Source organism: Ptychodera flava, chromosome 14 (genome assembly GCF_041260155.1).
Source record: "Ptychodera flava strain L36383 chromosome 14, AS_Pfla_20210202, whole genome shotgun sequence".
Classification (NCBI taxonomy): domain Eukaryota; kingdom Metazoa; phylum Hemichordata; class Enteropneusta; family Ptychoderidae; genus Ptychodera; species Ptychodera flava.
Window position 1 is genome coordinate 27,448,574 of NC_091941.1, and position 221,713 is coordinate 27,670,286.

The 221,713-nt window shown below is 36.7% G+C and overlaps 9 protein-coding genes across 12 annotated transcripts; 3 read left to right on the top strand and 6 right to left on the bottom strand.

Moving 5' to 3' along the window:
* Nucleotides 1-11,471: 11,471 nt before the first annotated feature.
* LOC139149985 (D-glutamate cyclase, mitochondrial-like) lies at nt 11,472-24,582 on the bottom strand. 4 transcript variants are annotated; one of them, XM_070722117.1, is made up of 11 exons: nt 24,427-24,582; nt 22,018-22,168; nt 21,484-21,640; nt 18,575-18,758; nt 18,181-18,331; nt 17,668-17,790; nt 15,617-15,814; nt 14,927-15,187; nt 14,479-14,736; nt 13,648-13,916; nt 11,472-12,872 (listed from the first exon to the last, which is right to left on the bottom strand). In XM_070722117.1, the coding sequence occupies exons 2-11, from the start codon at nt 22,145-22,147 to the stop codon at nt 12,732-12,734; spliced, it is 1,872 nt and encodes a 623-aa protein (XP_070578218.1). In that variant the 5' UTR covers nt 22,148-22,168; nt 24,427-24,582; the 3' UTR covers nt 11,472-12,731. The 4 variants fall into 4 exon arrangements, with proteins under 4 accessions (XP_070578218.1, XP_070578217.1, XP_070578219.1 ...); XM_070722116.1 differs by lacking the exon at nt 18,575-18,758 and adding an exon at nt 18,819-19,017; XM_070722118.1 differs by lacking the exons at nt 14,927-15,187; nt 18,575-18,758 and adding an exon at nt 18,819-19,017.
* A 19-nt stretch (nt 24,583-24,601) lies between these two features.
* LOC139149980 (ribosomal protein S6 kinase alpha-5-like) lies at nt 24,602-121,186 on the top strand. Its single transcript, XM_070722097.1, has 15 exons — nt 24,602-25,022; nt 33,140-33,214; nt 52,379-52,597; nt 67,117-67,232; nt 81,352-81,465; nt 93,763-93,950; nt 96,632-96,782; nt 101,838-102,002; nt 103,097-103,222; nt 104,529-104,605; nt 105,021-105,165; nt 105,589-105,759; nt 106,447-106,659; nt 109,895-110,051; nt 112,924-121,186. Exons 1-15 carry the CDS (start codon nt 24,953-24,955, stop codon nt 114,576-114,578), a joined length of 3,642 nt encoding a protein of 1,213 aa, XP_070578198.1. The 5' UTR covers nt 24,602-24,952; the 3' UTR covers nt 114,579-121,186.
* Nucleotides 121,187-127,781: 6,595 nt separating this feature from the next.
* On the bottom strand, nt 127,782-129,410 carry LOC139149987 (prolyl-tRNA synthetase associated domain-containing protein 1-like). The gene is made up of 2 exons (XM_070722123.1): nt 129,173-129,410; nt 127,782-128,396 (listed from the first exon to the last, which is right to left on the bottom strand). The coding sequence occupies exons 1-2, from the start codon at nt 129,392-129,394 to the stop codon at nt 127,965-127,967; spliced, it is 654 nt and encodes a 217-aa protein (XP_070578224.1). The 5' UTR covers nt 129,395-129,410; the 3' UTR covers nt 127,782-127,964.
* A 24-nt stretch (nt 129,411-129,434) lies between these two features.
* LOC139149986 (BRO1 domain-containing protein BROX-like) lies at nt 129,435-137,277 on the top strand. The gene is made up of 10 exons (XM_070722122.1): nt 129,435-129,594; nt 130,405-130,608; nt 131,375-131,473; nt 132,068-132,140; nt 132,595-132,700; nt 133,041-133,216; nt 133,819-133,900; nt 134,307-134,457; nt 136,010-136,172; nt 137,003-137,277. The coding sequence occupies exons 1-10, from the start codon at nt 129,494-129,496 to the stop codon at nt 137,099-137,101; spliced, it is 1,254 nt and encodes a 417-aa protein (XP_070578223.1). The 5' UTR covers nt 129,435-129,493; the 3' UTR covers nt 137,102-137,277.
* A 3,963-nt stretch (nt 137,278-141,240) lies between these two features.
* LOC139149988 (protein dpy-30 homolog) lies at nt 141,241-145,643 on the bottom strand. The gene is made up of 4 exons (XM_070722124.1): nt 145,530-145,643; nt 143,840-143,904; nt 142,468-142,661; nt 141,241-141,781 (listed from the first exon to the last, which is right to left on the bottom strand). Exons 1-4 carry the CDS (start codon nt 145,603-145,605, stop codon nt 141,709-141,711), a joined length of 408 nt encoding a protein of 135 aa, XP_070578225.1. The 5' UTR covers nt 145,606-145,643; the 3' UTR covers nt 141,241-141,708.
* A 4,710-nt stretch (nt 145,644-150,353) lies between these two features.
* LOC139149989 (symplekin-like) lies at nt 150,354-165,449 on the bottom strand. The gene is given in 28 exon segments (XM_070722125.1): nt 150,354-151,241; nt 151,670-151,798; nt 152,254-152,489; nt 152,833-153,025; nt 153,464-153,481; nt 153,484-153,566; nt 153,837-153,945; nt 154,115-154,184; nt 154,684-154,862; nt 155,470-155,652; nt 156,216-156,297; nt 156,748-156,931; nt 157,233-157,319; nt 157,687-157,878; nt 158,251-158,320; nt 158,752-158,898; nt 159,387-159,530; nt 159,807-159,896; nt 160,513-160,608; nt 161,063-161,121; nt 161,458-161,555; nt 162,242-162,345; nt 162,883-162,994; nt 163,173-163,279; nt 163,687-163,819; nt 164,057-164,130; nt 164,331-164,453; nt 165,239-165,449. Coding segments are annotated over 28 exon segments (3,615 nt in total). The 5' UTR covers nt 165,341-165,449; the 3' UTR covers nt 150,354-150,830.
* A 3,818-nt stretch (nt 165,450-169,267) lies between these two features.
* On the bottom strand, nt 169,268-182,281 carry LOC139149991 (thymus-specific serine protease-like). The gene is made up of 10 exons (XM_070722127.1): nt 182,044-182,281; nt 174,666-174,953; nt 174,038-174,167; nt 173,451-173,574; nt 172,844-172,969; nt 171,859-172,122; nt 171,164-171,302; nt 170,735-170,917; nt 170,007-170,152; nt 169,268-169,788 (listed from the first exon to the last, which is right to left on the bottom strand). The coding sequence occupies exons 1-10, from the start codon at nt 182,108-182,110 to the stop codon at nt 169,738-169,740; spliced, it is 1,518 nt and encodes a 505-aa protein (XP_070578228.1). The 5' UTR covers nt 182,111-182,281; the 3' UTR covers nt 169,268-169,737.
* A 36-nt stretch (nt 182,282-182,317) lies between these two features.
* On the top strand, nt 182,318-191,523 carry LOC139149992 (E2F-associated phosphoprotein-like). Its single transcript, XM_070722128.1, has 4 exons — nt 182,318-182,473; nt 184,977-185,164; nt 189,676-189,861; nt 190,180-191,523. Exons 1-4 carry the CDS (start codon nt 182,409-182,411, stop codon nt 190,710-190,712), a joined length of 972 nt encoding a protein of 323 aa, XP_070578229.1. The 5' UTR covers nt 182,318-182,408; the 3' UTR covers nt 190,713-191,523.
* A 219-nt stretch (nt 191,524-191,742) lies between these two features.
* On the bottom strand, nt 191,743-218,391 carry LOC139149990 (uncharacterized). Its single transcript, XM_070722126.1, has 7 exons — nt 217,993-218,391; nt 210,666-210,761; nt 209,937-210,167; nt 206,731-206,911; nt 204,280-205,272; nt 203,115-203,251; nt 191,743-197,659 (listed from the first exon to the last, which is right to left on the bottom strand). Exons 1-7 carry the CDS (start codon nt 218,281-218,283, stop codon nt 196,499-196,501), a joined length of 3,090 nt encoding a protein of 1,029 aa, XP_070578227.1. The 5' UTR covers nt 218,284-218,391; the 3' UTR covers nt 191,743-196,498.
* Between the last annotated feature and the right edge of the window lie 3,322 nt (nt 218,392-221,713).

Genomic DNA, 221,713 nt, shown 5'->3' on the forward strand with positions numbered 1-221,713 from the left:
GACAACAACCATCAGCTATATGGACATTCATGTAAGATATTGAAATAAATGTGGAGGATAGCTGCAGTACAGTACAGTAGCTCGAGGCTTTGCCTGGTGTTGTGGGTCGAGCGGCAAAACTTCCAGCTATATTCCAGCAGCCTTGAGGATTGAGTTATCTCCGTAACGGTGGAACAAAATATGAAGTATCAGTACCGCCGTAGTCATGCTGTATTGCGCATACCTCCGCACATTTGGGACTAATTCTTGCTAGTGGTCTCATAAAGCCTGTTAACCCTGTTATTTCTTCGTTGACGTCAATCGACGTACTTTTAAAATAGCGAAGGTATACAGAAAGTCGTAATCGGTTAGTTTTTGTTTCAATTTCTTTTATTCAAAGAAAGTGAGCGCATGAGGCAATAGTTTGGGGTGACCCTAAAAAGGACGGGGGAAGGGGAATCATCGATCAGACCCTAAGACCATGGACGTAACTTTCGTCCATGCTAAGACAAAGAGCGAAGAGTAGAGAGGGACCCTAAAGCGAAGGGAGAAGGGGAGGCAAAGGCTTGAAGGGTGGGACCCTAAAACAAAGGGGGGGGGGGAAGGAGAGTACACGTACTCCCAGGTCCAAACATAGACAGTAGAGGTCTTCCCCCTACTGTCTATGGTCCAAATAACTCGTAAGCAGCTGCTAACGAGTTATTTGGTCAGGGCGACAAGCCTTCGCGTTGGATCAGTAAAATTAACGAAGAGGATTCGATAGGGTAATGAACAGATACGGACTATTTTCTTGGAAACACTTTTCAAGATAGCGAGGGTAAAAATAATAGGTACACACACGACACGGGTAAGGCTTGCATAAAAAATTATACATCGCATTATTGATCATAACTCCTAGACGAATATTGCTTGCAATACTTTGTGCCGCAACCGAGGACAGGTCAAAGGTCCTAGACTACCTGTTGATATAGGCCTACATCTTACCTGTAGTGCCCGTGAAGGAGCACACAGGACTTGTCATCCTTTCCGATGCATCCCCGGGGGTGCCACTTCCTTTAATTTCCAGTCGTATACGCGCCTACCTTTGTAGTGGTGGTTTCCAGCAACATGGTCTAAAATGGGGTCTAAATTTCAGTAGAACCAGGGTCTAAAATGAGATACAATTTTAATCAAGCCGAATTGAGAGGAAGTTAAACATGAAACATATATTCTTTTACCAATTTTTTTAGTTTTTTGATAGTTTAACCATGGAGGTACTACCTAGTACCTCCATGGTTTAACATTTACAGCAAATCACAGTGGCATTACAACGGATTTGGAGAAGGCTTTGATCGGTCTTTGTTTACGTCCCCAGGTGAACGTGCGCTTACTTTTTACGCAAAAATGCTTGCAAATTCCAACAATAAGACATTTTCCCGAGATCAAAGTTCACAGGGGTCTAAAATGAGGTCCTAAAATATCTTTTTAAACAAGATCTTCGGGTCCAAAATGTTAACGTTGTATATAGGTGTTTAACTTGTTGCCCACCCCTACCATCTCTATCCCGGGGACGGATCCGATAGTTACTCAAGTGAAACATTGTTAAATATTTGAAGTGTTAGTTGTATTTATAGTCATATCAACAGTGGCCCATTTATATACATTCTTCGATGTGTTCAACTTCCCAAGGATTCCTGAAGTATCTCTTACGCCGCTTTTGCGAAGAAGGCAAGAAGCGCACTGATTTCTCCTTTTCTTTTTTTCCAAAAGGTTTGTAGGACCTACACGTCATTCTCTTTCGATATCTTTGATTGTAGGGTATACCGGTAGGTAAGGGGCTACCCATCTATGGTGCAGTATCACTGCCAGTTCCATTGGTTTGAATGTGAAAATGCAAGGAAGCATCTTAGTAATGATTGCCATTTTGTAGTAAATGCCATTGTTTTTAAACTTTTCACGAAAGACTTGGAATGAGCAGTCATTTTGAAAAATGTATTCAAAACCTGGTGTCACCGTAATATATTTCTAGATATAATGGCAAAGTTATTCATTTCTGTTAAAAGCAGAAACTGCGCAAAATGCTGACTCAGCAAAATTTCTTGGAGCTCTTAATGAATATATCACTGTGTACCTTCATTCCATGGTCAACGACAAACATTTCTTCATACCATCTAAAATTCATTTGTAGAGTACTGTTTCGGAACTGCAGGAAATAGTAATGTTTTGGTATTTGTCAGCTCCCTGCATGTTTGAGGAAGAAATATTTCATAAAGTAGTGTGAACCTCAGGCTGGGAACACTTCTTTTTTCCTCAGCATATTTCTTGTCTACTTACCCACAATATATACAATTATAAAGAAAATGACAATACTTTAACTTTTGTATAGTCAGCCATGGCCATCTTAAGTGTTCTGTCCATATTTGAAGCAATGTCCCTTGTGACAAGATGTTTTATTCATTGTTATCGTTCATCTTTGCATTCATTTTATAGTTTATCTTTGATGTACTGCACCACAATCCGCCTTAGGATGTGTGATGCGACATAGCAGAAAGACATAGAGATGGGAATCTTGCCAACTTGTGTTGTATTAAACCGCACCTTTATTGTACACTATGAAGAAAATGAATATTTGAAACGATGCAACAAGTTGAACACACTGCTTCTCTTAGGTGTAAATTTTGACGTATTCTTAAGAAAAGCATGGTCAAGTGTTGTACTTGTCCAGTCAAAGTACGAGATTTTGGCATCCAACCCACCACAACTTGCAACATAATTTTTTTCTTCAGAATGCATTTTGGAGAGTATGCAGAACAACATATTAAAAGTTTGCGGAATCGGGAAATATGTCCAACTCGCATAAATCAAATATGGCTGCCAGCAGTCCGATAAAATAACATAATTGGCCATATATCACATGTTAAACAAGTTCTTTCAGTGATTTTAAAGTCAAAAACTGCTTATTTGGCACAGGGAATAATTTTAGAGACATTATGTTTTGCATAGGCACATTGGTAATTTGCATAATGCCATCATTCGTACAAAATAACATTTTCGCCTGTAAGTCACATAATAATAAATAAGGTATTTCAATGATTTTAAAGTGAAAGTATATTTCGTCGGCATGGACAAAGGAATTTGAAGGTACAATGTTGTGCATAGGCATTTTGATAATTTACATAAATCTACTATAGAAATGACATTGTTGGTCATATGCCACGTATTAAACAAGCTATTTCAGTGATTTTTAAAGGTTTGATATATTTCTTGGGCATGGAGAAACATTTTTCGAGGTTCAATGTTATACAAAGGCACTTTGATAATTTGTATAAATCCAATATTGCTGCCAAATTAATGGCCCATCGAATATAAATGAGATTCTGGTATATTTTAGCGCTAGGAATCTATCAAAAAGAAACTGTCAAGTCGTTGGACATTTCTTGTTTAAAAATATGGAAAATAGGCTATAAGCTTATTTATAATAACGATCCATTTAAGAATGAAAGTTCATATTATAGGTGTGTGTGTGGAACTGAATGTGTTTAAATAGTCCATAAATATACTATATTTTGTACAGAACGTTAAAGCTGATTTCACAGACGTACATCTTTATATGACTTACAAATGAATTGAAATAAGTATCTGTTGACTATCTGTTACTTTTATTGCAATAAGATGTAAGAAAGTCATGCGATTTTAATCATTTTGGGATTTTTCTTTATCTGACAACTGTTAATGATTGTCAATCGTCTGAATTATATATATTGTCTTTCTGAGTGTAATATTGGATTTATTTGTGTATGGCATTATTTTTAATTTTAATGGGTGTTTAATACTATACAGTGACAAACCATGTCATCTGTTATGTTTACTGTTTAAAAAGATGTGTGATATGTTTAGATTTTAATTAAGACTTAGCCCCCTTATAATGGACGAGCACATCTTTAGTAGGCCCCCTACATGATAGGCAAGAAGTCATCACACATAACAGCAAAAATATAATAAACACAACAAAGCTAATGAAAACACAGAAACAAAAGAATATGACCAAAAATAACAAAATGCCACAATACACACAAATTAAAATTTAGCACTGTTGCAAACAACGTAAGAGTCATAAAAGACCTTATCAACACAAACTCACAAACATTGAAAACTACATGCTTAGCAAAGGCTTGAAATAAATTGAACTACTAATCAGCCAAACAGAATCCAACTCTTACACGGTACAAACAAGAGTATCTAAAAAATGACACTTCGATATATTATGAGACTTACAAGTGTGATAACATTTAGGTCAATTTCATCGTCCTTTCTAAAGTGGTTTTCACAACAATAAAACACCCATTCAAGCTGAAATCAAAATTTAAAATATTAATTCAAATACGACAGACAGCACAAAGTTTAGAAAAAAATATGTGGAAGCTACGTAACTGGCCCTTGTGAACATTCCCCTTTAAAAAGCAGAAAAATCACGTGATGCTTGCAGAACGTAATAGTATTGTAAATGCTATCTAAAAATAAAAAGATAACAATAAAACATTTGGTGAAAATAGGGGAACAGCAGTTCTAGACGCTGATTATAACATAAGAAAATGTTCGCGACAACTGGACGACCAGCGATACTGCACAGATAGCACAGATAGCACGAAGCGAACAATAGAGGAAATACACAATCTCAGAATAGAATGTATGATAAAAACACATCGATTACCACACATACATCTTTGTCCATTAAACAGTAAATACAAACACCACTTTAATACGTCCTGCCAAAAATACACAAAACTCGATCACCAGACACAAAGGTCATACACGTTCGATTAGTGGACGCTCAGGTCCAACTTTTCACATTTAAAAACAAATCCTGGAAAACAACAAACATTAATCGCATACACAACAGAAATACTGAAAAGTGAGACAATCAATTGCTCCAAACAATTCAACATTGGGACGTTGTGTACATGGACACTAATACATCATGCAAGAAAGGAATTGACTCAGTCAAAAGGGCATTAAATTAGGGAAACATTACCAAACGATTATATAACTGAAAAACCACAAACAAAATATATACCAGCCATACTAGAGATAAATTAGAGAAACTACAACTTTGAATTTAACAATGAATTCTGACGAAGAATATTTGGGACGGTGAAGTATGGGATCTCCAACTTCACCGGGAATAGCTGACATTACATTTCACGAGACAGAAATATTAAAAAATAATGATACGGCAAAATGCGAAACAATATGACATTAAACTGGTCCAATAATCGTTTTCATTCAAGGCAATACATTACCAGGTCCATGGGACATTTGTGATTTACAAATTTAAGTAGGACCATCCTGAACTACTGATAGTTAGTGGTGGTACCAGGTGTTCAGAATGGGTAAACGTACCCTGCTAGCATCAGTAGCATGCTACCACCTTTCAGGATTGGTGCCAAAATTGCCTAAATATTGTACGAAAAGATACAGGATATGAATCACTGTAATAAGTCAAAGCCAGGAATGCTGTCGTTAATCATTTGAGTGACCGAGGTGTCATATTTGGCCACAATGTCGTCATATCGACCGTAGAACTTTTTGAAAGTCCTAACGAGTCTTTTTGTTGTGTATCCCTGTCTCACTAATTTTGATGCCAATGAGCTGTGTCTCAGTTGAAAATCAGCGTAGAAATCACAAGCCCTACAATACCTGAGAAGTTGAGACACGTACACACCATAAGCAGGTGCAGACGGAATATTACTTGACAAGTGGGGATAATTTATGATTGCAAAATCGAAATCATCCCTTTTGTCATACAGCTTAGCGTGTAGCCCATTAGTACCCACTTGTAAGAACAGATCAAGATATGAAGCAGAGTTCCTACCTTCTGTTGTTTCTTTGATTTCCAACTCATCAGGGTAAATATGATGTAAGTAATTTGATATGTCTGGATTTGATATGTCTGGATTTGATATGTCTGGATTATTTTAGCTGAGATTCTGAAACGGAGTATTAATTCATTAGAATGCAACACACGCTCAATGAATTCGAATCGAACATCAACAAATACATCAAACTCTAAAATTTTAGTTTGAAACTCTTATCAAGAAATAACATATTCAGGCCTAATTATCTTATAATTAAACAACCGATCATCTCATACAAGAGAATTAGAAACATAGACGACATTCTCAGAAAACACCAGAACTCACAATCCCATCGAATGTCCTAACTTCGAATAACATGTGCAAGCACAATTACTATCAGATCGTTTGTTTTAGTCTTATAATATATCAGAAGTGTAATGTTTCCAGATTTACTTGTATTTACTTGTTTTATCGTATAGCACCTTGATTCTGTCGGGATGATAAGTTTTTGAATTAATTTTAAACTTTTACTTGGCATACAGATTTCAATGTTTGTGAATTTGTGTGTTGATAAGGTTTTATGAATCTTCCATTGTTTGCATAAGTACTAAATTTTAATTTGTGTGTATTTTGTTATTTTGGTCACATAATTTTTTTGTTTCTGTGTTTTGATTAGTTTTGTTATGTTTAGTGTATTTTTGCTGTTATGTGTGGTAACTTTTGCCTATCATCTAGGGGATCTACTAAAGATGCACTTGCCCACAAAAAGGTGTCCAGTCTAAATTACAAACTAAACATTTTGTACAAGGCTTTGTACATGGGCACTTTGTAATTTGCATTAAAGTACCCTTGTACAACATTGTACCTCCAAAATCGTTTGTCCATGCCAAAGAAATACTTTCACTTTAAAATCACTGAGATACCTTGTTTATTATGTGACTTACAGGCGAAAATGTTATTTTGTACGAATGATGGCAGCTATATTGGAATAATACAAATTAGCAAAGCGCCTATGTAATGTATCTCAAGAATATTCCTTGTGTCAAATAAGTATTTTTAGACTTTAAATCACTGAAATAGCTTGTTCATCATGTGATATATGGCCAAGTATTATTTTGTCGGACTACTGACAGCCATATTTTTTATTTATGCAAAGTTAGACACATTTCCCTAAGGGAGGTTCCGTAAACTTTTAATATGTTGTCCTGCGTACCTCTCCAAAATGCATTCTGAAGAAAAACATCTGTTGCAATCTGTTCAGTTTGTTGTGGGTCTAACCCTATTTTCACTGGATTATACCGATTATCATCAGCAGCCTTACGGAGATAGCGAATCGCGTGTTTGACTGGAGGTATCGGCAATATTCTTTCATAACCATAGCAGAGGTTCTCCCATATAAACATGTTTTACAGTTTTGATAGTATAAATTAGACAAATTTGATACACATTTACGAATCAACGAATCAGAACAGCGATTTTGTGTGAGGCGTGTGTAATTGGAGATATTCCCGTATCCAGGTTTCTTTGGATAGATGCAGGTTGCCGGCCCTGGAAGTCACAGAACACTTCAACAGCATTTTAAAGTAGCAAGTACTGATGAGTGATTGTTCACCATGGCGACAATCTGTATTTAAAAGCATATTAGCGGTATTTCTTGTAGCGGTATATATTATAACGGAAGACAGCCATGTGTTGAACGTGATACTGGAGGTGATCTCAGTTTCTGACTTACAGTCAGTCTGACATCGACAAGTCGAAAAGTCAATCGAACATGAGTTTTTTTTAAAGTCAGGAATAAGCCGGTCATGCAGAGGGGCTGTTGTTATAATACTGCAAATGGGCATTGCAACCTCCCTTTTCGTAAAATACACCCATTTTCAGTTTGAAACACTCGAGAAAGAATAATCCGTGAAAAAGTTACAGAGTTTAATTATCATCTATACAAGTATTCAATTATAAGGAAGTCACTAGCTTAATTAAACTAGAAGGATTCTGATGTCCGATACAAAAAATTTGCAAAGAATGCTACTTGACATAAAATTAAATTTTAACTTAGTTATGAGACTAGAAGAGACACCAGGAAGTAATTGACCGGATACTATAAAGGAGAATACAATATTTTTCTTCGGCAAAATTAGCGAAAACAACCTAATCCAAGCTGCCATAACTTTTGTCGTATTTCTGCAACAGTGCATTAATGCATCGTGTGATTTAATCTCTAAGTAATCAACAAGATAATATTATTTATTCCCACCTACAGATTTGACGAGGATGCGATGTACGTGTTGGTACAGATGCACGAGGGAGTTGCCTAGGGAAGGATCACTTAACTTTTGGATGGGCGTTTCGAATGGATCGAAATATACTTATGTGATATCTGCTTGTTAAAAAGAACAAGCTAGAACTACGTACACGACTGCAACATGGAAAGGTGACAATGTTTGGACAAGAAGGATTAGCATTCTTTCTCTATTTTTGTAAATATGTGAAATCTTAGAAGACACTAAGAGAATAATATGTTCGTTTGTAATAGCCACTTTCTTTGAAGATTTACCGTCCATCTCTCATGTCGGTGTGAATTGGGACTGGTAAGTGACCAGGTAGTGCAAGGTTATAATTACCTCCATAAATTAGTAGTGGCTGGTGAAGTCGCCCAAATTGCCAAAGTGAGGCGCCAATCTGGTTGTTATTTATTATGCATTCACCAAACAGAATGGCAATGGGCAAATATAGAGCTCAACTTTGCCGTGATAGGTTGATCACTTTAAAGTTATGACTCAGTGCACATTATTTCTTTGAACCAGAGAGTTCAGAGAGAATTTTAATGTTTTATTTTGGCACAAGGAGAGATATAAAGCTAATATTTCTATATCACTAGATTACAAAGTCTTGCATGTAAAGAATTCTCCAAAATCATTTTGCATTTTATACTCAGACTAGAAAAGGATGTAAAAATATCACACTTTTCCAAGTGATTGTGAAGTATGGTCAATTATGTCAATTAATTGTTAATTTGCATATTACATGAATTTTTATCATTAGTGTGATATGTTTAGAAATGCTGCAGCAAATTTGATGAAACTTGGTACAGATCTTGATCTAACAGTGTTGTAATAGCATGTGCAGTGTCATGTCAATGAACTGCCAATTTGCATATTTAATGAACGTCCGTAATTAGTCTGGTATGTCAAGAAAGACTTCATCAAATTTAATTAAACTTGGTACATATGTTAAGCTCATATTGTTTCAACAGTGTATCAAGACGTTTATCAGTATCATGTTAATTAATATTTAATTTGCAAATTTGATGAACTTTCCTAATTAGTATGATATGTCCCGAAATACTGCATCAAAGTTGATGAAATGTGGTACAGATGCTGATCTTCCAGTAGTGTAAGGGTATGCAAAGACATGTAGCGGTAGCATGTCAGTTAATTGGTGATTTGCATATTTTGTAAACTTCGTATTTAGAGCAATATATCCAGAAATACTGCATCAATTTTGATGAAAATGGTACAGATGTTGACTGTAGAACGTAAATGACATTAAGCTGTATCATTTCAGTTAATTGCTAATTTGCATATTTGATGAATTTTTGTATTTAGGTTAATAATAATAATAATTTTATGAAAATGGTGCAGATGATAATCTCAGTGTTATATTAGGATGAAAAATTGTTTAGCAACATCCTGTCTATTAATTACTGATTGACGTTTTTAATGACCTTCTGTAATTAGGGTGGCAGCCAAGATTGGCTTTATTTTTTGACCACTGTGGTATAGACCAACCCAATTGTTTTCTGTAGTAAAGTTGGGCCTCTAAATAGGGAAATAATGTTTGTAATTAGTAATATATCTCCTGAATGACTGCACTTAATCTGATGACAATTGCTGCAGATGTTGATTATACAAAGATTTAGAGTAACAGTCAAGAAAGGCATTTAGCAGTATCAATAGGTAATTATAGTAAGCTCTTCTGTAATGAGTACGGAGGTATTTTTGGCTCATACCTGATCTCCTGATTTTTTACATCATGTGTCATTACTCAGAAACACCTGGACTAGTTTCTTGGAGATCAGTTGAATTTTGACGTTTCAAGAGTCAGTGAATATGACATACATAATTCTGTCCAACTTGGCAAAAGGACATAACCCTATGCCATTCATACTAATGTATACTTGTCTACAATCCAATCTACTATAGGCATCAGTCACAGACAGGTCTTTGGCACCCTCATTTCTTTTTCATGCACATCATATCAACTTCAATTTAGTTACTTCCACTGACAAATTCCCAATTACAAGCTGGGACTATGTCATTGTCACTGACTTGTTGTTGATGTATTTTCATGATAAATGTAATTTTCATAACTAGTAATTTAAAATAATTAGTGATTGTGCATACAAAAATCTGTGGCTTACATAATTACAAATAGCATAAACTGGAGTAGTTTTTCATTATGGCAATTCAGAGTTAATGTAACTTTGCATTTGGACAGAGAGTTAACAGTGGCATACAATTTACATATCAGTTTGCACCTGTAATTAATGTTTTCAATGAGCTTTTCCATCTCAAGATGTGATTGGTAGAATATTTTGCAGTTTGGCAAAATAAATTTAAGGATGTACGATTGGTAAAATTAAAAGTAATGTCATTTCTCTAAATTGTCGATTTTTGGATTCTCCTTTGTAACTATTATCAAAATGTGTGATAAAATATAGGGGTCACCGCGCTCGTTTTTGAGATACATGACCATGAATTTTGCCATTTAGGAGAAAAAATGCTGAGTCAGCATTTTTTCACCAATGCATTTTCTATGGACGAAATAATTCAATGCTGTTTATCTCAAAAGTTAGCGCGGTGACCATATCATTTTATTTAATCACTATTATTTATTTCTCTAGACTGAGCTTTGTGCAAATTTTTATGAAAATGCCAATAGTAGTAATTGATTTTCCAGCAAATTTCAATGTAATCCTATGGGAAGTGACAAATTCAACGCGCGTGTACCGCTTGTACATCCTTAAGCTGAGCTTAACCAGTGATGTATAACTCTATTATGGTGGGTGATTACACAAATATAGAAATTTATATTTGGCATTTTCTTTACGATCGCATTGTTGTACATTATAGTGAGTAGACAAGAAATATGATGAGGAAATGCATTGTTTTTGTCTTACTTTCCAATTTGTTTGCAATACTTTTGATTTTGTACAATTCATGCTATTTTATAACAAATTGCAGCTCTTCAATATGTAGGGAGCAGATTTAGACTGGAGCATTGTTATTTAATGTGGATTAGTTTTTAACATTCAGAAAATGTTCTTGCTATTTCATCTTGAAGTCACAGTCGGTAATACCACTTTTTGAATATACTTTTAAAAATGACTTCTCATTCCATGTCTTTTGTGAAAGTTTCAAGAAAATGAATTGGAAAACGAACTGGCTGACACTGCACTTTACATGACAATACAAAGCTGGAAGGGGAAGTAGTTCATAAAAAGTAATGCATGCAAATTTTGTTTTCTTCATTTCTGTGCTAACCCCCCAAACTGATATCTTAATTCACACCTATTTTGTTCATCATGTGTGAGGAAAACTGGCCTGGTTTTGGTGGATATAAAGTTGCAATTCTACAAAGAATCATTGATAATCAGTCTTAAAAGATTTCATTATTTTATTCAATTTACTATTTTATTTCAGTAGACACCATGTGTGTTGTACTGTTACAATTAACTTGTATCCTGTTTTATCTCAATGAATAGGTGAGATCTGCCAACTCATCATTGATATGACCATGGGCACTCTGACTTCTGAAAATCTGTACAATAAAATTTGATGTAAAACAACAGAGACTTTGTCCCAACTTGTTGTCTGTTGTCAATTCAAACCATTGTCATGCCATCTAAAGGGATGACAGCTCTATTTATTGATATTTTTGTTCTCCATTTTACATGTTCATGTTATGAATTGTGCAGTAAATGTGCTTTTCAAATCCTGCATGTCAAAACGAGTTACAATTTTCAGTATAAATTTATAAGGAACATCTTTGTGTGACACACGATTGGTAGTCCATTTGATATTTGACATTTTAAAATCATTTAACTGTAAAATGCACATTGTAGATCTGCAGATCAAAGTTTGCTATATCCCACCAATGTGTAAAAATAAAATATTTCCTCCAATATTAATTATCATTAATTTGTAAGTTTCAATGCATTTCTATATTCTTCTTACTAATAGATTTGAATATCTAATGGTATTGCACTATAGTGAATTGACTTTAAATTTTTTGTCACTTGTTATGAGATTGACTTAATTCTAAATTCAGGTAAAGTGTCTTATTTTCCATATAAATGTTACAAATCGTAGATACATCTAACATCATAACTGTAAATCATTCTAAGAAGTACTGTAAAGTGGACATGGTATGCCTGCTTTCATCCCTTACACAAAATTATTGAAACCAGTGATATCAAAATGCAATCACAAAATTCATGTGATTGATCTGAAATTTGATAGAACTGTATGCGTATATTATGAACATAAAGTAAACTAGCAAAATACAAAGTTATATTGATTATCTCATCTGTGTATTTTTTGTATTAAGATATTGTGTAATGTGCCAGATGATGAGCAAATCTATAAGTCGGAGGTTCATTGTGACCACCATATGTTTTGCTGGAACCTCTTAATTTGTCATTCTGATGGTCAAGAGTGTCAGCTAATACCAATTGATGTCTGTGATGAGAGTGTATGTAGGACCACATGGCACGTAGATTGATAATGTTCGAGCAAGACTTTAATTCTTGAGACCCCCACCACCATATACCCAACTGATTTCTGTAATCTCTGAGTAAACCCATTGTGACAGATCAACTGAAGTTCATCATCCACAATATCAATAAAGCTGGTTCATTTACAGGACAAATTTGTTGAGCTGATGAAGTTTCTCTGCATGGACAGGATGAAAGGGAAGTCCATCAACAGACATGCTCAGTTGTTGCAGTATTCCATCATGTATCCCGTGGTCCACAAGTGCAGTCAACATAGCCTCTTGCTATTGTAATAGATTAAAAAAAGAGAGTTAATTTATTTCAGTTTATTCAAAATTTGACTTACAGTGAAAAAATGCATTTTGAAGAGGGTCATTGCAGTCAGTACAACACAAGGATAGGTGTAAGAGCCTTGAGAGTAGCCAGGCTACAGTAACTAGGAAAGACAGCATGGTAAACATGTTCAGATAGAAAATGCCCCCTCCTCAAATAATATTAGTTACTTTATAAAATGCACTTTAGATTGATGACTTTATATACCAAAAGCTATGTGACTTCACTGTAAAAAGGTTTATTCCTGAACAAGTTTATCATATCAGTGATATAGTTTTTAATACCACAAAAAAACACAACATGCATGCAAAAACTTCAGACGTCATATTAAAAGTTTCTGAAAAATACCTCTCTCTTCATGACTCTACTGACTCTACTGTTAATTCCTTTTCCATGATAGGTTTTATGCAAATTTTTAAGCATGGAATACAAATGTTGAAGAATTGAATTAAAAATTGACAGCTAAGTATAAATTTTATGGTTTTAATAACAGCTCTGTTTGTAATCATAGTCAGAATGTACTCTAACTGTACATTTGAGAAATCAAAGTCGAATATTTATTTCTTTATTCCTTACAACAAACACAGATGAGAGTATTCATTTTTCTGTGAAACCAGAAGATGTGATGTTTACATAGACAAATTGTTGAGGAATTTTTGAGTTGGGCTGATGTTTAATATTCTAAGATGTAATATCTAATGCTGTGCATCATATCCCAGTACTTACCCTTTCAACAGTTGGAAATACTTTTTGCAGATCCTCAGCTTTTTGGAGTGGAAAGCCCACATTTCTTCTGAGATACCTATCATGGACTGGACACAGACTGACTGCGTACAGAGCCATGCTAAGAGCAAATCCTCCCCAGTCAGAGACACCAGCTGTGATCAAATAATCAGCAGCAACCTCACAAGCAACTTCAGATCCTTGATTGATATGTTCAACCACTCTGTCTTTAACTTTACCCATACCAAGTTCATTACCACCATCTCCAATGCCTTTGTAAAGGGAAAAAAATTGACTTCTGTCCAAAGAGAGTGACTTATAACATTGAGAAAAGTCTCATTGATGAACTACAAATGACAGAGATACTTGATACAACAGATTGTGACAAACCAAAAATGTGCTTCATGACCCAAATAAACTTTACTTTGTTTTGTAGACAAAATAGAAATGCATTTGGTCCATTTTGATAATTCTTGAACAAAATGAAATTTGTTTGAAGCTTGATGAAAAGTAGAACACATAATAGGTATTTTCTCCATTCTGTACATCTGAATGAACATGTATTTCACATGTGTCTACACTGATCGTAGAAGGTAAAAAAAACCAAAATGAACACTGTAACTTGAGAAGCTTGTTGAAGTCAAACACAAACTTGCTTATTAGCTACACCCTGCATCATAGAATTAGGTCTAAAAGCTAAAATACTTTATGAAAATAAGGATTGTTTACAATTAATGTTCACAAACATTAAGTTGACAATTTTCATGTACAAGTCAATCCATTTTTGAGACTGGCTATCAAACCAATAATTCTTTTATTATTTTTTTAACCTACCTGTTGTGGAAACATACGGCATATCTTTTGCAGCATCAAATAAGAGATCTATCGGACTGACCAAAGATGTCAGATCAACAGCTCTCATAGAGCGCCATGTTTTATCAGAAGCTCTACCAACTCTCTCTATTGCAACCAAGTGTTGGTACTTGGGGTGTAATTCATCTTCACCACTTAGAAACTCCCGTGCTGTCTGTAGATTAGCATCCTGTCCAGAAGGTGGAAATGATGTGACATCTAGTGACTTTGGAATCACTCCTGGAAAAACGAATTGAATAGGAATCTATTGCATTTGAGCAAAGTTAGAGGAAGTAAAATTGAAAGGGTAAATTTTCTGAATGATGGTACTCCAAAGGCTTGTTTTTAGAGCTGCAGTATCTATATATACAGAGCTGCAGTATCCATATATATACGGTTCATATTGGCAAGACAGTACTACATAAATTACCTCTTGACACCAAAGTTTTCACAATATCACAGATCACGGTTGTCATATCAGCATCAACCATAATCGTCACTTGCTTTCCCAGTGCTTGTAGCATGGTTGCTATGGCAATAGCTCCTGATAAGCCATCATTCTCATATGGAGGAGTTTTGTTTACAATGCATGGAAAACCGGTTGTGACAACTACTGAGGATGCATGGGAAAGGCTTAGAGCGGACTTGATCAGTTCATCAGGAATATGCAAGGGAGAAATACCACGGTTTCCTGTGAAGTATATGGCACAATATAAAGAGAGTTTTATAAAATCTGCATTTGCCAATTAGATACATATATGCAAAATTCCAAAATATTGACAACAAGCTAAATGTTCATTTGTTATAAGTTATTTCTTGAATTGGTTGAATGAATAATTAGTAACAAAAACCATATAAAAATGAGCAGTACACAGATAATGAAAGCACAAACACGAAACTGATAAAAACAAGAAAGAAAATTGCTTCTATTGAGCCCACGCAACCAGTTTGCATACAATGGGTAGAGTGCAAAACTCTGTCAAAAATAATGGATTACGCCTGACATCAATTACAATGTACCTTTCTCATGACTTGGGGTGGTCACTCACATCAATGTTTCTCTGTGTTGAGTATAATATCTTTGCATCCAAGATGCACAAGAAATTGTACTAATAATTACCAGGATCATCCTGAATACACTCTTCCAGTGCCTTCACTTTACTGACAACTGACTCTGCTGTGACACTGGCAAAGAATGGCTCCTCTTTGAGGGCAATGACCTTTGGCTTGTCTGGTAAGGATGACAGATCATGTATTTTGACAGGTGTATCAGAAATGTACATGCAGCCAGGGTAGTGAGTAAACGCCAATGGTGAATCTGAAAAAAATTGACATCATTTTATGAAATGATGCTGTGTACAGAAAACCAACCTTCATTAATGTACATGTATGTGAATGAAAGAAATGAGCATACCAATCTACTATCATGACCACTGCTTAATATTTTCATGATTTAAGAAAGATATGTTGGGTTTGATAGAAATTAAATTCACCTCCCTTATCTACAGTACATCTGGATAAAATTACATACCTGCATCTGTTGTTAAAGATATTGATCCATGTTATAGAAACATTTGAAATTCATAGACTATCCCTTTGGCACAAAAAAGATAGCAAAAGTCTTAAAAATCTACAAAATGTAGTAACTTCTGTTTCATGGATTTACAACCTCCAGCAACACACATAGTTTACTGCTGCTGTAAAAACAACAATCCTACAGCTACATTTTCAACCTTTGAATAGTATTGTTTGCTTTTTGATCTACATTGTACCAACATACCAAATACAGGTACATTTGTACAGGTGAAACTCCTGTTATTGTAGCTTTCCTACGCTGTCTCTGGTGGAACTGTGAAATACTGGTAATTACACAATGAAAGAAGGTGACCAAGTCCAACTCAAAGTGCTTATCTCAACCTCATCATCTGATTTCCAATACTTCACCTTCTATCAAAATCTACCTTGTTTAACTTTTTTTGACTGATTATTCACCGAAGCTATCATTCTCAACAACAAAGTAATGATTAAATTTCAGCTCTTTTCTCTCTTTGAACAATGTGAACTGATCCTGGCATTATCAAAGAATGGATACAAGTAAAAGGTTGGGTTTAAAAGCATAAGTCATGTAAATGTAGTAAAGATGTTCACAAATGCATGCTTGTCAATGGCTTTCCTCACTTGCTAGAAAACCACACATCCCTTCTAAATGTATGAATGTCAGAAGCTTAAGCTTGCGCATTTGGCCTCCAAAGGCAGCTGAAAGCAGCTCACTGATACCCATGTGTCACTACAGTACATTCAGAAAATAATATTTGATCACATAGTCACTGACATTGCAATCCCATAATGCTTGTGAGTGCATCATATTATCATCACATGTAAAGGTCCAAGCTTCATATGATCATTGCATATCAAGGTCTAAGCTTCGACAATTTTTACTTCGATCAAAATTAAAATTTACAAAAGTTATAACATTACAAAGATAACTTTAGAATTTGAAAATAAATTCAAAAGCGTCAATTTTGGTATGAATAAACTGTTTGATAGCATCCACTGTGCATGTTAGCAGGTGTCACGACTTGTGTCAAGGGTCACTGCTTTGGCACAAACTACCCTAAGTAGTGGGGCTCATGCACTCAGCGAGCTGCTGGATGTATAGCCAGAGAGGCGGTGAGGCTCTCAACACCCGTGATGAGGAGGAGTCACGGAAAACAACAATCAACCTACTATGAGCAGTGAACTGTCTCTTTATTGAAATACATAGCTGCGCTAGCTTATTGGTTGAGCCATATTGTGATATTATTCCAGAATAATCATTTTGGATCTGAGATTTGCCTCGAGATTTACCACAATAAGTTCTGATGAACATCAGAGCATGGCTACATGTACGCTTAGTGTTGGTATCACAACAGCTTATGTTATTGCCTACAAGATTTTAGCATTTACATAATGCTTTTATGATGCAATGCAGCACTTAACCTATTTATTAAGATTTCTAATGAGATGGGTTTTGAAGGTGTGCTTGAACAATGACAGGCTTAGGTATTGACACAACACTGACAATTTGGTAACCAAATGCCAGATTGAACACTTACTTTTCTGTACTTGCTTTGTAAAGCTGCTATTTGGGCCGGAGGCCTCTAAGAGCAATAAAGATTATTGAACACTTACTGGCTGACTGTAAGGCCATGAGACCTGTTACACCACAGGACCAAAACAATGGTATATCACCTTCCTGGAATTTCACTTGACATCCGTAGTCTGCCTTGTTTATATCAGTAATTCCAATCATGGCTAAAAAACATGCAAAATAATAAAAAATAAACAGAAAAATAAAATATTTTGTCTGCTACATGTATATCAAAGCCAGTATATTCAGGTACCATGTATTCAGATTTTGCACAGAATTGAACCAAATGCCAATAACTGTATAAGGCCTTATTAAACAATAAATGGGATCATGATGATTTTACATACTGTACGTTCTACAACTTATTTGGTGTATCATAGAAACTTTACAGATTTGTGCTTTTGTAACTCTGATTACCGGTGATATAGTGCAGTTGACATTCTCTTGAGTCAGACTTTGGAATATTGTAACACTCTAGATCTGGCCAAGAATGCTACCTCAAGCTATATAAAGATTACCCACACAATGAGCACTGAGACTTCAGTCTCACTCACCAGGATCTCCGATATGAGCTGGAGCACCGTGCACCTCTATCAGCGGATGTGTTACTTGGAAGGCAGTTTCTATTTTGTTTCTGGGAATTGGCCTCATTGAGACAACTTGATAGCAATCAAAAACACCCACTGGATGGCACCGTATATTTGTCTGCATTGGGGAAATGAACACAGGAATTACTTGCCATATCCTTGGAATTGTTTGTCTTTCTCACCGTGAAAAATTGTCTCAATTTTACATTTCTTGAAACAATTATAACTACTTTTGTGCTTTGTTTGGTAGTGAGTCTCACTCAACTAGAAGAAACGTGTATGGGAAAGTATTGGGATCTGTGTCAATTAGTTTGAACAGACAATATAATTATTAGTGAGATTCATATGCATAACTACTTACATGAAATACTGAACATCCCGACAGTACAGTCACTTTATTCTGTTTTAAGGCATTTTCAAATGAATAACTACAACCAAGATAGAAGGACTGCATCTCATTCATCTTGTCACCATAGTCGAGCAGACTGCCAACATTTTTCACACACTTGCCATTTTCAACAACCACATATAGTGAGAGGTCAGTTCTGAGTATAAAAACAATTGACATAAAACTTGAAGGCCTCATGTGACAAGATAATACTCACGTTGTACATACTGACATTTAAATTTTGTTCTACATTGCGCAGGGGCACACGAGCTTTCGCAAGGGCATCTTCAAAGGAGAAACTGCATCCCAAATAAAAAGTGCTCATCTCCTTCATTTCTTGTTCATACTCGAGCAAAGATCCAACAGATCCTGATTTCTTTCCATTCACTAATACATTGTACATGGATACGTCAGATCTACGGGAATATAGAAAACGGAAAAAAAAAACACAATGTTACGGTAACATTGTGTTCAAATTTTTAAAGTCATGGTTTGATGTTCATATTGTTTTGGTTCTTTGACATATCAAAAAAAGCCACTTTTAAAAATGATTCTTGGTTCAAAAGGTTCAAAAGAGATCAGTGTTGGGGAAAGCACACTTTACCTTGAAACCAACAAACAGAATGTATTAAGTGCATCAAAAAGAAGTGATGTTTTATTTAACATTTTGAATGTCCACAATGTACACTGCCTCTAGCAAAAACTTTTTTAATACTATTTTTTATGACCAAATTTAGACATTTTGGTAATTAGCTACTATAGACTATAGTCTATAGAAGCTATTGGGATGGGTATCCGTTCAGCGGCCGTCATCAGTCTGTATGTATGTATGTATGTCTGTTTGTGAGGATGTCCGTCCACTCAAATATCTTGAGAACCGCAGTACTTACAGTTTTGATATTTGTTGTGTAGATGCAAAATATGATTATGAGAAACTATCTTTTTTCATTTTTTGATTGTTGAAAATATGCAAATTAGTGCAAAAAAGGAGTTTTTGGTAAAAAATCTTCTTCTTCATAAGCACTGGTCAGATAGCTTTGATATTTGGCATACAGTTTCCTAGGGATGACCAAACTTAGATTTGTTCAAATTGTGATGAAATATGCAAATCTTTTTTTTAAAGGAATTTTTAGGTCATTTTTGGTCAAAAATTTATTTCATTAAAACTGCCTGTCTGACAGCTTTGATATTTGGTATACAGGTTCATAGGGATGATCAAAATATGACATATTTAAATTATGATGAAATCTATAATTTTGTATTTTTGGGCAATTTTTGCCATTTACAGTCATAAAAATTATTTCTCATAAAGTACTCATCTGATGGCTTTCATATTTTGTATACAGGTTCCTAAAGATGAACTAAATATGATGTATTGAAATTATGATGAAATCTGCAATTTTGTATTTTTTGCGCAAGTTTTGCCGTTTTTGGTCAAAAACTTTGTTTCTCATAAACTACTTGTCTGATACCTTTGATATTTGGTATACAGGATCCTAGGGGTTGTCTTAGTGTGATAGATATTTAAATTTGATGAAATCTTCAATTTTTGAATTTCTGGATCAATTTTTGCAGTTTTTGGTCAAAATCTTTCTTAAATGTTACTCATCTGATAGCTTTGATATTTGATATACAGGTTCCTAGGGTTTATCTTAATGTAATATATTGAAATTATGATGAAATCTTCAATTTTGTATTTTTGCAGCTGTTTTTGCCATTTTTGGTCAGGCCATCCTGAAATGAGCTATCAAAGATATCCACCTTCATCATCAACACATGTGTCACAAAAAGTTATTCTCTACATACACAGTGGAGCTCTGTCGACTGTTAGGTCGCTTGTCTTTTAAAAACCACTGGTCAGACAATTTTAATATTTGGTATACAGATCCCTAGGATGACTTAGTAAGATAATTTCATGCAGTCAGGAAATACTTAATTTTTTATCCATGTCTATAGTAGCTTCAGGGACATTGGCCCTATGTTTTTATTACTGTTAGACGTAATTTACATCAGCTATTGACTGATTTATAATACATGGTGTAATCTGTTTTTACTTGTTTGTTTCTTGTCTTAGTTATATTTTGTTTTCATTGTCCATTATTGTCATGTTAGATTTTCTTGTTTTCTTTGTCATTTTTATCTTTTCTCTTTCCTTTATGAAATGAACCTGTAATTGGGGCAACCTGTTGGTTCATAAATAAGTTAGTAAATAAATAAATAAATAAATAAATAAATAAATAAATAAATAAATAAATAAATAAATAAATGTCAGTGTGACAATATGCAATATTTGATCTTTTCTTATTAGTTGATTCCTTTTGCATCTTTTCATGCACAGACAAAAGGGCTCTATTCTCTGCAACTTATTAACCCTTTGAGCGCCAAAGTCAATTTTTGTCGCCCCTATGAAATATTCTTCAGTGAATTTTTTTCAGATTTTTGCAACAATTTTGATAAAAAATGTATCTGATGAAATGTGATGTCCACTTGGTCCAAAATTATAAAAAAAAATGACAGAAAAATTTAATAAAAATTTGTTAAATGTTGCACTAAAATTTGGAGGGAAAAAATTACAGCACTCAAGGGTTAAGAGTGTCACACAGCCAAAGAATACATGCTATGCCCTTCAGTGGATTACAAACATCCTGGGGTATTACCAAACTTTTCTTACCACCTTACAAGTGTATTACATGTAAAGTTCTCCATAAGTTTTCTCTTTATTTTCCTCATGGTCTTAATGTCTTTCTTTAGTGAAGCTTTTCAACAAAGAAATACTCCATCATATACGAGATGCATAGAAAGTTATAATGTCTCCGAGAATAGAACAAACCCTTGCATCAGACTGAGGGCGCCCTTCTCAAAACATCTAGATTTGAACTCACCGGATATCAGAATCGTGCTGTGATAGGGCAGGAGCGGCATATTCTCCTGGCTTGGACTTGTACAACAGTGGTAATGGACCGCTATTTGCATGACAAAACTTCTCAAAGTCATCAGCCAATGATTTATGTACAATAGAAAGATTGGCTTGTGTGTAGCCTGTAATGTTAAGGAAGATTGCCACATTTTCAGTAACATGAACAAAATGATAGATCTTTCATTTCTTTTGTTTGTTGTACTATTACTTATTTGCATGATCACTACTTTTTGGGTTTTTTCTGCACATAAAGTTAACATCACGTCAATTTTAGAAAATGATACTGCAACTAGTATGTAAGAATCATTGAAACTGGTTCTAGTAAAGTTTTGACATTAAATTAATCATGGTTTTTTTGTACTTTTCTAGGTTTTTTGTGTGTGAAGAAATTGTACACAGTATTACACTTAAAAAAGTGCATGGGGAAAAAATGGATGAGAGAAAGATAGTTTGATTGTTCATGACCTTCTGGTTTCCAATGGGTAGTATGATGTCTTACCTTCACACATTCCAGTGGTGGGCTGACCATCCACCAATTCCTTCTTTCGTATTTTCTGTCTGACATCTTTTGGTAATGCGCCACTAAGTGTCTTCACATCAATAAACTTTGACTTTGTTTCTGATGACATTTTGATTTGCCTGTGCAATTGCTGGAAAAGATAGAGAAGTGTATGAAATTGAGCTTTCTTCTGACAGAGCCTTATTCACAGCTTTGAATTTGTTTGGCAAAATTTCTGTTCACTCAATCTTTAAGCCATTTCTTTCTGAGTTATGCTATGGGTGTAATGAAAGAATCTGATGTGGTGTACTTTGTCAGTAGAAGGCATATGTTTTTGTTTGTTCTTTGCCTTCGAAGTCTGAACATGAACGATAGCACACTCAAAATAGCCTTTAGGATGCGTGAACGCTTAACCTGTTCACCCCCAATTCCCTGTAAACAGGTCCACAATTATCATTGATAACAATGGGTTTGGGCTAAACCATGGTGGTGAAAGGGTTAAATTAAGGCAGAACGTGCCTTGGGGACAGATATTTGGACTCGTAAACTTTTACAATTCTTTTCTGCTATACCACTTGTGGGGGTTCATTTTAAAGCTCTTGGTGTAAGAAAACTTTTCACTTGCTTAGTTCTTCAAAATTCGAAAATTTTATTTTTCTCCATAGATTCAACACAGGGATGGCGGCTACTTTTAATTTTAAACATCAGTAAATCTTGGGTAAGTTGTTCCTCTAGTTAAAAACTTTGCATGGTAACCCCCGATTTTTATTCTTGATTTTGAAAGAGAATGGTTAAAAGATTCATTATGGAAAGTTTGAGCAAAGTTTAAGTCTTTCACTATCGACGCGCATACTACCTTAATGTACAATTATACTTACTTTATTCACTTTTAAGTTTATATTAGTAAATACCTTTTATCCTCATCTGATATGTGACAAATGAATCATCTGAAATAATGCTTAAGTTTTGTAATTTAATGTCTCTGATATGAGATTCTACTAAACCTACTTTGTTAATTTTTGAATACCAAAAAACTACTTGTTCATTTTTTTCCTGTTTCATAACACAACCAGATGAAGTAATATTGAATTTTCCAAGAAAATTTTATATAATCTCAATGGCACTTTTGCATTTCCTCTTCTTTTGATCCCCCAAATCATCATAACCATGCTACTCAATACTATAAATGATAGGAATGTATTTGTGAAATAGACTGTACTGTCCTACCTTTAGAACTGACACCACCCTACTGCTTCTGCTGTAATACCTTTCTTGTACAGAAGTAAAGAATTTAATGAATTAATTTCTCCTTCTTTTGACACTCAGATATCATAAGTAATAAAAAAGGTTGTGGTAACTTTTGATAATAAAAGTTTCATGGCTGTAACTTAGTAGGAATTTTCCAGTTTTGTCCTTGTTACTTTAAAGTATAGTTTCTTATTCTACTCCAAAATTCAAGTCAAAAGCTGAATTTGAATTTAAAATCTGGACTAGAATTCCTTATCCTGTAAATAATGTTGAATGTTTTAATGAACAATATGAAAGTAGATTTTGCCTAAAGTTGTCAATAATTAGCACTTGTCTTTTCCTTGAATAATATCTCTAAAATAAAATGTTGATGTAGATTTTCATACAGAAACCGCTCCTCCCTTTGACTTATGGTATATAATGACATGGTATATGAGAAGCTTTACTAGATGATTATGAGAGAAAGTTGATCAATAGTATTAAAACTTCAATAAACAACATTTGATACCTCATTTGGAAATAATAGTGTGGCATTCCATAACAGAAAAATAACAGGCAGACCTGCATTCAAAATTACTGGAAGGTAATTGTAAAACAGCTGGTTAAAAATCTGTGAAAGTGTCTATTTGCTGTTGCAAAGTGGTTTCCCACTATTAAGGCGTCCATTTTAGCATTGCTTTTTATATAAATGTAAATTAACTCTTTCAGTTTTGATAAATGCATGCTGGCGGTGTGAACTACAACCATGCACCACTAATACGTCATGGGTTTGATAAGAATCTGACATCTTTTACCAATATGGAGAAATCTATGCAAGATTGCCGAGAAGGATACCCAGTCATTTAATATTTATAGATGCACAGTGTGACTCATCTTTCTGGGGTAAAGCCTGAAATCCTATGGAGATTGGGAACTGCACTCTGGGTTCGCTTTCTAGGTAACTTATTCTCTTCAGCTGTGTGATTGGGCATATAACAGCTCCTCTACGGAGCGATTGTGGGTATATATTCGGCCAGAGTATCCCTCCTGAACAGTAATGTTGCCGCATAAATCAAATAATTTGGCAAGTAACACTTTCTTAACAAGTTCAAGTTGCGCACAAAGCAAGAATACGTAGTTAAACTAGGGCTGCACTAATCACATGTGAAATGTATGGCTTACCGTAATGGAAACCCCAAACTCATGCGGGAAAACTTAAGTGAAGTCAAGCTAAGGCAGAGCATGGACGTACTACAGAGCAGGGCGACAATTTATCATGCTTGTCAAGGTTGTTGACATTGCAATCAGCTGATTGCAAATAACGGAAGTAGAGAGAATTGTGGTCAGAATGAGAACCAATCAAAACAGACGAAACTGAGAAGTGCGACGGACCACCTCAGTCGTTCGAAAAATATTACCAAACGTTACAATTGTCGTTTTGCATCCGAAGATTTAGCTGCAGACATTCCCGATTTAACAGAGGGGTGAAATCAATCTTGGACGGTAGCTAGGAACACCAGATTTAGGGTAAAAGATGCCAAAACCTTTCTACATGGCTCGTTGAAAATGACAAGCATTCCCCAAAAGTAAGCTAAGGAGTCTTGTTACTGGTACACCGATCGAGATCTTGGACCTCAATTTTCCGGACGCTGGGTCTGCGTTCTGCAGTCCACAGGAGGGGTGGAAAAATACCCCGTGATTAACACAGATGTTTTCTGCAAACATGGACCTGTATAATGCAGACAAACAGACAACTATTACGCATGAACTTAAGGACGGTAAGCCAGTTATTTACTCTTTTACAACGTCTGTTCGCAAAGTTCGTCACGATGAGTACATCAACAAGCGACGAACAATTTTTTTTCGTGTCGGTTGTAGTACGATGTGTAACCTATTTGACGATGTCAGACTTTCGTCAAAATGTCGTCTGACCGCCAATGAAAGGTCTAGATTTTGTCAAAATTAGTTATTTTTAAAGCCAAATACGTTGACTTAAAAATATTGGAGGTTCCCTGTAGTTTCATTTGGAAAACTTTGACGTACGCTGTAGTTTATAGACACTTGTTTTTGCGCAAGATTGCTCATGTGGGAAAACCCATTTGTACACTAACGGGGTTATTCACAAGGTTAGCTGTTACGCATGTTGATTAAAAAGTCGGTGTCCATCAGTTTTCCCGTGCATTTTCTCTTATTTAGAACTTGTGTTATGCGAATCTGTTCGTCATTGCACTTCATTCTCAAAATACTGCGGTGCTGAACAAATGTGAACTTCTGATATCATTTATGAGTAACTTGAATGTACGGTATTACAAAATCGAAAGATTAAATTATTTCTGACAGACCATGACATATAAATCGCGCATTTAATTAGGTAGGTGGCAGCAGAATAATATGTATGGAACATAGTTAACTCGTTACACTGTGTCTTTTTGTCCCCATGGTTTCATTTATAACTTTTTTAGGCATCATGTGTGGCATTCAAAAGCCTCTAATTTATCTACCTATGGTATACATTCATATTTATATATTGATGTGTTCACACACACACACACACACACACACACACACACACACACATATATATATATATATATATATATATATATATTTTATATAAAATGATGATAAAATATGTACACATCTATACACATACATATATACATACTACCAGTACACACAATCTATCCCTCACACAGACATACATACACACATTGATTGTGAAGGGCAGTATCGTAGTAAATTTCACTGGGATTACCAGTGGTATATATCAAAGCAATTATATTAGAGACAACCAAAACAGCATATGGTTTTCCTACCATTTATAAATTTATGTGCCAAAACCCAGGCAAAAGTGCTGAGATATATTGGAAAGCTTGTTTTGTTTTCAACTTACAGTAGTGGTAAAATTTCTGCGTATGATACAAATGAATAATCAAATATCAGATATGTAACGGGGAAAGTACCTCTGATATCACAAACTAATAATGTAACAGTATGGTTTGGTGATACCAGTCTGTGTACTTATTCACAGATATTGTCTCATCTATATATTCTGTGGTGGCATATTCGACCAGTAAATCAATTTATGTATTGATTTACAGACGTAGAAATGTAAAAAACATTTGTATCAGTGAACAGACATGTGTAAAGCCCCATTCTAGTGCAGAAGCTAGCTGAATGTGTAAAAGTAGGAATAAGTAGAAAGGTTATAGTGTTCAAAGTATTTTTACAGTAACCTGAGGTGTCACATAATAATAAAATATGGTGTTCCTTCATTCTAAAGTTTTCAACATGACTTAACTAAATTTTCCGGGTGCAAATAATTCAATATCAAATGCTTTAATTGCCTTTTGCAAGATCACTAGTTTTATCATCGTAGACAGAGAAGTTTTTGTACTATGAAAATGTCATTCATGTGATGATCTGAAACATGGAGAGGAAAGTCATAAATGCTACTTTATCTGTATATGATGAATGATTTTAACATCATCTTTGGAGGTTAATCAAACTTGAATGTTTGAAATTTTAGCTGCGTTGGTACACTTGTGCATTATCCCTTGAACACCACAAGCTGTATATTTTCTACATTGTATCAAATGTAGAATATTGTTGGCTGTTTACCTTGTGTTCAGCAGCGTTCGCCTTGCAGACAGTAGGAAAGCTGCTTCCAAGATGTTATAAAGTTCAGAAGACATTTTCTGGAAAAGATCCAAGAAATTCATCGAAAATAACAACCAGATATCTTGGCAGGTTGCTTTGAAAAATTGCCAGCTTGAGCAAAATAACACCTGTTGTAACCGTAATGTCTCAGTACAACTCTGATCTGAGCAAACAAAAAATCAGAAATCACTTCCACTTTTTGTCAGGCAGGAAACTGTAAGATGTAATTTTTCCAACCAAAAATATACTTGTCTTGAGCAGGTAGGCCGACTGATATTCATTTAGCCAGTATAACACATTTTAAAGTTGAGATGATTTCAGACATCAATTGAAGCTATTTGCATTTGACACTAGAATGTGTGAAACATTGTGAATCGATATGGTAACTGGATTTTGAAGAGGAAGACTGCTGATCTGAAAACACTAGAAATGATATCTTGGATATCATTTGTACTGTCTTGATATTTGCACTCCTTTCAGCTTTAGAAGTGGTCAAGATTGTCAGGTACTTGAGATGGCATCTGTCTGTCACTGATGTTTCAATGAGATGCTGTATTTTGTCACCTTCAATCAGTCAACCTGGCAGTTGCCCCTGTGACATGAATGCTGGCTCCTGAATAGAGTCTATCAAGCTTGAAACAATGGTTGCATATTGCTGAATATCACATGTATTATCTGATCCAAATATACCTCAGTATAAACAAAATTCCAAAGAATGTTCGACATCACCTCATATCTGATAGATGCAAGAAATTACCAATATTGCTATAAATTGTTTGGTTACTAGTGGCTGACAAAGGGGTACAAATCTGCTGGGTATCATGCAATAAAGTTGGTCATTTGTGGAGATTGAACGGTATCTGGTAACATGTCTGGTAGTCTGGTTGTCAGAAATGGTGTCTCCTGAAAAATGTACACGTATGAATTATTATACTGTTGGCAGGAAATTGCATTGAATAACTAAGGACTGTAAATGATTATATGTAAATAGTGTGTGTAATTAATGCAATAAGCCTGATTTTATTCTGCTGATATGTTAAATTGAACAGATATATATTTAGGCTGTCATCTTTATTTGATAAAAGGTAATCTTATAAATTAATTAATAATTAGATATGTAATTTAATCATTTCCTGAATTTCATTTATGAAATTAAGATGTTTAAAACAATAGTTGGCAAGCTGATCAGTATAGCAGTATGAATTGGAGGTCTGTTGGCCATGTTTATCAGGGTAGTGTCATGTAGGTTCTATAACCCTGCCAATGGCCTTGGAATTAGCTATCTGTTGTTGGTAAAGCAGCTCCTTTAACTTTTTGATCTCAAGAACATTTCGTTTTTTGTGAAACAGATTTCACTGACAGTTGTCTTACATTTTTCTGAAATTGTTTTAGCTCACATTGTGATATTTTGTAAAACGAACAGCAGTATTGCGTGTATAGAATTGACTGTAAACGAAATATCATTACATTGTTCTGCACTTTCAGTTCAGGTCAAAGGTCATTGATAGTAATTCCTCCACCAGAATTTCAATATCCCTTGTCAAACATATCTATTGTGTCAGTATGTATAAACCATAGCTTTCAAAATGCACATAAATCTTGCCTCTTTATTCTTGATGCACAGAAATGTTTTAGATGTGATATACAGGATATTTGTGTCTCATGGATGTGTGCTGTAGATAACAACAGAAGCATTATAATGACATAACAATGTGCATAGAAAATTTCCCACAGCAGCTTAGCTGAATTGATAGTTTTTCAGCACATATGTGTACAAGGACCTTAGTCAGGATTTGCACATATGTAGATCTATTGTAAAAAGTGATTGTTCTAGAATTATTCTCTCACATTGTGCCACTATGTGGCAAAAAATGACACGGGTTACAGGTTTTGGAAACTGGCTGTGCGTTATGTTCTCAATTATGTTCTCGTTTAATGATACCATTATGATACTTGCTATCTCCTGCAGCAGATGACCTTCCTTACCAAGTGACGCCCCTTCTCTCCCAATGTTGAACGTGTCTCTAACAATTCTGCATATTTCATTTCTGTGTTCCTGGCGTAAAAAGACAAAGACTTGTATCATTTGATTTTCATTTGTCACAATATCTACAGAGAGTGCATTCATCAGAAGAGTTAGGATCTGTAGTGGATATGTATTGATCAGTAGTAACTTATGGAGTCATTAGGGTTATTACATGTAAAGATCAGGAAAAGGGGAAGTGGCCAGAGACCCTCTGGAAAACCGAAGTAGCTCTGATTTATCCTCACGTTTTCCCAGTCACCTGACTGTACTTGTTTCTTACTTTATGCATGTGTGTTCAAGGGCTGCAGTAGATGGGGTGCATGTGTGTGGATATCAGGTATGCAGCGAAAGTCAAATTTCCATGTATTTGTCAAACGAAATGCTGAAGTTATGATTATTATTTTGTAGGTTTCAGGTGTAAAAGAAGTATTCATTAGAAAACTTTGACAGCAGACATAGTGTATCAAAATACTACTAACACTTCAATATTATTAAATATTTGGTGTAAAAAATTAAAACTTAATCCTGTCATGTAAAATCCCATTTCATTGAATCAGGATTTTTTCCCAGTGTTGCCCTTTCATGTATAGAATCTGAAACTAAATGGATTGGATGTTATAGTTGGAGGGGTCTAGGGCTGATACAAAATCAAAGTCTGCCCAGATTTCCATGTTTGGATGCGTACTGCTGGCCCTGGTCCCAGATGATCGCCAAGTTTGATCATCAAGTTTAAATTCACTGAAAGTTTTCAATGCTGTCCTTATCATCCCATGAAGTCAGAATGACATTTTTTCACTTTCACTCTGCAAATGAGACCATGTCACCTAATTCACAGTGCTCGTACAACTGAGAGTGGCACAATGTCATTAAAAATGCCATGTACTGATTATTTCTCCGCTGCGGACATATCCAATTCCAGCGCATATGCTTAGTAAAGATATGCTGAAGTTGTCTCCGAGTCTGACGGTTTCCAGTGGCGGTCATATTAGCCCTTCCCCTGCGTAAAACCTGTACGAAAAGCACGAATCGTACAAACATCATGAAGTTCACCCAGCCTGCCATTTTGAACTTAGAAAGGTCAGAGGTCATATAGAACTGATGTATATTGGCAGATTTTTTGTTGTGATGATGTCTTAACAAAATCTAAATTTAATCCTTGGTTCGGTGCTTCATTGGACCCATTTGGCCATGGCCAAATTTGCCAGTATGAGCCTGGTTAATATCTGTGAATTTTGAACCGGGACAAGATGTATTGAGAAGCATCTTGTTTTGATGGGAAAAAAGTAATCTTCAGAGACTGTCATGTTGCAAGGTTATTTCACAAATAGTAACAGATTATGTGACAGACTTATTGCAAGTCTAAAAATAAATAATTATTTGTAAAGTGAGAAGTACAGTGCAGTGCAGCAATGGATTGTGTCGTAAAAGTGTGTGTGTGTTCTTCAGATAATATGTGGTACTCAATTCTCAACAATCAATAGGTTAAATGGCAAACTCTATCCTATTTCATTGAATTTATATCTCGGTGGACTATACATAATACTAGAAGTTGTTTTCATATCGGTCACTAGGATAGCTAAGGGAAGGCTTACCCTGACATTTTATGCTAACACCTGTGTAAAATTTGCATCTCATCAATTCAATGACAAATATGTATATTTGGAGTTGTAGCAGTTTGATTATTGCCTTGGAAATGGATACCATTCAATTTGAATTTCTTTAAAATTGATAGATACATATATAACTACATGTAACCGTGTTTTCATATACTGCACAATTTGTCAGCTTACCCTTCACTTAATTACAGAAGAACATTGTTGACTCATTTGTGATGGTAAATAAATGTAAAAGCATACATTTCCCCAAAACAAAAACAAAAACGTATGTGTAGTATTCTCTTTTTCTACTCCGGCTTCTGCATCATTCCTTATTGATATAGGCAAGGTATGTTTTTAAGGTGTAAGCATTTTGGAAAAGAAGAGCAAATTTTACTCGCAATTTGATTTGAATGAAGGTCACGTTGAATGGACATGTCTTTGGTCAACGTTTCCCGAAAAGAGTGTTTTAACGTTTAAGTGTGTTAGTGATTGATTTTGTGTTTTCTGTGGAGACCAAACTTGAATTGATTGCTAGATCAATCTGCATCCGACTGCTTTAGAGTGTGTCGAGGGATGAAGGGTGTTCCATGTCTTACGTGCTCAGATGACATTCATATTTCGATCTATTGTTATGATTTAGTCTGTTCAATACTTTACTAATACTGTTGTACAAATTCACTGCACTGGTGTAAGTACTGGTGTTAAGTATCAGCATTGAAAACAAAGAAGCCCCGTGATCTCACCTTGAAGATGGGTTTATTGGCACATTTAGTGGAATAACAAAGTTGTTGAATACTGCCAAGCATAAAATATGTAAAAAACAAAAAAAAACCCAAAAAACAGAAATTGTTGGTATTGTCTGGCTTTCTGAATACACTTTAACCAGTAGCAGAGTGAACAGCCCCAGTGAAGGTTGAAATTTACTGTTTTCCTAAAGCTAACACGGGTTGTGAATGATGCTTTTAAAACAAAACTATGTACTTCAAAGCTCAGCATGACGTTAACAGAATTTTTTTCTGAATTTTACCTGTTGATGGTGAGAGCAGGGGAGGATTTGTGAGTTCACACAGGGTTTATTCCCTTTTATGGATCAGACAATTCTAGACTGAACCAGGGCTTTTACAAAACTTGTGAATAGTTGGTCAATATGTCTGGTGTCTTGCTAAAAATGAATGTACTGTAAACAAGCAAATAAGTCACCACATAGCTTTACTAACAAGGAAAGGAATTCACAGGTTATGAATATGAAAAACAGGCTGTTCATTTAACCCATTCAGATAAATCATTATGTAAATGTAAGTAATTATGCAGTATTTTCACCGCATTAAAAAGCTACAGAGCAACTCCCCTCTGTTATAGTTCGTCCACAAAGATTTGAGGCATTGATGGTATAACTGATGTAACAGTTTATAACTGAAGGCTGTAACATCTTCACTCAGAGTGAAAAATCTGAGTGGAAATGAGGTGGTATTGTATTGACACGTGCTGTATCTGTAATGATGGTGTATAAATGATAATAATTCCTATGAAAACTGAAGGTTTCAGGCATGGAAATGTTTGATTAGTTACTTGAATAAAGAATACCGGTACTAAAATGCCAACAGCTCCGGATGCTTGGTTTTTGTTTGTCCTGCTATTGCGGTGAATTTGGCACTTCAGGCAAGACGCAGTCACTTCACAGGAATAGTACATGGGTTGACAGTTCAGTGTAATGTCATGACCTTTGACATCTCTCAATGCAGCCATTCTCTTTTTGGTTTCCGAGACCACTTCAGAGGTTTGGTTGTTGAGTTTTATTGGGCAAACCACAAATACCAATGTATTTTTGACGGTGGTTTAAAACTTATTTATATAATTTGTGGAACATTCAATAAATATGTATTTGTTTTCATTATTAAAGCAGCCATGATCCTTGTTTAATACCACGCGTAGTTATAATCTGAGTTAGCAAGTGTAAAACTGTGGTTTTAATGCATATTGTGAGTGTGTTACAGGTGACGTGCTCAAAATTTCACTTGTGACACATTGTTTTATGGCAAAACTTCTGCAAACGTCTACAGTTTGTAGAGGACATACTGTGAACACTGAAAACGGATTTGTAAAGGCAGATGAATAGGCAGCTTTAGGATTTCTGGTTTTGGGAATCTCTTTAATAAAGTGTAAATTGAATAACTTAGAAACTGAATGAATATCTGTATGTGCTTTTACCTGTGTGGTATCAATAATGTCTTTAATTTGCTGTTGTTTAAAATTGAAATTCCAAATTCTAAACAAGCCATAACCTTTGCAGTTGAGGGTTGAGTCTGATTCCTGTAATGGTGTTACACACCAACAGTTCTTCAATAAATCATATGCAAATGTGATGATTGATGTAAAAAAAAACATGAATCGTATCATGAATCGTATTGTGTGTATTTCCTCAGTTTTATCATATAGAAAGAAACAGCTGTCCGAACACTTTCATATCTGTTGTAATTTTTTGTAAAACTGCTTTGCCCTCAATGCATTATCATCCATAGAGGATGTCCAACTGGAATGCATCATCAAGTTGTTAGATGTATGGCAAAATATGATTGTTAAATATATGTCTTTTCATTGTCTTTCTTCACAGCAAACTTGACCGGCCACCCACATGAAAAAGTTGGGAGGGAAAACTTTGAATTGTTGAAAGTGCTTGGTACAGGAGGTAAGTAATTACTGTTTACTATTTGTCAAATATAGGCTTTTACCAACAAAATAAACATAGAGTATATAAATACAAACGTCTTCAATAATAATAATCTCATCTTTACAACAACATGTACTCCTAAGAAATATTAAAAGACAAAGGTTTTTAAGTCATTGTATCAGTGTTTTGTAATGACATTTAAAAAGGGTACATATATTTACATTTCCATATTGTGAGCAATGATACAGGACAATTAAAGTCTGACACGTTGTCGACATGCAATTGTAAGCAGAACAGTTGACTGCAGGCTTTCCAGCCTTAATAATGGATTCAAATTCCACAATCAAAGTAAACTTACTGAGAATTTTCCTTGCACTGAATTGTAATGCATTTGACGCTCTGTGGACACAATAACTCTCAGATTGACTGTTGTCTTACATAATACATTATTCTTTTCTAATAAATGCATTTGATTGTACAGAGAAGTTAGGCTGTGATTGTTATTACATCAAACTGAAACCCAATCATCACTTACAAAGGTGTCAAAGATTTTTGATTCATCAAACATGAAAAAAGGAAGGGAGAGGTCATGTTTTCACCACATCAAAAATTATTGTATATTCACCGTTAGGATGCTACTTGCATCCAGCCGTTTAAAAGGGCATGTCCATAATAGCTTTTTCAGTCTCATGTGGCACCAAAGCAGTGTCATTATAGCTGCAGTATGTTCAAGGTACCTAGTGCCAGCTTTGTGTTGTCCTTGCCAGTGTTTTCTCCAGGGCGCGCGAACGCGCGAATCGCGCATTTTCAAAGAGCAGTCACCCCAAAAAATTATCTGGACGCGCGACCTGGCGCGCGTCTGTGGCCCCTGCCATACCAGACAGCTAGTTGGCCTTTTGATTTTGCAATACGTCACTGACTCGTCACGCCAATGCGTCTGTAATGCGTCTGCTGGTGCCTAATATCGCTACATCGTCCCTGTGGGAAAAAAAATAATCGCTCAGCTCTGGTATCTGCTTGCCGCGCCTGTGTCAAAAATTAACAACTGCCACATCTGTTGTAGCGTATCACAGTCCGTCATTTCCCTTGTGTGTTGGTCTTGGCCGCCTGTCAGAAAAAAAAAAACTTTGTTTATTGTTCAATGACATCCGCCTGAAATATAAGTGTTACTATGTTTCAAAATTATAATTAGCATCGGCCTGGGACGAATCACTTTGATGCTGAACTTTCATTCGAATTCCCCTACCAGCCACCGCCACGTGCATTTGACGATCGAGATACAAGTCATGAAACGAAATCGCCTTATTACTGCCTTTTACAAACCCAAGTCTGATGACAAAACGTCTGAAAATTGTGAAGCGGAAGAAAACAAAAAAACTGATAGTGACGAGACGAAGTCTAAAGATGTGCAGAGAGACGTTGAAGAAACAGCTGAGACGGCCGGAGAGACGGGTGCTGAAATTGGAAAGCAAGGAAGAGAAAATCCTGGTGAAGTTACATCGGATTCAGACTGACGATACTGAACGACTTCCTTCTAAAAAAAGAAAAGGGAATCTTTTTGGCAAGACTCCTGGCTGAAAGGTTATCCCTGGCTAGAGAAACCTGAAGATGGGTGTGGAATGCGGTGTAAGGTATGCCGTGAAGCCGGAAAAGATAATTCGTTCACTACGGAGAAGGGTTGCAGTAACTACCGAACATCAACTTTAAAACGCCATGTCAATAACGGTAAACACAAAGATGCAATGAGAGAAATATCTTTGCGGTCAAATCTAAAGGTTGCCGTCTCAAATGCAGTTACTCAAAAAGAGGATGCAATTCTGGTCGCTATGAAGGCTGTATATTGGCTGGCAAAGGAAGCAGTCGCAACCGATAAATACGCGTCGCTTTTGGAACTGTTGAAAGCTGCGCGATGCGAACCCGTGAACAATCTGGAGGTAGGCAAAAACGCTACCTATCGATCGCATACGACGGCAGCAGAATTACAGCAAGCCATCGCTGATACGATCAAAGCCGATGTTGTCGATAGAATAAAGACTGTGACTTTTATAGTATTTTGTGTGATGAAAGCACGGATATTTCGACATCGGGCCGTCTAGTCGTTTACGTGAGAAGTGTGACCGGAAGTTTCGATGTTGAGTCGCACTTCCTGGGAAATTTGTATATCATCGAAAAAGACGCAGCATCTTTGACGGAAAAACTTATCAGTATCGTGAATGAAAACCAGTTAGAAAGGTCGAAAATGGTTGGTTTCGGAAGTGACGGGGCCTCTGTCATGACCGGTGTGAAGAATGGCGTAAGCGCAAAATTGAGAGATATCAACCCGTTCCTCATTAATATTCATTGCGTCGCACATCGTCTCACGTTGTGTACGAGCCAAGCTGCCGCGAGTGTCGAGTACTTGAAGGAATACAAGACTATTTTGACAAGTTTATTCTACTATTTCAAGCAGTCGTCGCTGCGATCTTCACACCTGAAAGAAGTTGAAGACATGCTTGAAAGTCCGCGTCTCAAGATGAAGGAAATCCATGACGTCAGGTGGTTTGCGTTCTACGATGCGTTACAAACCGTATACAGGTCATGGAACGCATTGGTGACCTACTTTGACGGGCAGCGTTCATCGAAAGACCCAAAGGCGGCAGGCTTACACGGCAAGTTGACGCAGTATAATTCGTGGCGGTGATGTATTTCCTCATGGATGTGATCCCCATCGTGACGCGACTCAACCTTATTTTTCAGAAGGACGACATAGATATTGCAGCGATCAAGCCGACGGTCAGCGTTGTCCTCGATCAACTGACACAGATCAAGGACGGCGCAGTATCGGGTTTCTACACAGACAAACTTTCGGAGATAGACAGTGACAATGGGACGTTGATGGGACACAGAATTATGAATAAATCGAAACAGAAAATGCTTGTTGATGATGTGAAAAGGGCATTTCTAAGTAATTTGATCGATAATATCCAAACCCGTTTCCTGCTGATGGTACGGGGGTAATATCTGCATTTGATATTCTTGGTATGAGAGATTTGTCATTTGTTGCTAGCGATCAGTTACCGCATTACGGCAATGATAAATTAGAGATTTTAATCTCACACTATGGCTTTGAGAAAATGAACAAAGAAGGTCAAATTTGTGCGCCTGTCATCAACCCAGATAACACACGGCATGAATGGTCTGTTATAAAGCCAGTAGTCTTACAGCAGGCCTATCCCAGAGATAATTTTACCACTTTGTGGAAATTTATCAATTCAAATCACAAAGATACAGTGCCAAATTGATAGCACTAGCAAAGATTTCTGTTGTTTTGCCAGTAACCACTGCAATCTGTGAAAGGGGCTTTTCAGCCCAAAATAAAATCAAGACATCATTGAGAAACAGGCTAGAAGAAAGTTCCATTAACAGACTAATGACAATTCTCATTGAGGGCCCAGCACTACCTGACTTTGTTGGTGAGAAAGCCCTGAAGCTGTGGAAAAGTACAAAGGCCAGGAGAATTTTCTCAGCATCAGGCAGCAACACAAAATGACCTTGCACTTAATGTACAAACACTGTATTCATAAGGTGAACTGTGGACTGTTTAAAGCTTGCTGAAATTGTAGTTAATGTAAAATTATTGTAATTAATATTGCATTAAACTGCAAAGTCAATAAACTCCAGTATTCAAATAAATAACTTTATTGAAATTTGAAAGATGAAAGCTGTGTAGATTGGTCTGCAACAGTGTGAAGAGCTTAGTGATTACAGCAAAACCTACAGTAGAGATGAAAAAAATATTAATAAACACTTACACTATGAATGCATACATATATTTAAATTACTGAATTAATTTGCATAATTTATGCGCCCCCCTATTCTCAATCAAATCCCCCCTATTTTTTTATGTTATGGGTGACATTCCCCCCTTTTTTCAAAATCCTGGAGAAAACACTGCCTTGCCAGAGGAAGTCCAGTACTTGGACTGAGAGATTTGATCACGGCCACAAGTTTGTCTTTCCCTGGCTTTTTCTTCTCCTCTTTTTATTCAAATGTGAAAACATATAAAGCACCATATGAAAATAGCTCTACCAATTTGTTATGCAATATGATCCAATAAGGCTGCCAGACCATCAGTCAGTTTTACCCTTGAAGGTGTTGAGTCATAATAGATAGATAAAGTCAAAATTACCCAAATCAGCTTTAATGCATCAGTTTGTCCCATTAAATAGTGGCATTTCAGAAGATGTTATTGTAGTGAACTACAGTGTCAACTCATGTTAAAGAGGCAGTCTTCAATCTCAGGTTCTAGGATTAGTGGTTATTGACATTGACTGTTTATGTGATGTTAGTCCTTTGTTGTCCTTTGAAAGTTGTGCACAGTTAGTCAATTTACTCTGAGATAAAGCCGATAAAAACACTGCCTCTTTAACAGTTGCAAATCTTGTTTACATCCGACTAGAACCCTCATAGATTCTGTATGTGGCCATTGTCAATCTTTAAAATCTTTAATTAGCTAACGACTTGATTTTCAAATTAGTGCTCTAACACAGTTGGTATTACACATGTGTCAGTAATGTTGTGTTACTAGTAGTTCAGTCATGTAATACAAAACTGAAGACAAAGTGATAAACTTCTGAATATTACAGAAGAGATTCTTATTTGCATATGATACATGTATGAACAATTTCCAGTGTGAAAATAGATTGTTAAGAAAGAAGTTTGTTTCACATTGTTTCACATACCCATTGATAAATCATGAAACTGAGAATACATTCATTTCTGGTGACATAGGATGGCAGGGCAGTGCTGTGAGAACTGACTTGATAACAAATCATCTATACTGGGCAACATCACTCATAATAAATTTACCACAAGCTTGAAAATTATAACCAATACTCGTTATTTCAATTTTGCTTTCCATTTTAACTTGCCATGTTAATAAAAGAAAAGGTACAACCATGATGATTAACTGCTAATTAGAAGGCAGGGGGCTGACATTCATATCAGGCACAGCACTGAAACCTGCAGAGAAGGTTGACATTGTACTCAAACCATATATAGTTCCTTTGAAGTGTAATTTCCCAAATGGTGTCTGTAAAAATAGGGACTCATTTTCGAAGGACCTTGTACACTTTTCTCCATGGGGCAACATAATTTGGTTAGTTTGTACTTTCGTTTCATGTACTGAGTTAATGATAACAATACGCTAGTTCTGTAAGAAATGTTTACTGTGTGTCAACACTTGTCTCGCTTTTTCTGTTGGTACACGATATTTTACCACCCTTTCCCCTTTCAATCACCCTTGACAAGAACATAGTAATATGAGCCTTTACAATAATTCCTTTATTATCTTTTTGCAAATGGAGAAGTTGCACTTGTAGAGGAATCATTTTACCCTCGGTAGAGATTTCTGTATTTCAGTGTGAATTTCATATATGTCACACAAAACTTAGGCTAAGTAAAGGCAAACAGTACATCATGGCGGCTAGGTATTCTCTTTATGAAATCTATCCGTAGAACTTTAAGTGTCCATTGAATGGGTCAAGTATCTCTCACCTGTTTGAAAAGAAATGCATCTCATGCTGTCTTTGTGGATAGCGCAGATACTTCTGTAACCATGAAAGAACCAAAAATGTACAGCTTTAAACAACTGATCCACATCTGCTAGTTCATGAAAGATTAAATGAAACATTGGTGAAAATTTTATTCTTGATTTGATGTGTTTTGATTATTATTAAAGTAAATGCAAAATAGTGTCATACCATTATGTATAAAATTTCATTTCAGTTTCTGAATTGGACTATGTTCTTCAGGGATGGTGGTGTACCTTTGAAATGACTCAAATGACTCTGCAGTTATTTTGCAGTTGACCGAATTTTTTTAAATCTGATGTCTCAGTGAGTTAGCCTGATGGATTGTCAGATTTTGCTGTGTGTTTGGATAGCACTCATGAGAAACTCTCAAATAAAATAGTTTCTAAAATTGTACATTTGATAAGTAGATTAAGCATAATGGATGGAGAAGATTTCCCAGTTTAATAGTGGCATGCACATAGTTAAATTTTAATACTGAAAACAGTATTTTCTGTACCCATCAAGAATGTCTGCAAAAATAAAATCTGAATGGTTACATGTAGATGCATTTTATTACTTATCCTATTTTTGCTGAATTGAATCTTGGTGAAAACCATTGTGTGCCAAAGATTCTCTATAAACATCACAAAATTGAGGTCAAGACAGTCGAGGGTTGGAAAGTTTAGTTGTGATGTTTCAAATTCAACCACCATATTTAGACTGTTGAGGGTTTCGGCTATTTGATAGAGGATTCACCAAATGCATACTGTGGAGTTAAAACAGTAACTTAATTGACAATTTCGCTATACTTTCAACGAAATGTAACCTGTTAGCCTTGTGGTAAAACTTTTGGAGAAAAATGATGAAATGGATGGGCAGTTTGAAAAGATATGTAATCATACATGTATATATATGAAGGCTAGTCTGTTATAAATCTACAGCCTGGTGCCATTTTTGCATGAAATCACCACAGCTTCTATTCTGAAAACTAATTTGTCAGCAGTTTTTGTCTCTCTTGTAACAGTCCCTGGCACAAGTGCATTGATGTATGTGGTAGAGTTGAAAGGTCACTGCCCTCTCTATGGTGTGTGGTTTCCCTCAAACGTTTTTGTCTTACATGTGTACAGTGTAGTATCCAGGCGCTGAACTTCCAACCGTGTCTCCCAAGAGAGAGAATGTTGTTGTATTTGACCTTTTGGACAAGAAGCCGACAGCAGTGGTTATCATGTAGCTCTACCAGCTCAACATATTACTAGCTGTTTGTTTATATTTGTCCAACAAATAATTGTATAGAAAAGCAAAAATGATTGCAGAAAATAACTACATGGCATTCTCTTTTCATTGTTCTCATCGATTTTCACAAATGGTTTCATGAGCAATTTATATAAAAATCATTATTAATTAATCAATGTCATAGCCATCCATGTCTGGACTAGCATGTTTACAAAGTGTTCTCATTGTCTGTCTTCCTGAAAAACAAAATGACCGTGCCAACAGAATTATCGTACTTTTATTCTGTGCGTCAGCAGTTAATGACTGTAACAGGCTCTATGGTCCATAGTGGTACTGAGGGATATAAATAGGTCCTTTTTTAATGATCTGTTTGAGGCTGAAGATGGACTCATCAAATTTATTTACCATATTTTTGGTGATTATGAAAGACCAGGCGTGTAAATTATTCATTTCTCCATAATGAAGTGTTCAATTACAGCCAAAGATGTTTTCAAGGTCACATACTAAGTAGAAGGCTTATCATAAAGTAAAAAAAAATAAAATGCACAGTTTGCTCAGTAATATAATATTGTGTTGGTTTTGAGCATTGCCTTGACTGAAAATTTGACCTTTTATGTCAAACTACCATTATGTCCTTGCACACACATCTTATTCCTTGCTGTACTAATGTACATATGTCCAAATTTGTATGTCAATCCACATCAAAACTTCTAAACTGCAGCACCTACCCTCTTACTATTTTGTCTACAGGTGCGCCAAGGGTTGGAGATGTGAATTTATTCAAATGAACATGATAGTGTCAAAAATATGCAAATGAGATGAAAAAAAAAGGCAAAATCCGACAAATTGCTGAGTTCTGTAACCACAGGCCAGATTTGATTGAAACTTGGTATGCAGCTTCCATAAGGTTGCTTTAGTTGAATTTGTTCAAATTGTTGTGAAATTTTAATATTAGTATTTTTTGCAGTTTTTACCAGTTTTTGTCAACAAAAAAATATTTACAGACATATGTATGCAAGAATGATTGTTACTGTCAGTACTACTCAATCAAATCAACATGCAATTTTCATGTATGGATGTATGATTTGCATGTACTTGATGTTGAAACAAGAAACCAGAATTTATCAAACATTAATGTGAAATGAGTTGTAAGGATATATTACATCACTTGTCGTGTAAGTTTACAGACTGTAAACAAGAACCTGCAGCAAACACCCCTTATCCCGTCAGTACAGACCTGAAAATTGCACCATTATAGGGAGATGCTTTCTTGCACATGTTTCTCCCTCACTATTGCTGGTGGATAGTAATTTTTAAAATGATTAAAAGAGTAATAAATCTGTAGACATACAGCAAATAAATCTATCTTTGAATATGTAGGAACATTTTCATTTGTGTGCTTTTGATGTTCTGGTGGAATAATGAGATAGGGTTTTGATAATTTGCAAGAACAGCAGGATTACTTGATATGATCATTTGCATATCACCTACAGCAAAAACTGCAAAATGTATTTAATATTTATACATGTTCACCAACCAGTTGCATTCATAGGGTTTACCAGTTTGTACATTGACTTGAGTTATACATGCGTGTTTGCCTCAGTACATGCTGCATTACAGGTGTTGTGTGTTTTTGGTACATTAGAATTTTTGTTTTCCAGTAGACAGACTGATTTATTAACAACATGGGCCAGGAGTTCAGTTGTGCCTGGTTGTCTAGACATGTTGTCAGAAAGATGAAGTACCATCAGTCTAATTTCAAAACCAGTATGGGATGCCTTCAGGCATAATATGTATGCATGTATTTAATCTATTTCTGATGAAGGTAGATTCCAATTTACGACACTGTACAATGTTTTGTATAAATCACTTTGCCTTTGTTGCTGTGTCAAAAACTAACCCGCGGCAGTCAAGGCATAATTTAAGCATGCTAAAATAGAATCACAACAAGGAAAAGGAAATGTATAGAAGTTTTTTTATGGCACATTAGCCATTGACTGGTTGATTCAGCCTGAGCTCGAGCTACATTGGTGAATTATGGGTATAAAATATTTACCTTGTTCGCATAGACAACGTTACATTGCAGGTACATTCACGTAATTTTTATGAACGCTCAGCAGACCAATCCCCATCGGGAGGGGTGTCTATGACAACACAAAATCTGAGTGACCCAGATTTCCTTACAAGTGTAGACTTATAATGTTGGCCCTGGTCTCAGATGATTTCCAAGTTTGATTTTCAAGTTTTACATTAAATTACTTAATGTTTTCAGTCCAGTCCTTATCATCCGATGTAGCCAGAACAACATTTTCCCACCAAGTTTCAGTTTCAAAGTTTCAAACTATGTCATATCGCCCCATTCACAGTGCTAGTACAACTAAAAGACACACATGTTAACAACATCATTACAAATTAACTAATTATTTTTCCACCACCGACCTATCCAACCCCAACCTGTACGCTCAGTAAAGATATGCTGAAGTTGTCTCTGATGATTAAAATAGTCAGTGGCGGTCATATTTGCCTTTCTTGTGTGGAAAAAGTGTTTGAAAAGCATGAACAGAAGACACATTGCAGGGCTCGAAATTAGCGGTAGTCCCGCGTCCATAGACTACCAACTTTTCTCTGGGGCTACCAAAGTCCATTAAATGGTAGTCCACACGGACTACCAAAACCTGGGACATGAAATACGTGGCGTGCGATGTCCGTCACTTTGGGACGAGCTAAATGCAGTAACATGGCGTTTCATTTGTTTGAAGCAATTATCCTTTCATCTGTGAAGAGTTTTTTCTGGTGACTATTACAAGTTTTACTGCTATGTTGTTGTTTTCACAAGATACAGAGCATTTGATACTAAAATGTTGAGTTGCTTTTCCGTGTGCAGTCTTTGCATGCCAGCATACAAGCCGTACTTGTGTCAAGTTTTAGGGTTTTAGTGCTGGAATTTCACAAAGCTGTCACTTCTATATCAAGAGATTTTGCAATCAGTTTGATTTGAAATAGTAATATAAAACACTGTATCAGTTAAGCTTGGCTGAGTTTCGCTGTCTTTTATCTATGGTTGTTGATCAGTATCAATGTATTACGTTCTGTATAGAGAGACTTGGGTGTAGCAAGGTATGCCAGTTCATAAAGATCATGAGAATATTTAGGGGCCCAAGCCTACCGGCTGGGCCCCTATTGGTTTATAGGAGTTCAATATTCTTCTTCTTTTCGTTCTTCCGCTCTTTTTTTGGCGACCTAGAACTCAAACACCGCTTACCGCAAACTTCTGAAACTTGCAGGGCTAATAGGTACCTATAAGATCTCGTGCACCTGGGTATACAAATTTCGATTGGTCACGTGACCTGGCGGCCATATTGGATTTTCCAAAAACCTAAAAATGGCTTCTCCAGAAGACCCAGGGGTCTAGTCGATTTGAATTTTTTTGTATAGCAAGCATGGCCTAAGGTCTTCAGAATTTGCCAATAAAATCGCATGCGGTCACGTGACCTTGGCCGCCATATTGGATTTTTGAAAAATACCCATTTAATCTTTAAAAATCTTCTTCTCCAGAACCAAAACACCGATTCGACTGAAATTTCACATGTAACATCTTAAGTGTTATCTCTTTCAAGTTTGCGAAAGGCGTTTTGATCGGTCACGTGGTTTGGCCGCCATATTGGATTTTGAGAAAATCGTGATTTATCTTCAAAAATCTTCTTCTCCAGAACCAACACACTGATTCGACTGAAATTTGACATGTAACATCTTAAGTGTGATCTCTTTCAAGTTTGCGAAAGGCGTATTTATCGGTCACGTGGTCTGGCCGCCATATTGGATTTTTGCGAAAATCGTTATTTAATCTTTAAAAATCTTCTTCTCCAGAACCAACACACCGATACGACTGAAATTTCACATGTTACATCTTAAGTGTGATCTCTTTCAAGTTTGCGAAAGGCGTTTTGATCGGTCACGTGGTCTGGCCGCCATATTGGATTTTTGCGAAAATCGTCATATAATCTTTAAAAATCTTCTTCTCCGGAACCAACACACCGATTCGACTGAAATTTGACATGTAACATCTTAAGTGTGATCTCTTTCAAGTTTGCGAAAGGCGTTTTGATCGGTCATGTGGTCTGGCCGCCATATTGGATTTTTGCGAAAATCGTGATTTAATCTTTAAAAATCTTCTTCTCCAGAACCAACACACCGATTAAACTGAAATTTGACATGTAACATCTTAAGTGTGATCGCTTTCAAATTTGCAAAAGGCGTTTTGATCAGTCATGTGGTTGGCCGCCATATTGGATTTTAGGAAAATCATGAATTAATATTTAAAAATTTTCTTCTCCACAACCAACACACCGATTGAGCTGAAATTTTCTGTGTAACATCTTAAGTGTGATCTCTTTCAAGTTTGCAAAAGGCGTTTGGATCGGTCACGTGGTTTGGCTGCCATATTGGATTTTTCGAAAATCGTGATTTAATCTTTAAAATCTTCTCTCCCAAACAAACACTGATTTGACAGAAATTTTCATATACCATCTTAAGTGTGATGTGATTTTAAGTTTGCGAAATGCGTTTTGATCGGTCACGTGGTTTGGCCGCCATATTGGATTTTCCGTAAAAATTAAATTTCAAGTGAAACGTAAAGTAACTATTAGATGATGTTCAAAATCCTACTATTTGAAGCTCAAATGTTGCATATAATATCATTAGTGCAGGATATTTCAACCATGTTAACCGCTTGGGCCCCGCCAACGCTGCTTGCAGCTTTAATCTTCTTCTTCTTCTTTTCGTTCTTCCGCTCCTTTTTTGGTGACCTAGAACTCAAACACCGCTCACCGCAGACTTCTAAAACTTGCAGGGCTAATAGGTACCTATAAGATCTCGTGCACCTGGGTATGCAAATTTCGATTGGTCACGTGACCTGGCGGCCATATTGGATTTTTCAAAAACCTAAAAACGGCTTTTCCTGATGATCTAGGGGTCTGGTAAATTTGAATTTTTTTCTATAGGAAGCATGACCTAAGGTCTTTAGATTTTGTAAATAAAATCGCGTGCGGTCACGTGACTTTGGCCGCCATATTGGATTTTTGAAAAATAGCCATTTAATCTTTAAAAATCTTCTTCTCAAGAACCAAAACACTGTTTGAGCTGAAATTTTACTCTTGTCATCCTTAGAGTGATCTCTTTCAAGTTTGCGAATAACATTTCGATCGGTCACGTGATTTGGCCGCCATCTTGGATTTTGCGAAAATCGCAATTTAATCTTCATAAATCTTCTACTCAAGAACCAAAACACCGTTTGAAATGAAATTTTACTCATGTCATCCTTAGAGTGATCTCTTTCATGTTTGCAAATATCATTTCGATCGATCACGTGATTTGGCCGCCATATTGGATTTTGCGAAAATCGCAATTTAATCTTAAAAAATCTTCTACTCAAGAACCAAAACACTGTTTGAGCTGAAATTTTACTCATGTCATCCTTAGAATTATCTCTTTCAAGTTTGCGAAAAAGATTTCGATCGGTCATGTGATTTGGCCGCCATATTGGATTTTTTTAAAATACCCATTTAATCATTAAAAATCTTCTTCTCAAGAACCAAAACACCGTTTTAGCTGAAATTTTACTCATTGTCATCCTTAGAGTGATCTCTTTCAAGTTTGCGAATAACATTTCGATCGGTCACGTGATTTGGCCGCCATATTGGATTTTGCGAAAATCGCAATTTAATCTTCAAAAATCTTCTTCTCATGAATCAAAACACCATTTGAACTGAAATTTTACTCATGTCATCCTTAGAGTGATCTCTTTGAAGTTTGCGAAAAACATTTGAATCGGTCACGTGATTTGACCGCCATATTGGATTATGCGAAAATCGCAATTTAATCATTAAAAATCTTCTTCTCAAGAACCAAATACCGTTTGAGCTGAAATTTTACTCATGTCATCCTTAGAGTGATCTCTTTCAAGTTTGTGAAAAAGATTTTCGATCGGTCGCGTGATTTGGCCGCCATATTGCATTTTGCTAAAATCGTGATTTAATCTCTAAGAATCTTCTCCTCCAGAACCAACACACCGATTTGACTGAAATTTGACATGTAACATCTTAAGTGTGATCTCTTTCAAGTTTGCGAAAGGCGTTTTGATCGGTCACGTGGTTTGGCCGCCATATTGGATTTTCCGTAAAATATAAAATTCCAAGTGAAACGTACAGTAACCACTAGATGATGTTCAAAATCCTACTTTTTCAAGCTCGAATTTTGCACATAATATCATTAGTGCAAGATTTTTCAACCATGTTAACCGCTTGGGCCCCGCCAACGCTGCTTGCAGCTTTAATTTTTTCTGTTTTTATTTACTCAAGTTACAATTTCTGTGGATGTATAAGCTGATTTTGAAAGTGATAGAAAGTGTTAAAAATGTACATAAATTAGCATAAATTAAGCGTTCTTGACACATAACATGGGGTTTCTTGAGTTGAAGCCCCTGGTTTTACTGCTATTTTGTGTTGCTGAACCAGGGCTTATACTTGGACGAGTACAGTATCCCAAAACTAAAATATTCATGGACTACCAGACACTGTCACTGGGCTACCAACTTCAGAAAATGGTAGCCCAAGTGGACTACCAGGATAAAAAGTTAATTTCGAGCCCTGCATTGTGATGTTAATATCCAAGCCCGCCTATGTGAACTTTGAAAGGTCAGAGGTCACATAGAGCTAAGTTACGTCAGTGTATTTTTTCGTTGTGATCATGTCTGAATGGATATTAAATTTGATCCTTGATCAGGTCCTGGCCAAATTAGCCTGTATGAACAAAGTTATTATGAGCAAAAGTGATACTCCGTACGTTGTGTGTGTGACTATTTGCAGATTCCTCAAGAGAGCGAGATTCAAGTCATGTTTCAACGATAGTGAGACCCTTGATTGCTGTTTTAACCGGTAACCCACATTAACTAAGGAGTTATCTTTTTACAGTTTAATATTTCAAAAAGGGAAAGTCTCCGCTATAAATGAAGCAACATAGTAAAAGTGAAAATATCTCTGTGTTTGTGTTGAGAGCAAGTAGAAATCATAGTCTATGAACAACAAAGGTCAGCAGCATTTTGCCACAACAATAACATGATGTGATTTCTGTAGCTCTCATAATTGTACACCACGTACACTGTACTCTATAGAACACATTTATCTACCATCCAGATATAATATCCAATTGAGCCCACACATTGAAAATGATTTAGCGTTTAAATATGGTAAGTATACCGGTATACCGACTCTTTAACATCAATGATATTGTGAATAAAATCCTGTTGTCCTTTATTGCCAAGTCTATGATGTACCTGCATGGGTGTATTGCTCTCAACAAATTGTATGAATATTTTGCAGTTCAATACCTGCAGCTTTTCATAACTAATGATAATGTGCGTGTGGGAGGTGAAGCTACATGTACATGTAGGTTACTAGGGTATCACTTTTGTTCGAATTTACCTTCTGTCTCATGATTTTTCCTGTCTTTCTCATGCAGTTCTGAAGTTTAGATACCGGTAATACTAATATGGCTTTCCAATTTACCCTTTCTAGGGCATCTTTTTTCCAATATCAAAAGTAACTTTGTAGACGTACAGCTGGATGCACATAATGAAACAAACTTGACAACATCATACAGCATTGTACAAGGCATGAACTTGTGAACTTTGCACTGCAAGAACTGTATGAATAGTACAGAGGGGGGTGTCTGTCCTATTGATTCTGAAAATTTACCTCCAGGCACCCCCATGCAGACTTCTGTTTTCCAATCATTCCACTGATATGTGCACTTAAAATGTGACTGACAAAGTGTATATTTCTATAATCGTGAAGACCTTGATTGTATTTTTTCTGTCTTGTTTTGTGGTGAAGCTACATAGTGGAAAAGGCAGTCTACATTTCATAGAGCTGGTATTGATTTACTGTAATTTCAGTCTCAACTTTCTGGCTGAACAGTGCCCTTAAAGGATTATGGCAATGAACTAGCCATTGTTTTGTCGGCAAGATTGCTTAACAAACTTAACAAAAACTGACCCTGCTTGTCAACTTATTCAATCATTAACTCTTGCTATAATTGGCATTGACACGTGAACAAATCATATTTTTATTGCTGGTTTGTTTCTATCTGCAAAGATTAATATTCCAATCTCTGTAATACTCCATTTAACATTAGAAAGCATATGTAAATTATTTCCATCTGTACAAGATTCTGCACAGTGTTTACAGAGAGAAAAATCTGTTGTTTTATCAAATTGGTTTATGCTCACTATATTAAATAGTGAAGTAAGGGATCTATGGAAAGATACATGTACCAAGGGAGACCCAGTAGTATTGATATACACTTTGCCACCTGTCGTGTGTGTATCGCATGCAGCGTATTTATTGATGGAAAGCTAGTCATGCACTGGTGTGGTTTTATTCCTAGCCAGCTGAGCTGTTGGCAATCAGCTTGCATAGGATCCTGCTGATGGCATAGGCCCTTTATACATGCTGGTTTAGGCTCTTCAATTCTACCTTTTTAGCCTTGTCAAAGCAGTGAGTGATGAAGTAGAAAGTTAGCATAAGGACGACTTATACAATTCACTTTGTCAAAGACACATACATATTCCTGTGGACTTGAATTTGCATTTACATTTTTCACGGCAATCATCTGCGCAAACATATTTCCAACAGCATCTCATTATAATTATTAATTTCCAGTCTAATAAATGGTCTGTTGAACAAGGACTTTTTAAAAAATGAAATATGAATTACATTTCTCAAGAGAATATGAGGTTTTCTTATGCTAAGACAACTTTGAAAAAAATTCTATTGAGAAAAATGTAAGGGAAAGCAAGCTTTCAAATATTCCATCACTACTAAAGCCTTGTTTGAGTACAGACAGAACAATGAACGTAGAGGTTGGTTTCTGGCCTACATGTATGTAGAGGTCATTTTCATATTATATTTTGATTAGATGTGAAAATTGAAAGAATTGTGTGTTGATGAATGAGGTCATTTACATATTATATTTTGATTAATTGTGAAAATTGAAAGAATAGTGTGTTAATGAATGAGGCCATTCACATAATATTTTGATAAGTTGCAAAAATTGAAAGAATAGTGTGTTGATGAATGAGGTCATTTACATATTATATTTTGATTAGATGTGAATATTGAAAGAATAATGTGTTGATGAATGAGGTCATTTACATATTATATTTTGATAAGTTGTGAATATTGAAATAATAGTGTGTTGATGAATGAGGTCATTTACATATTATATTTTGATTAATTGTGAAAATTGAAAGAATAGTGTGTTAATGAATGAGGTCATTTACATATTATATTTTGATTAGTTGTGCATATTGAAAGAATAGTGTGTTGATGAATTAGGTCATTTACATATTATATTTTGATTAGTTGTGAATATTCAAGGAATAGTGTGTTGGTGAATGAGGTAATTTACATATTATATTTTGATAAGTTGCGAAAATTGAAAGAATAGTGTGTTGATGAATGAGGTCATTTACATATTATATTTTGATAAGTTGCAAAAATTGAAAGAATAGTGTGTTGATGAATGAGGTCATTTACATATTATATTTTCATTATCTGTGAAAATTGAAAGAATAGTGTGTTGATGAATGAGGTCACTTACATATTATATTTTGATAAGTTGTGAAAATTGAAAGAATAGTGTGTTGATGAATGAGGTCATTTACATATTATATTTTGATTAGTTGTGAAAATTGAAAGAATAGTGTGTTGATGAATTAGGTCATTTACATATTATATTTTGATAAGTTGCAAAAATTGAAAGAATAGTGTGTTGATGAATGAGGTCATTTACATATAATATTTCGATTATTTGTGAAAATTGAAAGAATAGTGTGTTGATGAATGAGGTCACTTACATATTATATTTTGATAAGTTGCAAAAATTGAAAGAATAGTGTATTGATGAATTAGGTCATTTACATATTATATTTTGATTAGTTGTGAAAATTGAAAGAATAGTGTGTTGATGAATTAGGTCATTTACATATTATATTTTGATAAGTTGTGAAAATTGAAAGAATAGTGTGTTGATGAATGAGGTCACTTACATATTATATTTTGATAAGTTGCAAAAATTGAAAGAATAGTGTGTTGATGAATGAGGTCATTTACATATAATATTTTGATTATTTGTGAAAATTGAAAGAATAGTGTGTTGATGAATGAGGTCACTTACATATTATATTTTGATAAGTTGCAAAAATTGAAAGAATAGTGTGTTGATGAATTAGGTCATTTACATATTATATTTTGATTAGTTGTGAAAATTGAAAGAATAGTGTGTTGATGAATTAGGTCATTTACATATTATATTTTGATTAGTTGTGAAAATTGAAAGAATAGTGTGTTGATGAATGAGGTCATTTACATATTATATTTTGATAAGTTGCAAAAATTGAAAGAATAGTGTGTTGATGAATGAGGTCATTTACATATTATATTTTGATTAGTTGTGAAAATTGAAAGAATAGTGTGTTGATGAATGAGGTCATTTACATATTATATTTTGATTAGTTGCGAAAATTGAAAGAATAGTGTGTTGATGAATGATGGTGTGAGAAAACTTATATTTAATATTTCCAGCTTGCTTTATACATATTATGTCTTGAGGGTAAAAAGTGACCTTGAGAAGATTTTCATCTTTTCAACAAAGTAGGAGAAGTGAAATATAGTTGTGAAACCTTTTCCACACTGTGGACCTGTCCCATTATGTGGAATTTTTTTGTTCACCAAAGGATAGATACAGTTCAAATATGTTGCCATTCAATTTGATGTGTACATGTTTTGTTTGTGCAGTAACAGTGGAATATTTAATGAAGCTTTAGAATCTAGCATACCAGACTAGGCTTAGTCATATTTTGCCTTTAGGTTATACACTCTAATTATCATTTTGTTTTGTCAGTTGAAGGTATGACTTAAAATGAAAGAAAAGGTATGAAAAATGTTAAAAAGCGTCACACAACCTGTTAGTATTTAGTAGATGAGAGAAAAAGATTCAAAATTAAAAAGTATTAATCATCTGCTAAATAAACTCACACATGTTACCTGACATTTGTTGCATTTTAACACACAGCCATACATGTATACTGAGATAAAACTCATTCCAAAGCAGACAGGGTATTTGCATCACACAGTTATGTAAGGCATTCTGAAACCCTATAATCAATTGGCAAGTTCCAGTCTTTTTTTCCCCCAAAATAATGTTGGAGCAAACTAATTGCCTTTTTGCGTCATTATCATGATAGCAATAGCCGGCTTCAGTTCCTCAGAACAACCATTGCTGCCATCTTATGATTGCCACCGGTGTGGCACTTTGACCCATTGATTTGTTAACATGGTGACAACTATTGATAATGTAATGAATTCAATGTTCACTGGACTATAATTTATTCAGAAAATGCATGATTTTTCCTACTTATTTCTGGAATGTGTGAGAGAACTAAAGTGATTTTTATTACCTCTACTTTGTCATGGAAATTGTAACTGAACAAAACTTTCAACTCTTCCAAACTCGAATTCCAACATTCATACAATAACTTCTTTCTGTGTCTAAGTTTTGTGCCCAACTGATTTGGAAAAGTATCTTATATAATTTTATCAGGTACTTGTTCAAGGCAGGTACTGAGAGTTGCATTAACAGATCTTCAAAGATCGACCCATGTGTTTTAATGTCAACATCCAATGTGTGTTCATGCATGTGGCTGTGTGCTATCATCAAATTACCGGTATTTTCAGCTCATATAAATGTATTTGTAGACTTTTATAGACTTACTTGGTTTGAAGTTTCTCTTAACTACATGTCCCCTTCAAGACCATTCAAATCCTGTGACATTACCAATAGAATTCATGAATATTTAATACTTGAAGAATTCAGGCGTGAAGTTATCAACGCCAGTGTTAAGATATCAATGCAAGTGTAATTAGGGTGGTTAACTTTGGCCTTAATGTCACACTTTGACAATGAGAGTTGATTGATTCTCAGCTTTAAGAGCGCTGATCAAGTGTATGTGTAAATCGAGGAAACGTACACTTCAAATAGTTCAGGTCACTCAGTTGAAAGTCATGTACCATATTACTTTTACTCTTCTCAGGCACTGCAGTTGTCAGTGCATACAGTGTATATCTATTTGATAAAGTTATACAGTGCCTTATTTTATCAGAAATGATTTATTGACTACAAACAGTGTGTGAAAATTTTCTAGAATGATATGACCTAGTGTCATGATTTACTTGTCAACTCATTGCGCCATGTTTTTGTGATGATCTCATTACTGTTGCCAGTATGTATTACTGTATATCTGATTACTTAATCTTAATTTGTGCATTTATTTCCTTTCCAGCTTATGGCAAAGTATTCCTGGTTCGGAAAGTGGGTGGCCATGACTCCGGCAAGCTGTTTGCCATGAAGGTTCTCAAGAAGGCCAGCATAGTGCAAAAGGCAAAGACAACAGAGCATACGTTAACAGAGAGGCAGGTCTTAGAAGCTGTGCGGCGGTGTCCTTTCCTTGTAACACTGCATTATGCTTTCCAAACAGATGCAAAACTTCATCTGATTTTAGGTGAGGATCTGATCATCATCATGATCATCATCATCATTAGTGATCATGATAATCATTATGATGATCATGGTGATTACACTTGTGATGATGATGATAACGACAATGATGATGATGATGATGATGATGGTGATTATAGTGATGATGATGATGATGATGGATATGGTGGTAGTGACAAGAATGATAATAATAATGATGCCATGATGGAGATGATAATAATTGAAATAGCAATGATAATAATGAGATAATGATTAGGATGAGAAGGATGATCATTGAAAATCATTGAAGTTAGTGTTATTATGTCAAGTACAAGTAAACATATTTGTTTTCAGGGTTTATCACACTGAGTATTTTGTTCTGCTTTGGATTTCAAACATTACAAGCAGTCTAGAAACGTCAATGAGACTTTTATCTAAAATATTACATCTATCATTCCAGTGTCAGTGAGTGTCTCATAATCATTATAATGTTGCAACATCGGCAACTTTCTGCAGTGGTTTCATAATCCACACTGGCTTGCATTTCACGGTCAGCTTTCCTTTGTATTCACTGGAAATTCTCACATTGTTGTCACATGTAACGGCCATCAGTCTGAACTGAGTTTCTTCTGCAGCCATTATTGCTGCATAAGGGGCTCTTTCATCAACGCTTGACTTTAATACTGTATGTCAGATGCACAGCTTTTCACACAATAGCCCATTGACATTGAGATGCATTTGCCAGCTGACTGGTGCCATCTACAAAAGAAAAAAAAAAAAAACGGGTTGTAGGCAGTGTGTTAGTCTTCCATTATATGCACCCTTGCACCCATGCACAAATCATTTCTCTGTGAGCTATGGAGGCTGACAGTGTAAAGAAGAGGTGAAGAGAAAATGGACGGTGATCAAGTATGCCGGAGGATTCAACGTGCATAGAGTTACTAATGCTAGCAGTGTTCTAAACATACCAATTGGCCTTTTAGAATTATTTTCACATTTTACTCTGTACAGGTGTTCTTTTTTGTGTTTTTTTTCAAATTTTTAATAAACCTTAGAACTGTTCACAATTTCATTAGACTTTTGGAAAAAACCATCATGAAAAATCCAATCGGAGTAGAATAGTAGAGATAGGTAAATAGATAAATAGTAGAGAATTTTATATATCTCTCGAGTTTTTCAGATATGGCGAGAGCTATACTTGTATTAAGTGCATTGCTGTTAATTTCCAAGACATGGTTTATCTTTACTGTAATTTGCTGACCAAATCCATCCACCATATCACATAGATGTATCCTTTCTACAGACTGTAACAAATTCATGGCTTCCATGGTAGCGCAGTCTTTTGTAAGTTTTCATACTCATTTGCATTGCTCTATTAACATCACATACTCCGGTAACAGGTAACTAAGCATCTGTTCTACTCTGATGGCATTATTTTGCATAATGCTTCCTAACAAAGTCACAAAAATTCCCTGTATGTTCATTAGATGTGAGAAATTGCCATTAGCAACTGTCACTAAGCAGTGCCGGTTTGAATCCCTAAGTATTGACTGCATGGACAAAGCAGAGTTGAAAGCTTTTCCACAACACTCTGGGAGAAGACAATCGCACTAGAATTTCAGGTTGGCTTCTCTTTGTGTGAAGACTTTTCACAGTCGCAATGTCATCGGAAAGCATCCATTTGTAGTATAAAATCTGCAAACTAAGACATTAACCTTTTACCTGCCAGACAGTATCACTTCCTCGTCTGCCAAGTCAGTAAAATGCGGTATTTAGCCAAAACCATACATATTTTCACCTACTTAGGTTGGTATGATATAGCAGCTTTAGCCTGTAAAAATCATGTTTACAGTATCTCTGTCTTCAGGGACCTTCAAATCTTCAAGTCTTTGTTAAAATGCACCATATGGAACATGTTTTGCTTCACTAGTTTTAACCATGGTCCCTATAACCACAGTCTGTGTTTTTAACCAACTTGACCTAATGGTGAAATATGAACTTGGCAGGAAAAGGGTTAAGGAAGGCACTGCAAATGGAGCTTTTACAATACCTTGATGATATACACTGTATCTGCTTGTTCCAAAATAAGTTTGTGTATCTGTGTGTGCATCTGTTCGATGTTAGCAGTATCACAAATACCATTGCATTTTTATGCTGGTTTCATACGTCAGTTGTTTAGGTTGCAACCCCAATTCTTCATTCCCCACTTCTGCACAATTCAAAGCAGTGTGGCTGAACCATATTATGATGGGTAAAAGTTCTATAACAAAATTTTGAACTGTATGATGGTTGTCATCACAGAAAAGATAATCTACAAAGGTTGTGTAGCGTTCATAGGTTATTCAGCTTTTGAATATTTGCCTGCATATGGTGAGATCAAGCATAGAAGTTCAATAATAAGAAATTCCTACCATTTGTTCTACCATTTGTTCTTCACAACACCTGACTTTTTCCTAAAATTTTAAACGATAGAGAAGAAGCATAATGTGAGTATTTTTGTCACCATCTAATCTCATTCTACTGTCATGAAAGTACCATTTTCTATAATTCTATGACAAAGCCTGAGAGGGAAAAGTGTACAAGCTTTTTTGACTGAGATAAGTCATACAGGCGATTCTCAGTTTATTGAAGAATATCTGGCACTTTTGGCTAACATACAGAGGACAAGTACTGTACCGGTATAGTCTGACATTTGATGGTTCTAGGAATTTCCAGAGAAATCTCCGCAGCATCACTCTTGATGCACACATACATGCTAGTTGTTGCTGATATAGTGACATAATCCATTTCAGTCAGAGTGCTCTTAGATGCTAAAATGGGATAATATCACCAGCTAATACTAATCTGTGTGTATCTGTGTATCTATTGTTACATCCAGGAAGTCTGTTATGGAAATTGAAACCTGTCGTCTGTATGTCAACTATTTTTGGGACTTTGCTATCTTTATCAAAGTTTATGTGATAACTAAAGGTTCTGTATTTTTTTTTCAATAGCAATCTTGTGAAGTTGATCGATATAGAAATAACGGGCGACGCGCTGACCATTAACATTTATTTGTGGGCAAGGGCGAGAGGAAAGCTAAAAATTAACGGGCAAGGCTTGCCAAGCCCATTAATTTGGCTTTCCTCGAGCCCGCGCCCATAAATAAACGTTAATGGTCAGAGCGGAGTCTGTTATTTCCATTATATTATCAGCGAACCCAAGAAAACTGTCAAAATTTCCGAAAATTTCAGGAACAAACGACAACTGGGCCCCAGAAACTGAGCAATACACGACGCACTGTCAGGCGCGCTGTAAAAAATTGGCAAATCCGGAGATGTTTTCAGAAAAAAGTATCTCAACTTGACTTACAAGTGCTCAATTTATTTTGTGATTAATTATGATTTACGTTTGAGCTGTAAAATTACGATACTTTGAGTTGTTAATCTTATTATTCATATTCACGGGCATGTAAACAAACCATTACTGTGTATTTGTGGTCAGTCACATGGTTCAGCTCGACCAATCAAAATGCGACGAGCAGGGCATGGTAATATAATTAGTATTCTTTGTTGATTAAATGAGGATAGTGAGGTTTGACTTCCTTGGAATTTTCTTTTGTTTATAAAAATGATGAAATTTCAGACCTTTCTTCAATCTGTCACAATCTGTCCAGAGAAAAGCAGCTATGTCTACATTGGAGAGGATACTCATGGACAGGACTTGTTAGCTAAGCCTTAAAAGAGACACTGGGATTTGATTATGAAACTGACCTTCTTGAGGTTTGTTTTCAATTGGTAAATAAAAGGGAATGTTGGTTGGACTTCCAAAGACCCCTTCAAAGCCCATCAGCACCTGAATCTGAATGATTGTTTTTAAACAATCAAAATGACATTCACTGTTATTGGTCATTTAAAAGGTGGATTTGTAATGCTTTTGGGAGAGGTGATTGGCAGAAAAAAAAAATTCTGGAAAATTTACCTCAGAAAGAGGGAGAGGTTACCTACCACCTTTGTAATATCAGTGTAGTCACATTATAAGAGGGAATAGCCGCAGAAATGTTATCATAACTGTAGCCCCCAAAGCATGCAACATGTGATTCCCAGCAAGGAAAGAACACTGATATATCAAAGACGGCATTCAGCTTTCACACATCACTTTCAGAAAAAAAGATCATCATTAGGATAAAAGGATTTATTTACAACAGTGATTACTGAAATGCAAACAACGACTTTCTCAAAAACCTTGAGGTGTTAATCCATTAATCTCATTGTTATAAGCACCAATTGTTCACCTATACTGTGTTCACACAGGCACCATTGAAACACTTCTGAAACGTCTTAGGTCAAATACTGGCATAAAAAATTACGTATTGACAGTCCTTAGTGGTCCTAGAACATTTCAGATTTGAGACTGCGTCGCTGACCAGCCCTGAGCAGGTGTACAGATTGACTCCCATCAGCAACACGCTGTCTGAATGGACCACGCCGCTTTAGGAACATTCTAAATGCCCTCATGTGATAGGTTTTTGTAATGTAGAACATTCAACAAGCTTTCTTCGTGGCGGCTGCACAGACAACTGCATTTCAGGCAACAATTGGTCCAATGAAGATGTCAAATTACTTATTTTAGTCTGGTTAGACAAAGGCATTCAACGAATGCTGAACAGAACATGTAGGGACAGCCATGCTTTTAAATAAATTAACTGAAAAGGTCATGCAAAAGGGGCTCATCCAGACAGCCAAGCAGTGCCACCGGAAAATCAAGTTGCTGAAACTTATGTGGAAGTTGTAGACAGCAACACACAAAGTGGTACAGGGAGAATCTTGATGTCTTCTTCGAGGAACTGTCTGAAAATCAAACACAAGTCATAACGATATTGTTCACGCAACCATCTGGCACTGCTATATGCTTGGCCATACTCATATTTGAGCTTAAGAAGATATGGAAATCGATCCCAGGGCCTAGGAGTGGCACATGTAAAACAGTGTGTATCTTTGCGTCAGAGGCGGAATAAATCTATTTATCCAGGAAATCTTAATCCCGACTGCTATGTTTGTACGCACATAGAGCCAGTCGACGTTAGGGAAACAAAAAACAACACGAGGAACAAACAGGCAGTGGTTTTGAACAAAATCAATGTACCCGGTACTTCACCGATGTCTGTAACTCAGTACATGAAAATATTCGTAGCTTGACGTCACTTTGAACATAGCTCGTAACAAGGGACAGTGGAAAAGCCCACAGAACTACGTGTACAACTATAACAGCCACTCATGTAGTTGGCGCTCAGTGAAGATTTTTCCGATCAACAACTTTGACGGATGATGGACTGACCTTTTCTACCGCAATTGTTATCTCCCTCGATTCAGCACAAAATTTTCGCATGGACTGTTAATGCGGTGTTTACAGTTGTTACGTGGTGGTAAATCCTAGTCATATTTACGACTGCTGCGTAAACAGTCACTGAATAAATTTTGCACGCATTTACGAGCACTGGATATTACTACCGTTTTTGATCGAAAACCGTCCGTATACGCGTATGACGGTTGTGACAAAAACAACACAAAGAATCTGGCGTACATTGTTACTGCATTACTTTGACCAAAAAATCACCCAAATGCCGAACGGTGATCATAAAGAACTCTGCTGCAGGTTTCTGGACTAAACGACCCCAAACCGACCGGGTCCCAGTCAACTGTGCCGGGCTCGACGTCTACTCTATCAGCGTCAACTCAAACTTTCACACCAGAAACTTTACCCCACAAACTGGGAATATACTAAATTTACCTTGAAAAAAATTCAAACTGTGTATCGTATTGAAAAAATCTTACCGGGGCCACGGAGCAAATTAAAAACCAACAAACCCCAACAGAAACAGTGGAATGATCATTAGTGTGCAAGGTCGCTGTATTATATGTCAGGGTGAAAAAATCTAGCTTTGAAATTTCTGGACGGTACAAACGGCGGGGCAGAATTAGACAAGATTACGACAATGTGTTACCGCCGATGGTACATAACGTACTGTTGATAGCAGGTAGTTCGGTGTCCAGTGAGAACACAATTCTGAATGTATCACGGCTGTTGATTTGAGCTGCCTCCGATCGAAAATTTTCAACACAAAGACATGATATCAATAATTTTGCGAGATTATAAGTACCCGCTGTCTTCTCGCCAAATAGCTGCGATCAAGATCATTATGATAGAAGCAATTGACCGCCGAACACCTGCTTGCTGTTCTTATACACAACGTGTAAAAACTTATTATTCCTGCTGAGAAATACGACAGCAAATATTGCAATGTGAATTTCTTACTATCTTCCTCGCAATGGTTTTGCATCTGTGTTTATTTTATCACGGTCACTGGACCATTTCTGACGATTTTTACTAACAAAGAATCAGTTCACACTCATCGTGGGAACACATTGCAAAGACGTTCACAAAATTTTCATCACATTCATCCCATTACCGTAATCCCCGTTTCAAAGACGTAGGAAATGTATAATGATTTGTTTATCTTGAAAAATCCCGAACTGAAGCCTCTAAATACAAAATGATTTTTCTTCTGAACAACGTCCCGACAACTTTACAACCACACTCTGGTCATCACATGGCGGTTGTAACCGTACATGTGCTGCTGCCAATGGAGAATCAAAAGACTTCAAATCAACAGTCAAAACGTACGGAAAAAATATCAATATCCAAGCAATGTAAAACAGAGTAATTTTGATAAGGTCAATTTATTGAAAATCATAAAAATCTCCAGACCACTCGGAACAGCGTAAGATGATGATCTCACTCATTCGAATACTACACTCGCACGGTAGGGTAAAAATATGGGAACTAAGATCGTTATATACTGTTTCCGTCAAACGAGTCCGCTTATCTAAAACGGCAAAAATGGTAAAAAAGACGGTAAAATGACCATAATTATTATTGCTTGTCTCTGTAAATTTTGCCGACTATTCGTTAGTAGTTGTCGAATTTCTTGAGTTTGTCCGAAAACTATTTCAGTGAATGACGTAAGTTTCAAGACACCCGAGTGCGAACGCAATATCGATATTGGGATAGCAAAATCAGTCACAGACAACCGAGGAAGAACATAAGAGTCTATTAATCTGCGATTTAATTCATCCTAGGTTATCATGAAAGTAAGGTAATGTTGTGCCCTGGTTGGGAAAGAAAAGTTGATTAAGTTTTCAAAAAAAACGTCAGCTAATACTCGAACAATTTAGTAAAAAACTAGCTCAGAAAAACGTATAGAGAAGAACGACATCACCGATCACGGCGATCTTCAGACCTTTTATCATGTTTCAGTCTGAACGGTCAACATTTGATGCTATAATCTATGTCAAGTGTCTCTTTTTGGTCAAATCCGACAGAGATGAATCAATCACGATTCAGTTTCATCGCCCCGACCCGACAGGAAATAATGAAGCTCATGGGCACCTCATAATCGTGGCATGAACGTATCCAATGCCCGGTGGTGGCAGTCTCTGGATGGGTGGGTACCCACGCTCGTTAGCAGAGTTTGAAATGTACCCCTTTTCCCAGAATTTTTCTCTGAAAAACACCCCCTTTTTTGGGAAAATCTGGGAGAAAATCACTGCGAAAAACACCCCCTTTTTTCCGATATCTGGGAGATTTTACCTAAATGTTTGCCAAGACATTTGAATACCATAATTTACCAATTTCAAAGCAAGTGTGCTGACTTACAATCACCTTCACGATGTGATGTACGGTTCTCCCGGGACGGTTCTGGATCATGGCTTGGGGGGACCGCTGCTGGGTTTTACTCTCTCGAGTGAGAAAGCGTCTTGGGAGAAGAACCAGACCTATTCTCGGAGGGTGATCTGAAAAAGTACCCCTTTTTCTCGATTTCACGGACCTAGATGTCTCCGTGATGTCCGACGAAAATCACCCCCTTTTCCGCGAAATTTCTAACGAGCGTGCGTACCCGGCTGCTCCGAGACTGCCACCACCGGGATCCAATGCCCGTCCACTGCATGAGCCATTGACTGTGCATCGCGAGCAAACAACGGTTTTGGACGTCACGAGAGCATTTTTTTTTGTGGTCTGTGAGCGGTTGAGTGGTTTTGGTAGGCTGCATACATGTAGATCGGAATCGAGTTGATTTCGGCCGAAAACAGTTAGAAAGTATTTTTCGTGCTCCGTCCAAATTGATCCACATGTTGCCGGTGTTGTCCATGGTAATCAGCAGAGCTGTGGTGGGAGGCCGTATAACGCCTGCGCCGGGAATACACGTCATCGTACGCAGGGCTAGGCCACAACATACTTCCAAAAGCGATCCATCGTAAAATATCGTACTGCAGGTCAACACACACATCACCCATTCATAGGCCTACAGGTACACATATCAACGAACAAAAGGGAGAGGCAATCTGCTTGAAACCATGAAGTAGTCCGTTTGTGTCTGAACTCATTCAGGCGCGTGTTCAGTAACCGTTGGTCAAGTTTTTTCGTTCAGTAGTAAGAATCGTTTATTCATTGTTGACATCGTAATCGATCCGATGTACACAAAATGTTTGATCGTTTGCACCTTTGCGCGTCCCCTCGTGAATGGCAGCTGTTTGAATGCTTTCATCTATTGTTTGTTGGACTCTTCGAACACAGCATCGAAGCAGTTTTGGCATAAAAAATCAACTTAAAATGGAAAAAATGAGAGAAATTTCGCTAACAGGGTGATGCCCAAGTATTCACAAAACGTAATATGTTGAAACAGTGCTTTAATTTACACCATGGTTGTTGAAAGATCCAGATTTTCGGGAGCATTCGTTGACGTTGTTACCATGTGCCACTCATGTTGGATTATGAATCCCCAGGGAGATAGGGGGTATTTATAGGCTCCCCCTGCCTTTAAGAAGGTGCATTTAGCCAGCTAAAACACCAAAACAAAGACTTAACTTTGTCTGTGTGGACAAACATGGACTTACTATTAATCGCCTGTGTTTGCAAATCAGAAATGGTGTCTCTAAAACGTTTTACCTAGTGTGAACATGGTAATATATCAGTATTTGAGATTTTCATATGGTTATATAAATCTATATTCAGTTCGTATTGGACCATACCACTCAACTTCTGAGATTAATATGAATGTTTTTATGTACAGAGTAGTATCATAGAGTATTATATTGATGTATTTTGTGTTGATAAGAAGGATTCACAAATAATCTAATATCACACATGGTATGTATCAGTTTAAAGTGTTTCCCTATTCCAAATTTTCAATGTTTCACATGAAAATAGGAACATATCTATTATTCAGGAAGTTTGTGAAATCATCAAAAAGATAATGAGAATAGCATTGTTGGCAAATAACTACTTAGGATGTAGTTGTAATTAGCCCATTTGAGGAAGATTTCATTAATCATATTGAAATTGAATTGTTAGTGATAAAACAAATATTTTTGACAATAAATGTCTGTGCTTACCGTAGATAATCAATTCCAACATGACAGGTTCAGGAGCTGGGCAGAAACTTTTCCAAATATTGTTAGATTTTATCATTTCATCATGTATTGATTTGATTATGGTATTACAGGGATAATGTTGACCTGAATCATGGCATTTGCGGTGGTGAAAAGGGCGAATCTTTCGCTACCTTGGTACATGTACGGTATTACTTGTAGTAATCTGCTTCAACAGCTTTATTAAGGATATGTTATTTGACTTGTACAGATCAATCAATACCAAAATAAGGCTTTTATCATTTTGAGTGAGGCTTCAGTGGCACAGGAACGATGCTGTGACACATTGGAAATGGGTGCTAATGAGTTTTGACAAAAGCAGGGCATTGGTGTGGAAAGAAGAAAGTGTGTCGACCTTTGTGTGGGTGGGAGTTTGATTGCATCTCCACACATCATCTTTAGTGACCCACTTCAAGTGAATTATAAGGTCACAGCAGAGATGGCAAGGTCGTTAAATTGTCATCAGTGTGTGTGTGTGTGGTAATCGTAATCGTGTGAGCAACTCATCATGTGAGCATCAGTTTCCAGTTTTATTTCCAGGATGTAGAGGTGGTATGTAGGTCTTATATGATATTGAACAACTTTAAGTCCTTGCTATTCAAGAATAACAATAGGACAGATCACAAAATCATACTGTGGCTCTCTTCAACTTATTGAACTATTGTTTTCCAATCTGTCAACTATTTCTCTTTGATAATTGAGAGAGGACAAAATTGGTTAGCCGATGATGCTACATGCAGATTTATTCAATTTCAGAAGAACTGAGTTTTTAACCCATACAGCCCTGCCTTAAAGCTTCAGTAATGTACATGTGTAGCACTGTTTCATTAGGGTAAAGGTAAAGAATGATATTGTCCCATATACATCTACATCTGTAGATTTTGCCAAAAAAATGGGAAAAGGGTTTTATAGTTAAGGCAGGTTTTCAGTTTAGACAGGGTCCGGTTTAGACAGGTTTCACTGAACAATGTACATATTAGGTATCAACGGTATTTGTTGTGGTGTTAATGAGAATCTTCAACCAGTAGGCTGTATATACATGTAGATTGTGTGGGCTTCCAAACTGGAGAAGGTTTGTGGGTGATCCGTCAGGATTTGCAACTACCTGTCTAAAAGTCCTCAGAGGAAATGAATCAAAGGAAGTTTGTGTATCTAGATAATCTTAGACTCCTGTCTGTCCCCGTAAAGCCAATTTCATCATCAATTTTGTTTGTCTGACGACTTACTGCAAGATGTATTATATGTACATATTTCAGTATACTTGATCTGTTAAAGGTGTTTGTGTACATATTACCGGTAGTTGCAATAATTTTTCCAAATGTGTTTTTGACTCCACCAACTTGACCACCACAGCAAGAATGGCTCGTTCACTGAAAAATTTCAATTTTCATTGAATTTCTGAAGTGCACATAATCTTTTGGTATCAGTCATGAATGTTAACTCTTTCTTGCATCAGTCCTTTAACAGAGTGCTACTTGGTTAAACAAACATCAGAAAGTTGCATATATGTTCCCGTACAGTGTAGGTTGCAAAAGTGACAGTGTAATACCATCCTGATCTGGCAGAGAATACAAAATTGCTGATTGAGCAGGTAAACTGTCGGTACTTTTCAGCCTTAAAAGAACTTCAGTGAACATTGATTGGCAATAGGTACATAGCTCACTGTTTTAGGTCACAGAGCAAGGAGAACACATCAAGAGCAAGAAAATCTGATATTAAAGCTTCATAAATTGATGCTTTTCCTTTGATTTTTTTTTCTGTTTGCTGAATACCTTTTTTCTAGTACAACTTCCAAAATCGTGTTGAAACACATTACATTTAATTTGTCAATACAGCCTGCATACACACACGTATGTATAATGTTCAATTGGTGTTGTTATCAACTGAATGCTAGATTTGACCAGAATTCATTCGTCAACAATGTCATTACATATTTACATGATACCGGTACAGTGTATTTGCAAGGCTATTGTTTTATCTTTTTATCTACTTAATAGAATAATAAGAAGAGCAGGAAAACATCTCAGAAACAAAAAAATGAAAATACTATCAAAAGTTGCAGCTATTTTGAGGCAAGGAGAGATTCAGTGCACTGCAGATCAGGGCAAACCATAGCAATTTGAATTGATTGATATTGTAGCTGTCTATGGCGGAACTGATAAGCTGAACAGCATAAGGGCTATCCATGATTATTGTAGCTGTCTATGGTCCAGCTGATAAACCGACCAGCATGAGGGCTATCCATGATTATTGTAGCTGTCTATGGGCCAACTGATAAGCCAACCGGCATAAGGGCTATCCATGATTTTTGTAGATTGAGAAGAGCATTGAAAAGTTCAGTATACCTTTTCTGCATACTGCCGAAATTGTTTGCAATAGCGTGCCTTTACATGAAGATGGTGGCTTCACTGAATTTTCAATGTGCAAACACACCTAAGATTACCGGTGGTACTACCGTAGTATCTTTCGCTGGGAGATATCTCGTAAAGCACTTGCTGGAGATGCATTAGATGGTTGGCAATCACTCACTTGTGCCTCTTTTACTGTATCCAACTGTTCAGAAATAATTAACTTGATAAGAAATTTAATTACTGGTACATTATTTATGATTGTGCCAATGAAGCAAACACATTAGACAAGAAAGTGGAGTTTTTATCAAGGGAACAAGCAAGGCTTTAGTAATAGCCACAAGCTTTGACAATGGCCTCTTTGAATTAGCGGGTAATCTCCTCATACAATTTTAAAATCATTCTACCAAGGACAGAATGTGTTGACAAAATTACTGAACCTAAATTTGCTCTGGATATTCATTTCACGCAAATTTTCCAGTCCCCCTGCATGATTTAATCTTTCATTATCAGCAGTAAATCACATTTTGTAGAGGACAACTCGTGTGAAATTACATGAAGGGATATTTTAAACGAAATGCATGCATGCAAAACAACTGATTTTCAAGAGTCTGTAATCATAGACAGTAGGAAAGGGACTTATTTTACTGCCTATGCTGTAATACATGCATGGATTTGCATCACATACTCAAAGAATTATCAGACAAGTCGGTTTCGTAATCCTAACACTACTACTGATGACGACTGTGCACTGGTTGTAAAGATGTGTGGCAGCTTCATACTAACTGTGAGAAATACAGACAAGGCAAAAGAATTTGCAAAATTGGTAAAACGAGAGTGCCATAACCATTCTGTCTCTGATATGGGTTGAATTTCATTATTCTGTGGAGCCGGAGCTTTATTTGCGTGTCATGGTACTATTCAAAATAAAGTAATGCTTCAAGCTGTTGCTGCAAAGAGGCTAGTGGTTTATGATTATGGAATTTCACATGAAAATCTGTCACAATTGCCTGGTAGTTGTGTACAGATAAGCACATGTATCTACAGTAGCTGCCTCAGGCTGTAAAAGCCAATGTGGAGTTCTTTCATGCCTACTCAATGGTAGATGACGGCCACTGCCCTGGTTAGCCCTCTGCCAGTCAGCTTAAAAGGGCTTCTAGGGAAATATACTCTTACCATCACAAAAATTAGATCCACTGTGGATGATGCTAGTAATAATGCCAGTAACATTATTTTCTGTGTGCTTGTCATCCGGTTTTGTAGTGTTATGTAAATACTCTGTGAATTGAATGACATAAGCTTTTTTTTATTGAGGAATAGGATTTTTGCATGAATATACATTTATAATATCAGCAGATATAGGATAAAGCCCGAGTACGAGGGCTCTTCTGGTATATAAAGTCCAACCCAACGATAAAATGTCGAGGCCGTAGGCAGTCGCTTTATTTCGGAAAAGTAGATAATCAACAAAATGGATGAATAAGTATGACAAGTCAATAACAAACATAACTAGGGATTTTGTATAACAACCTGGGCAATATGAAAACTTTGTAAATTCCGTATTCTTATAAAAGGGAAGTGTGTATGCCAGGAATTTTTTGAGTTTGGTTCTCATGTCATTTCCCGGGAATTCCTATTTTATGTCGGTGCAGTCATGGAGAGCAACAGAAATGTTAATCCAGTACTCTTAGTTAAGTTGTTTGTAAAATCATATATTTTGTTGTTATAATATAGAGGCACTCCCACTTGGTAACATTTTTAAAACACATTTTTTTAATGCCAATGGTCAATATTTGACGTGGCGACTGCGCGCGGATCGCGAGATATCGATAAAAAACATGTCCTCAAAAAAGTAAAAGTTTGAATTCCGGTGGCCCACCTAAATTCAGCTTGGCCCACCTAAATTCAGCTTCCGAACATCGAACGTTCGGCAATGGGGCCATTGTCAACTAAGCTATGGAGTACGAGTCTACGCTAACACTGCTGCACGCCACAGTACCACACATGTCGGTGATCAGTCATGTCCCGTGGGGGGAAAGCCGAGTCTTACTGACTCAGAGAAAAAACGGAAAACAAAGTTTGCTGATTCCACCAGAATTCGCATGGGTGACTAGCACAGATACGTGCGGTTGATACATAGCATGGTATTGGTTAAAAATATAATACAACTGAATGAGAATAATGAAAACGACAAAACCAAAGAAGAAGTTTTTAAAAAAAAAAAAACTTACCTGAAGTGAAGGCATAATGCTGTATATAATAAAATCTTCGCAGTGAGAGGTAAATTAATTGCGTCGTTCGAACTTATTGTGGACTCCCTAGAATATCGTCAATCAGCAGAACAACAAACATTCGGGGGATTTCGGGTCATAAGTAGAAACGATCGCAAAACTTCGGGATGTGAAAAATACGCTCGGGAAATGACATGTTTTTTATCGATATCTCGCGATCCGCGCGCTGTCGCCACATCAAATATCGACCGTTGGCATTATAAAAACGTGTTTAAAAAATGTTACCAAGTGGGAGTGCCTCTTTAAGTACGGTACACAATAATTCAAAATCAATTCAAATCCTGTCTAAATGTTTTCACGAACTCAAATTCATGTGATATTACTTGAATGAAATTACCTCATGCCTGTGGGTATGATGTGTTGCTGTTTTGTACAGAGGTAAATGCAGATGCAAAGTGACAACATACTAAAGGAGAGGTGTTCTTATTATCTTTGCAGACTATGTGAGTGGAGGAGAGCTGTTCACACACCTCTATCTGCGAGAGCAATTTACAGAGCCAGCAGTACGCATCTATGTTGGCGAGATAGTGCTGGCATTGGAGCATCTACACAAGGTAAGATAGATTCTTGAGTTGGAGAAGGGCTTTAAAAAGTTCTGTAATGGACTCTTACTGCTTTTAGTGGTCTGACTATTTCTATGCATACCCATGGGTAAAAGAAAATATCTCCCAGTTTCAGGAATCGTTATATGGAAGTGTTCATTGCCAGATTGAATGGAGGTCAAGGTTAACAGTTATAGACAAAGTCTTGCTAGCAGAGTCAAACTCTTAACTATTGAAAATATGACAAAATGTAATAGTGAAATAGGTTTCAGGATTGAAATGTCTAGAAGGAGTGTAAAGATGTAATGAAGAAGGTTATTTTAATGTAATGGTATACATATTTAGCTCTGCTTATCAGATACTAGACTGATTGTCTGCCATCTGTCCATCAACAATTGACTTCTTCAGAGAAACCACTGGTCATACAACTTTGATATTTGGTATACAGTCCAGTAGGAGTGACCTATACCAGATTTATTCAGATTCTGATGATATCAGATATATTGATATTGAATTATTTGGCAATTTTTGCAGTTTTTGGTAAAAAAAACCTCTCCTGAGAATCTGGTTGTCCTGTTGTACAAGGTCATCATAGGGATAATCTAAGCCAGATTTGTTCAAATTATGATGAAATCTGTAATATTGAATTTCAGTGGAATTTTTCCGTTTTTGGTAAGAAATCCCCTAAATGGCTGGTCTTACAGCTTTTAAATTTAGAGTGCAATTTCGCAAGGATGACTCAAGTCTGATTGTTGAAATTGTGACAAAATCTACAATTTTGTATTTTTTTTTGCATTTTTCACCATTTTAGTCAAAGTATCAAATGATGTAAAATAACACAGAAAAATAAAATAATGGTACAAAAGAAATAGTTAGGCATGTCATAGTGGAATTTTCCGTTTTTGGTAAGAAATCCCCTAAATGGTGGTCTAACAGCTTTTAAATTTAGTGTGCAATTTCGCAAGGATGACTCAAATCAGATTGTTGAAATTGTGACAAAATCTACAATTTCGTTATTTTTTTTTGCATTTTTCACCATTTTAGTCAAAGTATCAAATGATGTAATATAACACAGAAAAATAAAATAATGGTACATAAGAAATAGTTAGGCATATCATATATTTTATTTGTACAGCCCACTTTTGGCCAATTTTAATGAGAAATGTGTAATATCACCTGTATTTTCATACTATTTTAATTCACATTCATCACAAACAGTTGCCACGTATTGTATATTAATATCATAGTGAAGCTCTAGAGCTCTCTTGATCGCTAGGTCGCTTATGAAATGATATCGCTATTGTGGTAGTTCAATACTGAACTGAAGGCCTGTACATCAAATAGAAGCTTTTGAGAGCAAATGATATAATTTACTTCTTTAGAGAAAGAATGGTTCAAAGGTGATTGTAGATGTATATACAGAAGACAATGCAGAATATATATGGATGGTTTGAAATAAGGATACTGAAATTAGTGAAAAATACCAATTGAAAATTGTGGATGGTTTTAAATGTCACCTAACTTCATTGTATTCCTTTTCCATGCTAGTGTAAAAGTGTGAGTAGGTACACAAAACACACAATAGCAGATCACCTCAGTCACCTCTGCTCATGTGATTCCTACTGCTGTATAATCATCTCCACCTTTGCAGTTGGAATCAATTTGTAATCTGAAACCAGAAACCACTTTGCCTTTCAATTGGTAACTTTCATGTGAAGCTCCTGTCAAGTGAGATAATAAATGTATGACAATGACATAGTAGACGGTTTGTCAAGCAACAGATTTCAAACATGTTTGTTTTGTGTGTCACTAATAATGTGATAACTGTACTTGTAAAATGACAAAGGATTTGGAAATTGCAAGTGAATAATGCAGCCAAGATCTTGTTACACTGCAAGGGTTGAAACTGTCATGTTCCCTTCATATCTTTGTTTTGATCAGGTTGAATTGAATTACCTGATGAAGTAACATTCATCTTATGTAAATATTTTCATGCTGTCAAAGTACACTACTGTCATCTCTTGGACTCATTCAATCTTTTATACCATAACAGTACATTTATACATTCAGTTGAATGAATTATACATTGAAATTGAAAATCGTGAAAACTTTGCACATATGAGCAGCCTTTGATATTGTGTTTTAAAACTACATTATGATGTTACATGTATGTATCTATTGTCTTCTACCAGACAGATATTTATCTATTTTATGACTCGTTCATAAATCTTCTTTTTCTGAAATCATTGTAATCCAGTTTGCCATGGAAAAGTACTGTTGAAAGCCATTTTTGACATTTTTTCACATTCATAATTAGTGGCCATCTTTGCAGCTTTTCATGATGGTCCAGAGAAAATTCTAATGGTTGTCAATACAGTTGACATAGGAAGCAGAGGTGACTCTTATCAAATATAATATGATCACACAATGGTATAAACCAATGTGGAATTATAGGGCTTGGATTACCAGTGTGTACCATGGTAGTCCAGCATGCAGCAGCTGGTCATTGCTCTCATACATGTGTGATGCTTCTCTTTAAAACGCAGCCTTACTACAACATGAAGGTGTTGCAAATATCAGTTCATCTCAGAGAAACTTTGACCGTTGCCTTCTGAGAGAGTCAGAAAATAGAGAACAGTTAAACAGAGCTCCTGCACATCAGTTGTGTAGCATGATAGTTCAGTTTTGGTCAATGTGCTGACAAGAGAAGCCACTCTACTTGTCTTATACAGGAGCATGAATTGTTATCAATGCTGCAAATAGTGATGTCCACAATCAAGATTTGATTGTAGGACTTTGTCATGTCAACACTCACTGAATGATTGTCAGTTACAGGTTTCCTGGTTGCTATTAAATGTCATTGTAAAATTTTCTGAGAAATGCTTCTATAGAACTATTATGAAAATGAAAAATTGTACCTAAAATGCTGGAAACATCTATCATGAATGTACAAGTATGTACGACATGACTAATGACAAGTATTGTGTATATTATGAGAAGTACAGAATTACAGAAATAATGGTGTTAACACTTAAATTCCAGAGACAGCAGTAACTGTTGTAATTTGTAACAAGTGAGTTTTTAATCATATTTACTGGTATAATAACTGTCGCCGTTTTTAAAGTTAAAGGTCAGCAAAACAGAGAACTTAATTGTTTTCATACAGATGCACCATCAGTTGATTGCCGGTGTAAAGCAAATCGTGTTTAGTGAATAAGTCACGAAGAAATACTTTTTATCTCCTTCCCTATTCGCTTATATGTGATGATATTTCACCACGAATGCAATATGTGCACACAATAGGGAACCAACAGAATATAATGTCTCAGCCTGTGCAGTAACCTGTCATTTCCACTTCAGCCATGTTTCCATGTTGGAAAAAAAGATCCAAGTCATTGTCGTACCACACTTCCCGTTAACATGAATGGGTTGAATCAAACCATAGACAGTAGAGGGGGAAGATTCTACTGTCTATGATCAAACCGGGTGCACACCTTAAATCCTATTGGAGTAACAATGTAGTTTTAGAGTGATATTACTTAAACTTTGATGTGGATTGGAAATCTGGAGGATTAATGTCAGTCATTTTATTTCGGAAAAGTAGATAATCAACAAAAGTGAGATTCACTTATCTTTCAATATTCTGGCAGATCTTAAATCTGGTGGATTAATGGTAACTTTGAGTCTGCCAAGGTTTCTTAAGTATAGTCTCTTGTGAAAATCTCTTAAGAGTTGACACACATGCGCCTCCATTGTGAGAATCAAAACACTGGATATAAATGTTTTAGTTCAAGCATCATGTTATGTATGCATTTACATAAAAGTTATGTAAAGCATGCTACTAACAAGAATCTTTAGAAAATACTTTTGCCAACGTAGACAAAAGACATCAGTAAAAAAGAAATGAGTCAAATGCAATAGTATTTGAATGTTCAACATGCTGCCTAAAACTGGGTCTTTAAAGGCCAGGGCCGGGTATAAATAGCTAGCTGCCCCGTTGGAGTTAGTTCATGCAAAGCGTGGCTTGGGTGGCGTCACGCTCGATCGCTCCGTAAAAACCATGCCAAAATGGTCACAGGCGAAGAAATTTAGGCGTCCATGCACCTATACCTAACTATGAATGTCTAGTGATTGAATGTATCGATAAAATTTTATGATTTGAGCATAAATAAGGCTGATTTTGATCGATGAAGGTATTTCTCTTTGTCTTCAACTAGCGTGGCAAGCGGCCGTAACAAAGGTCTGCAAGCTGTCACTCAAAAAAGGACGCGATACAGTCGTGAAGCGGTAAACGTTTGCGATGTCAACATGTTAGATACGCCACATCATTGTAATTACAGTAGATGGAGCGACCGCAGTGCAGACCCACAAGCACAGGCGCTATGTAGCTTGGGAGTCTGCTAATAGATCGATTTTCGGCTCGATCTATCGATCCCGTAGTCGATATGCCCACGACTGCAACCTAAACACTCATTTAGGTTGCAGTGCAGGCATGTCGACTACGGGATCGATAGACCGAGCCGAAAAGCGATCTATTTAGCAGACTACCCAGCTCGAGCGCCTGTGCCCGCTAGTATGTCACTCAAGCCATAGCGCGTTCTTGCGTAGACGCCGTACCACGACACGCCGCTATTTCCAATCGTTTCTTCCACAGAACTGTCATGTACAGTTCAGATTCAAGTTCTTTTAGATTTTGCTGTCTCACGGTGAAAAGTATTATTATCGTCTTGCCGTATTAAAAGATTTTTGAGGACCTAAACGACATCGTGTGTTGTTCCATTGCCATGGAATCCGATGTCAAGGAAAAGCGGTGACTTTTTTCAAGTTGAATATAATTTCCTTTCTGTTTGTATTAGTCAATTCATCGAAATACTTTTGTTCACAATTGAGTAAACTATAGACAGTGGACTGTCTCGATTCTCCCGTCTATGATTCGATATTCACTGACTCATTCTTTCTCTATTTGTCGATCGATGAAAGTAATTTCATCTTCAATACTCTGTCCTAATATGACAGATGTAATATCCAAACCTATATTGTCATTTATTTTTGACCAACGTACAAAACTTGGTCCGTTCGCCAAAGCACATATCTGACGAGATGTTTTGCGAAACAGTGAAAAATATATTGGATGAACAGCCATACTCTATGATTAGGGGATATTCATGTTGCAGTCTCTCCGAAAAAAAAAACCGGGGATGTTTAGGCGATAACAAAGGCGACGACTCACTATATAGTTGAATAAAAAAAAATTTCGGACATAATATTTTTATCTATTAAAAGCGTACACTTGTCGGTTTGATGTGCGACCGTACGCAGATCGCCCATATTCTCCTAAAACTAGTCAGAACAATTCTGCGACAATGATGGTGTCTCTTCGTGAACGTCCTTGAACCCGTACCCGCGACCATTGTTTTTTTATGTGTTCCGTGGTTGATGATTGGTAGAATTCATGTATCAAAATTTGAAGACACACGTGATTGAATCCTGTGAATGTTAGGCAACTGACGGTGTGTAGGGACGGCAACAGTTCACGGACCATGGGAGTATCAGCAGTACGCAGTACATTGCATGCTTTCTAAGAATGAACAGCGTGTTTCTATAGCTACCATGCGAAATCCGGCTTTGACCAATGTTCCTGTCCTGTCGTAGGATACTAACTTTCGAGCTGCGTAGTTACTGTTGAGGTTCAGATAGCCGAATCTTTCGTGTTCGAAAGGCTTATCGATTTACAGAAAATGCTAAACTTTTGTTATTAGTTTACATGTACATACCCAGCACACGGGGCAAAGCTAAATACTTACCAGGTTGGAAAATTTCTGCGAGTCGCTCTCACCAGCGGTCGCGAGGAAAATATACGTCGATATCATTGATCCGCCATGTTTATTGTTGTTTGTACGTCTAGTTTGAAAGTCATAGACTTTCTCAACGGTGAAATTCATATTGCAATTCAATATTTTACGCACGAAGTCACCTGTGCATTTAAATACGTCCATTTGAGAGCAGAAACGTTTACAGAATTTCGATGGTGATAACTAGCTCCCTGTCGTGACATGTCTCCAGTTCCGAAGTTTATCCGGTAAACTTCGTAAATCGAAATCGACTGAGCGGTGATCGTGAAGTGTTAAATAAATGTCGGCTAAATAAAACATCAAATGGCTAGACTTGGAAGAGAGAGAGAGAGAGAGAGAGAGAGAGAGAGAGAGAGAGAGAGAGAGAGAGAGAGAGGTTTATGCACTCGCGAACTGATCATGGTCTATAGGATGGATGGATGCTGTGTCGGTTTACACATTTGCGCTGCACAGATATCGAAAATGTACAGATACTTTCCCGAAATTTGACTTATTTTATAACAAGATTAGAACAAAACCAAAAGTGTTGAAGATATTCTTCAGATGCTTGAAGTTTGCTAAAGTTATATTATACTCACATAAAATAGTCGCTACAGTCTTCTCTTCAAAGAATTTTTAAGAAATATGTTCTTCAACACCACGTTTCTTATGATCGGTGATGTTACATTTTATTATTTCTGTTAATAATCTTTTATAGATTAATGCACCACGGTGTTAATTTCGGATTAATTCAACGATTTCAAACCGTAATTATTTTTTTAGTGAGAGGGTTTTTAGTATTTCTGTAGACGAAACGATCGGTAATAGCAGAGTATCTTGGCAATGGCACGACGTCTACGCTATCGTTTAGCTGCAGCGATTGTACAGTTGCAGCCCGCGCCCGGGCCCCGTGTAGGCCTAATTCGGAACGTAATAAAGCCGTCAGTTGCAGCGGCGTCGTGCTGTACCTTTGTCATTACTGTTGAAGTACCCCTGTTATTGCTACAAGCATCGCGGGCTGCTTCATGAAATGTTTCTCAGTCTGCTCAGTGTACACTGTACCCCTGTTATTGCTACAAGCATCGCGGGCCGCTTCATGAAATGTTTCTCAGTCAGCTCAGCGTACACTGTACTGGTCTCGCCGTTATATTCAGTTACGTATAATCTGTTGTTTGCAAGTCAACACATTGGCCTGTTTACAACCTCCTGTGCACACTAATGGTGACCGTAATTTACAAAGACATAAACATTCGATCCCGCCCGTGAATGTCAAAGGTGAACGGGATTAACTTGATCCCGGGTATCAAGTCCCTGGCCTTTAAGGGATTAGTTTATGATGTTACCTACTAAATTCTACCTGAAAAACAATGAATTGCTGATTTGCGTGAAGCAGAGATACAAGACCCAGTCTGCTTTCAGTTTGATCATGCAACACATTGTTCAGTGAAGTTGATCAGTTGAAAACTGTCCCTCAGAAGCATCCTTCTTTGACTAACCAGGCTACATGCATTTCTCTGTAAAGGTGTATGAATACAAAAAGGAAGTCCTTCAGTGGAATGTGATAGAACTGTACCATTAGTTATGCACGACTGTATGGCCACTTTTATGATCAGGTGTTATCACGCAACTTTCATCAGAAATGTTCTTTGAGGAACGCGACTGGTGAAGATAATTATTCAGTAAACGTCTACATTTTAACAAATTAAATAAAACATTAATGATACTATGACAACTTACCTTCGTGTTATGAATTTCAAGTGTTCATTAAGAAACTATTCAACCGTTATCTTGTGATGTGCATTGCATCTTTCATGAAAAGCCCATACTATGAAACCAGCTCTGAAAACGATATTGTGGATTTGTAAATGTACATCAGCCATGCTTTATATCCAGATGTGTGTTGGTTTGCCAGTCCTTCTATTAAAGGTAAAAAATACCCCATAGCAACCATGTGACAAAAACTGCATAAAAATTGGAGCAAAACTACATCAGTTATCAACTTTATTGAAAACCTTATATCTGGAAAGATTTCACAGCTGAGCGAGTGGCACAAAGTGTGTAATTTACAATACTCTGTCAAAATTGATCAGGAGACAATCATCAGGCTCAATTATCTTCATGAATGGGTGCTAATGCAACTAATTGCATGATATTTTACATAGAAAAGCTTTTAGATCTTTCAAAAGGCAAACCTCAGAGAATTTCCGCACAGAAGGTAAACGGCAATGGATTTAAAGGCTTGTCTATCCTTCCACCATGCATACTTCAACTGGGGCTTAAGTTATCATCTTGAAAATATAATCTCAGGTTTTATTTATTCAACTTCGGAAGGTATTTATGAAGGTTGGTTTACAGAAGCATGTTAAATCTTATTACATGTCTTTGTACTTACTATATCTGTTAATACAAATATGAATGTGGCTTTCTGAGTATTTGGCATGTTGGGAAATTCAAAGCAGCATGGCCTAATAGCAGCAGCTTGGAATGGGAATTGCGACGGACATGACTGTAGAAGTTAATGAATTTCATATCACATCTGGACTCTGAAAAACATAGCTCGATACTGTTAATATGAATTATTATTGGCACAGTGTCAATACAACTGATATTTCAGTATCAGTTTGAAATCTTTATGTGTCCAGTTCAGTGTACACAGTGGTAGTCCCTTTCATAAAACAGGAATAAAGCTAATGACCTTCATAGAAACTTGTAAATAGCTATGCAACCTTACATTCGTTACGAAAATTTTATTTCAAAATCATAAGAAATCATAATCTTTTGGTAAATGGAAAAACCTTTGTTTTGTAAATTTAAAATATTTGTTATAGAAAACAGAATTTGTGATGGATTTTTTTGTGAAAAGACTTTGTTTGATAAGACATTTGGACCAGAGGTATGTGTTGTCCTGTTGTGCTCTGTCTGCTAACAATTTTGTACAAATTCATGATGTTTGATACTTGGCATTTTCAGGGAAAATCTAGAACTCCTTTTTGGATTGTGGTAGATAAACTTTACTCAATTAATGCTAATTGGTATATATTTCAAAGTCAGAATGTTTCAGTACTTGCTTCCTGTAATGGGTTTCCATGAAGAGAAATACAGACCGTGTAAGGTCATTGTGTTAATGAAAGACATTCGGCAGTTTGCTGTTGATTAATTCAATTGTGGAATATTTAATTAACCTCTGCAAGTAGGCAAAGATATGAGAATTTACCAGGTCAAGTATGATATAATCTGCATCATATTAATGTCCTGCCGAGACATGGTCACCATGTGCATGTAAATGAACCATTTTATGCGTGTGCATCTATACTGAGGGCATTACGTATGAAAGTACTCATTTTGACTTCCTTTCCACAGAATCTTCATGGTGCAGTCACAATTATTTGTGTACGTAATAAAATTTTTCAATTGGTAAATATATATGCAAATAACTTTACCAAATATCATATGGAGCGGCATATATTGTCAAGGACAGACTTACCTGCCAAAGTTTTTTAAAGAATTGCATGTTAATGAGTGATTAATTTGCATATTTACTTAACTTTGTAACTGAACTTGTATCTGTTCGAGTCAAAAAATTATGTTGTCTATATCTATGAAAATACATATTTATATAATACTAGTATGCAAATACTTTAACTCACACACATGGCTGCCTGGTCTCACATTCAGAGTAAAAGCCTTGTGAAGTAATGTGGTAATTTATCGTATACTTTGTACTGAATGTCACAATTTCATATATACCCTCACATAGATTATTGGATTATCTGAAAAAAATCCCATGTGTACAATCTGAAAATCAAAACTAGTTTCATATCAGTGTATGCGTCACTTTAAAAATTCCCATTTTGACTGTTTTCCTGAATTTACTGAAGATCAAAACACAGAAAACAAACTGAATCACTACATGAGCATTTGCTAAATGCCATGACATTTTCAGAAGTCTATAAACTGCTGTAAATACAGTTCACATATGAATCAAGATCAAGGGAAATTATTGAACGTTCTGAATAATGATATAAGTATAGACAGTCCAGTGACTGCCTAAAAAAGGGAAACCATAGCAGTGTATGGTCGTCAGCTTCAAGAACAAAGCCATGACCTAAAACCTTTGTAGAAGCAGCATTTTTCCATTCGGCCTAGAACAACATGCATCTTTCGATTTGTCACATTTCCTCTTTTCTGAAAAAGAGTGCAACTTGTGTGTTTGCCTGTTTTTACTATTGCCAAAAGCTAGTTGTTCTGGTTTTTTTGTGTGCCAATCCCTTGTCTGATATTGCCGGGATAATTACATTTATTATACTATTACGTGGACAGGATTAAGTTTTTGTGTCAAGGTGACCTTCATTGGATGTAAAGAAGTGTAACAAGGCTCAGTAAAGAATCACTCCCTACCTTAACTTGATTATCATGCGCAGCCTACCTTAACTTGATTATAGTGCGCAGCATGGGTGGTTATATTCAGCCTTGAACATTAGGTATTATGCACTAGGGCATAAATTAATGAATGAGATTGTCCTCAAGTCAATCAAAGTGTCATATTGACTCATATTTGAACTTGACTATAGCCTATCAGAGTGGAGGGAGATTTAACAAGTAATGACCTTCACATAAACTAGATGAGTCATTGCAAGTCTGAGATGAAGATTTAGAAAAATAATGAACTGTCTCTTTCATAAAGAAAAACAAAGATCACACAAGGACTGCTGTTTGTCTATTTATTTATTGTGTTTATCAGTAGATTATCTTTCCAAACTGCTGAACACTCAGTAAACAAATTGATCCCACCAGAATGGGCAAGTGATAAAATGTCTGTCAGTAATACAAATGGAACCCTTTGAGCTACTGTACCATGACAGGCGTCTTTAATAGAGTATTTGAATTTTCCTACCCTGTGTGTTATGTTTTGTTAAAATATCAGAGCTAGGACAGAGGTGTAAATTTATGGGCAGTTCATAGAGCAGGATATGGTTGCTGTCTTCTTTGTTGATGAAAGTAGTATTTTATGCTGGGTAAGCCAATTTAAATTTAGAGATATAGAATTTCTGGTACAACCTAAAGTGCAGCCTTTCTTTATATGTGCTATACTTGTTAAATTAATACCTTAATTGGCAATGTTGAAATGAAAAGATGGTATTCTGTGATACTTAATTGACCGGATGGACATTTGGTACCGAAACAATGCAAGTTACCATGGTGAGAAAATAAAAAATTAGGGTATTTATCATAGATGATAATGATTGCATTGAGAAAATCAGATCAGCCTGTCAGAAATAGTATATAATAGGTTACAGTAAATGTGAGGAACCTGTATCATTGCCTGTACATAAGATTTCTTGTGATGAAACATCAGCATTGTAATAAAGATATTTGTAAATGGCTGGCAGAAAATAAAGAACTACTGATAAATATTTACCTATTAAAGGCATGATGTACACAGTAAAATTCTTGGTTATTGTTACTGCATGGTTGACTCATGAATGTACATCTGTCAACTCTTTTGATGACAAATGTATATAGTGTGATAAATTTCTGTGTTAAGCCAGTACATTCACAGGTTACTGATCTGATGATAATTTTTTTATTTTAAAGAAGTGTCCCATGTCTTCAAGTTGAAAAATATTTGAGGCAAATATTTCTTGGTTTATACCATTATGTAAACGGAAGGACATATTCACCCAGTTTGACTTGGACTTGTCCTTCTGTCAAACAGTAAATCAGTTGAAGTGTTTTATGCTTTATACTGTGTAATTGAGGAAATGAATAATCTTAAAACAATCATAACATTGAGAATATGGTATGTTGTACGTTTGTGGTGACATAAATTGTTGATATTGGCCACTGGATCTCTCTTCAAAATATCTATTTGATAACATGCTTTTTGGTCTCCCCATGCACACCGTACCACCACCAGTAGTATGTGGCTTTACAGTGAATAAATTAACCACACATATATTTTAATAAATGCAGTCAGTCCAACCATAATTACATATAAACACATTGACTGATTTCATTACATTTAACGTGTGACTCTAATTGTTCAAAGGTAACATTGCAATAATTTTTTTTTGTTTTTAAGGAGGAAGCTATCGATTAGCACCATAATGAGAGAATTATACTTATTATAAATCATTTCTTAGCCTGAAGTTACTTGTCTTCAAAGCATCCACAGACAAACAATAATTATTTTACTCCAAGTAAAATCAGTTTTAGCCATGATTACAATCTACGGTATATGCTGGTTGTACATATGAGAAGATGATGTTCTGCTATCCGTAAGCAATGGAAGCTTACTAACTTGATACAGTTCACTATTTTTATCATACAGACCTTGGGAATTATATTGCTGTGTAAAATCTATAATGGTTGCACCGATAAATTAACCTCGCCGCATTACTTTGTCCATGACAACCAATAAACTATTTGGCTCCAGGTTACAGATGGTGGCATTCTCATTGCTGAGTATAATTTGATGCCAGCCAAGCGGTTGACCAGCCCTAAAGACTCCAATCAGTCAATAAGTGTTGCTGTATCATTCGTTTTAGAGCCAGATTGTTTCTCAAGTTGTAAATCATAGAACTGTTAGGCAGTCTGGATTTTGAGTTCTTAGATGTCAGTTTTTATGCTATTCAGTGTGCCACTTTTGGAAAAATGCCTCCCAGTTTTTATGATCTTCTTAGATTGCATCCAAAAATAAATAAATAAATAAAATAAAATAAATAAATAAATAAATAAATATGTTCTTTTAACTACTATTAATTTTAGAGATTAAAGAAGAAACATTCTTAGTCGCTGTTTTCAATGTGTGAAAGTACTGATGTTGTTTTAATTGTTTGGTTGAATTATTTGTTACTTTTGTATTCACTGTCCCCACAGTCAGTCATATCAATTTATTTCACAGTACATGTACTTACAGCTGTGAAGTTTCATGTGTTTTTGCATGATTTGTACTGGTTGCAGTGAAGTGGACTTGTAGGATGACAAACATGTGTCTTATTTTGGAGTTGAGGGGTCATAAAATAGATACATAGTCTGGAGACAGTATTTCTGTGGTTGATGTTTCATTAATCTGTTGTGCATTAGTGTTTTTGCAGCATTCTATAAAACCAGATCAGCTTGTGTATTCCACTAGTCGGCTTCTATTTGTGAATTCCCCTCTAGAATCTCTCCTGACTGCCCAGCATTAGCTTGGTTCAGTCTGAGTTCTCTCTTACCCATTAAATCAGCCCTGTTCTGTACATTCTAATGGGGGCCAATCCATTTCAAGCCCTCAACCAACATTACAAAATTACAGATTCTAAGTCATGGATGAATTCCATAACATTGCTGTTATGGAATAGTATACTGTGCTTCTAGTCACGCTATGTGTGTAGGCCTACTCATAAATGGTGTTTCTTGGCTACCACAGAATGTAAAGGAAGCAAGGTATTTTATAGCTGTACAACCTAAACCAAGGTTGTGAATTTACATCATAACATGCGTATTACTATTGTTTTGAAATATCCTAGAACCATGTCCTCAGGATTTGTCTTGTGAAATGACTGGTCAAATCACCAGATGGCAGGAGAGCCAAACAAGAAGCAAAGAATGAAAGATCAAGATACATCAGTCGACTAGATATTGTAAATTGCTTCTTACTTATTGCAAAACAGAAGCTGAAAAATGGGAGGTTATTTATCCAAACAGGCCTTGCAATCATAGATAATCAAGCACTAGACAATGCTAATGATATCACAAGTGGTTTAAGGGTATTCTCAGAGGTGTTCCTTTGTGCAAGGCTCTTTACAAGACCATATGTCATTTCAATTATACAATACACTGACTGTGATTCAGATCCTTGTCATTGAATATGTTATTTTCCTTCAGCTCATCTTCCATAAATCCCATCAGATCACACCAGTATTACCGTCTTCTTCCGGACGTGAAGTACTTCATACTGCTTGATTTTAAGGTTTAAAAATATTCTCCATTGATAATGACTTATTAGAAGTTGATTTGCATATTCAAATAATGCTAATCAATCTGCTTTGCATAAATGAATATATATATTGATGTAAATCTCTCTTCAAAAGGTACTGTTACTTAGATTCAGTAACTTGGGAGAACAAGAAGAATCAGTAATAATGTCAAATGCATTATAATTGCAATTCTTTGTCTCATGTCAGTAATTTTCACCATCAAGCCATCCCGTGGCACAGGTAACCATTCTACTGCATGAGACAGACTTTGCTGTTATTCCAGTTTTTTTTCAGCCATAATGACTTGTGTTGTGTTTTTATCTCCATGACAATTTTCAGTTGGGGATAATATACAGAGATATTAAACTGGAGAACATCCTTCTTGATGAACAAGGACACATAGTGCTGACAGACTTTGGACTTAGCAAAGAATTCCTTCTCAGCAATGACAAGGTAAGCACTTGAGTCAACTCAACCTATCTCCTTGCCGTTACTTCTCCTATCCAAGACTGTTTACTAATAATTCACTTTCTTTCTCCCAGTTCCACTCAGAAATTGTTGTACTCCAACTTTGCTTCCTGTTGCAACTTTCAAGCTTCCATTCCTCACTTCTTGCATCTCTTCAGTCTGTCATTTCTTTCTCCCGTCAATTTTTCTGACACAAGCATATATTCTCACTCCTCCACAGTACCTTCCTAAACATGTAATGTTTCGCAATTAACCCAAGCTCTTTACTCTCATTTGTCTGCCACTCCTCTTTCCTCTATTGACTTGCTGCCATAGCTTTTCCACTTTCATTGTTATTCTGTACCATCCCAGTCTGTCCTTGCTGCCACTTAGCAAGTTCATTGATTTACAAATATGTATATACATGTAAGCACATTTTCAAAGGCCATCATCACTGATATCTCGCCAACTTTTTTTTTCACGCAAACAAAAGGGATAGTGAAAACAGCACTTTTGTAATACATTTAATTGACCTAATTAGTCAACTATGGACAATTTTGAAATTTTCCCGATATCAACAGATTTTACTCACATCTGGGTAGTTAGTTAGTGAGAGATATTGTATTGGTAAAGTTTCCTGAGTGCATCTGCAAATATCAAATTGCATAAGCTTTCAAAATGGTCAAGGGATTGGCCTCCTCCATGGAGAGACAACCTGCTGGCCTGAGATAATCTCATGTCCCAGGGTATTTTTGAAAGCCAAATAAATGTGGTTATCAATTTGATTGCCATTCTTTCTCTGTGCACATCGCAAAGCATCAATCTCTGTTGATATTCTCATTAACCTGCCACATCCCTGATTTCTGGAAGTTAGATAGACCAAGTATTGTGATTTTGTGTGTCTAGCACTGCACATAGCCAGAACATTGTAAATGTAACTGTATTGTGGTGGACAATTTAACAACTAGCCTGACAAACCGGCAAGGTAATTTGGCTGAATGACTTGTAAAACAATAAATAAACTGCTTCACTCATGTTGCTAGTACTTGTCACATGATGTATTTATTCTGTGTACATTGATCATGGATGGGTGGAAGATCTTGTGACCAGTTCACCAATGTTAGCTTTAATTATCCATCATATCAGTTCTTGCCAAACATGAAATAATCTTTGTATACATATGAAATAGTCAATATCAAAGACACAAAGAGAATCGACAGTGGTCTTGTGGTATGGCCAACAGAAGGATAAATCAATGTGACATCAGCTATCTATGACAGTTTTAGAAAGTTTACGTCTGTTAATCTCAAATCGATTTATATGCCTTCAAGGGAATGAAAATGCACCTACATTTATGGTGACGTATTTATCATGAAATGTGCTAGTATAATAGTTTGAAACTAAATAGTTAATCAATTCATTAATCAAATTACTAACTTTAGAATGGTGTATACTAAATGCAAAATGTAGCTTGAAGATCAGTCTGAATATTTCATGATTTTACAAAATGACAAGATGGTTAAATGTGCCTCAGTGGAGACGATGGATTCTCATTTTTAGCTACTATAGACTATAGTCTATAGAAGCTATTGGGATGGGTATCCGTCCGGCGTCCGTCGTCAGTCTGTATGTATGTATGTATGTATGTATGTATGTATGTATGTATGTATGTCCGTTTGTGAGGCGTCCGTCCACTCAAATATCTTGAGAACCACAGTACTTACTGATTTGATATTTGTTGTGTAGATGAAAAATATGATTTTGAGAAACTATTTTTTTTTATTTTTTGATATTGTTGAAAATAGGCAAATTAATGCCAAAAAAGGTGTTTTTGGTAAAAAATCTTCTTCTTCATAACCGCTGGTCAGACAGCTTTGTTATTTGGTATACAGGTCCCTAGGGATAACCCAACTTAGATTTGTTCAAATTGTGATGAAATATGCAAATGTGTATTTTTAAGGAATTTTTTTGTCATTTTTGGTCAAAGTTTGACTTACATTGTATGTAATTCTTGTACTGTATAACCCTATCAATTCACCCAGAAAAAAATAATTAATATGATTTTAAAGAATTGAATTAATTAGGAAATCATCAAAGCCAAAATATTTTAGTGTGGAATTATCAGACAGTTCAACTTTTTTGACAGTTCATAGTGAATTGAGGATTAAAACATGTAAAGGCAACTTTCCTGAATCCCAACTTTGATATATTCTGAACCACCATTTATGTTATCTAAAAGAAATTGCTCATACCGGATTTTTCTGAGAGTACGCCCACTCGAAAAACCGCCCATGGGCGGTTATTTGGGGGGTGGGCCATTATTAAGAATTTTAAATTTCATCTCAACCTTTGTCTACGGCATTTCAACTTGACTCCCCTTGAAAAAAATTACCTACGCAAAGGTCAAAAAGTTTTATATAGCGTACAAAATAAAATAAGTTACACTTCTAAGATAATTACTTCGGCGATATATGTCCGTATCCCCCTATTTATGCTACTAAAATGCAGGTGGAATGATCCAGAAGAACGCAAAGTCAACGTTAGAGTTTGCCACACAATGCCGACAATGATTGACAGATGAAGCAGGAGCCAGGAATTTTCCATTCTGCACGATGGGGATCATGAAATAAATAAAATGACTATCATAAAAAATAACTCTGTTTCATTATTTTTATATTTGATGTACATCATTATTTTTTAGGTTTTTTTCGCTTTGATACAAAAATCTGATGATTTTCTTGGCGTAAATTTGTTGCATTCACAAACGTAACAGTAGTAGTAATCCCTAGTAGAAATGGTATGATCCACAATTGTTTACGATTATTGACCTCTTTGCGTGCAACGAATGTGAAACACTGTATCTATTTTCACAAGTTTGACTACTTTGATTAACTTGTCACACTTACAAACTAGGTTAGCCCTGCGTACGATGCTGTGTGTTCCGCTACAGCTAATAGCCCTGCTCACCACAGCCCTGCAAAGACCCGTACGTAGGGTCGGTGACTTCAAATCCTTTTTTGGACTTGACGTAAAAAGCCAAATTACTGCCGAAATTCAGCGTTCTTGGGCCCAAGTCGTATCCCTGCCTACCTCAGCTACTCGATCGCTTCCAAAAATGCCAGTCTTTTATTCATTTCTCGTAAATAACCGTCGATGTCGGCAACTCTCTCGCTAGCCCTGCGTACGTACGCAGTGTACGCTGTGTGTAATAGGAACGCACACAGGGAATGCACTGCGTACACTGCGTACGTACGCAGGGCTAGCGTAAAACTGTTGGTCGAGGATCCCTGCAGTACGTCACTACAGTGACGTAGGCGGTGACCTCTCAACTTCTGAACACGAACCAAGAGATTACGGCCAGCATCTGCGCGCCACGAATAATCATAGATCCTAGGACTGAACTTTCCCCCACCCCCCAAGTAAAAGTTTGGTTTCAGTTTTGTGAGACTGGGAATGTCCATAAGACGAACGATGGTCATCGATATCACACGAAAAATCTCTGAGTTTGTGTTTAGAAGTTGAGAGGTCACCGCTACGTCACTGTAGTGGCGTACTGCAGGGATCCTCGACCAACAGTTTTACGCTAGCAAAATGGCGGTCTCCGTGTAGTCATGTCGGGCAAACTTAGAAAAAAGGCGATATTTCAGTGAATTTTGAGCGGACTTCTGGTCTGGTTAGTCCCTAATAACCAAGCTGTCGATGAGTGTTGGCAATTTGTAATTTGGATGCAAAATATTTCGAAATATCATCGAGCAAACTTCCGCAAAGGATGGACGCTAGTCTATGGAATATCCCATAGCTGTGGTGGCGGGGTTAAAATCGTAAAAGTCAAAACCAGCCCGTAAAAGGCATGAATCCCGTCTGAAAACACCACAGCTATGGACCCACAGCTAAATGGGACCTTGTGTTGTCACGGTTGTGCGTTGATTATCCATGCGTTATTTTTACCTGACTCGTAATTTATTTTTCCATGTGTGATTTTATTTTCCAAAGAGATGTGTATAATTATTATTGCAATTTGTGTTGATAAACAAATAAAAGAAATCTTGATCGTATCTTGGGTTCAGTTTAGTTTTATGCGTGCGTGAATGAGTGCATGAGTGTCAGTTTATGTTATTGTATGATGCATCAGAAAATTGCAACATTGTGTCCTTTTTGTTGAAGATGGATCTGTTAGAATTTGTAGCGCACAATGACGAAAAAGAAAACAAAACTCGAGAGAAAAAATGAGTGGATGTTTTGCAGCGTTCTACCGACATTATTTTTGGTTTTGTGATCAACAGTGATAAAATAACTCCTTTATTTTTTAGTTAATTGGCGGTAAATTTTTACCGAATTACGGCCCTGGGCCGTTATTTAGCTACAGGTGTGAAGCAGACAATGTAGCCATTTTCTGTTTAACGGCCCTGGGCGTACTCTCAGAAAAATCCAGTAATAGTTTGTCATGATAGGGTGGTCAAATAAATAGAGATAGAGAAAGTTCTAATTTTCATTTATGGTTGACTTGGTAAGGATAAAATAAGATTACTTTTTGAGGAAAAAAATAGAGTGGTCAATTAAGAGAGTGGTCAAAGTGATAGGGTTTTTATGGTAAAGCTGGGCTGTAAGATTCCTCATGTGCTATTTATAGCAATTATGCAATCTGTGTAAACAGTGCAATGAAAGTGTAACATGATTCCTTATAATGCTTTTGATGACCTTGAACTGCTTAAGTTTGAAACATTTGTCTCTTCAGTGTGCTTTCTCTGAGTAGTACAGTCTAAACTTATTCAACAGAACTTACTTACAATGTTAATTTGAAAGTTAAAATAATATGTGCTTGGTTAATAGGATGAAAATACTGATATTACCAAAAGATAACCAGCTCAAGATTCTTTATAACCTGACAGATATGCTGTTTTTTTATGACGTAAATCTTGATTTAAGCAAGTCTTGTTTACTTTGATTAGAATGTAATTAACTCTCGTTTATTTGCTATTATACACTAATATAGTCTGATGAAATATGCAAATCTGTATTTTTACGAATTTTTTTCCATTTTTGGTCAGGCAATCCTGAAATGAGCTATCAAAGATATCCACCTTCTTCATCAATACATGTGTCACAAAAGGTTATTCTCTACATAACACAGCAGAGCTCTGTCAACTGTTGAGTCGCTTGTTTTTTCAAAACCGCTGGTCAGACAGCTTCAATATTTGGTTTAAATGTCCCTAGGATGACCTTAGTGAGATAATTTCATACAGTCAGGAAATACTTAATTTTGTATCCATGTCTATAGTAGCTTCAGGGACTTTGGCCCTATGTTTGCAATCTAGTACAATTATCTTGTTCACATTGGCAACCCAACTGAAACTTGGGCCGACGCAAAATAATTGTCCTTTTGGGATTAAATTTGGTCCGTGTCCACACCTACCGGTACCAGAATTAGGGCCGACGTAACTTTACCTTCCTTTGTGACCTCTGACCTGTCAAAGTTCAAAATGGCGCATTTGAATATGACACGCTGTTTCTACTGTTCATGATTTTCCTGTGTTTTTACGCACAAGAAGGGCAAATATGACTACCACTCACCCTTTTAATCATCGGAGAGATCTTCACTATTTATTGGATGAGCATATGGTATATATAAGACCGTGGTGGAGAAATAACCAGTGCGCGGCATTTTTGACATGCCTCTCTAGTCTATTACGTGCACTGTGGAATCGAATGACATGGTCTCGTTTGCGGAACAAAGGTTGGTGGGAAGTTCTGCGTACATGGGATGATATTAAAATGTAAAGACTGGATTGAAAACTTTCGATAGGTGTAAACTTTAGTTTCAAACGTCGTTTGTTTTGTGCGAATAGGGAGACTAGTTCAACTTCGATCCATGGTGGAGGCCTGGTCAACTGGGACCAGGTCGACGTAACGTGTCCACACTGGCGATTTGCGTCGGACCAAATTTTGCGTCGGCCCTGAGTCGGCCCTGAACCCCCCCTTCTAACCGGGACCAAACTGAGTCGGCCCAGGGCCGACTCAGCGTGTCCACATTGGTTTTTTACGTCGGCCCCGGCCCAGGTCCGGACCTGGGCCGACGCAAAGTCGTCAATCTGAACGTGCATATTGTTATGTCCATTGTACATTGCTATACAGGGTGTTACATCTACAATGTAGCTGTTATTCTAGTGTCTAAATGTAAAAGATTTATAACTTCTACAGTGTAGTTGTTGCCTAGTGTGTAAAACCAATACCCACAGCCCTCTTGCTGGGAAGTCTTTTGTAAATAATAAAGTCCCCTGAAGAGGAGGGAAAAACTGACTAGCTGAGAGATAAACAACACAGCATGTAACATTTACACTACTTGAGATAGATCTGTAACCTGAACTGTAAAGTTAATATAGGTCATGACCTGAGTCAAGTGTTCATGAACAATTAGATTATGTTACTTGGTAAAAAACCAGTGAACTTTTTGCCTAGGGCGTGATCTCTAGTGACAGCAATTGACATTAATATTTAATGCATACCACATTTTCAATGAGCTGGGATACCACAAAATAGACCTTATTTCAGCAAATGTGGCATATATTGTGTCTCTCAGATTCCAACTTATCCATGACATATTTTATTGGATTTTCTACAGGATGTTAATGTGCTACCAAACTCTTTGCTGGAGTGACATACTAGTTGATATAATATGTAGATGTTGAACAAAATTCTTCTTTACAGTCAAACTATTTTAGATGGTTTCAGTTCTTGGTGTTCTATTAAAGTAACTTATAATAATATGTAACTGGGTTTCTGTGTCAGCATTTTTCATTTAAGCGATAGAAAGTAAGGTATCAACAAGTGATGGGATGTTATATCAAGATCTTTTTTCTGTGATTGTCAGTTTAATGCAAGTTGTGTACTCTTCAGCAAAATCAATCATCATGCCATCAAATGGTAGTGTATGAAATGGCAAAGATAATATTGAATTTTATAGAAAGTGGGTCAGTGTAAGTCACCTACTTACCTACATATATTTTATTAATGACTGTTTCATACAAATGGCTTTAATATTCAGAATGAATTTTATAACTCAAAGGATCAAACTTTTTAAAGCATCCAGTTTTTAAAGTGCACAGGATGTAGCACAGGAGAAGCAGGCATCCAGACGTACAGTGTGAGCTGCTTTCCCCCATGCAACCAAACCAGTGAATGACCATGATAATGGAGGTCATGATTTTCCAAAGTGCTTTTCAGACATGTATGATTATTAGTCCCCGCGGACGAAGTCCGGCGGGGACTTATAGATTGGGTCCCGTCTGTGCGTCCGTCCGTCCGTCCGTCCGTCCGTCCGTCCGTCATCAACAGTTTCTCAGACACTGCTGAACCAATTTCGTTCAAACTTGGCACAAAGGCATAGCACTATGACCTACAGATGCACGTCGATTTATTTTGTGATACGATCGAATTTGGCCGCGAGGCGGCCATTTTGTTGCGATTTTTCATGTCTTTGGACCACAACTCAGACATCCTTGAGCAGATTATGTTCAAACTTGGCACAAAGGCATAACACTATGGATGTCAAATAATTTTGCGATATAATCCAATATGGGCGCGAGGCGGCCATTTTGTTGCGATTTTTCGTGTCTTTGGACCATAACTCAGACATCCTTGAACAGATTCTGTTCAAACTTGGCACAAAGGCATAACACTATGGCCTACATGTGCATGTGTCAAATAAGTTTGCGATACGATCCAATATGGCCGCGAGGCGGCCATTTTGTTTGCGATTTTTCGTGTCTTTGAACCATAACTCAAACATCCTCAAACTGATTCTGTTCAAACTTGGCACAAAGGCATAACACTATGGCCTACACATGCATGTCAAATTATATTGCGATACGATCCAATATGGGCGTGAGGTGGCCATTTTGTTGCGATTTTTCATGTCTATGGACCATAACTCAGACATTCTTGAACCAATTCTGTTCAAATTTGGCACAAAAGCAAAATAGTATGCCCTTCATATGAACACCAATTTATTTTGTGAAATGATCCAATATGGCTGACAGGTGGCCATTTTGTTTGCGATTTTTTCATGTCTTTGAACCGTAACTCAAACATCCTTGAACCGATTTTGTTCAAACTTGGCACAAAGGCAAAGCACGTACTATGGCATGCATATGCATGTATCAATTAACCTTGCGATAGGATCCATATGGCTGCAGAACTGCCATTTTGTTGGAATTTTGCATGTCTTTGAAGCATAATTCAAAGGTCATTACACCCATTTTGTCCAAACTTGGCACAAAGATCAAGCACTAAGGCATACATGTCAATTTACTTCGTGACATGTTCCAATATGGCTGCCAGATTGTAAATTTTTTTCCAATATCTCTGCCCGATGGTCATTTTTGGATTTTTTCATGTCTTTGAGGCTTAATCATATGCAAATATTCCTTAACCAATGTTGTTGAGACTTGGTACAAAGATAAAGTACCATGGCATACATATGCATGTCTACTAATTTTGTGCTATGATCCATATGGTCAAGAGACAGCCATTGATTTCAATTTTGGTGTGATTTTTTTATGTCTTTGAAACATAAACATAGGTCACTGTCCCTCGATGGACTGATTTTGTTCAAACGTGATACGAAGATAAAATACTATGGCTGCATTCTTGTGCACATTAAATTGTTTCATTATATGATCCGAAATGGCAGATGGCTGATTACAACAACATACCCAATCCCATAGCATTTCGAAAATTCCACCAAACCATGTGTATAGTATGTGCCGTCATGACACTAGAGGCAGTGAGGGCATCATTATGTGTGATGTAATCAAAAGTTCCTTCAGTGGTCATTACCGGCAGAGATGAGTCATTTATTGAACGTTCCTCAGATTACTTCATTATGCAAGTCACAGGCCTGATGCACCCGTTGCATCATGTCATTCCACAGCGACCTAGACCACAGCTACCTAGACACCAAAGATTATGACAAAATGGACAAGCGGGGACTGTGTCATCAAGGATGACTTGTTTTGAAGAGACACCCACACAGATTTGGAATTAACCCTATACTTGGTGAAATTCCGAAAATTCGGTATCAAATCAAGTGTGGATTACTTTCCAAATCTGTAATCAACCGTACGTTTTGAAAAATTGATCGCCTATATCAAAGGGACCCGATGCATATGCAGGTCTTCAAAGTTGAGTTAACTAGACCCTGAAATGATTTGCAGGGAAATAGGTCTCCTGCTGAGGTTTTTCCCTCCTGGAAAAGCGCAACCGGTATGTTAGTAGCTGCTGAGGGCAAAGTCATATGAGAGAATATCGGCGTTCTGCAATCCTCAATACTCATTGTTTATTCAGTGCTGGGCCAGATGTATAATTGTGTGAAGTGCAGCATACACCGAAGGATAGTTTCTGGGCCATAAGGCAAGAATGCATGGATATTGCCTTAATAGGAAGGGATTTCTCCATGTCTGAATCGAAGGTGTTAACTGTGCTAATGGCATCAGTCACTGTTGAACTGTTGAATATACGCCTGGATTGTATCTATCAGCTGAGTTGGTACAGTCATCAGTGATACCCATAATGGATGGAATCATGGTAGTGTATTGCCATGGCTTGGCTCATTATGAGGATGCTTTCAATGGAGCTTATACTTCGTGTGCTGTTCATGATCGTTTGAAGTTTACTTCAAGTGCTGTGTTTTGATTCACATACCTGCTGCTTTTGAAAGCATGTAATGTTATCAGCTCAGCTGGGTTATAATCTTGATACTTTGACATCAGTGACACAAATGATGTTAAACATGAAGATTACAGAAATAAACAAATTTGAAGGTCCAACATATTTGTTCCTTAGTATTTGACCGGTAATTGCATAATTGAGAGTGAATTTTGAAGTGAAGTGTATTCAAGTGTGGAAGACTGATTTGCATGTCATCCAAGAAATGCCTGTGTCGAAGAGTTATCTACTATACTGTAAAAATAAAAATTATTTCTTTCCCATGTCAAATTCAGAGTTATGTATTGAAAATATCCCAATAGTAACATAGATAGTGTGTCTTATATCCATATTCATATTCTATTAACCCTTCCACCTCATTACAGTGAAGTTGTTCAGAGGTCTATCTTTGTCGCAATCTGTGTTTTGGAATAAGATACATGTAATAGGATATATAGGCAGTCTCTATTGTTTCTACAGATATTGGAATACTCAAAAGAATTCTCCACAAGCATTAGATTATGTGTGACAATAATGGGTTGGAATCAGCAGACCTCTAAATTGAACATGCTGATACTAGGGTACTAGAAACCGACCCCAATAAATTAAACATGCTTATGTATGAGTACTGGGACAGTGGGAGTTGACACTTACAACTTTGAAACTGGCACAGTGCTGTCATATGATCGATGTTGATTATCTCAGGCTAGCTAAACTCTTTGGTTGTGTACAGCATATTGGCACAGGAAAGGCAATACGACTCACAGTGTGTGTCTGTGTCTAACATTTCCGGTGATGGGTTCATTTTCCTGTGACATTACTAATTTGTCACCCTGGTAACAGCTTCTAGAATTTCTGATGTGTGGAGTGGACTCTGCCAGAAGGGAAAATTGGTCCAGGAATATCTTTTTCTTCAGATTTCAGTGGTAATATGAGTAGGTTGAACAGGTGTGTCTGATACAGCTTAGGGTAGAATGCAGCTCAGGGACAGATATTAGGGCTTTCAAATTTGAACAATTCTTTTCTGTTCTACTGCCTGTTAGACCTCGTTTTGAAGCTATTGAAGCAAGTAAAGTCTTCACCTTCGTAGTTTTGCGAAAATCAAAAAATTAATTTTTACCTCCGTGTTAACGCGAGGATTGCAGCTGTTTCAATTTCAAATGTCAGTAAATGTTGATATATAATAAACACAACAACAGATGACATTGAGCAATAACCTCTCAAAACTTTGGTCTTCGTCATATTGTCCATTACATCACTCAGAATGAAACACTACACTGCAAAATATCAATGGTTATCATCATGGAATTCATTGGCAAAACAGCTGACCTAGTCCAAGGATGTTGAGGATTCATTATAAAGATATGTGCAAAAACTGTGTATCACAGGTTGAATGGTGAAAAATTGTTTGAAACTATAGCATGGATGATGATGAAATGGTTAAAGAGCTAGTTGATTTTTTTCATTATGTATCAGCTTGCTTGGTCATCTACTGAGTCAAATGAATGCTTTTGTTAAATATTTTGTTTCCCAGCTTGCTTGATCATCTGCTGAGTCAGTTTAATGCTTTCATCTGTTAATTATTTTGTTTCATAATGTTGTGCAAAACAAGTTGACATCTTGCAAATCATAGCTGAGGACTGGATTGCATATGGTCGACTACATGCAGGCAATCATGTACATGCGGGTGCAAGTGTAGGCATGCACACACATGCAGACGAGTTCCGTGCAGACACATTGTCAGATCGCTGATGAATATGACACACATAGTTTCATTGTTACTCAGCTGCTGCTGCAGTGACCAAGAGATAAATGCATGGGAGATGTTTCAGATTGATTGGCAGGATTTGTGAAAGAAGACACAAGCTGTCACTGTGTCCCTTTCAATGTCTTTTATTTTGCCATTTAGATTGTTCTAATCAATAGACCACTAGTTCCACATTTTGAGTGTCTGCTTTTCTGTGTGAGGTATCATCTTTTCTCCATCAGATTTTGCTGTGATATCCATGAGAGCACATGTGTAGACTGTAATAGTGGTTCTGTAGACTGCCTGAATAGACTTAAGTGTTGAAGCAGTGATTTATAATTTTGTGACATTTATATATTCTGTAATTTTTACCCCAAGAATATAGAACATGGCACTTTAAACATCAAGAAGGAATACCTGTGGCATAGACCACGCCATCCTCTTAGAACTCAGTATTTTAAAGCCATGCTACAAAGTACTAACGCTGTGCCCTGATACTTGTGATTTTTCACTACCTCAAAGTGAAGCCATACATATATCTGATTGACCTTTATTTCCCTTGCAATATTCCCAGAACTCATAGCCTCAGAAGCTTTGCTAAAGATGTGAAAGCAGATTGGCCTTGCCATTATCATTTGCCAAAGTGTAGAAGAAATGAATAAAAAGAATGAACAAGTTAATTTACTCAGTCCTGTTCCCAACAAGATACCTTGATGATCATCATAAATGTACACTTTTCAAATGATTTCGTTTAGAAACTATCAAAGGTACGTCATTGAAATCAGTCTGCATATGCTTATGTCTAGCTACTACTCTTCAATCTAAATGAGGATAACATTTATCTGTAATTACAGGATAACAGAGCTTACTCGTTCTGTGGTACAATAGAGTACATGGCCCCTGAAGTGGTGAGAGGGGGCAGTGCTGGCCATGACAAGGCTGTGGATTGGTGGTCTCTGGGTGTCTTGACCTATGAACTCTTGACTGGGGCATCACCATTTACTGTGGAGGGGGAGAGAAACTCCCAGCCTGAAATATCAAAGTGAGTATGAAGAAAGAGGAAAGAAATGAGAAAGACATGCAGGTATTGAAGTTGATTGATATATAATATGTTTAGAGTTTACTTTGTGACAATTTTCAATTGTCATTAGAATTAAAGGAGAACAGTAATCTTTGCCCACCAAAATTTTAATGCAACATTTTACCAATTTTTGTGAAATTTCTCTGTTATTTTTACTGATAATTTTGGACCAAATGCACCTCGCATGTCATTGACTACAGATATTCATCAAACTTTTGGCAAAATTATGAAAAAAATTGTCTGACTTTGGCACTCAAAGGGTTAAGAGAATGCGAGACAAAATGGTGGTGAAAGGAGTAATTTCCAACACTGTGATAGTCACCTCTCTCCGTTCTACCTCAGACTGAGTAATACCAAAAGCATTGTTACATTATGGTAGCATATCGGAAACATCTGTGCTGAACCACCTGTTGAAAGAACTGTACCATGGATGTTTGTCAACCTTTCAGAAGTAATGATAGTAAATAAATAATGCATTGTAATTGGAGACGTAACACAAACATAACATTCAATATAATAAAGACTGTGTTTTATGAATTGGAAAGTATTGAAAAGCTCTCTGTGACCAGGATTTTACCATACCAACTTACTGCTTGTTGTCAGTTGTGATCATCCTCACCACCATGACGAGTGAGAAGATTTTTCAGTATTGCTTGGAAAAAGTAGTCCAGTGATGGAAAGAATGTAGTCAGTTTGTATGCTGAAAGTGCAAATTTCTACATGCATTTCAATCCAGAGAACACATTTACAGTGGTATTGTGGTTTTGCAATATTTTTTCAACATGTAATCATTAATACCAATGATCAATATTTGTCCTTGCAATCATGCGTGGATCTCACAAAAATTAATGAAAAAGAAATGAGCGTTCTTCACCAAAGTTTGTAATTTAATGGTCTGGTGAATTTTCACACCTGAGGGTTGAATATTCATCTCTGGCACTCTTGCTAACTGAGCTAAAGAGTTCAGATTCATTCAAAAGCTAGGGAGGGTATGGTTTAGTACAGTGTATTGGCGACTTTCTATAAGAGTATCAATTAAAACTATAGAAAGCCTTGGATGTACTCAAAATCATGAAAAGGCAAATTCCAAAGGTGGTGCTCAGAAACCATGCCCATTCCTTGATTTTGCAATTTCCCTTCTTAATTGCTGTAAGGATGGAGTGACAATGTTGTTTTCCGTATTCAAGTTATTGATGACATGGTTATGCTTGCTGCACCCTCACTTATTAAACCAATTTGCTTTCCACTGTATTCCCTCTTTTACCATATATAACGCATTAGGACTAATATACCTGTTTGTTTATAATCAATGTAAACAGAGTTATTGCAGACTGTCATGGCAGATGGGTAATATTTGCTTTTTGCCAGAAATTAGAATGGTAGTTTTCTGCCGGTTGCGCCTTGATGATGTTCAACTATAAAAATATACCATGTTGCTGTGTTCATCCCTTTCAATGAATAACTTTGACATTCTATCAATTATGATAAAAAAGCCAAAGACAATACATTTGGCAAAAACAAACAAAATGAAAAACAAAAAATATATGACCTGTAGTTACCCACAGCCAGTCATCTATTCAATCATAATAAAGATGATCTTTTCTTCATTTCTGTCAGGTGAAAGATTAGCAGATTTCCTTGTGGTTCTTGGAAAATGAACAGTTGTAATGTGCGGAGTATCCGCACGACAAGCAAAATCTTTGAAAAGTGGCCAGTTTGAGTCAACATGATGTATGGCAGTGTGAAACACGTAGCATGTAACACTGATGAAGCTAATGTGGTGTGTTTGTGTACCATGGATAAAAAGTATACCCTACAGCATGTACAGAGAATGGGGTAGAATTTCAGAATCCCCTAACTCACCAGTGTGGTTGGTTGATCAGGCACTGTCAATAAGATCCCAGTGCTAGTTTTCAAGTGACTGCGATATGTCAGTGATATGTCTGTTCTGTGTTTCACGTCAGGAGATGAGAAATCCCCCTCAGGAGGAAAGAGGAAGTGCTAACCAAACACACAAATCAATCTTGTCCATTTTTAGCAACTCAGTCTTACCATGCAAATTGTAAAAAGTGTATTGATAATTTGAAGGTTGCAAGTTGAAAGAAAATGAATTGTAGAAAGTAATTTCGATAAAGCCATACTTCATTTACGTATGTGTATGGCTCAAATGTGCTCATTTCATACTATTGTAAAACTCACAGCATTGTAATACAGTGGTAGTCACTCTCATTACCACCATTAAACATCAGGTGTATCATAATCTGTAAAGTAACTCTCTTTCCACTGCTTGTTCTTATTTGCTTCACAGACGAATTCTGAAGAGCAGTCCGCCAATGCTTGCAATGTTCTCCACGGAAGTCAAGGACTTCATTCAACTCAGTCTTACCATGCAAATTGTAAAAAGCGTATTGATAATTTGAAGGTTGCAAGTTGAAAGAAAATGAATTGTAGAAAGTAATTTCGATAAAGCCATACTTCATTTACGTATGTGTATGGCTCAAATGTGCTCATTTCATACTATTGTAAAACTCACAGCATTGTAATACAGTGGTAGTCACTCTCATTACCACCATTAAACATCAGGTGTATCATAATCTGTAAAGTAACTCTCTTTCCACTGCTTGTTCTTATTTGCTTCACAGACGAATTCTGAAGAGCAGTCCGCCAATGCTTGCAATGTTCTCCACGGAAGTCAAAGACTTCATTCTGAAGCTATTGCAGAAAGATCCCAAGAAAAGATTAGGTTCAGGGCCAAGTGGTGCTGATGAGATCAAAAAACATCCATTCTTCAAGGTAAGTATATTGAAGAAAGCCGCTTCTCAATTTAGTGTACAGATTGAATTTGAGGAGAGGGGGTTCTTTAAGCAAGATTTGTATTCTACAATTACCATCATTATTTCAAAAAATCTTGATTTTTTTAAAAATAGGATGTTAATAGTCATTTATGTATATCAAAAATGTTTCAGTTTCTGAGACGTGTTTGGTTAGATTCAATTTCAGAGTTGCAAAAGTACTCAATAATTTAGGATGTGTTGCTCAACTCTGGTACCAAGTTGTGTATGTACAAGCAAAAAATTGAAGGCACCACTCATATTTAACAGACTTGGGAAGGATGTGTCATCTCTTGTCTTTAATACCAAACTTCTCAATATCCATCCCCAGCTTCCATCGCCCTAGCCAAATTGCCAAAGGAACATCTCCCAAGGTAGCCTCATTTGTGCATCCAAAACTTGAAATTTTAATTGTTAATATCAGGTCAACCTTAAAACTACTAATATTTCGACATATATTGTGTGCCACTTTTCTTCAAGAAACACTTCACAATGGAACTTATTATCTAGTATTCTGATCGTTTGGGTCGCAACTCGCTAAGGCTGTGTGTGTTTTGTTAGAGTTCCTCTGCCTTGTATCAATACAGATTGTCCGTCAGTAACCTGTGAATTATCTTTTCCAGTTTATTTAGCAGACTTTTTGTGGTTTAGTACAGAGTTACATATTTCATTTTCCAGAAGAAAGCATTTCTTTGATACATGTTTTGATTTTGATGAAATATACATGTATATTTATTAGAATATGTATTGTAAGACCTAAAGAAAGAATTCTAATTCTGTTTGAGTGACCAATGACATCAAGCCATAAATACAGTCTAGTCTCTGTACAGTTGCAATGATGCTGTCAAACACTGCATACAGTCAGTTATCACAAATGGATAATAAAACAAGGGATATAATTCAAAATGTCCATGTGTGTGGTACATTCATGTATCAGAGAGTTGGCAGAAATATGATATGAGTGACTAGGTATAGGATAAAGCCTGAGTACGGGGGCTCTTCTGGTATATAAAGTCCAACCCAACGATAAAATGGACATTTTATCGTAGGGTTGGACTTTATATACCAGAAGAGCTCGAGTACGAGGGTTTTATCTGACTTAAAAACTATCGCCCCTAACCAATATAGATATATTTTCGTTTTCAATGTGTTTACGTCAACCGTCCCCTTTGTCAATGTAACATTTTTAGGATATGAATTACAACTTTTATTCGTGAAATAGCCTTCCAATGTAATGGAACATCCTATAAATGCCCTGGGGCACATTAGTTTATGTTTGTACCTCCGCAGATTTTGTGTTGCAGCTGGTTTCCGCTGTGTTACCAAATTTGAATATTAAAACGTACCAGATGTCTACAGAATATGACATGTTCACTTTTGATTGGACAGTACTTTACTACGGCGCTGTCATTCGTTTCTGGAATTTGGTGACCAAGGCTTTACGAGAAAATAAAACACCCTGAATTGAGCACTCTGATTGGTCAATCAACAGTAGATAGTTTTTAATCTATCATATTAATTAGTTTAGAATTACAGAAGGTTTCTGCTATAAAATACCAGTATTATAGAGTAAATAGATATTGTGTATACATACCATGCTTCACGGGATTAGAGTACCAAGATTCTATTAATCCATAGCTCATACTTTTGTGAGATTCTATTAATCCATAGCTCATACTTTTGTGAGCTCCTAGTCTTTCCCCCATCGTCTGTAGTGAAGTATTTTAATATTTCCACTGTTTCACATATTTATTTGCAACCTTTTTTTCAACCTGGACATCTAAATGCCTATACGGTACACCACATACTGATATAAATGCATTCAGAGGGGGATAGACAGATGGATGAAACATAAAATAGCATTATGGAGTATCAATGTAATCATACTTTGTTTGTCGATATAATCTTCAAAATTTTTTGCAATTTTCTTTTCAGTTTAATCGTTGCAGGGCTGTTTGTTCCTCATCCAATTTTCATGTTATCATGGCTGATGTTATACAGCTAGTCGAAAAGATGTGCCCACCAAATTGAATCATTTCCTTTCATGATTAATTATCATAATAAAATTGTATTTGTTTAATTTTCTCTAAATATTAGACAGCCATGAAGAGAATATTAAATCTTTCACTTTCCACTGGTACATTATGAACTAAATGACAAATATTTTCTACAGAGCTTAGCTTGTACTGTAATATTTCAGTACGTAGTAAAATAAACCAAGATCAGCAAATGTAGTTAGTTGAGCTCTGTTGTATCCAACAGAGGGATATGTTGCTGCCAACAGTGATCAAGATCTCCCAGGAGATTGAGTGTTTACTGAGATATTGTATGTACTGGGAAAGAAAACCGTTGGAAGGTAGGATAGAAAATGGGATTAAGTATCCTGAGATGGCACGATTAAAGCTGAGTAACGACAAGGGAGTTGTGATTGTCAAGGCACTACTAGTCACTCAGAAAGGACATTAACTGACAGCCCTGTGTGAGGGTCAAAGGTTATGCCAAATGAAAAACCCTCATTTTTTTTTCATGAATCAAAGTGTCGACGGCTTCAGTTTGCTTTGTTACAAAATCAAGGGCCTCCTAAAAGTTTGTCACCGTCGGAGAATGCTGAGTTGGCCTCGTCAGTGAAACTCTCAAAGTGGCAATAACAATACCAATCAACTGTGATTTAAATATCAACTGTTAGCATTAGAGTGTTGTCTTTGAAAGTACACACTCATAAAAAAAAACTTGCATCTTCAAGTTTGAGTGGGTGATGTTGTTTTTCTTGCCGGTTTAATTAGACAGGCAATACGCAAGGCAGCTATGTAGAGGCCAGCCAATAATGCTGCACCTATAGGGTGAAGTTGAAATGAAAGATGGCTAATTCTCCCAGGACCATGTGTCCCCTATTGACAGTCTGATGAGTTCCATTCACCGGACTGTGTTCCATTAAACGCGTTTACAGGCGGTAACTGTTCATTAGCCGTTTTGTATTACACAGTGTACTGCTTGTCATGGTGCTGTGACACTTCTGAAAATCTATCATGTTCTACTAGGGAGTCAGCCAAGTCAAACCTCTCTCATCATGCAAGCCACTGTTAAAGATACAGACATTCAAAGGCCCTAGAGTAGTGTTTTTCAAAAGGACGTATGACATTTATAGGTTGCATGCCCCCAACCAGCGATACTCGGGTGGCTGACCCTCCTTCAGGGTCATTCTCTACTGTCTTTATGTTTTGCAGCAAAAGAGAAAAATCAACGAATCATGACAGGTCTGTGAAAGGGCTAATGTCTTTTTGATACCTGCAGCTGTGGTTTTTTTCAGTTTACTTTAACAGGATAACTAAAACAGTCATCAGCAATCCCCTGGTAAAGTCAGGTATCCTATATTCCCTAAATGGAAAAGTGTCATATATTGTACACCTAAAGCTATGCATTTTAAGCCATTCGTTTATGATGTAGGATTTTGAATTACGTTCGGAGCAGTAACACTGTTGCAGTATATTTTCTTGCAGCTGAAGAAATAAATTCATAAATTAAGCTGCACATGTTTCAGTAATCCTTCAGTGATTTGGACAACTGCTGCAAAATTTATGGCATCTTTGATTTAATTAACATAGAATTATAAATATTTGATTGAGGCATAGATCTATACACACAAGCTGGCCTGTGAAGTGGTATGGCCCGTGAAAAAGGGTTGTCAGTATCAAATGACCTCAGCTGTACGCTTTTAATGACTGTGGTAATGATCATCAACAGATTATAAAACAACAAATCAGCTTACTAATTCTGCAATGCTGGAAACAAAGGAAGGAACGGAAATTGCTTCAGATGTATTCTCTCATGTACAGATGTTATTTTCTTTATTACCCTTTCTTAGTCGGTCAATCCTCAGATGAGAAAATCAATATGATTACGTGATCACACAGGTTATTGATAGAGCGTCCCAAAAGCTTTCTCTGACCTTGTGTCTGCACTGATCCCAACAGTTTACATGGATGGTTGTGTTTATTCAATTTGTCACCAATGAAATACATTGTCACACTCTAAGTATTGATGGAATCATGGTTATGTGCTACCTTAGCAGCAACTGAAAAGAAAGAATTATCGTGTTATCAAAATGAAATGAAATGCCAAAGATTGTCAGAAATTACATAGAGAATACAAGATGTGTAATGCTGCATATTAACATATACGTATGCATTTATATGTGAATAATTGAAAAACAGAAAATAATAAATATCAACGAAAATAAATTCTGTTTAAGTTCTGCTGGTATCAATTATGATAAGTATTGGAAAGCTGCATTTGAGAGAATGTTACATTCAAAAAGTTATCTAGCACCCAGTCACAGGGCACCTACTCTGCACCGGCATTATTTGACCTTTTCCCTTCTATGTGCCTTTGCCCTTGCAGGCCATTCAGTCTATTGAGTTGAACTGAATGATTTCAATAGGACTGTAATGTGGAAGGGCAAGTCTCTCTGGACTTGACCGTTTCCAGTTCCGGAGACCCCACAGTGCTATTTCAGCCATTTCCATGAAATGCTCATTAAATCAGATTTAAACAATCCGTGCATAGAATTTGTGTGACATAACATGTATTTAAAACTTGGTATGAAATGATTGATAATATCCATCTGACTATCATGGTAATTGAAATTTTAAGCAACAAGGATGCCCTTTTCAATCTATCAATCAATCAATCAAATGGATTTCTATAGTTCCAAACTCCAAAACGCGGTTCTCTCTTCTGGAGAGAACTATTGTGATTTTCTTACAAGGAGGCTCAACAAATAAAAGACAATTACTTTCCAAAGTCCTGTTGAATAAGTAAGTTCCAATGATTAAGAAAGATATGACACCTGCAAGAGCCATGTTTTCTTCAAGTTCTGAAAATATTTCTACAGAAACTGGTAATTGCAATGCAAAAAATGGAAAGCTTTTGGGGGACTTGTTGATGGCTTTCTTTCCAAGGAAGACACCTGTCCTTTGGCGTCCTTATATCTTACCTATTGTCATTTTATACCTCACAGAGTATAGACTGGGATGACCTAGCTGCCAGGAAAGTGCCCCCTCCGTTCAAGCCAAGAATCAATGGAGAGATGGACACAAGTAATTTTGCTGAGGAATTCACTAACATGATACCAGCTGATTCCCCTGCAGCTGTACCCAAAACAGCCGATGGTAGACTGTTTAAGGTATGGCAACAATACCCATGACCACTTGGATACTGAAATCACTATTTCCAAATGATTTTGCACAAATTTAATTTCTATTCTACTTTTAAATTGAAATTAGCCTACTGTTATCATAGTGAATGTTTTACACCTGAATTCAGTGTCTCAAAATTAGCATAACCATTTCACCACCATGGATTTGCCCAAACGTATTGTTATCAATGTTGATTGTTGACCTGTTTGTAGGAAATTTGTAGTGAACAGGTTAACCTTTGACTACTTCAATGCAAGAAGTTTCCGATAGCAGGATGAACCCTGAGTGCCGGAAAATTCCGGTGAGATCCTGTAAGTGTTCACAGTATGTTTGGCACAGCAGTTTTACAGGAGTTAAAGGATTTCTGCCACCTCACTGTATTTACATTGACAAATCATTGAGGGGTCAAACAATTGAAAAAAATATGCATCATAAAGTAGTACCGGTACTTCTTATATTTCATGAGTATTAAAGCAAGCATGCCATAGATGCAATATATTGATATGTGTAAATCTACTGTGACCAGGATACCTTCATGTACTGGGCAATGTCTTGTCTTTGTTTTCTGTCATTGTTATTAAACCTGCTCACGTCACTTCCCTGGAACAGTTGACCACAAGTTTGTCATTTGTTAATGCAATGACTTCATGAAAGCTGCATGATGCAAACTGCACACCAGTGTAAAATGATTCAAATGATTTCAGGACGGTCTGTAAAAGTTCTTTCAAGAAGCTTAATTAAAAATCCGGCAATAGCATGCAACATTGATTTATCAACTATTGTCCAGAGGGTGCATTGCAGAGTGAAGATACTGACGTTTTATTGAACCTGTTTCCAACATCATACTGAATTTAAAGAGCCTGCTGTGAAAAGGTCTTTTAACTACATGTATGGGATGTTGCAATGCTCTATTTGTACGCCCCAACTCAAATCATATTTCAAGACAACTTCTACTGGATGTCGTTTACAGCTGCAATGAATTAGCCAAGATCAAATCTGATATACATTATCCATAGGGAAGAGAGTGTTCCAACATCCTAGGTTATTTGCTAATTCCTGACCTACTTTCCCATTCACACAGGGCTATTCGTATGTAGCGCCATCAATCCTATTTAATGACAATGCAATAACTCGTGATCCTTTGCAACCTGACCAGGATACAGGCAAACCAACAGGCTTCCAGCTATTTAAAATTGCAAAGACTAAGGTACGTTGTAATCAGTCTCTAGTCTCTTTATATTCATGTCTAATGCAGCAGGATGTTGTATTTCTTCTTCCATGGCTGCATGATCATTTTCTAAAAACAGGCTTTTGTCCGGCAGTGCAGTATAGTAAACTTTAATGGAATTTGTAACCATTTGATTTGGATTATCGTTAAGGATTCATTCCAGCACAGTAGCCTATCATCATATAATGACATGAACATTCCACAGAAAGTATGAACTGAGATACATTTGGCAATATTCTACAAAAATATCTAAGTTTTTGCCCTGATGACCCCATTACTGTAAAATCTGGCAATTATTTTGTGTAGTTAAACTGGTTCAGATTACAACTTGGAGGGGAGAACTTAATGGGATTTGTATATCGCAGGGAGTACTTTATCATAGTGTAGTACAGCAGCTCTGAATAAAGGCAGATATATTTATCATTCATTGTATTTAGTGCATCTTGCTTTCAAAAGGCATGTGAAATAAGTTCAGAGTATTCACACCCTCTAACATGCCTATGGTCTTAGTGTCAATATTTCATAAAATGTCAACAGTATTTTGAATGTTGCGTCGTTTATGAATCAACTTTCTCAGAATGATTTATTCGTAAGTAGGTAATTGCTGTTCATTTTAATAATGAATTGCTGTCTATTATGGCAGTCTTTATACCAAAAAAGAAGTAGTTGTCCGTCGTTGTTATTCCAAGGAAATTTTGTCAGGCAAACATGATATTATACGAGGACCATAAAAGGGAGAAAGAGTTGTTTTTAAATTACTTTCTGTATGTGAAGCATTGTAATTTATTGGACACTTGGGGTAGCCAATGTTATCTCATGTTCTATTCAATTTCTTTAGATTGCAAATGACATTTTAATAACAGTTAGGATATCTTTCTTTGGGAGTGTGAGTTTGAGCATTACTAGTAAATCTTATGTTAAATTACATTCAGACATACTGATGTGAGTCTTGCCTACATTGTTTACTCTCATCTGTCCGTCACTGCCTACCATAACAGAATACTTGTATGGCTAGGGGTGGTATCAAGATGGCTTCTCTCATCTCTCTTTTACGGCTTGGCATAACAATATACTTGTGTGGCTACTGATGCTGTCAAGGTGGCTTCTTCATAAAGAGTATTGATCAAAGAATGCTGTTTGTTTATGTTTTGTGATTTTGTCGTAAACTGATTGGTGTAAGTGTCCGCAAAGTTGGTCATGAATTGTGACCAAATTTGTGTGTATCTGAGAAAAAAAAGACACACTGTATCATAAAAATTCTTCTGTTATGTTCTCATTTGTTTAGGATTCCCTTTTTAGCAAACACTATGAACTTGACCTCAGGTCAGAAATGCTCGGAGATGGAAGTTTCTCAATTTGTAGGTAAGGACAGCGGCCAGTTCTGCCAAACTTTATTTTTCTTGCAATATTTTACATTGAACTGTCCAAATTTCTCTTCTCTTTAAAATGCCTGATGTATACAAAGATTTTCAGGTTGTTTTGTTTGAAGATATTACAATTCATACATGGCTAGCAGTCTATTACTCATCTATTTTGCAATGTCCCATACTTTGAAATGTGATTCCCATATGATGACAATTTGATTCCTTATCACCGATCTGTGTTGATTATATGAAACATGTTTTCTGGAATGATGTGGAGAGCAGAGCATGGAACATGTGCAGGCAATGAGTTAGAAAGCATGTAATATTGGAATGTGTGGACTTGTTCAGTGACCATCTGAATCGCAGCATTTCTACGCAATTCACACGAACTGTTCACATGTATGGTGTTGCAGGAGGTGTGTCCACAGGAAAACTGGAAGTGCATATGCTGTGAAGATAGTCAGTCGTAGGATAGACTGCACCAGGGAAATACAGTGTCTTAAACAGTGCCAAGGACATTCAAATATCATATCATTAGCAGACGTATTTCATGACGAAGTAAGTGTGGCTTTTTTCCATTTCATAGTTTCATTTATAGATTGATGTGTCATTTGTATTGAACGTAAAGGAGAACAGAATAAAATCTTGACGATTGTAACATTCTCAAATATTTAAAATTTTTGCAAATTTTGCTCATAATAACAAGATGTTGTGAATTTATTTATATGATAGGAAGTCCATCGGATATGTGTAGAAGTATGTCAAAATACTTTATATGTATTGCAGGCTATTGCAATCACTGGATGATGTAATCTTTCATGGATAAATAAAAAGAATTAATGTAAACTCACACTACTGGTTGTGTTATTCTACTTATGGCTACTGTCTTTTTGTCGTTGGTGCTCTTCCATTACATCCAGCCGTAAATTTACAGCCATTGTTGATGATTGTCATTGTCTCCTTTTGTCTTTTATTCAATAGCTTCATCACTATATAGTATTGGAATTATGCACGGGAGGGGAGTTACTGGACAGACTGAAGAAGAAGAAACATTTTGATGAGATAGAGGCCAGTAGAATCATGAAGAAATTAGTATCAGCAGTCAAGCACATGCATGATAGGGGAGTTGTACATAGAGATTTGAAACCAGAGGTACATGTATGCTTCAGCCATTCTTTTATTCAACTACCATCTGATAGATCAGTGACAGAGTTCTATTCAGGACACTTACATGTATCAAAAACACACATCAGATACACTGATGTTCGTCTTGGTGCGTGTGTACTCTCATTATAAATGTTGACTTTAAAATAGGAGAGTTTAAGAATTTTGTGAGTAAAACTGCCACTGAAAGGAAAAATTTGTGATGTTCTGTGTTTTACTATATGTGCTCAATCAGAACTTCCACAACAGTGATTTCATGTTGGGTATCCTCTCTAGGTAAGTTTGAGTTCCTTTCCAAAGCATGAACAGTACCGGTATACTGGGGACATACTGAAATGCCAACTAAAAGGATGAAATCTGACAATACCTATTTATGTGGGTTTTTTTATTTGATTGGAGATGGTGCATTAGAAACCATTTCAAACTTTCCAGCAGGGGGTTGTGCAAATTTTGCTGTGGTCATGTAGAGACCAACAGGCTGTTTTAATTTACATTCTATCCATTAAACTTTGCAGAATGCAAGACAAAACTAAAAACTAATTGTATATTACTGACAGAGCTGCATAAGTGATCTGATAGAATGTATATTAAGTGCAAAAAAAAGTGATAGGTATGTTTATAATACCCCAATTCCATCTGTGTCATATTCTCTTTGTTTATTCATCTCTCCAATAGAATCTCTTGTTCAAGGACAAGTCAGATGACACAGAACTGAAGATAGTAGACTTTGGTTTTGCAAGGACAAAGCCAGACAACAACCAGCCCTTAACAACGCCATGTTTTACACTACACTATGCAGCACCAGAAGTATTACGACAAACATCTGTGCAACAACACGAATCAGGTTACGATGAAGCATGTGATCTCTGGAGCTTAGGTGTTATTCTTGTAAGTACAAACATCAGTCCAAATTTTCTCTTTTATTTCTTTTTGTTGGGAGTTCAAGACTTTTTTGAGATAGAATTTGGCAGCTATAAGGTGAGAGTATGGAAATTAGCATGTCTGTTTTATTAATATTGTGTCTGAGTTGTCTGTTGGTTTTGTGAATTGAAATTTGAACAGACACACTTGGGACTCAGCATGTAGATTGCTTTGTAAAGATGTAATGCATGCTAAATTAATTTTGGCATGGTATACAAGGAGGAAAAGATTTATGCAAAATTGACTTTCAGTAATTTTCACTGCATCGTGAACGTTTTTTGAATACATCAAAGAATTTAGCTCTGCCCTGCATGGGAGTCGTCGTCACAAATTTTCACTCAGGATTGAATGCATACTGGACTCAAAAACAATTTTTTCATCAAAATGATCATAGCCAGAAGAATTTACAATTCAATATTGCACACAACGACTTTTATCAATTTCATTTTTCACACGCTGCCAAGTGAAAATGTGAGGAGATGATGCAAAACAAAATTTTTTTTTTGCGTAATCTTATGTTTCAATTCAATTTTTTTATGTACATAATGTTAAAATTGAAGTTTTACTGAAAAAGTTAATCAATTTCAGAATATGGGTGAAATAACCATGGGATGTTAAAGTTCAGAATCGCAGCTTACGAAAAGTATGTGGTATGATATGCAGGGGTTTCCTTGTGGCGTCTATGACTAATACGGCTTTGAAAAAACTGGTGTATCTATTATGCAGTGCCACCTTAAGTCATATCATAAGAATTTAAAGGAAATACATGTTTGAAGATAATATATCTGAACTTGATAGAGAAGTCATAAAGTTGCCTTACATTCTAATGTACGGTATGCCTTTGAGGCTGAAGCCGGAGTATTTCTCTGTTTTCTGAAAAAACATACTAAACTCTTTCAAAGCCAGTGTACATTAAATGATGGCCATGAAGGCAAGAGTAAACATCTGTTTGCCTGCAGCACTGCCAGTCATTTCCTAAAATTGGCTTCCCCTGAGGGGAGACTGTTTAGGAAATTAACCATCTTGTGAGTGACTCACAGGCTCAAGGGAAAACTGAGCTTATGCTGTTACGCAAATACTGCCTATTAATATCTGTTCTATAACACACGATCTCATTCATCTCCCGCAATACACTGAGAAATTTCTCTTCTATGTTACTGAGCAACACAGACATTTTGGTTTTTGTTTTGCAGTGATTCAAATGACCATTATATATTTGCAAATCAAAATACGTGGCAGCTTCTTTGCAATTTTAGACAAATGACGGAAAGAAAATGTTCAAAAACCATTCAGGAAAGCTTAAGGGACAACATATTAGAATTCATGCTTTAACACTTTCTCTTTTTTAGCTCCGCTGTCGCGACGCGGAGCTTATCAAATAGGTTGATTTTCCGTCGTCGTCCGTCGTCGTCGTCCGTCGTTGTCCGTCAACAATTGCCTTGTCCTCTGAAACCGCAAGTCGATTGCTTTGAAATTTTATGTGCAGTTCACTTGGGGTGACCTCACTTGAATTTGTTCAAATCGTGGTGAAATTTGTATATTTGTATTTTGGGGCATTTTTTGGTGTTTTTGGTAAAAAAATTTTCTTCTCTGAAACCGCTTGTCTGATTGCCTTGAAATTTGATATGCAGTTTATTTAGAGTGACTCCAGTCAGATTTGTTCAAATCGAGGTGAAATTTGCATATTTGTATTTTTAAGGCAATTTTTGTCATTTTTGGTAAAAAGATCTTTAAAAATCTTCTTCTTCAAAACTACCAGTCAGATAGCTTTGATATTTGGTACATATGTCCCTAGGGATGATCTTTTTCAGATTTGTTCAGATTGTGGAGAAATATGCAAATTTGCATTTTTAAGGCAATTTTTGCCATTTTGGTCAAAAATGTATACCTCAAAAAGTACTGGTCTGATATTTTTGAAATTTGGTATACAAGTTTCTATAGATGCACTTAGTAAAATGTATTGAATTTCTGATGAAATCTGTAATTTTGCATTTTTGGGGCAATTTTTGCCATTTTTGGTCAAAAATGTGTATTTCCAAATTACTCATCTGATAGCTTTGCAATTTGGTATACAGGTTCCTACAGATCACCTTAATAATATTTATTGAAATTATGATGAAATCTGCAATTTTGAATTTTTGGGGCAATTTTTGCCATTTTTGGTCAAAAAATGTGTATTTCCAAAACTACTCATCTGATAGCTTTGAAATTTGGTATACAGGTTTCTCTAGATAAACTAAATGATATTTATTGAAATAATGATGAAATCTTGAATTTTGAATTTTTGGGCAATTTTTTCCATTTTTGGTCAAAAAATGTGTTTCTCAAAAAATACTGGTCTAACAGCTTTGAAATTTGGTATACAGGTTTCTATAGATGAACTAAATTTGATCTTTTGAAATTATGATGAAATCTGCAATTTTTATTTTTGGGGGCAATTGTTGCCATTTTTGGTCAGAAAATTTTGTTCTCAAAAAACTACTCATCAGATAGCTTTGGTTGACATGTTCTTAGGGATGATCCGCTGTGATCTATTCAAAGTATGATGAAATCTTCAATTGTGTATTTTTGCAGCTATTTTTGCCACTTTTTTCTGGCCACTGCATTAAGCTATCAAAGATTTCCACCTCCTTCACCAACATGTGTTAAAAATAGTTATTCTCTATAAAACACAGCGGAGCTATATTGGCCGCTAGGTCGCTTGTTTTTAAAATTCAAATGATCTATTTTTCTCATCAGCAATAGAACTTCATGAGGCCATTTAAAGAAAATTCTTTGTTTGCCGTTGTTAGATTTTTGAAAAACCTACCAGCCAGCCAGGGAAAAAACAAAGACAGACAAAAAACACAAATGCATTGGTTTCCTTTGGAAAAATAATATTTGTATTTGTAATAGTGTTAACATTGTGTTTGTTTTCTTAATTTTCTCTGAAAACCTACCAGCAGGCGGACAGCAAGCAAAGAATTTTATTTGAAGCGCCTTAAATGCATCCCACATTATCAAAATTAACAAATCATAAGACTGTGAGGTTTGTTGCAATTGAAAAAAAACCCCAAACTGATATTGCTTTCAACACCCAATGAATGGAAAACATTTCCATAGATAATGCAATTCATACACTACAACTATGATTAGAATCCATCTAGAGTGTCAGAAAATTGATTTTGCTTTATCGTTTTTCTTTCCTCCTGCAATTCCACAGTATACCATGTTGTCAGGGAATGTACCATTTCTGAAGAGCAGGAGGGGTGCCAACGACAGCGCATCAGACATTATGCAAAGAATCAAAGAAGGAGACTTCACCCTGAAGGGAGAAGGCTGGCACAATGTATCACAACAAGCCAAGAATCTTATTCAAGGTATGGTAGACTTTTCCACCTGACTCCCAAAGGTTGTGGAAGACAGGAATCTTTTCAATGCAAAAAAACTCATGTAGTACAGTACTCTTATATTTTTGACAACCTTCCCATGATTCTTGTCTTTCTTTAACAGAGTTGAGTTTTCATATCTTTGATGGCACTGTATCTGTAGCATCTCTAGTAGGTTGTTGGCTCATTTTAAGAGCATGCACGACCGTCACATGCTAAGTGTTGGGCTGCATGTTGAATTGACTAAGCTAGGATTTATGGGTTCATGGTGTGCATGTAACAGTCAGATAGATTAAAGTTGCCCCACATGCCAGAAAGATAATGACCCATTTAAGTCAGGTGAAAATTTATCACAGAAATGATATTTCACCATGATTTCACTTAAATCCATTTTTCATTCCATGGCCTGCAAGGATTGTCAATACTAATGTAACACGGTAAAGGAAATTGGCACTATTATTGAAAAGAAAAGCCAGATTGCTAGTTTTTAGTCTCCACGGACACCGTCCGGGGGGACTTATAGGTTTGGTCATGTCCGTGCGTGCGTGCGTGCGTGCGTGCGTGCGTGCGTGCGTGCGTGCGTGCGTCCGTTCACGCGGATATCTCAGAGATGCCTGGAGCGATTTCATTCAAACTTGGTACAAGGATTACTTCATATGTCATACAGATGCACGTCGATTTGTTTTGTGGTACGATCCAATATGGCTGCCAGGCGGCCATTTTATTACGATTTTTTCATGTACAGAGCCATAACTCAGGCATGTTTCAACTGATTTTATTCAAAGTTGTGACAAGGACATTGACCTATGTCATAGATATGCATGTCAATTTTTTTTGTGATATGATCCAATATGGCCACCGTGCGGCCATTTTGTTATGATTTTTTCATGTACAGAGCCATAACCCAGGCATATCACAACCGATTTTATTCAACTTTGTACAAGGACATTGACCTATGTCATACATATGCACGTCAATTTGTTTTGTGATACAATCCAATATGGCCGCAAGCGGCCATTTTATTATGATTTTTTCATGTACAGAATCATTACTCAGGCATGTTTCAACAGATTTTATTCAAAGTTGGTACAAGGACATTGACCAATGTCATAGCTATGCACATTGATTTGTTTTGTGATACGATCCAATATGGCCGCTGTGTGGCCATTTTATTACGTTTTTTGATGTCCAGAACCATAACTCAGACATGTATCAAGCGAATTTATTCAAAGTTGGTACAAGGACATTGACCAATGTCATATATATGCACCTTAATTTGTTTTGTGATACAATCCAATATGGCTGCTGTGCGGCCATTTTGTTATGATTTTTTCATGTCCAGAACCATAACTCAGACATGTATCAAGCGAATTTATTCAAAGTTGGTACAAGGACATTGACCATGTCATATATATGCACCTTAATTTGTTTTGTGATACAATCCAATATGGCTGCTGTGCGGCCATTTTGTTATGATTTTTTTCATGTACAAAGCCATAACTCAGGCATATCTCAACCGATTTTAATCCAAGTTGGTACAAGGACATTTACCTTTGTCATACATATGCACATTGATTTGTTTGGGATACGATCCAATATGGCCACCGTGTGGCAATTTTATTACGATTTTTTCATGTCTTGAACTACAACTCAGACATGTATCAAGCGAATTTATTCAAAAGTATTTTTATCACAGACCTAATGAAGAGGACTCTATCCTCTCTGAGGACCTGTAATCAAAGTACCCATTAACAAGTGGGGACTGTGTCATCAACGATGACTTGTTAAGTAGTTGATCAGTACACTGTGTTTTCATTGTCATAGGAAACATTATTTTCTCGTCATGAATTAGAGATGTACGGTACATCAGATATCATGTTTAATTCAAATTTAATTTTTCAATCATTTTCTATCATAACATAGGATTTTTATGTGTGGGCAAATACAATGGTCATGGGAATTTAAATCTGAAAAATTGTTGAGGGGGTTCATATAGCAAACACCTTGATATTTATATAGATTGGGCTGTCTCGCTCATAGCAAGATTTCATTTTACAAGATGTGAAAGGAAATGCTATAGGTTAAGGACACAATGGCAATACAATTTAAACAGACAGGTGTAATAAGACACTATTAAATTATATAAACGCAAAGCATAAAAAAATAAAGCTTTCATCTGTGTCTTTTAGGTACTCCTCTGCCAAGGACTTGTCAATAGAATTGATCACTGTCATTAAATTAGAATCAGTTTAAATTAGAATACAATTGCTCGAGTATCTTCATGATCAGTGCATTGCAGACTGCAAGCAGGTCACTGAAAGCAATGACTGACAAATAAAATCAGTATTACTTCTCATATCAGAAAATGTTGTAAACCTTAGAGGCGATTAACAGCTATGGAGGACAGCAAAGATCAGGCAAAGATGGATATTTCATCATGTCTTCATCAGATTTTAATTGGATTGTAGTTGAATATTACCATGTCTTAACATTTGGTGAAGTTGAAAGACAAGGTTCCTTGTGGTGGCAGATATATTATCTCAAAATGAATATTTCCATGATCATAGATAAAAGTTGTCACATTAACCCTTTGAGTGCTGAAATTTTTCCCTCCAAAATTTACGTGCAACATTTTACAAATTTTTATGAATTTTTCTGCAATTTTTTGATAATTTTAAACCAAATGGACATCAAATTTCAGCGTTACAGTTTTTTATCCAAATTTTGACAAATTTCTGAAAAAAAATTGACTTGGGTATATTGTTGAAAGGCAGCAAAAATTGACTTTGGTACTCAAAGGGTTAGTGTTCAGATCAAATTTATTTCACTCTCAATCGTAACATTCCTGTTTTCCACCCACCAGGTTTGTTGACTGTTGACCCTAGCAAGAGGCTTACAATGAATGAATTGATGAGAAATGAGTGGATACAGGGCCAGAAAGTGTTCAGCTCCACTCCGCTCATGACCCCGGATGTGTTGAGTTCCTCAAGTGCATCCATTCAGACTGCCGTCAAAGTTACGTTGGACGCCTTCCACAAAGCAGCCAGGCAAGGGTTTCACCTGATGGATGTCAGCAATGCTCCGCTGGCCAAACGGAGAAAGATGAAAAAGAACAGTTCTACAGAGCACAGAAGCAGTTCAAATGAGAGTACACACAGCTCACATTCCCACGGAAGCACTACACCAGTTCCTTTCATCAATCCCAATCTCTGTGGAACAAACCAAGTGCCTGCAGGAACCACTGCACCTCAAATGGCAGGGACAGCAACTAGTCTACAGATGGTTTCTCCGCCAATCAGAGAAACCTCTCCGTCATCTCAAACAGTTGTAAATATGCCCATTAGCATTTCTTCCTCAGGAATTCTGGGTAAACGAGGTGCTCCGAGCACCATGCCCCTGACCCTTGTCTCTAATTCAGGAACCCTCTCTAGTACTATGCCTAGCCAGACTGCAAATACCTTGCAAAGTTTAAACGTTATAGGTACCAAGCAGGCAGTAAGTAGTCCGCAGACAGTTCTTAGTAATCAGCATCCCATGGCCAGTAACAAAACAAATAACCCAGGAGTAATCATAACGCCAGTTACAATTGGCAGGATAGGTAGTCAGCCAGCTTCTTTAGCTTCGCCTCCCAGTGGGATAGGTGCTGTCAGTAATACCAACATCATTTCTGCGTGTAAAACCAGCCCACAGATATCACCTATCACTCCGGTTCTACAGTTTGCAAAGCCATCTTTGACGGCCCCTGTGCCCCAGGCGGCACAGAGCAGCAAAGTGCAGGCAACTAGTCCACAAATCCTCTTCACTAATCCGATTAGCAATATGCCCAACACTGTTCAGATTCAGAATCAGCCCGTTGCGATACCAGTGTCTAGCCCAGTGCAAACCACCATTCCTTCCCCACAAGTCAATGTTTCCACACCACAGTTCCTAATCACCCCACCACAGTCTGCCACATCTCTGTCACCTGTCGTCAGTGGCTCTGTGTCACCTCAGATGCTCACTGTTAACAGCAGCACATCGTCTCTGTCTCCTAACGTAGGGCCTTTAATAGCCATACCCATAAACCAGCCAACATCGTCAGTCAACGTGCCTTTACAAACCGTCAAAGTCTCCTCCCCTGTTTATTGTCCTGTCAATCCCGGTCAGAATCAAAACGTTCAGTACATCACTGTGCAGAACTTAAACCCAGGGGTGCAACTGCAACCTGGCACAGCGGGCATCCAGGGGATGGCACTTCAACAGCAGGGCTTGTCTTCTCTCATACAAGCAGTTGCACCAGCCAGTGGTAATCCCAGTGCCCAGATCATAATACCAACAACACAGGCCCAGGTCAGTAACATATCACCGCAGGCAAGTGTGCCTGTCGCCACAAATCTCCAAAACTTCTTACAAAACAGAGTGCCTAACGTACAAGGCGGTGTCAATCTCCCTGTACAACAAATAGTATTGCCCACTTTACAGATGGCGCAATCCGGTAATCAAATAGTTAACAAAAATGTAAATAATGTACACAGGTAAAGACTTTCATTCCTTATTCAGAAGTCAGCTTTCCATATTTTGGGAGCGTTGTGTAAATTAGACTTTTAGCGAGAGTTTTGTCATGAAAATTAAAAAAACTTCTATATCTGTAATTTAAATATGTAAGATGAATTTGATACATGTATGTAATGTAAAGATTGATTTTTTACAAACTCTGTAATTTAAATCGTACAAGTTCCATGCATTGAAGTGCATCAGGCTGTGAGGATATCTAAGCCGTAGGCTGAAAAAAAAGCCGTTGCATTAGATATTACCAATATTGATCTTTTTGTGACAAATTTTACCGAAATATTTCATATACCTAATTTTACTTTGATGTTGGTGGCAATAAAAATCATTCCATTCATGTATAATGAATTAATTAGCACACTGTTAGAATGAAGGCAGTAGAGAGGGGGAAATGAAACTACTTTTTTGGTGAGTAAATAGTAAAACATTGAAAAAAATCATGGATTTAAAATTACTCTTCATAGTGTCACTGCAGTTGATGCAGTTCTTTATAGTACTAGTAAAACACAGGCTCCGCAGAAGTGCAGTGTCTCAAGGTAAGGTTAGTCACCAAATGGACATAAAATACTGCAATACAGCCAGTCCGTGTTAAATCAAATGCTTTGAGCTCCTACAGCGAATTAAAAAGTTCTCACTGTATAAATCTGAAAACTTCTATCATAAAGTTTGCTATTTAAATTTAGTTTCATGCTTTAGGTGTATATGACTTCTCTAGGTTTGCTTTTCTCCCACAATAAATTTAAAATCTAACAAATAAACAAAACTGAGGTGGCATGAATGTCTTCAGATATTAAAATGTATGACAGACAGATGGTGATGGAATAAGGAAGATAAATATTAGAATTAGCATTTTGTATGCTTTCCTTTTTCTTATCCCAAGTTTCATTTTTTATTGTACAGTTGAAATATCTCAGCAGGTGTACATTAAAATTAAGAAGTTGAAAAGAAATTTATTTAATTTAAGTCAAGTCAAGTGATCCACATCAAACATGAATTACTGGCTGTGTATTGGCACACAACCAGTGTTTGCCTCGAAGATTTTCTAAGTTGGATATCAAAGCAGTTCCTCAGTTGATTGGACTAGTCCATAGTGGTCAGGTTGATTTGAAAATTTCTAGATTCTTATGAAAGTAAAGAATAATGTATATGAAAGCTTGCTGACTTAGACTATCTAGCTGTTCTTTGGATGAGTACTGGGATGCGATGTTGTTACAGTCACTTGGCAAGCTTAAGTATGCTTGAACTTGTACCAGTGGTAGTAGTGATAGGCATGGTTGTAAATAGTAGTCATTTTGACTGAAATACACAACTGAAAAACTACAGTATTATTTAAATAGTTTAAACTTGCTGAAAATAGCCCTGACTTTGAAGTGGCTTAATCATGTCCTTGATGAGATTGATGTCATGTTGCAGAATTTTTTTTTATCAGAAACAATGATGCACATTCTAACCCTTACAGATTTTACAGAGTCAGACAATAAATAATTGCACTAGATTTATCAAGTAATGGAGGTAAACCTTCCTGTCTATGCCATCTTTCATTACGTAATGATGTCCTGGTCGAATGATTCTGACAAATCCTATATATTGTGGTGAATTTTACTGGTAGAAGATGCAAGTCAGATGGGTTGATAGAATGCCAACATGTTCAATGAGATGCATATCCATTTCAAAATTAAATTTAAAATGTGGGCTGACTTGGTTTAGCCATGGATTTTGTTGATCAATATCATTTTTTAACTCACTCATCATATTTATTTGGGTTTGACCACAGTTTGGTAGTGACACAGTCACAGACATACTGAAAGCTGTGTCCATAATGCAGATGTTTATTGCTCTGCTGATCATGGGCTTTGATTCTAAATCTTAAGTGTAGAAGTGTTTGCTCTATCAACAGTATAGAAGCCAATCTCTGCCTCTCTCCTGTTCTTTTCAGCAAAATGCTATGGATTCTCTCTCCTGTTCTTTTCAGTAAAGTGCTATGGATTGGATATTTTGACCGGATGTATTTAGCACAAGACTTTTCACAGTTTTAAATTAATTTGCGAAAATGTTGGACAGTTGGATAAATGTTGCTGTAACCAAAAATCTGATATGACGTCACAAAGCCACGGGCCATGATATATTCTGTACCAATCTGATTAACATCATATGTAGAGATGGCAACATTTCCACCTTTACTCGTTCTTTGCTGTTCTCGTTGGCTAATAGTAGTCTCTCTACATTTAACCCAACTCAATATCCTGTTCAAATCTCATGATCATGTTGCTTTGGACAAGATTTGTGTGATTGTGATAATTCAGCAATTACCTTTGGTAATTGTGACATTACATTACCGGGCAGAAGCAAAGCCAGTTTAGTGTAATCTGACTTACTTAATGTTTTTTGACTTTGCCAGACACCTCAAAGTTGAAACTGATAAGTTCGAGCAATTTACTTGCTGTTCTTTCCGGTAGCTTTTGTGTTCTAAAAGTGAAAATGGTGGGAGGGTTAGGGGTGGGTATAAACCTCTTTCTGATTGGTGGGCTGTTCTGCGTGAAAGTTGAACAAGATCTTCTATGCCATTCAGTCAGATGTTGTGAGGCAACTATCAGCTAACAAAAACAGCAAAGAACAGGAAAAGGTGAAAACATTCCCATATCTAAATCTGATTTAAATCAGATTGATTCGGTACACGTTTAACTCTGACAACTTTCCCTCAATGGAGGCCAATGTATATTTCTTGTGCAAGTAGAATGTGATGTCATTTCATTTGCTAAAGGTATACAGTCACCTGTAATCTAAACATGCCCATATATGGTCAAAGGGCCGTTCCTTGGTATTCAAAATGCCCATGTGAGGGCGCTGTTTTTAAAACGGCCACCTGCTTAAAATCTGTGATTGGTTAGATTTTCTCTTTCCATGGTAACTCTGGCAAATTGGAACAGGTGACATTATACCTTTAATAGAAGAGCGAGTGTTTAATAATAAGAGACCTATCCATGAATATGTTCAATAACAAGAGACATGCATGAATGTGCATATATCTAATTGTTTTTAACTTGTATGTTTATCTTCTGATGTATAAAAGAGCTGATAGCAAATCCTGTAAAATTTCAAGTGCACAATTCCAATGTGAAAGAGAAATGCCAATAAAAGCATCAGTATTCTGTCAGCAAGGGGGAAGGCCTTTGATTCATTGACACCTGTGAATGATTTTCTTCCTACCTTCTGTGACACACAATTGACTAGCACATATGCAGTATCAATTCATCTGACTTGCCCTAGAATTGGTTTAAGTCTGTGAAATTGATGGGGTTGAGTGTATGATTCATCAAGGCAAAGTGTGTATTAGCTGGATTACCATGTGTACATAACATAAAGAATACTTTCTTGAAAAAAGGTCTAGTATCCAGATGTATTACCCAATGCATACATACGTCCTACTAACTTTTAGCCCATCTTCCATTTGATGATAAAAATGCGAATGCATGGTCAAGTCTTTTAATAATGTGATGGCTTCTTTGTTTTATCAGGAGAAAGCAGCCTTCCGATTGGAAATTATAGCTATGATTGAATCAGAAGAAACTTGTAAATTAACTGATAGCAGGGTACATTTGCAATTGGTACAGAGTAGGTACATGAAAGAGCATGGCCATATATAGGGATTGATAAATAACAGCCTGTAAGATGTGCTGTGCAGTAGTGCTAGATAATACGTGGATATAGCTATAGTCTGGAATGAGTTAATAAAAATCAATGTCAGTCAAAAGATCATGATGTTATTGGGTTCGTTTTAAGTAAATTATTGGTGATCTTTAATTATGTTGCCATCAAAGTTTTCATTCAAAGCATCACAATGCAATATAAGCCATTTCATCTCATTCTCGATGAATGAATTAACCTTTTTTCAAATATGTCTCCATGTCAAATTTCAAGGTTACTGACAAGAATTAAGTTTATGAGGTTTCAAAACCCATGGCATGTATACTAACAAGATGTCTTGGCTTATGACATTTTCAGGGGAGTTAGATATACATACCATCCTGATAGTTACCTGTATTTTGTTTGGAAAAACTGGATATTTTTGGTGCTTTTTCTGTGTCAGAAATATGTTGAACCAGATAACATGTATTGTTAGTTCAGGATTGACACTGATGGTTCATTGAGTACATTTTGTATTCTTCCACAGAAATATTTTATGATACTTTTTTCCCAGAATTCTTTGTCAATTTGATGCGTGTTTTATTAGAATGGAATGTGATTGAAATGTTTTGTAGGATTTTTGTAAATTTTGGTGAGGAGAGGATGTATTATAATAAATGGTTGAATTTCTCCTTCCCCTTTCCCCATATTCCCAGGTTTTGAGATCAAACTATGATTGTGAAATTATGGACAGTGAACAAAGATCAGCCATTTCACCCCCATCTGGCCATCTCTTTGTATAAAAATTTAACTTACACATGGAAGAAACTGGAATGAAGCAATTTTAGGGATGAGATGGGCATAGGGAAGAATGATACTAGTCTTTCCATGATTGCTTCTGTCATGGAAACATCATGAATTTGAATTCTTAATCATGGGGTCAAGTGAAAGGTTCGCAAACGAAATGTGTAAAATATTGAATTCCGTTTGAAAATTTAAGTCTTGTTTAACACTTGTATTGTAGACTCTTGGTCTACGTATATTTTCATTGTAAACTGCATCCAGAATATGTCTCTAATACTCTAAAATAAGCAGCAATTTTTTGAACTTTGTTGACCCTGTCAGTCTGTGACAGAGTTGAAATACAAAAATAATCTGAATCAACCCTGTCTTTGAATTTCTATTGCTGTTTTTTTTTTAAATGCATGACATATGTGAATGTCACACTATTGGATGAAGGTAACATGTATGAAAAGTTTGTACTTCACAGATTAATCAGAAAAATGTCTTTGAAATGGTGTCAGTGTGATGAATTTGTGTGAATACAGAAATACATCGCAATAAATATTAGAGTAAGGTCTTTGGCCAGCATTCTCCTTTTATTAAAACGTACAGAATGGAAGAGTCATTTTCTCTCTGAAAGAAATTGTGCAAACAGTGTTGGTTGCAACTTTTTTTATTGTGTTACAAATTAAACCAAGCTTCAATTATACATTAATCCACATTACCCTAAATATCATGAATGGTTGAATTAGGCAGAAAATTTGGTATTTCAAGATGCTACATAGCATCAAGCGAGAAATTGTTAATGAAACACAGATTGTATCACGGAAATACTAGAACTTATTAAAAGTTATGTATCAATCATTTCTCTGTGTACAACAAACTCCAGGTATTTTGTAATTCCCTCAGTCTATTTTAATGTGATGCTGGTGTCTGTTTAAACAACATTCTGTTCTTGACATGACATTGCATATATTTTGAGGATGGTAGCCTTTGATACCATTACACAAAGGTGGTAACGGGAATGTAGAAAGTTTGATTGGTTTTGAAAGGAGACCTGAATCAACAAATTTTAAAATGTAAATATTCAGTTGGACTGTTTCCCAATGATTGCTGTTGAAATATCAACACTCTAACAAAAGTACTGGTCATATAACACAACACTATTTTGTCAGACAGCAAAATGTTGTTTCATGTGATATTTCAATACTTGAGTGTCCTTGTTTTCTTTGCCAAACTGTAAAGTCATGTAGAGAAATGCTAAATTATGGCATGTAGTTTTGTGGAGACATTCTGAAACAATCTGATTAAAATCAGATGCAGGAATGGGGATGTATCCACTCTTCACCATCCCTAGCTTGTAGAGAGGCAATCAACAGCTAATAGAAACGGCAAAGAATAGACATCAGGTGGAAATGTTGCATCAAATCATCTGACTTCCATCAGGCGGAAGATCCTTTTCAGGCTGTAGCCCCAGATTGCTCATCAGAAACTTCACCATGTGAGAATTTAAATCATCATGGTCATCATATATGTTAAAGACAATTGACGCATTAAGCAAAGCAAGGACGGCAATAATGTTAATGAAAGTTTCAGAGATGCTGGTAGTTGCTTCTGCGATTATAAAAACTGGTAGTTTCAGAGAAGGATGTATAAATATGTATTTATTGAATCTTTGTTGTCTGTGAGCTCAAATTTCAATTGGATTGGTTAAATTTTACCTAACTGATGCTGTCTCAGCTTGTAAAAAAATTTTTTCGGAATCCACTGACCAGATTCAAACTGTGTAAGTATTGCACTGGCCTTCCTGCCTCTGCTGCCTCCAGTATGTTCTTTTCCACAGAGAAACACAGCAAATACCAGGAATTCAGATGAAAATACATTCAAGTTGGCACTTTTTTGCTTGTAAATAAACCAAATTCCTAGGGAGTATGAAAAATATGTATGGCATGTACCTTTTTTGCTTAATCCAATATGCACAAGAAGTGAGTGTTCAGTAGCTACAAAATATGGTTTAAATTCTGACCCAGCTGGCTGGCTGTATTATGCCCAATACCTGTATCCCTATAGAGACATACACCAAAGTCTGTATTTGTCATAAGGACTGACATGTATGCATTTTTTTTTATTACTTGAAACAGAAATAAAAAAAAACTATGTACAAGGTTAAATGTTAGAGTACTGTTGTAGTGGCTCGGTATGTGAGAGGAGTTAAATATTATCGTAATGCCCTTCAGTGTGTCTGTCTCTTGGCAAGAACCATGTTCCAGATTTTCTTAAAATTTTGTTTGAAATGTTAAAAGTTAATTTATAAAGTTAAGTTAATAATCTTAATTTTGTCAGTGGATAGAATCAATTGGCGGTAGTTATGAATATGTGGAGCTGTTGAGAACATCTGATGTTTCTGTAAATATGTATGTATGTATGTATGTATGTATGTATGTATGTGTGTGTGTTTGTCTGTATGTCCATCCACTGAGATATCTTGAAAATCGATGCAGCTATAACCTTTGAGATTGGTACCAGTGTATCAGCATACATTTTATTTCAGATTGATATACTCAGGTGTTTGTTCTAGCGCTGAAAATAAAGTAGTTTAAAAAATGCCAAAACTGTAAAAATTGTCTCATGGTGAGCACTACACTTGGTCCAACACATGATGCACCAGAAGATCAGATGTGAAGACAGTGTGCGTTCTGATCATACTGCAATAATCTCACTCAAAGTGTTTCACACAAAAAGTATCATATCAGATGCGAAGACAGTGTGCGTTCTGATCATACTGCAATAATCTCACTCAAAGTGTTTCACACAAAAAGTATCATCAGTGTATTATAACTTGCTGAAATGAATTTATTTCGCACAATCATTGACTTGAACCAAGTCTAGGTGAACACAGGATTAATTTGCATGAGTAATGAAATATGAAAAATCTCTAGTCGATTGAAATTACCATAAATTTGCATGAAATTCCTAACTTTGGCGGTTCAGTCTGGCAATGTAGTGGTAACCTGCTAATGGACAAAGTGTAGCAAAAGTTTAAGCTTGTATACATCGGCAAATGTGTGAAAAAAGACCCCCCCCCTCTAAACCAAAGATTTGAGGCTTTGCAAGCTTATATGCTGCTACTCCTGGGTATTATGATTATTCTTCTGCACAGTTACATGTTGGAAACCTTCCGTCAGTTAACTAAATATCAAACAAGGCATGATTTGAAGGGCTGCCAAAAATGTGCGATGGGTCCGGTATATCTCATGAGTATTGTCCGTCAGGAATTCCACCAAAATAGAAAGATATCTGCTAACCAAACTCAAAACTCAAAATAACTTCATAAAGTACATTTCATTTGGTTGTGCAATATGCATGATTGCTTACTTGCATAATATTTCGTTTCAGGACTGATTAAAAACATTGCACATGTGTATAACTGTACACAAACTGTGAAGACAAGAGTTCATTCCTTTCACACCTTGATGACTGGTGATTGTGTAATCATTAAAAATTGTGACATATAGTTGCTATGGCCATAAACGCAATTACACTATTTTACCATGGGGGACACAGGATAGTTTCAACTTCATACAAATTTGTTTCGATATGTTCCATCTTTGTCTGGATATATGTTTATCTAGCCCACCACAAAGAATAGGATTGGACAAAGCTGATGAAAAGTCAGCGCATAAGTCATTTTCATTTTTTATACTACATTAGATATTCTTGAATAAATGTCAGCATTCATTGTTTATTGCATGCCATGGTGTCAGATATAGGAAAGGATTAATTGCTATAGCTTATATGATGTTAAATTCAGTGGCATTGGTCTCCAAACATTTTATTAAATGGAATGGAAAGAGAGATATGAGAGAAACCTCTTGCATCACAAGATGATATGATAGTTAAGCCCATTTATACAACTGTTATAGGGGGCAGTCTAACTGTTATAGAGGGCGGTCTTTAGGCTGATTACTTCATGCATGTAAACAGTTTCTATAGTTCTCAGACCTTGGCCACCTATACTAAAGGATCTATGGTACAGTAATAGTTATCTCTTCTTTGAAAAGGAAAACCTGCTGTGCCACACATTTTAATTTTGCTTCTTTTAGATTGGATAATTGCCTTTGACTAAAAGTCTATCTTCCATTATTTAGCCCTACTACTTTTTTATGATTCTGTGCTATGCTATTTTCTGTTTTTCTGACAGTTGGAACAGGTCAATGCCATTTTGAATGTTAGACTCACTTTTAAGGACGTGGTTAACATATGGAGGTAATCATGGATGGCAGTCTATAGGCATCAATTGCCCTTTAACTTTTTGGTGTTTAGAATTTCTCATATGACCACTGGACCATTTGTTCAATATTTAGTACATATATTGCTGGGAATGCCCCAATAAAGATTTGTTTAAGTTAGTATTAAATATATTCTGTCATCTGCCACACTTGTAAATACATGTACTGAAATCGTTGTGTACAGATTCCTCTTGAGGGTAAAAAACGAAACAAAATGGTTGGCATTACTGATAAACAAGTATTATGATATGTTGGTATTAATGAGTGATGAAATCAACCATGAAATTGTGTTCAACGGAGGAGAATCAGGTAGACTGCCCCAGTAGATATCAAAATCCTCAAGTTAATTTGGCATCTTGCTATTGTAGCTCAACGTTCCACTGATGCAAAACAGGCCAAGAAGATTGAGTTGTTTTACAAATTACGAATTCATCCAAGAAATACTTGACATGGAGCAATACCGACTTTAATGAAGTGGTTTGAGGATCCTCTTCCATTGAACACATTATCAAGCAATTGGCATTGTGTGCATAAATTGAAAATAAATTGACGTAAAATTATGAATATAATATTTTGTCAATACTGACCTTGAGTAAAGGTCAGCCCACCCTTTTGAAACAAGGATGTCTTAAAGTCTGGTGGTGAGACTCTGGCTCAAATCTCCTGATGGAGAGCCTAGAAATACCAGACTTTGCAAAAAATTCATTTCTGTGGGATGTATCTCAGTTTTGGAGATTGTAGAAATAGCTTGTCTCTATGTGTCATGCAACTTCTAAATAAACAGTTAAAATCAAACACCACTAGAAAAAATAGCGTCAATGACACTGTAGCTCCCATCCTGGACTATTTAGTGTTTGTTCTCTGGTCAGATATTTGAACATGTGTGAAAGGGATAAAGTGCATGAAGTGAAAATACTTAAATGTAATGTACTGGAGACAGTGAAATATGTTTAATGTATTTATTCAGAATATAAAATGGAAAAAATACAGAATTAGATATATTGAATACTGTGATACAACCATTAAGTCAAAAAGTCATTTACAATGACATAGTCCCCACCTGTAATAGGAGTATTAGTCTTGATGGGGCAGGAAAATGTGGTCATTAAGAAGTATCACTGGAGTGTATATGTTGAGATCTATGGGCACATAGGTCTATGTCGTTGTTCCCAATTTGAAACACATGAGGCATGTCTAAGTTATGGTTCTAAATCAGGAAAAAAGATCAGACCTCTAGCAGTATTGGCCAGCCAAGAAATACATATGCGCATTATAAATGAGGTACAAGATGTGACATCTTAAGGTCTAATATCCTATCAAAATTGGAGGGTATAGAACTTGTGGTTACTGAGATATGCATATATATGTATAATCAAGGTCAAAGGTCATCGAGGTCACATGACATTTTGAAAAAAAAATTATATTGCTAATTAATCCCTATATGCCAAAAAATCAGATCTATAGCTCTATTCGCTTGCCCAGAATTAGATGTGTACATAATTAATGAGGTAAAGCGTGTGTTGTCATAAGGTCTCCCATCCTACTGAATACAAAGGACATAGCACTTGTGGTTACTTATTTATTGACATTAACATATATTTTAGGTAAAAGGTCATCGAGGTCACATGACATTTGGTCAAACAAATTTCTCTCCTATAGTTATCCCTATATACCAAAATCAGACATCCAGCTCTACTGGCTTGCTCAGAATGAGATATGTGCATAATTAATGAGGTACAGTATGTGGCGTCATAAGGTGTCCCATCATACCATACATGAAGGGTGTAGCACTTGTGGTTACTGAGTTATGGACAAATATGTATATTTGAGGTCAAAGATCACCGAGGTCACGTGACATTTTGTCAAAAAAATTGTATTGCTAAGTTATCCCTATATACCAAAAATCAGACCTCTAGCTCTATTGGCTCGCTCAAAATTAGATATGCACATAATTAATGAGGTACAATATGTGGCGTCATAAGGTGTCCCATCAGGGTGCACCACTTGTGGTTACTGAGTTATGGACAAATATGTATATTTGAGGTCAAAGGTCACCGAGGTCACGTGACATTTTGTCAAAAAAATTGCTAAGTTATCCCTATATACCAAAAATCAGAACTCTAGCTCTATTGGCTCGCTCAAAATTAGATATGCACATAATAAATGTGGTACAATATGTGGCGTCATAAGGTGTTCCATCATACCATACATGAAGGCTGTTGCACTTGTGCTTACTGAGTTATGGACAAATATGTATATTTGAGGTCAAAGGTCCTGGGGTCACGTGACATTTTGTCAAAAAAATTGTATTGCTAAGTTATCCCTATATACCAAAATCAGACCTCTAGCTCTATTGGCTCGCTCAAAATTAGAAATGCACATAATAATGAAGTACAATATGAGGCGTCATAAGGTGTCCCATCATACCATACATGAAGGGTGTAGCACTTGTGGTTACTGAGTTATGGACAAATATGTATATTTGAGATCAAAGGTCACCGAGGTCATGTGACATTTTGTCAAAAAAATTGTATTGCTAAGTTATCCCTATATACCAAAAATCAGATCTCTAGCTCTATTGGCTCACTCAAATTAGATATGCGCATAATAAATGAAGTACAATATGAGGCGTCATAAGGTGTCCCATCATACCATACATGAAGGTGTAGCACTTGTGGTTACTGAGTTATGGACAAATATGTATATTTGAGGTCAAAGGTCACCGAGGTCATGTGACATTTTGTCAAAAAAATTGAATTGCTAAGTTATCCCTATATACCAAAAATCAGACCTCTAGCTCTATTGGCTCGCTCAAAATAGATATGTGCATAATTAATGAGGTACAATATGTGGCGTCATAAGGTGTCCCATCATACCATATATGAAGGTGTACCACTTGTGGTTACTGAGTAATGGACAAATATGTATATTTCAGGTCAAAGGTCACCAAGGTCACGTGACATTTTGTCAAAATATCCGAGATATCTGCATGAACGGATGGACTCACGGATGGATGAACAGACAGACATGACTCAATCTATAAGCCCACTGGACTTCATCCATGGGGACTAAAATTGTGTCACTGCATCCTTTTTGCAATATGAATATGATGAGAAACTAAATTTTTATTTTTTGTGGCCTTATACATGGGAGTCTATGGAGATCTGCCTTATACATGGGAGTCTATGGACGTGTAAACTAAAATATGCAAATTTCACCACGATTTGCCCAAATTTGGGAAAGGTCACTCCTATGCACTTCCATACCAAGTTTCAAATCAATCGGACTTGTGGTTTCAGAGAAGAAGATTTTTTGACAAAAATGAGAGAAATTACAAAAAAATCATGAAAAATAGCAAGTCCAAGATACTGACCCAAGATGTGCACAATCATTTCATGTCAGCCCAAAGTACTTACATGCTAATTTTTCATGTAATCTGCTCAGTGGTTATTGAGTTTTTTCAATTTTGACTGTTTTTACATTTTTTCCCTTAATTTGCATATTTTTGGCAATGACAACTTCATTTGAACAAAATCTCATCTACAGCCCATCATCCATGTACACACCAAATATCAAGATGAAATGTACAGCGGTTTTGGAGTTTTTGATGTTGACGGACAGACACAGACATACAGACATACAGACAAACATACATACAGACATTTCCCTAGCCTATAAGAATAGCTTCCATTGCCATATATACATATGGCTATGGGAGCTAAAAATTGCATCATTCTTTAATAGTATGTACACATTTAGTTGAATCGTATAATACAACTAGAAATACTTTGTTACTATGTTCCACAAACACACAAATGTTTCCCTGTGACACTCTCCTGAAGTTTGATTGTTGAATTAAATATTTTGGTTTTTTCTAACACTAGATTTTGAAAATGTAGTGAACTATAGATGATACATCATCTTGCACATTAACAAATTAAACAAGTGGACAAGTTGTATGGTAAAATAAATCTGATCTTGTTTTATTTGCTGCTGACAAAATCATCCATTGAGAACATGTACTTTGTACATCTCAAAGACGCACTTATTTGTATGTGGATTTGCATTGAACATGTTCACAGGGAGAACCAAATGACATGTCAGACCAACAAGAATCTATACTTATATTTTCACTACACCTATATTGTGGATTATTTTACAGTAAAACATTTTATTGTAATAAAAGAAGTACCATAGTTAAAAGACCTAATTTCTATTTTAAAAAGTAAAACTGTACTTGGGCTGTACCCTGATTGGGTCTTTTGCTCCTCAAATGTTCTATGGCTGCTCTTCAATCCTTTCTTCGAAGGTTGAGAAAATCCATTGGTCCAATAAATGGCATCACCAAATAATTTGCTCAAACCAATGAAATTGACAATATGGTGGTCAAGCAAACAAATTCACATTAATGGACGTGTATGATAAAACTGTTTGAAGGACTACCAAACAACTTTGAAGAACTACAGATGTACCCTGATGCTGGTCCTATGACCACCCAAAAATTAAATGATTTACCCTAACCCTGTGTATGTTGAATTAAACCAGAACTTTCCAACAAGGGTTGAAACTATACAGAGAGACTGAAAGGGTTAAAAGTCAAATGGTTCTCTTCTGTGACCTCAATCTTTGATGACAGACTTTGGCACACAATACAAAATAATCAGAGGTTTTCAAAATTGATTAGAATTGGAGTGTGACCGGTAGACTCCATGAATTTCACAAAATCTTCTGGTTTGATGCCTGTAGATGCAGAATTCACCATTGGGTGAGAGAAGACACGTTCATGCCCACCATGGACAAGGTCACTGTCCAGCAAGAATCGTACATCTTTGTCCTTGTCATTGTACAGTGCAAGAGGGGTGACGCAACCCTGGCCAACACCGATCTTTTCAACCATGATTGATTCATCTGCAAAACGAAAACCACCCGACCCTCCAACTTCTTTAGCAACTTTTGCCAAGTTAACTTCCCTGTCAAAGCGAGTGGTGAGCAGCCATAGTCTCTTCTTCTTTTTGTCTTTAAGGAAGAAGTTCTTGGCTGGAATACCTTTTATGTCTTGAAGGTGAGGCATCATGGTCTCCACTGTAAAAACCTGTTGGTCAGAGCAAATTACATGAACGTATAAGATGACTTTATATTTCATGGTGGCAAGATTGAACCTTTGTCCCTTTGCAATGGGCTTGCCCTTTTGACTGTTGATTGTACCTGTATTAAACACTGAAAACTACATTTAACAAAGGCCTTGCTCAAGAGAAACACCAGCATTGGGAATATCTATGGAGTTTAAAACTTTCATATTTTCAATGTTTGAATTTAGAGTTACAATTTTATACGAAATATTTATATGGGAATACACAAAAATAGCAATTAACAACAACAATACTATGGTATTTCTACTACTACTACAACTACTACTACTAGGTACCACTGCTATCATAACTTTGTTGTACAGCTTCATCGTTGAAGCATCACGGAGGTATAGCCTCCATGGTCAGAGGAATCTTGTAAACGAGTCAATTGAGTAATAGTTTACTATTTTGTATTGTATTTAAATTATTGCAGTCTCACGATAGCACTAAATTTACGTACTTGTAGTGTATGCAATAACGCATCTGTGAAATTAAGGCAAAATCTCTAATTGGGTAAACTTGTAAATAATATATGCCACGCATACTTTCAAGTTTCATTTACAATGGGGTAGTGAATTATTACCTCCCCACATGTACAAGAAGAATTCAAAGTTACTTGTTGGCTGCAATTCCACTCTGCGCCTATGCGGCCGATAGATGTATGTATATACACGTGTTTACACAAGGCGTAGCGCAGAGCGGAATTGCAACCCAACAAGTATAACCGTGGGACACATGCCTCGGGATGTTCCACTGTGCAGATGTCAAAGCCACGACCCTCGAGTTCTGCAAGGATTTCTGCTTTTCCAGCCATTTTCCTGTCTTTTGATGCACCGGGAGCTTCTCCTGCACCATCATTCGCTATCGGAGCCACATTTTGCTCGCCAGCAGACGACATTTTCGAATATTGCCGAATAACTACAGAACGGGAGACACGCAACAAGACGCTTCTTGGGACCATATGACAATACAAACAACATTTGATTTGTAAGGTCATTAAAAGGTCGTCGAGAGAGGGCGGTATCGAAGATGACATCACCGTCACGAAAAACTAAACAAAATGGCGCATTGGTTTCACAGAAACCCTATAAAAGCGACAGCTAGGCAGAATTTCGACCTTGGAGCAGTCGCTTCCACAGGACCTGCCAACAAGATATGTAGGTGAGTGTACCTCGGATCTGAAGTTTGCATGCTATTGTAACCCACTGATTAGATATACGTGCATTCACACACTCGTTTCGAATGCTTGGTGTAGACTCTGTCGTCTACGACTCCTTCCTGATCCCTCCATCCAGCGATTGATGTTATCACGGGTGCTTGAGTCATTGGCTTCGGACATTTCAGCAATGTTATGTACCGTTGTGCCGAGTCTCGGAAGCAGAGAAATTTGGACCTGGCATTCACTGCAAAGGCTTTGCCAATATTGCAGTGTGTATGTTCGAGCGCCTTTACTCCTGGGATGCTATTCTGTACATGTATTCTGTATCAATCATGTGTATGCTACTGTAGTCTGTAGTGTAGTGAGTCTAAAATAGTGGAGGTGTCTATGGATAGGCTGTAGAACCCACTACGTATGTGTATTTCAAATCATAGGCACCATGTAAAAAATGGAACATACCTATTACCCTATCCATTGATTACCAAATATTACTACAAAATTATGGCAAGTCAGAAGGGGGAACTTGAACACTTTGTGAGTTTGTTGGGGGGGGGGGGTATTTGAAAAAATCCGAGAACATTTTTTGGAATCCCTACTCTAGAGTGTTTGTGAATGCAGCCATTAAGAATGAAAGTATTAACATAAACAGTAGAAGCAAGATTATGCAAATGAATACATGCTGTGTACAATATGCAATGTCGGTGTTGTCACATTAATTGAGAATTAAATGGAAATACATCAAAAGTTTGAGCTAATAATTGAGCTTTAAAGTAATCTGTTCTTTCATCATCGTGTCTACTCATGCATTTCAGTGATTTAAGGGAAGCACGTAGCAAGCTGCTGGACATAGTGAGCAACCCTAATATTGCAGTGAGCAGTTTGAAGTCAGCTGTGGAAAACTACTTCTCCCTCCTGCAAGGTTTCCAACAGGCATGTGATGAAAAAGGTGGCGAGAGCAAGCTAAGATACAGTGTGAATTTCAAATGGACAAATTCTCTGAAGGGTTATGAACCAAGGTAAGACCAACTTATACATATATGGAATGCTTAGTGGTAGTAATCTCTCAAGAGGTTTGTCCCACTCATGATACCATTTGCACCTTAACCCATTCTTCTGTCTATGTTTTAAGTTTGTACCATTTACTTAAAGGACCAGTAATGCTAACTTTTGATAATTTTTTTTTACCACTCTAGTTTTTCATGTGAACCATAAATCTTTGTTCTACTTCCCAAAACATGTTGATTAAACAGTGTTCAGCTTTTCAATGCTGTCAATATGTGTGTAAACTGCATTGTTATTGTTGAAAAGTGACTTCTGGTCTGGACCAGAAGTCAAATGTAAACAATAACAATGCATTTTACACAAATAGACGCTAACAAGCTTATTAGTAATAGTGGGTGTTTTAACATTCTTCGGGGAGTAGAATAAGAAGTTGCAATTGACATACAAAATAAAAATAATGAAAAAATCATCAAAAGTTACCATTACTGGCCCTTGGATGTTATGGATGTACCAGCATGTTTGCAACTCGAAGGGTGAAGGGTTCAAACTGCTTAAGAATGTCAGCCTATTGTATCAATAATTTTTCAAGAACTCAAGTCAAGTGTATGAACAGTACATAATTATTTTCTGAAAAATCGCTAATAGTTAGGTAAATGCAGTGCAAAAATATCTGATATTGAATATGACAGTTCGGAATGGTAAATTATGTTTTCTTGATTTTGCAGTGTAAGTGAACCCCTAGAGTAATAATGATAACTCTTCTTTCCTAAATTTTCACAGCGCCCAGCAGGATGTTGTCTTTGAGATGTGCCATATGCTGGTCAACATTGGTCTATGGTATACCAAACATGCAGCCATGTTGGCTGGTTCAAAAGAAGAGTAAGTCTGCATCAACTGATAGGTGACTCTTCAATAGTTAGGGCTGCTTGATATTCTTTCACTATATTAATTATTCTGTGTCGTATGAAATCATACCAATGCTATTCATGTTTTACATTATTATTTTCAAAACTCACCCATATGTGATGATCAGTTTACCATGGATATACCATAGTTCCACCATGAGTATGTTCGAACAACACCTCAGTATACCTCAAAGTACAGATATGTTGATATTGTTAGCGACAAACACTTGACAAGTTCTTGTGTCCTTTATGTGTAGTTTGACTAATGTAATAGTGACAATGACTGGAGGACAACCTTTCTTTCATAATGACAGACTTCTTTTAAAATTTCACACATTGTTTGAATTCTTAAAGAAATTGTGGCTGACAGGTAATTTTTTGAGTATGACAATATCCTGGAATGATGAGTCTTGATTAGATGTAGTGTAGAAATAACAGTTGCATCCTTGAACATCAATATCACAGCCACATCAACTGCTTCATTGTAAAGGATGCAGGAGTATGGTAGGCTAAGATGTCTCACTCTGTGTACTTGGATGATATTCATGTGTCTTTTTCACACTTCCAGGGTGAGCATGGATGAAGCCAAAGAAGTGCATTCATGTTTGAGGACTGCATCTGGCATTTTCACTTTTGTTAAGGTAATACAGGTTGAATATATCATGCTATTTCATGTAATCTTTCCTTCTCAACTTCTAAAACACTTGCACTTAATAATAACTGCACCGTAATTCTATCAAGGAGTGCTTTCCATCACTTATCTCACCCTTGTGTAACTTGGAAGTTTAGAGTAGTAATAATAGCAAGATTTAACTGTTGATGAACTCTTGTACCTATTCCAACCATGTGGTGGCATATGCATGTTTACGAATTGATTTTCAACAGACCAAGGACATTCAGATATTGTAATTTCATAATATTCCAAATGGTAGGACACACCGCAATATTATCTTTCACATCAATATTTTCCACATTAAGTTTTGCACAGATAATAATTTTCATTCACATTGATGAAGTAAAAAATGTCTACAGTGGAGGAATACACAACATTGCATCAAAACAACACTTAACAGGATTGTTTACTTTTATTAACAGGAAAGTTTGGTCGGTAAATTGCTGAATACGCCAGAGAAAGGTGAAGATTTAGACAGTAGGATATTAGTAGCATACATTGAGCAGTGTACTGCAGAAGCCCAAGAAGGTAAGTTCAACCTGAATGATAACTCACAAGCTGCACTAACTTTTCCAAAGACACTGTCCATTTTTTAAATATATATTTATATTAAGTTGGCAGGGATGTAGGGTTGATAATCATTGTCAAAAAATTTCTTGTTAGTGAAATTTCAATGAGTGACAATTTTTGTCTCTCAGTAAGTGATAATATAGCAACAGACTTGTTGGCATATTGGGACAGGGTGCAGTTATTTCAGGTCATTTATTGCACTTAACACTTAAGGTATTGTGTCAAAGATTTAAATTGTGAAAAACACTTTAATCTTGTTAGTTGACATCATAAATATATTATTTACATCAATTTTCAGTCACTGTTGCCAGGGCAGTAGAATTGAAACACAGTTCCAACCTAATATCAGCTCTAGCCTATGAAACAGCCAAGGTTTTCAGAAATGCAGACAGTTCACTTGCACCATTGGAAGTATCACTGGTCGGAAAGTGGAGAAAATATTTACAACTGAAATATTTATTCTACATGGCTTATGTAAGTATTATGTCCAGATTTGTTGAATGGAAAATGGCTGCCCAAATTTGTATCAGAACTCTTCAGATATAATAATGTCAAATTGATTTATATTAGGAACCACTCAAACTTAGGATAATGTACTATCAAATCCCTTTTTGCCCTGGTTTGTTGAAAATCCTGTTTGCACCTATAACAGTTACCAATAATTCACAGAAAGTAATTTGATACTTAAAAAAATAATTATCCATATTCAGGCTGTTTCTGGGCATTGAACAGATGACATATTTGGAAAGATAGTTTGATTTCAAAGTTTGCTGAAAAGATAGGGTATACTTTGAACCTTATTCAGCCAGGTCATTGAGAACTGTAACACCTGTAGAAAGATTTATTGACAACAAACTCAACAGAAAACAAGCCTTGTACATGTAATACTGTTGTATGCTGCTATGATAAACATCAGAGTCTCCATTGTGTTGAAGTTTACACTTTTGTAAACTTTCAATACAAATTTTCCATAATTATGAAATCTTTGGCAGAATTTGATTTTTGAATTGTTTATCCATGTTCTTATATAATGCCTAGACGGCAAAATATTGTACTTGTGTTTCTGTTTCTTTCAGGCACACTGTTTTAATGGAGTAACACTGCTTGAAAAAGAGAAATGTGGAGACTCTATCAAAGCTCTGCAGGAAAGTGAAAAATGTAAGTTTGAAAAATCTACAAATGTGAAGTGTCAGGCCAGTTCATAGCAACTTCAGGAAGCAGTGCTCTCAGAATTTCAGCTGCCCAGACTGACATTTCTTTTTCAAGTTTGCAAATAATGACACATTCCAAAGTGTTCTGTGGTGTGGTGACCTTTAAATGAAAGAGAATCTACGAGAACTGTTCATAGATTAACAGATATGTAACATCTGGTCTCTTTCATTGAAGTAGTCAACAGCAAAAGTTCACAATGTCAGAAATCCTGGTAACAATCCTTCACTTGTGAAATTTGATGGATCGTTTCAAGAATTACCCAGAGTAACTTGCATAGACCAATTTTTAAAATGTTGACAACCATGAGAGACAAAATGCCACAGTTGGTGACAAACTTCTACTTTGAATTCAGTTTATGAAAAAGCCAGTTCCATGTGCAGGGACTATGCGTCAACAAAGGGTCCTGGCTCCACTGCCAAGCCAGCTGAACATCTGTTCTTTAGGAAACTTGGTCCACTTGTGAAGAGGAATTTGGATAAAAGTACTCGAGAAAATGGATTCATGTGAGTTGCTATAAATGTGAGGTCTTGTTAAAGGCCAGGGACTTGATCCCTGGGATCAAGTTTGTTTTAGTCTATAAGAGGATTATAGAGTGTCATTGCCTTTTGTTTTCCATTGAAATTGTAATCTAGTGAGTAGATTTCCCTGCCAGACAATCTGCAGCAGCACAGGTCTTAAAGGAGTAGGTTTTATACCAGCTCTATCTCTGAACATGTTGATTCAACAGACACAATCTTAAAGGAGAACAAATGATAACTTGTAAATAGCCAATTGCAATGTCAACAAGCTCTGATGCCAAGATCAGGGATTAAGGACTGCCCCTTTAAATCATGCAAACCAGTGTAAGTTGTTACAGGTCAACATGTCAGAGTTGGAAAGTTTGCCGACAGTATCTTCTGTTCTGAAAAAGACAGGTATAACTTTCAAGATATTGTAGTAATAAATGTTTAGGTATGCTTCAAATTTTACATGTGTTTGACAGTGCCTAGATATCCTGTTTAGAATCTTACAATCTTGCAATCTTACAATCTTACAATCTTGCATGAAGAGTTTGTGAATCCTAGAAACAGTGGTATGATGAAATCTGTAGTTTTACCGCAACTCATTTTCTTACTCCCCTAAAGTAAACTTTAAAAGTGTCAAACATGTTTGGTGCATTCAATTAACATTCCTAGCCTTCATGTATTCGGCCCAATCACAAAATTGTTTCATTGTTTAAACTGAACAAAATTGTATCAGATAGAAGTGGCAGCATCAGTAGTGTCTAAATGTGTTGGAAAAAGTATTGCCTGATTATTGAATATAAAAAGTAGTGCAAATAGCTGCAGAAGCAGAATACTGGAAATATAGTCAAGAATCCTTCCTGTTTCTTAGAGTATGTTACAATTGTTGACATCCCCCAAAGTTTAATTTATGCAATTCAGTTTTATATTAGGCCAAAAAAAAAAAGAAATGTTTCTGGTCAGGTCTTTCTTTAAAAAATGGTGCGGTGACGCGCATTTTATTTTTTTATTTTTTATTTTTTTTGCCTCAAGGGAGGGAGGAGGGTCAGTTTTATAGTTTTATCAATATAGTCACATATATACTGTTCATGCAGTCACTGATCATTCCCCCCAAAGAATTTTGTCTTTCTCTTCAGCCATTTCGGTTTGGTGTCAGCCACGGCTGCCGGCCACAAACAGAAAAAAAAGGGTGACGCGCTGTTGTTCAAGTGACGCGTGCGCTGACCAGAAACATTTCTTTTTTTTTGCCTTACATCTTGCTAGGTCGTCACTCATTTGTGCAAAACTCCTTCAAGGCAACTTGCTGATAAATGTAAAACATGTCTTTTTAGCTACCATCCTTTTTTAAGAATTTTAGCTGCTAATTTAAACTTTTCCCTATATTGAGAGTGGTTAGGTTGTCTTTTTAGCTAAATTAAAAACCTAATTGTAGTGAAAATCTTAAAACTGCTGAAAAAGCATGCAGCAAATTCAAAGTATTTTACAGTATTTCTTGAGGAGGAAACCATATACGGTACGGAATGTATAATTTTGGCACTCTTATTTTATTTAGCTATTTCCACAAGGTACCAGCGGAAGTACCTGAGTTAGAAGAGAAAGCCATGTATGGTCTTGTCAGCCCAGAAGAATTTCCAACTCCAAGTATCTCATCGTCATGGACGGCAGAAACATACAATGCTTTTGATCTCAGTAGAGCCCCTTCAGAAAAACAAAAGGTGAGATATTTCTCTGCTGTGATTTAATTTCCTGGCCATCATGTATGACCATAAAATTCAAAAATTGACTCCAAATGATTCTAAAGTTGTTCTTGTATTTGTATTTGTTTTTTTATTTGTATTTTAATTGTGGTCATGATGAATAACTTGTTTTGTAGCCCAGGTTTCACCAATAAATGTGCCCTTTGCAATATTAATAGAAGGTTAAGTATTGTGATAATATAATTTACAGATGCAAAATTTTTTATACAACACTGTTTTCCTCGTTTATCAAAAGTAAAACTAGTTGTACAATAATTTTGAAGTTTGAAGTTTTTGGTTGTATGCTTGTCATTTTAGAGATTGTTGCTTTTAAATTCTCTCCTCCAATTAAAGAAAGTGTATTTTCCCTCTCAACACTAGAACAAGATATAGTTGTTGAATTATATGTATGTTTAGGTATTATGTTATATCATAGTGACACTTAATTTCTAGAAATCAAAGTATAATTGTCTTTTGTAGCCAAAACTTAGGCTATAAATGACACTTTCTGTCAGTGACTCCAATATGATTATGAATACAACTACGAAAACAAACTTGAAAACAAACATGTAAATAACTTCAGCATTGTTGACTCCCAAGCAATCCCAAAATGATCCATGACTTCCTAAGCTATCCCAAATGATCAAGACATCTTCTGTAACAGGAAGCCATGATATAATGTTGGAACAATCTGCATCACATTGCACACGTAAAGAAGTTTCACATGAATTATTGCATCCTTTTACAGTTGTTGTGCATGTGTGAGTCAAGTTCAAGGATTTAAACATATTTCATTTTATACCCTGTAGGATAAAAAGAAAGAGGAAGATATCAAACCAATCAAAGAAGCAGACATTGCACAAACTGGTAAAGATCCCAAGAATTCCAGTGGATGTATAGTGTCTTAGTGTAAGAGCTAGTTATCAGAATTTGTATATAGGCTTGTGAAGTATTGAAAATGATTAAAGAATCGTAATTTCTCAGAGATGACCACTTCAAATCTTAATCAGAAATATAAAAGACGATTTCCTTGTGATCATAAGATAGTCAAAGCAGAAATATCTCAGATAAATGTCAAAGTCAAACAGCTTGCATGCAGGAATCAGTAATTTCCTTTTCTCAGAGCTACTGCTTTGTTATAACTTGTGTCTTTTAGAATCAGCCATTCCTGAGTTCATGCTACCAAGCATTGCAAGTAGGAAGGGTAGTACATGCAAATCTCATATACTATAATAACATTGACAGCCAAGGATATAGCTGTAGAGATCATTCCCAGTCCGGGATATTTCAGATTGCTTGCACTATCAAACAATGAGCAGCACATTCTAGATATATTTATATCAGTATGTATTCAGGGTATCTCTTCACAGTTCATGTTTTTTTTTTAAAACCCATATCATGTTGTTAGAGGCAAAGCCAATATTCATAATTTATGTTCAATGGTCAGATGGTAACAGTATTTAATGTTCTAATGTACATAACATACATTTTTCAAAAAGAGATACATCATCTGTGTAATTTTGTGCACTGGAAACCTAACCATGGTTTGCTCAGATTTGTCAGTAAAAAGTAATACATGCACACAAATATTGTAATATCAGTGTACATGATTTTGCCCAATGTATGTTTTGTTCAAATTTTTATCGGGAATATACATTTTACCCAACATATTTCTACTGTGTTGTAAACTTTGTTTTCTTCCCTTACCCATTGTGAATGCCATGTGTGAAGGTCCCTGCCTTTTCATATCTCAAAAGTAGAAACTCGCCATTTTAGGAAATTGGGAAATTAAGAATTATTTACAAAACTTTCATTTAAGAAGCTATTTAGGAAAGGTGCTTCTGACACTAAATTTATAATGTTATTTGAAATTTTAGAGCTGTATTTAGGTCAGTTTAGGATTTTTTATTGACTGCATGTGGTTGTTTCAGTCAGTTCATAGAAGAATCAAAATGATTAGCAGCATTTTGAAAATTGAAATCAACAGATCAGTAGAATTGTATTTTACTGGGCAAACAACATTGTATTTATATTCCTATAATGTAAATGGGGGTAATTTACAGTAACTGTAACTAATATTTTATGATCACAAAATAAAAAAAGAATTGTTTCTTGTTATTGCCTTTTTCCAAAAAATAGGGTAGTAATGCATATTTTTTAACTTTTTTAGTCATGGTTAGTCAATTTACTATCCAAACATTTAGTGAACTGTAAATTTTCATGCGTTGCATTTGAATTCTTGTTATTTGAATACTAGGAGAAGAGATAAATTGTATAAAGCACCCATCTTGTTACCCCTTCGTTTTCTTCATTGTTATCTTTGCTCCACAGTAACAGAATAAACAGGTTGATTTGCAAAAGCGATGTGTGCGCTGACCAGAAACAACTCTTTTTTATTGGCCTAATTGCACACCTGATTTTAATAATCACTTTTAAAAATTACGGCAGAAATGGCAGTCTCCTTTATCATGTCAGTTATGTTGTGTAGAAAAATGTAAAATATGAATCTCACAGTCACGCCAGCTCTCTAAATACTCTAATCTTTGTGCAATTAATGACGGTTCCAAGATGTAGCTGTGAACAAAGTTAACTGAAAACACAAAAGCTGCTTTTTTAATTGTTGGACAGAAAGAGCACCACTCCTTGATTTACAGGTATTAATATTATCAAAGATCTTGGAATTATTTCTTAATACATCTAATTTAATACTAAAAGATACATGATAGATCTATGATTGATCATATTTTACGACATTTATTCTGATATTGTTTATACATTTAATTGTAAAATAGCGTTTCTACAATATATCAGTTTAGCTTATTTTTTTGTCAATTATAAGATGGTATAAGAGTGAGTTTGCAACTATCACTGTTCATCTGTATTCCATTTTTTCAGACAGCCACCAACAGCTGTCATGTTGTCATGAATAAAGTTTAACTTTTGGTGAACAGTCTCTGCAGAGTGGCTGACTCACTATGGTGCATCTTGAACTTCTCTCTGTTGCAATCACTTTTCCACATGTCTAAGAAATGGTCGTGTGATTGAAAATCATTATTGAAAACACAGTCAGATCGATAACTAAAGGAGTATGGGTCTGTCTTTGTAATACAATGATCTGTCAGTTGTTGAGATATGAGTGAGCACACCCTGCTACACATGTGGTGCTGGTGTGATTTTGTGTGTCAGTGCGCATTTGACTTTATAAAGAATTTCAGTATTGGAAAGAGATACAGCTCTTGTTGACTGAAGTCGCATGGAAGGACGACCTTACAGTGAAAAGAGTTTTTGTGCCACATGATTGAGTTGAACACTGATGCTGTCACGGCTGTGAATATTATATGATACAATTCATTCACAATGTAATACCCTGTTCAGTAATAATTGGCACATTTATAGTGACAGCATTTGAAAACTGACATTATTCACCTCCTGAGTTAGAAATCAAAACCTTAAGTTCATTAAAAATTGTATGTCATTGCATATTGATTAAAAATTCTATGTTTGTAAAGTGAATAGTTACATGAAAGAAGATTCTTACAGTTGTGCATTGACTTTTGAGCACATATGGCAGGGACATGCTGTGGAAAATTGTGCAAATTTGAGGCTTTCTCCATTGAGCTTTGCAAGGGGGGTCATGTTGGCATACCAGTAGGGTGTGACAGTCAAATATGAGCCCTTATTGGTGAAATTGCTAATTTCATGACAAAATTTCTATAACGTAAGCTACTGATGATGATAGTCAATGTTTTAAGGAAGTAGAAAGACATTTGGGTGGGCAAATACCTTGTGCTGAAATTCATCAGGAAAAGATACACAAAACGATCCATCAGCAGACCGCAGCATAGTTTAATTTTCATATTTCACTGCTGTTTCCATTAATATTCAATACCACATATTTTATGTAGTTTATTCATGAAATCATCATTTTTACTTCCAGACAGTCTATGGAAATTTAAGACCTGGCTCAATGCAGAATGAAAATAATGGTTCTGTGAGGGTAAACTATAAAAAAATTTCTTGTTCCCATGATGGTATTAATAGAAAGATGAAAATTTTCAAACCTTTTGAAGTACTTTTTTGTTGTTGTTTCTATACCAATTACTGAAAACAGCAGTCCGGGCCAATCGCATTGGCCGGTTGAAGGAAATCCCAATGTTCACATCCCTATGTTGAAGAGGTGCCCACCAGTGCACATAGTGTGAAACTTTTAATGCTATTGTTACCAATGATAGTCCTCACCAGCTCTGGGGCTTCTCACAGTGATCATACAGCCCCAAAAACAGAATTTGCACTCCATACTCTGTACAACATGCATTTTCTACAATGTGTCAGGAAATGTATAACACTTGCCTATCAGCTTGTGTTATATATCCTGAATTGTACGAAAAGCTCATACGGGTATATACCTGCCTGCAGCGGGAACTATTGCTTAAATTAGGTTAGAGCTTACAGGAAAATACCTGCAAATGTAGTAACACGTACTAGTATAGGGAGGTGGTTTCTGTGAGGGGTTCTCGCACTGAAGAAGGGGGTAAACAGAAATGTGCCACTCAAGTGAGTAGTTTTACATCACCAGGCAAGCATTGAAGAGGGTGGCAATTTTCATTTCTGGTTTAGCTGTAGATCATGCGAGGTGTTATTTTCCTTCGTTCACATGCAAGTAACACAGAATACAGCTACTATAGAAACAGTCTTTAAATTCCACAAATTAAGTTCAGAAAAAAGTGCCTTGTCAGCAAAAGCAATGAACACCCCTACCAAAATAATGTTGAATACAGCATCAACATCCTATGGGCGCGCTTGGTCGTTTTCAAATTACACAATTTACATCAAGAAAGGTATTTTTCATAGTGCGGGCATGTACAACAGGAACTCTGAATATGACCAAAAGAAAATTTAGCATTTCCCTAAATATGGTAAAGGTTCTTTGACATTTTGCTGTGAACATGATCAGTCTTAATTGCCAGGTGTCGGCAGGGGACAAGTGGATTACCAGAAGTAGACAGAATACCAGAGGGTTTATAGCAGAGTAATCCACAAAAACAGATTTACAGCATTAGTAATAAAATTTTTATTCTACAAATTAAATCCCTTGGCTACACTAGAAATACATAGTGTTTTGAAGTTTCCCCAAACACATACAGTGATCACTATCTTCAGGTCAGAACACAAAAAAAACGCACATAAACAAAATATATGCAATAACAGTCCAATGACTAGATCTTTGATCACATTCATTGGTCTCTTTGCATTAAGGAAACATTCTACGATGCTGATATGATGTGAAGCTTAATATAAATACATAAAAAGACATTCCTTTCATCTGACGAAATTGAATCTCACAATGATATAGTTATTTAATTGTCTATGTATTCTGAGTGCTTTGGTCAGCTGCTGGCCAGCATGGCGGTCCAACCTAACATTCAGGTATCTGTACCGACAATTTTGAGAAGATAATGAAGGTGAGTGAATCATAGGTGTGTGATGCTCCTTCATAACATTACGTTGATACTCTCTAATTCTTGCCTTCAAACTGGTCTTTGTTTTTCAGAAGATACGCAGCCAAGAATTCAATTGGATTGGGAGGTCTGAAAGAAAAAAACAATGTTTCAAATTGTGATTTCATTTTCAAACATCTGCACTGCTACTGGATAGAAGACAATGTACATGGTAAAAATTGTGAACATGTATGACTATTGTAAATCAGTGCAAGCTATTCTTTGTATTCTGCAGCATGGTACTTCGATAATATGACTATGGCAAACTCGCTGAAAAAGCCATTTTCTCTATTACAAAGAACTGAAACCAAGTATTCACAGAACACATTAAACTGACATCCATAATATCTAATTTATCAGTTATATTTAAAAGGCAGATAGAAAAGAAGTTTTTCACAAACTCTCTGAATGGAGGTCTCGATGCAATTTATGTTGTTGATAGGAGCATGATGGACAAAAAAGTAATGTACAGAAAATCTAAACCTGTCCATAGTATCCGATCTTGGCAGAGGCATGGTAATAACATGTAGGTGACATGAAAACTACGTTGGCAAATTTGTCAGATACCAGAAATGTGTACCGAATTATATAAAACTTCTTACTTCTTGTGTTGTGAAACATTCATCAGAATAGAAATGTTTTACAAGAACAAACTTTCACTTGAAAGGATCCACGTAAATCAACTGTAGAATTTCAATGTCCACTTCAAATCCAGAAATGAAATCATCAATGAAACTCTTACTCATATTGTAGTGAGTCATATGTATGTGCCTTACCTCTCTTTTGCTAATGTTGACATTGCTTGTAATAAAATGGGTACAACCGTTTGGTCTAAATAAGCCCTTGTCGGTAATGACTGAAGATCAACCTTAGGTCTGGCTGTTTTCTCTGCTTCTGTTTTCTCATTTGCTATAATCTTTTGTACATTTTCTGTCAAGCCGTGTTCTGCATGAGGATTTTCTGGTTTTTGCTGTAATCAAAGTCAGAAAAAAATCCTTCAGTTTTTCATAAGTCTGTTTACCTGGTCTCAAATACAGTTGTAGAAAGACAGAATACAAACTTTTTATAGTATGGCAAAATTATTCAGAGTAATTTAATAAGCCCTAAACACATATGACCACTCATTCACACACACAATGCACACATAATTCACTTTTCCTGCTGACTTGAGTCAGTTTTCTGGTGCTTTCCGGATAAGTTTCTTTCAGAAAAATCTGATAAACAACATGTCCTTTTAACTGTGAAAAAATTGCGAAATTTTCTTATTTGGTAGAATGCACTTCGGGAACAGATATATGGACTTTCAAACTTTTAGAATAAGTTTTGGTCTACCACTTGTGGATACTCATTTTGAATAGCATGGAGTAAATAAAGTTCTTTTTGTGAAAATCAAACATTTACTTTTTCCCATAGAGTTACCACAGGGAGGGTGACCATTTTTAGTCAGCAAGTATTCGGTAATTTGTTTATCTAGTGCCAAATTCTGCATGCTGACCCCTGATTTTACCCTTGATTTCGAAAGGGCATGGTTTAAAGCACTGTTTATTTTTAAAGTTTCCAAATGGAAGTTTGAGCAAAGGGTTTAAATGTTTCAAGTTTGAGGCATGTATTGCCCTTATAAACTTGACAGTTTTGACAGTTATGTTAATTGACTGATGATCCATGGATGAAGTTGGAGTGTTAGAAATGTTGGCAGAAATTTCAGCCCTTGAACAACACAAAAAAGTAATCTCTGCATCTATAAACTGCATATTTTTTGTAAACTAACTTACACGGTTCATCAATCTCAATTTCACCATAAAATTTTAACCAGAAAATTTGAGGCAGTGTTAAACATAATGCTTGTTGATGTCATATCATAGTGGTGACATTTGAACCCTTTATCTAAGAATGCTATTCAGTGCATGGCCTTTGCTTTCAAATGTCTTCTTAAATATACATGAGAAATTAGTCACTGCATGAATCATGTATGGACAGTTACGCATGATTGATATTCGTATTTTCATTGCATAAGCTGCCTAACACAATGTCCTTCCACACACATTCCACAAAAAGAAAAGACATTCAAATTATAATATGCCATGCTGGGACGGTGCTATATGGTACACTACATCATAGGGAAATGTTCCTTGGCAGTCTTTACATTACCTCAGTGGGTTCTGGTGGCGCTGATAAATTTGATTCACTTGGTGGAGCAGCTGGTTGTTCTGTAACTGAAATGTACATCAAAATCATCTAAATCAGTGACTCATGAATTGTTTGGGACAATGCAGGTTACCAGAATGTAATTGCCGTCACCTTGTAAAATATTTTAGCCATAATGGTCCCACTTGCAGGCCCATGAATAAATATGACATTTAAAGCTAAATGTGATGGTATTAATTTAAGTTAAATATTAATGATTATAAGGTACTATTCGATATATATGAAGATGATATATTTTGTGAAAATAAAATACTTCCTCAAACATTCCAATTTTCTGGAATTGTTGATTAAAACATTCATACAGATTTATGAATGAAATCATTCAATTTTTCTCTAATTCAGCAATTTAAAATTACAAGGGTTTCAGGCAAAATTGAAAATGTGTCAATGGCCAGTAGAGGTCTTTGTGTAACCAATGCTAGCAAATGAAATCATAAAAAGTTGATGAAAGATAAAAATGGTACTGTGGTCTAACACAAGCTGTTAAAGGATCACCAGTCCTGTCAGGTACAATTTGTCATTTGAGGTGATATGTTTAGCTGGATGATTGCTATTTCACGGACACTATGAGCGATTTAAGATGGAGAAAAGTGCCAGGTTGGAAAAGCTGAGAAAAGTGACCTAACATGACTTGCACATTGAATACAGTAAAAACTCTTCACATAGCTAGGCTTCTACTGAAAATAGAGTGTGGTGATGTGCACATGCATCAATGTTCATAATCATATCAAAATGCTGACTCAGTCAATCATAGAGTCAGGCTGTAGGATCTCAAAAGTTGGAAAGGAAAATTGCAGGATGGTTCGAAAAGGATAAGAAATAATTGCTGACATAGTAATTTTTACAACACCAGAGCCCGAATTATTACGTCTACTGGTGTGACCCTGAAAACAGTGTTGGCGCTATCTAATAGCGGGAATGAATGTTGGCGAATAAAACGTAAAGTCGATGTGAATACACTATAAATCAGAGTGTTACTGTTACCTTCAATACTCGATTGTCAGACTGCTGCAATGTTACGAAGCGATCACAGCGTCTCATAGTATTAAAGTAAGGTTTAGAACAGTTGAAATTATAGCCTTATTTTCAACTTGATATGGATAAAACCATAGATGTAGACTCTTTTTTCACAACCATGATAAAACTAAGTAAGGGAACTTTAAAAATAGTAGTGGCACACAACACACTGCGATCTTACATGTAATTTTGAGCGAACATGGGCAAAAAAAAAACAAAAATGGGTGCGATTTGAGAACACGGTTGATCTAAAACTCTTTAATGGAGAGCTACGAAAACTTGCGTTGGTAGTAAGTACTAGAAAACTTAACACGAAACACTGCTGCAAAGTACCGTGCCATCGCTACATCAACGTACATGTGTAATTGTACACACAAATGAGCTATGTACACTGTACATACACACAACACTGAACTGAGCGGATAGCAATCACGTAGTGTTGTCATTGAACTGTGATGCAGATTTACGATTGCATTATTGACGATATCTAAGATTTTCGAGCACCGATTTGCAGCAACGATGTTTAAAAATAAGAAAAGAAAACCTGTAAAATCGCTCGTACCGATATATTTAATTTTTAGTCATTATGACATGAGTGCATATTTCCGTGTCTTACCTTCCGCCATGTTGTTGTCAACGTAAATCACATGATTAGAAACGGCCAATAGATATACTGCGTCAAGTCTCGTCATTCACGTGATTTACTTTTCGCGGGTACACAAAGGTATTTAGCGCACTCGCGATGAGCCTTCATACTATGCTGTGTTTTACTAGCAGTCATGGAAGAACATATACGTGCACTTACGTAGCAGCTGTAATACATGTAATTGTAGCTAACGGGCCGTGCGCCTCCTTTTTTGTCATGGTGGCTATGTAGAGTCGGTGCTACAGTCAATACGACAGAGGATTAGTACATGTCTTCGACATTATGCTCGGAATACTCTCCCACTCAGGTGTGTTGAGGTTTGAAGACGTACTTACGTAATACCTAGATATCAACAATTTTAGGGGAGAACCATTTGATTCCGGGGGGGGGGTATGCCAGCAATGTTTTCCCACTGTGACAAATATTCAAACATACGGTTCATTATGTCAGTGGTTCTGATAAAATAACTTGTAGTGTTCTGTGTAAGTAGCAACAAACAATAGTTTGCAATAAACACTTTTGCTATAATTTAAACTTTCTGTACAAGAGACAACTTGTAAAAATTTAATCCTGAGCTTACCGATCTGGGGAGTGCTGTACTCCTATGGCTGTTATAATACTGGATTAATACCAGGAGCCAGAAGAAAATATCTTGAAAGTGTAGTGTGATAAATTTCAATATGTGATAGCATCTATTACAGACTGCTGTAAAGCCACAAACTGTTCAGTAGATTGACTGTGACTGTAATCCACAGCTAGGCTAGCACTGTGGCAGAAGTAAAAGTGGTGGTGTGGTTGACTCACTCAATACTTGTCTAGCTTTTTTCATCAGTAGAGTCAGCTCATTACTCAGAGTTCTCATTGAAGGCGTCGTTTTGTTGTTAACAGAGGTATTTAAAAATTAATGGTAAATGTTTTGTATTTTCCATATGGGAAATACTTGTTTTTCTAACAACAAACATAGAGTAATATTTTGCTTTTAAAGATGCAGTTCGACTCCATCCCTGGTTCTGGTATTAGTGGCTGTTTACTGATTGTGTCCAGGGTCTGTCATTGCAACAAAAACTTGCCAAAAATTGTAAAGAAGAACAATGGATATCAGACAATCAGTGTAAGCTATGTGGACAAGCTCAATTTAGTATTCTAGCGTGTTTCAGGGTGCATGGGAGAGACTGCAGCAGAAGCACAATTAGTTACTTTTCATTTTTCATAACATCTTTCATTTTTGGCATGCCCTTCAGCCTTTTTCATGATATCTATATTCGACTCCATCCCTGGTTCTGGTATTAGTGGCTGTTTACTGATTGCGTCCAGGGTCTGTCATTGCAACAACCAGATATGAACTGAAAATGCTCACGTGTTTCATTATATATTGCAGTTGTGTAAAATTGAACCTTTGCCACATGTTTACAACTTCATTGAAAGTATTATGATCAACATAATGAACAATAATCACTGCCGATTAGGTCATGAAGTATACAAATATGTAATAAGCTGAAATAAAAATATTAAAGTTCTTTGACTGCTGTCATTGTATCTCCACTTTATATAGCAAGTGTAATTACCATTGGCCAAGTCCTTCAAGCCATATATGCCGAGCTGTGAAAGCTCATTAGACATGCAAATTATAAATGAGCTGACATGAAAATGTGAAATGACTTTTGATATTGTTTTACCCGTTATAATCATCAATGTACACAGCATGTTTTGCCAACTTGATCAAGTAAATCCCAGTATATATCCCCAATTAGAAAATATCATTGAAAATGAAAATTAGGAATTGGCTGAAGAAAAAATGCTTAATGACTTTCAATAATGTTGTATCATAGTATCTTTAACTTTGGTCCAGTCAATTCAGATATATATCCCTAATTAGCAAAGTTCATTAAATATGTAAATTAGGAATTGGCAGAAGGAAAAATGTTTACTAACTTACAATAATATTGTATTATAGTGTCTTTAATGTACATAGCAAGTTTCATTAATTTTGATCAAGTCAATTCAGATATATATCCCTAATTATGAAAAGTCATTTAATATGCAAATTAGGAATTGTCTGAAGAGAAAATGCTAAATGACTTTCAATAATATTGTATCATAGTATCTTCAATACATGTAGCAAGTTTGGTCAATTTTTATCGTGTCAAATCAGATATATATCCCTAATTAGGAAAGTTCATTAAATATGCAAATTAGGAATTACCTGAAGAGAAAATGCTAAATGACTTTCAATAATATTGTATCATAGTATCTTCAATACATGTAGCAAGTTTGGTCAATTTTATCGTGTCAAATCAGATATATATCCCTAATTAGGAAAGTTCATTAAATATGCAAATTAGGAATTACCTGAGAGAAAATGCTAAATGACTTTCAATAATATTGTATCATAGTATCTTCAATACATGTAGCAAGTTTGGTCAATTTTTATCGTGTCAAATTGGATATATATCCCTAATTAGGAAAGTTCATTAAATATGCAAATTAGCAACTATCTTCACGTCACCCCTTAATGGTTCCCACTGCTGATATATCTTGGTGTGATCAACATTTGTAGCAAATCTCATCAAATTGTGTGCAGTTGTTTTAATGTATATCTGTTTTCTCTAAAATCATTAATTATGCAAATTAACAAAAAGTATGCAAGCCACGCCCACCAAAACCTTTTCAGTTCTAGCCATTTGAATTCTGAAGATGTCTACCAAATTTGACTGAAATACGTTCAGCCGTTTTTGAGATAATGGCGATACAGACACACGGACACACACACAGACACACACACACACACACACACACACACAGATATGGCTAAACCATATGCTCACGTGTGTGAACACGTGAGCAAAAAACTTGCCAAAAATTGTAAAGAAGAACAATGGATATCAGACAATCAGTGTAAGCTATGTGGACAAGCTCAATTTAGTATTCTAGCGTGTTTCAGGGTGCATGGGAGAGACTGCAGCAGAAGCACAATTAAATCTCACTGCTACATATAGGTTTGTTAAATTGAAAAAAAGGGGTACATTTACCGGTACTATAAAACAACAGAAAAGGTATTAGTTAAAATAATAATCATAACAGTGTTAAGATCGGGGAAAAGATAATCAAATAAGATATCATGAAAAAGGCTAAAGGGCATGCCAAAAATGAAAGATGTTATGAAAAATGAAAAGTAACAACTGAAAGTAACTATTGGTGCAGTTTTTTTCACTTGTTTGCTTTGATCTTTTTTAGGGTGGGGATTTGGCTGAGCGGTGTTTACTGTCGTGTCTTCGCTATGGGACAGGCACCATACATTATGAGTTCGAATCTGATCAAAAACCTACAGATTTATTTTTTTTGCCACCCTTGGCAGGATTTTTTCAAAGGCAGCGTCTGATATTTTCCCCCAAATCTTCCAGACCCCACCCCAATATCAAATGGTCCATCGTTCTACTTCCATGGTGGTATAAACAAGATTATCCTTTCATGTTGCCTCAAAGCATTCCCTGTTGCTATAGGAGTCAATTTAATGAATACACAATAAATAAATATGTATGCATTTAATTTATCCTATGCTGTTGAGCACTTACGAGTGAAAATACACTTTTATTTATAATAGTTCTATCAACATGCATTTCCAAGGAGTCTTGTTGTACCTGTTTTGAATTTGCTGTATTTCAATTAAGCTGAAAATACCTGTCAGTGTCTGAGTACATTTGTCTTGTCTAGGGATTCTCTTCTGAAATCTTCTCATGTAATGATTTCAATCAATCAAGACAAACTCTACAACCTCAAGGTGAGCTTTGAAGCAGTACCAACCATTGGCAGATTTGAAACAAATGATTGGGTGGGAGCTGTATATCCAAGCAGTGTATGTATGTCAGCTGATCTAGATGAGTGTTGCAGTATAAATGTGTGTGAAGATATGTAATTTTGCAGTGATCAAGGATACAGTGACAAAATATTTCACCATCTGCAGTATGAATGTCCCCTCTACTGATTGAAGACATTGCCTATACCAGTACTATGATATGTAGATTAAATTGCATTTCAGTTTGCAAAGAAAGTCAGAAAAAATTCAAACTCCTTCAACTTTGAGAATAGCTTGTCACACTGAGCCAGAATCCATAGCGACATCTCATTGCTGGTTACTCATCATGATATCCTTACTTCCAGTGAGTTAAGCAGACTGACTGTATGAGAATTGAAAGGTGTTGCTAATGTTCAATTTGTTCATGAACATTACTATGAGATGATTCTCTCCTCTGTATTTATTTATTAATCTGATTTCAGGTACAAACAAACTGTGTGAACCATCTCCTTTCCAACGCAGTATGTATGTATGAACTGACTTTCATTTCATTTGGTCATCAGACCAATGTAACAAAATGTATCAATGAACTCCAATCTGAAAATTTGACACTGACATTAGGATGAGGTACACTTCTCAGAAAAGTAGAGATTTTCTGGCCATGCTGATGTTCACATTTTGACAGATTGAATGAACCTTTACCTAATGATCAGATCATCAATATTCCCTCTGATTCATAAACATTTTAGTCGATACAAGGATTGTTGAAAGTTACTGTCAGCCCTAAACCAGTACACATAACATACAATTTTCCTGTTCCAGAGAAAACTACTTGTAGTCAGTGGTGTGTCAATGCAGCTTAGATAGCACACTGATCAAACTGATGCCATTTGACGAACAAATTAGAATACTTACTTTCAAGCTAGATTTTCTTGCCTCATTCCACTTTAATGAATAACGTTGACATTTTCTGTGCCTTCATAATGATCACAATACTTCACTCAAAATTTTTATAAATGATATTTATTACTGATTACATTGTTTGTTGATGTGCCTGAGGCTCTGTTTGTCATGAACAAAAAAAGGCTCTCTGTACAAGTTAGAGCATATTGCCACTACAGTCAATAACCCTTTGAGTCACACTAATAAGTGAGTAAAATCGATGCACAATTCAGCATGGATTGTCCACTCTCTACAGGAATGTCACTAATGTCAGGAAATTGGAAAGAGATTGAGCAAATCTTGGGGTCCCAGGTTCTGGAACCATCAGGGCCTAAATTGCTTTGCTGTTAATGGTCCAATGGGCCAGTGGATAATGAGAAACAATGATGAAACCAAATCGAGAATGAAAGCAGGACTGACAGACACTGTTGCAGGACCAATAGATTAATTTGAACATTGGTGTTTTGACCATGACTTTCAACAAAGATTTGCACACCCCTGTAAGGGTTACATAAAACAGCTCCTTTAGGAACAGTTTAACTTTCCATTGGTTCTTCTTTTAATTGAGAACCCTCTTCTGTATCGGTCTTTTGTTCCGTCTCACTGGTTTCCATGGCTTCTGCAGATTCTTCCTTGACTTTATCCTCATTCTCAGCAACAGTAGGGACATCAGATGATGCTTCAGGTTTGCTCTCTGCTTTCTTCTGCTTCTCTTCCTCCTCCTCTTTCAGTTTCCTCTCTTTGGCAAGTCTCTCTTGGAGCAGCTTCTGCTGTTTAACCCTCTCCTCGGCAAGTTTCTGCTGGTACAATTTCTCCTGTACCAGTTGCTGTGCTTGCTTCGTCTTGGCTTCCTCACTGGTCTTGGACTCTGTGCTCTCAGCTGGTTTGCTTTCTTGTTTTTCTTCTGTCTCTAACACCTGCATGACGGACTTTGGAATGTGCGCTCTCTGTAAAGTAACATAGACAGGGGAGGTTAATACACCTTGCCCAACAGCTGTCCAAAACTAAATGTTCACAATGTAAAAGTATTACATATTCATTGGGATTTTATTTTACATCTTTTGCTGACTAAAAAATAAAATACATTAAATTCCAAAGTAAATGTTACATTGCAACTGAAAATCAGTGGATTTCAATCCCAGCAATGATGTATCAAAATTCAATGATTAAAATTAGATATCTGGAAAAATTAATACTTTGACAGTATTTCTGCCAATATTCTTTTTCCTGAAACATGTGTTAGAACATGTATGTATGCATGGATGCTAATAGGACATATTCTAAACATACAGCTGGTTTACTGTTCGCATGAAATATGTCAGGTTTTTTCGTTGAGAATTTCACTTACAACAGTAAATTTTTAAAAGTACAGTACCTGGTGTGGTGTGAATGACTTGACATGTTCCAGTAACGGTTCTCTTAAGTCAGGGCTCATCTCAAAGACATTCTTCAATTGCTGGGGTGGCAGCTGTAGTAGTACCTGGAAAGTCTGCGGTTTTGTTCTCTGCATTTACAAAACAATCAATATTTCAGTTGCGAATGAAGTGGTTAGGCATCTACACCTGTCAAGTAGCACGATCTCAGTATTTTCATAAGACTATTTAACAATTTATGAAATAGTTGTCATTAAAATAAAATATATGACTTGTTTCTGTTGAAACATTCCTGTAAAATAACAATTTGAATTTGCTATCATGGAGGCCCTCATACCTGAGTGTTTTATCATGCATGTCACTAAAAGTTTACCCGTAGTTTTACTGGGATAGAAACAAGCGTGAACACAAATTCTTACACTGTCAAACTGTTAACAGCAGTGAAAAATTCAAAATTTCACATCTGATGTACCAACTATGCCTGCATTTCTTGACTGTCAACACTCTGCAAGGCACAACCTCATTATAGTAAATATGACGCCTATTTCTAAAACATTAAAAACATTAATAATCCTTGGTCACCCACCTGGCAGCATTTTACAAATCCTTCCCATATCTTCTTCTGTTTCCACACCTGTTTGATAATCAGTCGTTGAAGGATATTCATGACAAAACCAATGAGCCTAGGATACATGCTGAGAGACTGGATGACCGTTCTCATCAGCAGGGTTGGGATTGGGTTCTGTTCCATCAATTGCTGCATCACCACAGCAAGTACTTCCTGAGTGTAGATAGTTTTCTCATTGAAACACAAACTGGTTGCTGGAAAAAATGAGAGGAAAAACTTTAAATATCAAACATCACTGATTTTGATGCATCTTTGATGCATGCTAATAGAAAATTCTGATTAAACTCTGTCAAATTTGTTAGCAGATCAGTCCAACACAGCTGAGTCTGTGATTTACTGATATAAAGTAAACACAGAAATTTTAGGTCTGAACAGTTGAATTTGGATTTGTTTTCAGAGAATTTGTGAAAGCAAAACAAGTGATGTTATGTTGCAGAAATAGGGAGCACTGGGTTAACTAGGCTGCAACTTTTTACAATTTCAACACTTTTTAATATCACTAAAGAAAAGTTGCCGAGATGATGAGGGTAATGTTACCTTTGATGATGGACTTCATGTCACATTTGGATGAATCAATGTTATGCAGAGCTATCAGCAACTCAGCCGGTGACAGCGGACTCTGCCCAGCACTGTTGTCACCTTGATGACTCATCAATAGACGATGGAACACTTCCTTCACAACAATGGGATTCAGCTTGATTAGTTTAGGCAACGCGGCGATAACTTCTTTCTGAAATGATATGGAAACAAAAATTGAAACTTTCAAATGTATTTCTGGAGAAGATTCATTTAACAAGTAGCTCTTAATTTTGACATTTCTGTGCCATTTTTACAGTTTTATTTCATAATGAGTATGCATAATTTGCAACATACATGTTGCTTGATTGAATCTACAACTTGGACATAAATTCACTTATGAGCAATAACAGTTCACATCACAAACACAATGGCTAACTCATCAAAATAATTTTTTGCGACTTAAGATTTCGTGAAATAAGGCAAAAACTTTTGTGCTGACAGGCAAAATTAGCAAAATTTTGAGATTTGAGGGAAAACCTACATACAAGATTTAGGAGGAAAAATATAGTAAAATAAGTACATACAACAGTATTGAAGGTTTAAATGTAGTAAAATAAGTGCATGTGGTAAACTATAGCTTATAATTTACCTTTTCAAGTCCAATGAGTCCAATGGGATGAGAAACCTGACATCTGAAACACGTTTATGATACAGATCACGAACTCTCTTGACTAACTCCGGTGAAGGAGGTGCTGTGGAGGAAGCAAAAGAAATTGTAACATATGATGCTGAAAAGTGAGACCTGGTGTTGGGAATGCTTATTACTGTCATATCATTTGGTTCTAACAACTATTACAGCTAGACAAGTGTACCAATTCATGGATTTAAGTTTGTGTGAAGTTCAATGAGTGCTGCTTATGGTTGTGAGTTTGAAAAATTTCCAGTGTGTCAATGATGTCTACAGACAGTGCAATCTATCCCTGTTCGTTAAAGCAACACATCAGTGAGAATTCTGTACTTACCTTTGTCTGTGAGAATGTGCAACATTCTTGTAATGAGGGTTTCAGCACCTTTTGGACAGTTTTCAACCAGCAAGAGCAGCTCTGGTGAACCCATACCCATCCCTCTTACCTAGAAAGGAGAAGAAAAGTTGTATGTTTAAGGTGTCATGCTGAAAACCTTGAAATATTTATATGGTGCAGACACTAGATTGAGGGTACAGAAACTGAAAGTGAAAGAATAGAAAGGACAATATGAAACTAATTCTGGTAAAATAAAAGGACAACACTTGTATACTTACAGGATTTTCCAGAACTCTGAGAACAGTTCTCTTGATCAAAGCTGAGGTTGCTACATACACTGATGCCAGTCTGGAGAAATGTCAAATGATTGTATGCTTTAAAACTATATTCAAATGCAAGCAATATACCAGAAGTTTTGATTACCATAATAGTATTTATGATGGCAGAAAGTGAGAAACTACACCATGTGATAAATGAACCTTTACAGGTATTAACATTTTGACAAATTGTGAAGTATCTTGCTACAGTTATCTTTTCATTTACTTTTCAAAGCAAAGTCTGATTTCTCGATTGCCCCCTTTGAAAAGAAATTACACTGATCTGATTTCAATTTTGGTTGGTATCAGATTTATATGTTTTGTCATTACATTATATTCATCACCCCTGGCGCTCAATCCTAACTTTTGAATTGCAACCAGACACAAAAAGGCTAACTCATAAATAAGCCTATGAATCATTGGCTACACTGCTAGGTATACAGTTTGTACACAACTTAGTTTTCACACACATTTTGGGGAATCCCATTCTTCAAAAGAGACACGGGGACAAGTTTGATGTAGATACTCACTCATGTATAAGTCTATGGTTCATTGGCAGTAGAGCTAGATACAATGTCAGACACATCTTGATGATTTCTTCCAGCCAAGTATTCTCTGGATTGTCACTCATCAGGACGGGACACTTATTCATCACTTTCTGGGTTGGCTTCTCATGAAGTAAGTTCTTCAGACAGTCCAAGGCAAAGACCTATGAACATATGATACGCAATATAACGATACTCATGGTTTCTTAGAATACATTGGGCTGCATCAGGCATGAATGTACCATAAACAAGACTGGACAATGTGTGAAGATATAACCACTTTGTCTGAAACAGCTGGTTTTAACAATGTCGTGTTGGGAAGTGTTGATGCATTGCAAATATTTCTCCATAATTTCACTTTCTCTGACATTAAATGACACATTTTAGATACGTTAACAATGTCCAGCAGTTCAAAAATTTCTTTTTGAATCCACTTTGTAGGACACAAGATCATTAACAAACTTTTGATGTTCACTGGTCCATTCTGGTGACAACAATGTTCCTCTGGAAAGTACTTGTGTGTTGAACTAATTGTTGAACTTGTGTGTTGAACTAACTGTTGAACAGTGTGAATGATTCTTACTGCTAATTATTTCTGTGACTCCCGAAAAAAGTAAATTAACTCCCTAAAAAAGTAAATTAAGTATTGTTCTTTTCGAGTATACTACAAAACACCAACAATTGTGGAAGTGTAAACTCTAGAATAAACAGGTGTGTTGATTTGACACCTCTATCATTGATTAAGAGACACAGATGTAAACTGACACGTACCTCAATAGTCTCTCTCAGGTTTGGACGTTCATACAGTCTCTTTGCAAACTGGACGGCTTGAGTTCTCACTTCAGACTTTTCATGGAATGTAAGATCCAGCAGGACCAGGAGATAGTTGTACTGATCTGCTGGTCGTTTCAACACCAAGTCTCTGAGAGTTGACATACCGATGTACACATGGGCCTGCAAAGTGGGATTTCATTGTGGATTTGAGGAGTATGTTTTTGAACTTCAAATGAAGCAGACATTACACTTATAGTGACAGGTGGACGGAGCATTACAATGCAAAGAAAGAAAATCACTCTTGCTGGGAGAGATAAATAATTTCACAGAGAGTGGTTTAATCACCCAGTTAAACTGCCTCGACCCACACTTCATGGACATGTCAAAAAACAGGTTTCAATGACATAATATGACGGGCTCTTTTTGATTCTCATAATTCTAACAAAATTTCTTAAGTATTTGAAGTGCATCAGGGAAATGACTGTTTGATGACTGATGTTAGAAGAAGAGCCTCTCCTTCAGGATGTTGATAAAAGTATACATGTATCTATAAGTGGAGACTGTGTACATGTTTGACTAATTGGTCTTGCTTGGATATATAAATAATTTCACAAGAATTCCTTTGCATTTCTAAGAATGTATCAACAATTATAAATCAGCTGAAGACACTGAGCTTCACAGGAAAAAATTTTCAATGCATAACTGCTAAACATGTGTAATAATGCAGACTGCATCTTCCATACCTCATCTTCACAATATTCCTTCACTATTTCTAATGCTTTTGGTGTGAGCAATGGTGCTTGCAGCACTAGATTTGAAAACAATCTGAAAGACGAACAGACACAACAACTCAGACATGTTTAAATACATGTACTTACTTTACTACACATGATGTAATACTGAATTTCTACCTGTTTTGGTAACAAAGATCAGGTTTTCCTCTCATACCATTATAACAAATCCAAAATAACTCTACACTGATATAGAAATTTGAATGTTTTGGTTGACAAGACGAGAATGAATGACCAGTTATCTTCCAATCTTGGATGGCTCAGTGAGGAACACTGTTGATCTCTATGATTCAAAGAGAGGTTGTTGGCTATAATAGTAATGTATGGATTGTCCGATGAAAAGATGCTTGAGTGTATGATCATCAATATGTGAGTGGATTCACACTGTGAACAGATAGTGACAGGAACACAGGATTGGATCATTGCTCTGTGATACCACTGTGATATTGTCTTCAGATTCAAGCTACCTCCATTTCATGCTTACCCTTCTCTGTTGTCCCTTTCTTTGACACCAGACAGCAGCTCTGTCAAACATTTGTCGTACGGTTCAATGGTGGGTTCCTTTGTCCTGGGCATGTAGCCTTGATATTTGGTGTATTCCTGGTACAGCCATGAAAACGCCAGTTCTGATCTATTCCTCAGATCCTCAAAGATGAAGTCTTTCAATACTGCAGAAGAAACATGTGAATGTCGATGGTTTGAAATTTAAGTATCTATTCTGCAAGACCAGATACCACACAGTACTGGGTAGGTCAACTGGGCACAAAGGTACATGTGTAAAATTGGTTCTATTGGACATCAGGATATTATCATTAACTGTAACACCAAGATTTTTGCTGATATTTTAGCCTGCTGTTTTCAAATATAGAAATACATAATCAAAATCGTTTCACAGAAACCATTCCAGTATCAAGCTAAACAGAAAGATTTACTTTTCGGTTTACGCTGTTTACAGATATTCATACTTACAGTTTGCTAACTCGTCATGAAACTGAGTAACAAGGCAAACAATGACTTTGGTTCTGATGTCACTTACACCACCTTGAATTGCATGCTCTGAAACAAAGACAAAGAAATATGTGTATCTTTAATCCAGCGATTGAAATAAAAAAACAGAGTTTTGTTAAAAAGACACTCTAGACTAGAAGATCTGTCATACAATGAGTTCCTTACACTCCCCTCGAGAGGAAGAGAGTGTGGGGAGTGCAATTGCGCAAAACATGCAAATCTTTAACCTGTTCACCCCAATTTACTGTTAACAGGTCCACACTCACCATTGATAACAGTGGCTTTGGGTCAAACCATGATGGTGAATGGGTTAAACTCTCTGACTAAAGAAATTTTGAACTGCTGCAGATTGTGGATTATATTTCAGAGTTTAAAACAAGCACCAAAAGACATCAGTACTATGACATCTACTTACTTTCAGCTTGTAGAATTCTTCTCATAGCGCTGATAATCATGGTTTTGTTCTGTACTTCTGTCATTGGTTTTGTAACCTCGGCTAACTTGAACATTTTGATACGTCGCACTCCCTTCTGGGTCGTTACCATGGGAATCATGGCTTGTGCAGATTTCTTTTTACCACCCTCATCCTTTTTTACAGTGTGTCCACCTTTTGAAGAGTGTGGTGAAAAAATGAGTAAAAACCATATAAAGTTCAACATACAAATCATGAATTAAAGACAGTAAAACTGATGACTTTGACCTTGTGTCTGTAGACCCTGCCATGATATTATTGTATTTTGGTGAATGACAGGAGATGTAAGTCAATGAAATATACATAACCTTTCATGAGCAAACACAAAATTAACAGTTCTAGGTTTTGATTTTTTTCTTCCGTTACTGCAATGAGATCAACTGTGCACATCATTTGTAATCACAATCTTTGTAATCATGTATCTTTAAATAATGCTAAAATCACACGAACTATTCAAACCACTATGAGATATCACCATGATTTAAAAACACCTTGATTTGAACTTACCAACCACTGTCTGTATACCCTGGGCTGTCTCTGAATCTTTGGCAGAATTTGAGGCATCGTCTGAATCAGGCTTTACAAGATTCATATGTGAAGAAAATGGGAAAAGAATTGTATTTTCTCAGATTGGATTGTTTGTGAATATAAACAGCACATCAGATAACTAGCTTGACATTTCATCTCTCAGGAGAACGGCAGTATGTTACAGTCATGTGTATTTTGTGATTCCAATTTCAACCAGATCCTCACATGTCAATGCTGTTAATAGGCAAACACTATGTCTCTGAATGTAAAGTAAGATTGCACATGAATATCAAATATGCAGATTTATGACTTTGCATGTGATCACAGTTTCTCAGAGTCAAGAAGAGCTCAGTTGCAGGACTTATGGGTACATTGTATCATGAGCATTTTCAAAGAAATATGTGGATGTAATAAATTGAAAACCATACGCACACTGACAACGCAAGAATTTGTTGACTCCAAATATCTATTTTTACTTACCTGTCTAGCTGACGGTTGGAACCCTGCTGCAACAAACTGTGTAGCCATCATTCTTGAAAGATGATTAATCTGTTGGCCTGTTCCGGCTGATTCCACAGGCGTGTAGGTGGCTTGAAAGTGTACAGGCATGGTATCCGGAAGAGCAACCTAACGAAAATGCAAACACACATGGAAATTACCTGATTTTTATTTCCTGCACTGGTTTATGATGGAAAATGCTTAGAAGGGTTGGAAAATTACTGAAGGTCATTTACTGGAGGTGACAGAGAAAATATACAATGGAAGTAAGAGCACAAATGCTGGTGTTTGAGTTCATATATTGTAAAAAATCCTTCAGTGGTTAATGAATAGGGCCAGTTTGTTGTTAACTGAATAGTATAGCACTGTTGATCACAAGGAAAATTTCATGCACAAGATATTGCAGCACAGTAGAAATGAGATATGGCTATAAATGCTCGTGCTCACTCATTTACACAGCAAATGCAGTTTGTATCATGTCAGGGTTGGGTGATAAGGAAATATTTTTTCAGTAAGTTTACTAAGAAAGCATAAGTTTAAATATCTAAAACAAGAATTTTGAAGTTTCAAGCGACAAATGCTTGGCATTTATGGATAGCATAAAGCTCAGAACTCACCATGCTCAGCAAGACGATGTTAGCAACGTTTTCAATGTGAAGAAGAGGTTGTATCTCTTCAGCCATGAGATCTATGTTGGATGTTGTTGATACTGGTTTGCTGACTTGTGGAGATGTAGACGGTTCGGCAGTGTCATCTATTACCTGTTACGTGAAAACAATAGATGAATTAGAAATCTGGTTTGCTGATTTGTTGAGACATGGAATATTTGGCAGTGTCACATATTACCTGTTATGTGAAAAAATACACGACTTAGAAAGTGACAGGTAGTCTTCTACCGAAGAAATTTGTTCTCAACATCTCTGGGACTTTAGGAATTTCACAAGAAAAAATTTGTGCACAAATCCCTTATCAAGGAATACAAGGTAACTCATAAAAGAAAATCTGGCATGTGACACTTCAAAACCACATTGACTGACCTTGGCTTTCTTTGAAGTAGACGGTCCAACATCTTCCTCTGTACGGGATCTCTTGTTTGACTCCGATGGTTTGGCTAGGTTCTTTGAAATCTGAAAATAAGATGAAAGAGAGAATGTATACAATATTTTTCAATCATACCATGGATGATTTTTTCTAGTTCATAAACAAATAATCCTTACCTACGAAAATACGTTCAAAATTTCAAGTTTCAAAATATTGAAGCCAATAGTAAATGCTAGGTCTCCATGTATTGATGCAAATTTACTCATTGCTATTTTGGGGGGGATGTTGCTTTCTTCTAGAAATTTTTTTTGTGGGGGGGGGGGGGGATTTAGTTCTGATTGAGGGACTATGATAAATTACGCAAATTTAGGTTATTCAAATTAAATTTTGTTTACGGTATTAGCAATTTAAGTTTATAGGATTGATCAAATATCAAATAAAAGTCTTTCAGCTTTATCTCATCCTTCTGTGGATAGGAAGCTTGTATCACTTTACTGAGGCTACCAATAGTGAATTACATCAACTGTGTAGAGTGGAATAAAAAAAATCAACTATATATACTCTATGTGAATCATAATCTCAAACCTCAATGTAGAAGGACGGCATGTCACACATTTGTAATTATTTGAAGACCGATTTTGATTAGGTTGGGGATTTGTGCAATTGCATGTCCAGGAGAAAACACTGCTTTGCTTTACTTACTTCTTGTTGTGTTGCCCCTAAATCACTGAGTAATGTTGTAATCTGTGCCCGGTACTCCACAGATGCAGGGTGTCTCAACAGACTTAACAGCTGCACCTGTTGTACAGTAGAAGTATTAATAACAGATTAACAACGATCTTCAGAGGGTAAACTTGTGTTTGTGAAGTGTAACCTTGCACAAAGAACGGTTTGAAATGTAAATTCTCAGTAACACATGGAATAAATAGCTCCAACAAAGTTTCCTTCCAAACTTGAAAGTTTTCCAGACACAGTGTAATTTGGTGATATGCAGTTATTATACTTATGTAAGGATAGCTTAAATACAAAATCACAGGTGTACAGAAAATTGTTGTATATCATAGAGGCTTCCAATAATCATGAAAATGTCACTGATAGTTTTTAAAACGTAACAGTAAGCAAATAACTGCATGCCTAATGAGTTTATCACAACTGTACTCAGATCATCTTGTTGCATCCATTTTTGCTTGAACACAGTAATCAACATGTGGCAATGTACCATATCCTGATTTGTCAGTCATTTTTGTCTTACCTTGAGATTTTTCCTGACACTGCTGACCTGTGACTTGGCCAGGGTGGGTGGTAGATTGACTGCAAGTGACAATAGGGGGAAATTAACAATGATATATCTGAAATAGCACCTCTTTTGTATTCACTTAATCTAAAACTGAATCACTTTCTTGCACTGTAATTTACAAAAAATTTGACACTTTACTTGTGTAGAAAGATATGTATGTCCCTCTCCGTTCTACTGTTTATGAAATGACAAGGAATAAATAAAAACAATTAACAAGTACAACGTCATCATAAAATGTTTGAGAAGGCAGGCATACTTCATCCTGGTTCGACACTTTGAATGTAAAGTTTCAAATGCTTGACTTGAAAATGGAGGACAACTGAACCCATACACTGTGGTTCAACACTTACCATGCAAAGTTTCAAATGCTTGGACAACTTTTCCAATGAATGAAGGTCGTTGTTTACCAACAGTTGTCATGGTACCCATTGTAGCCATTAAGTTGACACTGTAGAGGACGGAGAACAAAAGATTAACATAACTCTCTAATCTGACATTGCCTTAGAGGAGCTAAAATGGAAACTTTCCCCAGAGTATAATTGCACAACAGCATTGCTTGCTTAGAGCACCCAGGTTTGACTTTAGAAACGCAACCTTGTCATGATCTGGGTTTCCTCTGAGGTTACGGAACACAGGTTGTAATGGTTTTGGAATTTAAGCAATGTTAAAGCTATTTCTCAGTATCATTACTTGAAACATCCGTGACTGCTTTGAAAATTTAGTGGAGAATCAACATAGCACTGACATGATGACAACCTGTTTTGAGTCACATTTCCTGATCTTCTTTGGACAGTGTGAATTTCTTTAGGTTCCAATTTCCAGAAAATTGGTCATGAACATACCTCACATTTTAAACCCTTTCCCCGCAAGTTCATATTTCACTATCAGGTCAAGTTCGTTAAAACTAGTGAAGCACAATATGTCCCATTTGGAGCATTTTAACAAAAAATTGGCCCCTGAAATCACAGATACTATAAACATGATTTTTATGGACTAAAGCCGTTGGAACAGACCAAGCCAAATGGGCGGAAATAGGTATGGTTTTGGCTCAATACTGCTTTTCACTGAGTTAATTGGCTGATGGGGAAGTGATACTGTCTGGCAGGGAAAGGGTCAATCAAGATTTGGACAAACCTGGTAATGCTTGGGGATGCCATGAACTTCATCAAATTCTCAAATGTAAGCTGTCCTTCCATTTTCAAGTCATCATATCTGAGTATTGGATGATTCTGAGGCATCTGTTCAAGTACAAATGAAAAAAAACCCAGAAAAGTATACATGAAAACAAGTCATTTTGTTTGGTACTGTGGCGAGATTTGCTTTTTCCTATTTCCTGTTTTCACATAATTTGATCATGATGTTAATCTGCATGCTTTGACATAAGATTTCTGACTTTCGAGTCCGTTAAAGAATTTCCCGACATTTCCTCAGTATCAAGACTTTGCCATGCTACATGTGTTTACAAATATCCCTCACAAGGATGTGTGCATCGTGTACACATGATATTTGGCACATCACCTACTGGAGAAAAACAAGATCCGACCTAGAGAGGCTGCTGATGACTTAAAATGAAGAATTAAAGCTGGTGAGCATTGCAATAAATGTACAAATAATACACCAATGTGTACTAAAATCAATGTGATTTAAAATATTCTCTGTTTACACATGAAAAGTACTCGAGTTTTCAAGCAAAGAAGAAAGAGAAACCCTGTCCCTTGAATGTTTATGCGACAACTATGAATTATTTATGTTCAACTATACTATAGCAAGGTTACCTGGTCCAGAGAAACGTCTCCTTCTGATTTTTTAGGAACGTCAGAGTCAGATGTTCTGCCTGACAGAACTATGATCAGCATTTCTAAGAACTTGATCACATGCGTTCGTATACTGGAGAGAAAAGCATAGAGATAGGGCATCATTTACAACATATATAATATGTAGAACTCATTGTGATTATTCAGTAATTAACTAATGGTCTCATTCAGTTCTTCAGTAAATTATTCACACATGTAGTGGTGTTTGGTGGATTTGAAAATGAGAATTTTCATTATGGCTGAGTACTTACCCATCGTTCTCTGACTCTAACATAGCTTTGATTTTATTTTTCATTTCTGTCATGACATCCCATGTTGATTCCATTTCTTCTCTAATTGTCTTGGACTTGCAAATCCACTGCAATGAGATCAATGCACATCATGTCAGTGATGGAAAATACAAAAACCATTGTGATATTCTAAAGTGGTGCCATTAGCTTCTGCTTGAATTTTGAAATTAACGAGATAGAGCAAATTGCAAATCATTCTCCAAGTCTTTCATTCCATTATCAGAACAATGACCCGCACTCCACTGTTTTATCAATTTCAACATCTGTATGAATTTTCATATTAATATCAGCATAACATTTCCTTCTTACCCTCTCAGGTACTACTATTTCTTCAGTATCTTTTAAATTGAACAAATCCTGCCTCAATGAAGTATGGAGTTTAGGCCAAGGCAGCTTTTTTTGTTTCACATGGAACATATCAATGACAGCTGAGTAGGAAGGTCTCATCTGATGTAAGATTACACTGTTGACTTACCTTGAGGGCTACTTTGTACAGCTGAGTGTTACAGAGAATCACTTTCTTAACAACCGCCACGTTTTGAGTGACATCACTCAACATCATATTCAGATGTACCACAACGTTACTCAACAGTTCGTTGTCTTTTTTACTGGAGAGAGAATGAAATAAGACTTACCATTGACATGAACACACGGGTCTGTACGACGACATGTAAAGGAGATTCACCATGCATTATACAGATGAATAAATAAATTATTTGAGAAAGTGTTTGCGTAGCCTTCCAAGTCAAATCAATCATTGGCTCTGATGATTGGCTGCTGACTTGTGTAAATAAATTTCTCAGCAAAATCCATTGAGGAACAATAAAATAACGTATTGTCATTACCAAGCTTCTTCGATGAAACCAACAACAAATTTCTTCACATCAGCTGATTTATCATGTTGGAACTGTAACATTTCCTGTACAATAAAGAACATAGGACAAGATTTGTCAAGTGTGTGTGACTGTAACCCTGATGAAATACTATGATATGATCTGTGGTTTAGCTCTGGTGGAGAAAAACAAAAAGCTTTTCTGGGGTACCAAATGTTGTGCAAGTCCACAAATTTATGACAGATTGTGCCATAGTTCTATCAAGAGACTTTTCACAAATACTTACGTCCAGAAAACTATCCAGTAATGCTGGGTCTCTGTTGACGATCAGTTCTTGCACTTGCTTCAGATTGTTTATTTTCTGAGCATCTTTAGTCAGCAAATGGGCCTGATTTAGCAAGTCTACCACCTAAATGAATAAATAAATAAATAAATAAATAAATAAATAAATAAATAAATAAATAAAGACTGAAAATGATGGTGAATGTTACATTGTCTCTTCATGGGTCGTAAATCTCTCTTTAAAGTTGAATACAAAGACATGGTGAATCTACATTGCGTTGTGACACACCATATAACTCTTGACTGTCAATATTGAGATAACACTGATTTTTGGAGTCCACACAACTACCAAAGAAATGCACAATGATAATAACGTTTAGTCTTTCACTTACAAATCTACCACTTTCGACACTAAAAAGTGAATTTCCTTATGAAAATCATTAATTTAAATACAGATCTCTACTCAAGACTACTGTCTACATTTCTACATTTTCCCAAAGTGCATATGGCTGGCAGTGTTTCGTTCTAGATTCTGCATAGCCTGATGGAGTACTGTTGTAGGAGATTGCTGTATCTGTAACTAGCGGAAACGATTTTGCGAAGTCTAAGTATGCAGTATGCCTAATCAGAAAAGTACAAACTGGTCTCACATTTCTGTCATCGACCTCTGTCAGATTTCATTTGGCTGGCTCATAGAGCACAGGGAAATGTTTTACAGTAACTTTACTTATGATAGAACAGCGAAGGTTGACTATGTAGTTTTGTCATCGATCTTGACACTAAGGTAAAAAGATCCTCTACCACAGCACTTTTGCTCTATAGAATCTACCTCCATGGTCTAACAAAGTATACATATCGCAACTTGCAAGTAAAAATCGCGCCCGGCTGCTGCTGCATGTTGATGTACCCTACCTTGTCAGCCATTGTTTCCATCTTAGTGTTCTGCTGCACCGAGTCTTCCCCTTCTTCGAGGAAGAACTGGGATGCAATAGATCGCCGACTATCGGCTGCCATCTTGGATTACTTCATAAACGGGTAAAATCGATCTTTTGTGGGAATTTTACTTGTCATACAAGTTGTGTACATACACATGGATAAACAGAAAAGCAAAATGGCCGAGGGTAGCGCTGTAGCTTTTAACCCGGAAGTGTTAACTTTAGGATTTTACTATTTCACAAATGGGGTGGTGGGCAAAGAGGCAACTGCATTGCCACTGCGGGGCCGCCGAACGTAAGGGATCGACTAACATCTTTTTAAGGAGGGGCGGTAAGAATGACGACATGGATCACACGTTTCAGATTTTACAGCATATTCTTATTTTTCTTTTATTTTACTGGAATTCCACACTTTTTCTTTGGTCGACAATCATGCGCTTATTGAAGGGGATGGGGTGTATATAAGAAATATGGAATATTGTTGACAGAGCATTCACAGAGTTTCACTACTGTAGCAAGTGCCATAAGTCAGGGAAGTGGCAGATGGGTTCATGTTAAAAACACCTGTCATACCACAGGGGACACGTGCTTGTTGTTTATTTGTGTCTGTTTGTTTGTGTGTATGTTTGTGTTGTTTATTTGTTATTTTTAATAAAATAACAGCGAAAAGCTGTTTTGTTAAGGGTCTCAATATATAGAGGGAGTGAATAAGCCTAAAACTAACCCTAACCCTAACCCTAACCCTAACTTAAGCCTAACCCTAACCCTAACCATCGGAAATACGTATCAACAAACAAACAAACAAACAAATAAACAAATAAACTACTCTTTATTGAAAAATATTAACAAAACAGCTTTCGCTGTTATTTAATTAAAAATAACAAAACAAATAAACACAAACATTCACACAAACAAACAGACACAAATAAACAACAAGCACGTGTCCCCTGTGGTCATACATGAGAAACTGTTTCATACAATCCTATTTGGAATTTGGCAGCCCAGGCGAGGTTTTCCTTGTGATTAATTGAATGTGTTAACTTTGAGTCTGCGCAATAGTGAGTTAGTTTCTGCCGACTTCACCTGTATTATGGGCGTTCACCCAACTTATTGCATTCACCCCACTCACATGAAAACAACACATATCACATGTTCACCCCACTCAAACATTCACAAATCACAGACTTGAACTGAAGTCTAGTCAACCACTAAAATTCAAGAATACTAGTTACTTTGATTGGCAAATGTCCAAATGTGGCAATATTTTGATAAAATTAATTCTTCAAGTAGTACAGAGTAAAATTTTTGGTGCGTCAAATGGCTTTGACCAAACATTAATCACAACTTAATCCAGCTGTTCTACACTACATAGATTATTTGTTGTTCTACACGAAAGTTATATCAAAGTTCAATTCAAGGGAAAGAAATAAATTTTCCCTTTTAAAAAAAACTCCCTCACACCCTTTGAAACATTATCTGTCAATATTATTTCAGAGAAATTCGAATCATAAAAATTTGAATGATAAATAACACACAGTAAACACCTGACCTACTTAGAAAAGGAAAAATCTGTTTTGATGCCCAAACCCCTAAAATTTCTTTACATTTTGGGGAAAATAGATGTAAATATTGGATTGAGTCAAGTGGCATTGGACTGACATAGCTTTTCCATGGCACCAATTGTGACAGCTGCTGCTGATAGAAGTTTGGACAAAGCTGCTGATTTTATCCATTGATAAGTGATTTTCAGTTTTCATCACAACATGCCAAATGTTGTTGACAAAGTTACCATTTCTGTTGACCTTGTGTTTATCATTTCTATTGAGTTGTTATTGATAAAATATCAGACAATTATTTAATTTTGCTCATTAATGATAGAACTATCGATTGCAATTCACTCTATTGAAATCTCCTGAGATTAAACAGCATTTAATATAGGAGCCAATCTTCTTGAAAAACACGATGACTTTTCCTCAACGAAAGAAAGTGTTATACTAAAATTGATTTATTTTTCAAATGCCTATATGCTAAACCATTGTCATCCATATCAATCCACAGTTGGAGGCAATCTCACAAACTAGGAACAGAACACGTATCCAGATGGGCATCCATATGGCTACAGTTCCTATAATAGAGCAGTGAGCTCTCTTTGAATCTGTTCAATCAGCACATTTTTTGTTGTCGCGATGGATAGCACAAAGAGAAGCCTCACCTTTGATGCAAATGAACCAAATATTAAATAAAGTAAACACTGATGTTTGGTATTGTTATATCCGTATGCAGAGAGGAAGAGCCATCTCCAGACAAGCAACCTAGCGGCCGATATAGCTCCGCTGTGTATATGTAGAGAATAACTATTTTTGACACATGTTGATGAAGAAGGTGAAAATCTTTGATAGCTCAATGCAGTGGCCAGAGAAAAGTGGCTAAAATAGCTGCAAAAATACACAATTGAAGATCTAATCATACTTTGAATATATCACATTGGATCATCCCTAAGAACATGTCAACCAAAGCTATCTGATGAGTATTTTTTTGGAGAATAAATTTTTTGACCAAAAATGGCAACAATTGCCCCAAAAAATAAAATTTGCAGATTTCATCATAATTTCAAAAGATCAAATTTAGTTCATCTATAGAAACCTGTATACCAAATTTCAAAGCTGTTGAACAGTACTTTTTGAGAAACACATTTTTTAACCAAAAATGGAAAAAATTGACCCAAAAATTCAAAATTGCAGATTTCATCATAATTTCAAAAAATATTACTTAGTTCATCTATAGAAACCTGTATACCAATTTCAAAGCTATCAGGTGAGTAGTTTTGGAAATACCGGTACACATTTTTTGACCAAAATTGGCAAAAATTGCCCCTAAATACAAAATTACAGATTTCATCAGAAATTCAATATATATTACTTAGCTCATCTGTAGAAACCTGTATACCAAATTTCAAAGCTATCAGACCAGTACTTTTTGAGAAACACATTTTTTGACCAAAAATGGCAAAAATTGCCCCAAAATTACAAAATTGCAGATTTCATCATAATTTCAAAAAATATCATTAAGGTGATCTGTAGGAACCTGTATACCAAATTTCAAAGCTATCAGATGAGTAGTTTTGGAAATACACATTTTTTGACCAAAAATGGCAAAAATTGCCCCAAAAATACAAAATTGCAGATTTCATCATAATTTCAATAAATATCATTTTGTTCATCTGTAGGAACCTGTATACCAAGTTTCAAAGCTATCAGATGAGTACTTTTGGAAATACACATTTTTTGACCAAAAATGGCAAAAATTGCCCCAAAAATACAAAATTACAGATTTCATCAGAAATTCAATATATATTACTTAGTTCATCTATAGAAACCTGTATGCCAAATTTCAAAACTATCAGACCAGTACTTTTTGAGAAATACATTTTTTGACCAAAAATGGCAAAAATTGCCTTAAAAATGCAAATTTGCATATTTCTGCACAATTTGAACAAATCTGAAAAAGATCATCCCTAGGTACATATGTACCAAATATCAAAGCTATCTGACTGGTAGTTTTGAAGGAGAACATTTTTAAAGATATTTTTACCAAAAATGACAAAAATTGCCTTAAAAATACAAATATGCAAATTTCACCACAATTTGAACAAATCTGACTGAAGTCACCCTAAGTAAACTGCATATCAAATTTAAAAGCAATCAGACAAGCGGTTTCAGAGAAGATTTTTTTACCAAAAACACCAAAAAATGCCCCAAAAATACAAATATGCAAATTTCACTACGATTTGAACAAACTTAAGTGAGGTCACCCCAAGTGAGCTGCATATAAAATTTCAAAGCAATTGGACTTGCGGTTTCAGAGGAGAAGGCAATTGTTGACGGACGACGACGGACGACGACGACGGACGACGACGACGACGGACGACGACGGAAAATCAACCTATTTGATAAGCGCCACGTCGCTGACAGCGGAGCTAAAAAACTAAAGTTCACAAAACAACAACTGCAGTAAGCATGTAAATATTCAACTTTATTTGCTGTAGCATGGCTTCAAAAGGCATTCACTGTTTCACTTTACATTAAAACACCCGGTTGTACTCTGTTTTTGAGTGGCAAGCATATTTCTTTTTCTTCTCATTGGTGAAGCTGTATGCAATTGGTGTTGCTTGGCAGAAATCAAGTTCTCAATTTTCAATAACTGATATTGGCACAGAGATGTGCTTGTGACCAAAGTATTAAGCTTGAAATTATTCTGATGTATGCTTGTGACCAAGTATTATAATGAAATATTCTATTTAGGACATCTTAAAACATAAAAATAGGTTGTGCATAGACATATTTTCGGGTAAAAAATGTCTGAAATGGGAAATGAAACGCAACTTTTATTGAAATTCTGCAATTTCTCAGATTACTTATGACAGTGCATGTATTTGCTGTGGATTTCAATGGGATGGAAGTAGAGTCTGTTGTCTTCTCACACTTTCCTAGCTTCTTGCAACCACTGACCAATCTTCGCATCAATTTGCTGCAACAGGAAGAAAAAGAGGAAATGTTTATTCTTTTAGTTGATATCTTCAAGTTTGATAATCTTCAAGCTCGTCTTCAATACAGATTTTAATACACCCCAGATTCCACCAAAATAGATAAACCATGTTCGATATTTCTGTGAAACTAAAAACTGTCTGACATTTGCAGGAATTCACTTATTCACTTCTTGTATAATGAAGAGAGATGCCAGCTTACCATTCTTGCTTTGATCAATGACGGCGGATCGGTGGGTCTTGACTCTCCCATATTGGCACAGTGTGCAGTACCGTTGATAAAGATGGATGTTTCTGTGGGGCTTTCATTGTGCAGGACACTCAAAGCATGCCATGGGTCAATAGAACCTTCAAAACAAAACAAACAAACAAAGTACACTGGTAAAACAAAGAAAGGGAATTCTTTTCTCCATGTTGCTCTGTGAAAATTACCAAAATTTGATTGTTGGGAAGGGAAGAAATGGTTTCAGCACTGAAATCGGTGGGCTTTAACACTTTATTAGAACTTTTCATTTGTCGCTTATTCTGAAAATTAAGTATAATGATCACATTTTCATTCTGGACATTGCTTTTTCCTTTCACAGAGCCCTGTTATGAGCAAAATTTCAAGAAAATAATAAAGTTAATGATTTTTTCCCAGTGAAAATGTGTTTTGTGTGTGGAAGCTCTGTGACAAAAATTGCAGTTTACTATCCCACTAAATCTTGACATTTTTAAATTTTAATATTACTGTTAATATTCCCAACACAACTTTAGAATTCATTCTACCAATGACAATTATACTAAATGAATCTACAAAAAATATTACATTGTGCCTCTATTGGTTGACTGCTGGCTGTCACATGATTTTTTTCAAACTTGGTTTTCATCAGCAGCTTCCATGTGATAAATATGAACTTGACAGTTTATCACAAGAGTTCACTTTCTCACCATTGACAAAAACAATCCTGGAACCTTTAGGATGCTGACCACCGTAGTAAGCATTGGTGAAGTCAACTCTTTGGTCCACAGATGTTCTTGTGATTCCAAAAACCTCAGTGCACAATAAAATGTTTGATTTCAAGTCCATCAGTGGGGAGAACACACACGTTGTGTTGGAATCACAAGTTTGGTCTGGAATGGAAAAGTACCGGTATACAAAAATAATATTAACTTTACATAAAGCTTCAGAGGCATCAGGATGGGTGACTCTGTCCGATGAATAGATTTTTTAATGATATTCAACTATGCAGAGTCCAAGGATATGTCAAATGTTATCAGTTCACTTATTGAATTTACTGTGTTAAAAATATTTCATTCAAGTAATGGATGGGTTTGTGGCAAAAACTTGATACAACAACAAAAACAATGAATGCTTACAATAGCCAAACTGAGTGCATGTTTGGTATGTCCACTGCCTCATATTGGCCTGTCTTCGTACAGTGGTATTTCTGAGTTCTATTATCATGTTCTGGAATGAGTTGTCAGCACACTCCTCTTCAAGGTAAACAAGATATGCCTACAGAGAAGGAGATAACGCTAAGTACCCCATAATTGAGGAAGTATTCTCTCCAGTGGCCGATGCAGTCCTGGTGTGTTTTTCCAAGTCAAAGGGAAATAACATTCATCAGATTCCTTCTTAATTCAATCTTTCCTAATTATTTTTGGCAAAAATTGTACAAGCATCAAATCACACAAAAAGGCTAATGTTGAAATGGACTGCTGACATGAAAGTGGTTTGGTATACACAAACTTCATTTTGGCAATCCTCAGGATCAGATAAACCAGATTAACATCGAAAATATCTTTAAAAGGGACAAACATCCTGATTTTGTCTCAGTATCGAAAAACATTGATTGACAATCCCTATCAAGTATCACACAAATATATGAGCAATTAGTTAAGGAGAAGTTGAAGTTCGACCATTGGATATCAGATAGTCAACCACTAATTTCATACGCTCAATGACACTGACAGCAAAGGTTTAAATTTATAAGAGAATATTGTGTTTTTTCTTGTATTTTTCCAGGCTCTGCAAGAACAAATTGGCTCACCCCAGTTAAAAATAAACTTACAGTACTAAGTTTGACCAGATTGTCATATGGATTTCCCGGCTTTGTCATATTCTCACACACAAATTCAATGGTCCACTTGGGCATCTCATTATTGTACTGTACAACTCCCATGAAGAGATCTGCTAGGTTACTGATAAATGTTGCTGTGTCATTTGGGTTTGTGATGTCATCACAGGATATGAAATCTTTTCTCAACTTTTCAAACTGTTTCTCCTGAATTAACTGATCCACAGTTTTGAAGGCTGCTTTGACATTGGCGGCACACTGCAAAACAAAATAAAAGGGAGAGAGAACACAAGTTCATGTTCAGAACACTACTGAAGCTTTGGTCTCTTGCGCAGGCCAAATACAGCTGTAGGTGATACAATTGCTATCGAGAAAACTGATGATATTTATAGCTGTGTATGCTACCATATTGTCTGCAATGCTATGCTGTGGACATGAATTCACAAGACTAGGGACCTAATGGCTTCTTTTGTGTGGCTCAAATATCATGAATATAACCATATCATGTTAAAAATACCACACAATAATACAATCTTCAGCCAGAGTAAGTAAATTCTTTGTTTTGTGTCGATGCATGAGTAGGTTTGTGGAGTTTTCTATGTAAAATGGACAAACTTTTCTTGAAGAATTTACCATTGTAGAAGATTATCTTGCTGCAAAAAAGTCAGACTTTTTACGTTGTGACAAAATACTTCCTTACAGCAGTCACACAACAATGCTTGGACAATGTGGTGAAGTAAAATTGTATTCTTATGACGTACATAGTTACAGAAGTGACCAGGTTGTCTGAGGAAACTCAAATAAGTGCTTACCGGTTTACCTTCAGGAATTCTGAGCGGATGCAAAACAAAAAAGTTACTTTCTCTGGCCTTATGTTGTGAATCTAACAATGTTGTCCTTAAATAGTGAAGAATAGTGAATTAAAGAGTTCAATGTGAATTTTGCCTTCAGTTATCATTTATATGACAGATATGATTACCTGGGTTGAACCCTTGACTACTGGATCAGACAAACTTGCTGCAACGACATCATTGTAACCTTCAAAGTTGGTTTGAGCCAGTACAGGCGCTGATGAAGCTATTGAACCATAGACAAGATGGGGATACTGTTGTGAAAATAAAGAAGAATACATTGTTTTACTGTAAAGTAATAAACTTGTATAAGTATATATTCACTGGATTTTGCCAAATTGGTTTTGATACACAAAACTAATATCAATATGAAAGATGGCTTTTATTATTCAACTGCAAAACCCAAATTTAAAATTCCAATACAGCTGAAAGAATTTGAGGAAAACACTATCACGATGTAGAAGAGAATCTTTGTAAGTTGCAGATAGCTTGACAAGTCACATGCAGTTGCCATGGTATAATCTCTTGTGTCATCTTGCATACATTAAGAATGGAGCATCAACCATATTAGGTCAAAAGTTCATGGTTTGAGTCTATAAGTACTAGTATGCTAGCCATTAAGCATTGTATTTCTCGTCGTAAGTGTTTATAAGATTAAAATGAACACTCGCTAGACAATACCATGCAATGTATTTAAATTACGGTCTGGAAAGGGACAATTGTAGAGCAACTTACCTTAAGCCTGAACCATGCTGACAGAGAGCCGGGATATGAACCTCCAAAACAGATCCAAGTATTGCTTTCACTAAGGTTGTACTTTGAGACAGCAAAACTGTGAAATGTTGCCAAATCTGCCAGTCTGTACACAAAAGTGGGTGACAGAGTCATATTCACCTCAAGCTTATGTTTGTTTTACATTGATAAGCTCACAAATATGGCACAACTTTACTGACTGAGTTAAATTTGTATCTTTGGGATACAAAACTGCTTCTTCCTGAAAAACAATGACTGTCTGAAAGATGTACAGTGCTGTATAGTATTATACAAAACTATTTTGAGGGAATTATTCTGGATAATTCTTTTTCTCTGAGTAGTTATAAACTATTACCATACTGATTTTAATCAAAGTAATCTCTATTTCCAATGAAACAGCTGATCAAATTACCTTGCACAAGTTGCAATTGGTTGGGTAAATCATCTATCGAATGGTCCTGTATAGTCTGAAATAATGTCTTTTTATCTTAATTTCTCATTCTTTTGGAGATGTCACAGTCATGAAAAGAGATATTCACTTTGGATTAAAAAGTGCTATGAATACTTACGCTTGCTGGCTTGAAAGATATTGCATTTGTTCAATTTTAAGACCGTCAGGATTGATACTGGCGCCATAGAAACGATGTTCCACAGCAAATATCAGAGCACCATATTTCATTGCTAGATCAACATGTTCCCCTGATGAGCAAACAGAAAGAAAACAAAAACAAAACAAATAGTGTAGTTAAGGAATGAATCTGCAATAGAAAGGGAAACATTAAAAACAACCTTTATGAAAGAATTTGATGTCAGAGCACTGACAATGTTCGATTCTAAGGAGTAGCAAGTCTTTGAAAAAATCTTTCATTTCAGGAGAAAATAGTGTAAAATATTTAAAAAAGTTCTTAAATGACAGATTATGACACAGCAAATGGTGAGCAAGATATTATTTTCACTGTGGTGGCATCGACTCTCAATAGAATTGAATTCATCCAATATCTTTGCTGATATACGCTGGAAATCACTTCTGCAAAGTCAAGACAATAAAGCATCTGCCAGTGGTTGCAAGTTTATTTCAATACAGACTGTACCAAGGATCAAAGCTTGTCAGTGAATGTTGAAGACAGATGAAGACCACAAGGCTATTAAAAAGAAAGACTATATAATGCCTATCTGAGACTCTTGGTTTTGACATACCTGACTGCACAACAGCACTGGAGAGGGCGCCTTCTCCTCCAATGTACAGGAAGACTGGTCCATTTGGTTGGTTCCAGAAAACTGAATTCATCCAGTACCTTTGCTGATATACGCCGGAAACCACTGGGTCAAAATGATCCAAAGGCTGGGGAAGGTAAAGATCCTCAAACTCTTTATCATAGAGCTTTCCAAGTTCAGGAATCTTATTCTGCCATCGTTGTATGCTCTTCAACTGCCTTTCTCTTCTGTACTGTTCAACTTTTGCGCGGAATTTCCAAAAGTGTGTACCTGTTAAAAGCAGAAAAGATGATGGCAGCTCTGATATGATAGAAACTTTCCAGCTGAGATATTGTGAAAACAGTGTATATACATGTAGCATCATATAATTCAAGATGAAGAAAAATATCAAGATTTGTTTACTTTCATCACTTTGCATGTTAATTTGCATGCAGTTTTTGTTTTTCCCCAAACCCCATCAACGTAAGATTACTGAAACACTTATTGTTTATTTTCCATAAACTAAAAACACTATTTCCTTTTCAGCATTACCTGTATATGTGCATGACATGAAAGAAGTCCAACACTATCTGTAATTTTCATCACAGTCCTTCTATCACACTGATATGAATCATTATGCTTGGTTTTTATCCTTGTTTGTTTGAGAATACTATGGTGAGAATTTAGTCAAAAATGGTAAAGAAGGGGAAAAAAAGATATGATCCCATGATGCACAGGTTGCAAAGAAAATTTAATTGGCAGATAACAAGGAAATTTGAAGATCTTAAAAATATTCTGTAACTGTTGCAATCAACAATATTTCCATTACGTCTGGCAGGGAATCAATGTTCATTGCTTTTTCAATCCAAAAGCTCCAGAACGGAGTGTTTTGAATGACCAAGTCCCTCTGGAGGGGCTTCTGTTGGAAGAACGTTCCAAAATCTGCAAAATTTAAGTCACTCCCTACCAAGCACCATATGATATATATATATATATATATATATTATATATATATATATATATATATATATATATATATATATATATATACACACACACACACACACACACACACACACACATACACACATGAGAAAGGCAAAGATAAATAGGTCATTTTAGATTTGCAAATTTACTTGAGATTTTATAGTATCAGTAGAGAACCTGATACGAGCCTATGTTTGGACACTTTTGGACACATAAACCAGTTACATTTTAGGTCGGAAACTGGAAATGGCAAACTACAGTGAGCAGTACATACATTAACCTTGCATAACATTTTAGGTCTGCACAGTATATTTCAAATACATTGGTTTGACTTTTTAGGTTCACTGGTGGACAAGCTAAAATGACCTACATTATAACATGTCTGCACAGATTTCAGGTCTGTTTAGATTTACACAGTAAATTTCAGATAAGCTTATAAATGTATTTAGCTTATTTGACATTTTAGATTCCAACTTGGCAACTGGACTCTAAAATATCAAACAACTGCAAACCTTGGTACATTGAAATGTACAAAAATATATACAATGAATAAGAGTACAATAGGAAAAAACCATTAAAACAAGCTACAAACAATGTACCTCATAAATGGTTTATCATGTAAAATGCTAATGAGTGCAATCGATAAAACTGTTTACGAGAAATGTTTTTAATTTGGATTTGAAAAGTCAAATAACTGTTATACATTTTAATTCAACTGGTAGAGAATTCCATAGCTTTGGATCACAAACTGCAAAAGCTTGACTTTTAAACATGTTGAAAGATCTTGGTACCAGCAGATTCATACAGGAATTTATCTGCAAATTATGGACTTTGACATTTCTACAAAGTCATAAATTTACCGTGGTGCCATACCATTTAAAGCCTTAAAAACCTGCTGAATAATTTTGAAATTAACCCTGGTCTTTAACTGGAAGCCAGTGTAGTTGGATCAGTGAGTCAGTCACATCACCATACTTTCTCCAACGCATCACCACTCTCGCTGCATCATTCTGAACATGTTGTAATTTATCAAAAAGCTGATTTGGCATGTCATATAAAACTGAATTGGCCTAGTCGAATTTTACGAGTGACCAACATCGAGTCCTCCCACCCCCTACCGTAAGTAAATGACGTCTTCCTCGAGAGAACTAATACAATAACGATGTTTTATCAAAGATAAAACACAGATAGACAGTAGTGGGTTAAGCTGTCAATGCTAATGAAAACATTTCTCGACTAGTATTGCAGTAGCTTTGTACATGTGTACACTGTACATATCCAAATTTGAAAGCATGGCAAAAAGTACAACAAATTTGCAAATCTAGCCTTTAGTTCACCGAGTCATCTTCCGCTCACTCCTAAGAACCTGCACACCCAATTAGAAAGTAATACCATACACAGTTTCACAGTTTTTTTTGACCAAAAATGGCAAAAATTGCCCTAAAACACAAATATGAAAATTTTGCCATAATTTCGATGAATTTTATTTTGAGTTATCACAAGGCACCTGCACGCCACATTTTAAAGCGATCCGACCATTGGTTTAAGAGAAAAAGATTGTTTACTAAAATGGCAAAAAAAAAAAATAAAATTCATTAAAAATAGAAAGCATCAAATATTGACATCAAATCTATATGTTTAAATGAGTTGGGCCCAAGGTACCTAAAAACCAAATATGACAATGATCAGATGAGTAGTTCCTGAGTTATTGATTTTTGACCATTTCCGCCCTTTTTTCTACCTCATTTGCATATCCATGAGACTAACAAGTTCATTTTAACAACGGCACATCCAGACCATTTATGGCATCACTACACCAAAAATCAACTCAATACGTGCGGGGTTTGCGTTGGACGGACAGACATCCGTACATTCATACATACATACATACATACATACATACATACATACATACATAATACATCATTGACATCCGTCCTTTAGATATGTGAGGACCTTGAATCAGGTATCTTTATGTCACAATACTTAACTTCACTGTCACTACTTTTGAACTCTTGACATGGTGTGTTCCTCAATAGCGAGAAGTACACTGAAATTTACTACATGGAATATTTATGGAAATTTAGAACAGAAAGTTAGAGATAGCATTTTTTAAGTAGTTTAGAAAGGTTTGATTTTTTAAGTCTAGTAGAGACAAAAACAAGAGTTGACTCAAATATTAATATTTCAAAATATAGTTATTTTCATTCGGCTAGAACCAAACAACATAGAAAAGCACGCTCACCCTCTGGAGGAGTTGCATTTTATTTTAGAGATATTTTTACTGCTGGTATTACGCAGATGGAAAGTAGTTCTGAAGATTTTATTTGGGTTCGTTTAGATAGTAACTTTTTTAACTTAGATGATGATATCTTTATTTGTACCCTATATTTTAGTCCACAAGGGTCAAGTATTTTTGTTTTAGCTGGAAAGAGTCAAACCAGTTTCAGCTGTTGGAAAAAGATATTGCAAAATTTTCAAAAAAGGGGGCAATTATTCTCACTGGAGATTTCAATGCACGTACTAAGAATATACAGGAGGTTGCAATTTATGAACAAGACGACTATCATTTATCAAATGCAGACATTGCTTTCAAAAAACGAAATTCACAGGATATTTCAATGAAAAATTATTATGGTGACCAACTTTTAGATCTGTGCATGGCCACCGATATGGTAATTCTTAATGGGAGATGTATTGGAGACAGTATTGGAAAATTCACCTGTCACCAAAGGCATGGCAGCAGTACTGTGGACTATAGTATCGTCAGTACTAACTTATTTAGCAAAATTCTATTTTTTAAGGTTCACCCACTGAACATTTCTATATCAGATCATTGCCAAACTGAATTTCAGTTACAAACTAACGCCTACTTAAATAATGTAGATACTAATATAAAAATTAATCAAGATAGACGTAGCAATGATTTTACTTTTGTATGGGACAGCGACTCTAGGTATTACTTTTATGAAGCATTACATAATCCACACATTGCATCACTCATTAATAATTTTAACAAAACAAATTTTGATGCCACAATACAGTCAGTTAATACAGCTTGTGCAATGTTATCAAACATATTCCTACAAACAGCAGGAGCTAGTCTCCATAAACGCATTATAAGGAAAAAAAGGAACAAAAGGGCAAGAAGTTAAGCACCTCTAGGAAACCAAAGTGGTATACCAATGATCTTGGTAATTTAAAAAATGATGTTTACAATTATCAACTAAGTTGAGCAGAGACCCATATAATACTGAATTACGGAGCTCGTGCTACAATTTAAAGAAACAATATAAACGTCTAGTTAAACAAAGAGAAGAGAATTTAAAAGTCAGATTTTAAACAAATTAGACAGCTTGGGGAAATCAAACCCAAATAAGTACTGGGAGCTGATTAATGAGTTGAAATCAGATTCACAAAATAATAGCAGTGAACACACACCAATTGAAAAGAAAGGTGGTACAGTCATTTTAAGGCACTTAATACAAAGGTAGATTTGCCATTAATAGATGAGAATGTTATGATAGATCAACAGAGCTGGGAACACAGATATCAGCTTTGGACAAACCCATTTCTGAATTAGAAATTCAAAAGCCATCAGTACTTTAAAGAACAGGAAAGCCCCAGGTATGGATAAAATAACAAATGAAATGATAAAAGCAAGTAGACATGTATTAATTAAACAAATCAAAACTCTTTTCAACGTAATCTTAGCTAGCGGTCATTTCCTGATGCATGGAACACAGGCATTATTGTACCGATATATAAAAAGGAGACAAAAATGACCCGAGAAATTACAGAGGGATAACATTGCTAAGTACAATTAGTAAACTTTTTACTTCAGTTCTAAAACAAAGACTAATTACTCATATTAAAATGAAAACCTTATAATTAGGGAACAAATTGGCTTTATGCAGAGTTTAGTACATATGATCATATATTTGTTTTAAAACAATTACTTACAAAGTATCTGAGTAAGGGGAAATATATTTTTGGCTGTTTCATAGACTTTCAGAAAGCCTTTGATTCAATTTGGCATGTGGGGCTTCTACACAAACTAATAAAGTATGGTATCACAGGGAAATTTTATAACATCATTAAGTCAATTTATTTAAATTCGAAGGGTTGCATTAGGGTGAAAGAGGGACTCACTGAACAGTTTCCCATGGAGAGAGGAATAAGGCAAGGTGACGGCTTAAGCCCACTGCTTTTTAACCTATACATTAATGACATAAAAGATTCGCTTAATTGTGTCAGCAATGACCCACCAACTTTATTACGGAGTACTTTATCATGTCTACTTTATGCAGATGACTTACTTCTACTTCTGAGACACCTACGGGGCTACAGAATGCTATAAATTCAATAGGGCATTATTGTGAAAAATGGCATTTAGGCATAAACATTCTCAAATCAAAATCATGGTTTTCAACAAATCGGGGAAAATTTTCAACAAATTTAAATTTACTATACATGGTAATGAGTTGGAAAATGTGTCAACATACACTTACCTTGGCATAAAGTTAAATATTACAGGAAAACTAAACAGAGCACAAATGATTTGAAAAACAGAGCTATGAAGGCATGTTTTAAATTGAGACAGTTACTCTTTGCAGAGTTAAATATTCCAATTAAGGTCCATTTACAAATGTTTGATGCCATGATAAAACCTATTCTGCTATACTGTACAGAAGTATGGACTGCAGACATATGCACAAATGCAAAAACCATACTCACAAACTTAACAAACACAATTGAAAAGTTGCACATTAAATTTTGCAAGTACATACTTAAAGTGAATAACAAAGCATCCAACATAGCATGTCTAATGGAACTGGGTAGATATCCTCTAATTGTTTCAAGCATAACACAAATGGTCAATATTGGTTAAAAATAAGTAAGAAATCTGATACAACACTGACTCGTGAGGCTTATGATCTGGGTTGTCAACTGGACAATGCACATACAGATAATTGGGTGTCAGGAATTAAACAATCGTTGCTGCTCGTAAATATTGGAGATGCCATGAATGTAAAGATAGAAAATGACAAACACTTTAAAACTAATTTCAATGTAAAAGTTAAACAGCTATTTGAAAAATGTGCATTTGAATTGATTCATGATGATACCAGACAAGGGCACCATAAAAATAAACTTCGCACATACAGAGAGTTGAAAAAAGATTTCTCTCTCGAAAGCTACCTTCATGTTATAAAAAACCCAGATCACAGATCAGCCCTGTGCAAGTTACGCATTAGTGCACACATACTACACATAGAAACAGGTAGATATAGAAACCTTGATGTCATAGACAGAGCATGCCCAATTTGCCAAAACAAACAAGTAGAAGATGAGATACATTTTCTTTTTCATTGCAAAGGATACACAGACATTAGACATGATTTTTTCAGTAAACTAAACATTTGTAAAAACGCATTCAGAGGCACACAAGACCTTGTAAGCATCTTTTCAAGGACAGATAAAGCATCACTATGTGAATTGGGAAAATACATACATACATGTTTTAAACTCAGACAAGACAAAATGAAAAAGGCAAAGTAAACTATTTATGAACCTTTAATATGTTGACCTCATGTATAGATATTTATATTTATATATATATTATATATACTCTTTCATTGTTGTTTTTGCAAAACCTTTATTGTACTTTATGATCAAGATCCCAACTGGGATACGATTTCAATAAAGGCTTACTTTACTTTACTTTACTTTACATACACATACAGACAGACAGACTCCTCACATACAGACTTTTTTCAACCATATAACCTCCCAATTGCCATATATGTATGGCAAATGGGAGTTAAAAAACCATTAAACAAGCTACAAACAGTGTACCTCATAAATGGTTTATCATGTAAAATGCTAATGGGAGTAATGAGTGCAATTGATAAAACTGTTTACGAGAAATGTTTTTAATTTGGATTTGAAAAGTCAAATAACTGTTAAACATTTTAATTCAACTGGTAGATAGTTCCATAGCTTTGGATCACAAACTGCAAAAGCTTGACTTTTAAACATGTTGAAAGATCTTGGTACCAGCAGATTCATACAGGAATTTATCTGCAATTTATCTTGAGAGAACTAATACAATAACGATGTTTTATCAAAGATAAAACAGAGATAGACAGTGTCAGTGCTAAGGAAAACATTTTTCGACTAGTATTGCAGTACAGCTGGCAGTAGCTTTGTACATGTGTACACTGTACATATCGACATCGATCGTGTACGCGGACGCATGGTACATATAGTGATTTACATTTTCACTATCGCACAAGCACTAGTAGTACTAGTAGCAGATCAATCGATTAATTACCAACTCGGTGACAATCACCGAGTTTTAAGAAAACATTCAAACAGTCGTATCCCTTACCGATGATAGCATTTGATATATTACATACGCACAGCAGCGAAAGACATGCGAGGAGAAGTCGCTTCATCTTTGTGTCATGTGTTCAGACTGCAGACATCGACTGTAAACTGCTGTCTTATTGACATCACATGACGGACCATAAACCCACGTGATGATTTCGAAAGTGTCGAGACCGGCCCGGGGCGCCAGTGGGTCAAGCTATTGTTTTTTAAAAGGAAAGTTTAGAAAGCTAGAGGGTCTTCTGATATAGCAATATCTACTGGTTTCTTAGGGACTCTAAACAGCGCCGTCAGCGGCCATCTAACATAGGGACGATCCAGCGACTGTCGACTGCCGCGAGCGCTAAAGCTGCGCCTGTAATAATAATGGCCGATTATGATGATTATTGCATATTTGAAGACAGCGATGATGAAGACAGAAGAGCTGAAAGGTAGGAAGGTCCCGTAATGCTACTTGTGACGCAGGGGAGCTCGACTCACATGGGTTTAAGCATGTCTCCTTCGACTTCGAGTCCATGGTGATATCAGCCTCTTCAGAAAACGTAGAATAAATGCCCCCTTATTGTAGGTCGAGCGCCAACCACAGTGTCAGTTTGTAACACGAGAGAAGCAAGGCTTTCCTGTGAAAGACCCATAATCAATGCTTTGAACAGGCGTCTGTGTATACTAAAGCTCGCTATCGTGGAGGAGCCGTGGTATTGTGAAGAACATGTAGTATGTACGTCCTGTGATCGACGTTCGTCGAACGTCGTTGCATTGTATTGTACTCGCATGATGATATTACGTATTTGTGCAATTCTGAAAAGCTTTAGTCTTCAATTTAGGTACAGTAAGTCTGTCTGTTAAGAACAGCTTCTAGTTACGTTGTCCCATCGTTTTGACCCCGTCAGCAACAGTCTCTTGTTGCTTGATACATGGCAAAGGCCAGTGCCACTGTCACAAGTGTTAGCATAAGAAAGAGAGCCTTTCTTCCTAATGCTTACAGACTATAGTGGCCTTTGCTGTGTATTGAGCCCAAAATGACTGTGTCTGATGAGGTCAGCTAGGCTTTAGTGGAGGCGAGTAATGCCTTGAACGTGTCATGGCCTTAGCCCAGCCATGGAGGTAAAAATCCTCCATGACAAGGCGTAGACAGAATGAGATGCATTACAGACACTTTGCACCAAAACCAGTTCGCCCAAGACAACTTCGTCCCAAAGCCATTTCGCACCAAAACCACCTCGTCCCAAGTACTAGCTCATCCAACGCCACTTCGCCCCAAGTACCACCTCATACTAAAACCACTTTGCCCAAAGTATATAGTAACATCAACTCATCCTAAAACAACGATGCCATGATGTATCATAACATTGTTTTTGCATTGTGTCAGGACATTTTGGCTACCACGAACCATTTATTCTTGCATGAAACCATAAACGGTATATTAGAAAGAAAAAACACGCAAACTACTAAATGCTACAACTCAGGTGCTGTTCGCAGAATTGCACAGTCCCTTTTCTTGAAATGTGTACAATTTCAAGATTTCAGTCCTGGGATGATAGAAAGGTGATTAAAACTTTGATGGCAGTGTTTCAGCTTTTAACGGTAAGCGATAAGTTGGGGGTGAAGTGGCATTGTGTTTTTGGGGGGAATGGTTTTGGGTGACTAGCTTTTTGGGAGAAGAGGTTTTGGTACGAGGTTGTTTTGGTGCGAAGTGGTTTTGGTGCAAAATGCCGATGAGACTGTATGGTGTGAAGTGGTTTTGGTGCGAAGTGGCTTGGAACCGCTGTACATGGCCAATCGTCACCATATATGCGCAGGAGATAGTCTGTCATTTTGCACATCAAAACAGCACAATTATTGTTTACTTTTGAAGCAAGCTCACTTTCTCACAGAAACACAACCATCAGTTCTCTGAGCTAAGTTGTATGATATTTAAAACGTCATACGAATGCTACTCAAATATTAGGGTTAGTGTTAGAAGTCTTTGCAAAATTTTTTTGACACACTCTCTCATAAGATTCAAATAGAAGTTCCACTGAGGTAGCTTTTAACGTGAATGAAACTTTGGGTGAGTTAGTTTTGTACTGTGTTGGTTTCAGGCAGAGTTGACTTCTTCCAGGTTTGATATAGGGCGCATGATATAGGTCATAATATCATATGCACTTATGGTCTGTCAGGCTCCTGTGTTCTATGAATGTTCAAATGTCTGATGCACTTTTAGTACATCAGATGTATAGCAGTAGTGCCATACAACAGTAGCCTATCAGGCTGTAAGTGCCTGTGGTTTTTGATACCTCTTTGATTAATGATAAGGAAAACTGTCAGTGACAAACAGAAACTGGATTATGATCTACGAGATACTCTTTTTGCCAAAAAGAGTCTTACCACTTATTGTGTCCCAAATCATCTTTACCCGTACACCAACCTGTATTCCTATGCTTCTTCATCCCAAACCAACTCCATGTCATCCAATTTTATTCCTAGAGGGATGGTCAGTTTGCCTCAACTAAGCATACAACCAGGATTGTTGCTTTGCATTTCCTTTATCTCTGAACAGACTGGCTCTGACTGGTAAATGTTATTTTCAGCCACTCGTATCAATGGGTATAGCTAACTCAAATTGTCTTAAGGTGGTATGCACCTCGAAAGTGAAAGATTTAACTTTTGAGCAAACTCTTACAACCATTCTCTTTCAAAATCAAGAATAAAAATCGGGGGTCACCATGCAAATTTTGGTACTGGAGAAACAAATAACCCAAGATTTACCAATATTTGAAATTCACTCTATGGAGAAAAATAAAATTTTTGAATTTCCAAAAACTAAGCCTGTAAAAGTTTTCTAACACCTAGAGCCTTAAAATGAAGCCCTCCAAGTGCTATATCAGAAAAGAATTGAGACACATTGTACCTTAATAATTGTTATAGCACTAAATATTTTCTCTTTATCTGCAGCTCCGAAGATGAACTGCAAATCATCCTGCATGGAACTCCAAAACAGAAGCGACGTCTGTGCAGAAGTCTGAGCAGGGGTAGTTTAGATTTGACAGATGCTTCGTCAAGTGGTGATGAATTTGAAAAAGAGGTAGAAGCAGAACTTGATGCTACTATGAGATCACTAGAGGAACAGCACAAAAACATGGGTAAGATGATTGCCAAGTGGGAACTAGAGAATCTTTTTTATAGTCCATTACAAATGAATGCTATAAAGTTTTTCAATACGGTTTTGCCAAAAAAGTGATTTTGTGCGAAAAACGGCTGTGTGACGTCCAACACCCCATAAGCTGTTATCAGTTATGGGGTTCACATCTAGGCCCAGGGCCGGCCAGAACTAATCCGGCAGAATGTGAGAAGATAAGCTAATCTTTTGTCCGCGTTCACATTACGTTCAACGCTGTCCTAGCCTAGATCATTTGGTAGCGTCTAGCCGACCGTTGACCTTATACAGGTCAAAATACATTCATCAGATACATTCCAGTTCCTACATAGAAAATCATGTCATCCAAAATCAACCTTCAAGGGCCTAATCAAAGGCGAAACATTAAGGTACATGAGGACATGTAACAATGAAGAAGACTTCAACAACAAAGTCAAAACATTTAATGAAAAGCTATTACTGCGAGAATATCCACAACAAGAAATATCAAACATCAATGCGGAAACAAATTACGCTACACGAAGAACACATTTAAATCACAAACAAACGCACAACAACAACAACACAAATAAATTGATATTTGCTACCAAATATAGTCCACACATCAAAACAAAAGACATCAAACAAGCACTCCTGAAGAACTGGGAAGAAATAGAAAAAGACCAAACACTAAATAATTTATTCACGATGAAACCGATCATCCCTTACAAAAGAAATCCAAAAATTGGCGACACACTCATAAATGCTCAAGTACACAATCTTAGAGAACGACCGAACACGATGAAACACAACAAACTGACCCAAACATAAGTATTCTAGCCTCCTTGCTAGACGAACAAAACACTGACAATAATTAAGGAAACCGCTGCGAATATCCCTATATCGCAAATTAATTAGCAACAGTATTGCTAGTGCACCAGATCATCTTGCAGTTTGTTTATCGAAAACACTGCGGGGTGCGTATGCGGTGTCCCCTAGACAAAACACTATTGCAGAAGCCGTTCATATAGCGTGAACGATGGTACATTAAAGGATTAACTTTTACAAGTAAAGTTACATTGCTTTTGCCAGTTTTTGTTGAATTGCTGTGGTAAATTCCATTGCCTAGGGAACATGTTGAAGCAACCAAATTCGACAGACTTTCCCTGAAGAAAAAGTGCAAGAGAGAAAACGATAGGTATACTGTCATGACTTTGGCTTCGTTTCCTTGTACAGGTGTTGTCATCATAAATGCCGTCATTACCACTGTCTCACAAAAACTGTAATTTGCGCCCGGCATTGAGGTGAAATCCGTATTTTTAACTTTTATTTTCATAAAGTGATCAGTTTACGTCGAGGTTTACAATGTGCGTAGTTTTTCTATATGATGTACAACATGAACCTTTTCACGTTTAACACCCATCGAGCGATATGTCATCTTACCTCAAGCATGTACTTCGACAATTTTCCATCAAGCGGACGGCTTCCTTGAGTGAAATTCAAAGTCTCTAAATTTATAATCTCGTTTCGAAGAAACCGATTTGCCGACCGACCGCTTTAAAGTAGATGCGTATTCTTAGAGTGACAGTGAGAATAGACAGTTGTGTAAGTAACCCGTATTTTATCGGCCGTGCACCGATGTAGTTTCTAAAAAGTGACTACTTGTAAAACTTCCAGGCTTCGAGGTTCTGTTATCCGACATGTCGTAGCGAAATTCTGTGAGAACTACAAGTAATACAGACAAAAGTTTGGGTCTCTGACGGTTCCATGTATGAGCTGATTATCAAGTTGAAATTATTGTGTCGATAGTCGTTGCTGCTGGTCCGCGGCGTGGCGGGAATTTGTCACGTACAAACATTCTTCAACTGTCAGCCATATAAACCTCTCCAGTTTTCATCGACGGCTTTCGTGGTTTCGAAGAAGACCTTTTTTTCTCGGATATATTTCTGACAACCTCGGCTTAGAGGCAAAGTCGATGTCGTCTCGTAGTACACCCTGTGCGAGTCTCGGCCTTGACATGACACAAGCAGACATTCGTCACTGTTCAGTCACATTTATTTGGATGCGTCATTATTCAGGGGGGGGGGTATCGGACTAAAGTGGGCACATAGTAGAGTTTTCTCAAGAAATATAAAACGGAAAAGGACAGTCATATCATAAATTTCAAAGAATGCTGAAATGCCATAGTTTTTAATCGTTAATCGATGGCAAAGTTCGTATTTTGACCTCAACGTATCCAATCGAGAAAGTAAACTTGGCATGACTCAAAGTTTGAAAATGTGTTGTCTTGTCTCCCGCGGCCTGGCATGGCCCGGAGGCACTGACGTTTCGTACTTCGAATTCTGAGAGCTATCAAATCGTCACGATCAGCGGACACGAAATTACTATTTTCAAATTGTCATCACTGAAAAAATACAGAGAAATGAGAAAACACGGTGAGAAAAAAGGCGTTTCATCGATGCTGTTGATAACCTTCCTTTCGCTTCTGATCTACCCAGTGCAAAACTGGTACCTTTTCAAACCACTCATGACTCAGAACCCAACTCATTCCAACTGGCCCGATACAACCGGCCCGAATTCAGAATGTCGAGAAACGTATACAAAGATAGCTACTTCTTATAATAATTCCTTGACAATTTGTTGGGAAGGCAACGACAGCTTTTCCTGCAAACGTAGACAGACCTGCAGTGTGCACTGAAAGGAATAGTTGGCGACATCTTTTCGAAACTCTGAAAATATAGCTAAAGAAGGAGCCATATCTCAGTCAGTACGGCCAAACCTTAGCGTTCACACCGACTATGGGGACAGAGCATTTTCAAACGAAACGGAAATGTCAAGGAAAGGCGATGACTTATTTTCTAAAATTGAAGAAAATGCTTAAAATTTGGCTGTGTTAGTCAATCAAGCGAAATATTTTTGTTCCAATAAAATCAGTCTCGATTCTACCCTCTACTAGACTAAATCGACAACGGAGGGTGCATAGGTACGCGGTAGAACGTGTAAATCTCAAACAACGGGCGAATTGGTTTCGGGCGAGTTGATTCTTGGCTGTTCAAGTTGGAGAAAGTGCGAGTTAATTGTCATTCGTACAAAACGGTCAAGAAAACTTCAGGAAAATAGGAAATCAATGACATTTACCGCAGACGTGGTGATACACATACATGTAGGCAAAAGCAATTTAACTTCATAGAAAGTCAATGCTTTACTTCAGTAATTTATCGGTCATGCAAAATGAACGGCCTCTACTTTATGAGACACCCAACGGTGTTTTTGATAAATAGACTGAAAGATGATCTGCCAAACTTCATGCACATAGCGATAGTGCTGCCAGCTAATCTCTTTGCGATGTAGGTATATTCCCAGCGGTTTCCCTAAGTATATTGGGGCTTGGGTGTACCAACAATTATCGCGAACCACGAACCACGAACAGTGAAACATAAATCTAAGGAGAGCAATCTCCAAAGAAAAGCGACTGAGGAAGAAACCACACACTGGTTTCGAAACGTAGCGTCAAAGGCCGGGTCAAAGGATCACCCTGTCATTCGACAGCCAGATTACGGCTACGTCTCGCCATGGCTTATATCTACACCAATAGCCAAACACACAAAATCAAACACAAACACAGAGAACGAAAAAATAGTGTAGGCGATGTGTGCAGCCGCTTTCCCTTTATTACAAACGCTGTGAGATGATATTGTAGGCGATTCGATCCCTTGACGTGCCGTCCATCAGATTTTTCACCATATCTTCGTTCCAAATGCCTAAAAGACACTTGATTTCTTCCGTAGCCCAGCACACAGTAGCCCAGTTGACTCCTCGACTCGCCATGTCTAAAATGATACTGAATCGTCGAATAGGTCAAAGACTACACTGCATGTCAACTACAGAGGGCGTCAACTGGGACCTGAGTCGGACAAAACGCGTTCACATACGCTGTTTACTGCTCGGCCAGAGACCTGGGTCGGCCACAAACCACCCCTCTTGACTAGGACAGAAATTGTCCGGACAGTGGCCGGCCAGAACCGTTCACACCTGTTTTTTTGGTCGGCCACGAACCTGGCTAGGACAAGGGCCTAGTCTTTTTTGGCTAATGTGAACGGCCCTAGTGTAGTCAACTTCAACAAGAACTAAGAAGCATTTTTGAAAAGAAATTAAAATTAGCAGTAAAGTTTTAATACATCTGATACTTGTCATGTGACCAGTGTATGGATTGCTGTATTGTAATTCAAGTGGCATGAGCAAACAGTTGTGTGCAGGGCAGAGCAGTAACAATCGACTCTTTAGAACAGAATTTGTGACCAGATTTTGAAGTCATTTCATGTTAATTGGTACCTGGAACTCCCGCTTCAATTGTCATGAAATGCCATGTATCATTGGTTTACCATGACTATCTATAGAAAGCACATAGTATCTGTAGAGGGTACACAGGCCTCCTTTTTGTGTTGAAAGTAAAGACAAACTCTTTGGAATCAGCTAGAGCTATTATAATCATTTTATGTTCTGTGCTGTTCCCAATAGGAGCACACACACTTCCAGGAGCACAATCTGCTTCAACATCTGGCACACAAGGACAACCAGAGAACAAGGCATCATCCACAGAGAAACCAAGCCTGGCTGCTGAATTCTATGATGATATATACTTTGATTCAGATAGTGGAGATGAGGACAATGTAGGGGAGCCTGGTGATGAGGGAAAGAAGAAAAGTATGTAAATAATTGCTAGAAACTTTACAAATATTTTGGTATGATGTAAACAAATTTTTGAACAGACATGTGACATAGCTTATGGTTCAAATATCACCAACTTTGCTATAACCTTTGAGATTTTGCATAGCAATTTACATTAGTTCAATAAACTGGCAAGTCACAAAAGTAGTGAGCAGGTCAATTTTGTATCTTGTTTTAAATGCAGCATGTTATATATTTTGGTCACTCCAATATGTTTGGAAGGTTTTATTAAAAGTTAATTGTATTACCAGAGATCAGCGTTCTAACTCAACTACAAATCCATTATATTCACAGGAAAAACAAAACACAGGGTGCTTACCAATGAAGAGTTGTTCTATGATCCTAACATCGATGAACAGAATGAGCTCTGGATGAACCGACAGAGGGACATGTACAGATCAGTCTCTGCAAAAGGAGGCTCTGCAGTCAATTCTACTTCCCTGCAAGGAAATTCTGGGACTGAACAAAAAGCAGCGGCAAATACTGATGCTGTGTTGAACTGTCCAGCGTGTATGACTCTGCTGTGCTTGGACTGTCAAAGACATGAAGTGTACGTACATCAATACAGAGCCATGTTCGTTGTCAATTGCATGATTGTGCGAGATGAGATTTTGCGATACAAAGAACCTCCACGAAAGGCGGGCAGGAAGAAGCGCAGGAAACATAAGCCAGAGTTTGTTAGATCAAATGCTGAGGATGGAGAAACAAGTGTGGCTGATGAAGAAGTCTATCACCCTGTTAAATGTGGAGTCTGCAATACAGAAGTGGCTGTGTATGATAGCGATGAAGTGTATCATTTCCACAACGTTTTATCAAGTGCCCCATAAAATTTATGGTTTAGATCTCACTGTCCTCCACATGAACGTTACTTGACTTTAAATAAGTGCAGACAGTAAAATGAGCTTGTCCAATGCTTTCTTGAATCTCTCCATAACTAATGGAGGGTTATAGTTTTCACCATCCCATAGCTGTACCAAGAGAATGTGTATAAGTCCAAAGTGCCTTTGTCACTCATGTTTGACTAATACTTCATTTTTGAAAAGGACATAAAAAATTTGTACTACTTGTACATACTAATGACGAATAAAGTAATGGTTAGCAACAGTCAATGGAATGAAGAGACTTTTTATGAAAAGCAGCAACCCACCTAGCTATCTATCCATCCATCTACTGGTATATGTATAAAATAACATTAATTCCGCGTGATACAATATCACAAGACGAGTATCACGAGAGGACACTTTTACTTTGGTATGGTAGATTGTATCATTAATTTTTGATGTACCAGGCTGCATAGTTTTGTATATGTGTGTGTCCATGGCAACAGTTGCCAACCATTGTGCATTTGAGTGGAAGGTGCATTAAAGTGTGTTCAAATGCAGTCGACAATAATATTATAAGCTAAGGCCCACAGAAGCTATTAAATGTCCAACATATGCTCTGGCCTGCAACATGTGCCCAAATGTGAGCAAACTGTCGTTGACACAATTTGTTTGTTCAGCATGTGAAGGTGATCATCTGCAGGATACATTTCAAGATTGTATTTCTGCTCCTCATTGGACTAAAATGTGGGACTTGAACAGTTGGAAGTAAAAGGCAAAGCTTTCCATGAATAAATTTCAACCCGGCATTTACAAATGTGTGTACTTGGACTGTATTCTCAGTGAGACAATTGAACACAGTTTGCCATTGTAGAAATCTTTTCATTTCATACACAGTTTGCCATTGTAGAAATCTTTTCATTTCATACAGTAGCCAAAAGTAGATTTTTTCCTGGACTAATGGTAGGGCATCCCACTTAGTGAATGTTTTCTTGATAAAAATTCTCATATGCTAAATGAAGAACACAAAGCAGAGTCTCTGCATGTTGTTTATAATTTATTTATCTAAGTTTTAATACTTTGCAAAATGTTCTGTTCCAACTCAACTGTGTTTTTTGTACATACATTCTCTCCCAGAGATAACACTATTAAAAGGAGAGGAATCTAAAAAGGATACAGGACTACATAATTTTAAAACAAGCAAAAGTACACTATAAGTAAACCACTACTATGCTTTGGACAACATGCCGAAGGGTATGGTGAAGATATTTGTATTATGCAAGAACTATAACATTATACTGTGCGCTATACTATCTCCATTATGAATTCAAAGCGATTAAAAAATTACCATGATTACAAAACTTAAAAAGTTTGTTAAGAGGCCACCTGATTGTGACCTTATGCCATAGATGCAAGTGGTCCATTGTCTGTAAGTTTGTGATTCTAAAGATATCAAACAAATACTCATGCAAGTTGAATCCTCAAAAGCATGAAGTTTGTCAGTTACCACGGCTACAGAGAAAATTGTTCCAGATCTGAATCTCCACTGAAAGACTGGCACTGGCAGGCATGCAGACCTGATGATTTCACATAAATGATGTTTTCATATATGTTGATTTTTACCTTAAAATTCTTGAATTGTGCCAGTATCAACTAGCCCAACTATGTAACTGCAATGGGAATTCAAACAGACTGCAGTACAAACAAAAATGTGTGCACAAACATGCATAGAAACATGTTTGTAAACACAATCAAAATGTGTGCACAAACATGCATAGAAACATGTTTGTAAACACAATCTCCTTGGTGTACTGAGTCTGTAGAACATCACGTAACTTTTTTATTCCGGAGTACAACCATTTTCACAATATGATTCTCAAATTTAAGAAATTGACAGTGGGGTGCCTACATGTTTCTGTATGTGTTGTTAATTTCAATTGGCATTTCAACTTGTAGGACATCTACCTAAAGATCAAGGGCACAAAATACAGACATTTCGAATCAATATGGAAAACATTGAACAATATTTTTCTTGAAAAGAGACATACTTTGAATTCCATTGCATTAATGCATACTGTGCAATCATGATTTGGAGGAATCCATGGGCAGCAAAACACACACATTAGATCGCTTTTCTTCAGAATCAGTATGCACCTGTTCTGGATAAAAGTGTGATCACAACACATGAAAAATAGCGTCAATGACACTGTAGCTCCCATCCTGGACTATTTAGTGTTTGTTCTCTGGTCAGATATTTGAACATGTGTGAAAGGGATAAAGTGCATGAAGTGAAAATACTTAAATGAAATGTACTGGAGACAGTGAAATATGTTTAATGTAATTATTCAGAATATAAAATGGAAAAAATACAGAATTAGATATATCAATACTGTGATACAACCATTAACTCAACAAGTCATTTACAATGACATAGTCCCCACTTGTAATAGGAGTATTAGTCTTGATGGGGCAGGAAAATGTGGTCATTAAGAAGTATCACTGGGTGTATATGTTGAGATCTATGGGCACATAGGTCTATGTTGTTGTTCCCAATTTGAAACACATGAGGCATGTCTAAGTTATGGTTCTAAATCGGGAAAAAAGATCAGACCTCTAGCAGTATTGGCCAGCCAAGAAATACATATGCGCATTATAAATGAGGTACAAGATGTGACATCTTAAGGTCTAATATCCTATCAAAATTGAGGGTATAGAACTTGTGGTTACTGAAATATGCATATATATGTATAATCAAGGTCAAAGGTCATCGAGATCACATGACATTTTGAAAAAAAAATTATATTGCTAATTAATCCCTATATGCCAAAAAATCAGATCTCTAGCTCTATTCGCTTGCCCAGAATTAGATGTGTACATAATTAATGAGGTAAAGCGTGTGTTGTCATAAGGTCTCCCATCCTACTAAATACAAAGGACATAGCACTTGTGGTTACTTATTTATTGACATAAACATATATTTTAGGTAAAAGGTCATCGAGGTCACATGACATTTGGTCAAAAAATTTCTCTCCTATAGTTATCCCTATATACCAAAAATCAGACATCCAGCTCTATTGGCTCGCTCAGAATGAGATATAGGCATAATTATTGAGGTACAGTATGTGGCGTCATAAGGTGTCCAATCATACCAAACATGAAGGGTGTAGCACTTGTGGTTACCGAGTTATGGAAAAATATGTATATTTGAGGTCAAAGGTCACCGAGGTCACGTGACATTTTGTCAAAAAAATTGTTTTCCTAAGTTATCCCTATATACCAAAAATCAGACCTCTAGCTCTATTGGCTCGCTCAAAATTAGATATGTGCATAATTAATGAGGTACAATAGGTGTCCCATCATACCATACATGAAGGCTGTAGCACTTGTGGTTACCGAGTTATGGAAAAATATGTATATTTGAGGTCAAAGGTCACCGAGGTCACGTGACATTTTGTCAAAAAAATTGTATTGCTAAGTTATCCCTATATACCAAAAATCAGACCTCTAGCTCTACTCTATTGGCTCGCTCAAAATTAGATATGCACATAATTAATGAGGTACAATATGTGGCGTTATAAGGTGTCCCATCATACCATACATGAAGGCTGTAGCACTTGTGGTTACTGATTATGGACAAATATGCATATTTGAGGTCAAAGGTCACCAAGGTCACGTTACATTTTGTCAAAAAAATTGTTTTGCTAAGTTATCCCTATATACCAAAAATCAGACCTCTAGCTCTATTGGCTCGCTCAAAATTAGATATGTGCATAATCAATGAGGTACAATATGTGGCGTCACAAGCTGTCCCATCATACCATATATGAAGGGTGGTAGCACTTGTGGTTACTGAGTTATGGACAAATATGTATATTTGAGATCAAAGGTCATCAAGGTCACATGACATTTTGTCAAAATATCCGAGATATCTGCGTGAACGGATGGACTCACGGATGGACGAACAGACGGACATGACCCAATCTATAAGCTCACTGGACTTCATCCGTGGGGACTAAAAATTGTGTCACTGCATCCTTTTTGCAATATGAATACGATGAGAAACTAAATTTTTATTTTTCGTGGCCTTATACATGGGAGTCTATGGAGATCTGCCTTATACATGGGAGTCTATGGACGTGTAAACTAAAAATATGCAAATTTCACCACGATTTGCCCAAATTTGGGAAAGGTCACTCCTATGCACTTCCATACCAAGTTTCAAATCAATCGACTTGTGGTTTCAGAGCAGGAGATTTTTTGACCAAAAATGGGAGAAAATTACAAAAAAATTCATGAAAAATAGCAAGTCCAAGATACTGACCCAAGATGTGCACAATCATTTTATGTCAGCCCAAAGTACTTACATGCTAATTTTTCATGTAATCTGCTCAGTGGTTATTGAGTTTTTTCAATTTTGACTGTTTTTACATTTTTTCACTTAATTTGCATATTTTTGGCAATGACAACTTCATTTGAACAAAATCTCATCTACAGCCCATCATCCATGTACACACCAAATATCAAGATGAAATGTACAGCGGTTTTGGAGTTTTTGATGTTGACGGACAGACATACAGACATACAGACATACAGACATACAGACATACATACATACAGACATTTCCCTAGCCTATAAGAATAGCTTCCATTGCCATATATACATATGGCTATGGGAGCTAAAAACCTAGTACAAGGATTCAAAGATATACGGGCATACAGGCACACCAAAACACTGAAGATTAGCAACTGGAAAATTCCAGTGAAGTGGATATACATTCATGAGGGCCGTATTTGATTAAAAACACAGCATTATTAGTGTACAATACATGTCTCAGTTGGAGTTGTTATAAATTTACAAGTTGGCAGAAAGTGTATAGAGTAGTTATCAACAATGTTGGCAGTGAAGTAATTGTGTGAACGTATGCAATGATGCATCTTCAAATGTAGTGAATTCTGGAGATTCAAGACTTGGTGTCACCAGGGTATGTCTGTTCCAGCCATGAAATTCAGCCTCTCCAGTAAACAGTTATGTGGTGAAAATTTGATAAAGTTTGGTGAAGTATGCTATGAAAGCATCCAGATATATGAATTTCCTGGTTCTGCATTTTGTAAATGGGAAAGCTATCTCTTTCGGATAAAACCCTGTAAAAATGGCTTAAAATGATCATTAACCGCTACGACAAAACACAGAAGTGTCCAATTCTCTGACATAAGTCTTTCATTCACTGAATGTAAATTAGGGATATCACTTTTATCCTCCTCTCAACTCTCATCTACGAGCTTTTTATACTCATGATGTTATGGAGGAACTACTGTTTTGTTTGCTTGTGCAACTTATTGTTCATTGCGCTGGACGCTGGATACCATAAACAAAAGTTTGCAAACTTTGTGATGACCACAACATCTGTGTTCCCGGTCATTCCCTCCCATAAGGTCATTCTTTGAGTGGTCCTGCAAGCTTTCTTGGTGCACCTATATACATACTTCATCACGTAAGCTCATACCATAGATAGATCTACTTAACAAGAGGGATGGCAAATTTGTCAATCTTGAGCAAAAAAACAGGTGTTCCTTTAATCTGACCACTGGATTTGCTGAACACAAGAAAAAGTTCAACCTTTCTCAGGACCCATAGATTGGTCTCTATGGAAGGAAGAAGAAACAGATTTGGAATATATGTTCTCCATCAGGGAGCTGCAGGGTCCTTGTGCATATAGTCCTGGTACTGATCTGAAACACAACCGTGAGCACATGTACAAGTCAGTGGGTTGCTGCAGTTATCATCTAGATAATCACTTTGAATCTTGTGATGTAGCGGTAGTTTCAGAAGATCCATCACCTGGTGCTTCATCAGGTGGAGTTCCTGCTACAGGTTTATTGTCACTCCTGTTGTTTCCCTCACTACTTTGGGGGTCACTCACTGATGCTGCGGATTCAGACTGGGAAGGTTTTCCCTCACTGGCGTTTGTACTGTTAGGTTCACTGACACTGTGGACATTGCTGCTCTCTGGCGCAACTGCTTCACCATGTGAAGTTGTTGCCGGGCTAGCATTCATGTCGTGTTCTTCACTCCCACTGGTGGAAGCAGTAGCCACTGGTGACTGCTGGACCGGTGAATCAGCTTGGCCTTGCTTCAACGTGTCGTTTCCTCGACTTCCACTTTGTGGGTTGCTTTTCTGCACAACAGACTCACTTGGCATGGCTGTGCCCTTGATCACATCATCAGATGCCAGTTGAACAGGTACTGTCTGTGCAAGGCTAGCAGCCTGTGAACTTGCCGAAGCCGAGGTCGGTACTTTCTGATGTGATGCACTGGTGGAAGCAGTGGCCACTGATGAGTGCTGGACTGCTAAATTAGCTTGACCTTGCTTCAATGGTGCATTTGGAGATTTCACGGCAAAAGAAACAAAGGCTTGATTAGCTGGTGCCTTGGGTCTTATTGGTTGAGACAACTTCTTCTCTTGAGAGGATTTTGTGTTCTGTGTTGCACCACCTGATTTAGATGAGGACCACTGATGTAATAGTTTACGTTTCCCTACAACAGAAGACGGGTAAGGAAATCCTGATACGATCGTTATGCTACCATAAGTGTATAACCCAAACACTGGATAGAGAGCATGTACAAACTTGGTGTGCACCTTGACCAAGATGGTCCTGTCTTCAGCATCCAAGAACTCAAGTGTACCCATGTCCTTCTGTAAGAGAATACCTAGGCACCTCATGGATGGTTGGTACAAAGTCACTGGATTCCGATGGCCGTTATGGACGAAGGTCATTCCCTGAGCAGGTGTGTACTTGACACACCATGATGCATTGTTGTAACCTAGCAACTGATCACGAGCTACATGTCTGAAAGCGACGCCTAGGACGAAGCCGCTTTGTGGTACATAAACTTCCCAGTAGCATTTGTTACCAGGTAACGGTCGGCTGCCAAAAACACTTACACACTGACCCTGTGAAAAAAAACAATAACTGATCAGTCCCTTGTAAATGAAGTAATGAAATGTTTCAAGGTCTGAGCTGACTTAAAAATTGACAAAGATGGCAGTGTTTGTGCAAAATGCCTCTGATTTATAAATTCACAGAATGATCTCTAGATAATCTGACTAACTTCTATACACAGAATGAACTCCAGTTGTTTTCTTTGGAAAGGCTTTATGCATTAACACTTGTCACTGGAAATATATTGACACTAATAGAAATACATAGATGAGCATAGTTTTGAATCTATGCTCCTGAATTACGAAGTGGCTTTGTTGGAAGACCCGGACAAAAAAATGAACTGTTTATAATTTAAAAGGAAACTGCTGTTGATTTATCAGTTGTCCAAAACGTGAATCTCAAGGTGACTGAGGCATCCATTTAATGAAAATCAGTTGCTTTTAAGACAGATCTACACTATTCTAAATGCCTCTCAAGGTCACCCATCAATCCTTAGTCGTAAAGTAACTTTTACTCAGCCATATGGTGTAACAGAAAAATATGTGTGTAATTATAATATCTGTTGTAATATATTTTTGTGCCGAATGATGTGGCTCACAATGTTTTACCTAAAAAAAAATGTGAATAAAGTTCCAAGGGCAGATTTTACTTACTTTACATTGAGATATGTTTCACTTTTGATTGTGATGGATTTGTATTATGAGCTAACTATCTAATGAAGGTCCCATACTGGTACCCCTTCCCTTTGTACTGTACTCGTCTAAGTCCCTGCTCATGTATAAGCCCCTCTACTGATTTTAGTGGATTTTTGAAAATGCTCTGCCTTAATTTAAGGATGATAAATACCAAATCGTTCATTTTTCTGTCAAATTTTCAAAATTCTCTGAGAATACGCCTTAAAGTAAGACCCAGAATTGAGATGTGTCGCCAGTTCAAGATAAGGAATGGTTTCCGTGTAATTCACGATTTTTAAAAATCAAAACAAATGCACGTGGCTATCCCGGTTAAATCGGGGAGCTTTTGTAAACATTGTGGACACATTTGCATTGCTATTTCCATAATCCATCTTGAGTGACACAACGTTGCGTTGCACTAGCTAATTTACATAATGACGTGCTGTGACTTCTCCAAACACCAGGATTACTTCCGTCTGTAAACAATAAACCGTAATTAAATGTTTGTCGAAGCCTAGTCCAATAAACAAGTATTCGTACAGTTCCAGACATAGTCTACACCAGAGAGCAAGTAATTTTTCTTAGTGTGGTCAAGACATCGTGTCAACGACGATTTCTCAGCAGTGCGACGTTTTATCACTCTTTGCTTAGGGTTGGTCGGAGCCTGCACACGCCGCTTTACGGTGATTGACGTCTTTTTCGCAATGTTAGATAAACAATTACACAGTGTTCATTCTAGGGTTTAAAAGCAACGGGCCACTGTTGGCCCCAACTCCTGTCCCAAGGGGGCCATTTTAGAAAATCGGGGGCCATCATCATCACACATGTAAAAACCTTGAATTTTCTGCAGAAAATACAATAGTCTATCAAGTCAAGAAAAGGAGAATACTGGAGATCGGGCGCCCCGTAACCAACCAAGCCTACTGCAAAGTTGTTCCTTGTACGTACGCAACAGGCCCAATAATGGCAACAGCAAACCGTTTGGTTTGATTCAATTGTTTACGTAACTTATGTGATGAATTATTGATATGTCGGACTTGAACAACTGTACAAATTGCTAAGGACTGTGATTTTGACTGTGGAAACGATCATGATCAAAGCTTAGCACCACCGGTAGGATTTCTCCGAGAGTGTGGTAGGATTTCTCCGAGAGTGGCCCTCGATTTGCACGCATCGACAATTAGGCTACTCATACACTGATATAGCACGAGACTGTAACCCGTACGACCTAAATAAAGTGATCGATACATCAACTTTTAAACATAACTCGTATGTATTAGCAAATTTAAGATCATTGGTTCTAGCCAAAGGGTTTTACACAGCGGTGTTGTTCTATGCAAAGACCTGGCTACTCTGGAAAACGAGATGTGTTCGACCTAAAATGTGTTGCTCTTCAAAACGATCATGGACGTTTTCCTTGCAGTGTTCAACGTTTCGTTTGTATGGACGGTAGACGTTGCAAACGCTTCAATTTAAGGGACTGGCCGATCATCCTGGGTTCATCAACTATACCGGCGTTAAAAATCCGAGTGTCGACTAGCTTTCCACCTTTACGCAGCGGCCAGTGCCGTTGTTTTATATTCAGCGGCCATGCCACATGCGTACGGCTCAAAAACACCGTTGCCCCTACATCAGTCCTTTCTACCCAGCTTCCTATGTACCACCATATATGCTGTAGAGGGTATTTAATTGCAAAGGTTGATAGGTAACTGAATCGTTTTACATGTCACACTATGACTGAGGTAATGACCTTCGGGGAGCTACGCGAATGTATGACCTACGCCTACGCGAACTCTGCGTGATTGACCATTCATATAATGTTGCGCCCTTAGTGGCGCGTCAAACGTAGAAATGAGGGCCATTCGAGATTTTATTGCGCAATGGCGCGTCCTAGAATTAACTTTGCAATTAGTGCGATAGTACGCTATCAAGTCTACGGTTCTGCAATGTCTATATAGCGTGTGAGGGGAGTGTGATCTGGGGAACGCAAACAAGCTTATCTGCATATGAATTTAGGACACGCCCGCTATCAGTAATGACTGCTGACGTCATTGTTTTTCCCACTGAAGCCATTCGCTGTGGCGATGTGTCGACACGCAAGGCTCCAAAAATTGGTAGTTTTCCGCGATTTATTTTATTTTCCTGGGACTTTTTCTCTGAACAACTGTCATTCCCGGCCGACATCATCACTTGGTAACAAAGTATGTCCGTGTTGAGGCTCGTGCACGTCTAATTATCAAATGCCGTAGCGTAGAAGTATCAAAACATGTTTTTTGCATTTTTCTCGAATTCAATGTGTGAATGAAGTACCCTTCTTTGGCACCTCGTCAATTCGCGCTCACAAACACTAGCTGCTTGAAATTCACACCGTCCATTGGAAACATAATGAACTCAAATCAGTGTCTGGGATTTCCTTTATATGCCTTTGTTATTTTTTAATGCGCTCTTAAAGGTGTTGGACGAAGGTGCTTTTCAAGGAATTTTAATTATCACGCCATATAATTTGAATGGAGCCTCCGAGAAAAAATCGCAGACACGGTTTTGAAGGATATTGTCAAGGCTTGTCAATGAAGAAATTCCAACCGGAAATCTTGCAGCGTGTTGCATAAGGCCGGGAAAACCGGTTTTGGAAGGTTCAGCAAAACGCTTGTCACGTGACTCTTATGCAAATAATGACCGTGCACTGTGCTTGGTCGGATAGCTCTATATCAGGGCTTTCAGAAAATGTATACTTTATTGGGGTTTGGGACATGTTCAATTGAGAAAAAAAAAAAAATCTGAAAGTGCCTAAAAGGTATTTATCATCCTTAACTCAAATATAGAAAGGGGACCTTGTCAAGTATGCTGCCATGGAGGTACCCAGCGGAGTGTACCATTTTTTAAGGGGTGGCCGACGATTGTGAGGAGCTGAATACGCTTGCTAATGGAAGGGTGGGACTAGCAGTAGTAAGCTTGTGGTGGTAGTTGTTGTTTTAATAGTGTATCTCTCTTTGGATAATTGTGAAAAGGTCATAGGACAGTTTGTTTCTTTCCAATACTGCAAGAGTACCACTGTCACTGACGGCCAAGAGACCAGTTGACATCTATTGAAAAATTTGCCATTTATTTCCGAAGAAGTGAAAGACATATTCACTCCATGCAAATTTTATTGCTCTGTAATGTACTTTGCCTTTTGGCACCCAACTTCACACATTCTACAACAACCTTTTAGTCAAGCTGTACCCTTTTTTGCCAGGAATAATATCTATTCGTTTTGGCACCTTTCTTAACACATTCTATCACGGCAGCACTTGTTAATGTAGCTGAACTTTATTGAGTATTACTACAGTACGTAGTTCAACTTAGGCAAACATATCTCTCCAATGCGCATGAACAAAAGAAAGTTCCAACGACTTTAAATAACCCATTTCCATTTAGTATTAATGTGTTGAGAAGACAGCACACAAAATTTAACTAGTACTTAGTTGAACTTAGGCAAATGTGTCGTCTCAAGGGCTATATTCAGTCTCTCACACCCGTCGGCCACCCCTAAAAAATAATGGTACAGTCCAGTAGGCACTTCTGTGGCAGCATACTTGACAAGGTCCTAGAAAGGTTGGGAGAGTATAACAGGTCATTACAGTTGGTAAAATTACTTTTTAGATCAAAGAAACTATTAACCCTTTTAGTGCTGTAATTTTTCCCTCTAAATTTTAAGTGCAACATTTGAACAATTTTTATGAATTTTTCTGTATTTTTTTGATAATTTTTTGCCAAATGGCTATCACATTTAATTGGCTACAGTTTTTCATCAAAATTTTGGCAAAAATCTGAAAAAATTTGACTGGGGTACATTTTTTAAAGGCAACAAAAATGGACTTTGGTGGTCAAAGGGTTAAATAATGTTAAAATAATTGAACATTGAAGTTCCCCATACAACATCGTAAGGAAAATGGCACATCTTCCCAGTACCTTTGTGAGTCTGAGACCCTCAGTCCCCTTTTACCTAAACAGAACAGTCCGACTCTGAAGTCACATCTGCCATTGTTTGTTTTCATATCCACATGTTTGATTTCATCCGATAAACATGCAACTTCATTTGTGTGAAGCAATTATCCTTCCATCTGTGACGTTCTTACTGGTGATTATCACAATTTTCACTGCTATGTTGTTGTCTTCACAAGATGTTGACTGTTTGATGTTGGAAAGTTGAGTTGCCAATGCATGCTAGTTCAAAGCTCCCACAATGCTGTTGTTTGGCAGCATACATGTCTTTGCTTCAAGTTTACTTTTTCTTTCATGATATGATTCAAGTGGGATTGTGCAATCAGTTTGATTCGAAATAGCGGTATGAAATACTGAGTCAGTTAAGCTTGGAAATTATTGCTGAGTTTAGCTGTCTTTTAACCATGGTTGTATCAATGTGAGTGTGGCATGCCAGTTCATGTGATCATGAGAATAAATCTTGTCAGTAATTTTTCAGTCCTTCACAACTACTTTGGATGAAAGTTGGTTTTGACAGTGATTAAAGTTTGGGCGGTGTTCAAAATTTGTGCATAAATTTGCGTAAATTGAGCATTAATGGCAAATATAACATCAGGGTTGTTCCAAGTATAAAACCCTTCCTCTCAGTATAATTGCAGTATTGCATTGCCAAACTAGGGGCTTATACTCGGACCAGTGCAGTAATACGAACATGTCATTTACAAGACAGGAAGAAGATGGCACAGGTTATTGATTATATTACCAAATGCATTACCAAATTTGAAATTGATTTAGGTTAGAAATGACACAGCAAGTCACATGCTCTCACCTGAAAAGGCTCAACACGTTCAGGAGTACAGGCACAAGCAACTACTGGTCTTCTCTCACCGTAGCTGATGATCTGTTTTGGGTTCAACACCTTTATGTTAGCATGTGCTGTGCATTCATCAAAAGAGATATCCAAAACTGCAAAGTAAAAAGAATAAAATAAAGTCAAAGAATGAGGTGATGCTGTAAGAAAGTACGAAAGGAACTAACAATACTGCTGATGACACTTTTTAGCTGTAGTGGCAGATGGCATTATGTGAATGTTATCAACAAACAATCTGATGGCTATGCCAGTGTTACAATGTGCTGCCTGATCGAGATATGACTATACTGGTTCAATTTAGGGAGCAAAATATATGTATTTCTACATAATAATATGCATATGTGCCATTTTCAAAATTTCTTACAGGAATGCAGGAGTAATATGCGAGCAATGGTTCTGGACAGCGCATAATTGAAATGGTCAGCCAGCTACTGTATTGGTTTACACTATTAGAGAAATACACTGGTACATGTATGCAATTATATTTTTAAGTTTTGCAAATGTTGACAAACAAAATTAGTTCAGGTATGACTGAGTAATGACTTGATTAATGAAAGAATGTGAAAGTCCAGGGCCATCTTTTATTGGATCCTAGGACTGACACGCATGTGCAGAGGGCTGACAAGTAAAACATTTTGAGACACAAGGAATTGGTAATAACTACAGCAGCTTGCAATCAGTGCATAGAAGGCATTTCTTGGTAACCCATACTTCCTATTTTGACTCTGCAGGCTTTTCACACTTGAAAAGAATCTGTCTGGGCAATTGAACTATTGCCCTCATCACTAACTTTTGGGTTCTCCATAAGATCTGAGGGGTAGTAGCTCGCTCCTGTTTTTTCGAACAATCTATTCATATGTTAATAAACATACAAAAGAATACATTCCCACAAAAAAGAATATTCAAATTATGCATTGTTATGTAAATTTGACAACTACTGTTTTTTAAAGCTGAGCTGCTTTGTGCTGTTGACTTATTCATGTCAATGACAAATAGATATAAATCTGTGTTTACTTCACAGTAGGAATTTTAGCAGAATTATGAGAAGGAAATTTTAGTTCTCTCCCGATGATGAAACTTTGGATTCATTTTTGTTGGTGAAAATGGAAGAAGTTGAGCTTACCTCTCATCTTAAGCTTCGATGATTTCAGATATTCTTCAATCCTGTTCCTACAATGATAATCTTTATCATCTTTGTATTTCACTAAATTAACTGCCAAATGTGTGGATTTCGAATTTGGCTTCTTTGCTCGTTTGGCAGGTTGGTAAGTTGCTTTCCTCTTCTGGGGATTGAAAGTTCCAGAGGTACTCAGAGATTTCTTGGCAATCGCAGGATTCACTGACATTTCAGTTGACTTAACTGGCATCATAGGCACATCCTGACTTGGTTGCCATCTGAACTTCATCATGCTGTATGCAGGGTTGTGATAAACAGGCTGGGTTTCTGGTCTCGCCTTTGTTACTGCTACTGTTGAGGTGGTAGGGTTTGCATTGGTATAATGAAACTGCTGAGCCTTATTGATGTGAGCAAGAGGTATATAATCGTACCGTGTTGGTGCAGAGGTTGGTACTGGTCGCTGGGTATATTGTTGTTGGTAAGGTGATGTCGGTCGTAGTAACATGAATGTATGGTTTTGTTGCCCAGCCTGCGCTACACTGCTGTGAACAGCTGTGTCTCTTGCCATGGTTTGTGGTCTGACACCACTTTGCACAAATGGCACCTGTCGATTTAGTGGTTGTCGCTGTCCGACTACCTGTACAGATCTGGGCTGATGAGCTGTCACGTTACTGTGCCCCATTTGCTGAGCTCTTGATATGATAATAGGTTGTCCCCTTGCTCCTGTATTCACTGGCTGTGCATTTGGTTTAGTGCCACTGGTGTAGTATGGCGAACTTTGCAGTGAACTAGAGGGGAGGTTGGACTGATTTACTTGGCTGACAGTCTTGGGCACTGCAGCCTTTCTCATTTCCTTCAACCTATGTGCAACACTAACCATTGACAAAGCAGGTTGCCGGGGTGGCTTCAGTACAGGTTGTTCAAAACAGGAAAGCAACAGTGCTAAAACCTGCTTTGTGTCATCCACTACTTCATCAGCTTCTTGTGAATTTCCAGGATCTTTTTCAGGTTTTTTAACAAAAAAATACAACGTGAAGAAGAGAAAAAAAAAATTATGATTAAGACGGTGAATGTTATAGTATGCTGAACAGAAGTTAAAGGTATGTATCACAACTCAGCAGGAGTTTTGAAATCATTGTATCAGTGAATGAATGGGACATGGCAGCTTAGTCATGTTACAGTATCAATGTATCCTATGCGGGTGATCTGTTATATTCTTTATTTTTCCTGTTGTAGCTCTCAACCCCATGATGCATCTGGACACCAAATATCAAAGCCATTTACCAAACAGTTGGGGAGTTGATGTAGTTGGAAGAATTCTACCTTTCTCAAATTTTGAGAAAAAGAATCATATTCGCAAACACTGTTTACTGTATTGATTTAAAATTTAGTTTACAAGTCCCTACAGAGGTTCTCATACACATGTATTCAAATCATGATGACAAGACATTGCAATAATATTTTTACTTTTTTTTTCGTTTTGGGTAAAACAATCTTTGGGTAAAACAATCTTTTTACAAGAACCACTTCCCATGCTTTTTTTGAAATTTGGCTGAAATAGGTATTTGTAATATTTATTTAGTTTAAGTTGAAATGAGCGAAAGTAAATCTTTTATGAGATTGTGTTTTTGGAAATATCAAATCTATATGAATTTTGAGTAAGCAATATTGTGATTATGAGCATTTGGTATGGTAAACTGTATTTGGTGTGTGTTGAAATCTCACCATGTATCTGGTATATGCATTGGGTAAAATGTAACACAGATTCAGTGTTGTGTATTTCAGTCACCAATATCTGTTTATGATAAATCAAGTACACCTTTGCTATGTGCCTCACTTATTGCACTGTGTTACATAAGCAACCTGAGTGCGTGTCTACGTAACTATTTTATTATTATCACCCCATCCTTACTGTTTATCATTCGGTTCTGATGTCATATGCCGGTAGTTTCAGTGTTCTTGGCTTTTTACCATTTTCACCCTTCTCAACCTAATTTTCGGGGCTATCAATTTCATTTGAACAATGGGAGCTCCTCACCCTATGATTCATCTCCATACCAAATATTAAAGTGATATACACAGTGGTATGGGAGAAGAAGTAGAAACAAAACATTCGGTATTAGCTTTTCCTACCAATCAACCTGCCGTTTTCATTAATACAGGTACATTTGAAATGGGAGCTAAAGATAGAATTTCCAATTTTGACTAAAATAAGACTTTAAATCTCCGTTCATTCCACAAAGTTTGAAATGGATGCACACAAGCAGCATGGCAGCAAAGCAAGTATATGACAGTCTGAATATCTGTCCCTGTGCAGTCTTCCTAATATAATTGCATAGTTAAATACGACTACACAATCCTCGTTTACATCCAAGAATACAAGCACTGGCAGGACAAGGTTATGTCTGAGTAGCAATCAGAACAATCTGTTAAAAAATATAAAGGGTGATTTTGTACCTGATATCTTTATCTTTCTCTTGAGGAGGTCCATCTGTCTGAGTTTATACTTTTTACTAATGTATGACTCTTTGTTAAACTCCAAAGGTATGCATGTACTTTGGATATCTTCATGGTCCTTTGAAAGGGCAGCCATCATATACCTGCCAATGATCAGCTTGTTTTTGATTTCAACTCCATTCTGCTCAAGAAACAGAAACAGAGAAATAAAGAAAGCCTTCAGTGTTACGTAGTGGTTCTAAACCCTCTGTCATGGTCAGATATCCATATAGGTAACATTAGTGATCTATTGTGATGTCCTGCCCTTGCTATTTAACACCTGTTATCTCTTCATGAGGGCTACAGTGCCAGTTCATTACCCTGAGGGGCTGTGCGTTACCAGAAACATACAACCATTCCATTTCCTGAGGTCTTAGGCTGAGGGCTATAGTGATGTTTTTCTGGTAACGCATGGTCATTAGGGCTAATGAAATGGGCACTATAGCCCAAATGAATCCCAAGTCATAGGTGTTTTCTAGCACGCCACATGCTCATGCTGTTGTTATAGTCACATGACCTGGCACTTTTGCAAAGACTTTCCCTAAGGAAACAGTCTTTGGATAAAATATCTCTGACATCACATATTTTGAGAAAGTTGATACTAGATGTAGTTATTTTCCCCTCAAATCACTTGTTCTGGCCAGCAGTGACACAGAATAAGTATGTGGTGTGTTATAAAGTTATCTATACAGAAAAATGGGAATAGTAAAAACAATACTCTTGCTTGCACTTCCTCCCAACTCAACGCTGAAACTGGAAAGTGGAAAAGTGGATTGCTCATGCATTTCAGCACTGATTTCTGCAAATGTAAGAATGTAATTGTGATGTCAAAACCACAATCTCAATCATGTGCAGTTGTTACTTTCATTTTATTCACAATCACCTTTTCAGAGGAAGTATTAATTTTTATTATACGACAAGACACTGTTCCCTAGTGTCAAAAATATTGCTGAAGTTTGAGTTCATAAACGTTTTAACATGACTGACTGACAGGCTTTCAAAACACACTGACACCTGGCAATGTGAAACCCACATGTAGGATTTGGTAGCACTGATATGTGTATGGGTAAGACCAAAGAATAACAATCACTGTACAGACCCCAATCAAACATGCATTGATCTAATCTTCAACTCCTATCACTTTTCTCAAGTGTCTCCAGCCAGGGATAGCAGAACTTCCCCCCTTTCCTGCTTTATTTTCCTGCTCTAAAGAACATGCACAGCTGCTGGGTGTTCACGTCACTTGTGTATTTTCATGTACTGTACTCTATGGGTCAACTTGTGATGACATCTTAGCTTTCACTGATGTGAAATCTACAATGCCCTCCTGCAGTGAATCTTTAGAATCTGCCATTTATCCTGTTAACTTGAAAATTGGTGTATTTTGTAGACAAGCATGCTGAATGTATACAGACTTACATAGCCAAACAGCAATGGCACTTTAGGGTGCTTGATGAAACATCTGTACACAAAAGAGTATTTACTGGTATATCTCTAGACGGTGGAACAGGAGACTGTCCATGCTAGGAGGGAGTGTATACGCAAAGTTGAAAAACGACTTGCTCACTGTCACAGAACAGCTTTGCATGGGCAAAACTTCATCCAAAACCACATCTGATGCAGCCTAACAAGAAAACCTAGTCTCATTTCAAAGCAGTGTTCGCGGTGACTTTTTTCTACTCGCGTACGGCATACGCATTAGTCTGCTAAAATTGCGTAATGGCTGGATTTGAGTGCGTAATTTCACTTCCGCACTCGATTGATGAAAAAACTGACAGCAAAATACAATGTGCCGTTGAATAAACCTACACAACATATTCGGATTGTACGATGTAACATTATTTTAATGAAAACAGTTTAACGAACAACTTGAACAATGTTGAAACGTAACAGCGAAGGGTATACATGCAACCGTCACAACACATCGGGCAACCCAAAAGTTAGAGTTATGGCAGATTATCCAGACGGTTTCTGGACGACGTTTCGGCACCAAGTCGTTTCGGCCCAAGCCAAGACGTTTCGGCCTTCCAATTTCAGCCCCAAGTCCGAGTCGTTTCAGCATCGCAACCCAAGACGTTTCGACAACGCAGAAGGCTACCTGTGGGAACTAGTGCTGGAGCGTAATGTTACAAATCAAAGTACTAAAAAGTGAAGTGTCAACTAACATTCACGTACATGCTTAATCTTTGTGAGAACATGGGAAGAGACCGTAAGAAAAAACTTCATATCATTTTCAAATCTGTGACACAAGTTTATCGATATCAATAGCCGCCAACACGGCAAAAGTTTGAAAGCGGTGTGAGGAAAGACCACGGCAAAAGTTACACAAAATGCACATAAAGTACTGGTCAGAACGCAAATGTCACGCTTACGATTATGACGGATCAGTCAATTACTAAATAGTTTGAAAAAAAAATCGAAACACAGATGCCGAAACGTCTTGGGTTGCGGTGCCGAAGTGACTTGGGGCCGGAAATTGAGAGGCCGAAACGACTTGGGCCGAAACGACTTGGTGCCTGAACGACCAGTTACCATCCAGACACTTCTGCAGTGTTCAAAATTTATCGGGATTCCGACGAGCTCTACCAATGAATCATTTTTTTCACGGACTCGTAGAGCAAAGTTGAAAGAAATTAAAACAGATTTGTCTGCTTCGACGCCATGCTGCATGTGTGCTTGATCAAAATTAGGGAACATCGAGACGCGATGATCGTGCACGGTTGGCATTTATATAATTTGTCGCAACATTTCTGTCAATCACTCACTTTCAGAAACTATCGCTCGCCTGAAAATTAGCAACGTAATTCATAGGCACAGCTGATATGATAACGTGCCTAACGTGATAACGTGTGAACTACGATGCCGATTTTTCAGACAACGCCCAGAGAATCCGAAACTTTCCACACAAAATGAGTGATTGACAGAAATGTGTTGCAACAAATTTCGTCTGGTTGTCGCCTAAGCTCAGTCGTGGGGAGTGCTTTCGGTGTTATCCTTTGCGTATAGAAAACGCATAACGATAAAAAAAATGCGTAGAGGGTCAATTTCAATGCGTAAATACGCACGATTTTTGCGTAAACGCGAACTCTGCAAAGCATACATTTTTATCACAAGTGTTCTCCCAACACACTAGATACTATGATACTGGTACATGAGAGATATCTTACATCCAGAAATGCCGATTGGTCCATTTTCATAACTTTGTCCAGTTTATGTTGGAAGTCTTTTGTTGTCCCCAAACCTTGTTCCAGCTTGGCTTTGTGAAGTGCCATCTTATCAAGCTGAACTTTGAATACAGCAGCAATTTCTTCAACCATGGCTTCTTTCCTCTCTACCAAGGCATTTATAAGTTTATGCACTGATTGACTGACCTTCTCTATCAATTGATCACATTTTGCCTGTAACAGTGTAATGAAAGAAAAGGAAGAAAAGAAGAATCGTTACTTGAACTGTGATAGTGTCTCCTTGGAAATTAGTAAGAGATTTCATTTTATCACTCCCATTTTTGATCAATCACATAAATTTTCTCTGGTTGATAAAAGCTTACTGGGTCTATCAGTGTTATGTTAATTTGGCTTTGGGGGACAATTTCTTTAATATTGATATTGAAATAATGGTGAGTATTATTTGCCCTAAAGTTAGCAATAGAGTGTTGTAGAGTAGTTGTCCCAGTGCAACTATTAACTGCACATCATTGTCGATGACAAAGTTCCCGCCGGATTAAATGTTTTCAGGAATTGTCAAGCCCTCTTTGGATTGTAACTGTTGTTTGGTGCAATCATAATAGCAACAAAAATTCCCTGCATAATAAAATTATGGTGTTTTATCAATGATGACTTTTTTTCATTATTTGAAAATGGTATACAAACATTACACAAGCAAGATTTATGAAATACCTTTGTTTCAATGGTCAAACTCTCCATCTCATCGATTGAATCTTCAATACTTTTTCTATACTCTTCCAACATGTCTGCATCTGGTTTTAGGTCATCCTGAAAAGCAATCACATATGTTATTGAAGGATCAAAGGGTGATGCTTGTTGAATAGATACATTGGTTTGTGTTCAACTGGTAGCTATGTGGGAACCAGACATACTGTCTAAATTGAAGAGTCATTAAATATGCAAATGAGACAATTATATATTGTCGTACCCATCAACTTCTAGCATGACTTAATGTAACTGATGTAGCTTAGAAGTCTGACCAAATTCAGTAGCTTCACTTTCGACATAGCCACCTTATCATCATCGTCGCTCGCACGGCTCGTTAGCCAGACAGGAGTCTTCCACTAACCACGCCGTGCGGGATACCCCCACTATTTTGCGTTAAGGAGTTTGATGGAATTAGAAAATCAGGCGGACCAATCAGAGCACGCCTTACACTCAAAGAGAAAACCACGCCTACCTTCCAAACGCCGACCACCGCACTGTTTGTGCACAGCTTTTCTCTCGATTACTTACTGGTTTACTAGACTTGGTTCAAGTGCGTGATTGTGAACATGTGAGTTGTGTGAACGTCTCGAATGCAATGATCTGTGTTCTGTTTTCATGTGAAATGTGTGAGTAGGATTATGTGAACGCGTTGAGTCGGGTGAACGCGATACAGGGCAGTTATACCCGGCACAAACTAACTCACTACTGCTATCATCACAGCAAGCAATATACTCATCGGTGAATTTTTCATTGACTACAAGCGTCAGCAAGCAATATAAGCTTACTCATCGGTGAATTTTTCATAGATTACAAGCGTCAGTTTTTTCAAAGTCATCTTCTGCACTATCGCCATATTTATTCGTCGATTTTTTTTCTTAGGGAGATATCTAATGCCCGTAACTTTATCCCCACCACGCAGTAAGATTTCCATGCATGACAATCAAATCCTGTATTAAGGTAGTGACTCAGTTTCGTTGACACATATTTTCAATCAAAGTTTCACATAGAAAACAGGGTCTCACACCCAACATGTGGTACATTTTCTAATAGGTCTATATTTGAAGAAGGTAAAAATTTTGTTTAGTTGTCAAAACATGCATTGGTATGTTTGCTTAAGTCAAAAACATGTGATTTTGAATTTTTTCACTTAAAAGAGTATAAGTAAGAATTGGCAGCACCCCTAAGTGATCTGTTAACGGCACTAGACAGCTGGATATACAGGGGGAAAAACCGTGTTTTGGATTTTTGAAATTCGCTTTTGTTTCTGCACAGTGAGCCTTGGAAGTGTGAACTGTCGGATTTTCGCATAAATTATCGGCTTTTGTTCACGTTTGTCAAGTTATCGCCACTTCAGGGGGGGTTATCAAAAATCTAAGACACGGTTTTTCAGGTCTATTCATGAAGTGTTAGCATGCGAAGAATCGGGGAAATCCGCCCACGCGTCGCCGACTTACACTCATTTGAAAGTGCGTATACATAGCAAAAATCGGAACTGAGAAAATCGACGATTTGTGTAAACGTCCCATTTTTCACACAAAATCGCCGAAAAAAGTCGGATTTTGTGCGTTTCAAAAAAAATCATTCGATCTGGGTCTAGGTTAAATATGGGCATCAGGTTAGAGAATTTCTGACAAGTCCTAAACATTAGTTCGCCTGAAAATGATGAAAATTGTGTGTAGAAACGTGAGGCTGGTCATCGTAAGCGGTGGGTACTATTTACACGATAAACACTAGAAAGATAATTCAGGGCATAATCTGTTTGTCAAATACGTATCTAGCTTATAATTATATTAACTGTACACTGTTTGGTAACGGTTAGAGTCTGGTTGCAAGACAAGAAAAGTTTAAAAAAATCATACAGCCGGACTGGTTTACAGGTCTGCGTTCTGCCGACGACGCGCGCTCGCTTTCTCGCAAGCTTCCGGTCTCACAGCCCGTAATTTATGCACGTACCAAGTGTGAAATGGTTGCCTAGTTCATTTTAGTGCCGATTTTTGTGCCCATAGTACAAGGCGTCACTTGCTTGCTTTCCGGAGATGAGACGACCAACTCTCGATGCTCAAAAAAATTCTGTAGTTGAGAAGTTCAAGGAATACGGGCAAGTCGCACTTGTTTACGTAGTTTTCACATGTGATCTGCTGCAGTCTTTTTGCTCACCATCAGGAATGATACCGGTTTTTCGTGGGCTATTTCGCTTTCGACTGTGACATGTACTATTATGGTCCCGGGTATGAAACCAAAATCAACTTCAGTTACACGTAAAAGCGATTCTTCATGACATAAATAAACGACTGAGGCGATACTCGACAGATTCACTGATTGTAAAATTGAAACGGCGACGTATCGCCTCACCCAGCGACACTCTCTTGACCACAGATAGAAACAGACCGGCACCGATCGTGAAGGGCATCGTGAAGCGACGTTTCGCGTAAGTTGCTGTGCTCTAAACCGACATAACAGTGTCGGATTGACAATTTAAATACTAAGTCCAAAAGATGGGCTGCTGTTTTAGAACGATATTTTCCAGTGAAGATTAAATAGAGTCTCGTGGGGCGGCAGTGTAATCTACAGTGCTGTACGTTCGCTGTGTATGGAGTCCGGGTATGTAGCTCGCGATTGTGCAATACCTTAGTCCAAGCTTAGCCATGAAGCTTGGCGGCGAAGCCCAGAAAAATGGTGAGCCCAAGGTTAGCTGAAGCTTATCCTTGCACACCTTTGTTGAAGCTTAGGGCAAACTAACCTTTATACAAGCTTCCAAATATTGTTCTGAGCTTGGGCAGTAAACCTTGGGCCGAACTTTACGGATAAGCTTTTTATCGTCCTCGTTTCCACTATAGCATTTGGGTCCCTTGACCCATCCAGCATTTGACCTCAGCATTTTTGCTTACTTTAGGGAGCCGATTTTGCTGCCGAGTCTTGGCAAATTATTGATTTGAAAGTTATGACCCGCTTTTAAGTATAAAATATAGACCAGTAAGCGGGTTTTGGATACAATAAACACGAACGCGTTAAAATTTTGCGTTGAGACCGACATCTCGACAGGAACACCTCTTATCATCATGGTCCCTCTTTGTCTGCACAGCTGAAGAGTGCGGCTTGATCGACTGCATCACGACTTTTATGAATGAACCGCTATATGACAAGTTTCTTGTTGACAAGGTTTAATACCGATGTACTGAATTATATCGAGTATAGCCATAAATGAGCCACGAAAATCCGGCTACACTTCTGAAAATACACGACAGCGAAGAGATGCACACACCACACTTTACGATTCATAGCGACTCAGAAAGTTCGTGATCCTGTTCCTTGTAAGTTTTTGACACAAATCATATTACTAGTAAAGATACTCCCAGAAAGACAAAACTTAAATGTAGGTCGTTTAAACAAGTTTAGTCATCATATTTAGGTAAGCCAGTGACAAAAATATACGAGCAGACGATGTAATTTGAAATGATTTATTCGTAATTGACAAAATGTATACACAGTATACAAGTTACGAAGAAGTACTGCACTCACTTCAAGTATTCCTAATCCGCTCACAAATTCCTTTCTAAGATGGTAAATTCAGCATATTGGGCGTGTAAGGAAGGGCATGGATCATTCTTGAAGATGAACTGACTGGCACAAGTAATATTAAATGTACATCCGCGTTGCACTCGTACATGCGGCCGTTAGGTTTCCTCCGGGAGCTGCGCGAGGTCGATTTTGACCGGATTTTTGGTGGGCCTCGTAACTTTCATGAAGGGCTGTGAGTATTTGTCAGAGCTGAAAATTTCTCACTTTACACACTCCAGCCTATGTTTCACATTTAATGCGGTACTTCACATAAATATAAACATCCTTCAAATTATGGAAACCCGGATTGACATCTTTATAATTAATTGTTTAATTTGAAATTTTACCACAACCACCCAGTGAAGTGAAATGGCCCAAAAGCGGAATAATATCAACAAGTGAAACGGTTGCCATCACTCCTTCGCAAACAACTTACTATATGAGTACAGCGCGAATAATGAATAAACAAGGCCTATTTCTGTCGATTTCCTCGCCAGGGAAATGGTAATAATGTGTATGCATGTATGATAAAGGGGTTATTACATATAATGCGTCTGCATTTTGGGTACAACAGTCTAATTTTTACATCCATGCTCGAATACAACGCGATATCGACCAAACTGCGTGTCTGCCTTTTCCGGCCATACGTAACAGCTCCGTTGTTTGTCCTTAGGTGAAGGTTAAAATGCCAAGCTTCACTGAAGCTTAATCCCAGGTACGCTTGATTTAAGATTTGGCAATAACCCTGTTCCAAGCTTTGGACAAAATCCTTATCTCAAGATTTGCAAACAAGATTGGATTAATCTTTATCGACATCAAGCTTGGCCGAAGAGCATTGGCAAACCTTCACCCAAGCTCAGAGTACCGCCAAGCTTGTAAGTTGTAGTAGTAGCAGGAGGATAATCGCGTGCTCAACATGATCACGCGTGCAACCATGTTACCATAGTACCAACAAATGTTTCAATGGCAGTTGTGGTATGAGCTAAGTTCAGAAAGTTTCAAATCGGTCCCAACGCTCGCGTCCATCAGCTTTCCATTTTGCTTCTTTGGCCCCCGTTTACGTTTTCTACACCGCTAGCTGCCATGTTGGAATAGCGTCTTTATGAAGACGTGCGCGCATGCGCAACATAGTGCGTAAAATTTACATAATCTCCTTCAAGGTATAACGATAACGCTGACAGTAATCCGGACCGTTAAAACAAAAAGAAAATAATAACTCGCGCAGTGGTTAGAAGGCCGTGTTTTCACTAAAATTTCAGACCTTTTTTAGTATAATGTTACCTCACAGTTTTCTCTAATAGAAAAATCATATTTCAAGGGTTCAGAAGATGAAATAATCACAAAATTGCTAAAATTGACCAACAAACCTGAGTCACTACCTTAAGTAAAACAAAAGAAAATAATAACTCGCGCAGTGGTTAGAAGGCCGTGTTTTCACTAAAATTTCAGACCTTTTTTAGTATAATGTTACCTCACAGTTTTCTCTAATAGAAAAATCATATTTCAAGGGTTCAGAAGATGAAATAATCACAAAATTGCTAAAATTGACCAACAAACCTGAGTCACTACCTTAAACTCGGGCAAGATTGCCTTCCCACTCCTAAATCTCCGTTTGAGCCATTAGGGCATTAGGGTGTCGCAGGACGAATGTAAACCAGAGACTTGGTTCAAGTCGGTGAATTTTCGAAAAATAAAATGATTTGTAAAAGTTCCTCGTGTAAAATTTGGTAGCGATCGAACGCGTTTTTAGTCTTATTTAGTCTGTGCAGCTTACAGAACACAAAACACTGTCTTCATACATTATCTTCAACAATTTTGTTCAATGTCTTTTTGGTCAATTGTTGTATCATTTTTTGGGGCAGTAATATCAAGAGCATCTTTAACATACTGGATTTTACGTTTCGTTAGGTCAATTTTTTTTTGAACGACACCCAAACAAAATCCGGTTCTTTAATTTCCAGTTCTAGCATATTTCACAAAGTCCTAGTCCACGTTTTCGAGCCACGCTTCCAGTTGTTTCTCCCGCGGCGTGTCGGTGTTCTGTTCTGGTAAATCCTGTTAATCGTCTCACAATGTTTACAATTTTCCAAAGATATGAACAACAGAATAGCTGCCGGCCACGCCAGTTGACAGGACAACAATGTCTGAATAACGTCTGAGTAATGGGTTTATCATGAAATTTTGAGGTCAAAATTGGAGGAGTGGTTTAACAGAGTTACTTCGGCGGGTAGAACTTTTCTATTTCGCGTCACGATCTTTTGAGTTTGGCGGGTTGATGTTTTCACCTGACAAGTTGAGCGACGGGAATATCTTGCGGCTGGGCCTTTGTTTTAACGTTTTGAATACATCAGTGATTTCAGCAGTCGATTTCAGTAGCATGAAATGTAAACAGCGACCACGAATACTTGTAAATGTAACACCGAGAAAAAAGTGGGAAAAGACCTATACAACTACATTCGCTGTAACCGATTATCTGATTGGCTATTTACTGGTCACATACAGTCGTGTGGTGGCGCTTTAAAAAACACGATTTAGGGGGTCTATCAGCCAAGGTCTGATTTCGGGAAGCATCCAGCTGCCCGGAGCGGAGACCTTGGCAAGCGAAGATGCCTTATCATTGACTATTTGACTAATTCTCTACTGCTGGCTACCTCAACGATGAGAACAAGTATTTTCGACCAACTTACCCGTGAGCTGTCAAGATTTAAACATGCCATTTGCCCTCTCATATAAAACATATTGAATACTTTCGTTGGCATTCAAAAGTTCAAATTTGAGCAGAAACCATTGATGGCTCAGTAAAAAATGGTTGAAAATGGTAAGCAAGAGTAGGAGATGAGTCCTAGTCAAAGTGATAAAGTAGGTACAGGTTGATTTATTCAAAGATTAACCTATTTCGTTACATTGTGAGCTAAATCAGTGACACAGACGGTGTCGTAGTAAACTCCAAAAAAGTCTATGGGGTGGCTCATAGCGGTTCTGTGGCATTGACCCTTGACCTGAGCACGATCGCTATGCCACAGCATATCACAGCTATCCCAAACTTGTTGAATTCTAAAAATTTCTTCACTTCCATATATTATTACATACATTAATTTGAAAATCCAAAATAAATATACACTAAAATTTGATAAATGTGTAAAACAATTTCAATCCAACTTTGAAATGCTGGCACCATGTACCAAATCTCTTAGAAAGTTTGCATTTTACATAAATTACTATCCCCTCTGCCAAACTGTAATTACTTTTCAATTAAATGAAAAAAGCAATGAGAAGAATATGGTGAATTAAAAGTACACCAGTGTTTCATCTAGACAGGAGGCGCATGAGGGGATTCCTCTTCTGTTGACATGTTGGCACTCCCTAGTAATTTTTCAACGGGGGGTGGGGGTGGTGCTAGTCATAGCTTAGAGATACTAGTAGAACACATGATGAACTGGTGAAATCCCCCTCAGCCTGGTTAAGGCTGAAAATCCCCCTGTTGATGCCATCCTGGATGAAACACTGGTACACGTCCAGAATTTGTGAAACTGCTCCCCGAGTTTCCAGGAGGTATACCATACTTTGAAGAAGTGTTCTGAGTCAGTGAGTGAACATACCAGATTGCATAATGGTCAAGTAGTGTGTATATACTGAACGATGAGGTTTTTGTATAGCACAAAGCACTCTCATGCAATATGGCCGTTTTAACTGTGAGCAGACATTTCTGTCAGCTTACAATATTGATGTATACCTTTGTAAGAACACCTTCTGTTGTCACTTCCATCTTTTCGAGTTGCTGGTCACATTCTGATAACAGATTCTGTATAAGTTCATCGACCTCTTGACTGACAGAGTCTTCTGCATTCTTCTTCGTGCTATCGTCATCGTTTGCCTTTGTTGGCTGATTCGTCTGCTCATATCGCCTCTTGGTTTCCTCTAGAGCCGTAAGAAGACCTCTCGACACGTTTACCATTGTTGGTGGTGGTCGGATGCGAGGTTCCATGATACCTGCGACCAGCTTTGTTAAAGCCGAGTCATCCATGGGCAGGGGATACTGACACGAACAATCACAGTGAAGATACCGCCAAAATTTTAACAAAATCGAGCACCAAAGGGCCTTGAACGTTCTATTTAACGCTCTGCGCAGTATTCTGCGCAACAAGGAGAGAGACCGGGCCGGCCTCGGGCCTCTACGAATCCGAAATCCGACGTCAGAGAAGTTGGCGTCAGAATCAGAACCGAGCGATTATTGATGCGAGAAATTGATTGCTCTACCGAGTATATACAGTTGCTAGTTGTGCAGCATCACGAGCATGCAGCATCTTATCCACAAGCAACACCGTATACTCTGACAGTATGGTCGAGATTTTGCTTATTTTTTGCTCACGTGTTTACACACGTGAGCATATGTCGCAGCGATGTCTGTCTGTCTGTCTGTGTGTCCGTTTGTATGTCTGTCTGTCTGTCTGTTGGTCCGATATCTCAAAAACAGCTAGTCAGATCAGAATCAAATCTGGCAGCAAATGGCAAGAACTGATTAGATTTTGGTGGGTGTGGCCTGCTTACTTTTTGCTCATTTGCATAATTAATGATTTTAGAAAAAACGGATATACATTAAAAACGACTACACACAATTTAATGAGATTTGCTACAAATGTTGATCACACCAAGATATATCAGCAGTGGGAACCATTAAGGGGTTACATGAAAGATAGTTACTAATTTGCATAGTTAATGAACTTTCCTAATTAGGGATATATGTCTGATTTGACACGATCAAAATTGACCAAACTTGGTATGTATATTAAAGATACTATTATTTAACATTATTGAAAGTCATTAAGCGTTTTAACTTTAGCCAATTCCTAATTTGCACATTTTTTTTTTATTTTAGTCCATCATCCAACGGGCGCTAGCCCATTTACAGGATGAGGTACCCATAACCCACTACCCCAACATTTAATGAACTTTGCTAATTAGGGATATATATTTGAATTGACTGGACCGACGTTGATGAAATTTGCTACATGTATTTGGAGCTACTATGATACAGCATTTTTGAAAGTCTTTAAGCATTTTTACTTCAGCAAATTCCGAATTTGCATATTTAATGAACTTTCCCAATTAGGGATATATATCTGAATTAACTTGATTGTAGTTGTTGAAACTTGCTATATACATCAAAGATACTGTGATATAACATTATTGAAAGTCAAAAGACATTTTTACTTCAGCCAATTCCTAATTTGCATATTTAATGAATTTCATAATGCAGGGATATTTATCTGAATTGACTTGATCAAAATTCATGAAACTTGCTATGTACATTAAAGACACTATAATACAATATTATTGAAAGTCATTAAGCATTTTCTCCTCAGCCAATTCCTAATTTGCATATTTAATGAACTTTCCTAATTAGAGATATATATCTGAATTGACTTGACCAAAGTTAACAAAACTTGCTACATATATTGCAGATACCATGATACAACATTATTGACAATCATTAAGCATTTTACTTAAGTCAATTCCTAATTTACATATTTAATGAACTTTGCTTATTAGGGATATATACTGGGATTTACTTGATCAAAGTTGGCAAAACATGCTATGTACATTGATGATTATACCTGGTTAAAACAATATCGAAAGTCATTTCACATTTTCATGCCGGCTAATTTATAATTTGCATATCTAATTAGCTTTCACAGCTCGGCATATATGGCTGAAGGACTTGGCCAAAGGTAATTACACTTGCTATATAAAATGGTGATACAATGACAGCAGTCAAAGAACTTTAATATTTCTATTTCAGCAAATTACATATTTGTATACTTCATGACCTTTGAGAATTAATCGGCGGTGATTATTGTTCGTTATGTCGATCATAATACTTTCAATGAAGTTGCAAACATGTGACAAAGGTTCAAATTTACACATAACTGCAATATATAATGAAACACGTGAGCATTTTCAGTTCATATCTGGTATGTTCATGAATTTATCTGTTTGAGAGTGTTTAAAAATGTGCCTCTCCAACGAAAATGCTAAATTAAAAATAGTGATATGGAAATGATGAAATAAAATTGTGGATTTTAGGGAATGACCATTTGGTTTCTTGGAGGGGGGCTGGAGGAAAAACGATTGTCTGCCTAGAGTGCTGGAAAAAAATTGCATCAAAAAGGCTGTAATATAATTTGTTGTCATGTACCCTGAGACAGCATTAACTGTGTCTTCAGTGGCCAACAGCAGTTAGGGATTGGTCAGTTTCTTCGGCTGAGGATTATTTTTTCTTGACATCAAAAAGTGCCTTACCCCCTACCCCCCTGCGTGACAAAGGTAAAACAAAAGGTGTGAGCTATGCTGCACGATTTCTGGTTGAAATTTGTGCATTGACAAGCCTTGATAATATTCTTCAAATCCGTGTCTGGGATTTCCTTTACGTACCTTTGTTGCTTTGTTATGCACTATAAAAGGTGTGAGACTAGGGTGCTTTTCAAGGAATTGTAATTGTCGTGCCATATAATTTGAATGGAGACTCAGAGAAAAAAATTGCAATTTGCAGTATTTTCGTGATTTGTATGTATGAAATAATCAAGAAGTGTCAGGATCTGTTTTGGAAAGGCCCACTAATGGTCATTTCCAAATTTAGAGATGCTATACCATATAGTATGCCCTGATGAAGTGAAGGATAATACAAGAGAAGGCAGTCACTTGCAGCATTGTATTAAAGACCAGTCATCACCAGATGGATTTTTTTAAAAGCAATGTGCTGGACATCAAACAGGAACAAGGCTTGATTTTACAAAGACAGTGTTCAAATGGTTTTGTTTATTATTTTAAAAAAATTTGCTTTGACTCTACTAGGCAAAAAAAGTTTGTTTCTATGTAACCTTTGAAAAATAAATTTACCACCAGGATGGGTGAAAAAATAAACTGATCTGGCCATGTACCGTATGATTTCCTCCAGCTATCCCCTAAGAAATCAAATGGTCCACCCCTAATAAGAGTGGCCATGATGTCTCTTCATTAACTTGGGTGTCACAAGTATTCATTTTTGACCAATGACTGATGCCAAAATTCAGTATTTTCTACAAAATGTTTGATCAAATCACAAGGGCCTCAGATTCGGAGAAAAAAGTAAACAAACAAACAAAACAACATAAGAAAATAGATGATCACAAAATAATATAGGTATTAAAAAAGAAAAGGGAAAACTCAAAATGCACAAATAAACATATGCAGACTGATGGAAAAAATTATGTTTTGCAATTATCGGACTTTCAACCCACATGCACCTTGTTATGGACTCTTCTCTTCTCAAGAATTGCAGAGAATTGAGTGGGGAGGGACTAGTCGACATCAATCAATCCGATGGGTTCCAAGGGATAACCTCATTCAAATGAATGCAAATAATTATCAGAGATAACTAATTTTTTAATTATTTATCAGAAGAATAACTTGAACAC

Bases quoted from the DNA above. Each gene is read 5' to 3' on its own strand.
- LOC139149986 (XM_070722122.1), top strand. From the start codon at position 129,494: ATGGCGCATTGGTTTCACAGAAACCCTATAAAAGCGACAGCTAGGCAG. The intron at 132,701-133,040 runs GTAAGTTCAACC...ATCAATTTTCAG, and splicing joins TACTGCAGAAGCCCAAGAAG to TCACTGTTGCCAGGGCAGTA. The intron at 133,901-134,306 runs GTAAGTTTGAAA...CTTTGAATTCAG, and splicing joins TCTGCAGGAAAGTGAAAAAT to TTTATGAAAAAGCCAGTTCC.
- LOC139149980 (XM_070722097.1), top strand. From the start codon at position 24,953: ATGTTTTCTGCAAACATGGACCTGTATAATGCAGACAAACAGACAACT. The intron at 93,951-96,631 runs GTGAGTATGAAG...TTTGCTTCACAG, and splicing joins TCCCAGCCTGAAATATCAAA to ACGAATTCTGAAGAGCAGTC. The intron at 96,783-101,837 runs GTAAGTATATTG...TATACCTCACAG, and splicing joins AAAAACATCCATTCTTCAAG to AGTATAGACTGGGATGACCT.
- LOC139149991 (XM_070722127.1), bottom strand. From the start codon at position 182,110: ATGAAGCGACTTCTCCTCGCATGTCTTTCGCTGCTGTGCGTATGTAAT. The intron at 171,303-171,858 runs GTAAGTTTATTT...CCTTCTCTGTAG, and splicing joins ATCTGGTCAAACTTAGTACT to GCATATCTTGTTTACCTTGA. The intron at 169,789-170,006 runs GTAAGCTGGCAT...TTCCTGTTGCAG, and splicing joins CATTGATCAAAGCAAGAATG to CAAATTGATGCGAAGATTGG.
- LOC139149987 (XM_070722123.1), bottom strand. From the start codon at position 129,394: ATGGTCCCAAGAAGCGTCTTGTTGCGTGTCTCCCGTTCTGTAGTTATT. The intron at 128,397-129,172 runs GCATGTGTCCCA...TCTGACCAACAG, and splicing joins GCACAGTGGAACATCCCGAG to GTTTTTACAGTGGAGACCAT.
- LOC139149988 (XM_070722124.1), bottom strand. From the start codon at position 145,605: ATGACGAGACTTGACGCAGTATATCTATTGGCCGTTTCTAATCATGTG. The intron at 142,662-143,839 runs GTAATGTAAAGA...CTTTGATTACAG, and splicing joins CGCCACCAGAACCCACTGAG to CAAAAACCAGAAAATCCTCA. The intron at 141,782-142,467 runs GTAAGGCACATA...TTTTTCTTTCAG, and splicing joins TCAACATTAGCAAAAGAGAG to ACCTCCCAATCCAATTGAAT.
- LOC139149985 (XM_070722116.1), bottom strand. From the start codon at position 22,147: ATGTCATCAGAAACAAAGTCAAAGTTTATTGATGTGAAGACACTTAGT. The intron at 15,188-15,616 runs GTAATTATTAGT...TATACTTCACAG, and splicing joins GTGTATTCAGGATGATCCTG to GAAACCGTGGTATTTCTCCC. The intron at 12,873-13,647 runs GTAAGTACTGGG...CTATTACAATAG, and splicing joins TATTTCCAACTGTTGAAAGG to CAAGAGGCTATGTTGACTGC.
- LOC139149992 (XM_070722128.1), top strand. From the start codon at position 182,409: ATGGCCGATTATGATGATTATTGCATATTTGAAGACAGCGATGATGAA. The intron at 185,165-189,675 runs GTAAGATGATTG...TGTTCCCAATAG, and splicing joins GGAACAGCACAAAAACATGG to GAGCACACACACTTCCAGGA. The intron at 189,862-190,179 runs GTATGTAAATAA...TTATATTCACAG, and splicing joins TGATGAGGGAAAGAAGAAAA to GAAAAACAAAACACAGGGTG.
- LOC139149990 (XM_070722126.1), bottom strand. From the start codon at position 218,283: ATGGATGACTCGGCTTTAACAAAGCTGGTCGCAGGTATCATGGAACCT. The intron at 203,252-204,279 runs GTAAGCTCAACT...TTTACTTTGCAG, and splicing joins ATCGAAGCTTAAGATGAGAG to TTTTGGATATCTCTTTTGAT. The intron at 197,660-203,114 runs GTGAGAGCATGT...TTTTTTTCACAG, and splicing joins AACGTGTTGAGCCTTTTCAG to GGTCAGTGTGTAAGTGTTTT.